Below are 288,358 nucleotides of genomic sequence, written 5' to 3'. Positions count from 1 at the left end.
AACTTTTGTAAGACACTTTTTGTTGTGTAAAGGCAATATGCAAGGGAGGGTCAATGGTCATGAATATTGATGATTCACACCTGAGGAGGCCCAACCCCCTAATGGCTTAGTCTGGATTGTGTTGACAAAAGAACGAATGTGGGGAGACTTAAAGAGAAAATCTTTTGCTTGTAGTGTAATAAAATAGTGTACAATGAAGTACAAAAGACTTAAGATTTTATTTATATCTGTACTTGACAAAATAAGACTTATTTTACCAATGTTAAAAAACATGAACAATACAATAGAGTCAAGAGTCAATAATTGTATGCAATGATTCAAAATGTCAGCTGTAAATGTACAGTTTGGTGTGCATCTAATAATACTTTACATATAAATTAAATATTTATATAAATATAAATTTGTTAAATGTTGTCATGCCATTGTTCAAAACAGTTCCTATTTAACTGAACACACAAGGGAACATTACATGTTTTGCATTTCCAAGGTGTGTCCTGTCTTTTACCATGCACTGTCTTGCAGCGCACACATTTATTCTTTATTGTTCTCGCCGGCGCGTTTTTGGTGCTTTTTTCCTCTTCAACGTGAAATGCACTTAAAATACTCCGTCATTCATAACCATACACACACATGTAATACATCATTCGAAACTGTGAAGTGTCTACTTTTATTTGACTGCCTTCATAATAACAGCAAAACGCTGTGCTTTTGGCAAATAAAGAAAATAACCAGGGTGTGCATTCAGACATCTGTGTCTCCTTGACCATCTCCTTCCTGAAACACGTTACAAACATGAACTGATAACTCTGCCAATACTTTTCACAAGAACATGATACATATGTCTAATGAAAGCCTGAAATGTCTACTTTTAAATGAGGTAATTAAAATCGAAAGCAAATATTGTCTTTTTGTGTAATTTGTATGATTACACGAGTGAATGAATCTGTTAAAACTTTGTGCTTCTTATAGCATTGTTTGGGGGCATTGATCTTGTTTGCATAGCCCGCTCAGATCATTTTCATATGAATGGCGCGCGCGGTAGGTGGGATCACATTAAGCGCTAATGAGGTCGAGCCAGAAAAACTGTACCTCTCTTTAATTACATACAGATTACACAAAAAGACAATTTGCTTTCGATTTTAATTACCTCATTTAAAAGTAGACATTTCAGGCTTTCATTAGACATATGTATCATGTTTGTGTGATAAGTATTGGCGGAGTTATCAGTTCATGTTTGTAATGTGTTTCAGGAAGGAGATGGTCAAGGAGACACAGATGTCTGAATGCACACCCTGGTTATTTTCTTTATTTGCCAAAAGCACAGCATTTTGTTGTTTTTATGAAGGCAGTCAAATAAAAGTAGACACTTCACAGTTTCGAATGATGTATTACATGTGTGTGTATGATTACGAATGACGGAGTATTTTAAGTGAATTTCACGTTGAAGAGGAAAAAAAGCGCCAAAAACGCGTCGGCGCGCTTGTCGACCCCAGAGGGTTAAGGGCAAGCACTTTTTCACACAGGGCCATGTGCATTTGGATTTTGTCTGCACTTAATAATAAAAACATTTAATCTTCATGTGTTTACTTGTGTTATCTTTGACTAATATATACATTTGTTTGATGATCTGAAACATTAGAGTGAGACAAACGTGTAAAAAAAAAAAAAAATCAGGAAAACCACTGTATATATACGGTGTCTATAAGATCACTCACTCATACATAAGTGCTCGACAGACAATGTTACCTGACACAAGGTGTTTCTCAGACAGCATTATCTTAGTGACAGGGCTGCGGTGGACTGTGAACGTCTGAAATAGTTGAGGCCCCGAACCAACCGTCTCTGGATGCTGTACTATCACACGCACAGCACCTGAACTAGTGCCATATGCTATCTCAATCCAGTTTCCACTTACACCTAGGGAAAAAACCTATAACCAACCTTCACTTGCTCTCAATATTCAACATTGAAATATTAATTAGTTGTTTAAAAGGTCTAGAAACAGGCAGAGTGTGTTGTGAAGAACATTAGTTGATTAAAAGAGCTGATGTATTTGTCAATTAATGCAATCACCTACTAGTTTTAGGTGTTAAGTAGACACTGAGGGCTGTGATGGCATCATTTGAGGGGTCATGGTAGAGCTCAGTAACCAGGAGGTCATTGTCCTTCATTCTCAATGGGAACTTCTGCATGTCTTGGAAAAAAGAAAGAATTTTCGATTCTGTTATTGCAGTTTAATTTATGTAATATTAACATAAATTCTATATTTACTGACTTAATTGCTGACAGCTGATCTAGTTACTCTTTTAAGATAAAAGTATATTTTTTTTATAATTAAACTACAAACCTGATTCCAAAAAAGTTGCGACACCGAACAAATTGTGAATAAAAAAGGAATGCAATAATTTACAAATCTCATAAACTTATATTTTATTCACAATAGAATATAGATAACATATCAAATGTTGAAAGTGAGACATTTTGAAATGTCATGGCAAATATTGGCTCATTTTGGATTTCATATGAGCTACACATTCCAAAAAAGTTGGGACAGGTAGCAATAAGAGGCCAGAAAAGTTAAATGTACAGTGATGCCTCGAGATAGGAGTACTTTGACATACGAATTTTTTGAGATACGAGCTGTGATTCAACCAAATTTTTGCCGTGAGATACGAGCAAATTTTTGAGATACGAGCATCCAAGCTGCCGCCGCCGAAACAAAGATCCCCAATAACCACGTGTGTTCTGTTTCCCCTATCTCACTCGGTTAAAGCCGCCTTTCCACTGCACACGACAAATGACAGCCAGTCATTCATTTCCTATGGAGAGTTGCAAAGGCGCTGCGTGAGGTGCCGACTATCTGCGGATCCGTAATTTTCGGATCCATTTTGAGCGTTGGATCCGTTAAAAAAATTGTGCGACTACACTGCATCTGATATGCCGACAGGTTTTTATTAAAACGACCGGCATATATTAGTGAGGAAAGAGTGACAAAAAAGGCAGCAACAAGTGAAGAGAAAAGCGGTGAAGAAAATGAAGCAAAATTAATGTAAAGAAAACAGAAATTATAGCAATTAAGTTCAGTTAAGAGAATTTCAGTTAAGTTCATTAATTTTAGTTAAGTTTAGTTAAGTTCCATTTAAGTGTAAAGTAGCATTAAGAGTGTACAGTAGCGAGTAAGTGAACGAAAGTGAAAGTGTACGTACGAGACGAAATGCTGCCTGTTTAATCCTCCCTCAACATCCGTGCGCATCTTCCGTAAAGTAAAACTAGTTTATTTTTTTAACATTCTCTTTTATTACTGTATGTTTTTATACAATATTTGTCATTTATAAATGCCTAACCCTAACCCTAGGTACTGTACATTTTTCATATTCAAAACTCATAAACAAAACAACTGGAGTGGAATTTTGCGAGCTGGAACGAATTAATGGGATTTCAATTCATTTAAACGGGGAAAATAGTTTTGAGATACGAGCAATTTCAGATACGAGCAAGGTCACGGAACGAATTAAACTCGTATCTCAAGGCAACACTGTACATATAAGAAACAACTGGAGAACCAATTTGCAAATTATTAGGTCAATTAGCAACATGATTGGGTATAAAAAGAGCAGTGGCAGTGTCTCTCAGAAGTCAAGATGGGCAGAGGATCACCAATCCCCCCAATGCTGCTGCAAAAAATAGTGGAGCAATATCAGAAAGGAGTTTCTCAGAGAAAAATTGCAAAGAGTTCGAAGTTATCATCATCTACAGTGCATAATATCATCCAAAGATTCAGAGAATCTGGAACGCTCTCTGTGTGTAAGGGTCAAGGCCGGGAAACCATACTGGATGCCCTTAGGGCCCTTGGACGGCACTGCATCAAATACAGGAATGCTACTGTGGAAATCACAACATGGGCTCAGAAATACTTCCAGATAACATTGTCAGTGAACACAATCCACCCTGCCATTCGCCGTTGCCGGCTAAAACTCTATAGGTCAAAAAAGAAGCCATATCTAAACATGATACAGAAGTACAGCCGTTGTCTCTGGGCCAAGGCTCATGTAAAATGGACTGTGGCAAAGTGGAAAACTGTACTGTGGTCAGACGAATCAAAATTTTAAGTTCTTTTTGGAAAACTGGGACGCCATGTCATCCGGACTAAAGAGGACAAGGACAACCCAAGTTGTTATCAGCGCTCAGTTCAGAAGCCTGCATGTCTGATGGTATGGGGTTGCATGAGCATGTGTGGCATGGGCAGCTTACACATCTGGAAAGGCAACATCAATGCTGAAAGGTATATCCAAGTTCTAGAACAACATATGACATCGTCTCTCTCAGGGAAGACCTTGCATTTTCCAACATGACAATGCCAGACCACATACTGTACTGCATCAATTACAACATCATGGCTGCGTAGAAGAAGGATCCGGGTACTGAACTGGCCAGCTTGCAGTCCAGATCTTTCACCCACAGAAAACATTTGGTGCATCATAAAGAGGAAAATGCGACAAAGAAGACCCAAGACAGTTGCGCAACTAGAAGCCTGTATTAGACAAGAATGAGACAACATTCCTATTCCTAAACTTGAGCAACTTGTGTCCTCAGTCCCCAATGCCCGCTCTCTTCATTCTCTTAGGATCATTATTCCCTGAATTTTTGTGTCCTTGTGTCCAAAATCAACTTTTTTTTTTTTTTACATTTTCTCAGTTTAAACATTTGATATGTCATCTATGTTGTATTCTGAATAAAATATTGAAATTTGAAACTTCCACATCATTGCATTCTGTTTTTATTCACAATTTGTACAGTGTCCCAACTTTTTTGGAAACGGGTTTGTTCATGGATCATGGGAGATGCTTAATAATGTATCGTTTTTGTAAACATGTATACATTTTACATATTCCATCAGCTATGCGTAGCTGGTAACTCAGCTCATCTGTCGAACACTTACCAATGTAGTAAACAGAGCCATTATTACATCCAAGAAGAAGAAATGATCCGGCAGTGTCACAGCTGGTGATGGGCACAACATCCTGCACCTACACAACAAAGACATATCAGGTGTGTTACAGTATATCCTGACAGCACATTGAAAAAAAAAAACATGAACGTATGTAATAAATTATTACTTAAATCTGTGAAAGGTTTCAGTAATCTGGCCTGAATCTGTGCATTGACTGATGAGTAAATAAGAGTCGTACATGTTTATTGAGGAGTTGTAGTTCTCAGTTGTTAGCAAAGTTTTCTCATGAAACATCTCAAAATAAAGCATGATGAAGCTAAATGTCTTAACACTCAGGTGAAGTTTTATGACATGTTATTGCATTAAATACTTTTAAAGTATTGCTTAAATACCTTAAAAATCTGGAGCAAACTAAAATGTATTAATGATTATATATATATATTTTTAAATGAATGTTCTTACTTGCCAATGCTGTGTCACTGCATTCCACACACCAACCTTCCCAGTATGACTGGTGGCAACCAGCTGACTCCCAATGAAGAAAAGAGCATCAACAGGCACACCAAGACTGAACACACCTTATGGAGATACAGATACCCTTTATCAGTTCAAATTAGTAAAAGATGTTTTTTTTTCAATACATTATGACATAAAACTGTTTTTGCTATTCCTTGCATCTTTGCTTATACTCCCTTTCAATCACCTATCTCATTGCCACTTCCTCCATCCTGGATACTCCACAAGATGATCCTGTTCTCTGATGATATTGCAACCATCTTGTCTTTGTCACCATGGGGACCACCTACAACTTTTGCATTTAGTGCGACACGCTCAATGGCCCAGTCTAGGTATGGACTTGAGAACACTTGCTGCCATCCTGAGGATTCCTTTATCCTGTGTAACAGTTTGGGATTAACATTAACATAAGGGGATAAAATCATACGCAATAACATGGGATAATATAAAAAAGGGATCAATGTTAGGTACATATAGTAACTTATATGTAATATTACATGTCATATAGTAATAGTAATTCTATACTTCCATACAGCTGCTTTGAGACAATGTCCATTGTGAAAAGCCCTTCGCAAATAAGCTTAACTAAATTGAGAATAGCCAAAAGCATAAACGTCTTGTCTCTGAGTAAACTTTAAGTTTGACACGCTTTACCTGTAGCAAATGACGAAATGACCATAGGCAGCTACTATCCAGTTATGATGTCCAGCAACAATGAGCACCTTCCTGGGATCAACTGCAGAGCCAGCTGAAATTTAGTTGAAGACTATGTTAACTTCTCATTAATGCCAAATGCCATAAATATAATGTATTCCACCCTTTTACAGGTGCCTCTGTAATGAGATATTTAATGAATTCTTCTTACCTGTCAGTGGTCTTAATATTATGGCTGGTTGCTGTTTATCTTACTTTTCTATAAATTCTCTTTTAATAATGACTAGTTGATGGTCACTGCTCATTGTACCATACCCAGCCAAATTAAAAGCCCAAAGCTCATTTGAATCCATTAAATTTCTGTCTCATTTCAGTTGTATTTAGAAAAGCAGAGCTGTGATTCTGGCCAACAGGCAATCAGTTTCTATGCTTTCAATCTTTCTGCGTACAGTGGAAATATAAAATATTTTTTTTATGTAAGAAAAAAAAATAAAACAAAATAAATCATGTCAGAGTTTTTCCAACTTTCATGTGAAATTGCAACCAATATATTAAAGTGGAAAACAATAAGAATCATTTTAGGGGAAAAAAGGGAAAAAAATATACAATAACAATAAAATGTTTTTTTCCTGAAATGTTTTATTGTTTTTACTTTAATACATTACTTGTAGTTTCACAATAAAGGTAGAAAAGGCTTCGACAATATTTATCTAGGTTTAATTTTTATATATCATAAAATCTTACTTTTTTTACAGGGGTGTGTAGAATTTTTATATCCACTGTATGGCAGAAGATGAATACATTAAACTCAGTTCTCACATGTAACTCCATAAGATATCTTATGAGTCTGTATTTTGGACGTAAATCAAAGAGCTTGTTAATATTTTACTGGCCATTTTAAGATATTATTCATGGACCTCAATGTCAAATTTTCAAACGTGTCCCAATGTCAAATTGATGTCAGAACAGATTCCATCAAATATCACAATGTTATTTTATGTTCATAAAGAAATGTTTGAAGTATCAGATGTATCAAACGTTTCATAATAAAAATTATTACAATAACATTAACTTTGAACATGGCACAAATATTGACTGACAGGCATAGATCGGACCTCCAACACTATTGGCTTATGGTTTATAGCATCTGATGGAATGCTCTGTGAAATTCACTTCACACTTCATTGTGATGAGCCACACCTGGACAGCGAAATTAATGCCCGCTCTCTTCATTCTCTCAGGATCATTATTCCCTGAATTTTTTGGTGTCAATGCTTACAGATACTATTTCTTGTCCTGCAATCAGGTACAATCACAATAACACATTTGGTTTCATTCCTTGTAGCTGTTTCATAGTATTAACTCAGTAATGGTAGGTAATAATTAACTGACATAATCTAGTTGGCTGCCTGTTCTACATGTTAAATTATATGGTGTACTTATTTTTCCTCACCTGGTTTTTAAATGCTGGTTTACTATTTCAAAAAATGACATTTTGCCAATTGTTATTTATCCCCTGAAAACAAAATGACTTTTTCCCAATTACTGCATGTATGGTACATCCTTCTGGGCTATAGGATACGCAATAGCTGGTCATGCTGTTATGATCATAACTTCAAATGAGAAGCTATTTCACTAGATATGTAAAGAGGGATTAATTTAGCTTTTTATTTTCATAATTAAGAGCTCAGTGAGATAACTGGCCAGCAGAAATAATTTATTAATACATTTATTGTATTATGTACCTTGGTAAAGATTCAGCAGATATTTTGATATCATTTCAATGCCAAAGTTGTCAAACAAGGAAAAAAAGCATTAAAGACTAAAAGCAGTTGTTTCCACATGATGTACTCACAAACTCTTGTGGCCCCCTCTATTCCGTTAGGCCCGGGCAAAGCAGTGTGTGAGCACGAGCGAGAGAAGCCACCTTCTGTTCCAATGGGGCCTGGGTTGTACTCTACATTTGTACTCTGTTGTACAGCAGTTGTACTCTGTCCCCTAGCAGCTTTGCGAGCTGGGATAGCTGTAAGAAAACCAAAGAAATGCAAGCAATCCTCCAATCAGTGTTTAAAATATATATATATTCTTTTCCATGACTTTAGTATATACTTTAATCTTTTAATCAGCTGTTTTAACTGTAACTTCAAGATTATTAACTGAATGCTAGAGAAACTATGTGCTCAGAGTAGAAGTGTATGAGTTAGGGGGTTAGTTTGGCTTAGTTAATTGTTCATGGAAGAGGTGGGTGTTTAGCCGTTTTTTTTTAAGATAGTGGTGAAATCTGCTGTCTGGGTTGAGGTTGAAAGTTCAGTCCACCACTGAGGGACAGTCAGTCTGAAGGTTCTGGGAAGGTAGGAAGGAATATGTTTTTCAAACGGCCAATATGCAACAACAAGGAGAGCAGGTCAGCTCCACTCCTTGTTAAAAGGCAGCATAGAAGATACAATTTCAAAAGCCAGTAACCATGGCACTGTGGACTCATAAGCATCGACTGTTTGAAACATTCCTGATAGTATCCTCAGAAGCATTCTGAACAACAGGGTCTGTGATGAAGAGGAACCACTTGGAAATGTGAAGTGAGAGTGGCCATTCTCAAAATCCTGAACAGTTCCACCCGGCACCAGGGTTTAGCTTAGTGCCATTTGAAATCGCACCACTATGTTGCCTGCTAACATGGAGCAGATCTTATCTGCCCTCCAAATTGTTGTAAATTGACTGTTTGAAAAACATCAAGAAGACTTCTGAAGGAGCTGTGGGTGATGTTCCAGACAGGTCTTGTACGAGAGCACCAAGCCCTTGAATTTGACTCGTGTGGGGTGTGACATGGGTTTTTTTTGGGCTAGCAGAAAATTTGGTGTGCTTCTATGTTCTCAATTATCTTAAGGGGTTTTATAGAGTTCGCTGGGAGGACCATGAGTAGTGCACTGTAGTAGACCAGTTTAATGGCATTGGTTAGATGGGTTATGTTTTTCTTGATGTGGTACAGAATGAACCAAGCGATTGTTTTGATGTGGTCTGTAAAGGTCTAGTGATCAGTGAAGTCAATCCAAGGTTTCTGGCTGTCCTGGCTGGCTTGGGTATGGTAGAATCTAACTCTAGATTGTGTTTGATTGAGAGGCAAACAGGGAATCAGTGCTGTTTTGGCAAATTAATCATGTAATCATTAATAATAAGAATCTAATTAAGAAACAGCTACCTGGGGGTGGGAGGTAGCCATGAAAGAGCACACTTCCGCATGATGATCTCTCTAGCTCTTCACAAAGAAGCAAACGTCGAACTAACCACAACAGCAAGAAAATCACCATGCAAGAAGAAAAAAATAAACAATACACAATATCAGAATAGAATAAAATTCATATTAATCCATTTGTATTGTATAAATAAGTTATACCTAAAGGTGTAATCCCATAAAACTCAGCTTCATGGCGTAGAATGCTTATGCTGACCCCTCTGAAATAGTGATGTCAAAGTTTAAGCAAAAAATGAATTACATAACCATTACTTTCTTTCCATTCTAATACCAAGTTAAAAACCTATAATAACTTATAAGATCATAACTTACCTTAAGTCTAACTCTTTAGTACGAAGGAAGTTTAAAATGGGCACAAATGCGGTTGGGTCTCGGTCAATAAATATCTATAATGCAGAAGATATAGGCTTACAGTTTGACTGCACAATCATTCATCTTATCAAGCATACATAGTATAAGTATGTATGTATATAATCAAAAGTTTTATTTATTCTAGCCAAGATAAGTAATAATAAAAAAATAAAATGTAGATCACACATGAAAATGGATTCTTCATCTTGCACTGTGGTAAAGTGGTTATGCATATGGGATACTAACCAGCTAGTGTTGGAAGATGTGTAGTGTACAGTTGCGGGAAAAACACATGCATTGCTACAATTTAGGAAAAAACATCCTAAGAAACTGTGCAGTGACTTGCCTATAAGTTCAGGATTGTCAGTTGGACAGAGATTCCAGGGAAAAATCAATGCTTTTCATTCTACACACTTCATTGCTCTCACATACAGCATTTCTTTCTTTCACTGGTTTTATAAGAAAAACATGTATTATCTGTTCTAATCTAATGCTGTCCTAATAATTGCAAAAAAGTTAGTTAGAAAGGGCAGTTAGAAACTCTGTGTAGAGAGAGGCTCAAAAAATGACACATTCATTAATAAATATAGATTATGACGTCCACGACCATAGTATTATCAGCAAACATTCCTTCATTCATTTTCAGTGAATGCTGTATGTTTACATACATGTGTCTAGTCACAATAGTCTCAGCCTACTACAGGCATGAGACAGGAATACTCACTGGATGGTACACACTGTATACATTTAATCACATCAAGAGGCAGTTTTGGTGTGTAATGATTTGGGGATGTTAGAAGAACCTCATAAATCTTTATTGTATGTATTCATTTATTTATTTTTCTTCTTATTTTTTCTTATTTTATATATATATATATATATATATATATATATATATATATATATATATATATATATATATATATATATATATATGTATATATAATTTTTTTTTACTCTCTTCTGTTTCTATACTTCTGCAAAGCTGCTTTGAGACAATGGGAATTCTGCAAAACTTCCCATGCTCAGGGTCAAACCCAGGACCCTTGATGTTATTTGAGCTGTGCAACATTCAGCAGTTTTAACATATTTCATGATATATTTACCTAAAATATAGGTAAAATATAATACAAATAAGTATTGTATTTCTGTACACATTGTGGTTGTTACATGCTACTGTGCAAACATCTAAGAATTCCACCACAAACAGCATTGTTACATTTTGAGATTGTTAAATCCTAAGAGAGCTAGCATGGGTAGACCAATTTTTGGATGTTGCTGAAATACATTATTATGCTATAAAATAAGCTCTAATTAAGAACATTAGCCTGAAGATGTATGCATATCATTTATATCAGCTAGTTTATATAACTACTTCAGGCAAGTTCAGGAAATAATTCACACAGAAAGTATCAGTTTTCTTTATCCTTATCAGTTACTATATGATACGAGCATCGGCATTATTATGGTCTGCACATGTCTGAACTAAGCACTGTTTTTTTAAGACAATTAATAATGAGGCAAGGCTGCTGTAAGTCAGCACAGGCCACACTAGCAGTATATAGATGCTATATAGCTGAACTGTGAAGGATGAGGAATACGCTGTGCAGATTACGCTTCACTTGGGCTGAATTCTAACCCAAGTTTTGCCAGCATTCTAACCCAAGTGTTGCAAAGTCCAGCAGTGAACAAAGTCACAGAATAAAAGGGAAAGATGGCTGTATGAATCGTGGTATTTACAGCACATTAATTTGTTGTATGGAGTCAGCAATGTTGGCATGACAAACACAAGACAATTCAATCAATAAAAATATATATACTTACAGCTCCAGTTTCATCCCTTAGTGTTGATATTCTCCCACTGAGTAAACTAAAACAAACACATAAGCTTTGATCAAGAACATAAGACTGCAACCCTGTTCTAGTTAGTGTTCATTTCCTTTGTCAAAAATGTGGTAAATTCTATCTTCTTGTTAGTTTGAATTATCTTACCCAAAAACAAAAGCAGTTAACAGATCTAAGCAAAATCTTTACTTTGTCAACAAATATTGTTTCAATCTTACCTTGAGAAGAAAGAATCTGGAATCCACATAAGAGTTTGTTTTGAAGTGCTATACCTGGACAGAAAAAAACAGAAATATGAGTTATTGGGAAGTCACATGGTCCTATATCCAAATGATAATTTTTACAACTTAAGCATGGACCAAAAGATGCATACATGTTGTTCCATCACTGCTCTGATCACACAATCATGAGTTCACAAGCTAGTAATAACTCCATGTACAACAGTCATCAGATGGAAATCATTATTGTTAAATAAAGTGTTTGCATGTTCTGCTCTTCTCTATCTATATTTAGCTTTAGTAATAAAATACAGCAATGTTGGATTCCAATCATGTATCTCCCTGTTTTAATCCACTCGGAGAATTATAACCACAAGAACCTGTTACAACTGAATCAAATATGTTAGAGCAGAGATACATAGGGCAGTATAGTCTATCTGAAACATTAGACATGTCTATCAGCCACTTTTTTATTCCTCTTCTGCATCCATCTATTTATATTTGTCCTTAGAAACTCTGGGGCAATTGTAGGGTCAACTGTATGCAATGTTTAAGTTAAGTCATTGCTCTATGAAATTCACTAGGGTATATATCAATCGGATCATATCACACAAGACAAAGGAGCAGTCATATCCGCAGCAAAACTGCAATCATTGAACTGTCAGGATAAATGAAACAAGGACTAAAATTTTATACATATAAAACATGTACATACACACGTGTATATATATATATATGCAAACATTCCTTTATTCATCTTCAGTGAATGCTGTATGTTTACATACATGTGTCTAGTCACAATTGTTCCTTTATTCAATAGACAACAATAGCCTGTAATAATACATATATCTATGTTGGATTCGTTTCTCCATGCATTATTTATTTTTTTACTTGTTGCTATGTATTTGCATATAGTTAACCCTTTCTCAACATCTAGTCACCAACAGTCACTACCACTCGGGTTGCCAAAAGTCATCAGCATTGAATAAATGAATGGTCTCGAGTCACTTTATTCTGTATGTGTAGACATGGCATTAGATGTTCCACCATTAGATAAGGGCAGAGCATCAAAAGTTTTCTGTACGCTTAATTGACCAAAGCTTCATAATCTTATCAGTTATAATTTGATTAACTAATTACACATTAGAACTAATTAAATTCTGTGTGTTAGGTTTCAATGCAAAAACAAATACTTTAACAATAAATTTAATGCGCAAATTGCTACATTTACAACATAAACTACAATGTCTAAGCTGTTTTATTCTTCTGTTTAAGATGATAGTGAAATAACGGTAACTAGGATTTAGAGCCAAGCACATGTATTCAGTGGTATTGTACACTGTATCCATATCTTCCATGTGCAATATTTTCATATATATACTCTTCATTAATTAATTATACTATTAATTTTATTGAGAGAAGCAAGAAAAAGGGCCAAAAAGAAAAGGAATATTTTGCACTTTATTATTATTATTATTACTCCTACTATTATTAAAACACTATTACTATTACATATTTCTATATCTAATCCCTGGTTACAATTTTAAAATTTTATTATTTGTTTTTAAAGCCTTATGAAGGAGATCAAAGATTTAAGATGGAGTCTTTCTCTCCCTCTGTCTCACATGTCTGCTTTTAAATCTAGTTTAAAGCCCATTTTCTTCTATAGTTTCTAAATGTTATATAGTGATGCAATTGCATAGTCAACTCTTAATTGTTTTAAATGTGCTTTAAAAATAACCTTTACATGAGCTATCAATATTATGATTATTATTACATCATCATGCAATGTATTATTAATGCATACATCCTGACACAAAAGCAGGTGAATCAAAACGAACAGAATACCTAAGGTACTTGGTATCTAAAATACCTAAGTTACTGATTCTACAGTCCATTATGTACGAGTTACAGGTCCATCAGGATGTATTAAACATGTAGGTGACTTACCTGTACATGTAGTAACAGTAAAGTGCAGTGTGTAGAATGATGACAGAGTAATTGAGTCTTTACCAAATGGATTTCATTTACTGTTACATGTAAGTCACCTACATCTTTAATACATCCTGTAATGTTTACACATTCTGTACTGTTACTTAAAACAATCGCACATTAAATTGGTTCTCATCATGTGATAAACAAAAAAAGAATGCTCACTGAATAAAAACAATATTGTGAGGCCTACATTTTTTCTGAGCGATCTTTTGTTATTTTATGTTTTTATGTTACTTTGATCGAAAGGTGCAGGCTATTTGGTAGTACCTCAAGTACAAGGCTACAGAAGGGTGCAGAGCTTTTTCTTTCAGAGCCCCACAGTTATGGAACAGCTTTCCAATTAGATCTGGAGGGTTCATGTTCATGGAGTGTTTGGTGAACTGGGATGTCTGGATGCTGCCGCTCAGAGACTCTCATGCCTTCTTTGAACTAATGTTGCCTCAGCCAGCTTTATGGTCTGATTTTCATCAGTGATCATCTGAAGACTTCAGCAGGAAAAAATTTGTGTTGGGTCTGTGATGAACTTAGAATATGCACTGACACATTAGATCAGCTACAAACTGTTGTACAAAGGACATATTATATATAATTACATTATTCACTGTCCGGTGCCACCCAAATGAGGATGGGTTCCCTTCTGAGCCTGGTTCCTAAGTCTCTTCCTCATATCATCTAAAAGTCATCCCTTGCATCCCTGGGCCACCATTGCATCTTTCTCATTAGGGATGGATGTCAGAGATATATATAGTAACTTCATTGTAAACTTTAAATTTTATTTTTTTATTCTGTTTCTAAACTTCTGTAAAGCTGCTTTGCGACAATGTGAATTGTTAAAAGCGCTATAAAAATAAACCGAATTAAATTAAATCTAGTATGCATAGTGATGAGTAATGTGTATTATGACCATACCAACCACCTCAACTAAAAACTGTAAACAAGTCCATGCGCCATAAAAGCACGGGGACTGAATAGCGATCTGATCTGAATGGTGTCTTGCATTTCACTTCTCCAGCTGGAGTCAGGCCTGTACTGATGTGTTACAAACTTGTACCGAAATTATAGTGTCAGTTTAGCACAAATAATATGCGATGCTATTGTTCAGCTGAAGCCTTGCTTTAGCCCATACCGTGTTCCGCCTACGTTCAGCTGGATGATGTCACCCGTACCAGATGTGGAGCCGTTACACATTCCAGCCATTCTGACTCCGAAATGCGATCAGCAGCTCGAGCTCTTTATCCCGTTACACTCCTGCTGCGCGTGCTCTTCCCAGCAACTCTCTAAAAACATTACGCCTCACCGCAGGGTCGTGTATGGAGGCTTAGCACAGCGTACCCGCCATATTTCGCGGTATTATAAAGTCCTAAATAAATATCGATATACCAGATAAATGAAAAAATCCACCAAACACTGAAAGATCGTTCTTTCTTTCTCGGTTTTATGTTCGCTACAAACGACGGTAGAACAAGCCTAAACCGACGTCTACAACGACGCCAAGCAGAGCATCCAATCAAAGAAAGCAGGCGTTAGCGCTTCCCAGGGACTCAGATCCCGCCCTAAACACTCCTATTGGCTGCCACAGAGCATCCGTCATTTTTATGGAAGAGTAAACACCCTAACATGCATGGGCGTAAATGCCGGGGAGGACGTGGGGGACATGTCCCCCATCCGAGAATTGTCCCCCCCAAAAAAATTATTTAAAAATATCGCACTCTCTATTATGAAAAATATATGCATGTATACCTAAATAATCGTGTAAGTAGAAAAAAACCCGCAAAACTGCATTTAGAGACAGTTGAGTTCCCCCTCACCTTCCTCACAGTGGTTTGACCCACTGCCTGCTTTCCCAGTACATCTCACCTACTCTGCACACACACGAGCCAGGTGTGCGGCTTCGGCTGAATTATTATTCAACTCCATTAAGTAGGGGATTTTATTCACTTTAAATAAAGCTCTTTAACGTAGTTGATGCAGACTCATTCATAAATTAGTTGCGACAAAAATGCAGGTTACCGATGTAATTTTCCATGAATCTGCTATATTAGCGATTAAAATATTACTTATGTAGTTAACGTTAGCTTGTTTACAATAGCTTGTTACACAGTGCACTGTAACTAACACGCCAAAGCCGTTTCCCATGCATTGTTTTATTTGGGACGACTTGGCATCATGTTAACTTAACATTAACTGCCACAATTAGCATATTGTTTAGCTGTGCATTTACTAAATAAGCACTGTGCTACGTCCGAACTGACCTCACTGTATTTTTTTGTATAATCAATTTCTATTCTATAACCATAATGACTCAGTCTCCATGCTACAATAATAATGATAAAAGCAAAGTTTTTCACTGTGGGGACATATCTATATGTACATATCTAAGTACAATTTGACTGTATTATTTGTGTCCCCCTTCAAAAATTGCTCATGAGAAATTTTATATTTCTTGTCCCGCCTACTGTTAAATGAAATTTAAGGCCATGATAACATGGTATAACAACAATAACCGAGACTTATAACAGTACAGTATACATTAACAGTGTACATTAAAATTATTCCTTAACAGTACACATTAACATTATACATTAACAGATGTTAACAGTATACAATTAACAGTACACATGAACAGTATACATTAGAATTAGACATTAACAGTGCACATTAACGGTACACATTAACAGTATACGTTAACAGTATACATTAACAAGTCATGGCCTAATGGTTAGAGAGTCTGACTCGTAATCCTAAGGTTGTAGGTTCGAGTCTCGGGCCGGCCACGACTGAGGTGCCCTTGAGCAAGGCACCAAACCCCCCAACTGCTCCCCGGGCGCCGCAGCATAAATGGCTGCCCACTGCTCCGGGTGTGTGTTCACGGTGTGTATGTGTGCACTTTGGATGGGTCAAATGCAGAGAACAAATTCTGAGTATGGGTCGCCGTATGGGTCACGTCACTTTCACTTTTAACAGACGTTAACAGTACACATTAACATTATACATTAACAGTACACATTAACGGTACACATTAACAGTATACATTAACAAACATTAACATTACACATAAACAGTACACATTAACAGTATACATTAACAGGGTTACCTGTTACCTGTTTTTCCTACTCTCCACTAGGGTGCAGCTGAGGGCTGAAACCCCAAGTATTTAAACAGGTAGTAGAGCAGAAGTAGATAGATGGTGGACAAAGCAGTGTAGTGAGGCTATGCACAATAGGAATAAAGCATTTAGAAAAATTAAAAAGTCTAAATTATTTGAAGATTTTATTAAGTATAAGAAAGCTCAAGCTGAAGTAAGAAGAATAGTAAGAGGTGCTAAAAAGAAGTACTGGAGAGATTGGTGCACATCAATAGGAGATGATATTGATGTAAGTGAAGTATGGGGATCAATTAGGAAAATGGGGGTAATTTATAGAAACCAAACTTTACCTGTTTTAAAAAATGAGGAAGGAAGTATAGCAGTGACAGATAATGAAAAAGCTAAAGTTAGCTAAAGTTTTTTGTTAAGGTCCATAGTGATAATAATGTATCAGAGGATGTTAAAGGTGTAGAATCCAGAACAAAACTAAATATCCAGATTTAATGATGAAAAAAAGTCCTTCTGGTGAGGCTATGGATGCAGAAATAACTATGTATGAATTGAAGATGGCACTAGGGGGAGTCAAACATTCATCTCCTGGGAAAGATGACATATGTCATGATTCAACATCTATCAGATAGATCCTTAAATACTATTTTAAATCTGTTCAGTAAAATATGGAATGCAGGACAGATTCCTTCTTCATGGAAGCATGGAATAATAGTACCAATTGGCAAGCCTGGTAAGGATAAATCTAATCCAAATAATTATAGGCCAATTGCTTTGACTTCTAATTTATGCAAGCTGATGGAAAAAAATATTATACGTAGGCTAAATTATATATTGGAAATAAAAGGTCTCCTATCACCTTATCAGAGTGGGTTTTAAGGCAGGTCGGAATACTATGGATGCTGTATTAAGCTTAGAAGCAGATATTAGAAAAGCTCAAGCAAATAAAGTATTGGTAGGGGTTTTATTTGATATCGAGAAGGCATATGATATGCTTTGGAAAGAGGGACTTTTAATCAAACTTAAATGCATGGGAATTGGAGGAAAATTATACAACTGGATCATGGATTTTCTTATAGAAAGAACAATTCAAGTTAGGATAGGAATAGAGTATTCAAAGACATACAATATAGATAATGGAACTCCCCAAGGAAGTGTATGCAGCCCGGTATTTTTTAATATTATGATTAATGACATCTTTTGTAATATTAAGAGTGACATTGGAAGGGCATTATTTGCAGATGATGGGGCAATATGGAAAAGAGGACGTAATATTGCATGTGTGACCCAAGGACTACAAAAAGCTGTAGATACAGTGGAGGTATGGGCAAGTAATTGGAGTTTTAGATTATCAGTGGCTAAAACACAATTTATATGTTTTACAAAAGGGAAAAAGGTACCAGAATTTAAATTAAAGTTATACAATCAGGATCTGGAGCAAGTCCCGGTAGTTAAATATCTTGGTGTGTGGATGGAATCTAGATTGACGTTTGCAACTCATGCTAAAAAGTTGATTAATAAATGTTTAATTTATTAATTTAAAAAAATGATTAATTAATAAATTAAGAAAGGGGTAAACATTTTAAGATGTTTATCCGGGGTAGAATGGGGAGCTAGTAGATTATCCTTGAAAAGAATTTACTGTACATTAATCAGACCAAGTTTAGATTATGGAAGTATTATTTTTGGATTCGCGTCTGACTCTATTCTGAAAAAGATTGAAACAATGCAGAATCAAGCTTTAAGAATATGTTGTGGGGCTTTTAACACATCTCCCATTGCAGCTATGCAGGTAGAGGTAGGGGAAGCTCCATTACACCTTTGTAGGTATAAGATGAGAATGAACTATTGGGTGAATTTGAAAGGACATAAAGAGTCCCATCCAGTAAAGGGGGTGACTGGAGAATGCTGGGAGCATGGAAATAAAAATATTAAGAGCTTTGGATGGATTGCTAACAGGGAAGCAGAAGTAGTTGGTATCGCTGACTGCGATATAAGTCCAACTGTGATAGCATCCAAAATTCCACCATGGTTTTTTCCAATGCCTAATGTAGATTTACAAATACAAGTTAAAATAAATAAGAAAGATACCCCTAAGAACATCATTGCGCAACAGTATGTAGACCAGAGTTATTCATCATGGTTTTATATATATACACAGATGGGTCTAAAGACCCTATCTCTGGTAGAACTGTTGCTGCAGTATATATTCCACAATTTCAAACCAGTATAAAAAAAGAATAACTGATCATGTATCTGTCTATGCCACAGAATTAATTGTTATGGTGGTAGCCCTCCAGTGGATAGAGGAAGTAAAACCAAGCTTAGTTGTAATCTGCTCTGATTCCTACGCAGCACTATCAAGTCTTACAAGTGGACTAAAATCATCAAGACAAGACATTATATATGAGATACTTGCAAGTTTATTAAGAATCAGCAAAGTAAGCTTAATAACATTTTTGTGGGTTCCTGCTCATGTGGGAGTGGAGGCAAATGAAGTGGTAGATAAACTAGCCAAGGAAGCTCTTAAACACTTGGAAATAGATATCCATGTGTCTCTAAGCAAAAATGAAGTTAAAGGGAAAATTAAAGAATTCATAAATAACAAATGGCAAGAGGCTTGGAATGGTGATAGCAAGGGTCGGTTTATGTATAATATTCAACAACAAGTAGGAAATGGAAGATATGTTGTCAGGAACAGAAAAAAGATACAATTATTTCACGTATATGAATAGGTCACACTGGATTAAATCATTCTCTGTTTAAAATAGGAAAACATCTGGACTGTGTGTTTATTGTGATCAGCCAGAAACCATAGAACATGTTTTAATAAAATGTAAAAAATATGGAAGAGAAAGGTTGAAACTAATTAATGCAGTTAAAAACTTAGGTGTTGAAGCATTCAATGTGATAGGCCTGTTGAAAGATCAAGAACAGCAAAGTATCATCTATGGTTATATAACAAAATTCATCAAAGAAATCGGAATTTTTGATAGAATTTTATTTCTTTTATTTATATATATATATATTTATATAATATATTTATATATTTATATTATATTTAATTAATTAATCAATTAATTTATTGTTTTTGTTTTTTATTTTATTTTTGTTTTTTTGCTACATGTCATGCAGTGCTACTGCTTCACACTCCAGTCCAGTTGGTGGCGGTAAATGCACCAAAAGTTGGTTTGCCATCCGCCATGAAAAGTCAGAAGAAGAAGAAGAAGTAGAGCGATGAAAAACGGCCGTCTGGTGAAAGCAGCCTCGCGCTGTCAGTCACACGGGGCGATTGGAGCACATTGGAGACGAGTTTTCGGTGCACGGTAAAACACGCAAAGCGGGTAGTGGGTAATACTCAATATTTGTTTGGCCTTGAGAAGAGAAACAGTGAATTTGCCTTAGTCTCATAATTAATGATCAACAACGTAATTGTAGATAATCATTTAGTTATTTCAAAGTTTGTAGCCCAGTTTTATAGTAATTTATATTTCTCCACCTTGACCACTTCCAGTATTGATAGTTTTTTAATAAAATTTATGAGTGACATCAAAAAAATAGATCAGGATTTTTTGTACTTGTGTGATGAAATTATTAATGAGGAGTTGAGAGAGTGTATTAACCTGCTAAAAAGCAATAAATCACCAGGCAACAACGGGCTAACGGGAGTTCTACAGGTCTTTTTCTAAGGAACTTTCACCATTTTTATTATTAGTTTTTATAGAAGCAATAAATAAAGGTGAATTGCCAGCTTCATTAAAAAAAAGGCATCATAACATTGATTCCCAAACCTAACAAAGATAAGTTGCTTATCGATAATTGGAGACCAATTAGTTTGCTCAATAATGACAGTAAATAGTTTGTGATGATTTTTGCAAGAAGATTGAAACAAGGTGTAAACAAACTCATAGATGAAGAACAATCTGGTTTTATGCAAGGCCGTTATATTAGGAATAATATTAGGCTGGTCTTGGATATGATTGATTATAATCACCTGACCTGATGACAGTTTTATTTTATTTATTGACTTCTATAAGGCTTTTGATACTGTAAAACCTGATTTTATTTTCAAAGTTATTAAGTTGTTGGGTTTTGGTGATTAGTTTTTAAAAACAGTAAAAACATTATATAATGGATGTAATAGCTCGGTAAAACCTTCTGGTGGAACTTCACAAAGGTTTGATATCAGTTGTGGAATTAGACAAGGATGCCCTCTTTCTCCCTTTTTATTTTTGTTAGTCACTCAAGTTTTGGCAGTACATATTAAGAAAAGTCAATTTAATGGTATTAGTGCTTTAGGTGCAGAATTTAAAATTAGTCAATTTGCTGATGACATGGCTATTTTTTTTTAAAACAAAATTGAGGTTCCAGTTATATAATTAGAGTTATTGAGGAATTCTCTGATGCATCGGTTCTTAAAATGAATCTAGATAAATCTGCATTGTTTCCCCTAAAAGCTTGCTCCCTTACAAATATAGAAGGTATTCCAGTTAAACACCAGCTAACTTATCTGGGTATAGTTATTTGCAAAAATGATAAACAAAGAAGCCAGTGAACCAATTATTGAAAAAACGAAAAAGAAATTTAATCTGTGGTTAATGAGAGATTTATGAATTTTTGGGAGGGTGGTGTTGTCCAAGGCAGAAGGTATTTCCAGATCTGTATACACTTCTTTATCATTAGGTGTGCCCTCTACTGTGATGAAAGATTTGGATAAGATATTGTATGACTTTATCTGGAGAAAAAAAAAATTATTTTATCATTATTTAAAGAAAGAGGTCATATGCAATACTAAAGAACAAGGGGGGGCTAGAGGTTCTGGATTATAGTACACTCAATAATACTTTCAAGATTAGATGGTAGAATAGAATGATGATAGAATTTATGAAAAATAAAGATAGTGTTTGGAATGTATTTCCTAATTATATATTTAACTCTATTGGGGGCATTTTTGTTGAAATGCAATTTTTCTGTTGATAAAATTCCGGTTAAACTGGCTGGTTTCCATAGACAGGCCCTGTTAGCATGGAATTTGATTTCTAAACACAATTTTTCACCACACAGTTATTGCATTTGGAATAACAAAGACATATTTAAAAACAAATCCCTTTATCAAAACTGGATTAATGAAGGGATTATTTTGGTAAAACAGCTGTTAATTCTGACAGGTATTTGTTGTCTTGCACAGAGTTTCTTGAAAAATTCCAACTACCAGTTAAACTAAGAGATTTTGCTATTGTTTTTGATGCAATTCCAAAGTGTGTTGTATTTCTTTTAAAGAATTCGAGTTCTTTGCAAATTAATATACATGACTTTTGTGGTAGTTTATACATCGGTAATGTTAATATCTTGAAACAAAAGTGTAGCAGTAATAATATAAGAAATGCCCTCTGTTTTGTTTCTTTCCCTTCAGAAGGTTTTTTTGGTCTTCCTTATTTTGGTCATATATAATATGAAAAAACATGGAAAATACTGAACAAGTTTTGCATCAACAATAAAATTAAGGAGGTGTCTTACAAAATTCTACATAGGATTTATCCTGTAAAACATGTTTGGAAAGATTTATGCTTAATATCTCTTATGCTTGCAAATTTTGTGGTCAGGAAAAGGAAACAATTTTGCATCCGTTTAATCATTGTATCTACTCAAGACTTTTTTGGAAGGATATGGAAAATTAAATTAGTAGAAAATTGGGGTGTGAGGTAGAAATTGGTGTATGTGATGTGTGTTTTTATTTTGAGGGAGATAATTTGGAAAATAACGGCCATTTGTTAGACCAGCGTTGAGATGTTTCAATTGCCAAAGACTGGGGCATGTTGCTTCTGTCTATAAGGGGAAAAAAGATGTTGCAAATGTGGCAGAGAACATTATTATGGACAATGTGGAGAGGGGGTGGGACCTAAATGTTGTAATTGTGGGGGGCCACACAGTGCAGCGTTTATAGGCTGTAAAGCCCAAAAGCAAGCAATGAAACTCAAAACAGTACAGAATGTATCGTATGCTCAAGCAGTGAAGCAAGTACAAGGGACAAATGGAAATCTGAGGGAAAATATCATAACTCAGTCTAAAGACACCTGCAGTCACAAATGTCTTGAGGATGGAAACCTGCTTGTGGTAAACAAAATGAATTTTGTAGCATTTATAGCTGAAGTCAATAATTGTTCAGCTCAAATAGACAAAAGAAGTGAAAAGCTGAAAATTATTACATCTGCAGCGGCTCGACATCTTGGTATTACTGAAGTGTCAGTGGAACAGATTCAAACGATACTTGGACAAACTGAAGGAACAGTAGGTAAGGATGATCCTTTGGGTAGTCAGAGAAGTAAAAGTAAGGTATGAAAATATTACAGTGGAATGCTAGAAGTTTGATTCCGAATGGGCAAGAACTTAAAAGATTTGTTTACCAGCTAGCGGTTTTACCAGACATTATATGTATTCAGGAGACATGGCTTCGTCCGCAGTTAAACTTTATTATTCCTGGCTAAAAATTGGTTAGAAAGGATAGAGTTGGTACAAATGGAGGAGGATGTGGGACATTTCTTAAAGATGGGGTGAGTTATAGAGAAATAATAATAGATGACTTAGGGGAATGTGTTGTTGTAGAGGTGTGGACTCAGGGAGGGGGATTGAAGGTGGTAAACTTTTTTATAATCCTTGTAATCAGTTAACTTTAGATGATCTAAATATGATAAGAATCAAAGTTGGGGGAAATTTGATATGGTGTGGGGATTTTAATGCACATAATTCACTTTGGGGTAGTACTTGCACAGATAATAAAGGTAGGGTAGTAAAAGAGTTTATGGAGGAATATGCTTTAGTGTGTTTAAATAACGGGAAGGGTACTAGATTCAATATAAGGGACTCTTCGATGTCATGTATTGATCTGACAATAGTCTCTGGAACTATAGCTTTAGAATGTAAAGTTTTAGAGCAATCTACACTGGGAAGTGATCACTTTCCAATTTTATGCAATGTGGGACTGGAAATTTATCAACAAAATAAAATAATGCCAAATAGATGGAGATTTGATAAAGCCGATTGGGATAAATTTATCAGGTTATGCATCGATGGAATGATGAATTATAGCTTAGATGATATAGATTTGTGTTCTGACCAATTAATTACAATTATTATAAATGCAGCTGAAGAATCCATGCCTAAATCAGAAGGTAAAGTAAGATTGAAAATTGTCCCATGGTGGAATGATGAATGTACTAAAGCTGTTAAAGATAGAAATAAGGCCTTTAGAGAGCTTAGAAAAACCTTAATACCTATAACTTTAATTAGTTATCAGAAGAAACGGGCTCAGGCAAGGAAGATGATAAAGCAAGCTAAAAGGAAGTACTGGCAGTCATTCTGCTCCACAATAGGAAGGGAAACCCAAATAGGAGAGGTATGGGGTGTTTTCAAAAAAATGGTTGGGGTTTATAGAACTCAGAATATACCAGTACTAGTAGATGAATGGAAAACAGCAGTGACGCAAGAAGATAAAGTGGAAATGTTTGCTTACATCTTTCAAAAGACACACAGCTCAGATAACCTAGGTATAACTTAGATGGAGAGAAGAAATATTAAAGCAAAATCGAGATATTTTTAATAAAAAAACAGATAGTAAAACAGCTTTGGAAGCTGCTTTTAATTTGTGGGAACTTAAGAGAGTTTTAATGAGGGTTAGAAGTACTGCTCCTGGGAAAGATAGAATCTGCTATATTATTATTATTATTATTATTATTATTATTAAACAGATGGATGATGTAATACTTCAAGTAATATTGGCTGTTTTTAACAAAATTTGGAGTGAAGGACAATTACTGCTATCATGGAAACTAGCAATTGTAATCCTGATTCACAAACCAGGGAAAGATGCTACTATAGCAGGAAATTATAGGCCGATAGCTCTGACGTCTAAACTCTGTAAAGTAATGGAAATGATCGTTAATCGATTATATTATGTACTGGAAAGCAAAGGATTAATGGCTCCTTATCAGTATGGTTTTCGACCAGGCAGATCCACCCTAGATGCACCAATGACTAGAAACTTGTGTCAAAAAGGTGCTAGCAATGAAAGAAGAGTTAGTGGCAGTATACTTTGACATCGAAAAAGCATATTATGTGGAGAGAACGATTGCTTTTAAAGTTGCAGAGAATGGGAATTGAAGGAAGATTCTATAATAATTGGGTTTTAAGTTTCTTATTCAGATGATCAATACAAGTCAGGGTAGGAAATACAATTTCTGAGATGGCGAAAGTAGATACCACCTTTATTATTTAACATAATGATTAATGATGTATTCGAAGGAATTCATCCAGGAGTTAAAACAGCTTTGTATGCACATGATGGCACAATGTGGAAGAGGGGAAGAAACGTAAAAATATATAGTGGAAAATTCAAGAAGCAATTGAGATTGTAGAGAATTGGTCATTGGAATGTGGATTTAGATTTTCTATACCCAAAACGTGCAGTCAGTTTTTTTACTAAAAGGAGGATTGCAGAAAAAGTAAACTTTATCTGTATAAACAGCCACTAGAAATGGTATCAAATTTTTCCATGCAATCTTAGGTATGTAATATGATTCATTCATTTATTCATTCATTCAAAAACTGCTGCCTCTCTCCTTCAACCCCGACTCCACCATGCCGGAACCCGTTGTTCATTGTACCACATATCTCACATTTTCTCTCTCTCTCCCTCCCTCTCTCTAATCATTTAATTATTTATTTATTTATCTATTTATTTATTTTATTTTTTCCCCAATAACATGTAAGCGAGCATATCTAATACTATAGATGATTAATGGTTCTGCTCTTATACGAGGGGTCTCTTCTATTTTCTAGTTGCTGCTCTCCCCGCTCTGTCCATGCATTTTTAATATTTAGGTTTATGGTTTGACTCCAAATTAACATGGAAAATTCATGTCAAATACATTGAAGAGAAATGCAGCAAATTTAATGAGATGTATAGTTGGCCACGAATGGGGAACTGATAAACAATCTATGATCAACATATATTGTACTCTTTTAAGATCCATTTTGGATTATGGTTGCATTTATATATGGATCTGCATCAGGTAGTATGTTTAAAAGGTTAGACTTAATTCAGGCACGAGCGTTGAGATGTATTACTGGAGCAATTAAAACAACTCCAATCTCAGCAGTGCAAGGTGGAAACAGGAGAGTACCCATTAGAATTAAGATGCCAAAAATTAGCTGTTGCTTACTGGATCAGTTTACAAGGGCATAAACATGAACAAAGTACTAAAGCAATTATTGAGGGGAGTTGGGAGACTATAAGCTTAACAGGAAAAGGTTTTGCATTCTCATTAACGGCATTCTCATTAACGGCAACTATTTCTCCAATACCCCCATGGTTTTTTAGCCAACCTGAAGTGTTAAAAAAGGAAATATTGATATTAAGAACTATACAATTGAATATATTAGAACAGTCTATTTTTCATTTCTCCCAATATACACAGACGGATCAAGAAACCCAGAGATAGGTCATACTGGATCAGCATTTTATGTTCCTGAATTTAAAATAGGGAAATATGGGAGACTAACTGATGGGACCTCAGTATATACTGCTGAATTGGCAATTTAGATGGCACTTAGTTGGGTGGAAGAGGTGATGCCAAACAAAGTTGTGATTTGTTCAGACTCTATGGCATCACTTATAAGCCTACTAACTTATTAAACAGCTAGATCAGATATTTACATAAAAATATTGAGTATTTTGTATAGTTTAAGGCAACTCGGAACAATAATTGCATTTGTTTGGGTACCAGCTCATGCAGATATACCAGGAAATGAAAGATCAGATAAAATGGCTAAAGAGTCACTTAAATTGAACTTCCCCAATATTACTGTTGCATTAAGTAGGATGGAAGGGAAAGTATCATCAAAGAAGCTTGTAACCAGAAATGGCAAATGAACTGGAATGAGTGTAAAACGGGAAGGCATTTATATAATATACATAAAACCGTAAGACAAAGTAATATGACACTAAACTTAAGTAGAGAGGATCAGGTTATTGTAGACTATGACTATGAATGGGACATACTAAACTCAATTCTACGCTTTATATCATAGGAAAACACGGTACGGGATTATGCGAATTATGCCAAGTAAAGGAAACAGTAGAACATGTGCTGGTTTTCTGCCCCAAGTATGATCTGGAAAGGAATTAGTTATTAAGAGAGCTACAGGGAATAGTCTGCAAAGTATTTACAATGGCTAACTTATTAAACATAAAACTTGGATCTGGAAAAATTGTAAGGTTAGTTTTAAAATTCATTAAGCATAGTGGTCTTAGAAATAGAATATAAACATCTTTTGACATACATCTAGACTGAAATCACTTCACACTCCAGCACAGGTGGTGGCGGTATGCACCATAAAGTTGGTATGCGACCCGCCAATAAATCCGAAGAAGAGAGACTTTGTTTGGAAGAGGGAAGCATGGTTTTGCTGTAGTTCCTTTGAATCATTTCTTTTGGAGTCCTGATTGAGAAACTTTGTTTCAAGTTCAGTTTTATGGACTTTTTGTATGCTACTTTGCATCTGATGTTGAATCTACAGTACATGAATTGTAAAGGCTCTACTTTCATTGATGTCCCAATGAAGCGCTAGTGTTGCTTTTGCGTTGAGGATGATCGGTATCCCGAGTACAAGGATCTGACTTTGTGGGTTTTTAACTGTGGATTACTTGAATGTTTGGGCGTGCAGGGTTTTCCTCATAACGCGGATGGGATTTTCCGATATGAAACATTGACTGGTATAACCATCCTCTGCTGCCAGTATTCAAATCAACTCTGCCTTGTGTGTGTGGAGTTTGCATGTTCTTCCCGTGCCTCGGGGGTTTCCTCCGGGTACTCCGGTTTCCTCCCCCAGTCCAAAGACATGCATGGTAGGTTGATTGGCATCTCTGGAAAATTGTCCATGGTATGTGAGTGAATGAGAGTGTGTTTGCCCTGCGATGAGTTGGCACTCCGTCCAGGGTGTATCCTGCCTCTGGGCGCATGCATGGACAGAGCGGGGAGAGCAGCAACTGGAAAATAGAATAGACCCCTCGTATAACAGCAGAACCATTAATCATGCATAGTATTAGATATGCTTGCTTACATGTTATTCTGGAAAAAAATAAATAGATAGATAGATAGATAGATAGATAGATAGATAGATAGATAGATAGATAGATAGATAGATAGATAGATGATTAGAGAGAGAGAGAAATATGTGATAATTTATAACATAAACTGGTACAATGAAAAACGGGTTCCGGCGTGGTGGAGGAGGGAGGCAGCAGTTTTTGAATGAATGAATGAATCATATTACATACCTAAGATTGCATGAAAATGATCATACCACACACAAATCCTCAGATTTTTGAGTTTTAATCCTATTTTTATCAACATATTATGAACTTTAATATGAACTATTATATTTTATATTAAAAAGCTTGTAAAAAATGTAAAAAAAGCTTTTTTCTGAGATTTCTGACATAAACACACTGTGTGCTATCATGTTTCATGGAAATAAGGTGAAACAGCCCTTTTCAAGCTTGTCAAATTTGTGCTTATATAAGGTTTCACGAAAAACCATTAAAGGAAGCCGCTAGAGCGCTGAGACTGCGGCAAACAGTTTTTCAGCTCCTGAGAAGCACTTTTGTACATGCATGCAGGGATTCACTCAAAACACTCATACCTATGTGTGAGAATAATTGCATAAAACAATCTTTTCTGGTAATGTTGCAGACTTTCTGAACAGAGAACATTGTTCTTTGTCTCTCTCTCTCTCACACACACACACATCCCCCCCCCCAACACACAGACACACTCTTGTCTTTACCATAATTAGCCTTACCACAGATGGCCCTGCCATAATCATTCTTTGTTACGAACCATGGGAACTAAGGGAAGTATAGGCTCACATCCCAATTAGATCTGACTTCAATGGGGTAACTGAGAGGTCACAAACACAGCTGCACACACAGATACCAACACACACACACTCAATACACCCTCCCTCTTCTTGGAATATATATTCCTGCTTTTCCTAATAAACTTTGGAACTTTTTTCTGAAAGACTTTGACTAGTGTGTTCATTGAGACTTCCGGGTTCCGGCGTAGGTTATCCTGCTCAGGCGGCAGATGAAAGAGGGTTAACCTGTCCAAGCGACGGATGAGAATTCCTTACAGTTCATGGGGGCTCGTCTGGGATATCAGTATTCGAGTAAGTGCTGATTTGGTATCTTGTCATACCTGTTAAAGTGTGCCTACTATGCTGATATCCATATCCGTGCATAGTTAAATTGATATTGTCGAATGTATGCACGATGTGTAAGGGAATTCGTCACTGGTTATTGAATCAGTGAAAAAGCGCACAACGTCTCTAAGGTTAGAGGCTATAAATTTATTTGAACGCCCTCTCTGTCTCGGTCGCTGGTCTCCAATTGTGTTGTGTTGTTTGTGTTGTGTTTTGTGTTAATTGTGTTGTACTGTTTGTGTGTAATAATATTGGTTGTACCTGTAGTTAGACATGGGTAATTCAGGAATGAAATATCCTAAGCCAGACCACGAGGAAACTCCTCGTGACTGGATGAACCGTTGTGGTCTAGGTTGTTATACTACCCCCTGGCTAGATAATTTAGTGGGGTGGACTGAATCACAACCTCAGTTTTTGACATATCTTCGCACTGGTACTTTTAAACCTGAATATTTGGCGTCTGCTTACATTCAAATATATGACGGCTTCTGTGACTCTGATTGGGATTATCAGTACATGACAGACGGTTATAAGAAATGGCTAGAAATGAAACTAATCTGGGATAAATATCACTCTATTCCAAACTCGAAAGTGGAATTTTCTTTGCCGAAGTTTAATCCCCAAACTATACCGAAATCGCCATTCCCCCACCGTAAAAATAATAAGGGGCCATCGGCAACTGTTGCAACTCTATTCTAGTTTAAGCAACATTGATCCTTCTATTTTGTCGGCCCCTGTTGCATGCTGCGCTACTGAAATAACTAAAAATACACTCGATACTAAGTCAGATACTGATGCTCGCAGTAAGCTGCAAGGTACGCCACAAAATGATGAGACAGACACAGATAATAATGGCGATGCTGTATCTGATTCTGGGTCAGATATCAACCCCCCACTCTTTAATGCCACCGTTGGTACCACTCTTAATGCAGCGTGCGTCTGGTCCACGTCCGCATTATCAATCCACCGTCACTAGGGGATTTAAGGGACATCATTAAAATGTTCCCATCCCCTTCAAAACCACTTCACTATGTAGACATGTTACTAAGAGCCACCCGTCATAATCAATTGACCGGGGCTGATTACAGATTTATATTGCATGCGACTCTTGGAGATAATTATGATGAAACTGATCTCATTGCCAGAGTACCTTTTTCACCTTCATCACCTAGTAGTGATGAAATAAAAACAGAAACTAAATCAGAAACGGAGCGTGACTGGGCAGGAAAGAAGAAGGGAGCCACAAAAACGACTACACACCATTTGTACTGGGCTACTCCGGATGCCCTACCGGCCTTAAAAGAGCAGTTGACTAAATACTTGTTGCAAAGACAGCAAGCTAATCGTGATTTGTTTCAAGTAACTAATTGTAAACAGGAGAAGAATGAGTCAACTTCCAAATTTTTAACACGGTTTAAAGAGACATGGACGCTGTTGGGGGGAATGGAGTTGGATGAAAATGCCGCTAATCCTTTGTTCCTCACAACCTTTATGCATAATTGTAGATTTGAGGTGCAAAAGGTTCTTAAATATCAGCTCACAGATTGTAGCAATATGACAGTTAAAACTCTAGGGGAGAGAGTGCGCACCATGGAAGGCGATGGTATTTTAGAATGTAGACAAGTAGTATGCCTTGCTGTGGCTGAAAAAATGTATATAATGGTGACTCGGCCCGAGGGAGAACCCGAGGGAGGGGCCGATGGAAATGCGGGGAAGAGGAGGAAGTAATTCATACTCCTGAAGCCCCGGTGCCTGTTTTTATTGTGGTAGGAATGGGCATTGGATGCAGATTACCTCTTAGTCTCCGCAGCCTCTGAAAAACTCTGTGGACAAGCCTCCCTCTGCCTCCTGCGCCATCTAGCTTCAAAAGGATTCAAGGTTTCAAAACCTAAGTTGCAGTTCTGTCTGCCCACGGTCTGGGGTTTGAACTCTCACAAGGCAGAAAAAAACTCTCTCAAGACCGTATACGGGTAATCATCAACACACGGCGTCCTGACACAAAACACGCTCTTATAGCTTTCCTGGGGCTGATAAACTACTGCCGACAATGGATACCTGACTGTTCTTATTACGACAAATGCCTCCAGTCTGCAATCTCCCACAAGGACCCAATGCAACGTCTGTTAACATGGACTCCTGAAATGCTCGAAGCATATGAGGCTCTGCGGACAGCTCTATGTTCTGCTCCTGCTCTGGGGCTCCCGAACTATGCGAAAGAGTTCCATCTCTATGTCTGCGAGCCATCTTCCTCGTTCCTTAGCTATTGTCAAAACTAAGGCACACACACATGATGATACTATTGAGGCCAGAGGTAACTCTCTGGCAGACCGGGTAGCTAAACAAGCGGGACAAGCTCAAGTGCCCTTTCCGTCACTTTCTACTCCTATTAACACCTACTTCCTCTCTTCCACTCTCATGCCCGACTTAGATCTCCTGTCTGTACAATCTTATTACCTAATGGCAAACGCAAAATTCGTACGTTGAATCTGATGGCCTCTGGTACAGTTCTGATGGCCGCCTTTGTCTCCCGTCTCACTGCCTTCCCTTTCCCGTGCGCGAGTTTCACGGTGTTACACATCGTGCCCGAAGAGGGGTATGGGAAGATATGAATAAACTCTTTTGTGTAGCTAATTTAAAAGGTACAATAGACTCAATCTTATCGAGATGTCTGACCTGCGCTCAAAATAATCCTACTAAAAGCGCAGCTAAACATGAAAATCTTCCAATACCAACTGCACCATTTTCTGCAAATTGATTTTACACACATGCCACCACAGGGGCCTTTCAAATATCTTTTGGTAATGGTAGATAAGTTCTCAAGGTGGGTAGAGGCAAGGTATGGTGTCCCACATGCTATTGACTCAGACAAAGGAACATCATTTACTTCTAAAATAACACAAGATCTGTGTAAGTACCTGTCTCTGACATGGCGTTTTCATATGCCTTATCATTCCCAATCCTCAGGGATAGTGGAAAGAACTAATCGAACAATTAAGGATAAGCTGACTAAAGTTATGCAGGCAACGGGTAGCAAAAATTGGGTTGATTTGTTACCACTGTTCTAGCAGAAATGAGAATGACACCACAAAAAGACGTTCATTTATCACCACACGAAATTCTGTTTGGTCGTCCGTTTCCAACACCCTTTAAGAAGGGTAAGCCAGCTATAGGTACAACTAATCTTGATGTGCACATCACTGAGTATTCCGCTGCCCTGATTGACACTTTATCAAAACACTATGAACAAATTTTAGCAACTATACCTGTCAGTTCTAATGACCCATCCCTTTCAAGTGGGAGAGAAATCATTAAAACCTAAACCATTGGGCGAAAGTAAATATGATGGGCCAGCGGAAATAGTCGCGACTACGAACACAGGTGTGCGCACAACTGATCTTTTTCCACAGTGGATCCATGCTACCAGGGTGAAGAGATGTCCTCCAGGGGTCGACTCTGCTGTACATGCATAAAAGTGTAACACAATTTTCTTTATGTTACAAAGATACAGCCTTTTAACCATGAGTTTTCTAGAAGGTGCTTTCAATCTCTTGGCTTCTCCCATCATCACTCCACGACGCTCAGCAGTGACCCCACGGATCCTTCTGTGCTGGCTCTTTGGACATCATTAAAGCTGCAGGAGGTGACATAAAAGGCTACAAAGAACTGAACGACCGCCTCTCGTTGAGCACAGGCACAGTGACCAGTATGGTTGTCATCCTCCTCATCTTGATCATCTGCCTTGGGACAGGGATACCCGTCCAAGCGCATCCTCACGACAACGAATTCTGGAAATTTGCCAATTGGACGGCCAGGCAACATACTAATGAGTCATGTTATGTGTGTCAGGTGTTTCCAACGTCCGCCACCACAACTAGCCTGAAACCTCGAAATGACACTCTTGACACTACCCTCACAGCGATGGGCCAGATCTGCATCTCTGAAACGTGCATATCAGGCAAAACGACAGAGAAAGGATATCAAAATCAGCATATAAGATATCTAAACTGAACTGGTGCTAGATGCTGCATTAAGAACAGCATTGAAGATGGACCAGAAAGGCAGTGCTTTCGTGAAGGACTTCCAGGCCCTCCAGGGACCTAACCGCCAGTATATTAACAGCGGGGGGAAACATTTTCTTAGAAAATCTGACGAAAAAAGCTGTAACAAAACCTACACAGCATCTGAAGTAGGACAGGAAAATGTAAGCACATGTTCCTTGATCTACCCAGGTGAAACCGGCACTACGTGGAAGCAGGACTGGTACTGGGTGTGTGGAAAAAATGTCTACCTGTAACTACCCAAAGGGTGGGTGGAACATGTGCACTCACACAATTTGCTTCACATTTATCTATAGTCAAGGGCAATCGCACCCATAATGTTCGTCACAAAAGGTCTACAAATGTCCAACTTTCCCACCCCTTAAACATCAATTAAAAACTAAGTTTTGGGATGCCATCTTTCCCCAATATGCTCAATTATAACACTCAATTATGGAATCAGATTGAGGTAACTCACTATCGTTTAGCTACTTTCGCTAATGAAACACTCCAGGCGATGGAGGGAGTTCGTTCAGAGCGTACTGCTCTTCGTATGACTTCCATAGAAAACCGCATGGCCTTAGACATGCTCCTTGCAGAAAAAGGAGGTGTCTGCGCTGTTGTAGGTGACAGCTGTTGTATAACTGATCATGATGGTGCCCATGAAGAGATCGGACAAGCAGTTGAGAAAGTGTGTAAGACGGTTGAGGCCTTGAAATAATATAAAAAAGCTTTTTTTCCAAGATTTCTGACATAAACTCACTGTGTCCTATTATGTTTCATGGAAACAGCATGAAACAGCCCTGAGACTGCGGCAAACGGCTTTTCAGCTCCTGAGAAACACTTTTGTACATGCATGCAAGGGATTGACTCAAAACACATGCTGATACCTATGATTGCATTAAAACAAACCTGGCCTTTAAAACAAACTATTATATTTAATATTATTTAGCCTAAAATAATGTAAAAAAGCTTTTTTCCGAGAATTCTGACATAAACACACTGTGTCCTATCATGTTTCATGGAAACAAAGTAAAGAGCAATTGTTCAAGCTTGTCAGATGTGTGCTTATGTAAGGTTTTACGATAACCCATTAAAGGAAGGCGCTAGAGCGCTGAGACTGCGGCAAACGGCTTTTCAGCTCCTGAAAAACACTTTTGTACATACATGCATGGATTGACTCAAAACACATGCCAATACCTATGATTGCATTAAAACGATCATACCACAAACAAATCATCAGATTTTCGAGTGTAAAGCATACTTTTATCAACATAGTGGCCTTTAATATGAAATATTATATTTAATAATATTTAGCATAAAATAGTGTAAAAAAGCGTTTTTTCCAGAGAATTCTGACATGACAAACTGTGTCCCATCGTTTTTCATGGAAACAAAGTAAACAGCCCTTTTCAAGCTTGTCAGATGTGTGATTTTCGAGTGTAAAGCATATTTTTATCAACATATTGGCCTTTAATATGAACTATTATATTTAATATTATTTAGCATAAAATAGTGTAAAAAAGCGTTTTTTTTCCGAGAATTCTGACATGACAAACTGTGTCCCATCATTTTTCATGGAAACAAAGTAAACAGCCCTTTTCAAGCTTGTCAGATGTGTAATTTTCGAGTGTAAAGCATATTTTTATCAACATACTGGCCTTTAATATGAACTATTATATTTAATATTATTTAGCATAAAATAGTGTAAAAAAGCGTTTTTTTCCCGAGAATTCTGACATAACAAACTGTGTCCCATCATTTTTCATGGAAACAAAGTAAACAGCCCTTTTCAAGCTTGTCAGATGTGTGATTTTTGAGTGTAAAGCATATTTTTATCAACATATTGGCCTTTAATATGAACTATTATATTTAATATTATTTAGCATAAAATAGTGTAAAAAAGCGTTTTTTCCCGAGAATTCTGACATGACAAACTGTGTCCCATCATTTTTCATGGAAACAAAGTAAACAGCCCTTTTCAAGCTTGTCAGATGTGTGCTTATATAAGGTTTTACTAAAATCCAAGGAATAAAAGGAAGGCGCTACAGCACTGAGACTGCGGAAAAACGGCTTTTCAGCTCCTGAAAAACACTTTTGTATATGCATGCAGGGATTGACTCAAAACGCATGCTGACACCTATGATTGCATTAAAACGATCATACCACAAACAAATCATCAGATTTTCGAGTGTAAAGCATATTTTTATCAACATAGTGGCCTTTAATATGAAATATTATATTTAATAATATTTAGCATAAAATAGTGTAAAAAAGCGTTTTTTCCAGAGAATTCTGACATGACAAACTGTGTCCCATCGTTTTTCATGGAAACAAAGTAAACAGCCCTTTTCAAGCTTGTCAGATGTGTGATTTTCGAGTGTAAAGCATATTTTTATCAACATATTGGCCTTTAATATGAACTATTATATTTAATATTATTTAGCATAAAATAGTGTAAAAAAGCGTTTTTTTTTCCGAGAATTCTGACATGACAAACTGTGTCCCATCATTTTTCATGGAAACAAAGTAAACAGCCCTTTTCAAGCTTGTCAGATGTGTGCTTATATAAGGTTTTACTAAAATCCAAGGAATAAAAGGAAGGCGCTACAGCACTGAGACTGCGGAAAAACGGCTTTTCAGCTCCTGAAAAACACTTTTGTATATGCATGCAGGGATTGACTCAAAACGCATGCTGACACCTATGATTGCATTAAAACGATCATACCACAAACAAATCATCAGATTTTCGAGTGTAAAGCATATTTTTATCAACATATTGGCCTTTAATATGAACTATTATATTTAATATTATTTAGCATAAAATAGTGTAAAAAAGCGTTTTTTCCAGAGAATTCTGACATGACAAACTGTGTCCCATCATTTTTCATGGAAACAAAGTAAACAGCCCTTTTCAAGCTTGTCAGATGTGTAATTTTCGAGTGTAAAGCATATTTTTATCAACATACTGGCCTTTAATATGAACTATTATATTTAATATTATTTAGCATAAAATAGTGTAAAAAAGCGTTTTTTTCCCGAGAATTCTGACATGACAAACTGTGTCCCATCATTTTTCATGGAAACAAAGTAAACAGCCCTTTTCAAGCTTGTCAGATGTGTGATTTTTGAGTGTAAAGCATATTTTTATCAACATAGTGGCCTTTAATATGAACTATTATATTTAATATTATTTAGCATAAAATAGTGTAAAAAAGCGTTTTTTCCCGAGAATTCTGACATGACAAACTGTGTCCCATCATTTTTCATGGAAACAAAGTAAACAGCCCTCTTCAAGCTTGTCAGATGTGTGATTTTTGAGTGTAAAGCATATTTTTATCAACATATTGGCCTTTAATATGAACTATTATATTTAATATTATTTAGCATAAAATAGTGTAAAAAAGCTTTTTTTTCCCGAGAATTCTGACATGACAAACTGTGTCCCATCATTTTTCATGGAAACAAAGTAAACAGCCCTTTTCAAGCTTGTCAGATGTGTGCTTATATAAGGTTTTACTAAAATCCAAGGAATAAAAGGAAGGCGCTACAGCACTGAGACTGCGGAAAAACGGCTTTTCAGCTCCTGAAAAACACTTTTGTATATGCATGCAGGGATTGACTCAAAACGCATGCTGACACCTATGATTGCATTAAAACGATCATACCACAAACAAATCATCAGATTTTCGAGTGTAAAGCATATTTTTATCAACATAGTGGCCTTTAATATGAACTATTATATTTAATAATATTTAGCATAAAATAGTGTAAAAAAGCGTTTTTTTCCCGAGAATTCTGACATGACAAACTGTGTCCCATCATTTTTCATGGAAACAAAGTAAACAGCCCTTTTCAAGCTTGTCAGATGTGTAATTTTCGAGTGTAAAGCATATTTTTATCAACATATTGGCCTTTAATATGAACTATTATATTTAATATTATTTAGCATAAAATAGTGTAAAAAAGCGTTTTTTTCCCGAGAATTCTGACATGACAAACTGTGTCCCATCATTTTTCATGGAAACAAAGTAAACAGCCCTTTTCAAGCTTGTCAGATGTGTAATTTTCGAGTGTAAAGCATATTTTTATCAACATACTGGCCTTTAATATGAACTATTATATTTAATATTATTTAGCATAAAATAGTGTAAAAAAGCGTTTTTTTCCCGAGAATTCTGACATAACAAACTGTGTCCCATCATTTTTCATGGAAACAAAGTAAACAGCCCTTTTCAAGCTTGTCAGATGTGTGATTTTTGAGTGTAAAGCATATTTTTATCAACATAGTGGCCTTTAATATGAAATATTATATTTAATAATATTTAGCATAAAATAGTGTAAAAAAGCGTTTTTTCCAGAGAATTCTGACATGACAAACTGTGTCCCATCATTTTTCATGGAAACAAAGTAAACAGCCCTCTTCAAGCTTGTCAGATGTGTGATTTTTGAGTGTAAAGCATATTTTTATCAACATATTGGCCTTTAATATGAACTATTATATTTAATATTATTTAGCATAAAATAGTGTAAAAAAGCTTTTTTTTCCCGAGAATTCTGACATGACAAACTGTGTCCCATCGTTTTTCATGGAAACAAAGTAAACAGCCCTTTTCAAGCTTGTCAGATGTGTGCTTATATAAGGTTTTACTAAAATCCAAGGAATAAAAGGAAGGCGCTACAGCACTGAGACTGCGGAAAAACGGCTTTTCAGCTCCTGAAAAACACTTTTGTATATGCATGCAGGGATTGACTCAAAACGCATGCTGACACCTATGATTGCATTAAAACGATCATACCACAAACAAATCATCAGATTTTCGAGTGTAAAGCATATTTTTATCAACATATTGGCCTTTAATATGAACTATTATATTTAATATTATTTAGCATAAAATAGTGTAAAAAAGCGTTTTTTTCCCGAGAATTCTGACATGACAAACTGTGTCCCATCATTTTTCATGGAAACAAAGTAAACAGCCCTTTTCAAGCTTGTCAGATGTGTAATTTTCGAGTGTAAAGCATATTTTTATCAACATACTGGCCTTTAATATGAACTATTATATTTAATAATATTTAGCATAAAATAGTGTAAAAAAGCGTTTTTTTCCCGAGAATTCTGACATGACAAACTGTGTCCCATCATTTTTCATGGAAACAAAGTAAACAGCCCTTTTCAAGCTTGTCAGATGTGTGATTTTTGAGTGTAAAGCATATTTTTATCAACATATTGGCCTTTAATATGAACTATTATATTTAATATTATTTAGCATAAAATAGTGTAAAAAAGCGTTTTTTTTTTCCGAGAATTCTGACATGACAAACTGTGTCCCATCATTTTTCATGGAAACAAAGTAAACAGCCCTTTTCAAGCTTGTCAGATGTGTGCTTATATAAGGTTTTACTAAAATCCAAGGAATAAAAGGAAGGCGCTACAGCACTGAGACTGCGGAAAAACGGCTTTTCAGCTCCTGAAAAACACTTTTGTATATGCATGCAGGGATTGACTCAAAACGCATGCTGACACCTATGATTGCATTAAAACGATCATACCACAAACAAATCATCAGATTTTCGAGTGTAAAGCATATTTTTATCAACATAGTGGCCTTTAATATGAACTATTATATTTAATAATATTTAGCATAAAATAGTGTAAAAAAGCGTTTTTTCCAGAGAATTCTGACATGACAAACTGTGTCCCATCGTTTTTCATGGAAACAAAGTAAACAGCCCTTTTCAAGCTTGTCAGATGTGTGATTTTCGAGTGTAAAGCATATTTTTATCAACATACTGGCCTTTAATATGAACTATTATATTTAATATTATTTAGCATAAAATAGTGTAAAAAAGCGTTTTTTTTTCCGAGAATTCTGACATGACAAACTGTGTCCCATCATTTTTCATGGAAACAAAGTAAACAGCCCTTTTCAAGCTTGTCAGATGTGTGATTTTCGAGTGTAAAGCATATTTTTATCAACATATTGGCCTTTAATATGAACTATTATATTTAATATTATTTAGCATAAAATAGTGTAAAAAAGCGTTTTTTTTCCGAGAATTCTGACATGACAAACTGTGTCCCATCATTTTTCATGGAAACAAAGTAAACAGCCCTTTTCAAGCTTGTCAGATGTGTGCTTATATAAGGTTTTACTAAAATCCAAGGAATAAAAGGAAGGCGCTACAGCACTGAGACTGCGGAAAAACGGCTTTTCAGCTCCTGAAAAACACTTTTGTATATGCATGCAGGGATTGACTCAAAACGCATGCTGACACCTATGATTGCATTAAAACGATCATACCACAAACAAATCATCAGATTTTCGAGTGTAAAGCATATTTTTATCAACATAGTGGCCTTTAATATGAAATATTATATTTAATAATATTTAGCATAAAATAGTGTAAAAAAGCGTTTTTTCCAGAGAATTCTGACATGACAAACTGTGTCCCATCATTTTTCATGGAAACAAAGTAAACAGCCCTTTTCAAGCTTGTCAGATGTGTGATTTTCGAGTGTAAAGCATATTTTTATCAACATACTGGCCTTTAATATGAACTATTATATTTAATATTATTTAGCATAAAATAGTGTAAAAAAGCGTTTTTTTCCCGAGAATTCTGACATAACAAACTGTGTCCCATCATTTTTCATGGAAACAAAGTAAACAGCCCTTTTCAAGCTTGTCAGATGTGTGATTTTTGAGTGTAAAGCATATTTTTATCAACATATTGGCCTTTAATATGAACTATTATATTTAATATTATTTAGCATAAAATAGTGTAAAAAAGCTTTTTTTTTCCCGAGAATTCTGACATGACAAACTGTGTCCCATCATTTTTCATGGAAACAAAGTAAACAGCCCTTTTCAAGCTTGTCAGATGTGTGCTTATATAAGGTTTTACTAAAATCCAAGGAATAAAAGGAAGGCGCTACAGCACTGAGACTGCGGAAAAACGGCTTTTCAGCTCCTGAAAAACACTTTTGTATATGCATGCAGGGATTGACTCAAAACGCATGCTGACACCTATGATTGCATTAAAACGATCATACCACAAACAAATCATCAGATTTTCGAGTGTAAAGCATATTTTTATCAACATAGTGGCCTTTAATATGAAATATTATATTTAATAATATTTAGCATAAAATAGTGTAAAAAAGCGTTTTTTCCCGAGAATTCTGACATGACAAACTGTGTCCCATCGTTTTTCATGGAAACAAAGTAAACAGCCCTTTTCAAGCTTGTCAGATGTGTGATTTTCGAGTGTAAAGCATATTTTTATCAACATATTGGCCTTTAATATGAACTATTATATTTAATATTATTTAGCATAAAATAGTGTAAAAAAGCGTTTTTTTCCCGAGAATTCTGACATGACAAACTGTGTCCCATCATTTTTCATGGAAACAAAGTAAACAGCCCTTTTCAAGCTTGTCAGATGTGTAATTTTCGAGTGTAAAGCATATTTTTATCAACATACTGGCCTTTAATATGAACTATTATATTTAATATTATTTAGCATAAAATAGTGTAAAAAAGCGTTTTTTTCCCGAGAATTCTGACATAACAAACTGTGTCCCATCATTTTTCATGGAAACAAAGTAAACAGCCCTTTTCAAGCTTGTCAGATGTGTGATTTTTGAGTGTAAAGCATATTTTTATCAACATAGTGGCCTTTAATATGAAATATTATATTTAATAATATTTAGCATAAAATAGTGTAAAAAAGCGTTTTTTTCCAGAGAATTCTGACATGACAAACTGTGTCCCATCATTTTTCATGGAAACAAAGTAAACAGCCCTCTTCAAGCTTGTCAGATGTGTGATTTTTGAGTGTAAAGCATATTTTTATCAACATATTGGCCTTTAATATGAACTATTATATTTAATATTATTTAGCATAAAATAGTGTAAAAAAGCTTTTTTTTTCCCGAGAATTCTGACATGACAAACTGTGTCCCATCATTTTTCATGGAAACAAAGTAAACAGCCCTTTTCAAGCTTGTCAGATGTGTGCTTATATAAGGTTTTACTAAAATCCAAGGAATAAAAGGAAGGCGCTACAGCACTGAGACTGCGGAAAAACAGCTTTTCAGCTCCTGAAAAACACTTTTGTATATGCATGCAGGGATTGACTCAAAACGCATGCTGACACCTATGATTGCATTAAAACGATCATACCACAAACAAATCATCAGATTTTCGAGTGTAAAGCATATTTTTATCATCATATTGGCCTTTAATATGAACTATTATATTTAATAATATTTAGCATAAAATAGTGTAAAAAAGCGTTTTTTCCCGAGAATTCTGACATGACAAACTGTGTCCCATCATTTTTCATGGAAACAAAGTAAACAGCCCTTTTCAAGCTTGTCAGATGTGTAATTTTCGAGTGTAAAGCATATTTTTATCAACATACTGGCCTTTAATATGAACTATTATATTTAATATTATTTAGCATAAAATAGTGTAAAAAAGCGTTTTTTTCCCGAGAATTCTGACATAACAAACTGTGTCCCATCATTTTTCATGGAAACAAAGTAAACAGCCCTTTTCAAGCTTGTCAGATGTGTGATTTTTGAGTGTAAAGCATATTTTTATCAACATATTGGCCTTTAATATGAACTATTATATTTAATATTATTTAGCATAAAATAGTGTAAAAAAGCGTTTTTTTTTTCCGAGAATTCTGACATGACAAACTGTGTCCCATCATTTTTCATGGAAACAAAGTAAACAGCCCTTTTCAAGCTTGTCAGATGTGTGCTTATATAAGGTTTTACTAAAATCCAAGGAATAAAAGGAAGGCGCTACAGCACTGAGACTGCGGAAAAACGGCTTTTCAGCTCCTGAAAAACACTTTTGTATATGCATGCAGGGATTGACTCAAAACGCATGCTGACACCTATGATTGCATTAAAACGATCATACCACAAACAAATCATCAGATTTTCGAGTGTAAAGCATATTTTTATCAACATAGTGGCCTTTAATATGAAATATTATATTTAATAATATTTAGCATAAAATAGTGTAAAAAAGCGTTTTTTCCAGAGAATTCTGACATGACAAACTGTGTCCCATCATTTTTCATGGAAACAAAGTAAACAGCCCTTTTCAAGCTTGTCAGATGTGTGATTTTCGAGTGTAAAGCATATTTTTATCAACATATTGGCCTTTAATATGAACTATTATATTTAATATTATTTAGCATAAAATAGTGTAAAAAAGCGTTTTTTTTCCGAGAATTCTGACATGACAAACTGTGTCCCATCATTTTTCATGGAAACAAAGTAAACAGCCCTTTTCAAGCTTGTCAGATGTGTGCTTATATAAGGTTTTACTAAAATCCAAGGAATAAAAGGAAGGCGCTACAGCACTGAGACTGCGGAAAAACGGCTTTTCAGCTCCTGAAAAACACTTTTGTATATGCATGCAGGGATTGACTCAAAACGCATGCTGACACCTATGATTGCATTAAAACGATCATACCACAAACAAATCATCAGATTTTCGAGTGTAAAGCATATTTTTATCAACATAGTGGCCTTTAATATGAAATATTATATTTAATAATATTTAGCATAAAATAGTGTAAAAAAGCGTTTTTTCCCGAGAATTCTGACATGACAAACTGTGTCCCATCATTTTTCATGGAAACAAAGTAAACAGCCCTTTTCAAGCTTGTCAGATGTGTGATTTTCGAGTGTAAAGCATATTTTTATCAACATATTGGCCTTTAATATGAACTATTATATTTAATATTATTTAGCATAAAATAGTGTAAAAAAGCGTTTTTTTCCCGAGAATTCTGACATGACAAACTGTGTCCCATCATTTTTCATGGAAACAAAGTAAACAGCCCTTTTCAAGCTTGTCAGATGTGTAATTTTCGAGTGTAAAGCATATTTTTATCAACATACTGGCCTTTAATATGAACTATTACATTTAATATTATTTAGCATAAAATAGTGTAAAAAAGCGTTTTTTTCCCGAGAATTCTGACATAACAAACTGTGTCCCATCATTTTTCATGGAAACAAAGTAAACAGCCCTTTTCAAGCTTGTCAGATGTGTGATTTTTGAGTGTAAAGCATATTTTTATCAACATATTGGCCTTTAATATGAACTATTATATTTAATATTATTTAGCATAAAATAGTGTAAAAAAGCGTTTTTTTTCCGAGAATTCTGACATGACAAACTGTGTCCCATCATTTTTCATGGAAACAAAGTAAACAGCCCTTTTCAAGCTTGTCAGATGTGTGATTTTTGAGTGTAAAGCATATTTTTATCAACATATTGGCCTTTAATATGAACTATTATATTTAATATTATTTAGCATAAAATAGTGTAAAAAAGCTTTTTTTTCCCGAGAATTCTGACATGACAAACTGTGTCCCATCATTTTTCATGGAAACAAAGTAAACAGCCCTCTTCAAGCTTGTCAGATGTGTGATTTTTGAGTGTAAAGCATATTTTTATCAACATATTGGCCTTTAATATGAACTATTATATTTAATATTATTTAGCATAAAATAGTGTAAAAAAGCTTTTTTTTCCCGAGAATTCTGACATGACAAACTGTGTCCCATCATTTTTCATGGAAACAAAGTAAACAGCCCTTTTCAAGCTTGTCAGATGTGTGCTTATATAAGGTTTTACTAAAATCCAAGGAATAAAAGGAAGGCGCTACAGCACTGAGACTGCGGAAAAACGGCTTTTCAGCTCCTGAAAAACACTTTTGTATATGCATGCAGGGATTGACTCAAAACGCATGCTGACACCTATGATTGCATTAAAACGATCATACCACAAACAAATCATCAGATTTTCGAGTGTAAAGCATATTTTTATCATTATAGTGGCCTTTAATATGAAATATTATATTTAATAATATTTAGCATAAAATAGTGTAAAAAAGCGTTTTTTCCCGAGAATTCTGACATGACAAACTGTGTCCCATCATTTTTCATGGAAACAAAGTAAACAGCCCTTTTCAAGCTTGTCAGATGTGTAATTTTCGAGTGTAAAGCATATTTTTATCAACATACTGGCCTTTAATATGAACTATTATATTTAATATTATTTAGCATAAAATAGTGTAAAAAAGCGTTTTTTTCCCGAGAATTCTGACATAACAAACTGTGTCCCATCATTTTTCATGGAAACAAAGTAAACAGCCCTTTTCAAGCTTGTCAGATGTGTGATTTTTGAGTGTAAAGCATATTTTTATCAACATATTGGCCTTTAATATGAACTATTATATTTAATATTATTTAGCATAAAATAGTGTAAAAAAGCTTTTTTTTCCCGAGAATTCTGACATGACAAACTGTGTCCCATCATTTTTCATGGAAACAAAGTAAACAGCCCTTTTCAAGCTTGTCAGATGTGTGCTTATATAAGGTTTTACTAAAATCCAAGGAATAAAAGGAAGGCGCTACAGCACTGAGACTGCGGAAAAACGGCTTTTCAGCTCCTGAAAAACACTTTTGTATATGCATGCAGGGATTGACTCAAAACGCATGCTGACACCTATGATTGCATTAAAACGATCATACCACAAACAAATCATCAGATTTTCGAGTGTAAAGCATATTTTTATCAACATAGTGGCCTTTAATATGAAATATTATATTTAATAATATTTAGCATAAAATAGTGTAAAAAAGCGTTTTTTTCCCGAGAATTCTGACATGACAAACTGTGTCCCATCGTTTTTCATGGAAACAAAGTAAACAGCCCTTTTCAAGCTTGTCAGATGTGTGATTTTCGAGTGTAAAGCATATTTTTATCAACATACTGGCCTTTAATATGAACTATTATATTTAATATTATTTAGCATAAAATAGTGTAAAAAAGCGTTTTTTTCCCGAGAATTCTGACATAACAAACTGTGTCCCATCATTTTTCATGGAAACAAAGTAAACAGCCCTTTTCAAGCTTGTCAGATGTGTGATTTTTGAGTGTAAAGCATATTTTTATCAACATAGTGGCCTTTAATATGAAATATTATATTTAATAATATTTAGCATAAAATAGTGTAAAAAAGCTTTTTTTTCCCGAGAATTCTGACATGACAAACTGTGTCCCATCATTTTTCATGGAAACAAAGTAAACAGCCCTCTTCAAGCTTGTCAGATGTGTGATTTTTGAGTGTAAAGCATATTTTTATCAACATATTGGCCTTTAATATGAACTATTATATTTAATATTATTTAGCATAAAATAGTGTAAAAAAGCTTTTTTTTCCCGAGAATTCTGACATGACAAACTGTGTCCCATCATTTTTCATGGAAACAAAGTAAACAGCCCTTTTCAAGCTTGTCAGATGTGTGCTTATATAAGGTTTTACTAAAATCCAAGGAATAAAAGGAAGGCGCTACAGCACTGAGACTGCGGAAAAACGGCTTTTCAGCTCCTGAAAAACACTTTTGTATATGCATGCAGGGATTGACTCAAAACGCATGCTGACACCTATGATTGCATTAAAACGATCATACCACAAACAAATCATCAGATTTTCGAGTGTAAAGCATATTTTTATCAACATAGTGGCCTTTAATATGAAATATTATATTTAATAATATTTAGCATAAAATAGTGTAAAAAAGCGTTTTTTCCCGAGAATTCTGACATGACAAACTGTGTCCCATCATTTTTCATGGAAACAAAGTAAACAGCCCTTTTCAAGCTTGTCAGATGTGTAATTTTCGAGTGTAAAGCATATTTTTATCAACATACTGGCCTTTAATATGAACTATTATATTTAATATTATTTAGCATAAAATAGTGTAAAAAAGCGTTTTTTTCCCGAGAATTCTGACATAACAAACTGTGTCCCATCATTTTTCATGGAAACAAAGTAAACAGCCCTTTTCAAGCTTGTCAGATGTGTGATTTTTGAGTGTAAAGCATATTTTTATCAACATATTGGCCTTTAATATGAACTATTATATTTAATATTATTTAGCATAAAATAGTGTAAAAAAGCTTTTTTTTTCCCGAGAATTCTGACATGACAAACTGTGTCCCATCATTTTTCATGGAAACAAAGTAAACAGCCCTTTTCAAGCTTGTCAGATGTGTGCTTATATAAGGTTTTACTAAAATCCAAGGAATAAAAGGAAGGCGCTACAGCACTGAGACTGCGGAAAAACGGCTTTTCAGCTCCTGAAAAACACTTTTGTATATGCATGCAGGGATTGACTCAAAACGCATGCTGACACCTATGATTGCATTAAAACGATCATACCACAAACAAATCATCAGATTTTCGAGTGTAAAGCATATTTTTATCATCATATTGGCCTTTAATATGAAATATTATATTTAATAATATTTAGCATAAAATAGTGTAAAAAAGCGTTTTTTCCAGAGAATTCTGACATGACAAACTGTGTCCCATCGTTTTTCATGGAAACAAAGTAAACAGCCCTTTTCAAGCTTGTCAGATGTGTGATTTTCGAGTGTAAAGCATATTTTTATCAACATATTGGCCTTTAATATGAACTATTATATTTAATATTATTTAGCATAAAATAGTGTAAAAAAGCGTTTTTTCCCGAGAATTCTGACATGACAAACTGTGTCCCATCATTTTTCATGGAAACAAAGTAAACAGCCCTTTTCAAGCTTGTCAGATGTGTGCTTATATAAGGTTTTACTAAAATCCAAGGAATAAAAGGAAGGCGCTACAGCACTGAGACTGCGGAAAAACGGCTTTTCAGCTCCTGAAAAACACTTTTGTATATGCATGCAGGGATTGACTCAAAACGCATGCTGACACCTATGATTGCATTAAAACGATCATACCACAAACAAATCATCAGATTTTCGAGTGTAAAGCATATTTTTATCAACATAGTGGCCTTTAATATGAAATATTATATTTAATAATATTTAGCATAAAATAGTGTAAAAAAGCGTTTTTTCCAGAGAATTCTGACATGACAAACTGTGTCCCATCATTTTTCATGGAAACAAAGTAAACAGCCCTTTTCAAGCTTGTCAGATGTGTGATTTTTCGAGTGTAAAGCATATTTTTATCAACATATTGGCCTTTAATATGAACTATTATATTTAATAATATTTAGCATAAAATAGTGTAAAAAAGCGTTTTTTCCCGAGAATTCTGACATGACAAACTGTGTCCCATCATTTTTCATGGAAACAAAGTAAACAGCCCTTTTCAAGCTTGTCAGATGTGTGCTTATATAAGGTTTTACTAAAATCCAAGGAATAAAAGGAAGGCGCTACAGCACTGAGACTGCGGAAAAACGGCTTTTCAGCTCCTGAAAAACACTTTTGTATATGCATGCAGGGATTGACTCAAAACGCATGCTGACACCTATGATTGCATTAAAACGATCATACCACAAACAAATCATCAGATTTTCGAGTGTAAAGCATATTTTTATCAACATAGTGGCCTTTAATATGAAATATTATATTTAATAATATTTAGCATAAAATAGTGTAAAAAAGCGTTTTTTCCCGAGAATTCTGACATGACAAACTGTGTCCCATCGTTTTTCATGGAAACAAAGTAAACAGCCCTTTTCAAGCTTGTCAGATGTGTGATTTTCGAGTGTAAAGCATATTTTTATCAACATATTGGCCTTTAATATGAACTATTATATTTAATATTATTTAGCATAAAATAGTGTAAAAAAGCGTTTTTTTCCCGAGAATTCTGACATGACAAACTGTGTCCCATCATTTTTCATGGAAACAAAGTAAACAGCCCTTTTCAAGCTTGTCAGATGTGTAATTTTCGAGTGTAAAGCATATTTTTATCAACATACTGGCCTTTAATATGAACTATTATATTTAATATTATTTAGCATAAAATAGTGTAAAAAAGCGTTTTTTTCCCGAGAATTCTGACATAACAAACTGTGTCCCATCATTTTTCATGGAAACAAAGTAAACAGCCCTTTTCAAGCTTGTCAGATGTGTGATTTTTGAGTGTAAAGCATATTTTTATCAACATAGTGGCCTTTAATATGAAATATTATATTTAATAATATTTAGCATAAAATAGTGTAAAAAAGCGTTTTTTCCAGAGAATTCTGACATGACAAACTGTGTCCCATCATTTTTCATGGAAACAAAGTAAACAGCCCTCTTCAAGCTTGTCAGATGTGTGATTTTTGAGTGTAAAGCATATTTTTATCAACATATTGGCCTTTAATATGAACTATTATATTTAATATTATTTAGCATAAAATAGTGTAAAAAAGCTTTTTTTTCCCGAGAATTCTGACATGACAAACTGTGTCCCATCATTTTTCATGGAAACAAAGTAAACAGCCCTTTTCAAGCTTGTCAGATGTGTGCTTATATAAGGTTTTACTAAAATCCAAGGAATAAAAGGAAGGCGCTACAGCACTGAGACTGCGGAAAAACGGCTTTTCAGCTCCTGAAAAACACTTTTGTATATGCATGCAGGGATTGACTCAAAACGCATGCTGACACCTATGATTGCATTAAAACGATCATACCACAAACAAATCATCAGATTTTCGAGTGTAAAGCATATTTTTATCAACATAGTGGCCTTTAATATGAAATATTATATTTAATAATATTTAGCATAAAATAGTGTAAAAAAGCGTTTTTTTCCCGAGAATTCTGACATGACAAACTGTGTCCCATCATTTTTCATGGAAACAAAGTAAACAGCCCTTTTCAAGCTTGTCAGATGTGTAATTTTCGAGTGTAAAGCATATTTTTATCAACATACTGGCCTTTAATATGAACTATTATATTTAATATTATTTAGCATAAAATAGTGTAAAAAAGCGTTTTTTTTTCCGAGAATTCTGACATGACAAACTGTGTCCCATCATTTTTCATGGAAACAAAGTAAACAGCCCTTTTCAAGCTTGTCAGATGTGTGATTTTTGAGTGTAAAGCATATTTTTATCAACATATTGGCCTTTAATATGAACTATTATATTTAATATTATTTAGCATAAAATAGTGTAAAAAAGCTTTTTTTTTCCCGAGAATTCTGACATGACAAACTGTGTCCCATCATTTTTCATGGAAACAAAGTAAACAGCCCTTTTCAAGCTTGTCAGATGTGTGCTTATATAAGGTTTTACTAAAATCCAAGGAATAAAAGGAAGGCGCTACAGCACTGAGACTGCGGAAAAACGGCTTTTCAGCTCCTGAAAAACACTTTTGTATATGCATGCAGGGATTGACTCAAAACGCATGCTGACACCTATGATTGCATTAAAACGATCATACCACAAACAAATCATCAGATTTTCGAGTGTAAAGCATATTTTTATCAACATAGTGGCCTTTAATATGAAATATTATATTTAATAATATTTAGCATAAAATAGTGTAAAAAAGCGTTTTTTCCAGAGAATTCTGACATGACAAACTGTGTCCCATCATTTTTCATGGAAACAAAGTAAACAGCCCTTTTCAAGCTTGTCAGATGTGTGATTTTCGAGTGTAAAGCATATTTTTATCAACATATTGGCCTTTAATATGAACTATTATATTTAATATTATTTAGCATAAAATAGTGTAAAAAAGCGTTTTTTTCCCGAGAATTCTGACATGACAAACTGTGTCCCATCATTTTTCATGGAAACAAAGTAAACAGCCCTTTTCAAGCTTGTCAGATGTGTGCTTATATAAGGTTTTACTAAAATCCAAGGAATAAAAGGAAGGCGCTACAGCACTGAGACTGCGGAAAAACAGCTTTTCAGCTCCTGAAAAACACTTTTGTATATGCATGCAGGGATTGACTCAAAACGCATGCTGACACCTATGATTGCATTAAAACGATCATACCACAAACAAATCATCAGATTTTCGAGTGTAAAGCATATTTTTATCATCATATTGGCCTTTAATATGAACTATTATATTTAATAATATTTAGCATAAAATAGTGTAAAAAAGCGTTTTTTCCCGAGAATTCTGACATGACAAACTGTGTCCCATCATTTTTCATGGAAACAAAGTAAACAGCCCTTTTCAAGCTTGTCAGATGTGTAATTTTCGAGTGTAAAGCATATTTTTATCAACATACTGGCCTTTAATATGAACTATTATATTTAATATTATTTAGCATAAAATAGTGTAAAAAAGCGTTTTTTTTTCCGAGAATTCTGACATGACAAACTGTGTCCCATCATTTTTCATGGAAACAAAGTAAACAGCCCTTTTCAAGCTTGTCAGATGTGTGCTTATATAAGGTTTTACTAAAATCCAAGGAATAAAAGGAAGGCGCTACAGCACTGAGACTGCGGAAAAACGGCTTTTCAGCTCCTGAAAAACACTTTTGTATATGCATGCAGGGATTGACTCAAAACGCATGCTGACACCTATGATTGCATTAAAACGATCATACCACAAACAAATCATCAGATTTTCGAGTGTAAAGCATATTTTTATCAACATAGTGGCCTTTAATATGAAATATTATATTTAATAATATTTAGCATAAAATAGTGTAAAAAAGCGTTTTTTCCAGAGAATTCTGACATGACAAACTGTGTCCCATCATTTTTCATGGAAACAAAGTAAACAGCCCTTTTCAAGCTTGTCAGATGTGTGATTTTTGAGTGTAAAGCATATTTTTATCAACATAGTGGCCTTTAATATGAAATATTATATTTAATAATATTTAGCATAAAATAGTGTAAAAAAGCGTTTTTTCCAGAGAATTCTGACATGACAAACTGTGTCCCATCATTTTTCATGGAAACAAAGTAAACAGCCCTCTTCAAGCTTGTCAGATGTGTGATTTTTGAGTGTAAAGCATATTTTTATCAACATATTGGCCTTTAATATGAACTATTATATTTAATATTATTTAGCATAAAATAGTGTAAAAAAGCTTTTTTTTTCCCGAGAATTCTGACATGACAAACTGTGTCCCATCATTTTTCATGGAAACAAAGTAAACAGCCCTTTTCAAGCTTGTCAGATGTGTGCTTATATAAGGTTTTACTAAAATCCAAGGAATAAAAGGAAGGCGCTACAGCACTGAGACTGCGGAAAAACAGCTTTTCAGCTCCTGAAAAACACTTTTGTATATGCATGCAGGGATTGACTCAAAACGCATGCTGACACCTATGATTGCATTAAAACGATCATACCACAAACAAATCATCAGATTTTCGAGTGTAAAGCATATTTTTATCATCATATTGGCCTTTAATATGAACTATTATATTTAATAATATTTAGCATAAAATAGTGTAAAAAAGCGTTTTTTCCCGAGAATTCTGACATGACAAACTGTGTCCCATCATTTTTCATGGAAACAAAGTAAACAGCCCTTTTCAAGCTTGTCAGATGTGTAATTTTCGAGTGTAAAGCATATTTTTATCAACATACTGGCCTTTAATATGAACTATTATATTTAATATTATTTAGCATAAAATAGTGTAAAAAAGCGTTTTTTTTTCCGAGAATTCTGACATGACAAACTGTGTCCCATCATTTTTCATGGAAACAAAGTAAACAGCCCTTTTCAAGCTTGTCAGATGTGTGATTTTTGAGTGTAAAGCATATTTTTATCAACATAGTGGCCTTTAATATGAACTATTATATTTAATATTATTTAGCATAAAATAGTGTAAAAAAGCGTTTTTTCCCGAGAATTCTGACATGACAAACTGTGTCCCATCATTTTTCATGGAAACAAAGTAAACAGCCCTTTTCAAGCTTGTCAGATGTGTGCTTATATAAGGTTTTACTAAAATCCAAGGAATAAAAGGAAGGCGCTACAGCACTGAGACTGCGGAAAAACGGCTTTTCAGCTCCTGAAAAACACTTTTGTATATGCATGCAGGGATTGACTCAAAACGCATGCTGACACCTATGATTGCATTAAAACGATCATACCACAAACAAATCATCAGATTTTCGAGTGTAAAGCATATTTTTATCAACATAGTGGCCTTTAATATGAAATATTATATTTAATAATATTTAGCATAAAATAGTGTAAAAAAGCGTTTTTTCCAGAGAATTCTGACATGACAAACTGTGTCCCATCGTTTTTCATGGAAACAAAGTAAACAGCCCTTTTCAAGCTTGTCAGATGTGTAATTTTCGAGTGTAAAGCATATTTTTATCAACATACTGGCCTTTAATATGAACTATTATATTTAATATTATTTAGCATAAAATAGTGTAAAAAAGCGTTTTTTTTTCCGAGAATTCTGACATAACAAACTGTGTCCCATCATTTTTCATGGAAACAAAGTAAACAGCCCTTTTCAAGCTTGTCAGATGTGTGATTTTTGAGTGTAAAGCATATTTTTATCAACATAGTGGCCTTTAATATGAACTATTATATTTAATATTATTTAGCATAAAATAGTGTAAAAAAGCGTTTTTTTCCAGAGAATTCTGACATGACAAACTGTGTCCCATCATTTTTCATGGAAACAAAGTAAACAGCCCTTTTCAAGCTTGTCAGATGTGTGATTTTTGAGTGTAAAGCATATTTTTATCAACATATTGGCCTTTAATATGAACTATTATATTTAATATTATTTAGCATAAAATAGTGTAAAAAAGCTTTTTTTTTCCCGAGAATTCTGACATGACAAACTGTGTCCCATCATTTTTCATGGAAACAAAGTAAACAGCCCTTTTCAAGCTTGTCAGATGTGTGCTTATATAAGGTTTTACTAAAATCCAAGGAATAAAAGGAAGGCGCTACAGCACTGAGACTGCGGAAAAACGGCTTTTCAGCTCCTGAAAAACACTTTTGTATATGCATGCAGGGATTGACTCAAAACGCATGCTGACACCTATGATTGCATTAAAACGATCATACCACAAACAAATCATCAGATTTTCGAGTGTAAAGCATATTTTTATCATCATATTGGCCTTTAATATGAACTATTATATTTAATAATATTTAGCATAAAATAGTGTAAAAAAGCGTTTTTTCCAGAGAATTCTGACATGACAAACTGTGTCCCATCATTTTTCATGGAAACAAAGTAAACAGCCCTTTTCAAGCTTGTCAGATGTGTAATTTTCGAGTGTAAAGCATATTTTTATCAACATACTGGCCTTTAATATGAACTATTATATTTAATATTATTTAGCATAAAATAGTGTAAAAAAGCGTTTTTTTCCCGAGAATTCTGACATAACAAACTGTGTCCCATCATTTTTCATGGAAACAAAGTAAACAGCCCTTTTCAAGCTTGTCAGATGTGTGATTTTTGAGTGTAAAGCATATTTTTATCAACATATTGGCCTTTAATATGAACTATTATATTTAATATTATTTAGCATAAAATAGTGTAAAAAAGCTTTTTTTTCCCGAGAATTCTGACATGACAAACTGTGTCCCATCATTTTTCATGGAAACAAAGTAAACAGCCCTTTTCAAGCTTGTCAGATGTGTGCTTATATAAGGTTTTACTAAAATCCAAGGAATAAAAGGAAGGCGCTACAGCACTGAGACTGCGGAAAAACGGCTTTTCAGCTCCTGAAAAACACTTTTGTATATGCATGCAGGGATTGACTCAAAACGCATGCTGACACCTATGATTGCATTAAAACGATCATACCACAAACAAATCATCAGATTTTCGAGTGTAAAGCATATTTTTATCATCATATTGGCCTTTAATATGAAATATTATATTTAATAATATTTAGCATAAAATAGTGTAAAAAAGCGTTTTTTCCAGAGAATTCTGACATGACAAACTGTGTCCCATCGTTTTTCATGGAAACAAAGTAAACAGCCCTTTTCAAGCTTGTCAGATGTGTGATTTTCGAGTGTAAAGCATATTTTTATCAACATATTGGCCTTTAATATGAACTATTATATTTAATATTATTTAGCATAAAATAGTGTAAAAAAGCGTTTTTTCCCGAGAATTCTGACATGACAAACTGTGTCCCATCATTTTTCATGGAAACAAAGTAAACAGCCCTTTTCAAGCTTGTCAGATGTGTGCTTATATAAGGTTTTACTAAAATCCAAGGAATAAAAGGAAGGCGCTACAGCACTGAGACTGCGGAAAAACGGCTTTTCAGCTCCTGAAAAACACTTTTGTATATGCATGCAGGGATTGACTCAAAACGCATGCTGACACCTATGATTGCATTAAAACGATCATACCACAAACAAATCATCAGATTTTCGAGTGTAAAGCATATTTTTATCAACATAGTGGCCTTTAATATGAAATATTATATTTAATAATATTTAGCATAAAATAGTGTAAAAAAGCGTTTTTTCCAGAGAATTCTGACATGACAAACTGTGTCCCATCATTTTTCATGGAAACAAAGTAAACAGCCCTTTTCAAGCTTGTCAGATGTGTGATTTTCGAGTGTAAAGCATATTTTTATCAACATATTGGCCTTTAATATGAACTATTATATTTAATATTATTTAGCATAAAATAGTGTAAAAAAGCGTTTTTTTTCCCGAGAATTCTGACATGACAAACTGTGTCCCATCATTTTTCATGGAAACAAAGTAAACAGCCCTTTTCAAGCTTGTCAGATGTGTGCTTATATAAGGTTTTACTAAAATCCAAGGAATAAAAGGAAGGCGCTACAGCACTGAGACTGCGGAAAAACGGCTTTTCAGCTCCTGAAAAACACTTTTGTATATGCATGCAGGGATTGACTCAAAACGCATGCTGACACCTATGATTGCATTAAAACGATCATACCACAAACAAATCATCAGATTTTCGAGTGTAAAGCATATTTTTATCAACATAGTGGCCTTTAATATGAAATATTATATTTAATAATATTTAGCATAAAATAGTGTAAAAAAGCGTTTTTTCCAGAGAATTCTGACATGACAAACTGTGTCCCATCGTTTTTCATGGAAACAAAGTAAACAGCCCTTTTCAAGCTTGTCAGATGTGTGATTTTCGAGTGTAAAGCATATTTTTATCAACATATTGGCCTTTAATATGAACTATTATATTTAATATTATTTAGCATAAAATAGTGTAAAAAAGCGTTTTTTTTCCGAGAATACTGACATGACAAACTGTGTCCCATCATTTTTCATGGAAACAAAGTAAACAGCCCTTTTCAAGCTTGTCAGATGTGTAATTTTCGAGTGTAAAGCATATTTTTATCAACATACTGGCCTTTAATATGAACTATTACATTTAATATTATTTAGCATAAAATAGTGTAAAAAAGCGTTTTTTTCCCGAGAATTCTGACATAACAAACTGTGTCCCATCATTTTTCATGGAAACAAAGTAAACAGCCCTTTTCAAGCTTGTCAGATGTGTGATTTTTGAGTGTAAAGCATATTTTTATCAACATATTGGCCTTTAATATGAACTATTATATTTAATAATATTTAGCATAAAATAGTGTAAAAAAGCGTTTTTTTCCAGAGAATTCTGACATGACAAACTGTGTCCCATCATTTTTCATGGAAACAAAGTAAACAGCCCTTTTCAAGCTTGTCAGATGTGTGATTTTTGAGTGTAAAGCATATTTTTATCAACATATTGGCCTTTAATATGAACTATTATATTTAATATTATTTAGCATAAAATAGTGTAAAAAAGCGTTTTTTTTCCGAGAATTCTGACATGACAAACTGTGTCCCATCATTTTTCATGGAAACAAAGTAAACAGCCCTTTTCAAGCTTGTCAGATGTGTGCTTATATAAGGTTTTACTAAAATCCAAGGAATAAAAGGAAGGCGCTACAGCACTGAGACTGCGGAAAAACGGCTTTTCAGCTCCTGAAAAACACTTTTGTATATGCATGCAGGGATTGACTCAAAACGCATGCTGACACCTATGATTGCATTAAAACGATCATACCACAAACAAATCATCAGATTTTCGAGTGTAAAGCATATTTTTATCATCATATTGGCCTTTAATATGAACTATTATATTTAATAATATTTAGCATAAAATAGTGTAAAAAAGCGTTTTTTCCAGAGAATTCTGACATGACAAACTGTGTCCCATCATTTTTCATGGAAACAAAGTAAACAGCCCTTTTCAAGCTTGTCAGATGTGTAATTTTCGAGTGTAAAGCATATTTTTATCAACATACTGGCCTTTAATATGAACTATTATATTTAATATTATTTAGCATAAAATAGTGTAAAAAAGCGTTTTTTTTCCCGAGAATTCTGACATAACAAACTGTGTCCCATCATTTTTCATGGAAACAAAGTAAACAGCCCTTTTCAAGCTTGTCAGATGTGTGATTTTTGAGTGTAAAGCATATTTTTATCAACATATTGGCCTTTAATATGAACTATTATATTTAATATTATTTAGCATAAAATAGTGTAAAAAAGCTTTTTTTTCCCGAGAATTCTGACATGACAAACTGTGTCCCATCATTTTTCATGGAAACAAAGTAAACAGCCCTTTTCAAGCTTGTCAGATGTGTGCTTATATAAGGTTTTACTAAAATCCAAGGAATAAAAGGAAGGCGCTACAGCACTGAGACTGCGGAAAAACGGCTTTTCAGCTCCTGAAAAACACTTTTGTATATGCATGCAGGGATTGACTCAAAACGCATGCTGACACCTATGATTGCATTAAAACGATCATACCACAAACAAATCATCAGATTTTCGAGTGTAAAGCATATTTTTATCAACATAGTGGCCTTTAATATGAAATATTATATTTAATAATATTTAGCATAAAATAGTGTAAAAAAGCGTTTTTTCCAGAGAATTCTGACATGACAAACTGTGTCCCATCGTTTTTCATGGAAACAAAGTAAACAGCCCTTTTCAAGCTTGTCAGATGTGTGATTTTCGAGTGTAAAGCATATTTTTATCAACATATTGGCCTTTAATATGAACTATTATATTTAATATTATTTAGCATAAAATAGTGTAAAAAAGCGTTTTTTTTCCGAGAATTCTGACATGACAAACTGTGTCCCATCATTTTTCATGGAAACAAAGTAAACAGCCCTTTTCAAGCTTGTCAGATGTGTGCTTATATAAGGTTTTACTAAAATCCAAGGAATAAAAGGAAGGCGCTACAGCACTGAGACTGCGGAAAAACGGCTTTTCAGCTCCTGAAAAACACTTTTGTATATGCATGCAGGGATTGACTCAAAACGCATGCTGACACCTATGATTGCATTAAAACGATCATACCACAAACAAATCATCAGATTTTCGAGTGTAAAGCATATTTTTATCAACATAGTGGCCTTTAATATGAAATATTATATTTAATAATATTTAGCATAAAATAGTGTAAAAAAGCGTTTTTTCCAGAGAATTCTGACATGACAAACTGTGTCCCATCGTTTTTCATGGAAACAAAGTAAACAGCCCTTTTCAAGCTTGTCAGATGTGTGATTTTCGAGTGTAAAGCATATTTTTATCAACATATTGGCCTTTAATATGAACTATTATATTTAATATTATTTAGCATAAAATAGTGTAAAAAAGCGTTTTTTTTCCGAGAATACTGACATGACAAACTGTGTCCCATCATTTTTCATGGAAACAAAGTAAACAGCCCTTTTCAAGCTTGTCAGATGTGTAATTTTCGAGTGTAAAGCATATTTTTATCAACATACTGGCCTTTAATATGAACTATTACATTTAATATTATTTAGCATAAAATAGTGTAAAAAAGCGTTTTTTTCCCGAGAATTCTGACATAACAAACTGTGTCCCATCATTTTTCATGGAAACAAAGTAAACAGCCCTTTTCAAGCTTGACAGATGTGTGATTTTTGAGTGTAAAGCATATTTTTATCAACATATTGGCCTTTAATATGAACTATTATATTTAATATTATTTAGCATAAAATAGTGTAAAAAAGCGTTTTTTTTCCGAGAATTCTGACATGACAAACTGTGTCCCATCATTTTTCATGGAAACAAAGTAAACAGCCCTTTTCAAGCTTGTCAGATGTGTGATTTTTGAGTGTAAAGCATATTTTTATCAACATATTGGCCTTTAATATGAACTATTATATTTAATATTATTTAGCATAAAATAGTGTAAAAAAGCGTTTTTTCCCGAGAATTCTGACATGACAAACTGTGTCCCATCATTTTTCATGGAAACAAAGTAAACAGCCCTTTTCAAGCTTGTCAGATGTGTGCTTATATAAGGTTTTACTAAAATCCAAGGAATAAAAGGAAGGCGCTACAGCACTGAGACTGCGGAAAAACGGCTTTTCAGCTCCTGAAAAACACTTTTGTATATGCATGCAGGGATTGACTCAAAACGCATGCTGACACCTATGATTGCATTAAAACGATCATACCACAAACAAATCATCAGATTTTCGAGTGTAAAGCATATTTTTATCATCATATTGGCCTTTAATATGAACTATTATATTTAATAATATTTAGCATAAAATAGTGTAAAAAAGCGTTTTTTCCAGAGAATTCTGACATGACAAACTGTGTCCCATCATTTTTCATGGAAACAAAGTAAACAGCCCTTTTCAAGCTTGTCAGATGTGTAATTTTCGAGTGTAAAGCATATTTTTATCAACATACTGGCCTTTAATATGAACTATTATATTTAATATTATTTAGCATAAAATAGTGTAAAAAAGCGTTTTTTTCCCGAGAATTCTGACATAACAAACTGTGTCCCATCATTTTTCATGGAAACAAAGTAAACAGCCCTTTTCAAGCTTGTCAGATGTGTGATTTTTGAGTGTAAAGCATATTTTTATCAACATATTGGCCTTTAATATGAACTATTATATTTAATATTATTTAGCATAAAATAGTGTAAAAAAGCTTTTTTTTCCCGAGAATTCTGACATGACAAACTGTGTCCCATCATTTTTCATGGAAACAAAGTAAACAGCCCTTTTCAAGCTTGTCAGATGTGTGCTTATATAAGGTTTTACTAAAATCCAAGGAATAAAAGGAAGGCGCTACAGCACTGAGACTGCGGAAAAACGGCTTTTCAGCTCCTGAAAAACACTTTTGTATATGCATGCAGGGATTGACTCAAAACGCATGCTGACACCTATGATTGCATTAAAACGATCATACCACAAACAAATCATCAGATTTTCGAGTGTAAAGCATATTTTTATCAACATAGTGGCCTTTAATATGAAATATTATATTTAATAATATTTAGCATAAAATAGTGTAAAAAAGCGTTTTTTCCAGAGAATTCTGACATGACAAACTGTGTCCCATCGTTTTTCATGGAAACAAAGTAAACAGCCCTTTTCAAGCTTGTCAGATGTGTGATTTTCGAGTGTAAAGCATATTTTTATCAACATACTGGCCTTTAATATGAACTATTATATTTAATATTATTTAGCATAAAATAGTGTAAAAAAGCGTTTTTTTCCCGAGAATTCTGACATAACAAACTGTGTCCCATCATTTTTCATGGAAACAAAGTAAACAGCCCTTTTCAAGCTTGTCAGATGTGTGATTTTTGAGTGTAAAGCATATTTTTATCAACATATTGGCCTTTAATATGAACTATTATATTTAATATTATTTAGCATAAAATAGTGTAAAAAAGCGTTTTTTTTCCGAGAATTCTGACATGACAAACTGTGTCCCATCATTTTTCATGGAAACAAAGTAAACAGCCCTTTTCAAGCTTGTCAGATGTGTGCTTATATAAGGTTTTACTAAAATCCAAGGAATAAAAGGAAGGCGCTACAGCACTGAGACTGCGGAAAAACGGCTTTTCAGCTCCTGAAAAACACTTTTGTATATGCATGCAGGGATTGACTCAAAACGCATGCTGACACCTATGATTGCATTAAAACGATCATACCACAAACAAATCATCAGATTTTCGAGTGTAAAGCATATTTTTATCATCATATTGGCCTTTAATATGAACTATTATATTTAATAATATTTAGCATAAAATAGTGTAAAAAAGCGTTTTTTCCAGAGAATTCTGACATGACAAACTGTGTCCCATCATTTTTCATGGAAACAAAGTAAACAGCCCTTTTCAAGCTTGTCAGATGTGTAATTTTCGAGTGTAAAGCATATTTTTATCAACATACTGGCCTTTAATATGAACTATTATATTTAATATTATTTAGCATAAAATAGTGTAAAAAAGCGTTTTTTTCCCGAGAATTCTGACATAACAAACTGTGTCCCATCATTTTTCATGGAAACAAAGTAAACAGCCCTTTTCAAGCTTGTCAGATGTGTGATTTTTGAGTGTAAAGCATATTTTTATCAACATATTGGCCTTTAATATGAACTATTATATTTAATATTATTTAGCATAAAATAGTGTAAAAAAGCTTTTTTTTCCCGAGAATTCTGACATGACAAACTGTGTCCCATCATTTTTCATGGAAACAAAGTAAACAGCCCTTTTCAAGCTTGTCAGATGTGTGCTTATATAAGGTTTTACTAAAATCCAAGGAATAAAAGGAAGGCGCTACAGCACTGAGACTGCGGAAAAACGGCTTTTCAGCTCCTGAAAAACACTTTTGTATATGCATGCAGGGATTGACTCAAAACGCATGCTGACACCTATGATTGCATTAAAACGATCATACCACAAACAAATCATCAGATTTTCGAGTGTAAAGCATATTTTTATCAACATAGTGGCCTTTAATATGAAATATTATATTTAATAATATTTAGCATAAAATAGTGTAAAAAAGCGTTTTTTCCAGAGAATTCTGACATGACAAACTGTGTCCCATCGTTTTTCATGGAAACAAAGTAAACAGCCCTTTTCAAGCTTGTCAGATGTGTGATTTTCGAGTGTAAAGCATATTTTTATCAACATACTGGCCTTTAATATGAACTATTATATTTAATATTATTTAGCATAAAATAGTGTAAAAAAGCGTTTTTTTTCCGAGAATTCTGACATAACAAACTGTGTCCCATCATTTTTCATGGAAACAAAGTAAACAGCCCTTTTCAAGCTTGTCAGATGTGTGATTTTTGAGTGTAAAGCATATTTTTATCAACATATTGGCCTTTAATATGAACTATTATATTTAATATTATTTAGCATAAAATAGTGTAAAAAAGCGTTTTTTTTCCGAGAATACTGACATGACAAACTGTGTCCCATCATTTTTCATGGAAACAAAGTAAACAGCCCTTTTCAAGCTTGTCAGATGTGTAATTTTCGAGTGTAAAGCATATTTTTATCAACATACTGGCCTTTAATATGAACTATTACATTTAATATTATTTAGCATAAAATAGTGTAAAAAAGCGTTTTTTTCCCGAGAATTCTGACATAACAAACTGTGTCCCATCATTTTTCATGGAAACAAAGTAAACAGCCCTTTTCAAGCTTGTCAGATGTGTGATTTTTGAGTGTAAAGCATATTTTTATCAACATATTGGCCTTTAATATGAACTATTATATTTAATATTATTTAGCATAAAATAGTGTAAAAAAGCGTTTTTTTCCCGAGAATTCTGACATGACAAACTGTGTCCCATCATTTTTCATGGAAACAAAGTAAACAGCCCTTTTCAAGCTTGTCAGATGTGTGATTTTTGAGTGTAAAGCATATTTTTATCAACATATTGGCCTTTAATATGAACTATTATATTTAATATTATTTAGCATAAAATAGTGTAAAAAAGCGTTTTTTTTTCCGAGAATTCTGACATGACAAACTGTGTCCCATCATTTTTCATGGAAACAAAGTAAACAGCCCTTTTCAAGCTTGTCAGATGTGTGCTTATATAAGGTTTTACTAAAATCCAAGGAATAAAAGGAAGGCGCTACAGCACTGAGACTGCGGAAAAACGGCTTTTCAGCTCCTGAAAAACACTTTTGTATATGCATGCAGGGATTGACTCAAAACGCATGCTGACACCTATGATTGCATTAAAACGATCATACCACAAACAAATCATCAGATTTTCGAGTGTAAAGCATATTTTTATCATCATATTGGCCTTTAATATGAACTATTATATTTAATAATATTTAGCATAAAATAGTGTAAAAAAGCGTTTTTTCCAGAGAATTCTGACATGACAAACTGTGTCCCATCATTTTTCATGGAAACAAAGTAAACAGCCCTTTTCAAGCTTGTCAGATGTGTAATTTTCGAGTGTAAAGCATATTTTTATCAACATACTGGCCTTTAATATGAACTATTATATTTAATATTATTTAGCATAAAATAGTGTAAAAAAGCGTTTTTTTCCCGAGAATTCTGACATAACAAACTGTGTCCCATCATTTTTCATGGAAACAAAGTAAACAGCCCTTTTCAAGCTTGTCAGATGTGTGATTTTTGAGTGTAAAGCATATTTTTATCAACATATTGGCCTTTAATATGAACTATTATATTTAATATTATTTAGCATAAAATAGTGTAAAAAAGCTTTTTTTTTCCGAGAATTCTGACATGACAAACTGTGTCCCATCATTTTTCATGGAAACAAAGTAAACAGCCCTTTTCAAGCTTGTCAGATGTGTGCTTATATAAGGTTTTACTAAAATCCAAGGAATAAAAGGAAGGCGCTACAGCACTGAGACTGCGGAAAAACGGCTTTTCAGCTCCTGAAAAACACTTTTGTATATGCATGCAGGGATTGACTCAAAACGCATGCTGACACCTATGATTGCATTAAAACGATCATACCACAAACAAATCATCAGATTTTCGAGTGTAAAGCATATTTTTATCATCATATTGGCCTTTAATATGAACTATTATATTTAATAATATTTAGCATAAAATAGTGTAAAAAAGCGTTTTTTCCAGAGAATTCTGACATGACAAACTGTGTCCCATCATTTTTCATGGAAACAAAGTAAACAGCCCTTTTCAAGCTTGTCAGATGTGTAATTTTCGAGTGTAAAGCATATTTTTATCAACATACTGGCCTTTAATATGAACTATTATATTTAATATTATTTAGCATAAAATAGTGTAAAAAAGCGTTTTTTTCCCGAGAATTCTGACATAACAAACTGTGTCCCATCATTTTTCATGGAAACAAAGTAAACAGCCCTTTTCAAGCTTGTCAGATGTGTGATTTTTGAGTGTAAAGCATATTTTTATCAACATATTGGCCTTTAATATGAACTATTATATTTAATATTATTTAGCATAAAATAGTGTAAAAAAGCTTTTTTTTCCCGAGAATTCTGACATGACAAACTGTGTCCCATCATTTTTCATGGAAACAAAGTAAACAGCCCTTTTCAAGCTTGTCAGATGTGTGCTTATATAAGGTTTTACTAAAATCCAAGGAATAAAAGGAAGGCGCTACAGCACTGAGACTGCGGAAAAACGGCTTTTCAGCTCCTGAAAAACACTTTTGTATATGCATGCAGGGATTGACTCAAAACGCATGCTGACACCTATGATTGCATTAAAACGATCATACCACAAACAAATCATCAGATTTTCGAGTGTAAAGCATATTTTTATCAACATAGTGGCCTTTAATATGAAATATTATATTTAATAATATTTAGCATAAAATAGTGTAAAAAAGCGTTTTTTCCAGAGAATTCTGACATGACAAACTGTGTCCCATCGTTTTTCATGGAAACAAAGTAAACAGCCCTTTTCAAGCTTGTCAGATGTGTGATTTTCGAGTGTAAAGCATATTTTTATCAACATACTGGCCTTTAATATGAACTATTATATTTAATATTATTTAGCATAAAATAGTGTAAAAAAGCGTTTTTTTCCCGAGAATTCTGACATAACAAACTGTGTCCCATCATTTTTCATGGAAACAAAGTAAACAGCCCTTTTCAAGCTTGTCAGATGTGTGATTTTTGAGTGTAAAGCATATTTTTATCAACATAGTGGCCTTTAATATGAAATATTATATTTAATAATATTTAGCATAAAATAGTGTAAAAAAGCGTTTTTTCCCGAGAATTCTGACATGACAAACTGTGTCCCATCATTTTTCATGGAAACAAAGTAAACAGCCCTTTTCAAGCTTGTCAGATGTGTGCTTATATAAGGTTTTACTAAAATCCAAGGAATAAAAGGAAGGCGCTACAGCACTGAGACTGCGGAAAAACGGCTTTTCAGCTCCTGAAAAACACTTTTGTATATGCATGCAGGGATTGACTCAAAACGCATGCTGACACCTATGATTGCATTAAAACGATCATACCACAAACAAATCATCAGATTTTCGAGTGTAAAGCATATTTTTATCATCATATTGGCCTTTAATATGAAATATTATATTTAATAATATTTAGCATAAAATAGTGTAAAAAAGCGTTTTTTCCAGAGAATTCTGACATGACAAACTGTGTCCCATCATTTTTCATGGAAACAAAGTAAACAGCCCTTTTCAAGCTTGTCAGATGTGTGATTTTTGAGTGTAAAGCATATTTTTATCAACATATTGGCCTTTAATATGAACTATTATATTTAATATTATTTAGCATAAAATAGTGTAAAAAAGCGTTTTTTCCCGAGAATTCTGACATGACAAACTGTGTCCCATCATTTTTCATGGAAACAAAGTAAACAGCCCTTTTCAAGCTTGTCAGATGTGTGCTTATATAAGGTTTTACTAAAATCCAAGGAATAAAAGGAAGGCGCTACAGCACTGAGACTGCGGAAAAACGGCTTTTCAGCTCCTGAAAAACACTTTTGTATATGCATGCAGGGATTGACTCAAAACGCATGCTGACACCTATGATTGCATTAAAACGATCATACCACAAACAAATCATCAGATTTTCGAGTGTAAAGCATATTTTTATCAACATAGTGGCCTTTAATATGAAATATTATATTTAATAATATTTAGCATAAAATAGTGTAAAAAAGCGTTTTTTTCCCGAGAATTCTGACATGACAAACTGTGTCCCATCATTTTTCATGGAAACAAAGTAAACAGCCCTTTTCAAGCTTGTCAGATGTGTGATTTTCGAGTGTAAAGCATATTTTTATCAACATATTGGCCTTTAATATGAACTATTATATTTAATATTATTTAGCATAAAATAGTGTAAAAAAGCGTTTTTTTTTCCGAGAATTCTGACATGACAAACTGTGTCCCATCATTTTTCATGGAAACAAAGTAAACAGCCCTTTTCAAGCTTGTCAGATGTGTGCTTATATAAGGTTTTACTAAAATCCAAGGAATAAAAGGAAGGCGCTACAGCACTGAGACTGCGGAAAAACGGCTTTTCAGCTCCTGAAAAACACTTTTGTATATGCATGCAGGGATTGACTCAAAACGCATGCTGACACCTATGATTGCATTAAAACGATCATACCACAAACAAATCATCAGATTTTCGAGTGTAAAGCATATTTTTATCAACATAGTGGCCTTTAATATGAAATATTATATTTAATAATATTTAGCATAAAATAGTGTAAAAAAGCGTTTTTTCCAGAGAATTCTGACATGACAAACTGTGTCCCATCGTTTTTCATGGAAACAAAGTAAACAGCCCTTTTCAAGCTTGTCAGATGTGTGATTTTCGAGTGTAAAGCATATTTTTATCAACATATTGGCCTTTAATATGAACTATTATATTTAATATTATTTAGCATAAAATAGTGTAAAAAAGCGTTTTTTTTCCGAGAATTCTGACATGACAAACTGTGTCCCATCATTTTTCATGGAAACAAAGTAAACAGCCCTTTTCAAGCTTGTCAGATGTGTAATTTTCGAGTGTAAAGCATATTTTTATCAACATACTGGCCTTTAATATGAACTATTATATTTAATATTATTTAGCATAAAATAGTGTAAAAAAGCGTTTTTTTTCCGAGAATTCTGACATGACAAACTGTGTCCCATCATTTTTCATGGAAACAAAGTAAACAGCCCTTTTCAAGCTTGTCAGATGTGTGATTTTCGAGTGTAAAGCATATTTTTATCAACATATTGGCCTTTAATATGAACTATTATATTTAATATTATTTAGCATAAAATAGTGTAAAAAAGCGTTTTTTTCCCGAGAATTCTGACATAACAAACTGTGTCCCATCATTTTTCATGGAAACAAAGTAAACAGCCCTTTTCAAGCTTGTCAGATGTGTGATTTTCGAGTGTAAAGCATATTTTTATCAACATATTGGCCTTTAATATGAACTATTATATTTAATATTATTTAGCATAAAATAGTGTAAAAAAGCGTTTTTTTCCCGAGAATTCTGACATGACAAACTGTGTCCCATCATTTTTCATGGAAACAAAGTAAACAGCCCTTTTCAAGCTTGTCAGATGTGTGATTTTTGAGTGTAAAGCATATTTTTATCAACATATTGGCCTTTAATATGAACTATTATATTTAATATTATTTAGCATAAAATAGTGTAAAAAAGCGTTTTTTTTCCGAGAATTCTGACATGACAAACTGTGTCCCATCATTTTTCATGGAAACAAAGTAAACAGCCCTTTTCAAGCTTGTCAGATGTGTGCTTATATAAGGTTTTACTAAAATCCAAGGAATAAAAGGAAGGCGCTACAGCACTGAGACTGCGGAAAAACGGCTTTTCAGCTCCTGAAAAACACTTTTGTATATGCATGCAGGGATTGACTCAAAACGCATGCTGACACCTATGATTGCATTAAAACGATCATACCACAAACAAATCATCAGATTTTCGAGTGTAAAGCATATTTTTATCATCATATTGGCCTTTAATATGAACTATTATATTTAATAATATTTAGCATAAAATAGTGTAAAAAAGCGTTTTTTCCAGAGAATTCTGACATGACAAACTGTGTCCCATCATTTTTCATGGAAACAAAGTAAACAGCCCTTTTCAAGCTTGTCAGATGTGTAATTTTCGAGTGTAAAGCATATTTTTATCAACATACTGGCCTTTAATATGAACTATTATATTTAATATTATTTAGCATAAAATAGTGTAAAAAAGCGTTTTTTTCCCGAGAATTCTGACATAACAAACTGTGTCCCATCATTTTTCATGGAAACAAAGTAAACAGCCCTTTTCAAGCTTGTCAGATGTGTGATTTTTGAGTGTAAAGCATATTTTTATCAACATATTGGCCTTTAATATGAACTATTATATTTAATATTATTTAGCATAAAATAGTGTAAAAAAGCTTTTTTTTTCCCGAGAATTCTGACATGACAAACTGTGTCCCATCATTTTTCATGGAAACAAAGTAAACAGCCCTTTTCAAGCTTGTCAGATGTGTGCTTATATAAGGTTTTACTAAAATCCAAGGAATAAAAGGAAGGCGCTACAGCACTGAGACTGCGGAAAAACGGCTTTTCAGCTCCTGAAAAACACTTTTGTATATGCATGCAGGGATTGACTCAAAACGCATGCTGACACCTATGATTGCATTAAAACGATCATACCACAAACAAATCATCAGATTTTCGAGTGTAAAGCATATTTTTATCATCATATTGGCCTTTAATATGAACTATTATATTTAATAATATTTAGCATAAAATAGTGTAAAAAAGCGTTTTTTCCAGAGAATTCTGACATGACAAACTGTGTCCCATCATTTTTCATGGAAACAAAGTAAACAGCCCTTTTCAAGCTTGTCAGATGTGTAATTTTCGAGTGTAAAGCATATTTTTATCAACATACTGGCCTTTAATATGAACTATTATATTTAATATTATTTAGCATAAAATAGTGTAAAAAAGCGTTTTTTTCCCGAGAATTCTGACATAACAAACTGTGTCCCATCATTTTTCATGGAAACAAAGTAAACAGCCCTTTTCAAGCTTGTCAGATGTGTGATTTTTGAGTGTAAAGCATATTTTTATCAACATATTGGCCTTTAATATGAACTATTATATTTAATATTATTTAGCATAAAATAGTGTAAAAAAGCTTTTTTTTCCCGAGAATTCTGACATGACAAACTGTGTCCCATCATTTTTCATGGAAACAAAGTAAACAGCCCTTTTCAAGCTTGTCAGATGTGTGCTTATATAAGGTTTTACTAAAATCCAAGGAATAAAAGGAAGGCGCTACAGCACTGAGACTGCGGAAAAACGGCTTTTCAGCTCCTGAAAAACACTTTTGTATATGCATGCAGGGATTGACTCAAAACGCATGCTGACACCTATGATTGCATTAAAACGATCATACCACAAACAAATCATCAGATTTTCGAGTGTAAAGCATATTTTTATCAACATAGTGGCCTTTAATATGAAATATTATATTTAATAATATTTAGCATAAAATAGTGTAAAAAAGCGTTTTTTCCAGAGAATTCTGACATGACAAACTGTGTCCCATCGTTTTTCATGGAAACAAAGTAAACAGCCCTTTTCAAGCTTGTCAGATGTGTGAATTTTGGAGTGTAAAGCATATTTTTATCAACATACTGGCCTTTAATATGAACTATTATATTTAATATTATTTAGCATAAAATAGTGTAAAAAAGCGTTTTTTTCCCGAGAATTCTGACATGACAAACTGTGTCCCATCATTTTTCATGGAAACAAAGTAAACAGCCCTTTTCAAGCTTGTCAGATGTGTGATTTTTGAGTGTAAAGCATATTTTTATCAACATATTGGCCTTTAATATGAACTATTATATTTAATATTATTTAGCATAAAATAGTGTAAAAAAGCTTTTTTTTCCCGAGAATTCTGACATGACAAACTGTGTCCCATCATTTTTCATGGAAACAAAGTAAACAGCCCTTTTCAAGCTTGTCAGATGTGTGCTTATATAAGGTTTTACTAAAATCCAAGGAATAAAAGGAAGGCGCTACAGCACTGAGACTGCGGAAAAACGGCTTTTCAGCTCCTGAAAAACACTTTTGTATATGCATGCAGGGATTGACTCAAAACGCATGCTGACACCTATGATTGCATTAAAACGATCATACCACAAACAAATCATCAGATTTTCGAGTGTAAAGCATATTTTTATCATCATATTGGCCTTTAATATGAAATATTATATTTAATATTATTTAGCATAAAATAGTGTAAAAAAGCGTTTTTTTTCCGAGAATTCTGACATGACAAACTGTGTCCCATCATTTTTCATGGAAACAAAGTAAACAGCCCTTTTCAAGCTTGTCAGATGTGTGATTTTCGAGTGTAAAGCATATTTTTATCAACATATTGGCCTTTAATATGAACTATTATATTTAATATTATTTAGCATAAAATAGTGTAAAAAAGCGTTTTTTTTCCGAGAATTCTGACATGACAAACTGTGTCCCATCATTTTTCATGGAAACAAAGTAAACAGCCCTTTTCAAGCTTGTCAGATGTGTGCTTATATAAGGTTTTACTAAAATCCAAGGAATAAAAGGAAGGCGCTACAGCACTGAGACTGCGGAAAAACGGCTTTTCAGCTCCTGAAAAACACTTTTGTATATGCATGCAGGGATTGACTCAAAACGCATGCTGACACCTATGATTGCATTAAAACGATCATACCACAAACAAATCATCAGATTTTCGAGTGTAAAGCATATTTTTATCAACATAGTGGCCTTTAATATGAAATATTATATTTAATAATATTTAGCATAAAATAGTGTAAAAAAGCGTTTTTTCCAGAGAATTCTGACATGACAAACTGTGTCCCATCATTTTTCATGGAAACAAAGTAAACAGCCCTTTTCAAGCTTGTCAGATGTGTGATTTTTGAGTGTAAAGCATATTTTTATCAACATATTGGCCTTTAATATGAACTATTATATTTAATATTATTTAGCATAAAATAGTGTAAAAAAGCTTTTTTTTCCCGAGAATTCTGACATGACAAACTGTGTCCCATCATTTTTCATGGAAACAAAGTAAACAGCCCTTTTCAAGCTTGTCAGATGTGTGCTTATATAAGGTTTTACTAAAATCCAAGGAATAAAAGGAAGGCGCTACAGCACTGAGACTGCGGAAAAACAGCTTTTCAGCTCCTGAAAAACACTTTTGTATATGCATGCAGGGATTGACTCAAAACGCATGCTGACACCTATGATTGCATTAAAACGATCATACCACAAACAAATCATCAGATTTTCGAGTGTAAAGCATATTTTTATCAACATATTGGCCTTTAATATGAACTATTATATTTAATAATATTTAGCATAAAATAGTGTAAAAAAGCGTTTTTTCCAGAGAATTCTGACATGACAAACTGTGTCCCATCGTTTTTCATGGAAACAAAGTAAACAGCCCTTTTCAAGCTTGTCAGATGTGTGATTTTCGAGTGTAAAGCATATTTTTATCAACATATTGGCCTTTAATATGAACTATTATATTTAATATTATTTAGCATAAAATAGTGTAAAAAAGCGTTTTTTTTCCGAGAATTCTGACATGACAAACTGTGTCCCATCATTTTTCATGGAAACAAAGTAAACAGCCCTTTTCAAGCTTGTCAGATGTGTAATTTTCGAGTGTAAAGCATATTTTTATCAACATACTGGCCTTTAATATGAACTATTATATTTAATATTATTTAGCATAAAATAGTGTAAAAAAGCGTTTTTTTCCCGAGAATTCTGACATAACAAACTGTGTCCCATCATTTTTCATGGAAACAAAGTAAACAGCCCTTTTCAAGCTTGTCAGATGTGTGATTTTTGAGTGTAAAGCATATTTTTATCAACATAGTGGCCTTTAATATGAAATATTATATTTAATAATATTTAGCATAAAATAGTGTAAAAAAGCGTTTTTTTCCAGAGAATTCTGACATGACAAACTGTGTCCCATCATTTTTCATGGAAACAAAGTAAACAGCCCTCTTCAAGCTTGTCAGATGTGTGATTTTTGAGTGTAAAGCATATTTTTATCAACATATTGGCCTTTAATATGAACTATTATATTTAATATTATTTAGCATAAAATAGTGTAAAAAAGCGTTTTTTCCCGAGAATTCTGACATGACAAACTGTGTCCCATCATTTTTCATGGAAACAAAGTAAACAGCCCTTTTCAAGCTTGTCAGATGTGTGCTTATATAAGGTTTTACTAAAATCCAAGGAATAAAAGGAAGGCGCTACAGCACTGAGACTGCGGAAAAACGGCTTTTCAGCTCCTGAAAAACACTTTTGTATATGCATGCAGGGATTGACTCAAAACGCATGCTGACACCTATGATTGCATTAAAACGATCATACCACAAACAAATCATCAGATTTTCGAGTGTAAAGCATATTTTTATCATCATATTGGCCTTTAATATGAACTATTATATTTAATAATATTTAGCATAAAATAGTGTAAAAAAGCGTTTTTTCCAGAGAATTCTGACATGACAAACTGTGTCCCATCATTTTTCATGGAAACAAAGTAAACAGCCCTTTTCAAGCTTGTCAGATGTGTAATTTTCGAGTGTAAAGCATATTTTTATCAACATACTGGCCTTTAATATGAACTATTATATTTAATATTATTTAGCATAAAATAGTGTAAAAAAGCGTTTTTTTCCCGAGAATTCTGACATAACAAACTGTGTCCCATCATTTTTCATGGAAACAAAGTAAACAGCCCTTTTCAAGCTTGTCAGATGTGTGATTTTTGAGTGTAAAGCATATTTTTATCAACATATTGGCCTTTAATATGAACTATTATATTTAATATTATTTAGCATAAAATAGTGTAAAAAAGCGTTTTTTCCCGAGAATTCTGACATGACAAACTGTGTCCCATCATTTTTCATGGAAACAAAGTAAACAGCCCTTTTCAAGCTTGTCAGATGTGTGCTTATATAAGGTTTTACTAAAATCCAAGGAATAAAAGGAAGGCGCTACAGCACTGAGACTGCGGAAAAACGGCTTTTCAGCTCCTGAAAAACACTTTTGTATATGCATGCAGGGATTGACTCAAAACGCATGCTGACACCTATGATTGCATTAAAACGATCATACCACAAACAAATCATCAGATTTTCGAGTGTAAAGCATATTTTTATGAACATAGTGGCCTTTAATATGAAATATTATATTTAATAATATTTAGCATAAAATAGTGTAAAAAAGCGTTTTTTCCAGAGAATTCTGACATGACAAACTGTGTCCCATCATTTTTCATGGAAACAAAGTAAACAGCCCTTTTCAAGCTTGTCAGATGTGTAATTTTCGAGTGTAAAGCATATTTTTATCAACATACTGGCCTTTAATATGAACTATTATATTTAATATTATTTAGCATAAAATAGTGTAAAAAAGCGTTTTTTTTCCGAGAATTCTGACATGACAAACTGTGTCCCATCATTTTTCATGGAAACAAAGTAAACAGCCCTTTTCAAGCTTGTCAGATGTGTAATTTTCGAGTGTAAAGCATATTTTTATCAACATACTGGCCTTTAATATGAACTATTATATTTAATATTATTTAGCATAAAATAGTGTAAAAAAGCGTTTTTTTTCCCGAGAATTCTGACATAACAAACTGTGTCCCATCATTTTTCATGGAAACAAAGTAAACAGCCCTTTTCAAGCTTGTCAGATGTGTGATTTTTGAGTGTAAAGCATATTTTTATCAACATATTGGCCTTTAATATGAACTATTATATTTAATATTATTTAGCATAAAATAGTGTAAAAAAGCTTTTTTTTTCCAGAGAATTCTGACATGACAAACTGTGTCCCATCATTTTTCATGGAAACAAAGTAAACAGCCCTTTTCAAGCTTGTCAGATGTGTGCTTATATAAGGTTTTACTAAAATCCAAGGAATAAAAGGAAGGCGCTACAGCACTGAGACTGCGGAAAAACGGCTTTTCAGCTCCTGAAAAACACTTTTGTATATGCATGCAGGGATTGACTCAAAACGCATGCTGACACCTATGATTGCATTAAAACGATCATACCACAAACAAATCATCAGATTTTCGAGTGTAAAGCATATTTTTATCATCATATTGGCCTTTAATATGAACTATTATATTTAATAATATTTAGCATAAAATAGTGTAAAAAAGCGTTTTTTCCAGAGAATTCTGACATGACAAACTGTGTCCCATCATTTTTCATGGAAACAAAGTAAACAGCCCTTTTCAAGCTTGTCAGATGTGTGCTTATATAAGGTTTTACTAAAATCCAAGGAATAAAAGGAAGGCGCTACAGCACTGAGACTGCGGAAAAACGGCTTTTCAGCTCCTGAAAAACACTTTTGTATATGCATGCAGGGATTGACTCAAAACGCATGCTGACACCTATGATTGCATTAAAACGATCATACCACAAACAAATCATCAGATTTTCGAGTGTAAAGCATATTTTTATCAACATAGTGGCCTTTAATATGAACTATTATATTTAATATTATTTAGCATAAAATAGTGTAAAAAAGCGTTTTTTTTCCGAGAATTCTGACATGACAAACTGTGTCCCATCATTTTTCATGGAAACAAAGTAAACAGCCCTTTTCAAGCTTGTCAGATGTGTAATTTTCGAGTGTAAAGCATATTTTTATCAACATACTGGCCTTTAATATGAACTATTATATTTAATATTATTTAGCATAAAATAGTGTAAAAAAGCGTTTTTTTCCCGAGAATTCTGACATAAACTGTGTCCCATCATTTTTCATGGAAACAAAGTAAACAGCCCTTTTCAAGCTTGTCAGATGTGTGATTTTCGAGTGTAAAGCATATTTTTATCAACATATTGGCCTTTAATATGAACTATTATATTTAATATTATTTAGCATAAAATAGTGTAAAAAAGCGTTTTTTTTCCGAGAATTCTGACATGACAAACTGTGTCCCATCATTTTTCATGGAAACAAAGTAAACAGCCCTTTTCAAGCTTGTCAGATGTGTGCTTATATAAGGTTTTACTAAAATCCAAGGAATAAAAGGAAGGCGCTACAGCACTGAGACTGCGGAAAAACGGCTTTTCAGCTCCTGAAAAACACTTTTGTATATGCATGCAGGGATTGACTCAAAACGCATGCTGACACCTATGATTGCATTAAAACGATCATACCACAAACAAATCATCAGATTTTCGAGTGTAAAGCATATTTTTATCAACATATTGGCCTTTAATATGAACTATTATATTTAATATTATTTAGCATAAAATAGTGTAAAAAAGCGTTTTTTCCAGAGAATTCTGACATGACAAACTGTGTCCCATCATTTTTCATGGAAACAAAGTAAACAGCCCTTTTCAAGCTTGTCAGATGTGTGATTTTCGAGTGTAAAACATTTTTATCAACATATTGGCCTTTAATATGAATTATTATATTTAATAATATTTAGCATAAAATAGTGTAAAAAAGCGTTTTTTTTTCCGAGAATTCTGACATGACAAACTGTGTCCCATCATTTTTCATGGAAACAAAGTAAACAGCCCTTTTCAAGCTTGTCAGATGTGTGATTTTCGAGTGTAAAGCATATTTTTATCAACATATTGGCCTTTAATATGAACTATTATATTTAATATTATTTAGCATAAAATAGTGTAAAAAAGCGTTTTTTCCAGAGAATTCTGACATGACAAACTGTGTCCCATCATTTTTCATGGAAACAAAGTAAACAGCCCTTTTCAAGCTTGTCCGATGTGTGCTTATGTAAGGTTTCACGATAACCCATTACCTGTTACGGGTCGGCGTGCCGTGCACGGCACGGAAGTCAAAGTGGCCACTAGGGGATGACCCAGAAACAAGCTTCAATTCAACTTTAAAGCATCAAATCCTCAAAAAACACGAAAAAGCCTATTTACCTATTAAAGTTTATACTCTCAATATTTTTTTAAGCCCACACACAAAGCACAATATGATTCACAGCCTTCACACAATTAGAAAAAAAGTTTGGACAAAACTGACCTAGGTGGCGCTATACCGGTTTTTCCCTTACCTTTAGACGCGTCTCTTTCTTCACTGGGGTAATATATTCCAAAACAAATAATCCACAAAAAATCCACACAGGTCCAAGGAATTGAAATATGTAAGCCTTTTAATCCAAAACGGTGTGGTCGCGCCGCAAATATTCCGTTAGTGTTCTGAAAACTGGAAACAGAAGTGCGCCATCATCTCGTTTTGCCGCTCTAACTTCTCATTGGGATATTCAAAAATTCAAAGTCTATTTATAGCCCAGGTCCTAACGAATCAAATAAGCCCTCATTTGAGCCAATCGGTGCTTGTATGGCAGAGATAGACGGCTGAGAAGCCAATGATGGCATGACCTCATTTTTGGGAACCCACCTTTGACTGACAATTACTCCTTCCAATAGCAATGAAATGGGCTGGGACCTATACAGCTGTTTAGCCAATAAGCAGACGATTCCAACGGTATGCGGCATGCCGTATGTTCTTTGCCTGTGTCCATGGGCGTAAATCCCGGGGTGGACGGGGGGACATGTCCCTCCCATCTGTGGTTTGCCCCCCCCCCCCCCCAAAAAAAAATAATAAAAAAAAAATATCGCACTCTCTATTATGAAAAATATATGTATGTATACCTAAATAATCGTGTAAGTAGAAAGAACCCCGCAAAAAATACATTTAGAAACAGTTGAGTCCCCCCTCCCCTTCCTCACAGTGGTTTGACCCACTGCCTGCTTTCCCAGTACATCTCATCTACTCTGCACACACGAGTCAGGTGTGTGGCTGCGGCTCAATTAATATTAAACTCCATTAAGTAGTAGGGGATTTTATTCACTTTAAATAAAGCGATTCTCTTTAATGTAGTTGATGCAGATTCATTCATAATTTAGTTGCGGCAAAAATGCTGATTACCGATGTTTTTTTCCACGAATCTGCTATATTAGCGATTAAAATATTACTTATCTAGTTAAAATTAGCTTGTTTACAATAGCTTGTTACACAGTGCACTGTAACTAACACGCCAAAGCCGTTTCCCATGCATTGTTTTATTTGGGACGACTTGGCATAATGTTAACTTAACATTAACGGCCACAATTAGCATATTGTTTAGCTGTGCATTTACAAATGAGCACTGAGCTACGTCCGAACTGACCTCACTGTATTTTTTGTATAATCAATTTCTTTTTAAGTGTCTTAATTAATTTTAAATAAAATTTAAAACCTTTTTTAATTACTTGTTTTTATTGTTGTGATTACTTTTTATGATAGTTTTACTTTCTTTATGTAAAGCACTTTGAATTACCATTCTGTATGAAATGTGCTACAGTATAAATAAACTTGCCTTGCAGTGTCATAGACTAGATAAAATGACTACAATAATAATGATAGAAGCAAAGTTTTTCACTGTGGGGACATATCTTTATAAGTGCAATTTAACTATTATTTGTGTCCCCCCCTTCAAAAATTGCTCATGAGAAATTTTATATTTATTGTCCCCCCCTACTCTTAAATGAAATTTACGCCCATGCCTGTGTCTGCGTGAACTGGATGCGCAGAAGAATTCTTGCGTAATCCTTGACCTTTTGTCCCTCTCACAGCTCAGGGTGTCAAGTTACAGGCCTTTTTTCCCACCAGAGTGATAGAGAGAGAGTCTATGCTTGTTTAAGGCCTTTCAGACTGAGCATGCAGCCTTTTATTTCAAAGTTATATAGTAAACAAGTACACAAAAACGCTGCACCAGACGACCATGTCCGTAGAAAAGTATTTTTATTGAAGCCATTTTTAGGTCTTTTGACTTGAAATTTTTTTTTGGTGAAAGCCAAGACATGTGGCTATGACCCTCAGTTGTTATTTGGTCCCTAGCATGTTCCAGAAAAATAAGATAGTGTGGTGTTGTCTGACAGACTGTAACAGTGTTTAAACTTACGTAAACTTACTTAAGTCCATGTACTGTGGTTAAGTAAACGCTTAGGTTTTAATGCAAAGAAACCCGACATACTGTGGTTTTGTCTGACGTACTGTGACAGTGTTAAAACTAACGTTTTAAGTCCAAAAGTGCTGTGGCTAAGAAGACTGTTTTAAAATATAACTAAAAAAAACCCGACATACTGTGGTTTTGTCTGACGTACTGTGACTGTGTTACATTTTAATCTGTTTGTGAGTTTGTGAGTGTCTGTTGTAATGATTATGTAATGGCATTCTATTGAATAACCACAAGATGGCAGTATAGCTTTTCCTCCTGTGTGATGCTTATGTTTAATTAGACGAAGAAGTAGACAGAAGATTGCTGGACATTGACACATGTTGTGAACGTCTATAAAAAATAAAAATATAGCTTGCAGCTCACAGAATCTAGCAGCACAAATGTTCATGCGTGACTTCTTGACTAACAGAAGGCAGAACATTACATGGTACCAGGAGTGGGGTCAAGAGAATAACTGAAGCAAAAAATGGACGCAGTAAAACCACCAACTCCGCTGAAAATGACGGGGAATGTGGACGCGAACTGGCGAACCTTCAAGCAACAATTTCAGCTCTACATTGCCGCATTTGGAGTTGATCGTCGGGCGGATGAAAGAATAATAGCCCTTTTGCTAACAATTGCACGAGCGGACGCTATTGAAGAATTCAATACCTTTGTATATAATGAACCCGACGATAAAGACAAGTTTGACGAGGTCCTAAAGAAGTTTGATGAACACTGTCTTTCGAAGAAAAATTAAACTTACGAGAGATATGTATTTCGTTCTCGTCTCCAACAGCCTGGTGAGTCATTTGATAATTATCTCACTGACCTCAAAATAAAAGCTCAGTCCTGCAATTTTGGTGACCTAAAGATCTCAATGAAAATATTAAAAGAGAACATTATCAAATCCCTAAGAGAGAAGAAATTCTGAGTGACATGGCCGGTGCAAAGTACTTGAGCAAATTAGACGCCTCGCATGGATTTTGGCAGCTGAAATTGGACCCAGAAAGCAGCAGGTACACCACCTTTAACACACCATTTGGGCGTTACTGTTTTCTGAGGCTTCCATTTGGCATCAAGTCAGCACCAGAAATCTTTCACAGAGCTATGGAGACAATCATAGAGGGTCTGGAGGGAACACGAGTGTACATTGATGACATAGTTGTCTGGGGAAACACAAAACAACAACATGATGAGAGACTTGAGAAGCTGTTACAGAGAGTGAAAAAGTACGGACTAAAACTAAAAAGAGAAATGTCTTGGAGTGACAGAAATGACATTTTTAGGAGACAAGCTCACAGAAAACAGGGTGCTTCCAGACAAAACAAAAGTGCAAGCCATACTGAATATGCCGGCTCCAACTGATAAAAATGGAGTTTTGCGAGCAATGGGGATGGTTAACTTTCTGGGTAAGTTTATTCCCAACCTTTCCTCAAAAACTAAATGCCTCAGAGAACTGCTGCATCACAACGTTGCATTTGAGTGGACCACAAAACATGAAAAAGAATGGAAAGAAATGAAGAGAACTGTGACTGCTGAACCAGTTTTAACCTACTTTGATCCAACAAAACCAACCAAAGTCTCCACTGATGCATCAAAAGACGGACTAGGAGCAGTATTGCTACAAAAGAGAAATGGCAACCTGTAGCATATGCATCGAGATCAATGACTGAGACTGAAAAACGCTATGCTCAGATTGAGAAGGAGACACTGGGCCTAGTGTTTGGGTGTGGGAAATTTCACACTTATGTTTATGGACTGCCTACATTCACAGCAGAAACTGACCATAAACCACTCATATCAATCTGTAAAAAGAATCTCAATGACATGTCGCCCAGAATACAACGTATGATGATGACATTGCAGTGATATGACTTTGACCTAATATACACGCCAGGTAAATACATAGTGCTTGCTGACACACTTTCTAGAGCACCAGAACTCACCAGTGGCACAGCTGAGAACGCAGCAGCAGAAGATATTGAAACACATATCAACATGGTCACTGCCTCACTGCCAGCATCAGACACCATACTGCAGCAGATTGTTAAAGAGACACCAAAAGACTCCCTGTTGCACAAAGTGTCTCACTGTGTGAACAACGGCTGGTCAAAAGGAGTTTGCCCACAGTTTTTCCCGGTGCGGGCAGAGCTGTGTATGTCAAAAGGACTCCTGCTGAGACACCTGGACACTTGGGAGTGGAAAAATGTAAGACAAGACCACGTGAAGCCATCTACTGGCCGGGTATCAACAAAGATATAGAGGACATGATCGAGAAATGTGATATCTGCCTCAGACACCACTACAAACAAGTTAAGGAGCCAATGCTGGTGGCCGACCTTCCCACTGCTCCTTGGCAGAAGGTGGGCACAGATTTATTTCATCTGGATGGCAAGGACTATCTTCTTGTTATAGACTATTACTCGAACTACCCTGAGATTGCACAACTCTCAAGCACCACCGCACAGTCTGTTATAGTACACATGAAAGGGTTCTTTGCCAGACATGGAATCCCACAATGTGTTGTGAGTGACAACGGTCCACAGTATGACTGTGGAGAGTTTAAAGAGTTTGCGAAGCACTATGGATTCAAACATGTTACCCCAAGCCCATTGTACCCACAAGCCAATGGTCAGGCTGAAAAGGGAGTACAAATTGTTAAGAAACTACTGAAGAAAGCCAAGGATGGTAAGACTCATCCTCACCTTGCCTTACTAAGCTACACAGCTGCACCCCTCGAGTGTGGAGTGTCCCCTGCTGAGCTGCTTATGTGTCGCAAGCTCCGCACCACACTACCGCAATTGCAACCAGAACGAGACAATAACAACTGGATTTACAACAAAAAGAGACTCAAAATCAGACAAAAAATGGTCTATGACAGAGCTACAAAAAGTCTGGAACCTCTTTGTGAAAAGGACACTGTGAGAATCGAGGGACCTAATTGCTGGGACAGAAAAGCGACTGTGCTCGGTGAAGTCAGACCTAGATCTTACGTTGTGGAAACAGAGGATGGACATAAAGTGAGGAGAAACAGGAGGAGTCTGTTAAAGACTCATGAGGACACTGACAAACATGGTGAAACTGAACCTGAAAAACAAAATGATACACCGAATGCACACCAAGCTGAGCCCAATACCACAGCCTCTCAAATGACCCAATGAACCAATCAGAAGGTCTACTAGACCTAGAAAACCACCTGAGAGACTTGAAAACGTGTAATGCTTTACATTGTTGTTTAGAGTAGAGTGCCGTGTTATTGTTATGGTTATTTCTATGAGGTACTTGTATTGTGCAACATGTTGACCTTTGGCATGTTTGTAAGGCTTTATTACAAGCAAAAGTTAAGTTTAAAATGAAAAAGGGCTGTTTAACTAAACTTTGTTTTATAACTTTGGAAAGGGGATGTAATGATAGGCATTCTATTGAATAACCACAAGATGGCAGTATAGCTTTTCCTCCTGTGTGATGCTTATGTTTAATTAGACGAAGAAGTAGACAGAAGATTGTTGGACATAGACACATGTTGTGAACGTCTATAAGAAGTAAAAATATAGCTAGCAGCACAAATGTTCATGCGTGACTTCTTGACTAACAGAAGGCAGAACATTACATCTGTGACTGTTTGAAAGTGTTTGTGAGTGTTATTGTTTGAGTGTTACTGTTTGTGGCTGTTTGAGAGTTGTGAGTGTTAAGTGTTACCGTAGTTGACCTCGAGGCCAGACAGTGTGTGTCTGTGTCCGAAGCAGTGAGACTTTTGAGTTTAAAAGCCCGATGTACTGTGGCTGTTTTGTTCATTTGTGTCTGAAGTACTGGAGCTGTGAATAAATAGACTAACGGTTAACTAGATAGCTTGTAGTCACAGAAACTGTGTAAAGTTTAAAGACTCAGATTTAAGGAAAGCTGTGAGTTTGTAAAAATGGAACAGCTGATTGTTAAGTACATCGCTAAGCACGGTTCTCAGGGAATGTTTGATGGAATAGAGAACATGGTTGATAAACCGTATGAGTTGGCTATTTCTAAGTTTGCAAATGACCCTAAAATGCCCAAGAACAAAAAAGGGCAGATTGCCAATGCACTGCAAGCAGTTCTTGCATCGTACAAAGTCATTAGAAAGACTTTAAATGCATTAAAGGCTGAAAATGAGCAACTGCAATCTAGACTAGATGATGGGATAATCTCTAAAAGAGATTACCAGATGAGTGAAATACTCTGGAAAGAAGAAAAGATTAGGATGCAGAGTGAGATTGCACGCCTTAAAACTAACAACAGCATGCTTAGTTCATCTGTGGAAACATTGTTCAAAGATTTAGAGGAAGCAAAGTCTGCTTGTCAATTCCTGATAAAAAATGGCACAACTGAAACTAGCCGCAGTAAGACATCTGTATGTGGCATGTGGAGTAATCAAATTCCTGACATGTTAGACAGTGATGAGAACTCAGAAAGAGATTCTCAGTCAGACAGGAGTCAATACTCTGACTGTACAGTTAAGTTCCCCATGGCTCCAGTTCACTTGACTGCAACTGTGTGTGCTAGTGAAAGAGCAGAGGAACCAGTGACCTCTACTATGATCAGTGGGTTTAAACCCAATGAGCTAGAGGCTGTGATTAAAAGTATTGGTAAATTTGATCCTCTGCTGTTGTAAAAAATCTTAGTAGAAATAATTAAAATATTATTCCTTACAATACTATAACCAAAGTAAAGTATTAGGCCTTGCAAAATATTACAATTGCTGTCATAAGACATATGTAGGCGATGTTGTAGGCCAAAGATGTTTATTGTAACCAGATTCGGGGCTGTCAGGCCTAGTCAGTCTGAGCACATTTGTAATAACAACTGCAAACTTGTTATGTAGAAGGGAAAAGACCATTGTTCCCAGACCTTAGCTCATAAATTGTTATGGAAAATGCAGAAGACCATGGTTCTCAGACCTTGGCCCATAGAGATAACATGTTATGTAGAATGAAAAAGACATTGGTTCACAGACCTAGGCCCTGAGAACTAAAGGGAGGAAAATCCATAAATGGGCATGTGGTGCTCATAAACTTGTTGTGCAGACTGAAGAAGGCCCAGGTGTTTAGTCTGAGGTCATGAAAAATAAGGGGAGGAAAATCCATAAATGGGCATATGGGTGAAAGGTAATGGGAAATAAGGGGAAATTAGGTCAGTGTGTTTAGAAAACATAGGAGGTGATTCCGGTAAATAAGGTGATATGGCACCTGGGCTCCTAGGAACGCCAGGGTATATATTGAGAAGATATCTGAGGCTCCAGTCTCTTCGGGGGCGAAGGTGTGTGTGCGCGTGGAGGCGCGCGTGCGGGTGCGTGCGCGCGCGCCCGTGTCCGCGGGTCAAGGTGGGTGTTTTTATTTTTGCAAGGACGTCGCGAGAGTTCTTGTTTTTCTTGATTGTTTTTGCATGACATGCTCTTTTTGGGGGTTTTCATTTGTTACTTTTAATTTGGCAACTTTGTTACTTTTAATTTGGCAACTTTGTTACTTTTAATTTGGCAATTTCTCTTGTTGGCTGATTGACCACAATAAAGAAGTCATTCTCATCCAGGTCTGAGGAGTTTTCTCAGTATTTTTGTAGTAATTATAGAGTTAACAGTTAAGTTTAACTAAAACAGTCTTTAGTAACCAAAAAGTCTAAGTGTGGAGATCACCCTGCGATGTGTCGACTTGGAGACCGGCTCTGAGTTATGACACTGCCAAACAAGATCCATTAGACTTTCTAAAGGTTTTTGAGCTATATGCTGACATTTACAAATTCACAGATGGTGATGCATGTGTGTTGTTAACTGTGTGTTTGCCTGACACTTTGTCTGGAGCGTTAAATGAGAAAGTCAAAACTAGAACTGCCAATAAGTTAGAGAGGAAACAAGCACTGCTTGAAGTCCTAGGTGTAATGTCAGTGGGAAAAAATATCGGATGTGCACATGAGGACAGGGGAGCACCCTATGGCATTTTCAGAGCGATTATTGGAGACATTTAAAACTTTCAGTGGCAATCCTGACATCACACCGAATGATGTCAGTTTTAAATCTGCTTTGATTAACAAATGTGACTCACTTACCCGTTCTGCTGTGTCGATGTTTGTAACCCATCTCTCTGATTATAACAACATCATTGCTAAAATGACACAGTTTTTCAACAACAATGCTAACTCAAAGAGGTCCCATCCTGTTTCAGCAGTAGGTGTTAAAAATCTCAAAAAGAATAGAGCCAGCTAGGTTTCCTGGAAAAATGAGAACTACACTACTGAAGATAGAAATGAAAGACTACCCCCTCGTAACCCTGATAACACCCTGGTGTGTTATTCATGTGGCAAAGAGGGTGTAGAGATTTTGGCTCGCGAAGCAAGGTAAATATTTATAAGTAATTGTAATGTGTTATAGTGACTCTGAATATTTTAACCTAAGTTGAAATTTACGGTAATGGAATTAACGTTACACTTATTTGGTCTGTTCGTCCGCCGAACAGGCCGTGTAACCTTTATTAATTCTATGAAGGAGGTATCTTCCCGGCCCAGGAAGGTTCACTCCCCTCTTACTTTACACCGTAATCTGAATTAAATTAATTTAATAGAGCATGTAGTTCAGACCAGATGTTGCAGGTACCTTAAATTGTGAGCGATACTCAGAGACAATCACTTATTTGGCACAAAATTATGGCATTTAATGAATTAGACAAACACAACATAAAACTAACTACACAAACAAACAAAAGAAATAGGGAAGATGAAAATAAAATAAAACAAAATAAATTAAAATTGGGGAAAGGGAGGAAGAGACTGGAAAGAAGAAATTAGAGAAAGGAAGGAAAGGAATGGCAAGCTTAGACTTCAAAATTAAATCACACCCTAACTGGGAAATCGTCACCGGAAACTTAAATTCACCTTAAGATTCAATGAAAGATTACTACTTAAAATTACGCATCTAAATTGGTTGGTAAAGGAAACGGTTACTTGCATTGGCTTACTGCACAAGAGTCCGGATGCAACAGAGAAATCTCTGAAAAGTCAGTTAGGGTGGGGTCAGACGTTCTTCCATGTTCTCCTGAAGATCAGAGCAGTTGTCGTTCTTGGAAGTGAAGCTTGCTGGAACTTCTTTGAAGGAAGATGGAGTCGTCTTGAAGCTGTTCCGAAAGTCTGACCACGGATTAGTGGTGTTTGTGACAATTTAAAGGTCGTGAACTCCACCCATCTTTGGGGAGATGACCAATACTTCGGTCAAGGTTTTGGAGGGAAAAACTCCCTTTGTTTCAGGTGTCTGTGGGCGTGGTTTAGCTATCAAACTTTTAGATGACTTTAAAGTTTGATCCAGTGTGTATTAAGACGGTATGGCACCTTTCGTGCTCAAATAAAATACACCATTGTTTGAAAAAAGAGTAACCGATAATTTTGTGGTCATTTGGATACTAAACATGAAGGGTAATGACGGTATGAAGGCAGCGGTAAATTACATAGATAGATCAATAATCGAAGGGTAACTGATGTTAATACGATATTGTGTTCTTATAAAGGCAAAGAAACAAAATGAAACACAAAACAAAATGCACTTTCCTTAGGGAAGTAAAAAGAAAACGATAGCTTCGTATACATTCTGACATCTGACCTTAAAGGGGCATACAGCATTAGAACAGGTATACATTAACATGCCATGATCAGTAATTACAGTATAACTGATTTTAAAATACAATGTTGTTTTCTGACACATGAATAAAATACACCCTTGTCAGGAAATTAAGGAGCAAATAATTTTAAGTCAGGCAAGCCTTAAAAGAAGAACACATTACAAAAAGGGTTATAAGAATGAGAACCTTAGAGTACCTTATCTTCGGGTTTTATTAGTAAAAGGAATGTCTCATTGTGTTGTGTGTGTGTGTGTGTGTGTGTTGAGGGCCCCTAATCAGAGAAGCCGCATGGGGTTATCTGGTCTTTGTGTAGGCTCCAGACATTCTGGAGCCAGTTGTGGGTATAGCCCTCAATAAAATCGTAAAACTGAGTGGTCATCGGTTAATTGAGGAGTAGATGTTGAAATTTAGGGTGCCTGGGACATGAAATCTAAAATGAACGGGAACCAGATGCTACAAGGGACATATTTCAAGGGAATGCAAATTTTCCCTTAAGAGATCAGGCCCCAAAACAGATTTAAACCAGTTACAGGCTACAGTAAACAGACTGAGAAAGGAGCTCAAAAATCTGTGTAACTCCTTGCCTGGTATTTTTCACCAAACTACTCAACAAATTTAGCAAAGTCAGAAAAACAAAATGCATTCTGGTCAGAATGTGCACCATCACAAATTTGAAAGTAGTGATGACGTTGTGGTAAAGAATTACCAAAATGAGGGCCCATGGTCTGCTCACTGGGAGAGACCATGCAGAAATTCACATCACAAAACTAAAAACCGTCAACCTGGTAAGAGATCATTCCACATAGGTCAATTAATATCATATAAAGCTGATGGCAGTCATCAGGGCCATGTAAATAGGAAGGTGATTATGTTGTATGTGTTTGTAATGTTTTTTTTGTGTGCGGTGTTAAAAAAAAAAGGGGGGGTATAAATTCATTATGTTCTTTTTCTAACTTCGCTCAGTGTTTCACTATGGGGAATTGCTTTGGGCGTGACCAACTACGGAAGCTCTTATGACACCACGTCTGTCTTTGACAGACAGGTCGACCTGCGACCAGACTCCGCCTTGCCTATATCAGCCAGGTCGACCCCTGTCTACGTCATTCGTGCTTTCTTCCCGTGGGAGACTGCAGCAAGCTCTTTCAGCGCATCCCAACTTGCTGATCTTGTTTAACTGCTCAATAGACGGACCGTTATTGGATTCCGTCGCCGAACGCGGCATCAGTAGAGGGATTGTAGTGATTGACAACTCTACATTTGGAATAGCGTCTGCGTCGTGGCGATCTATTCTTACCTCCTGCTGCGTGTTTAGTTACAGCGGTAGGAAGCATCTAATTTGCTTCGGTCTACGCGTCAAGGCGGACCTACTGGAGGTTTTAATCCAAAGTCTAACAGGCTAACGTGTTGTGACGAGTCTTTAGACTACGCTATGTCGACTGCAATTACCCCCGCCAAAGGGCATGAGTCGAAGACTAAGGAGGCTGTATTTCGCCCTTGTCCATCATCATGTGGAGCTACCATCTCGGGCAGGGACCCTCATCCTATGTGCATAGTGTGTATGGGCCCGAAGCACGCTCAGACGTCGCTAGCGGACCCGCAGACATGCGCTCACTGTGTGTCATTGCCGGTGAAAATCTTGGAAAGGAGGCTGAAAGTGTCGGTGGCTAACCAGCAGGACCCTTGCTTGTCTGAAGCTGCCTCGACAGATATGGCCCATCTGCCGCGAGCTAGCAAGAGCTGGGCAGACATGATGGAAGCCGAGTCTCCAGACATGCCTCTGCGGTTCGATGGCCTGCATCATGCAGATGGATGATGAACTGGGGGATGAGGACGCAGATGGCGAAGCTAAGATGGATGACGAAGAGGAGGACAATTCCCCCTTCCCTGTCCAACAGTCTAGACCACCTAGCACGACCGATTCGGCTCCCCCTGCTGACAGCAGCCTGCACAAAGTGTGCAAACGAGCCGCGGCGAAGCTGGGCCTAGCCAAAGCTGCCGAAGGTGCCGTTAGTGCCCTTTACGATGGGAAAAGGCTGCCGCCGACCCACTCGGCAGCGAGACAGCTCTTGCCTGCCGTGCCTGCGTGCATGATGGAAATGTCTCGATATTGGTCTAGCCCTTTTAAGAGTAAGCTCCCCACCAAGGGACACTCGATGTTGGAGATTCAGGGGATGGAGGAGCTGGGGTTGGCCGAACCCCCAGCAGTGGAGACTTCGGTGGCGTACCACCTCCATCCAAATCGGCAAGCTTTTTCCTCCTCATCGCAGTTTTCACTGCCCAGTAAGATGAACCGTTTGACCGCTGCGACATTTCAGAGGATGTACAAATACGTGGGGCAGTCTGTATGTTCGCTGAATGCTGTGACTTTGCTGTCAGCATATCAAGCGGAGATTTTGGAGGAGATGGGGCGGCAGTTGGACTCAGGTGTACCGAACCCGGCACTCTGGGACAAAATCTGTGTTGTGAACGACCTGATTTTGCGGTTCAGGGCTGCGGCCACGTAATGGGCCTGGCTGTGTCAGGCGAGCGAGCGCTGTGGTTAAACCTGTCAGGCCTGGGCGACGCTCAGAAAGTGGAGGTGATGGATGCCCCTTACAACCCAACTAAGGGCTTATTCGGGCCCGCTCTCGAGAAAATGAGAGAAACCAGCACCCTCAGAAAACAGGAGGATGAGGATTTTCATCTCTGTTTGCCACGCAAGCAGGCGGCGCGACCACCCCCTCAGGCGACTCAGGCTCAGGAGAGGGAGGCTGATGACCGCGAGAGCTGTGAGACCTGCTCACAGCGGACAGGTCGGTCAGCGACCACGTCCGGATGGCTCTGGACCTTGGAGGAAAGGAAGAAAAAGCGTGCGACCTGACGCACAAGTTTTCCCCGGTCCTTCTCTCTCCGCCGGCGAAGAGAAGAAGGCGGGAGTTCAGCCCTACTGTTCCGAGTTTGATAAGGGCTCATTATGTTCGCTCTCCTCTAGTTATACGAAGAGAGGGAGGCCAGAGATATGTGCGGTGTCACCAAGCACTCACACACACAGGGGAATTCATAATAAAGCATGCATTATCGCAGCCAAGCCTCGGGCTGAGGGCGATATGCATCCCGGGTTCGAGACACATGAAAATAAATGTTGCACTATCGCAGCCAGGCAAACAGTCGAGGACGATATGTTTAAAAAACCCCCTCCGGGCGACTCACGTTTCGAGGATCTTGAACAGAGGGGCAGATTTACTGTCCAGGTGAAATCCCCTTTACGGGGAGTGGAAACTCCATCCTCAGGTGGTGAGCCAGGTATGGCAGAGGTGCGGTCAGGCTGCCGTCGATCTCTTCGCCTCGCAAAAAAACGCTCATTGCCCTCCGTATTTCTCCCTGGTGGATGAAAATGCACCATTGGGTGTGGATGCTACCATCCTCATCCGGACATGTTAGCCCTCTGGGCCTGGCCCATGAGAGGTGGAATCTGAATGCGGCTGGCTTGCCCTCGTCAGTTATACGGCTATCCCACTGGATCGTGGAGGCGATATCTGTGGCTTATGGTTGCAAGGGCCTTCAGCCCCCTGCAGGTTTGAGAGCCCACTCCACTAGGGGTATGGCCACATCATGGGCTTTACTCAGAGGAGTTTTGGACATTTGCTCGGCGGCGAGTTGGGCAACGCCGCATACGTTTGTACGATTCTATAGGCTGGACATTTCGGAACCGTCCTTAGCACACGCAGTGCTGGGGGCTGGTGCTGCTGTACCCGTTTGGAAACAGTAATATGGGTGCAATCCGGGAGCTGTCTATATCTCCCATAGTGAAACACCGAGTTTCACCAGCACTTCCCTCCTTGCACTTGGACGGGAAGAAATCTCGTTAATGACGTAGACAGGGGTCGACCTGACCGATATAGGCAAGGCGGAGTCTGGTCGCAGGTCGACCTGTCTGTCAAAGACAGACGTGGTGTCATAAGAGCTTCCGTAGTTGGTCACGCCCAAAGCAATTCCCCATAGTGAAACACCTCACTCTGTTATCAAAGAACCGGGGATTACGTTAAGTAACCCAACGTTTTTCAAGTGATGTTGTATGTGTTTGTAATGTTTTTGATGTGCTGTGTTTAAAAAAGGGGGGTATAAATTCATTATGTTTTCAAGTGTTTTTCAGGTCAAAAAGAAATAGATGTGGGTATAAATTCATTATGTTTTCAAGTGTTTTTCAGGTCAAAAAGAAATAGATGTGGGGGATGGACTAGGAAGGCAGCTCTCATGACAGCAGTGCCCAACGCTGTCCCAAAGTGCTTATCTACAATGGATCCAGGTTCCGGTCTGGGTGAACCTTACAGCATGATCTCCAGACCCAGATGAACAATATTACAGAAGAATGTATTAAAGAATGGACTTTAAGGACTTTTAGGTTTATCACACAGTTACCATCAGGAGAATGGTGAGGACTGGACATAGAATGCTGTGACAAAACTACATTGGTTTTATTTGCAAGTTTGAAAAACAACCATTATCTGGGGCACCCCACACGAATTATGAGGCTTGTGAAATCGATCTAACACATGTCCACAATAATTTTACAAGAGTAATAGTTTAACACAGGAAAACATGTCACCACAACTCATGATCACTTTTCTATCTTTGTTAATCATAACCACATGAGAACACTTTGTCCAATTAAGGTTACTTTACTTTGTATGATTCCAGAGACAGCTTGGTTCATAGGAAAACATTACTTTCCATATGTTAATTCCACACTCTACAGACAATGTCATTGAATCCAGCAGACAATTAGTCTTTGAGGAAGATGTACCAGAATTTGATTTTGAGTTACCAAAATATATAATAATATGTTATTGTATAATATGTTAATGTCATTATGTCATAATGCAAAGAAAGGATGACCATACTGTCAAAGCTCAACAAGGTCTTGTGGGAAAAGATAATGTTTTGACGAAACAAATGGATGGTGGTGATTTGGTTATTGCCTATTCTGATCTGATTTGGGATGTAACTTTCAAAACTGCTGTTTGTGTATGCATCTTTCTCATTCTTTGTCAATGCATTATGTTATGCTGTATGTGTACCATATTGAAACGGCAGATTACAGATGATTCAATGATCAATGTGGGACGTTCCCGTTGGCTGTGATGGTTTCTGAATGTCTCTGCTCCAAACCCAAGTAATATTTTACATAGAACCAAATTTTAAGAAGAAAACCTGTGATAAGTTTGCCTTATGGAATGGAGCTAAAACCAGTGTGAGTGAGGTGAAGTTCCGATAACGGGTAAGATTCTCTGAGGGCCGAAGGGGAACAACCTAAGGCAGGGCTTCACCGACACTGGGCACCGGCCCAAAAATGGGAGGTGTGATCTGTATTAAGGAAGTGATGTGATGCTTCAGGGCCAAAAGCATCAAAGGGGGGACTGTAAGAAATTACAGAAATTGCACCCAAATTCCACTCCAAGGTACACATCTAAAAGAGCTCATTCCTAAAAAGGTTTAAGTATCATAAGGTAATACGGTTAGGACTCTAAATGTATAAACTTGATTCAATTATAAATATGGGACCGGCAGCAGGACATCAGGTGTCACCACGAACAAAGGGTTTACGTGACCATGATTACCATTTAAAGTGACCATTTGACTGATAACAATTGTAATAATAACAAGATAAGGTATACGTGACCGTGATTAACATTTAAAGACATCTGGCTAGATAACAAGGTGTGACCCAGTCATTTGGGAGACACTCAGATCTTACGCTCAATACATCTTCAAAGTAGAATCTCATTTAAACTACAAAGAGGAAAACAGTATAAAATGTGTGAGCAGGATTTGCTCTGGGTTCGTGTTTCTACCGACTCCGACGAACCCAAAGTACGCCATGTATTTTGTCACTGCTATGCTGGAATAAACTTCTTGTTCTTTATTAAGATCTTCAACATCAGCGTCTTATTTTTACACAACACATTTTTTTCTTACAGTATCATCTGTAGGAAAACATGCTGTCACTCGAGTAAATATTTATGTGAACCTGATGCTCACAACCAGAAATATAAAATCAGGAAAATTACATAACAGTATCAGAACAGAGAGCTTACCAATACTCCAACCCTTGGTCACTTCCACTAACAAACCCTCTCTTCCAATAGACAAAAATGCATCACACATCTCAAAAGCAATTGAAACTTTAGGGGGAAAATTTATTAATCTGGATGTAACAAATTTCTGTAAAACTGATTTGTGATGATATCTGATGTTAAAACCTTAAACAAATAAAACTTAAAGTGATGTGACATACAGCTAAGTATGGTGACCCATACTCAGAATTCGTTCTCTGCGTTTAACCCATCCAAAGTGCACACACAGCAGTGAACACACACACACCGTGAACACACACCCGGAGCAGTGGGCAGCCATTTATGCTGCGCGCCCGGGGAGCAGTTGGGGGTATTCGGTGCCTTGCTTAAGAGCACCTCGGTTGTGGCCGGCCCAAGACTCGAAACTTTAATCACACAGTTGCAACACATAGCGATACAAAGTTTTCCACTCACCCACATTATTCTCCACTCACATTATAACAGTATAGAAGTCCCCCTCTTTCTTCTCTACATAGGAGAATCCAGTAGAAGTTTATGAGAGACAGTTTGAATGTACCCTGTTTGAGTAGTCTTCTATGGCTTTGATTTCTGTAGCTGATAAGTGTGGATGTATAGTTCCAGGCATGACTTTGATGGTGTAGTAATTAGTCATGGGCAGTAGTATGCTACCTTTTAAGTTGGCTAACATCTTCTGTAAATTCCAAGTAAACTGGAGGAATATTTTTAGAGTTAGAGTCATTACTTTTAATTAATATTGAGGTAACAAGTATATGGGGAACTATGGGACATGTGGCATGACAGTGGTGTAACCAGTTGATGATTTCTCATTCACACCAGGAAATCTGGGAGTTTTGGGTCTGCATCCAGGGAAGCTGAGCATAATGGGATATTTGGTAATGATGACCAGAATTGATCAGTCCTCGTGATGCTGTGAACTGTCTAGACTGTGATCTGAGTGTTTTGAACTTGCAATGACCCTCATTTATCTAGTGCCCCATTGACCACAAGAAATCGAAGAGAGTTCTAGAGTGCCTGAGAGCTGAGCTTATTTGGATACTGAGTTGGATTTGTTTGCTCACTGCCTGTTTGTGTACTGACACCCAGTTTTCTTTGTTCATGATTCTCATTTCATGAGATTTCATATGGATTTTAACACATCTCCAGCAGTGGATTTGTTACGTTACCAGGTGGCTATTTGATAAATATTGTTTGACTTAGAACTGGGAAATTAGAAGTCATGACAAAATATCTACCATGATGTTTGTACCAACAGTGCTACCAATTACTAGCACCGTAGGCTAGAATCACAAGTGTACCTCATATCTTTCTATAAACCAGTTTCCTTACAATGTCCATTGTTAAAAGGATTTATGAATAAAATTTTATTTACATTGAAATTCAAGTGTTATGACTACCAGGGGTCAAACTTGTGAACTTATTGTACTTTTTTGTTTGTTTTTTCCTTCCGATTCAGCTTTCCTGTTTTTTATTAGTGTAACAGAAATTTGTGTTCCTGATTTTTGTCTTGCTTCTTTTTATGTTATAATGTGTGTGTTGTTTTGCCAATCACAGCCTTTTCTATACTAAATATTCTGCACTTACATCTCCAACTATAACAAGTGCAGAATAGGTAGAGTAGTCAAGATGGAATGAAAAGGTTGAGCTGTGGTTCACTGGGATTCAAGGGCTTTTAGGTTTATACTGTAATCTGTTTGGGCTGTGAACTGACAAAATTACAATTTGAAGACAGTCTTCATTTTAAATTACATTGTATTACATTTTACAGTGAAATTAAAAAAAATGTACATTAAATGGCAATGAAATAAGGTACTCTAAGTATGGCTAATAAGAAATAAGGAGAGGAGCCTGGATGAGAGCTTTGAATGGATGATTAGATAGATAACTGGACGTTTTAATGATTGGTTGGAAGAGAGGTACAAAGGGTATCCATTGCATGGAACAAGATAGTTAAAGGTTGAGGTTAAGCATATACTGTAGAAGGATCCGATTTCTCTTACCCATTTACTCAATTGATAATCTAGTCATAAAAAAGCTACATAAAGATTTCTGAACTCATGACATGCTACTGCATGATCTTGGATAACACTATGGCAGTGCTAAAATAACCAAACATAGCACCAGGATGCTACAGGAATCTATGCCACTGAAATGTGTGTCAAAACTCATTTTTGCGTTCTCATAAAAACACATCGGATTACAGGAACTACTTTTACTACTTCTAGTACTATTATTACTACTACTACTACTACTAATAATAATAATAAAGCCAAACATGTATTATGACAACATTACAACAAAAGAGTAGCACGAGACAACAAATTTGTGTTTTCCTGAAAGTTATTATGTGCAGTGGACAAATGGAAGCATCATATGTATGTTCTGATCCAGACCAATGCATAAAGCAATCAACAAAAACAAATCTTACTGTATACTGTATTTTTAAATTAAGTCAAAGCAAATGTATTCAGCAGGGTGAAAATGACCTTTTAGCAAACACTTAACACCTGATTATTTAGCTGTGAGTAATCACTATATCAAAATAACTGAAATCATTAATCCAATCTCTTTCAAAAGTTTTGCAGGCTCAGAATCCAGGAAGCTGGTGTCAAAAAAATTCAAAAAATGTTGAATGTGTGGGGTGGAATCTAAATTTTACCATCTGCTTTCTCCACAGTGCTATCATCTGCAAACCTTCTGGTGCCTGAAATGTTACCATAGTCAAATATGGGCCCTTCCAGCAGAGTGACAATGTCCATCCGGTTCACTTTGTTCAAAACCACAGACAGAGCATCCGCTAGGGAAAGAGTGCATAATCTAGATTAATCCAGTATATATATTTTCTGCAAAATACATGATCAGCACTTGCATAAAACACTGTCTGGGATTATGTCTTATTATATCTTAAATATAACAACATATACACTACTTCAATGAAATACACAATATACACTATGAGCTAAAATTTTGAATAAAAAAGAGAGTGTATCGCTGAGAAGGAGAGAAAAAGAGGCACATCCTTACTGGTTGCATTTTTTCCATGTCTGGTCACCCACTTCTTCAGTAGCATGAAACTCTGGGCAGTGAGGGAGTTGGGGTTTTCCATGCGGATATGATTGATCTCTTCGACTGAAAAATTCATTTCACGTGCCAACTCTGCATTAGATCACAAACACATCATATTTCTACATTGCCACATTAACATTGCAAAACACAGATCTGCACAGTTCCCAAAATGTTCCCTTTTTTCTTGAGGAAAATTCCTTAACCATCATTAAGTTATACTATTCAGAAAAACGGTCATCTATATTGAATGTGTAACAGTGCACTACAATACCATATATTACGGGCAATCACCTAAGGCCCAAAATTCATGTTTACAATATGTAATAATATGCTGATTCACCTTAAATATTCTAAACTATCCATGAATCACAGAGCATGGGATTAGAATGTTTAGATAACATGAGTGTTAAATTTTAGATGGTACTCTGGCATTTATACTGGCTTAAAAGATAAATAAAAAATTACTTGTTCCTGTAATAATGTGCAATTTAATGTTTATCCATAAGTCACTGAATTAAGTAAAACTTAAAAGGTTATACAAAACATGCATAACAACATTTTACATGTTACAATGCTGGAATAAAAGTTATTTGATTAAGGAAGATGATACAAGATACTTTTACAAGATAAACATTTAATTAAATCTCACCGGTCCAGCTAAGCCCCAGATGATCAGCCACGATAGCCATGCGAATATCTGTTCTCTCACATGGGCTTTGGGGACCTGTGAAACAGAATATTGATTATGAAAATAAGAATTGTTAAGAAATAATTAAAATAAATCATTGAAACTAAAGAGATACAATTATTTGCTAATTTTGCTGCCTCTGGCCAACTATAAACTAAAACAAAGCTATGTCATTTTTTATAAATTACAAAGGTGAGTCTTGAGATGAATAATTAGGCATTTAAGCATGAAATTGAGCATTCTACTAATAGTAAAAAAGTAAATACTGATGTCAAATTAATGATATCTTTATACACAGACTGTTGAGTGGACCCCCTCTGAACTAACATGCTACCCTATACAGGTGGAGAGAGAGAAAACAGGGCATTTTTCAAGTGCAGTACACTTATACAATACAGAAATTAGAGGATGACAAGAATGACAGCTACTGCTCTCACCACAGGCAAACAATAGCTCATGCAACTAAAGATCAAGTGACATTTTTAATAAAGTTTTACAAACTAGGCTTGATCTCCACGACTGGGGCAACCTGCAAACCCCTGTGCCCCTAGTTTTCCTTCTCTCACTGCCGGCAGACCATATGACCTTTGAGCTTATGGGTGTGACCACCTGGGAGGACCCATCAAAGATGGAAGGCTGAGACTGTGAGGGAAGTTCTGGAGCTGTGAGGTGTGATGAGCTTATCTTCTCCTCTGGCTGCTCTGCCTGTGTCTTTTTCTTCTCATATGAATGATGCTTAGTCACACTAATGCTTTGAAGGAACTAGGATTACCTATATAGCCCACATAGAATGGTTCTGACTGCTTCCACTAAACAATTATGTAGAGTCCCTTATGTCTTGTCTCTGGTTGGCAAGTGAGATGAAACTACCATTTCTGTCTCCCTAACCTTACCAAACTTGGGCCACACAGCAGAGCTGACTGCACCATTCTTTTAGATATCTTTTTGAAAATCTGACTTATCTGACTTGAAATCTAGATCTGGGCTCTATACTAATAGAATCAAATTTTCGAATCACAGTTTTAACATCCTGCTGAGATATCTGCTTGCCTGCATAATCTGCATTATATGTTAAACATAAATCCTGCATTCTTGACTGGAAGTCTAGACTTGGGCTGAATTTTTATTTTTAACTCTTTTTGAGAGTCTGCTTTCTGTTAAGAGTCTGAGCAGAAGTCCTATAGAAATTAGCTTCTATCTGACTTTCTCCAGGTTTGTTTTGATAATGACTGCATGACTGGAGATTAAACACCATGCATTTAATTGGACTGTACACTGAGTAATGCCAATGATGCCCTGAGCTGGATGGTTTTTGGATGTTTTAATTTTGTGTTGTCTTTTTCCATCCCCTCTACTGCTCTCCCCTTAGCCTTTGATTGGAATTACCTACCACCACACACCTGCCACTTTTTATCTTGTCCCCTGACATCCTATTTGCGGTATGCTCACCAATCTGAAAAAATTGAAGCTTCTCTTCAACAAAGTCCTTCTTGCTCATGTCAATAGCACCGCTGCGAGTCATCTCAAACATCTTGCCCTCATGGAATGGAAAGGGGTTAGCCTCGCTAGTTGGGGTGCTCTCATCAGTTGGTGTTCGAACTGGAGTGGTGTCCGGTGTATTAGCTTGTGATTTGTCCTCCACCAATAAACTAAAATGTTTTGTATCTTCATCTGTGCTTTTGGTCCCAAACATTTCTTCCTCTTTTCCTTTGTTTGACCATGGATGAAAGTGCAGACATTTAGTGGCAACACTATTAAAAGTTGAAGGTAATTCCTGCTCAAGCTTGTAGCTGAAATAGCTATCTGTAAACTCTTGTCTATCAGGATGTCTTCCCTCTAAAGAGTAGATCTTGCATTGATCTTTACTACTTTCTTTTTTTTTGCCCAAGTTGCTTTTAGACTTTGTATTTTCATCCTCATTTGGTGTGCCCTGTTTTCTAACTTCCAGCTTGGTCTGGCTGGAGGTGCAATTGGCTGACTTTCGATCATTTGAAAGGCCTAATGTCTTGGTATCACTCAACCAATCATCTTCATCCAGCAAGTCATACCCATCCAGAGAGTCTAGCTCTGTGGCATCAGTGTCATGGGAAAATTCAGGCATTGTTGCTATAGAGCAGTCAGTGACAGACTGATCATTACCATTTTGCTCATCCACCTCATCTCTCTTAATGACACCATGTGACTCTTTGTGATAGGAAACATTTTTATCTGGGTTTTGCAGCTTTTTACAATTCTGAGTCATTTTAACATTGTACTTCTTAAGAGGGATGGGCTTAATGACAGACTCATCACTTGAATCACTGTCATTAGCCCCAGGTGGAATAGGAGATGGTGGATATCTCTGAATAACAGGCTCAGCAAAAAGGTGTCTGTCATGCTCCTCTTGAAGATTCACCTCCATCATCTCTGTGTCTGCTTTAGAAGGTGGCAAGTCCTTGTTCAGTTCCATATGTTCAGACTGTTGAGTACCATGGGGTGGAAGTGGTGGAAATTCAAAGTATGCTACATGTTTGTCTGTGGCTCTTAGTGACTCATCATTCCTTTTGAAGAATTTTGAATGAGTAACAGTCTTGACTTTCTCTTCTGGTATGTGCCCAAAAATAAAAGGCTTGTCTTCTTTCTCTGAATCTTTTGGGATTGAGCTGAGTACATGTGCCATAAAACCAATTTTAGAGACTGGTGCTTGGGAATTTAAGTCATAGCTAACCTCATCAGAGCTGGGTGTCTCAGGAGTGATTAGACATCTTCCAAAATTGTCCATAATAATTATGTGCTTCAGTATGTCATCTTCTGGGCTCCCCTCAGGTAAAGGCAGTTGTCTCTCTATAGCATTATAAAACTCTTCCTTTGCCTCATGATTTGTGTGGCTCACATGGATAACAACCTTTTTGTATGTGTTAGGTTGTACGGTGGCTGCCTCTTCCTCATACTGTTTTACCACTGGAATGCTGATATAAACTGGTAAAGGTTTAATATCTGCTGTAACAATTGGAGTCACTCTCTCTGTATATTCAATTTGTTCACCTTTAGTACTAGTGCAGATTACATTAACATGTCCTATTGACAACACATCACTGAATGATTTATTTCCATCAAAACTACAATATTTGCTTTTATTTAATGTTGGTATGTGTGATGCTGGTCCATCAATTTTAACAGATGAATCTAGCTCTATTTCACATTTGGACTGGCCTACAAAACTGGACAAAACCCTAACAGGAATGTAAAATTCCAACTTTTTTTTTAACAAACCACCATATTTTCCAATACTGGTGGGGTCTTCCTGAATTGGTATACCAGTATATATGATCTGTTTGTTTGTTTCTTCTTTGTTTAATTTATCACTTCCTTTACTGTCAAACAAAGTGTTTTCTTCAAGTGTTTGGGAAATCTTTGACTTCTGGCATTTATGGTGTTCACTGCCATGACTTCCCCAAGTTGTGTCAACCATATCTTTGCTGTATAAACTTTTGTGTTGTTTGGGAATGGCATTGTTACATTCATTCAATAATTGAGCTTTTCTGACATTATAACTTTGGCTCCCATCACTGTCTAAAACTTTGTTTGAGTAATGCTGACCTGGTTCTTTTGGATTGGGGTAATTGCCTCCAGCAAACTGATAGATAGGTAATTTATTTTCCTGCAGATTCTTTACTACTCCACCAGAAGTTTGACCACATTGAGGTACCACATCTTGCTTTTTAGCCTTAGCTATAAATTTCATTCCAATTGAACTAACCTTGCATGACGGCTGGAAACATTTAGTGGATTTACTTGCACTACTGACTACTGAGCAGTCCCTGTGTTTTCTGTTATCAACACTGTACTGAAGTAAAACACATTCTCCTGGGCTACTTGGAAGACTAGCACAGTTCATCTCATTAGGAGCATATCTTTCTTTAAACTTTTCAGTGCTCCACTGTTCACCACTACCACCATCCTTTGTTTTCTCTGGGCTGCTGTAGGTAGAACTGTGCACAGACTGAGTTTCTTGAATGTTTAGCGTATGATTTTTCTTCTGAGGGTGCTGGAGTTCATCCTTTAATTTCTCAGTTTTATTCCGGAAGAACCATGAGACCTCACTTAGCTTTTCCTCTGCTTCTTTGACAGATTTATCTACCCTGTCCTCAAATCTATGTTTCTCTGTACCTCCTTTCTGCCGGTCTACATTTTCACACGTTTTATTGTCATCTAAGACACCACCCGGTTTATGCATGACATATCTCACTGAGCCACCATGTGTTCTAACTTTATAATTATTAGACCCTTCAGTCAAAGTTTTGTCTTTTTCAGAATAAAAAGAGTCAAATTTCTCAGACAATAGCATTTTATCTGAGTCCTTTCTCATAACGGAAGACTCTTCTTCATGGTACTCCACTGAGTGTGGTCTTTGTAAATTAAGAGTTTTGTACAAGTCTGGTTTGGTTAACTGAACAGTGGTGGTCCTGATATCATCCTCCTGTGTGAAAGGTGTGATTACTTTCTCCACTTCTGCTCTGTTTTGAAATTCCTTCTTGCTTCTGCTGCTTTGATAAATATGCATTTCTTTTTCAGGGCAATTTTTGGTTTTTATTATAATTACCTTTGTCGTTTCTGTTTTATTTCCTTTTTCAATGTGAACCTCAATAATGTGTTCCACTTTTGCCATTAAATCATTGTTCAGAGGTCTTTGTGATACATTACATCCTTCATTGCTGCCCAGATGTTCAAATAGTCCAGGTAAAACTCTGGATGAATCTTGGCCAGACTGTAAGGGTTTCGTAACAGTCTCTTCCAGCCTCTTTGAAGTAGTCTCCTTACTTGTCGGTTTGTGATATAACATTCCAGTGGTTGTTGTTATATGAGTCTCCTCTTTAAGTTGCATACCTTTACACACAATATCGTTCCCTGTACTGAATCTGCTTTGATACATTTTTGCATTGTCTTTATTGCAGCTTTTAGGCAACCTGAAATTTGTGTCAATGCACTGGGCTGGAGAATTGTTCCTTTTGACCTCATCTGCTACAGGCTCAATGGTGTCCTTTGGAGGTTTGTATCTCTGTATGGCATGTACAGATTCAGGATCTGTTTTATTCATGAATGGTGACATGTCCTGTAAGGGGATTATTGGTAATGGTGTCCTCTCACTCCGGGTCTCAAACCCACTGTCTGACAGGGGACTTTTATCTTGGACATTATCTGAGTCTAAAATGGTAGACAGCTCTTTCTCTGATAGTGTCAATGTGGGCAATTTGACCTTGTGTTCTTGAACTGCCATAGCATGTTTAATATTTTCTTTTCTCTCTCTACTATTCTCTTCATTTCTCCTTGTTGCTGCTAGAGTTTTGGATAACAGATCTTCAGTCTTTCTACCTTCCTTGTATTTTTCATTTTCCTTTAGAATACCAGTGGTTAGTATATCACTAACCTTAACTAAGTTTTGTTTGCCTTTTTCCATAATTTTGTGTGGTTCCTCGTCTTCTATTTTATGTTCGATAAGTGAGTAAGACTGGAAGCCTTTGGAAACAGAATCAGTTTGCAAAATAGCTGACATTTTGATTAAATCTTCCTTCATTTCATGCACATCCTTCAGTATATCTTGGCTGTTTGACAGAGGGGATGAGAAAGTTGTCGGAGACATGAATGGAAAGGTTTTATCTGACATAGGTAGACTGACAGGAGTTCTGACATAGGTAGACTGCATTTGATCATTAGCTTTTCTGGGGGACAAAAGTGCTGCTGTTGATTTAGAGATGTCAGGAAGCTTTTTAAACTGGTGTTCTGGCAAAACATTTAGAACTGAATAAAAAGGCACTGCAACTCTGCTGTGGGTAACAGAAATGGTGGTGTTAGGAGGTGAATTAAGAGAGTCGTAAACAGAAGGTGAGGACCTGATAGACTGAGAGAAGGAAGGTGGTGAAGATGACACAACCTGGAGTTTATCATAGCCTGCAGAAAATGAATTTAGGGTCTTCTCTACTTCATCAAAAGCAGCATTAACACCATTTGTGGCAGCAATTGTAGTAGCCTGTATCCTCTCTTGTAGGCTGCCAGACAGAAAAAAGGAGGCTGAGGGGGAGTGCTGTTTAGTTGGAGAGCTATGACAGCCGGTTGTTTTTTCTGTTGCTGTTTTGATTGTGTTTAGCCATGAAAATGGTTTAATGGGGGAAGCAGTTGTTGGAGCCTTTGAAGTATTGACAGATTTATATGAAAAAATTGAGCTATGCATGTTCAGAGAAGACATAGGTGGAGCAGGCAGCGTCTTAGTGATAAAAGATTTCTCCAGTAGTGAGCATCCAGCTTGTAGTTGAGAGGTTCTGGCTGAAATAGAAGGCAATGCAAAATTTACAGAAACGGACTCAGGGCCATTTTTTATTATAGATGGCAAGACGGTCAGAGATGCCTGCCCTGGGTGAAGTGCTTGTTGATCCAATGTCTTTTGTGAGGCGGAGACAGCACTGTAGGAGTGTATTGGTAATGCAACACCACTGACAGACTTGATAGAGGGTGTTAATGAACGTTTGATGACTGATCTCATGGAGAACTCAGAATTTTCTGACAACACAGACCTCAGTGGTGAAGCAGATGGAGTGCTGGAGGATGAGCTAGAGGGAGAGAGAATTCCTGACTTGGCTTGTCCCCTGGAGCTAGCAGATGGGCTGGGTACCCAGGCCTGATATTGATGTGTCATAAAAGCAGGTTTGTCGGAATAGCCAGAAGTCTGTAATGTGGTTTTCAGAGCAGAATTTCCTTTTTCTGTATTTTCTATCATAAGCATATTAATAAAGTTAAAAGAAAAAAGAAAGAAAAAAGAGAAAAATAAAAAGATATCAGGTCAGATATCAAGTCAGACTTACCAGTGCCAATATGGAAAATGGATGTATTGTTATCAGTGTTTGTTGGTGATTGTGGTAAAAACTGAATGCTTATACTAAACAATATTAAAATAATTACAATATTTTTATAAGGCAAGACCATATAAATTTGTAACCCAGACACTGAATAATGAATACAGTACCTAAAGAACACTTATACACCTATACAATCCATCATGTAGCACTTCAATGCACAGAATCATGCAGATGGAACATGATAAAATGTGGTCTCAGTGACTTTGTGACATTGTTATTGGTGGCCCATGAGCTAGTTTGAGTATTTCAGAAACTAGACAGAAATGCATTGTTGATGAGAGAGGTCAGCTGAGAAAATGGTTATATTAACAGGAATCTGATATTATAGTATGGTTCCTGGCACTAGAACCTTCCTCTCAACTTGATATGGTCATTTTCTCATCAATCTGTCCTCTCTCAACAACGATGCATTTCTGTCTAGTTTATCAGCAGTTATCCACAGAAAAGTAAGACTCACGGGATGTGGGATCAGACAGATGGCAAAAGCGCTGTCGTAATGCTAATGAAGCAATGATTTGACGTTGATCTTTGTCATTCTGTAAACAGAATTTAAAAAGCCACTATTAAAGTAAATAAAACATAAAATCATACAAAAAAACCCATAAAATTTCCAAACGCAAAACTGCATTTTTAAGTTAAAATGTACTATTTGCTGTGCATGTTATTAAACAAGTGTGAGATTTAGAAGTTCGCTTTGTGCAATATTTACTAAATGATGTAAGGTACAATAAATGAACATATTTCCATTAACAAATAAAACTGCAGTTTGGAAGACAAAAATTGTGAAAACAAATTCTGAAAACTACTTAAATTATGGAATTTTCATCTCTTTTGTTTTTTAGTGTTATATTATTATATTATATCTAAACATACTATCTAATTTAATTCACTCAAAAATTAATTATGAAATCTATCAAAAAATGTTGATGGCATATAAGTCCCAATGATACAAAAGCCTTTGACTAGTCAAAAATGGACTATAGTCATCTCAGTCTACAGTACATACATACTATCAAATGAATTTAGAAAAGACATATTTACCCCATTATCAGGTTCTGTCTCCATCTCCTACATTTTCCATGATGTATTAAAAGAATTACATGGCAGATAATGGAGCAGAAACAGTTCCGCATTATAGCAGCATGGCAAGATGGGCGTAGTGGTGGGAAAAAGCAGGGAAAAAGATCAAAGGGAAAAAGTAGTGGAAATAAGAAACAGCATAAAGAAAGAATAATAAACACTACAAGAGAACCATTTGTGACTGCATCAGCATCATAAGAGGGTATCATGTGCTAGCAATGTGTGCATACAGTATTGGCTTTTGTGTGTCAAGTCTTTTTCTGGTTTCTACAAGTTCTATATTCACAACAGCAAAAAAATATTCTTTCATTTTTCCTGCATTATCCATTCAGGCTATTCACCACTTCTCTTTCAACAACCTGACCTATGTTGACATATGCATAAAAACATATGTAATTTACAAGAAATATATATTATTTTGAGTTAATAAGGGTTTCTTTGAGGCAGTCAACCTCTGAACAGTCCTAATCTTTTGGAACAGCGAGGTCAATTAATTTTTTTTTTCTGTAGATCAAATGTATTTATGTTTGAAATCAAGCACTTGGTGAAATAAGAGGGTTTAGCATTTTCTAGTTATTATATGTAGATGTGTGAAACAAAATAGAACAATTTGTATTAGACCACAACAGTTCTTATGTTAGCAAAATATTGGATCATTTTCTGATTTTCTTTGGGGAAAAGACAACCAATATCTAGTTCTTCCTTTTGGTCTAGTTAAGTCTCCAAGCACCTTCATGAAGTGCACAAATGCAGCCCTAGATCCAGGGCTTCTGTGTACTCAACTATATTGATAATTGATCAACTATTTTGATAAACATATTAGCCTCATTAAAAGAACTGGAAGTAAGACACTAAGATATTGTTCCACATTTCTTGGGGTTATTTGATATTCGCCATGATGCAGGGACTGTCTGCTACTTGTGTGAATTAGTCCTCACCATGAGGAACAGAATGATGCTATAACAATATAATGTTTTGAGGCTCAGAAGTTATTGGGTCTCATGGCAGTAGCCAATGTTATACTCTTGGGTCTACTTCACATAAGACCACTTCATTTCAGTAGTTTTAATCCCCTCAGTCACGTGTCTAGGGTCCTGAAGGATATGCACCGCAAGCTTTGTAACCTTAATTTGGGGAAAAGAGCCTTAGTTCTTTACCTTGGGTCCCAATCACATGGTGAGGCCCATCTACCATAGCAGCAAAACCACTAAATGATGGAAGACAAATAAGTTCCAGGGATGAAACACTTTCTCCTGCAGTTCTTGGGCTACCATGTGTTGATTAGCACAGACAACATCTCCTATATCAATCACCAAGTTGGGTGTTTGTGCTCCATTTATGCTCCATCATGCAGATACCAAATTGCTCTTTCTCAGGGCAATTTACATTCCAGGGCATTCAAACCAGAAAGAGGACTTACTAACAAGGCAGAAGCTGTGGCCCACTGTGACACCCTGGGGTGTCAACAAAATGAACTTAATAAAGGTACAAATCACTGCACAAAAAAACCCATTGAGGACTATAGAGATATAGCTACAATCACTTATTTCAGACATAGTCATTGAGCTAGCAGGCCACACAGCATTTTGTTGGGATAGAAACAAAAACTTTGGTTAGAGGAAAGATGGGGGTGTGTATCTTTTTGTTCATAACAGCTATTGTAAAGACACCAAAATCATAGACAGGCATTGTTCTTTTGAGTACATGACTGTTATCATGACAGGCCCTGTTACCTTCTATGTGAAGGTAAGTGCTAAGAGTTACTGTAAGTGCTAATTAACTCACAGCAAAGCAACCATCCTGAAGCAGCCCATATCATAGCTGCAGACTTTTAATCATGTGGATGTAAAGGAAATTTTTGTGGAACACCACATCAAATTACCAGGGAATGTTGTACCAAATTGATAGAAAAGCCAAAGTGTGAAGGAAGATAGCATCTGCTCAATTTTTCAAAACGAACAATTTCATATGTGAAAAGAAAGAAAATTGCAAGGTCACTCAAATCAGGTAACATGGAGGGGATTAACATTTGTTCCATACAGACATTATAGTCCTCGTGGGCTAAACGCCTTTTCACCCTATATACTTACCCTCTTGACGAAGTTATACTGTACCCTCACATGGGTTTTCTTACAGCGACTATACTGATGACACTTATCCCCTTCCCTCCCTCAGATACCACAGCTTCTGCTTGGATCTCAGCATGTCTTGCAGACATATAATCTTGATGATGGCATATCATCTTGGATGATTTGTTACTCAATCAATGTGCAGGTCATCCCAGGTGATTCATCCTCAGGTCAGGATCTTGCAATATCCCTACACAACAATCCGATCTCTACTTCAGCCACTGCTCACAACCTTGGGGTAACTATGGAAAATTAACTTCAATTTTCCTTACATGTTGCTAATGTCATACTCTCACTATCAATTTTCTTCTTTAAAATATCTGAAATATCTGATTTGGCCATTTTTATACATATAGGCTACTCAGGTGCTTGTTCAGATTCTTGTCATTTACAGACTGGACTCCTGCAAATCACTCCTGGCAGGTCTACATACGAACACAATTCATCTTCTGCAAATAATCCAAAATGCAGCTGTATTGACTTGTTTTCAAACTGCTTACACACATATCCCTTCCGCCGATCTACTAGCACTGCTCAACTGGTCTCATCTCATCTCATAGGGTTAGGTAGGTCTTTAGCATGACTTTTCTGTTCTGGCACCAAGGTGGTGAAATAAACTTCCTCTAGATGTGAAGTGAAGTGACATACGGCTAAGTATGGTGACCCATACTCAGAATTTGTTCTCTGCGTTTACCCCATCCAAAGTGCACACACACAGCAGTGAACACACACCCGGAGCAGTGGGCAGCCATTTATGCTGCGTGCCCGGGGAGCAATAGGGGGAGTTCGTTGCCTTGCTCAAGGGCACCTCAGTCGTGGCCAGCCCGAGACTCGAACCCACAACCTTAGGGTTAGGAGTCAGACTCTCTAACCATATGCCACGACTTCCTCACATGTCCAAACAGTTGAGTCACTGCCTATCTTCAAATGACAAGTAAAGACCTACCTCTACCTGAAACACTTAAACAAGCACAAAAAAAAACATTCTGATCAGAGTTTCAGGTTGATGGTGTCCTAAGTCTGTAACCTAGTGAACCAGTGTATTCATTGCTAGAGACTTCAAAGCACATTTGTATGTTGCTCTCTATGTGGGCATCTGCCAAGTGCCATAAATGTCTCCACAAGGGACAAGAGTGGATTGAGCTGCCCAATCTAGATTCATTTTGGGTCTTCCCTCTTCAGCCCTACCATCATCAAAGCCACAGGGACCACTTCTGTCTATGGTTTAAGTAGATTGAGGCAATATATCTTCCACACTGAGGCTCCATCCTTTCACATTATCTCATAGTCAATGCGGTCAATACCAATTCTTATGAAGGGGACAATGGCACTTTTATGGTGGTCAGAAGATTCATTAGCTGACATTGTTGTGAATGCCTGGCCAATAAAGTAGGCCATGAGACAGTTTAGTGTCTTTTCCTGCCCTATATGCCCCACCAGTGGATCATGATGAGTCACCTGGAATAGCAATTAAAAATAGCTTTTTGGGACTAATAATTATTTGCATTTTAAAAAGTTAAATAAGTATTGACCCCTTCACAAATCATGACTTAGTACTTGGTGGCAAAACCCTTGTTGGCAATCACAGAGGTCAGACATTTCTTGTAGACAAAGGTTTGCACAAATCTCAGGAGCGATTTTGCCCTTAAGGGTTGCTTTATGTAGCTCTATGTTGATTTATGTAGCACCATGGTCCTGGAGAAATGTTGTTCAATTTCAGTTATGTATGGTTGAAATGACAATAAAACTTCTTGAGGTGACTTGACTTGACACTATCACTAGGGCTTTTTATTATGTCAGTGGCCACAAAGTCACCATTTCAGTGGGAAAGGGGACAAAAACCAGGGGAAAAAGGGGTAGAGAAACCCTGGGTTTAAAATCTTTAAAAGGTTAAGGGGAGGTGGGACAGAAAATGAATGGAGGAATGAGAGTGAGAAAGTAATGGGGACATGTCAAGTTGTCCTCTGCCAGTTGAACAAAGTTTTATCTACTGATGATAGATGGTCAGACTGGACGGTCATACTTCTGTCCCCACCAGTTGCCTAGACTTGATGAATTAGGTCAACAACATCTTAGACACAATGCTCCTCTGCCTATAGCTACCTCTTTACTTTTACATTGTCTGTAACACCATTGATGGGAAGAGACTACAGTAAGGCCAACACTTGGTCTTTGCAAGTGCTGCCTGTGCATTTCTCACCCCAAAGCATGAGATCTGGAGGGCTCATAGGCATACACTCTAAAAACGCCTGGTTGTTTTTTCAAACCAAATGCTGGGTTGAGGCCGCTGGGTAGGACTTTGGGTTGTTTTAACCCAGGTTTGGGTTAAAAATTGTCTTGAGCGGTGCTGGGTTGGTACACAGACATGAAATAGAGCATGCATGTCAACGTGAAAACGTCACCTGTGCCAGAAGCTGCCATTGCTTTGCCTCTTCAGAAGAATGCAAGTGAAATTCTGTCCGAAACGTGAGTTATTCAATATGTATTTAACGATGTTCATAGCCATAAAAAAAATCTGCTTTATTGTATAAACTAATGTTATATGTGCAATTTAGGCTTTCAGTCAGTTAAACTGAGATTACCTCACGGCCAAGTGACAGCCGTGCTCCGGCTCACGACAGATCCCAGATCAGTGAACAGGAGAGCGCGCATGGCATCTTCATCGGAGCTTGGAAGAAATACGGTAAATGCTTTTTAAATATTACTTTTGTACATGTTAAATCTACTTTATTATAAATGATTTCTGTGTTAGATACGGTTTTGATTTATCTTGTACAGTACACTGTTACATAAAATGTTTTCATATTTCACATACTTATTTAATTGGAAGTAAATTTTCCTGACTGCAGTCAGTTTGATGCATGTTCATTATTCTAAATTCTTCTATTTTTCTTATACAACACTGCAATTACATTGCAATTGATGATTCTTACTGATGATTCTTGAAATATTTTCATAAATGTTTTCATATTTTACATTTGTATTCTTAAAGTAAATTTTTCTGACTGAAGTCAGTGAAGCATTTACTGTGATATTTGATACATTTTCATAGAATGCAAGCGTTTTACATGCTGTTATGATGAAATCAGCTCTGTATATTAGACATTATATATTAGATTTAAGGTTTGCTATTTTAGCCTAGACATTCTTTACAAAAATAAGAAAACGTGTATTGATAAAATGAAGGACGACATTTTATTTAGATCACCTAAATTGCTTCCACATACTCGCGTGTTTCCTGTGGGTGGGGTGGGAGTACTGAAGTAAGTATTGCTGTAGATTCATTATTTTAATCACTTAAATTTCTGACCCATTTTGGGTTAAATTCAACCCAGCAGTGTAGTCATTTTGAACTAATAGTTGGGTTAAAATCACAACCCAGCATGCTGCGTTAAGCATGATAACCCAACTACTGTAGTTGGGTTAAAATAACCCAGCGTTGGGTTCATCCCTTTTTGACCCAGCGCTGGGTTGCCAAAATAACCCAAATTGGGTTGTTTTTAACCTTGCAGTTTTTAGAGTGTACAATGAGCATTTTGGTGAACTGTGATGTTTGGATGCTGTCCTTAATCAGTTTTCTTGATGATGCCTTGCTTAGTAAATATTAAATTGTCAATTTTCATTTTAAAAAAGTGCAATTCAAATAATTTAATTGCATTTAATTTCAAATCAATCAGCAAAGTATCCTTACACTAATCATTTTTACAGCAAATTTTTACCCAAAGTCAGAGTACCTTTTTAGTATTATGTGTTTGTAATGTATGTGGTCCCTTTTGCACAGGTCAAAATACTGAACCGGTGAAGGTGAGTGGCCCCTGCTGGTGGGGTTCATCCCCAAACTTCCCATTCTGTTGCTCCTGGGACCAACAGGAGTTCCTCAATCAATGGCCTCAAACCACTAAGAAGTGCCATTTGGGGCTGATTTAGGCACCTGGGATACCACAAGCCAAGTGTAACTACCAACACCTATCCAACAAGAAACAGGTATGTGCCTTTCTGGGGCTGGCTGGGCTGAATAGAGAGCAGCCTGGGGGCAGAGCGCCTTTGGGAAGGTAAAGATGAGTGTGGCGCAAGAATTAGCATGCTTTTCTCCTTCTTCCTTACAAAACAACCTGAGGACAACTCTGATGACACTCTCTTAGCTGGCTGTGCTGAGCCGGCAGCCTCCTGGGTCCTGTCTCGCCTTTTCAGCTCTGTACCGCGCCAGCTTGTCTGCATTCTAAATAATGTTTTTTCTTTTCACTCCTTGCACTGTTTCACTTGCTTATTGTGAATAATCCTGAACATCCATTCATAATATCTGGTCTCTGGTGACTGTTCAGTTGCTACATAACATAGGATTGAATTTCATCAATATTTGAGTCATTCATGCTGCTTCTGTCCTGTAATCTATTATTGTAGCAGCCCTTGGCATCGATAAATGAACAGAGAGTCTCTAAACGGGTGTAGATCATTTATTGAGACACGTCTTCAGTTCACGAGTCGTACTCTTCAACATGAAGCATCCACCAGTCATCACCGTTTAACACCGTGAAACTTAAATTAAAGAAAGAAAAGTACACATTCAAAACAAACAAATGACCTACACACATTAAAATCAAACTTAACAGTGATAAGCTTTAAGCTATCGTAACCAAATTCACAATAAAATAAAAGACATACCTCGCTCCGCTTTACCAAGAGTGCAAAACAATACCAACTCTGCTAAACTCTGACAATCCAGTACCGGTGTGCAAAAATAAAAACTTACAAAAGTATGTGATCCATGCTATTGCCCTGAGCACATGCAGAGACAAAACCAACAGCTAACCAAGAAAAAGGAGCACATGTTGTGAACATGTGCAACATAAATAAATTCCTCCGGTCAATCTTATCCCGAACACAGGTTCCGCATACACACGCACACGACCCTGCACGTGAACAAATGCTGCCAAATGCTGTACATGAACAACGGTTCAAACAAATGAAAGCCCAAAGCCACTTACACTCCCACCAAATCATGTTATGATAAACAACAAACAGATAATCATGCATGATTTCTTCTTTATAACAAGTGGCTATATGTAAAGTAGGTTTCATATATAGGAGGAAGATATCACCCTTGTAAAGCAATTAGAATAACATGTCTGATGCAAGTTTACTTTAAGTTGATAACCAATTATTCACTTTCTATTAAAAGAACTAACCTTTGAATCGGTCGTTCAATAACTGAGGGTTTGGAATGATGGTAATTTTTCCCTGACATCTTGCGCTCTGCAACTTGTACTTTCACACGACGGACTAAACCATCAATTCCTTCTGTGGTCTCAACCACTCTTCCAAGACGCCACTCATTCCTAGGAAGTGAGTCTTCCTTGATGATGACTATGTCATCCACCTTCAAGTTTCGTCGAGGTGTGTGCCATTTTTGTCTTACGGAAACATTCAGCAGGTACTCTTTCTTCCAACGGCTCCAGAATTGTTCGACTAAGTATTGTACTCTGCGCCACCTTTTTGCAGCATACATGTCCTCTTTAACAAACTTTCCAGGAGGGGGTAAAGCAGTCTTGGATTTCATCAGGATGATATGATTTGGAGTCAAGGGTTCTAGTGACATGGGGTCATTGATTACATCGACATGCAATGGACGGCTGTTTATTATAGCCATCGCTTCGTAAAATAGTGTTCTGAGAGAGGCCTCGTCCAGTCTTCCTTGACATTGTGCAATTGTAACATTCAACACACTCCGAATGGACCGAATCTGACGCTCCCAAATGCCACCTGCATGACTTGCAGAAGGAGCGTTGAAAATAAACTCACACTGCTTATCTGCCAGAAAGGTCTCCAATGCCTTTGTATCACATTGTTTAAGGGCTTCCTTAAGCTCATTTTTGGCTCCCACGAAATTTGAACCCTGATCACAGCGAAGTTGGCTAACAGCTCCTCTAAGGCTAACAAAGCACCTTAGAGCATTTATGAGAGCATCAGTGGACATATCCTCAAGCATTTCAATATGGACTGCTCGAGAGTACAAGCACGTAAAGATGAGTCCATATCTCTTGTGCTCCTTGCGACCCTTCTTAACAACAAAGGGGCCGAAGCAATCCATTCCACAAAATGTGAAGGGGGCTGAGGCCTCACAGCGTTCTACAGGGAGTTCAGACATTCTTTGCTCTTCAGCCGGTCTTCTTAATTTCCGGCACCACACACATTTGTGGATCAGCTTAGCAACTGATTTGCTTCCACCGATGGTCCAAAATCCGTTAGCTCTGAGTTCCATTAGGGTTTGAGTTCGTCCCTGATGATGGATTTGGTTATGGTAGTGAGATAGAATCAACTTAGTAATATGGCTATCTTTAGGCAGAATAATGGGATGCTTTAATTCTTGACTGAGGGTTGACCCTTTCAATCTTCCCCCAACACGAAGCAGTCCTTCATTCAGAATGGGATCAAGGCGGAAAAGAGGGCTTGACCTTGGAAGAGTTGCCTCCTTAAGGTCACCTTTAAGAATATTTAGTTCTTTAGAGAAGGCCTGTTGCTGGATGAGATTAATTATCACTTTAGCAGCTCCCTTGCGTTCCTCGACAGTGACAAAGTCACTGTGCTGTTTTAGTTTGGACCCTAGTCTTTTGATTCTTGCGACAACTTTGACAACTGTTGTCCACATGGAGAAACGACTCAAGCGGCTTATAATATCTTCAACCGCACTGACCTGACTTACAAATACTCGAATTGACTTAACCTTGGGATCTCCAACCAGCAGCTCGGTAGAGGGCTTAGGTGGTGAGAGCGCCTCTTGTTCCCATAGAAACTTGGGCCCTGATAACCAACTAACTGAAGAGATCTCTCCTGCCTCAAGACCTCTCGAGGCATGGTCAGCTGGGTTTTGTGCTGTGTCAACATAATGCCATTGACTTGGGTCTGTACACTCTCTTATTAGTTGAACACGGTTTGCCACAAACACATTGAATCTCCGTGCTTCATTGTTGATGTAAGCCAGCACGACCTGAGAGTCAGTCCAAAAGAATTCTTCATCAATTTTAATCTCTAGCTCTGCCTTCAGCATAACACTCATCTTGGCTGAGGTAACTGCAGCTGACAGCTCTAATCTTGGGATGCTTATGATTTTTAAAGGTGCAACCCGTGCCTTAGCCATAACAAGACAACAATGAATCTCGTCCTTGTCATTTTTATAACTTAAGTAGGAACATGAGCCATATCCTACAATACTAGCATCTGAAAAGTGGTGCAATTCCACTCTAACAATGTTACCAAAGTTATGAGGATGATAACACCTTGGTATAGCTATTTCCTTTAATCCTTGGAGTCCATTTTTCCACTGCTCCCACCGTGAGCGCATGCACTCAGGAATTGGATCGTCCCATTCAATGCCTCTACGACATAGCTCCTGTAGTATGCGTTTTCCCATTAAAGTAAAAGGAGCCACAAAACCAAGTGGGTCGAACAGAGAGGCTATAACCGCTAGGAGGCCACGGCGAGTTGAAGGATGGTCCTTTGTATTTAGGTTGAAAGTGAAGGTGTCATTTTCTATTAACCACTGAATGCCAAGCACGTGTCTGTCTGGTATCACATCTAGTTGGAGATTAAGGGAATTGGTGGCTACTGCCCTTTCCGAGGGGGCTACGCAAGAGAGGACGTCAATTTGATTTGAATTGAACTTATGCAGATGTAGGCCTGCAACCTTGCACAATTGTTGTGTCTGGAGAATCAGATCTTTAGCTTCCTGCACTGTTGGGACACTGATTAATCCATCATCCACGTAGAAGTTTTTTTCTACAAACTCTGAGGCTAAAGGGTAGTTAGCCTTGTGCTGTTGCGCTAAATACTTAAGGCCAAAGTTGGCACACCCTGGGGAAGATGCAGCACCAAAAAGGTGGACTGTCATCCTATACTCTTGAGGTTCAGTTTCCAACTGTCCGTCTTTCCACCAGAGAAATCTCAAGTAATTGCGACCTTCAGGAGAGACATAGAACTGGTGGAACATCCTTTCAATGTCACATGTCACAGCTACTGCTTCCCTTCTAAAGCGACACAGGACTCCCACGAGTGAGTTGATAAGGTCTGGACCTGTCAGTAGGGTGTCGTTTAAAGAGATTCCACAGAACTTAGCTGAGCAATCAAAGACTACTCTTAACTTATCTGGCTTCCTTGGGTGGTACACTCCATGATGTGGGATGTACCAAACAGTGTCTCCTTCAGATGCTGGAGGTGCTAGCTCTGCATCACCCCTTTCGATTATTTCATCCATGAAGGTCAAGTAGTGGTCATAATACTGTCTGTTAGACTTTAACCTTTTCTTCAGGTGTTGCAGCCGAACAGTGGCTAGCCTTTTATTGTTAGGAAGTGAAGGTAGACCATTGCCTTTGAAGGGAAGTGGCATCTCATAATGTCCGTTCTCCTTCTGTCTTATTTTGTCGCTTAAGAGTTGTATGAAACTGATGTCCTCTTGGGATGCATACTTTTCCTCATAACTCCTCTCATTGAAATCTGCTTCTAAGATCTTCAGCACATCAGCAGCAGCTGGCACAGGTATCTCTTTCACAGCGATTCGATGAACAAAACTCTGTCTTCCCTGTCTATCTAAGAGAGGGTTAACTGTTCCTATAATGCTCCAGCCTAGTGCAGTTCTTTGAGCAAAGGGCTCGGTTTCATGACCTATGACGACCTCTAAGGGAGCTAGTGCTGATGGACAGTCATAGCCAATTAACAATCCTACATCGCAGTCTTGCAATGAGGGTAACTTATTTTGCAGGTGTCTTAAATGAGACCACTGAAGTGCTGTGCTATTGGTGGGGATATGAGACCTATCTACTGGGATAAAATCTCGTGTATATGCTTGCTGCAGTTTGACATGTGCATTGGTGTTCAGTCCCCGAACTTGTAAACCACTAACAGTTTTACTTGCTATCACTGAGTTGACAGCTGTCATAGTACTGAGCTTGAGTTGTACTGACTGCATGTTCACATTTAGTTCTGAGGCTAAGTCCTCCAAGATGAAGGTTGAATCACTTTGGGTGTCAAGAAGAGCATATGTGAGAATCTCCTTCTGAGGTTCTGTTGTTGATGACACAAAAACAGGGACAATGCTAGAGGTGGCAGAAACGTTCCGTGTCAATACACGAGTCATAACCTTGTGGGTTTCTTCACTTGCTCCATGTCCTGAAGCTGTGGGATTTTTACTTACAGTTTGCTCTGGATTTACATTTCTCTCTCTGTGTAGACAGGTTGGATGACGTTTACCACATGTGCTGCAGGTGTGGCGCCTTTTACACTCCTTGGTTGTGTGCCCCTTTCTTAGGCATCCGAAACAAAGATGATGCTCATAAATGAAGGCCTTTTTCTCATCTGCAGTCTTTGCTGCAAAGGTTGGACATCTTGCAACACCATGTGTTTCATCCTTACAACATAAGCAAGGTGGCTTTAGCCTTTCAGGTAACGCTGGAGTAGGATTTCTTACGTAAGTGCTTGTGTTAAGTGCTTTGGCTCTCTTTGGCACTCTCTCATCTGTGGGTTTGGTGTTAATTAGGAAAGGAGAGGCTACTGAATTACATACTACTCGAGCTTCCTTTTCGAGGAACCTTGTGAAGTCAGCAAAACTTGGATATTCGCCAAATTTGTCTAATTTATCCACGACTATACGACTCCACCTGCGCACCACCCATTCAGGAAGTTTCTTAAGAAGCTTGTGATTTTCTTCACAATCATTCAAAATTGCCAATCCTTTAACATAGGGTATAGCTGCAGCACATCCCTGAAGGAAATCAGCAAACTCTCTCAGTGCAATCGGGTCATTGGCTGCGATCTTTGGCCACTTCCGAAGTTTGTCTCTGAAAGCTCTTTGTACTATGAATGAACTTCCATACCGATCTTCAAGAACTGTCCAGGCACTCCTATATGCTTCTTCCGAGTTTTGGTAGAAAAATCCCTCTACTGCTTTGCGTGCTTCACCTGCAAGATAACTCTTGAGATAGAGCAATTTTTCATTAGCAGGGAGTGCCTTATGGCCAATGAGGGCATTAAAGGATATCTTCCAGTCCATAAACTCTAAAGGATCGCCAGTGAATTTTGTTGGCTCTGGGACTGGTAATCGGCTCAGAGTGAATGAGCTTGCAATTGCCTTGGCCAGATTGACCTCTTCCTGAGTCGCTGACATAGATGGTGACGTAGGACGTGGCAGGAATGGTATAGCTTGTGGGTCTAACAAAGATGGAGGTTCATTGGTTTGGTAATCGGAGAGGAACTTAAGATTAGTTTCTCCCCCTTTAATGCCACCAAAATTATTGTATGCTCTTACACGAGCTGCTGCTACCTTTACTTCGACGTCTGCTTGTAGCTGCTGTAACTTAGTTTTTTCCTGCTCAAGTTTTGATTTTGTTTCAGCTTCACCTTTCTTGATCTCTGCTAGCATTCGTGTTTCTTTGAGTTTCCATTCGCTCTCCAGTTGATCAACTCTTGCTTGTTGTGCATGTAGCAACTGCATAACCCTTGCTTGTTCTTGTTTGGCAGCCAGGTCTGCTTCAGCATCTGCATGTTTGTTGGAAGACCAGGAGGTGGCATTTGAGTGGTCTGATCTCAACTCTGAGATTACCGTTTCAGTATCTGTTTTCCCAAAGACAGACTCGTACTCATCCTTATTAAGTACCATTCTCACTCTCTCCTTTTCAAGTTGATCATTGAAAACTTCTTCTATGTTCTCTAATCTTTTACTGACAAGATCACAAACATCAGCAGTCAAGGTGACACATGCATCCATTTTCTTAACAATGTTTGATGTAACACTATGGTTGCGTTGAATGGCTTCGTAATGTTGTTTCACAGTGGCTTGTTTAGATCCTATGTCCCTTTGGCTTCCTTCAAGTTCTTCAGCTGAGCAGAAAGTTTTCAATCTTGTTCTAATGTCCTTTGCTGTCTGCTTCCAAAGATCATAGGCTTTGTGGAATGCCCTTTCATTTTTTGCTGCACGCTGTTCATGCATCTCTTGGCCCTTCTCAGTTAAATTTCGTTCGCGAGAGCTGGATCTGAGTTGTTTCTCTTCAGATGAACTGTCTGATTAGTCAACACACGACATCTTGTTGCACTGTACTTATACTATGAAGCCTAAAGTGTCTATGTCTGAACTCTAATTAAGAAGTGGTGACCTTAACGTAACCTTACTATATATTACCACTCACATCAGACATTTACACATCAGAAAAACACATAAGTAAGCAAGTAGGAACAACAGAAAATGTCAGAAATCAACACAAAAATAATGTAAAATCAGACAATTTGCTAAATTGGGTTTAAACCTCATGAGCTAACAATGACCTTGACATACAGTAACTTTTGTATACTCAACCTTGCAGCTGAGTGACCAAAACGATAGCGTGGTGGACAACAGGTTGTATACTCCTTGCTAAATGGCACTGGTACAGCGTAGTGGATGACTTTCACTGAACTGGCACGGCGTGTAGCGACGACCTTTACTTTAGCCACGCGTTGCGTCGGATTTCACTGTAGCAGCCCTTGGCATCGATAAATGAACAGAGAGTCTCTAAACGGGTGTAGATCATTTATTGAGACACATCTTCAGTTCACGAGTCGTACTCTTCAACATGAAGCATCCACCAGTCATCACCGTTTAACACCGTGAAACTTAAATTAAAGAAAGAAAAGTACACATTCAAAACAAACAAATGACCTACACACATTAAAAACTTAACAGTGATAAGCTTTAAGCTATCGTAACCAAATTCACAATAAAATAAAAGACATACCTCGCTCCGCTTTACCAAGAGTGCAAAACAATACCAACTCTGCTAAACTCTGACAATCCAGTACCGGTGTGCAAAAATAAAAACTTACAAAAGTATGTGATCCATGCTATTGCCCTGAGCACATGCAGAGACAAAACCAACAGCTAACCAAGAAAAAGGAGCACATGTTGTGAACATGCGCAACATAAATAAATTCCTCCGGTCAATCTTATCCCGAACACAGGTTCCGCATACACACGCACACGACCCTGCACGTGAACAAATGCTGCCAAATGCTGTACATGAACAACGGTTCAAACAAATGAAAGCCCAAAGCCACTTACAATTATAGAGATGTCAAATTAAAATAAAAAATAAAAATTCACACATTTATTCAATTTAAGATAAAAATGTACATTTAAATGCAAAAACTGTATTTGAATTTAAAACCTGTAGCAAGGTCTAGAACTGATATTTTAATAAAACCATACTTTTGAAAAAATAAGATGCAATATATTAAGACATGCAGTTGACAACCATCATCGTGTGATATGGCAGCACCACTACAGTATGAGGGACTGAAAAATTTGCAGAGAGTGGTAAAGACTGCTGAGAAAATCATCAGGACTCCACAACCCTTTCTGCAGACCATTTACTGTACCACCACACAGTCAAGGTGTGGCACTATAAGGTGGCACTATAAATTGCAAATGGGTAAAAATGCTTATAACCACTTGACAATAAATTAGGATTCTTGTTTGTTTTGTATACTTGGAAAGGAGGAAGTTTTACTGTTGTAAATAATTTAATTTCTCACACAGGAATTAGCCAGTGTGGTCGGGTTCTGAAAGCCTGCGCTGACCAGCTAGCACCGGTGTTCACTGAGATATTCAACTTCTCACTGGAACAGTCTGTTGTCCCCTCATGCTTCAAACAGTTCACCATTGTTCCTGTCCCGAAGAAACCCCAGCCCACCTGTCTCAACGACTACCACCACCTCAGTAGTGAGGAAGTGCTTCGAGAGACTTGTCAGAGACTTTATTACTGCATCACTACCAGACACACTGGATCCACTACAGTTCGCGTACTGCCAGAACCGCTCTACCGAGGATGCCATTGCTCATTTTCTCTAAACCACGATGAGCCACCTGGACTGCAGAAAAGGGAATTATGTGAAAATGCTGTTTGTGGACTACAGTGCAGTGTTCAACACCATAATTCCCTCCACGCTCACCTCTAAGTTGGACATCCTGGGACTCAGCCTGCTGCTGTGTCAGTGGATCTCCAACTTCCTGACAGACAGACCACAAGCTGTACGGGTGGGCAAACACACATCATCCACCCTCACTCTCAGCACTGGAGCCCCCTAGGGTTGTGTTCTGAACCCCCTGCTGTACTCACTGTACACTTATGACTGTGTTGCCACTTCCAACTTCACCACCATCATCAAGTTTGCTGACGAGACTTTTGTGGTGGGCCTGATCTCCAACAACAATGAGACGGCCTAATACAGGAAACTAAAAACCTGGAGAGATGGTGCCAGGAGAACAATCTTCTCCTGAATGTCAGCAAGACTAAAGAGTTGATAGTGGACTTCAGCACAAAGCAGGAGTGGTCATACCAACCGCTAAACATCAACATGTACCCCAGTAGAGAGAGTGGACAGTTTCCAGTATCTAGGTGTTCACATCACACAGGACCTGTCTTGGTCCTGTCACATCAACACCCTGGTGGTGAAGGCCCGGCAGCGACTGTACCACCTGAGACGCTTAAGGGACTTCAAACTACCATCTCAGGTGCTAAAGACCTTCTACACCTGCACCATTGAGAGTGTCCTGACGGGTAGCATCACTTCCTGGTTCAGGAACAGCACCATGCAGGACAGGCGATCCCTCCAGTGGGTGGTGCGGTCAGCTGAACGTACCATCCACACTGAGCTCCCTGACCTGCAGGACATCTACAGCATGCGGTGCCGTACCAGAGACAGGAAGATTGTAAAAGATCTCAGCCGACCCAAAAATGGACTCTTTTCTTTGTTGCATTCAGGGAAACACTTCCGGTCCCTGAAAGCAAATACTGGACCTCTTTCTCCATCTCCACTGTTCTATGCAAACCCCCCCTTTTTTTGTACTGACACTTTAATTCTGGACTGTCACTGTCACTTTAACTCTGGACACACCATACTTCACCTGGACATTCTAAGGACACTTTAACTCCGGACTTGCACAGCACAGTGCCACTTTATACACTATTTACACACCATACTGCAACTGGACACTTTAATGAAAATCTTTAAAAACCATACACATTTATGTATTTGTATATTTATGTACATGTATATACATTATGTTGGCTTTGTAGAAGCCAACATTCTGTTTTCCTATTTAAGCTTAGACAAAAATGTATAAAATTTAATGCGGCCTAAGGCTTTCGGGCCACATGCACCAAATTTGGATACAGTATGTTGTAGACCCTGGTCTGAAGTTTGTTGCTATTACTTTTCTAAGCGATCTGAGTCTCCAACTGGCCTTTTTTCCCATTGACTCCCATTATAAAATTTGGAGGTTTATAACTCAGCAAGCTTTCGAATTATCTACACCAAACTCGGCCAGCTCCTTTAGGGTGATACTCTAAACAAAGTTTTAAATTGGTGTACCGACTGGCCTTTCAGTTTTGCCACAGCCCCGCTCCCAATATACACAAAATCAAAAAACTTTTTACCACATGGACATGTGACATATCAAAACACTCAGAACAATGAGGGGAACTTCCTCACATGTATTCTGTTGATGTCACGTGAAAATAAAAAAATTTGCACAACATGGGCATGTGATATATCAAAACACTCAGCACAATGAGGGGAACTGCCCCGCGGGTATTCTGATGATGTCACTTGACGTCACATGATGTCATGTGAAAATCAAAAATTAGCACAACATGAACATGTGACATATCAAAACACAGCCCAATGAGGGGAACTTCCTCAGGAGTATTCGGAAAACGTCACATGCTCGTCTCCACTTGCTTCCAAATGTTTTGGCACCCTATCTTTCTGTCCACTTGCAACACTGACCCTTATGTCCACTCGCCTCCAAAAAGCACCGGCCTTTGCGAATACTTGCCTTGTCAAAGCCAACATCAAAGTTGTCACGACGAACTTTACAAATCTAGTTTCTTCATATTCTCCATATATTTCATATATTTTTATATAGTTTTCTTATATAGTATATACATTCTTATTATTTTATTCTCATTTTATTTTTTGCTTTTTTATACTTTTTTTAATATTTTTTATTCTTATACCGGACAGTTGCATAAAGCATTTCACTTCATATTGAACCCTGTATGTATGTGTATGTGACAAATAAAATTTGATTTGATGTCAATTTTAACAATTTTGAATTTTCTGCAATTTTTCTCCCATAACTATAAACTTTGGAAGACAAATTAGGAGAGCAACACAAACTGTTCTTATGGATTTTTTTTGTACATGCCATTCAAGTATTAAAACATTTACAATAAGACATAAATGTATTGGGTGAAATTGCCTCAAACATAAGGCATCTGGCTAAACATACACCATTCTGTAATCATTTTTTTTTTGTATAGAGCTTTTAACAATGCACTCAAAAAATTTTCAATAGATATTAAAAAAATCTAGAATTAAAAAATACATGGTCTAAAATGTACTGCTTCCAAATCGGATGCAGACTTGGCATCATGTGGGTCAGGGTTCAGAAGCCTTCCAGTCTGAAGCATAAGAGTTGGGGGTTTTTCCTTTCTCACATAAGGAAAAAACAGCTTAAATTCTGCAAAACTGACCACATGCTCCTTAGAAAACAACACCTCATCTCAATCAACAATAATAAAACCACAGAACTAATCACTGTTTTTCAAAGACATAGTATGGACCATCCTGCTCATCCTGCATCATTGAAGATATTGTAAAATTGCTCTCAAGTTCCTAAAAATTCCTTTAAATCCAGATTACTGAAGTCGACTATATAGCCAACATAATCCCCTGCGTTGATTAAAGAAGCATAAAAACAGCTCAATCATATCCTCTAAGTCTGTGGTTTTCAATCAGACACTAGTGTGCCATGAAAAAATAAAACAATTTTTTTTACTTAAATGGTGCAAAAATTATTTAATTACTGCAAATACATTGCCATTGTTGAGCATCTGTGTTTCCAAAGGAGTAGTGGGGCAAAACAAGCAATAATTAAAAGGGTGTCAACGGCCAATAAGTTAAAAATTTTTGTGTGTATTCAGCCCATTGGAGGAACTCACTCCACCGGGGTTGTTCATAGCTGTAATGGACCCATAGCTGTAATGGACCCAAGACCAACCTGACCATTGGTCTGGGGTGGTAGAGGGAGGTCAAACTCTGTCCTCATGGAGAACAAAGTTGCGGAATAGGGCGAAGGGGAGATCTGAGTCAGGATTGGTGCTGTGTTAAAACAGTGCTTGATGTGAGTGAATGCTTGTTAGGTGCATTGAGTTCAGCTTAGACTCTGGATTTCCCCTGTAGTGTGGTTAAGGGGCAGTGACCAAGTTACAATTTCTTTTAAAATACAATATACTGTAAATGTTAAATATATATATATATATATATATATATATATATATATATATATATATATATATATATATATATATATATTTGGCGAACCCTTGAAACCTTTGCAGTTCCGTGAAACTGGTGGAAGTGGGCCATTCTGTTATGACCTAGACTTTGCTTCCATATCTACTCCTTGGTCATTAATGATGTATAATGATTCCGAGGAAGCTTGTGGTGCATTTGTGAAACTCATAAGCAGAGGTGGACGGGCATATAAAGCCTGCTGCCAGTGCCTCTTCAATGTACTCCTTTGTGACCTTGGTTAAATGAAACTTGAAACTCCCCTGCAGCTGGTGGAGATGGCTCATGAAGGGCGCATTGAGGGCTGGTTACTGAGCAGGTTGTACACCTGGCTGGTTTGGGTGATGGTGGCATTGTCTTCCTTACAGACAAGGTGTACTTTGGTGTACTTATTAGAGTCCTCTCAACAGGTGTCAGCTTATTGTGTAAAAAAAGGCCTTGCATTGTCAGACAAACACCTTGCGAAGTTAGACTGAGCCATTAAACTTATAGGATATGGCCATGTGTAGGGCGGTGGCTCGCACATGCATTATAGTTCTCAGGGCCTGGAGCAGGTTAGAATTTGTAGTCTGTAAAGTGTTAAGTTGCTCCATATATGCTGCAAGCAGTTCTCCCTGATGTACGACCATAGCCTAGAGCTGGGCCAGGTCTGCTGGATCCGAAGTATTCTGTAAGGATGCTCCGGGCACATGGGTTGTAGGATCCTGTGATGGAAAATTTTTACTAAGAAGTTGTTTGTGAAGGGTTTTTTTTTACCCTTATGAGTAAAGTCAAACCAAGGTCTGTGACATCGCCCGGTAAGGCGCAACCGGGGCCCCGCCCCGCCACGACCCAATCCCCAGACACGGAATCTGGCACTAGGGACATGGAATGTCACCTCGCTGGGGGGGAAGGAGCCTGAGCTGGTGCGGGAGGTTGAGAGATACTGACTAGATATTGTTGGGCTCACCTCCACACACAGCTTGGGATCTGGAATCCAACTCCTTGAGAGAGGCGGGACTCTCTACTACTCTGGAGTTGCCCATGGTGAGAGGTGGTGGGCTGGTGTGGGCTTGCTCATAGCCCCCCAGCTCAGCAACCATGTGTTGGAGTTCACCCCGGTGAACGAGAGGGTCGTTTCCCTGCGCCTTCGGGTCGGGGATAGGTCTCTCATGGTTATTTGTGCTTATGGGCCAAATGGCAGTGTAGAGTACCCGACCTTCTTGGCGTGTCTGGAAGGGGTGCTGGAAAGTGCTCCGACCGGGGACTCAGTCATTCTACTGGGGGACTTCAACGCTCATGTGGGCAGTGACAGTGACACCTGGAGGGGCGTGATTGGGAGGAACAGCCCCCCCGACCTGAACCCGAGTGGTGTTCTGTTATTGGACTTCTGTGCTAGTAACAGTTTGTCCATAATGAACACCATGTTCAAGCATAAGGGTGTCCATCAGTACACATGGCACCAGGACACCCTAGGTTGGAAGTCGATGAGCGACTTTGTGGTTGTTTCATCTGACCTTCGGCCGTATGTCTTGGACACTCGGGTAAAGAGGGGGCGGAGCTGTCAACTGATCACCACCTGGTGGTGAGTTGGATCCGATGGCGGGGGAGGAAGTTGGACAGACTTGGCAGACCCTAACGTACTGTGAGGGTCTGCTGGGAACTTTTGACAGAGTCTCCGGTCAGAGAGATCTTCAACTCCCACCTCCGTCAGAGCTTCAACCAGATCCCGAGGGAGGTTGGAGACATTGAGTCCGAGTGGACTATGTTCTCCACCTCCATTGTCTACGGGAGCTGTGGCCGTAAGGTCTCTGGTGCTTGTCGGGGTGGCAATCCCCGAACCCGGTGGTGGACCCCAGAAGTAAGGGATGCCGTCAAGCTGAAGAAGGAGTCCTATCGAGCCTGGTTGGCTCGGGGAACTCCGGAGGCAGCTGATAGGTACCGAAGGGCCAAGCGAGCTTCAGCCCGGGTGGTTACGGAGGCAAAAAATCGGGTCTGGGAGGAGTTCGGTGAGGCCATGGAGAAGGACTATCGGTTGGCCTCGAAGAAATTCTTGCAAACCGTCCGGTGCCTCAGGAGGGGGAAGCAGTGCCCTGCTCACACTGTTTACAGTGGGAGTGGGAATCGGCTGACTTCGACTGGGGACATCCTCGGACGGTGGAAGGAATACTTCGAGGTTCTCCGCAACCCCACCAACATGTCTTCCACTGAGGTAGCAGATGGCGGGGGCTCAGTTGTGGACTCAATTCCCCAAGCTGAGGTCACTGAGGTAGTTGAGAAGCTCCTCAGTGGCAAGGCACCGGGGTTGGATGAGATCCGCCCTGAGTACCTCGAGTCTCTGGATGTTGTGGGGCTGTCTTGGTTGACACGCCTCTGCAACATCGCGTGGAGGTTGGGGACAGTGCCTCTGGACTGGCAGACTGGGGTGGTGGTCCCTCTGTTTAAGAAGGGGGACCGGAGGGTGTGTTCCAACTCTAGGGGGATCACACTCCTCAGCCTCCCCGGAAAAGTCTATGCCAGGGTACTGAAGAGGAGAATTCGGCCGATAGCCGAACCTCGGATTCAGGAGGAACAATGCGGGTTTCGTCCCAGTCGTGGAACACTGGACCATCTCTACACCCTCGCCAGGTTGCTGGAGGGTTCATGGGAGTTTGCCAAACCAGTTCACATGTGTTTTTTGGATCTGGAGAAGGCTTTCAACTGTGTCCCTCGTGGTGACCTGTGGGGGGTGCTCTGGGAGTATGGGGTCTGGGGCCCTCTGTTAAGGGCTGTCCGGTCCCTATATGACCGGAGCAGGAGTTTGGTTTGCATTGCCGGCAGTAAGTCGGACTTGTTCCCGGTGCATGTTGGACTCCGGCAGGGCTGCCCTTTGTCACCGTTCCTGTTCATTACTTATATGGACAGGATTTCTAGGCGCAGTATGGGGCGGGAGGGAGTCCGGTTTGGGGACTACAGGATTTCGTCTCTGCTTTTTGCAGATGATGTTGTCCTGCTGGCTTCCTCAATCCAGGACCTTCAGCGTGCACTGGGACGGTTTGCAGCCGAGTGTGAAGCGGCGGGGATGAGAATCAGCACCTCCAAGTCCGAGGCCATGGTTCTCAGTCAGAAAAGCGTGGCTTGCCCCCTTCAGGTTGGTGGAGAGCTCCTGCCTCAAGTGGAGGAGTTTAAGTTTAAGCTCCTGCCTCAAGTGGAGGAGTTTATCTTGGGGTCTCGTTTACGAGTGAGGGAAGGATGGAGCAGAAGATCGACAGGCGGATTGGTGTATCTTCTGCAGTTATGCGGCCGACCTGTTGTAGTGATGAAAGAGCTGAGCCACAAGGCGAAGCTCTCTATTTACCGGTCGATCTACGTTCCTACCCTCACCTATGGTCATGAGCTTTGGGTCATGACCGAAAGGACGAGATCCCGGATACAGGCGGTCGAAATGAGTTTCCTCCGCAGGGTGGCTGGGCACTCCCTTAGAGATCACTCGGGAGGAGCTCAGAGTAGAGCCGCTGCTCCTCAACATCGAGAGGAGTCAGCTGAGGTGGCTCGGGCATCTGTTTCGGATGCCTCCTGGACGCCTCCCTGGGGAGGTGTTCCGGGCATGTCCAACCGGGAGGAGGCCCCCGGGGAAGACCTAGGACATGCTGGAGGGACTATGTCTCTCAGCTGGCCTGAGAACACCTCGGTATTCCCCCGGAAGAGCTGGAGGAAGTGTCTGGGTAGAGGGAAGTCTGGGCTAGACTGCTGCCCCCGTGACCCGGCCCCGGATAAGCGGTAGAAGATGGATGGGTTGTTTGTGGAGTTCTGACCTTCTGTGTGCAGTAATAGTTCTAGATGTTCTGACTAGAAATTGTTATTACCAGAGATTACCAGAGACTTGTTTGTGTTATACATCAGAGGATCATATTAAGCTGGAGATGAGATGGCAAGACTCAGGCTCAAAAACAGCTAGGGCAGATATTAAAGTTATTCTGTTCTAGGGTTGTACCGATACCACTTTTTCTGTTCCGATCCGATTCCGATACCATATCTGATTCCGTTTGCCAGTATTGGCCGATACCTATACCGATCCGATATCTGTGTTCTTTTCTACCTTTTAAACTGAAGAATGTATACAACTCACTCAGTTATTAAGATTTATTTGTTTCTGGCAAAGAAATACAAAAATACCCACTACTGGGTGAAAAACGGAAACACAAGAAACCTTCAAAAAAATAACGAAAGTAGCAAACAGTACTTTTAACAGTTATGACATTTAACAGGTATAACAATCTAAACCATATATACAGCAATTATTAAATTAAATTATTTTCTGAAAAAAAGGCAATATTTTAAAGTGAATCTTAAATTAGAACTCTTGAAACACAATGTAAAACGTAGTAAACAGTAAACCTTGCACCCTAATGGTTCCGACGCACATGGATTTCAGAAAGCAGGAGCGTGGTCAATGCTGTAGGTAAAACGTGGAATGGAGTTTAATTTATTAGGGCATTCCTCAAGCAGAATGGATTCGACTGGCGGTGCTCTGAAAAGTAATAAAAAAGACATTATGCGCTGAATAGAGAGGTAAAAGTGGGTGGTTCCAATATCATTGGTCTTAAAAAGTGGGTGGGTCATAATGGTTCCGACGCCCATGACCACGGGTATCGGATTAGGATCGGTCACACACTACCGATACACGATTCACTCAAAATGCTTGGATCGGTGTCGATACGATCCAAAATTCCGGATCGGTATATCCCTATTCTGTTCTGGAGACTATCAGGCATTGGAATGTAGCCAATGACTGATGATGTTTTCCCTTTCAGTTTCTGTGTTTGAAACATGCTTATATAATGTCAATGTAACAAATGATCAGGGCCCTTTCTCTCTCATGCTACATGAGGAGTGTTGAGTCCTGTTGCAATGGCGTGGGTACAGAGCGAACCCAGAAGTGAATTTGGAAGTGATCTATGTGCTCAGTACTCAGAGGATGGTTTCCTCTGGCAGCATTAATAGGGTCATTCTAGGCCATGACTATCCAGCTGTTAGGATTCTTAGGCAGGTATCTAACCATGAGTACATTAACAAAAGAGCTAACACTCAGTGCCTGTCCCAAGCCCGTAAGGGCAGCTGGTGTAAAATCTATGCGGACCAGATTATCCACTGTCATGACCCCAAACAGAAAGCAACTAAAAGAACAACAACAAACCAAAACACAATCTATCATGTTATAATATAATACATTTATTTATGTGACCATTATTCTTAGATATCTTTCTCTTAATCTCTTAATATATGAGGTTTCAGCCATAAGCTGGAAACAAATTTGAGAGCTGTGTTGCCAACCAGGAAGTAAAAAACATCTCAACAATTCTGTAATATACTGACATTAAAATTTTAATTGTATTGAAGCCTGGGAGAGCTACTTAAAATAGGAATTAAGGTCTGCTTAATGTTTTGCCTTCAAATCTAGTATTCAAATCTTTGACCTCACCTTCCTGCACAACTGGAGTAATACGGTCTGTCTTTTATGTTCATGTTAGATGAACAGCTGCAACAATAATGGATACATAAAAAAGAGAACTGCAGTAATCTAATATACACTATATTGACAAAGGTTTTGGGACACCCCTCTGAATCATTGAATTGGCATATAAAATCAAGCACCTAGACATGTAGACTGCTTCTACAAACTTTTGTGAAAGAATAGTTTGCTCTCAGAAGCTCAGTAAATGTAAGCTTGGTAGAGTAATAGGTTGCCACCTGTCCAAAACGCCCATTTATGAATATTATTTAAAATTACATGATCAATTGTTGGTAGTTTTATAACAAAGTGGAAGTAACTTGGAACAACAGCAACTCGGCCACATCCTTGCCTTACATTTTTGTTTTATGTTTATGTTTTGCAAAGCTGCTTTGAGACAATGTCCATTATTAAAAGTGCTATACAAATAAATTTGAATTAGAATGAGCAGCTTTGGTGTGTAGGAACTTCAACTCTGGCCTGTAGAGTCCTGACCTCAACCTGATAAACCACCTTTAGGATGAATTAGAGTTAAGACTGTGAGCCAGGACATCTCATCCAAAATCAGTGCCTGAACTCACAAATTAACTCAAAAATTGCAATAAACACATTACTAAAGCTATTTCTAAAGCCGTCTCAAAAGAGCTGCAAATGGTGGTCCAACTCCATATTAAATCCTATGGATTAAGAATGGGAGTTCATTAATGTTCATGTGCATGTAAAGGCAGACGTCCCAAACAATTTTGTGCTCACAGAAATGCAGATTTGTGCAGTATTTGTGGTGTCTGTTTATATCAACATGGAATGGTGAAAGAACTCTAGCTTGCTTCTAGTAAATACTCATCGCTAGTGGAGTTTGTGAGTGTTAGGTACAGGCCATTTTACTTACCACAGGAATTCACCACAGTTTTCATTGTCGGAGTGTACATTCCACTCAGCGCTAATGCTAAAAAGGCTCTGTCTGAGCTCTATGGGGCTATTAGCAATCGGCAGAATGCACACCCCGACGGACTGTTTATTATCGCCAAAGATTCAAATCTTAAAAAACAGTGCTCCCAGGATGTGGACTTCGCAATGAGAGGGGAAAAACACACTTGAATCTGGCCAGTGTCCCTGGCATGTATCATGCATAGCCCTGCCCCATCTCGGATACTCACACCACATTTCTGTTATGCAAATTCCAGCATACAGACCACTTGTCAGACACTCTAAAGGGGTTCTGAAGAACATCTTCATGGAGGCTGCAACCAACGGTGATTCTGTCAACTTGGAGGAGTACATGACATAAGTGGCCAGCTAAATCAGCAACCAAGACCATCATCACACACTCCAACCAGAAGTCGTGGATGATTGCTAAGGTGCGTGCACTGCTGAAGTCTAGAGACTTATCCATCAGCGCAGGGGACAGGACGGCTCTAAGAACATCAATAGCCAAACTGTTCCAAGCCATCAGAGAAGCAAAGTGCGCACATGCCCAGACAACCCTGTGCATGCGGCAGGGCATCTAGATGATCACAAACAAAACAGCTTAACCAGCTTGTTACATTGACACCTCACTCCCAGATGTGCTGAATGACTTCTATGATCAATTTGAGGAACAACTTAGAGGCAAGAAATACCATCCCTCTCACCAATCACCAGGTAGTCTGTCTATCCATGGCCGGGGTGAGGAGAACTCTTTGCAAAGTTAACCCACAGAAGGCTGCTGGACCAGACAACATTTCTGGCAGGATGCTCAGGGAATGTGCAGAATAGAACATCTTTAACTTGCTGTTGCTCCTACCTGCCTCAAGACAATCACCATTGTACATGTGCCAGTCTAAAGTGCCCTGCCTCAATAACTATCCTCCCATCACACTCACACCCATTGAGAGGCTCATCATGAGGCTTATCATGAGGCACATGACATGACCGTGGTGGGTGTCATCAGCAAGAACAAGAAGTCAGCATAGGGAGAGGAGGTGCAACGGCTAACTGCCTGGTGTAGAGCCAACAACCTATCTCTGAATGTTGATAAAACTAAAGAGATAATTGACTTCAGTAGAGCCAAAAACAAAGAAAATGGAGAGGGAGTGAGAGTGCAAGAGAGAGAGAGAGAGAGAGAGAGAGAGAGAGAGAGAGAGAGCAGTGTCAGAACTTAGAGCCTGCCTCCAAGCTGACATATCGCAAGGGTGATTTATACTTGTAACTGTAACTGTATTATCATCTACTTTGACCAAATCCTTCCAATTACACTATAATTAATATGGATGAAATAGTGAGAAAACTCCTCAGACCTGGATGCGAATGAGCAAAAACTTCTTTATTGTAGACAATCAGTCATCCATTCCATTGAGCTCAAAGAAAACAAAAATCACTAAGTCAAAAAGAACAAATGAAAAACCCAACAAGGCATTCACATGTAACCAAAAACTTCTCTCTTGTAAAACAAAAACCTAAAGTATCAAAAGAATGAAGAAGCTGCAGCATCCAAAAAGTTTCACCGTCTGAACTACCCCACGAAAGAACACTCTGAACTCCCCTCCAAATTTCCCCTCAATTTATACCCTGGCGCTTCTAAGCGCCTCCTCTTTTGATTCCTCCTACTTTCAGACAAGTTCCCATTATGTTTCAAGTTGTTCTCTGGGGCCCCGCCCGATCATTTACATGCTTCTTCTGAAATCCCCTTATTTCCCCGAATTACCTCATACGCCCTTTCAGTGACTTCATGTCCTGTCTTTCTAAATTCCCCTTATTTTCCAGAATCATCACCTGACCCTTACTCATATGCCCTTATATGGATTTTCCTCCTTTCTTGATTTCCTATTATTTTCAGCCTTTTTCGTCATTGTATTAAAAAATATATGCTCAAGAGAGCTCTACTTCCTTGTTGCTATCACATTTGTCGCTCAACCTTTCATGACAGACGTTTGTCGTGGACTAATCCTCTCTTCTGCTACAATGAGTACGTTTTTCTCACTTCTGCTCTTTCTACTTTACTTAGTTACATGTCTAAATGATTATATGTTAACTTTATAAGTTTAACTGTGTCCTAAGTCCCTACTTCTACTTGGTTATATTGCATTGTACCTCTACTTGGTTATACTGTTGCATTGCTATTGTTGCTAAGCTTCGTTGCTACTTTGTATATTACTGGAGTCCTTAACATTGGCTCTTTTAAGCTTTGCTAAACTTTTTTGACCTTTATTATGATCTCAGTCTGGCCTTCAGACTGGGCTTGCTCATTGCATTCCTTAAGCCTTAGTTCCTTTTCTTATCAGGGCTACTCCTTTTTCCTCTTAGATTCTCAGCCTCAGGGTCAGCCAATTCGCCCTGGTCACACCATCTGGATTTCTCGGTCTACTCGACCTACTCCCTATAGGAGGCCAGTTCCTGCTGAGGTCATGGCTAACTATTGCCGTTATCATCTGCGTCATCTTACTCAGGAGTTCTGTTCTTTCCTGGAACGACTGTCTTCCCCTACACTCCCAGATCATCCTCTCTTGCCTTTTCACATTGTGCAGACGCCTTTGACTCGCTCTTCTTCTACTCAAACACCTCTCCCTCCTATCCTGGTGGACCAAAGGACACAAACTGATGGTTGTCCTCATGCTGAACCCTGTTGCCCTAGGCTGACAACTCCTGCCTCTCCTCCATGTATCTCTTCTCCTCCCATTGCCTATATTCGTCCCCTGGCGGCTCCTACCTCTCCTCCTCGTGCCTCATCTCCTCACTTTGGCTATATTCTTTCTCTCTCTCCCAGTTTGGCTTCTTCTCCCTCTAACTCTGAGCCTGGCTCCCCAGGCTTTGTCCCTTTTTCTCCTTCTCCTCGGCCTGGATCCCCAGACTATACTCCCACTTCTCCGAGGCCTGATAGCTCTGGGTCTCATTATTATTATTAAGTTTATTTGCAATAAACTTTTCTTTCCTTTTATACTTCTTCTGAGTCCTGTGTGATTTATTTGCATTAGTTGACTACCTAGCCTTATTATGACATCTGAGCTCTATGCCCATGTATCCTATGATATCAATCATAATAAGTCCTTAAATATGCTCCTTCGGGGCACTTCTTAATACATCACAGAATTTTCACAACATCAGCAGCACACACAAACAATTCACTCAGCTGGGGTATCCTAGCAGTTGGAGGGCGGGGTGGTCCAGTCAACAGTGTGGAGTAAGGGAGCTTTGTACAAGGAGCATTGGTTAGGCTCAGCAGGGCAGGTGGCATGGCTATTCAGCTGGCAGAATCTGAAATGAAGAAATCAAGAGAGAAGCTTCTTCCAAGGGTTTCTCTTCTCTACCTTCTTCTAGCTGCTGAGCCTGGCTCTCTGCTGTCTTTCTCATGCCATTGTGGTGCTCCTGATTGGCTCCTTTTTCTTTATTGGTAATTTAGCTGTCCTACCTTGTGCTTTATTCCATTTTTCCCCGTTTTATCTTCTTGGGGGCAAGGAGACATTTTTCTATTGTGTCAGGTGGCAGGACATGCTCCGCAATCACAGGCCTCCCGAGCAGCCATTGTCCCCATAGGGTGTAATGCCTGGAACGGCTGTCAGCGTTCCCTTGCTGGATCCCTGCTCAGTGCTGGACCTGGAATATGATGTTCTGCATCAAGAGAGCCCATCGAGTTGGCACCCTTGCATTGGTGTTCTTGATGTTTGCCATCAGTAGCAGGGGGCATGGTCCATGACCAGGGCGCCCTTGCTAGGTAATAGCGGAGTTCCTCAATAGCCCATTTAATCACAGCGGTGTAGTTTTCGATGTGGTGGTGGAAGTTTTCTGGAGATGAACAGGACTGGGAGCTCCTCCTGGGAGAAAACTGCTCCAGGCCCATTCCCAAAACATCAGTTTTGAAGGTGAAGTGGAGGCCAAAGTCAGGGTTCCTCAGGACGGTGTGAGAAGTGAGAGCCTCCTGGAAGTGTAGGTCACATGTGGAGGAGTCGATCATGATATCATCCACCTAAGCCAGTGAAAGGATCGGTGGGGGTGGAGGATGATGTCCGTGAGGAGCTGGAATGTAGCTGGTTCCCCCATGCAGGACAAAAGGAAAGACCCAGTCTTGCCAGTGGCCATTGGCAGTGTTGAAGGCCATCTTGGGCTTGGCGTTGAGGGCCAGGGCAAACTGCCAATAACCCTTGGTTAAATCTAGAGTTGAGATGAACCGGGCTTTCCCCAGTTGTTCCAGAAGGTTGTTCACTCGGAGAAGGGGACAACTCTTAAATTCCGGTTGGGCCTCTGGAAGTTAATGCACAGGCGTATGCTCCCATCAGACTTAGGCACCACTAATGGGGCTGGACCATGGGCTGGCAGATTTCTCAATGATCCTGTCCCTCAGCATCCATTCCACTTTCTCTTCTAGAGCCTAACAGCAGGCCACCATCCCAGTAGGGGTTTTGATCTCATGGTGCACCAGCTGTGTGAGGTCTTGGCACATCAAAAAATTAATCAACGAGCTCTGTGATGTCTTGTTGTTGGGCCGATGCAAGATCTTTTCCCCCTCTCACCAGGAGATGCTCTTGGGGATCTGTGTCAAAGGTAGCAAACACAGACACATGACCGATCCGCAAGAGCACGTTAGGAGCTCCCTGGTGATGTTCCGTGAGGTGGCCTTCCAAAGTAGGGCCACCATAAGATAGTAAGTGGCATAGTCTATGATCACAAGGATGTACTCATGGCCCTGGGCTGAACGCAAGGACCTCCACATTCATTGCAGGCCATATGAACTGATCCCGCAGTTTCTCCAGGGTGTTCTTTGGGCCCAGGTGCCCCCAAGAGGGTCTGTGTGTGCCATGTGCAGGAGGAGGAGGGTTTGCCACCGGGGAACAACCAGCAGGTCGTATGGTGATACAGCAGTCCCTCATTCACCAGGAAGTATGAGGTTGGAAGCGGTCGGGAGGGATCCGCTTTCTGACCCTCCACCTGCAGAGCTCATCCTCTTTTTGCTCCTTCCCAAAATTCCCCTTCTGGGTAGCTTGCTGAAACACAGATCACACCTTCTTATATAGAGGAGACATTGGCACGGCTGAAGAGGAGACATTGGCACAGCGCTCACTTCGAGCCATGCACGCCTGCTAGGGAGGTCAGGGATAAGGGGATCTTAACCTGTGTACCGTTCTTGGAGCAAGCATTGCCATGGATACATGAGAGCACCAGTGCTGTGGGAGCGAGGGTACTAGCGTAATCATGCTGACAGAGTCAAGTGCTCTTGATGATCCTGGCCTGGGTCACCGCATGTTGGTGCAGGCTGAACTGCAACAGGTGCTGCAGGATCTGCTTGGGATCAGGACAGGAGCGTTTTCCATGTCTGGTGCCCACATTCAAAAACCAAAAACAAAAAAAAAAGGAGAGAACGTGAGAGAGAGAGAGAGAGAGAGAGAGAGAGAGAGAGAGAGAGAGAGAGAGAGAGACAGAGAGCAACACACAGGAACAATCCACTCAGCTTGGGGTATCCTAGCAGTGGAGGGGAGGTGTGATCATTGTTTATATAACATTTCTTGTAAGAAATAAAATGGTCTGCATCTAAAAGTCATTCATAGGCTCCAATAGTAATGAGCACTAGATAGAAAGTGAAAGTGATGTGACATATGGCTAAGTATGGTGACCCATACATTTGTTCTCTGCGTTTAACCCATCCAAAGTGCACACACAGCAGTGAACACACACACACCCAGAGCAGTGGGCAGCCATTTTATGTAGTTGGGGGGCAAGGGCACCTCAGTCGTGGCAGGCCTGAGACTCAAACCCACAACCTTAGGGTTGAGAGTCAGACTCTCTAACCATTAGGCCAGGACTTCCCAAGAGTAACAAGCAAAGTGTTCATGCACCATCTGCTCGAACAAGCTGTTGGAACAAAACAAGGTGAGCCTGTTTTGCTGGCTGATGCCACTACTCTTTGTCCAATTCTGCTAACTCTGCTAAATTACAACTCCAATGCACAGCTAGAACCATATCATCAAGTTCCAGGAAGTAACCAACTTCCAAACACAGGATGTTGGTTACTACATGTGTTTGAAGCATTTACTGTGGGTTTTGTGCCTTTGTCTGCGTTTAAATTATAACATTTATATTTATATTTTTTCTCAACATTTTGTGCTGTTGCTTACATTTGTTAAAATTTTTACTTTCCTATCACAGTTCATTTTTTTTGCAAACAATAAGGGGATGTCTAGCTCATGTTCATGTGAAAAGTATGTGACCATTAAAAATGGAAAACATTTAGCTTCTACAGTGTGTTTAATGTAGAATGTTTAGTATTTTTTTCACTGTGACAGAGAAGATTTTTCTAAGAGTTATGCATCCAGATGCTATAGAGGGTTAGCAATAGCGAAAATGATGAAATGATTGATGAAATCTAGATGCTTTAGGCAGAGTTAGCAAACCCCCAACTCCAGCATTAGAGCCCTCACAGTGAATCAAATTGGTGATGGTTCGGTGGCACAGTCCTCAATCCAAATCCTAAGGCTCATCCATGGGAACATCACTCCTTTCCTCTATAGTAGACTCTATTTTAAGGTAACCATAGGTTCTTTAATGTAGGTTTTCCATGTAGGATCTAATGATATACTCCTTTGTATATTACTCGTATATTAGAGATTACTAAAAGTACGTAGTAGTGTAGGGGTGTGTAAATTGGCAGTGTCCAATGAAGGCCAGTCTTGAGATGGGATGGTGTCCATCCTACTTGGGAAGGTGCTGTGATCATTTCTTGCAGAATATTAGAATAGGCCTAGTTAATTGATGACATCCAGATCAGGGCCAGCGAGGAGACAAGCAGGTAAATCCAACAATCTGCTGGGTGCAATGAGTCAGGATTCTAACCCAGAATTCTCAATACAGACATTGTGTCTGTTTCCCAAGATGAACAGAAATGTATAAACACTCAGAAAATTTGTTTTAGTAACCTGATTAGCACAAAATTAGAGCATAGTGAATGCACAGCCAGCACCTTTAATCTAAAATCTAAAGCACTTATCATTGATTAAATGGTTTTTAATTCGTAGTTTAGTGTTTATGCTTAACAGAAACATGGATTAAACCAAACAAGTCACAATAAATGAAGCTAGAAAATTGAATGTAAATTAAATACATTTGTCCATTGTAATGCAAAATTAACATATGTAGCCACAAAAAATAAGTCTACAAAGTAAATTCCACTAATTCTCATTTACAGACCTATGGGGCTATATTCTGAATTCTGTAAATTTGCAGATTTCCTTTCAATCCTAGTTTCTTTATATAAAGCATTAATTGTGGGAAGCTTTAATGTTCATTTTGCTAAGGCAAGAAGCAAACTGACATCTGCAGTCTCCAGAATTATGCTTGCCATTGGAGCTAAAGAAGCTCATCCATGAAGAAACACCTATGCTTTTTCATATTGCAACAATAACCGGAGAATATTATACAATTGTACTTGAAATAATTAGCAGCTATGTTGCTGGATGCTTCGGATTCAGACATCTTTTTTTATTGCTGTTTTTTTGCAAGCTCCATCTCGGCAAAGCTACTACTTATATTATAAAACCATTTAATAATACTATTATTTTTTTGCTATGCGTTTCTTATGTATGCAACATCTCATGGTGATATCTTCAGGTGGATGTTTTCTTCATCCATAAATGCATGAACAAATTTTATCAATAGAATATTTCTCAACAAAAATGGAACATTAATATAGTCCCCAAACCATTGAAATGTAAAATAATAAAGACATTTTACCCCAATACTGTTCAGGTAATATCTACCTATAGAGCAGTCTAACACATGAAGATGTTATTCTGTGATTTTTTGCACTAACATAATCAAGCATTGGCAAGACATGGAGGAAAAAACATGGCGTTAAGGCTAGAAACAAGGTGTGATTTTTAGAGAAATGTGCTAAAGGAGCCTGATTGACATTAGAATACACATGCCTCTTTAATATGAGCAGATCAAATCAGTGGCATTACAGTATATGCAACACACTGTATCTGGACCATCAAGTAGAGATCAAAATAAGGACTTGCTGGCATGCTCAAAAGAATCGCTGGTGAGTCAACTATGATGAGAGGAGACAGAAAAGATATTGGTCCACATTTAGCATGGTCTCCTAATCAAGGAGATGAACAAGCAACTTCAGGGACATCTGTTTGAAATCAGGGAGCTCAAACCATCAACCAGCAGCTGCAGGAATGTCCTCGGAGAACAGCAGTTGTGTCCATCTCAGTAGATAGTAGACTCAGTATATAGTAGTATTACATATGTATATACCATAATAATATTTATATGTCATACAAATATAAAAATTGTAATTGAATACCCTAGCAAACTTTAGTAGGAATAAAATAACTGTAGAAAACGACACCATCAATATGCAGCAGCAATGAATTCAATGAATTATTTCAATAGAAAAATTGAGAATATCAGTAGAAAATTCAGACTACTAATTTAAAACCAAACAATTTGATAGATAATGATGTAGATAATAATATTACTGTTTCTGATCAGCACTTAGACTCTTTTACTCTCCTTTGAGAGACAAAATTATCAACCTTCATACTGGATCTCTTATCTACAGATAATACCTGTAGCTATTGAAACCTTCTAAAAATAGTAAATTCCTCCCTTTGCACTGGCTATGTGCATAAATCTCAACCCCTGCCAGCTGTCCAACTATAGGCTAATATCAAACCTCCCCTTTATCACCAAGATCCTAGAAAAGGTCAAAGAACAGCAGTTATGCTCATACCCAAGGGCGTCGATTTGGGTAGGGACAGTAGGGACATGTCCCTACCAATATCCAGGGAACACTCAATTGTCCCTAGCAATAATTCGACCAAGCCTATATATATATTTATACATAAAAGGCCTTTGCCTTTTTTGAGTCCTGCCTCTCTAACCCACGTCGCTGTTTGATGGGCTTTGTCTTTCTCGCTAATGTGTTGAGGTCGGCTGCAGCTATATTCCGTTGTATGTGACACACGCGCGCGCACACACACACACAAACAGACGCGTGATGTGATGCTGTCTGAGGATGGAGGCAAAAAAGAGAAAAGTAGACATTCGGAGCTATTTTAAAACAAACCACCAAAGTAAGCCACTTAAAACCACTGAGCCACTTCTCTATTAATAACATAATGTTTATGACTTTTGTAATGATTACAGTTATCTAAGCCACAAACGTTCTTCTCAGTGTTCATATGGCATGCATTAGTGCATTTATTTTGTCAGGTCAGGTGACAGAATCAGTCCTGTCATGTTGTGGAGAGGCAGGTGGAAAGGCAGGGAGGTCATACAATAACATGGTAGTGTTGGTTGTGAAATTTAGTATTCCACCTGGTTAGGTTGACAATCTACAGTGTAGTTCTTAAGAGCTTTGGATTGTTCCGATACCATATGCACTAGTTATGTCATTTTATCAGGTTGCAGAAACAGATTTGCCAAGATGTAGCACAGGTGGAGAGGCTTCTGGAAAGACAGGGCCACAGGTGATTAAAAAAGTTGATAAAAATATGATTTTAAATGTTGTTGTTTGTTTTGCATTATTATATTGAGGTTGAACTGTTATAGAGTACTATACCATACAGTAGTTTTAATAATGTAGGTATAAATGCTGTACTATGCACTATGCATAAGATGCAGTTGCACATGCAGTAGTTAATTGTACATTGTGGTGTATTTCTAAGGAAACCCATCCTGCTGTAGACAGTAAAAGACAGTGTAGCAGTGAGAGTGGCAAAGATGAAGAGCAGAGTGACAAAGATGAAGAACAGAGTGACAAAGATGAAGAACAGTGTAGATCTGTAGAGATTCTGGACTTTGATTTAAAGCCAAATCAACCTTGCAATACATTGCAGTCCAAAAGCTGACAAACAGGGTCCTTCATTTTCAGGAAAGTTGGTATAAGCAGTATCCATGGCTTCACTATAGCCCCAGAGTAAAGGGGATCCTTTGCTTTCACTGTGTAAAAACATACACAATACAGAAAAGTACACTTTCCAAAAAGGCAGACCCCGCATTCTCCTCAAAAGGATACAGTAACTGGAAAAATGCTCTTGTTAGTTTTGAACGCCACCAGAATAGTAAGTCGCACCATCATGCAGTTACAGTTTGTGTTCAAGAAGCATCCCCTGTAGATTCACAACTTTCAAGTGCCTTGGCAAAGCAACAAGAGGATGCTAGGTATTGCCTGCAAAATATTGTAGGTTCAGTACAGTTCCTTGCTAGGCAGGGTATGGCACTTCGAGGCCATGAAACAGAAAATGGGAATCTTTTTCAGCTTTTAAAATTCAAAGCCAATGATGATGCGCATCTCTCTAGTTGGCTATCCCGTTGTCATGACTATACTTCTCCTTCTGTGCAAAGTGAGATTTTGCAAATGTTAGGAAATTGTATTGTCAGAGGCATTGCAGTCTCCATCCAGTCTCTTCCAGTTTTGCAGTACTCACTCATTATAGATGGCACTCAGGATGTCTCAGGAGTAGAGCAAGAATCTATATGTTTTAGATATGTGGACCATGACCTGATACCACAAGAGGTTTTTGTTGGTTTGTATGAAGTCTCAGGGACTACTGGAGAGGACATTGCTAGAGTGGCTGTGGATGCACTCATTAGGCTAAATATTCCCATGTCTGGTTTAAGAGGCAAAACATATGATGGTGCTGCTAATATGTCAGGAAGACATTGTGGAGCACAAGCACAGTTAAAGCGACAGCAGCCATTGGCTTTATATGTGCATTGTGGGTCACATTGTCTTAACTTGATCACACAATCTGCATGCCTAGCCAGTCCTGTGATACGGGATGCCTTGCAGTGGGTCCATGAGCTAGGGACATTAAGCCAACAGTCTGGAAAATTCAAGTCTATATTTTCAGCAGTGGCAGCAGGTTCAGAAGGACCATCAACATCACTCAGACCACTGTGTCCAACCAGGTGGACAGTGCGAGGAAAAGCAATCAAAGCAGTGCTGTCTCAGTATGAGAGTATTTTATCAAGCTTGGAGGAGATGGCATCAAATGGATCTAACACAGGTGCGAGGGCAAATGGACTGCGAGAGAGGTTTGAAAAGGGTAAAACTGTGCTTGGACTCTTTCTGGCATTAGAAGTGATTGAGGAATTGGAGTGTCTGAACAAGTCTCTGCAAAAACGGACTGAAACTGTTGCAGGAATGAGAAGTGCAATAGAGTGCATCAAGTCCATTTTACAAGCCAAAAGAAATGAGGAACGTTTTCAGGAGGTTTTTAATAAAGCAGCTGCAATGGTTGACTCCCTTGGAATTACGTCCATTCAGATTCCTCACCAAAGACATCCACCAAGGCGATACACTGGTGGGGCAAGCCAGCACACTGTCATGTCACCGGTGGTGCATTACAAAACAGAGTTCTATAAAATGCTAGATAGTGTTGATGTTCAGCTTAAGGACAGGTTCAGTCAACCAGATCTAGATGTTCTGCAGAAGTTAGAGGAAACTCTACTGACTGGAGAAGTGAGTAACATTGTTGATCAGTATCCAGAACTGAACAGAGACAATCTAAAAGTCCAGCTAGCCTTGTTTCGCTCTAGAAACACTTTTAGATCTAGTACTGAAGTGGCTAATATTCTAAGAGGAATGTCAGTTGAATTGAGAGGCCTATTTGATCAAGTTGAAACCCTTGTCAGGCTGCTTTTAGTGGTCCCAGTGTCATCAGCTGAGGCCGAAAGAAGTTTTAGTGCTCTTCGAAGACTAAAAACATGGCTCAGAACAACAATGACACAAGTGAGACTGAACAGTATTGCTGTTTGCCATGTCCACCAGGACAAACTGGACAAAATTGATGTGAAACAAATATGCCAGCAGTTTATTTCTGGTAATGACAGACGTAGACATGTGTTTGGCTTGTACAAATAGCAAGTGTTGGAAAAAATCTTGATATGTATACAGTATACATACAGTATACATATACATATACAGTACAGTACACACTAAGCTCTCAGTTATTATATAGTATATATAAATATATATTGTTCTTTATTTCACAAAATTAAGTAATTAATACATTATGTTCTGTGATGTAATGTGTTGTTTTTTTTCTGGAGCAGATCTGGAGGAAATTAGCTTGTTCAGTTTTTTTTTACTTGCCCTGCTAGAATTCTTACTGGCATCATAAAAAAGTAAAAAATAAAATAAACCTATTGTGTTGTTTTTGGCCTGTGTAACCTTAATAAATAAAGTTATGGCACAAAAAAAAATACTATTTTAATTATTGTTCAATTTGAGTAAAAAGCGATAAGCTTTTGTACTTTTGTGACAATGTGGCTCTGCAGACCAATTTTATTTATGTCCCCACCAAAGTCAAAATCAAACGTACGCCCTTGCTCATACCTACATAGGAATAACATTTATAAAATGGATCAGTCAGGATATAGGCCTAATCATAGCTCAGAAGAAGCACAGGTTAAAATGGTAAATTACCTGCTTCTGGCCTCTGACAAGGGTTGTGTTTCTTTGCTGGTGTTACTTGATCTTAGTGCAGCTTTTGACACCATCAGCCATGCTATTCTTCTTGATAGGCTAGAAAATAATGTTGCTGTTAGGAGGACTGGCTCAGGTCTTATTTGACTGATCGTTATCAGTTTGTTACTTCTTGACAGTTCAAATCCTTTCCTACCTTATGTATAGACGAGAAATTATAAGAGCATACTTCAGAGGTTGTAGAAGAAATGTATAATAGTAATAATAATAATAATAATAATAATAATAATAATAATAATAGTAGTAGTATTTAATTATATATTTATGTTGTTGTCGTGACCTTATATTAACCTGACCTCAGTTTAATCTAATTTTCTCTCTGTGCTTTTTTGTCTCTCTGTCGTGGGACAACCTCTGGGTACATTTGCAACTGAACAGTTCCTCACATTATACTTTCACTTTTGTAAAATATTGTCAAGAAATCACAAATACCTTTATCTGGGCATGTGATAAGTATTCAGACTAATGAGATAAGACATGTAGCATTCTAGCATAGAATCTACATTGACATCCTACATCTACATGCCTGAGAGTGGAAGTGCAATTTCAAAGTATGTTTGTAAAAAATAAGTAAGACATAGCTGTATACTCTATATTGTCATGGTTGTTCATTTTAGATTGAACAGATTTTCTATTTTTATTATTATTAAATTGATTAAAAATAAATAAAGTAATTCATTAATTGTCTATAAAATCAGTGTTGTAGGCAGTGCAGGCATTTTGAAGCCAGCTGTGTAAGCATAAATAAGTGAATAAACTGGCCATTACCTTTTCCCGGTGAGGGTATTCTTTTTCAATCACCACCGATTGGAGACATAAAGTGTGTTTTTATGTGTAATTGCCATATTAATTATTATTATTATTATTATTATTATTATTATTATTATTATTATTATTATTATTATTTATGGTGCTTGCAAAGCATCATTATTGTTATTCTGCATACTTATTATTATTATTATTATTATTATTATTATTATTATTACTATTATTATTAATGTGCTTGCTAAAGCACATTCTTATTCTCTTGCATACTTCTTCTTCTTCTTCTTCTTCTTCTTCTTCTTCTTCTTCTTCTTCTTCCGGACACTTTTTCGGCGCGTAACTTTTCCCGCAGCTTTTGTCCTAGACCCATAAATGAGTCAAATCAACCGGCTCATTGAGGAGAGGTGTGCTATGACTTTTATAAGCGATCCGTTGAACAATGTTCGCACAGCGGACGAAAAAGCGGCCAAAAAAGTTAAAAGTAAAAAGAAATTAATGGGAAATTCCTAAAATTAAAGCGAAATCAAAAATTTAGCACAACATGGACATGTTATATAGCAAAACACTCAGCACGATTAGGGGAACTGACGTCACGTGTAGCCCCGCCCCCAAAATTAGTGAAATAAAACATTTAGCAAACATGGACATGTGACATATCAAAACACTCAGCATGATGAGGGGCACTTGCCACGTGCAAGCACATTCACATTTTCTTTAGGAAATGTACCGTTCTAGTTAATGTGCTTGCAAAGCACATTCTTATTCTCTTGCATACTTCTTCTTCTTCTTCTTCTTCTTCTTCTTCTTCTTCTTCTTCTTCTTCCGGACACTTTTTTGGCGCGTAACTTGTCCTACAGCTTTTGTCCTAGACCCATAAATGAGGTGTCAAATCGACCGGCTCTTTGAGGAGAAGTGTGCTATGGTTTTTATAAGTGATCGGAATTCCAGAATTCCCAGTATGGAAGCTCAAAGGGGTGTTTTTTTCCCCATAGACTTGATGGGGAATCTCTCTGTAGATGTGCTAACATCCAAAAGAGGGCAGCAGACACCAATGAATCTGTGTAAAGGTCTTTAAAGCTTGTTGCTATATTTCACAGTTAGAATTGGTGAGCTTCCAGTTTCATTTCATATATATATATTGTGGGATCGCCCCGTATTTTCATGATTTTCGTTTTATTTGTTAGGCCCTGGACTACAAATCTGACACCTCAGTGTAGTTTTATAAGCCTCCTAGGAAGAGTGAGAGCCGAAACAAAGGACGGAAGTGAACTGCTGTTTACAGTTTTCGGTCAGAAACGTAATATTTGTGAGGCGAGCGTTTTGGATTAAAGCGTTTTGGACTACAAATCTGACACCTCAGTGTAGTTTTATAAGCCTACTAGGAGAAGTGAGAGCCGAAACAAAGGACGGAAGTGAACTGCTGTTTACAGTTTTCGGTCAGAAACGTAATATTTGTGAGGCGAGCGTTTTGGATTAAAGCGTTTTGGATTAAAAGGCTTACATATTCCAGTTCCTTAGACTCTTGGGGATTTTTTTACAAGCATTTGTTTTGGAAAATATTACCCCAGTGAAGAAAGGGGAGCGTTTAAAGGTAAGTAAACAACTGGACTAGCGCCGCCTAGTTCAGGTTACTATCAACTTGGATTAAATTAGTCTGATGGCTATAAATCATATTATGCTTTGTGTGTGGGCTTAATAAAATCCTGAGAGTCTAAGCTTTCAAACAATATAACATTTAACTGTGTATTTAGAGGATTTAATGCTTAAAACTAGTGGTGGCGTGCCGTGGACAGCACGGCGGTCACATATGTTGTTGTTTCTGCCATTTGTATAACTTTTTGTTGTTTTAAACTATCAGTGTAGTTTTTATAATTTTTTATTTCACTTTAAACTAATGTCCTTTTAAGAGCAGCAACGGCTCTTTTAAGAGCCACCCATTAATTCAAATTACATTTACATAATACATAAAACCGCAAAGGCTTTCTTGTGTTCCTGAATGGAGTAGGGATAAGCAATTCGTTTAGCATGCAAGAGATTCGCGGTTCGAATCCACCCTTGGACAGTTTTTTTTCTAACACTTTAAAATAAAGGTTCATTAGTTGACATTAGTTACCACATTACTTAACATGAACTAATAATGAACTGCACTTCTACAGCATTTATTAATTTTTTTCATGTTAATTTCAACATTTACTAATACATTATTAACACCATGTTAACATTAGTTAATATACTGTGAACTAACATGAACAAAGAATAAACTTTATTTTAACAAAGATTACTACATGCAATAATTTATTGCTCATGGTTAGTAAATGTTAGTTAATACATTAAATTTGAACTAATGATCCTTATTGTAACGTGATTACATTTTTTCCCAGTAAAATCTCTCATTGATGCTTTAGTTCAAGATCTTCATGGTGCTTGTTTCAGGAAAAGATAAATGGATTTTCAGGTGTGCTCTTTTGTTGCAGGTGAGAAACTACTCTGCAAATATATCCATAGTAACTGTGTAGCCATACCCTAGCAACCATGTAGTGCACCTTACGAACCATATTGCAATATAAAGAAGCCATATCTCAGTTACACAACATAAAACAATCAGCACGATGGCGTCACTGACTGAACTGACGTCACATGTAGCCCCGCCCCCAAAATAAGCGAAATAAAAAATTTAGCACAACATGGACATGTGACATATCAAAACACTCAGCACGATGAGGGGACCTTGCCACGTGCAAGCACATTCACATTTTCTTTAGGAAATGTACCGTTCTAGTTATTATTATACTTCTTACGGACAATTTTTCGGCGCGTAACTTTTGTCCTAGACCCATGAATGAGGTGTCAAATCGACCGGCTCATTGAGGACAGGTATGACTTTTATAAGGGATCGGAATTCTGGAATTCCCGATACGGAAGCTCAAAGGGTTTTTTTCCCCCATAGACTTGAATGGGGAATTCTTAAAACTCGTTTGTTCTCTCTGTAGATGTAAAGGACACTCTCAATACATGTAACTATCAACTCCACACTATCAATGAAATGATTCCACAAGTATTGGCACCCCACCGGGTATTCACTTGACGTCACGTGTTGCCCCACCCCGAAAATACTGTTTTATGCAATGTAATCAATAGAATTCCATAATGCCTGCAGTTTTGACATGAAATGTCAAAACAATTAGTAGTCACTTTTGTCCAAAAGTATTGGCACCCCACCGGGTATTCACGTGACTTAACGTGTAGTCCCGCCCCCAAAATAAGCGACATCATAAATTTTGCACAACATGGATGTGTGATATATCAAAACACTCAGCCCAATGAGGGGAAGTGCCTCACGTGTGTTTTGGGGACGTCACGTGACGTCACGTGTAGCCCCGCCCCCTGTGACTTTAGTATAATGCACATATGCACATTGCCTTGAACATCCCTGTGTATCTTATATTTATAACTACAGTTTACTTTCATGCACATAATTTTTCATTCCACAGTATACATATTTTTTATATATTATATTCTACAGTATACATATCTCTTTTTTTATTTATTCTTATTTTTTCATTGTTTACTTTTATCTCATTCTTTCATTGTTGTGTTTCTCTAATAAGTGCAATGTCCATGGAGCGGACCTGACTCATATTTCACTGCTGGTTATATATGCCCTATATAATTGTGTATGTGACAAATAAAAATCTTGAATCTTGAATTATTATTATTATTATTATTATTATTATTATTATTATTATTATTATTTACTACATGTATTATAGCCTACAAAGGCAGGTTTACAATGCAATAATGCAGATGTGCATACTCATAGTACATACACATCTGTAAATTACTTGTTTATAGTAATAGCCACATATTTTGTTACATCCTTCTGTAAATTTCAGTTATATTTATAACCATCTGTATATTATGTTCATAGTACACACACATCTGTAAATTACTATGTTATCACTTTATTTAACTTATTTAAATCTTGTAAAATCTGTATATACTACACTTGCTGCAATTGCACTCTTATTAGATCTAAACTGCGTTTCATTGCCGTGTACTTGTATAAGTTTAATGTGTAATGACAATAAAGTTGAATCTAAAATCTAAATCTAAATCTTAGAAACATGATCCCCTACCACTGATTCTTTAGACGAAGGCAAGTTCAGCCAACATCTTAACCTCCTACGACCTGGTGTCTACATACATGGACATCACTGCATTTAAAATGCACGGCCAAACCAAAGCTCGGGTCTTAGGAGGATAATGTTAATTTTTACTACATATTTTATTTTCACAACTTACAATATTTTTTCCGATCATGTGCAAATGTGCACTGTGTAAACTGGATGTGAGAGGATACCTCAGCATTAGTTCATTGAAGGTGCACAACCTAAGGGACTCTAAATACTTTAACCTTCCTATTTTCCCTGGGTCTTTTTGACCCGGCTGGAAGGATTTGTCATAACTTGGGTTTTCTTCAACATATTTGCCTGAAATTTACCAGGATTGTTCCAAATTATGAACTTTGTAAGTAAAATTAATTTTGTCTATTTTCATTGAACTATGTGTTCAGACCAATATATACTTTGCGTTTTGGATCTGCTTGGGTCACTTTGACCCGGCCACATTTAGAGGGGCAATAGGTCACACTTTTGCCATTTTCAGCGCAATGAACATACATACAGACACAAAAATGCACACATAAAATGTCCACTAACACACGCACCCAAAACACACACTCACCCCCCCACACACAGTCAAACACTGTTCAAAGCATTCGGCATTGCAATTCAGTTGGCCTCCAGACAAAACAAAAGCTACATATTTGTAAACATTTCACACACACACACACACACACACACACACACACACACACACACACACACACACACACGCACGCACATGCGCGCACACACACACACACACACACACACACACACACACACACACACACACATGCACACACACACACACACACATGCACACACATATATTGGGCATTGCATTTCATTAGGCCTCCAGAAAAAAACAAAAGCTACTCATTTGTAAATATTTCACACTTGTTAGATGCATTTGTCCAGCTGGGGGCAAAATCCGATCTACCAACAAGCTTTGCCAAGCTTTGCCTTTTACAAGATCTGCCTCTATTGCTAAATGGTGGGAACAGAAAATGCTTGGCTTGCTTAATTGCTCTTTGCCTTTATATTCATATGTTAACTTGCATGTGTATTTGTATGTGCAGTATGAAGACTTGTGGGGATCAGTGTACATGTCTAAACGAGAGGGAGATTATGTGTGTACTTCTTTGCACCTTCTTGTGTTCTGGCAGAGTGAGATTAAGCTTGCAGATTGCACTCTGAGAAATGCCCTTAGAAGTCTTCATCTCTTTGAGAAACCAGAGTCTTCCAAATGGCTTCTGTTCCATGTCCCACACCTAAGCAAATAGAGAGATTCATGCAGAGCAGCCATTAGTGTGCATATAGTACACATTTTGTCATACACATACAGACTATACTATGCTAACAAAGTTAGTGTTTCAGCATAAGTTCAAAATCATCAGTGGTTATGATAGAATTTCATACCATTTAATTTCATTCTTTCTTAAAACATAAATCAGTATCCATAACATTTCCCACATGATACCTCTTGGAGAGGTACACCACAAACCAACCCATATAAACAAACACACATTACACACATACATATACACACCTTAACACTAAAAGCTAGTCCGTTCTCTTTGAATGCATAGAAGGTAAAACCAAGCTGCTGGCTGATCTTGCTGACAGGAGACAGATTGCCATAGCAATGCACATAGATAAACTTTCCCTCTGAAATCTGCAACAGGACCAAAGAAAACTAGTTTTGATTATGTATGTGGGATACTTTTACACATGAATTATATATAAATTTTGTTTGCATAAAATGCTGTTTGTAAAGTACTGAAAATGTTTCTACATGTTCCTGTGTATGTACACATGAACATCAATGTGTTTAACTGTACAAATATATCTGCAATTAAACCATCACCTGTGAACAATCTGCAAAAATGCATACACACCTCTATATCTTTGCTCCTGGCCACTTCCTCAAAGTTGTCTTGCTGCACAAGTGTTTTGTCCACCTTATCATCAGTAATACAGAAGCAATGCAGCTTTGACTCTGATAAGTCATTGGTCTTTGCAAAAACCACAAATTTGGCAAGGTATGGCACACAAATCAGCTCCTTGTAAACTAGGTTTGCCAGAGCAACTGTCTCACTGACTTGCTGACAGTCTGTTAGCCAGAACCTGGGGGTGGGGGCAGAGAAGAGAGGAGGAAATAAAAAAATGGAAACTAGTAGGCAGATGTTTAGAGAATGTCAAACATTACTAATAATGGTGGAAATGTATCATCAGTGCCACAGTAACCAAAGACAGAGAAACCTTTTTGCTGCAGATGCTGCTGATATATTGATAAATAAATAGTACCGTACTGTCCCAACTCTGTCCCAGAAAACATATACATTAGTGAGAAAAAGTGTTTGCCCTCTTCCTGATTATTTTTTTTTTTGCATGTTTGTCTCATTTTGATGTTTCAGATCGTTTTGATGTTTCAGATCAAACAAATTTAAATATTAATCAAAGATAACACATATAAACACAACATGCAGTTTTTAAATGGAGATTTTTATTATTAATGGGAAACTAAATCCAAACCCTCATGGCCCTGTGTGAAAAAGTGTCCCTCTCCCCCCATTTAAAACATAACTAAACTGTGGTTTATCACAACTGAGTTCAAGTTTTCTAGCCACACTCAGGCCTAATTACTGCCACAACTGTTTGCAATCAAGAAATCACTTAAGACCTGACTGACAAAGTGAAGGACCAAAAGATCCTCAAAAGCTACAAATCATACCGAGATACAAAGAAATTTAGGAACAAATGAAAAAGAAAGTAATTGAGATTTATCAGCCTGGAGAAGGTTATAAAGCCATTTCTAAAGCTTTGGGACTCCAGTGAACCACAGTGAGAGCCATTATCCACAAATGGTGAAAACATGTGAACAGGTGAACCTTCCCAGGAGTGGCCGGCTGACCAAAATTACCCAAAAAGTGCAGAGACGACTCCTCCGAGATGTCACAAAAGACCCCACAACAACATCCAAAGAACTGCAGGCCTCACTTGCCTCAGTTAAGGTCAGTGTTCATGACTCCACCATAAGAAAGAGACTGGGCAAAAATGGCCTGAATGGCAGAATTCCGAGACAAAAACCGCTGCTGAGCAAAAAGAACATAACGTCTAATGCCGAAAAACATATTGATGATCCCCAAGACTTGGGAAAATACTATGTGGACTGACGAGACAAAAATTGAACTTTTTTGGAAAGTGTGTGTCACATTACATCTGGCGTAAATGTAACATTGCATTCCCAGACTGCCTGACTCCTGTCGATCAAACAGTCTACAGCTGGGACATCGGACAGCGTATCTGACCAGGGAAACAATGATGGTTGATACCACAGCACACATTGAAATGTGGTTAAACCTGCTGAAGGCGTTCTGGGAGTATTAGGACCAGGGGATAAACTTGCTCCATCAATATAGTCACTAATTTAGTGGTAAATCCACTGGAGCTGGGAAAAACTGTGACAAAATCAACCAATATGTGAGACTTGGGCTGCTGTGATATGGGGAGTGGATGGAGGAGTCCTAAGGGGAGCTAATTACTGGATTTGTTTGAACACATGCGTGACAGGCTTTCACATAGTTCTGCATGTCCTGGAACAAAGAGGGCCACCAGAAGGCATTTTGGAGGAGTGATAGGTTTCCCTCTGGATCCCTGGGTAGCAGAATCCATGAGAAGCTTAACCTAGGGTCTGTAAATCACAGTGTTGTGACGGATCTTAATTGCATATTCTGCTGCAATATCAAAACCTTGTCAATTTTTTAACAATTGAACTGGGATGTCCTTAACCCCTGTAAACGTATCACAAAACTTCCTGGAATAAATCAGAAAAATAAGTAGAAGGTGCTCTCATGTCTGGATTGCTATCCCAGACAGCAGATGCCCAGTCCAGTGCATTTAGTGCCCTCCTCCTGATATGCGTCGGGTTGGTATGAGAAGAAATTACAATGCCCTTTGGATGAGTATTCTGTAATGAATGCCCAGAGGTGGAAAATCTCTGATCCTTTTGCGGATTTTAATATAAAAGAAACACCGTCAATGGGTAATCTAATATTCGGGAGAAGGCTTCCTCTAGCAGCAGGAAGAGGGCACAGACATTATAACTGTCACCCACAGTGACTGAAAGTGAATGAACAGCCTATGGTCAGTGAAGTTCTGAATGTCCAGGTGGTGCTCCAAAAGCAAAGTGGGCTTTATAGATAATTGGGGCACTTTTGAGGTCAAAGCTGACCTTAGGGTGCTGTTACACCTATAGTTCGGTTCATTTGGTCCGGACCAAAAGCAAATAAATGATACATTGTAGCTTTTTAGCAGTTTTGGTTCCTTTTCACACCACACTGATCGTTCTGTTCCGCACCAGTTGAAATGAACCAAAATGCAGTCATGTGATAACATCCACATCACTCATTGGCCACATGTCTTTGAGCGTATTTCCTAAACTGCTTCTCGATTGGTCAGAATAAACGTGCGGAAAATTTCAACGAAAGTCCGGAAGTAAACAAAAAGAGGAAAATACAGGAAAATACAGCATACAGTACACCGTGGAGAGACGACTGCGTGCTGCAATTATGTTCGTGGTTGTAATCTACTACTTCGCTTGTATACAGCATTCTATGCAATGTCTTAATTTTCAGACTGAAGCGCGGATGCGGCTTGAAAATATCATTTTAATGCACTGCAAACGGCGAAGACGCATCGCAAAACACTTCAGGTGGTGGCGAGTATTACTTTTGCGAAACTGTGACATGCTCATCTTCCGAAAATATTGGCAACGACCCACTACGGCAGCTGGTTTAGTCCAAAATACGCAATACTTTTTGCAGTTAGGTCTATTCGATCTCGGACCATGTTCTCACCACAAACAAACCGTACCAGAGTCTCAAGGAGGTCTCGGTACGCTTGTTTGGTCCGCTTTTGTTGCGCACCAGAGTTCGATTGCTGCATTCTCACCTGCCCAAACGAACCGCACCAAACGAGCAATCGAACTCTGGTACGATTCAACCAAACTAAACAAAGCGGGTTTGAAAGCACCCTAAAAGGCCAGGACGGTGTCCTTCCCACTCGAGAAGGTGCTGCAGTCATTTTGGCAACATAGCACATTGTCTTATAACAGACTGTAGAAATCTGCACAAAATAAATGTGCAGCAGCAATGACCACACACAAGACAACCTGTATAAATAAGAAAAATAATCAGGGACATAAGGAACAGGTGTGCAGAGGCCAGAAGGACCTAAGGTTGGGATTGCGCAAACATGTGAGCACATAACAAAAACACATAGCACAAGAAAAGGAAATTGTCTATGGCATGAAATTTTAATAATTCGAGCAATTATAATAATGAATAATTACTAATTATATTATTTTCGATCAGTGCTTAGAATGCTTTTGTCATGATTCAGCCCGGACTTTGGCCACGTGCAGTTGTTTGTTTACGTTTCTCGTCATGTGTCTGCCCCGCCTTCGTTTGCTCCTCCCTGTCACCACACCTGCTCCTCATTGTGTCATCATTGTTTTGTATTTAAGTGTGCTGTTCTACTGTTGTCTTTGTCCTGTCTCTAGTCCGTGTCGTGTTTCATGTTCCTCTGTTATTAAACCCTGTTTTGTTTTGCTATCCTGCGTCTGGGAATGCTTCCTGCCCCGCGTCATGACAGAAGATTCCGCCACACCAGGACCCAGCAGGATAGCCGTGCTCAGACCGGCATATCGTGGGAGCTTTTTTTTTTTTTCCCTTGACTTTGCGGGTTTGGTGACATCGGTCCGCATTTTTTTCGGTGAGGGACGCCGCTCCGCATCCGGTTCCCCCGCGGGGGGCGCCGCCTCACTTCCAGATTGCGGGCCATGTCGCCAGCCCTTTCTTTTTCTTCTTCCCGGCGCTCCCTCCCTTCCCATTCCTGAGAGGTGGGACTGGCTGCGGTGCGTCTGGGATGGCGCTCGGCCCGTTCGGCTCTGCTGTGGACATCTCTTGTTCCCCTGCTCGGTTGTGGACGTTGCTTGTTCCCCCTGCTCGGCTGTGGACGTCACTCGTTCCCCTCTGGCTGTGCCGCCGTGTGCCGTGCTCCCCCCACCTGCCCCGCCGTGTGCCCCCCACCTGCCTCACCGTGTGCCGTGCTCCCCCCACCTGCCTCGCCGTGTGCCGTGCTCCCCCACCTGCCTCGCCATGTGCCGTGCTCCCCCCACCTGCCTTTGCCGTGTGCCTCGCCCCCCCTCCTGGACCTTGTCAGGATATGGCAAGTCGGGAGCAGCGCCTTGGGGGGGGCTCTGTCATGATTCAGCCCGGACTTTGGCCACGTGCATTTGTTTGTTTACGTTTCACGTCACGTGTCTGCCCCACCTTCGTTTGCTCCTCCCTGTCACCAAACCTGCTCCTCATTGTGTCATCATTGTTTTGTATTTAAGTGTGCCGATGGCAGCGCGGAATCTACTGTTGTCTTTGTCCTGTCTCTAGTCCGTGTCGTGTTTTGTGTTCCTCTGTTATTAAACCCTGTTTTGTTTTGCTATCCTGCGTCTGGGTCCGCTTACTGCCCCGTGTCATGACAGCTTTACTCTCCTTTGAGAGATTGATTTAAATTTCACTAATTTATTCTTCAAAATTTTCAACCTGCATTCAAATCCCTTACCTACATGTTTCTTTAATCAGATAATACTAGTAGCACTCCAACACCCTTAAAAAATCTATTCTTACTTTAGCACTGGTTATATGCCTAAATCTTTAAAACTAGCAGTTATCAGGCCCCTTTTTTAAAAAACCTGACCTCGACCTCTGTCCAACTATAGGCCAATATCAAACCTTCCCTTTATCTCCAGGATCCTAGAAAAGAGTGTAGTACAACAATTTTGCTCATACCAACATAGGAATAACATTCATGAAATAAATAACATTTATAAATCAGTATGTATACAGTATGCAGTATGTAGGCTATTTTTTTATAAAATATCTTTTTTTATTTTATTTAATGTGCTCACTTTAAAGAAAATATGAATCTGGTTTGAAGAATAAGACATATTCAACTGCTATAGTTACAGCTCATTAAAAAAAAAAAAGATAAAATCATAATTTTATCCAAACAAAAATTGAAGCAATGTCTTTGATTACGATGCTTCAATGTTCTTCCTGAAAATAAATAAATAAATAAATAAATAAATAAATAAATAATTTTTTTGTTGACTTTAAACTGTGTTAATACTGCTCTCCACTTGACCAGATATCACATAAGAAAAAAAGGGATTATCCAATATTAGAATCATTCATGTTTTAGGCCATGCAGTTATCGGAGTACGAGGTAAGACTGTAGATACATTTGAGGTCTGAAAAATTGTGTGCAATATTTTGGTATAAAAAGAAATATATAAACAATATTTAGACTGTGAATTACCTGGCTGAAATATTTGTAGTAAATGAGACACAGTCAGTAACAAAGGAGAGTGAAGTAGTGCCAGTGATATCCTCCCAATGAGCTGGAGAAGTGCCACCTACATACACACAAAGTATTTTTATAACCAATAATACTCACAGTACATCATAATACACATTCTCACACACAGTCATGTAATCAAAATTTCTGACCTTTTTTAAAGCATGTCTTGTCATTCCAGAATCAAATGTCATGGGAAATAAAACTCTAATTGTTCAGATTATCTTGGGATAATTTGTTCAGATTATCAGGCATGCATTGGATTACTGCCAGTTATCAAGCTAAAGAGCAATTTAGCAGCAGACAGGATTGGAATTGTCATATATTTTTTAGAATAGGCATATAGAAGGATGACAGATTTTGGAGGTGGAATGAGAAAACACACACACGCATTTTGGAGGTGGAATGAGAAAACACACGCACACACACACACACACACACACATACAAAATAAACAAATAAATAATACTTAGAAAAACAAACAAACAAAAAAAAATAGTGGATTACACTGACTAATGGGTAGTGTGTGTGTGTGCCATGAATTGCCAAGGATATTCAGAAGGAAGAATCTGACCTTGAAGAGGTACACAGCCTACGCAGACCCACTAGACACATGTAAGATCCCCAGTTCCTCACTGGTATATAGGTGAACACAACACAATGGGTGACTCCAATATTACAGTACTCGATCTGGTCCTAATTTAGATATAAAGTATATGTATGTTTTATCCCCATTCTGACTGTGGTGCAGTAGTTAAAGATTGTTGTTAATTGTCTATACAGAAAGCGTTCAGATATTCTGTACTTTGCTAGACCTAATGTTCAGTTGTAGTGTATTTTTTGCTATTAAAAAAAATTATGGCCTCAGTAATGGTGTATGTGTAACAAATCAGAGAACAACATGGGTGAGATTCAGACACCAAAAAGGTGATTATTTATGTGGTCACCCCCTATTTTCATGATCTTCGCCTACATGACATACCCAACTATAAAGTGGTACAGCTCCCACCTACTTTGACACACAGGGGTGTGCCTGGTCTCACTGGAAAGAAGATCTCTAGTTTCTGATACAAGTGTCAGGGTGATTCTAGGCCTTACTGACACATAGTTACAGAGGCTAGAATGGAGGGTTTTTATTTCTGTCATAGTTGTTTACCTGACAGACTGATTAAATACATTGCTGTAAAACATGTTGGGAGCTAAACAACAACTCAGGGTCATAGCCACATGTCTTAGCTTTCACCAGAAAAAGTTTGAAGTGAAAAGACTCAAAAATGGATTTTACATGATTTTTTTTTCTACAGACATGTCTGTGCATTTTTGTTTTGGTTGTTTATTTGTTTACTGTATAACTTTGTATAAAAAGACTGCATGCTGAATTTAAAAGGCCTATAACATAGGGAACCACTCTGCCTGGAAACCTAATGTGAAAAAAGGCCTGAAACCTGACACCCTGAGGCGTGAGAGTGAGAAAGTTCGAGAATTGCGCAATAAAAGCTCTTCTCACGCCTCTAACAGGCACCCTTCCCCTACCAGAAGTGTCATGTTGCATCTCATTGGAATCGTCTCCTTATTGGCTAAAGAGGTAAAGGTCCCGGATCATGAAATCGCTACTGGAGGGAGCAATTGTCAAGCAAAAGCAGGGTATTCCAAATAGAATGGAGAGACATCATTGGCTTCTTAGCTGCCTATCTCTGCACCACAGGCACCGATTGGCTCATGAGAATGCTTGTTTGATTCGTTAGACTCTGGACTACAAATTTGACACCCAAGTGTAGATTTATAAGCCTCCAATTTGTGATGGGAAGTTCAGTTCTTTTCCATGAACCGGTTCTTTCGGACAGATCGATTTAATGAACCAGTTCAGAAATCCAGTTCACCATTTCTTTTACGTCCTGATGTAATGACGTCATTCACAATGACGTAATGACACAAATTCCATCATCCCACTGCCGGCAGATATTAATACAATCAATTTAACACATTCTAAAAGTTCTTTGTAATCATAACTTTAGTTGAATACGTTTCTTACATTTAAGTTTTGCAACTAAAACACCAAGTACAGACTAACCTGCACAATAGTCAATAGTAAAATTAACTGACATATATTGAGTGACATATATTGATATTTTTTTAATAAAAATGTTAAATAGCCTATGACTAGTTACTATGCATATCCCAATATGTATAATTTGCTCTGAAGGTTCATGCATGCGCAGCATCAACAGTATGTCGGACACGTCCGAAACAGTTCGTTCAGTGTACTGATGATTCGCTGTACCAGTTCATTGGTTCTCGGATGCGTCCGAAAGAAACAGTTCTCAGTTCAGTGTACTGGTGATTCGCTGTATCAGTTCAGTTATTCAAGCATGCGCAGTATCAACAGCTCATTGGTTCTCGTACGCATCCGAAAGAAACAGTTCTCAGTTCAGTGTACTGATGATTTGCTGTACCAGTTCATCGGTTCTCGGATGTGTCCGAAAGAAACAGTTCTCAGTTCAGTGTACTGATGATTCGCTGTACCATTTCATCGGTTCTCGGTCGCGTCCGAAAGAAACAGTTCTCAGTTCAGTGTACTGATGATTCGCTGTACCAGTTCAGTTATTCAAGCATGCGCAGTATCAACAGTTCATCGGTTCTCGGACGCATCCGAAACAAACAGTTCTCAGTTCAGTGTACTGATGATTCGCTGTACCAGTTTATCGGTTCTCGGACGAGTCTGAAACAAGCAGTTCTCAGCTCAGTGTACTGATGATTCGCTGTATCGGTTCAGTAATTCACGCATGCGCAGTATCAACAGCTCGCGCTCACAGTTCTCTCAGCACAACATGTCTCAGTTCAGTGTACAGGAGTTACATATACTCCGGGATATTAGTTTATTTAGAGTCGGACCGACTGGCAGGCATGTCCGAAAGTGAGTAACTTTAGTAACTTGTGGATCAGCGCTGACTCAAGACGCGAACTGTTTAGAACAAATCAGTCCGATTTGGTGAACCGGTTCATCCAGTTCACTAAAAAGAACTGGTTCAAAAGAACGATTCGTTCACGAACTGGCCATCACTACCTCCAATGAGAAGTGAGAGCCGAAAGAATGGACGGAAGTGAACTACTGTTTACAGTTTTCAGTCATAAACATAATTATTGTGAGGCGAGCAAAGCGTTTTGGATTAAAAGGGTATATGATATTTGGATATTTCATTTCCTTGGACTCTTGGGGGTTTATGAAAAATATTTGTTTCGGAAAATATTACCCCAGTGAAGAATGGGAAGCGTTTAATGGTAAGTAAACAAACTGAACTAGGTGACTATCAACTTGATAACATTTTTATGACTTCTATAAATCATATATCATATGCTTTGTGTGTGGGCTTAATGGAATCCTGAGAGTCTAAGCTTTCAAACAATATATAATATAACCGAGGATTTAATGCTTAAAAGTTACGATGAAGTTGATAAAGCCTCATCTCCTAGCGGTGGTGGCGCGTGGGCGGCACGGTGATCACATAACAATGATTGGATTCAAATCATACCACCATTGTTCTTCAGATAATAATAATAATGGAATCAAAATACAAATCATAATTTTAAAAAATACACTAAAATTAACACCAAGCTAGGAAAAGAAACATTTAAATAAAAGTGTTTTTCAAACAGTGACTCACCCATGTTTATTTCTCAGCAAAGAATGAGCTGTTTATTGGACAAAGGTGGTGTCAAAATACAGAAGGATGGGAACCAAGGACACATAATATTCTAAGAACTGGAGGTTTGATTACATTGTCTTTGAAGAATGAGAGATAATAGTGTCCGGTAAACTCCCAACTGTCTTGGAGGAAAACATTGCAATGACCAAAAGTGCAGCTGAGAGCATAGCTCTCCTTGATAAGGAGAATGGATAAAAGGTATATAATTCTGAGCCTTATTTTGTGGAAGCATGTATGTCATGTTGGACACTGTTTTTACCCTGCACCATCCAGTCCAATGAATTCGGTCTTTTCATTACTTTTCTTCCTAGAACCATGCTATATTGGGTTAGTCAGTACAATGTAGTGAGATAGAGTCAGATAGATTATTTTAGTAATCAGGTTTTTGTCTAGTTTTTTAAACAATACAGATGGTTAAAGTGATGATGGTTAAAGTACATGATGGTGATGCTACAGCACCATCTACACAAGACATTTCAGAGTATTAAACAGCACCAATCCCCAACAAGGTAATATGTTTTTAAATTTATTTACACCATGCCTCGATTTTGTATGTTTTCTTTGCACAGTACAGTATTGCAGTGATGTCAGTTCCCCTCATCGTGCTGAGTGTTTTATGTTGTGTAACTGAGATATGGCTTCTTTATATTGCGATATGGTTCGTAAGGTGCACTACATGGTTGCTAGGGTATGGCTGCACAGTTACTATGGTTATATTTGCAGACTAGTTTCTCACCTGCAACAAAAGAGCACACCTGAAAATCCATTTATCTTTTCCTGAAACAAGCGCCATGAAGATCTTGAACTAAAGCATCAATCAGTGATTTTACTGGGAAAAAATATAATCACGTTACAATAAGGATCATTAGTTCAAATGTAATGTATTAACTAACATTTACTAACCATGAGTAATAAATTATTGTATTTAGTAATCTTTGTTCATGTTAGTTCACAGTAATGTCAACACGGTGTTAATAATGTATTAGTAAATGTTGAAATTAACATGAACAAAATGAATAAATGCTGTAGAAGTGCAGTTCATTATTAGTTCATGTTAAGTAATGTGGTAACTAATGTCAACTAATGAACCTTTATTATAAAGTTTTAGAAAAAAAAACTGTCCAAGTGTGGATTCGAACCCCGAATCTCTGCACACTAAACGGATTCGCTATCTACTGCGCCATCTAGGAACACGAGAAAGCCTTTGCAGTTTTATGTATTAATTCACTAATGTGAAGAATGGCGCGTCTAACAATACCCAAGCTTTATAATATTACAGTCATTCTTATCATTTTTTGTGATATACGTGTCATATCATGTCAAAAAATAATTATGTAATGTGAGGAGACAAAGAAAAAATGCGCTTAATTTTAATTAATGGGTGGCTCTTAAAAGAGCCGTTGCTGTTCTTAAAAGGACATTAGTTTAAAGTGAAATAAAAAATTATAAAAACTACACTGATAGGTGAAAACAACAAAACGTTATACAAATGGCAGAAACAACAACATATGTGACCGCCGTGCTGTCCAAGGCACCCCAGTACTAGGTTTAAGCATTAAATACACGGTTAAATGTTATATTGTTTGAAAGCTTAGACTCTCGGGATTTTATTAAGCCCACACACAAAGCATAATATGATTTATAGCCATCATACTAATTTAATCCAAGTTGATAGTCACCGGAAATAGGCGGAGCTTACCTTTCGTCACTGGGGTAATATTTTCCAAAACAAATGCTTGTAAAAAATCCCCAAGAGTCTAAGGAACTGGAATATGTAAGCCTTTTAATCCAAAATGCTTTAATCCAAAATGCGTTTCTGACCGAAACACACAGCACTTCCGTCCTTTGTTTTCGGCTCTCACTTGTACAAATACACTGAGCCGTCAGATTTGTAGTCCGAATCGAACGAAAATCATGAAAATAGGGGGCGATCCCACAATATATATATATGAAATGAAACTGAAGCTCACTGTGAAATATAGCAACAAGCCTTAATTAAAGACCTTTACACAGATTCACTGGTGTCTGCTGCCCTCTTTTGGATGTTAGCACATCTACAGAGAGATTCCCCATTCAAGTCTATGGGGAAAAAACACCCCTTTGAACTTTCTGATTTCTGAATTCTGATCGCTTACAAAATAGATAGCACACCTCTCCTCAATGAGCCGGTCGATTTGACACCTCATTTATGGGTCTAGGACAAAAGCTGCGGGACAAGTTACGCGCCGATAAAGTGTCCATAATAATAATAATAATAATAATAATAATAATAATAATAATAATAATAAGTATGCAAGAGAATAAGAATGTGCTTTGCAAGCACCATTAATTATAATAATAATAATAATAATAATAATAATAATAATAATAATAATAATAATAATGCAGAATTCAATTAAATTCAATTCAATTCAAGTTTATTTGTATAGCGCTTTTTACAATAGACATTGTCTCAAAGCAGCTTTACAGAACATAAACACAGAGCAGAAGGTAAACATAATTAATGATAAAGGAATGAATAATAATGATAAGAATAATAATAATGATGCTTTGCAAGCACCATTAATAAGTATGCAGAATAACAATAATGATGCTTTGCAAGCACAAATAATAAGTATGCAGAATAACAATAATGATGCTTTGCAAGCACCATTAATAAATTGCACTCGATTTTTGCATAAATGCAGTAGTCCGGCAATTATTTGGCCAGAGTGATTTCTTGGGGATTTCTAGTTCCACTTTTAATTTAGTTACCCAAATAAAAAGAACAACTACAATGAATTCTTTCTTATTTGTCATAAATATTAAAAAACTTATTTGTCATAAATTGTCATTTGGCTAAATCTATAAACAGCAGTGTCCAGATTTTATATAAATTCTTTGGTGTTTTTTTTTTTTTTTGACAGTTTGTAGTATCCAAGGTACATTTATATCCTGGTGTGTTTTGCCACCAGAAATTAGTTGTAAAATGATATTTGTCTGTGCTGCTAACTAATCAAATTAACCAGCTCAATTTAGGCAATGAACTGAAACAGCTGTAGCGATTTTGGCTCGCAAAGCAAGGTAAATATTTATGAGTAATTATAACATGTTATAGTGACTCCTAAATATTTTAACCTAAGTTGAAATTAACGGTAATGGAATTAACGTTACACTTATTTGGTCTGTTCGTCCGGCGAGCAGGCCATGTAACCTTTATTAATTCTATGAAGGCGGTATCTTCCTGGCCAAGAAAGATTCACTTCCCCTTTACTTTATACTGTAATTTAAATTAAATTAACTTAATAGAGCATGTAGTTCAGACCAGATGTTGCAGGTACCTTAAGTTTGTGAGTGATACTCAGAGACAATCACTTATATATATAAATATGGCATTTTATGAATGAGACAAACACAACATAAAACTAACTACACAAAACAAAATAAATAGGGAAAACAAAGATGAAAATAAAATAACACAAAAGAAATTAAAATTGGGGAAAGGGAGGAAGAGACTGGAAAGAAGAAATTAGAGAAAGGAAGGAAAGGAATGGCAAGCTTAAACTTCAAAATTAATCACACCCTAACTGGGAAATCGTCACCGGAAACTTAAATTCACCTTAAGACTCAATACAAGGTTCATACTTAAAATACGCATCTAAATTGGTTGGTAAAGGAAACGGTTACTTGCATTGGCTTGCTGCAAAAGAGTCCGGATGCAACAGAGAAAACTCAGATTGGGTCAGATGTTCTTCCAAGTTCTCCTGAAGATCAGAATAGTTGTCGTTCTTGGAAGTGGAGCTTGCTGGAACTTCTTTGAAGGAAGATGGAGTCGTCTCCAAGCTGTTCCGAAAGTCTGACCACGGATTAGTGGTGTTTGTGACAATTTAAAGGTCGCGTACTCCACCCATCTTTGGGGAGATGGCCAATACTACGGCCTGAGATTTCGGAGAGAAAAACTCACTTTGTTTCAGGTGTCTGTGGGCGTGGTTTAGCTATCAAACTTTTAGATGACTTTAAAGTTTTATCCAAGGTGTATTAAGACGGTATGGTGCCTTTCGTGCTCAAATAAATTACACCATTGTTTGAAAAATGAGTAACCAAAAATTTTGGTGTCTGGATACTGAATTTTGGATACTAAACATGAAAGGGAATGACGGTATAAAGGCAGCGGTACATTACATACACAGATCAGTAATCAAAGTGTAACTGATGTTAATACAGTGTTGTGTTCTGACACATGAATAAAATACGCCCCTGTCAGGAAAGTAAGGAGCAAATCCTTTTAAGTCAGGCAAGCCTTAACAGAAGAAACACATTACAACAAGGTTATAAAAATAAGAATCTTAGAGTATCTTATCTACTTGTTTTATTAGTAAAAGGAATGTCTCATGTTGTCTGTGTTTTGTGTGTGTGTGTTCTGGTTGAGGGCCCCTATGAGTTCAATCAGAGAAGCGGCATGGGGTTATCTGGTCTTTGTGTAGGCTCCAGTCATTCTGGAGCCAGTTGTGTGTGTGTAAAACTGGGTTGCTCATCGATTAGATGCCGAAGTTTAGGGTGCCTGGGACCTGAAATCTAAATGACCTGTACCAGATGCTACACAGCTGTGGCATTTGTATAATAATTGAGGGCAGAAACCACACCTATTAACATGATTCATGAGTTTAAAGATGAGTTTCATCCCTGTGTCAGCATTACACTGTTTAATTTTCTCTTTTTTGGTTAATGTTGTGTGCTGTCACTTTCATTTCTTAATTTTTGTACTTTTCTATTGCAATCAATTTCAGTATTATTATTCTTCGTGAGACCCTTTTGTTTCCTTTTTTTAACCAGCTTTGGATCTTTATAATATTCCGATCATATTCTGGTCAAAGGCACGTAATCATTATGAAATCATTTAGCTTGTGCAGTGTGTGAGCTGCAGGATATTTAGTAATTCTTCCTCCTTGATTAGCATTAATTTTAATTGTACTAATTTTATGTTAGTTAGCTCTCTGACAGAGAAGATTTTAGCTTTAGAGGTGCTCATCCAGAAGCTAGAAAATGTTTATTAATAGCAAGGTAGCATATTGTAGGGGAAATCTGAATGACAAATGTGGAGTTAGCAACCCCCAACTCTGACAAAAAAAATTATTGGAGATAAAGAGATTTATCTCAAAGTGGAGATAAAGCTAATGCTAATTAGAGCACCAATCCTCTCTCCCTCATACAGTATGTGTAACAGGTTGCTCTCCTCAGTGAAGAAACTGCTGAGAAACGTGAAAGAGCTCTGGTTATATAAGATTCTTAAGGCATGTGAAATTAGCCAGCAGCACTGGTTAGGTCTAATCGAGGAGCCAGGACGCGAGAAATAGCAGGTAATATTACGGGCCTATGCAAGTATAAGGTTCAATATATAATTAGCTCCATGTACGAGCTAATTATATACACCTTAGTCAGACAGAGGTTGATAAGAGTACTATTGTGGATGTGTGTAAATTAGAGAAGGCGATGTCCTATACTGTAGTATGCTCTAGCTCTATCCCAATGCAATGTGGTGATGTAGTTTACAGCAGGTTATTTTGCTGAACTGCTGTATGTCCAGGTGGTGCTCAGAAAACACTGTGGGCTTTATAGATAATTGAAACACTGTTGAGGGTAAGGTTGGCTTGCTACAGTAGGCCATGATGAGTAGGCCAGAACATAGTATTAGAACAGGCCTAGTTAATCTGTGACAATCCAGAGCTAGGGCCAGGGAGACAACCAAGCTAATCCGACTGCCTGCTAGCTCCAATAGGTTTATGATATAGAGACTGTGTCTGTTTCCTGAGCAAAACAAAAATAATATAAACTATAAACATTTGAAACATTTTTTTAGTAACCTTAGCATAAAATTCTCATAGTGAATGCATAGCCAGTACCTTTGATTTGAAGCTACAAATATAAGATCTCTTCCATCTAAAGCACTTATTGTGAATTAAATGATTACTAATGAGAAGTTTAGTGTTCTATTCTTAATAGAGATATTGTAATGAGTCTGTCTGTGTTTTTGCCCTGTTTCTGTCTGCTGTCTTGCCCTGCTGTTAATTGTTTGCTCCGCCGACTCATTGGTTACCATGGACACTAATTGAACTCAATCCTTCGCTTAGGTGTGTTGTCTTAGCCTCTGATTGTCTCCGCTTTGTGATTAATTCCTGTTTGCTATATCTACTCTGTTTGTTCACTTCCCTGGTGGGAGTTGTTATTGTATGTTCATGTCTATGGTCCTGGGTTGCTCAGTGGTCTACCCTGTTTTGCCTTCTTGCTTTGGTTTATTAAAGGTTCAAACTGCATTTGGATCCTCACTGGCCTTGACTCGCCACAATGGATCCAGCAGAAATCTTGTTTTGACATATTCCGGCATGGATTACAGGACAAGGTACGCTATTTGATGCCGTTTGACCGAGAGACGGGGTCTTTCACAGACTTCATCAATTTAGTGTTGCTCCTGGGCGGGTCCTCCCTAACCGTGAGCAGGGGAGAGATGGACGCCGGCCTTAAATATTTTTTTGGGGGGGGCAGTAAGCATCGGGGTCCGTGGGCTACGAAGCCAAACCAGCCATGGACGCCCACATGTTCTACAGTAACTCTGTCCAGCCCAGTCCTTTGTGTACGCCTGTGACCACGCCTGTCCACATGGCTGCTATAACCGGTAAGCTCAGTTGATAACCGGCTGATCTCCAACCTGGCGGATACCCCGATGGTGTCGATTCAAGCGGCCGGCATTCCTAAGCCATCTGTCTGTTTGCCTGTTTCTTGTTTTGGTTTATTAAAAGTTCGAACTGCATTTGGATCCTCACTCGCCTTTGTCTCACCGTGACAGATATGGATTAAACCAACGAGTTTGTCACATTAAATAAAGCTTGTCCACCCGGTCAATTATACACATCAGCCATGCCAACAGGCAGGGGAGGGGGTGTTGCAGTTATTTATCATGATAAGATAAGCACCATGCAAAAATCTAGACATATTTTCATATATGTTCAACTCATTGAAATTATTCAAAATAACTAAAAATTTGAATTCTACTGAGTAAATTCCACTAAATCTAGAAAGTGTAAATCTAGAAAGTATAGTCACACTACAACAAACAAAAAATATATCAGAAATTATCTCATTTTGTTTAAAATGCACCATGGGAACAATATTTGCCACATCATCGTGCTAAAGGTAGATTTTTTTTCTGCTATTGCAGACAGATTCACCAACATACTCCCAGAATTATCTTCCATGATAGGATCACAGTCTGACTCCATTGAATTTAATCAGGTGACTGATTATGTAGAGTCTGTGTTTTGCTACACCATAGATATTGTAGCTACACTTAGGAAAATAATAAAATAGAAAAAACTTGCACCCTGGAACAATCACCACACAAACCTTCAACTAGGAAATTGGAACGCTCCACCCTAATTAAAAAGCACAAAAATAAAAACGCTGTAGAAAAGTGCACACCATCTATTTGCAGCAATGACTTGACATGAATTATTTCAATGGAAAAATGTATAATATGAGGTAAAAAATTCTGATGATTAATTTAATACCAAATAATTTGATGCTGTAAATAACAATATTACCATTTCTGATCAGCCCTGGCTATGTGCCAAAATCTTTTAAACTACAGTTTATTAAATCCCTGATTATAAACCTGACCTTGATCCCTTGAGCTCTCCAACTATAGGCCAATATCAAACCTTCCCTTCACGATCCTAGAAAAGGTTATGCTCATACCTACATAGGAATAACATTCATTCATACATATCAGTCAGGATTTAGGGTAGTGTCTCCTTGATCTTACTGCAGCTTGACACCACTGACAGGCAGAACATGTTGATCTTAAAGGGAGAGCCCTCTCCTGCCTCAGGTCTTGATTGAGGTTATGTTTGTAGATCTACTGTAAATGGTGACTTTTACAGATCTTTTACATTGTAGATCTTGGTTATCTTGGTGTTCTACAAGGTTCTGTTTTAGGCTTTTCTCACTATATATTTTCTTGCTAACCCTTAGTGAACAAAAAAAACCAATGACAATCAATGAGCAAAAATCATGCACAAGTGCACAAGACAACAGGTATATACACACACACACACACACACACACACACACACACACACACATATATATATATATATATATATATATATATATATATATATATATATATATATATATATATATATATATATATACACACATGTATAGGAAGACAATCAGGGAACACAAGGAACAGGTGTGCATAGGCTGAACAGAAAACAAAAACACAAGCACGTGGCACAGATAATCAAAGTCTGCCAAAATTCCCCCTAGTGTTCAGACAGGGAATAGTCCCAGACATACCTGACAGTCGCCAAAAGTATTATATTGTATGTATTGTGTATATGTCTCCATTTTTCTTCTATATGTGTGTGTGTCTGTCAGTCAACCATGTATGGGCATATTCCATACACCTATGACAATTCCAAACCAGCGTCTCTTACCACCATTCTCTAACATAAGATGTCTCTCTTTTTAACATGACATAATAATTATACACAAGTTGACTTCACATGATCTCTGATGGGAACTGACTGCAAAAGAACAGTCAAGGGTCTAAGATCAGTGGCTGTAAATGCTTACATATTATTAATTATATTTCAATTCAGACCCAAATGGTAACAATAGAAAATGTGGAAATTTGGGGGTTTGAATGCATATGCTGCTATGCTGCAGTTATCTCATATACCACAGGCTTTTGCAATAATCCGTCAAGCCTGTCAATACACTACATTCCTATTTCAAATGTTTCATACAGTGTCTCAATTTGTCTCTCGGGCTCTTAAAAAATATTTCAAAACATTTTTTAATGAATTTTAAATCTCATTCATTTTTAAAAGGTACTAACTTTATAGACACTCAGTACTAACTGCATATTCTCTCTCTAGGTACCTGTGATGCTGCAGAGCAGTCTCAAGCAGGGAACAGGGTCTCCTTTAAATCCTGTGTAGTCCTTGGCACTGGGTGGGACAGGAATTGTCATGGTGATGGGTTTATGAAACTTCCTCCTCCGGGGTTCTACAGTTACAATGGGGCTGAAAGAGGCTTTATTACCAATGACACTGCACACAATTTCCTCTGGAACTGGCTGAGCCTGTGGAGCAAAGAAAATGAATAAGTATGTTTGCTACTTTATAGAATTTTAGTATTCATTTGCATGTGTACATTACTGTTTAATTCAGGGCTACAATATACTGATATTATGGTATTGTTTAGTATGTTAAATAATATATATAAGTCCAAGAGGCCCACAAACAGGCTATTGAAAAGAAAGTCAAAAATCAATAAAAAATTTTATTTATCACACACATGAATATACATGGTATGACATGTAGTGAAATGCGTTTTCTGACTTCCTTACAGTGAGAAGTAAATGCAAATAAAAAAAAATGTAGGTGCAATAAGGATAAGTAAAAAGAAAAGTAATCATAGATCAGAAAAATAAACATAGATCAGCTGTCTGGGCTAGTAAAAATGCAAAAAAAAGTACAAAAACAAACAAAGAGTGATAGGAGCAGTTGTGACGGCAGCTGATCTCACCAGCACCATCTTTGAAGTCGCCAGCAAAATGCTTTTATCATACTTTTCATCAAGGAATCTTCTAGGCCCTGTCCTAGCCTTGTGGAGGTACCAAATCCCCCTGAGTGGAGAACCAGGAGGCAAGCCTGGAATGACCACTATTTGGAGCAGACTTGGAACCGGAACCGCTTCGCCCCCCATCGGAGACTCCATTGTCCGATGGCTGAAGGTAAGGCTCGCACTCACTGCTTACCTGGTGCTCATGTTCTTGATGTCTCGGCACAGGTACCTAGAGTCATTAGCAGAAACACCAGAGCTGAACGACACCAGCCTGAGGCAGTCTGAGATCCTGAAGAGGGACTTCAACACCCTGGTGGAGCACCGAACGACACCAGCCTGAAGCAGTCTGAGATCCTGAAGAGGGACTTGGTGGAGACGGTTCGCAGCACAGCGCCCACGGCGAGGATCATCGTGTCTGGACCACTTCCAATGTACCAGCGAGGAACTGAAAGGTTCAGTAGACTTTTCGCTTTAAATGAATGGTTACAGTCAGGGTGTCACTCTTTATTGATAATTGGAATGTTTTCTGGGAACGTCCTAGGCTATTCCGTGCTGACGGCCTGCACACCAGCAGAGTTGGAGCGGAGATCCTCTCGGGCCACATCTCCAGGGCACTGAACACCTTCTGACTGGTAAACTACTCTTTAAATTTAAATTTCAATAGCCATTCTTCACCTCAGAACATTGACACAAAAATACACACATAGCTCACCCAATAGAAACTGTGTCTGTTCCCCGAGCAGTGAGCTCAAAAAGTAAATACGTGAGAAGTTCTCGAAATAATCTTACTGTAATTAGACCAGAAAAATGCTAAAGAAACAAACAAAAACAGTTCTTAAGGTTTTGGCTTCTGAACATTAGATCACTTGCACCCAAAGCACTTATTGTGAATGAAATCATCTCAGAAAATAGCCTTACTGCAATCTGCCTTACCAAAACTTGGATTAAACCAAATGAATACATCAGTCTAAAGGAGTCTACACCATCAGGATATATCTATAAGCACGAGGTGGTGTCGCCACTATCTTTAGTCATTTCCTTACTGTTACCCAGAGAACACAGCATAGATTCAATTCTTTTGAAGTGCTTGTCCTTAACGTTACACTATCGCACATGCACTCGAAAAAATCCCTGATGTCTCTTGCTCTAGCGACCATGTACATACCCCCAGGGCCCTACACAGTGTTTCTTAGAGAATTCACAGATTTTCTCTCAGCCCTATTGGTTAACTTTGACAAAGCATTATTTGTAGGAGATTTTAACATTCATGTTGACGACACAAACACTTTAGGACTCATATTTATGGACTTACTAAACTCACTTGGGCTTAAACAAAACATCACTAGAGCAACTCATTGACATAATCACACACTAGATTTAATAATATCACACAGAATAGATGTCACTGATATAGACATCATACCTCAAAGTGATGACACACTACCCGTAGAACAGACAAACTATGTCTCTCTAAGTTATCGACTCGGTAGAACTATTATTCCGACCACTAAAGACAGATTCACAAATAACCTGCCTGATCTGTCGGGACTTCTTACTGTACCCTTAAACACAAACGATCTAGATGTAATGACTAACAGCATAGACGCTATATTCACTAGCACATTAGACACTGTTGCCCCAGTCAGATTACAGAAGGTTAGAGATAAAACACTTGCACCGTGGTATAATAGTTATACTCATACCCTCAAGAGGGAGACCCATAACTTTGAACGGAAATGGAGAAAAACTAAATTAGAGGTTTTTAGAATTGCGTAAAAGGACAGTATGTCCAGCTACAGACAGACTCTAAAAGCTGCTAGGGCTGAGCACCTGAGCAAACTCATAGAAAATAACCAGAACAAGCCCAGGTTTTTATTTAGCACAGTGGCTAGTTTAACAAAAAAAATAACAGAAATCTGAACACACTATTCCATCACAGTTCAGTAGTGAGGATTTTATGAGATTCTTCACTGATAAAATCGAAAGTATCAGGAATAAAATAGGTGACGCTCAACATATGAGAGCAACTAGTGACACAATCTCACCTAAGGCTTTACAGAGCTTTACAAGTACAGGACAGGAAGAGTTAGATAAACTTATTACTACAGCTAAATCAACATGTTCACTAGACCCCATCCCAACTAAGCTACTGAAAGAAGTGTTACATAAAGCTGTTGAGCCTCTTCTTAATATCATTAACTCCTCGTTATCTTTAGGTTATGTCCCGAAGTCTTTCAAGTTGGCAGTTATTAGGCCACTCATCAAAAAAACCTAACTTAGATCCAAATGAACTATCAAATTACAGACCTATCTTACACCTTCCGTTTATGTCTAAAATACTTGAAAAGGTTGTGTCTGTTCAACTGAGCTCCTTCTTACAGGAGTGCAACATTCTTGAAGAGATTCAGTCAGGTTTCAGGCCCCACCACAGCACAGAAACAGCACGTGTTAAAGTTACACAGGTGTTCATGGACAGGCTTTAAGTTGGTTTAGATCCTACCTGTCTGATCGATACCATTTTGTAGAATTAAATGGTGAATCCTTCAGTTTATTGCCAGTTAATTATGGAGTCCCTCAAGGTTCAATTCTAGGACCTCTGCTTTTCTCGATATACATGCTTCCATTAGGGAACATTATTAGAAGACATGGGATTAGTTTCCATTGTTATGCTGATGACACACAGTTATATATCTCATCAAAACCAGATGAAATAGCCACAGTGTCCAAATTAACTCAATGCCTTAGAGAGATAAAAGACTGGATGAGCTGTAATTTTCTGTTGTTAAACTCAGATAAGACAGAAATACTAATTATAGGTCCAAAAACCAGTGCACAGAAACTCTCACAACTTAACTTCCATTTAGAGGGATGTACTGTTACTAGTACCTCGACAGTGAAAGACCTGGGTGTTATATTAGACAGCAACTTGTCTTTTGAAAATTATATCACCCATACTACCAAAACAGCCTTCTTCCACCTTAGAAATATTGCCAAGCTGAGAAACATCCTGCCTGTCTCTGATGCTGAGAAGCTAGTTTATGCATTCATGACCTCTAGACTGGACTATTGTAATGCATTACTAGGTGGTTGTCCTGCATCTTTAATAAATAGGTTACAGTTAGTCCAAAATGCAGCTGCCAGAGTTCTCACTAGGACAAGAAAGTATGACCATATGACCCCATCTCTATCCCATATGATTTTATCATCTCTACACTGGCTACCTGTTAAGTTTTGTCTTTTAAGTCTTTTAAGGATTGATTACAAACTGCTGTTACTCACGTACAAGGCTCTTAATGGTTTAGCTCCCATGTATCTAGCTAGTATTCTAACACGTTACAATCCTTCATGCTCTCTGAGATCACAAAACTCAGGACTTCTGGTAGTTCCCAGAATATCCAAGTCTAAAGGTGGTAGAGCATTTTCTTATTTAGCTCCCAAACTTTGGAATAGTCTTCCTGATAGTGTTCGGGGCTCAGACACACTTTCCCAGTTTAAATGTAGATCAAAAACTCATCTCTTTAGTCAGGCGTACATATACATCCTATAATATCATGCACCAGTACATCAGACCTGCACATTTTTATGAACAGCAGATATGTTAATCCCTCTCCACTGCTTCTCTCTTTGTACCCATCCCGAGGCATCCAGACATTGTACCAGCTCCCAACGTCCTCTGTGGGACGAAGCCTTTGGACGTCCACTGAGCCGAGGCCGACTCTAAGAATCCTGAGACATCTTCAGTTAGACTCTGTGATACTAAGGAGATCTGAAGTCCATGATCCTTACACCAATACAACATTTGTTTGACTCTATATTACAATCACACCCCCAGGGTCACCCATATGAGGATGGGTCCCCCTTGAGTCTGGTTCTTCTCAAGGTTTCTTCCTTTACCAATTTAAGGGAGTTTTTCCTTGCCACTGCTGCCTGAGTCACCTTAGGGGGACTTGTTCATAGGGGGATAAATACATACAGATTGTGAACTATATACTGTATATCTAATAATAATCTTGAATTTTTATTCTGTTAATTCTTTTTCTTTTATTATTCCTTATTTCTTTTATTATTCCTTTTCCTTGTTTACCTTCTGCTCTATGTTTATGTTCTGTAAAGCTGCTTTGAGACAATGGCTATTGTAAAAAGCGCTATACAAATAAATTGAATTGAATTGAACCTTGCCAATTCAGCACCATTGCTGAATTGTGAGTGAGCACACGGCCTGACTTCAACAACAAAAAAAAGCATTGTTTTCCACTAGCCTTGCCTCTACTCTGTCTGTATTTTGCTTTCTTAGCTGTGAGTTGCTACAGTTTGACATTGGCACAAATTCATACAAATTGAAGTACATACTAAATTTAGATATTTTTTAAAATAAGTATTCAATTTTACTCTTGTGAACCCCTAAATAAGTTACGGTGTAAATAATTGCCAGCAAACGTCACATAATAACTATTTGAATCCCTATCAACCCAAACAAGCTTCACAGTCAAGCTATCATATGATTAAAAAAATGCTGTTTGAGAAAGTCAGTTCTGTGATAAATAAGAAAATTCAATATAATTTGAAGTTAGATATTTAGATCTGTAAAATTATATGGTTAAATACTGCTAAGTTTTTATCATATTTATGAAGTGTGAAAGTGGAGCCCACACCACCACTGTTAAAAAACATCACTTCTCACCTACCATTTGCCCAGGTGCTGAAGGGACAGTGTTGCTCCAGCACCACGGGCAGTGAACAAAAACAGTCCACTCAGCTGTGGGGTGGAAAGAACAGATCATGAAGGTGACAGCCAATACCCAGCCAGATGGGGGTATCTCTATGTACCCTCATTGTATATGCAAACAAATTGGTGTGGGAGTCAGGAAGGGTTTCACAGAGAATCAGGTGATCCAGGTTTTACTGAAGATAGTTACTGATAGTAAAATTGAGGGCTTCCTCATGTCTCATCTTGGTGATAGGGCAAGCACAGAACTGTTCCAGGAACAAATGTCTGCAAAGCAAAATGACCAAGAATGCCCTCATCAGTTCCTGTACTGCATGACTGCACACAAACAGAAAATCATCTTTCAGCTGAAGCCAGCAAGCACAGACATTTGCTGTGACCACAAAACCAATCAGGAGTTTTTCTAGATACAATCTATCAGGACTTAGACTCAAAAGACACACATTAGACAGCAGCTGAGGACATTCCTTTCAAAATGCTAATTCACTGATGAGTAAATTCTTAGCCAAGTTCTGAAGATGTTCAGTGGCAAAAATGAACATTATCATAAACATAGTCAGGTCTCCTACCAGAAAACTACATTTGAACATACTGTTGAGGTGGAAAGAGTACACCGGACAACCGGACAACCTCCAAGTGGGATAAAAAATTGGCTATACAACAAGCAGCAAGGAAAGAACCAGAGGCTGTTTCATTATCCCAGTCCCAGAGTTGGACATGCCCATTCTCAAAAAGTGCTCTAAAAGTACAGCTCGCACAGTGCCATTGATTGGTAGAAAGAGCCTGCTAAACTGCTTCAGTAGACAGTCCTATTTGATTCTGGTTCACAAGTATGACACAGATCTTGGAAAGAGACATTAATTCCCAAACACTTTGACCACTGCAAGCACTCTTGATGAAAGCGAAGCCCTTGATTCATGTGTTACAAACAGACAGTCCACTGCATATGATGAGTAGCTGGGGCCAAAAATGTGACAATCCCAAACTTACCATGCATGTCAGCTTTTTGGTCAGTCAGCTCCCCCTACCTCCACCTCTACTGAAGCTAATGTCCTCCAGCAGATGAATAATAGTCAGGAGTCATTCACTTGTGTAGAAGATATAGTCAATGGTCTTCTTTTTACAGCTCTCCATTCAGCCCATGCAGAGTGGGGGAGGAGAAAGCTGAAGCCATTTTATTCAAATTCAAAAAGTCAAGCTACAGTATGACCACAGTTAGAATATGCAGGGATGATGTTAGCAGTCCAGCTGGAAAACAACACGTGCAATGCCACATAACCACCTCAGCTTTTTTAAACTTCTTCTACTTTGGGCTTTTCCCATTAGGGGTCACCACATCTGTTTCCACCTAACTCTATCCTCTGTATCCTCTATTGTACTCTTGCATCTCTACATCATATCCTCTTTTAACAAATCCCATCTTTGGCTTTCCTCTTTCTGGCAGCTCCATCTCCAACATAATGCTACCAATATAACCACTTTCCCTCCTCTGCACATGTCCAAACCATCTCAGTCTAGCCTCACTGACCTTGTCCCTAAAAACCTCAACCTCAACCTCATCCTCGTCACTCCTAAAGAGAACCTCAAAATTCTCATCCTCACTGCATAATGTCTTTTATTCACTGCTACAGTCTCTATCCCATACAGTATAGCTGGTATCACTACTGTTGTATACACCTTTCCTTTTTTTTTTTTTAACTCTTTTCTTTAACACAACACTCCTAACACTTTTATCCACCCACCAGCACTCGACTCTTCACCTCATTTCCACACTCCCCTTCGCACTGGACAGTTGACACCATATATTTTAACTCCTGCACCTTTTTGACCTCAGCCCCCTGTAACCTCACTGTTCTGCTTCCCTTCCTCTCGGTCATACACATGTATTCTGTCTTATTACAACTGACTCTAATTCCTCTTCTTTCCAGAGCAGACATCAACCTTTACAAGTGTTCCTCCACTGTCAGAAGATTTCTGTGTGACTTAATCTGTCAACCTGTCCATCACCAAAGCAAACAAGAACAGACTTAAAGCTTTTATATATAGCCCCACCTCCTCCTTGAACTTCTCTGTCTGATTTACAACACATCTTACTGCTGTCATACTCCTCTCATACATATCCTGAACTACTCTGACATACTTCTCTGCCACTCCTGATATCCTCATACAGTACTATAGCTCCTCTCGGCACCCTATCCTACGCTCCTTCCGACCATCTCTGTACTTCTCCATTGACGTTCTCAGAGCAAAAATTGCCTAAATAGTGGACTTTCTGGGCATAAAGTCATACTGCTGCTCACAAATATCCACTTTCTTTCTTAGGCTAGCTTCCGCTACTCTTTCCCATAGCTTCATTGTGTGGCTCATCAATTTTATACCTCTGTAGTTGCTACAACTCTGCACACTGCCCATGTTCTTAAAGATCTGCACAAGAACACTTCTAAATTCCCATTCTTTGGAATCTTCTCACTCTCTAAATTCCTGTTGAACAATCTAGATAGAAACTTCACTGCTGTCTTTCCTAGACTCTTCCACACCTTCACAGGTGTCAACTGGACCAATAGCCTTTCCACTCTTGATTCCACTTAGAGCCTTCCTCACCTAATCCTTTCTAATCTTTGCTATTTCTACAATATTCACCTCTTCTTTCCCTCTCATTTTTATCATTCATCAGATCCTCACAATACTTCTTTAATCTTTTCTGCACACTTTCCTCACCTGTTAGCACATTTCTCTATCCTATATCACCCTTATCTTTTGCACATCCTATCCTATCTCTATCTTTCTGTTTAGCTAATCTTTTTCAACCATATATAGCTGTTTCAGTACACAATGAAATGAGACAACATTTCTCCAGGACCATGGTGCTACATAAAACAAAGACAGAAGTAAGGAATTAAGTAAGTGGTCCTAGCCTAAAGTGCATCTACGTATGCAACCTGGTGCAAACAGTGCAATCAAGAGACAAAAAAAAACAGTGCAGGAAAAAAGACAGTGCAAACAAAAAATATGCAAGACAAGAGAATAAGACAATACACAAAAGACAATACACAGAAACAGCACCAATCAGTACTCTATGTTCAATAAATTTTGCGTGTACAGAAATATTGGAATGAACACATTAGTATTATAGCAGCAGCTAGATGAGGTAGTGTAATGTATTGTGCAAACAGCAGACAACTGAAATGTGTAGGATGAGCTTCTCAATCAGATACCGAGGGATGATTGTGTTGAATGCTGAATTAAAATCTATGAACAGCATTCGTACATAAGTGTCTTTATTGTCCAGGTGGGTGAGGGCTAAGTGGAGGGCTGTGGCAATGGCACCGTCCGTGAAGCAGTTTGGACGATACACAAACTGTAGGGGGTCCAGTGAGGGTGGTAAATGGGTCTTGATGTGCCTCATGATGAGCTTCTCGAAGCACTTCATTACAATGGGTGTGAGTGCGATGGGACAATAGTATTGAGGCAGGACACTGTAGACTTCTTTGGGGCGGAGACGATGGTGGTTGTCTTGAGGCACATATGAACAATAGCGCTGCTCAGGGAAATGTTGAAGATGAATCAATGAAGACATCTGCTAGTTGTTCCCTAAGAACCCTGCCAGGAATGTTGTCTGGTCCAGCAAGCTTCCATGGGTTAACTCTGCATAGTTCTGTTCCCCGTTGGGGGGAGGTTGCTTCTATTTGGTCTTATCTGCAAAGACGCTGCATTGATCTGCACCTCAAACTGAGCATAGAAGTCATTCAGCGTATCTGAGAGGGAGGCATCACTATTACAGTCAGGTAAAGCTGTCTTGTATTTTGTGATGACCTGTATACCCTGCCACATGCACCGGGTGTCTCCACTGTCCTGGAAGTGGCTGTGGATTGTCTGTGCATGTGCACGCTTTGCCTCTCTGATGGCTTGGAACAGTTTGGCCCTTGCTGTTCTTAGGGCCACCCTGTCCACTGTTCTAAAGTCTAGGTCTCTAGTCTTCAGCAGTGCATGCACTTTAGCATGGTCACGTCGTCAATGCACTTGCCGATGTAGCTGTTCTCTGGTGTACTCCTCCAAGAGTTACCGATGGTTCCCTGAAGATCTTCCTGTCAGTGCACTCAAAGCTGTCCTGAAAAGCAGAGGTGGCCAGGATTTCACATGCTTCAGGGCCAGTTTAGAGTGTCTGATGAGTGGTCTGTATGCTGGAATTAGCATAACAGAGATGTTGTCTGAGTAGCCGAGGTGGGGGCGGGGCTCCACACGATACGTGTCAGGAAAGTTTGTGTAAATAAAGATCCAGCGTGTTTTCCCCTGTAGTTGCAAAGTCCACATACTGAGGTGAATTTCGGCGTCCGGAACTTTGTCGCTGACCCACGTCTCTGTGAAAACAAAGACGCAGCAGTTTCTAAACTCTTGCATTGTAGTGCGTCCAAGTCAAATGTAGTCCAGGATATTGGCCAGGGAGCAAACATTAGAAAGTAGAATGAATGGGAGAGCCAGCCATCTAGGGTTTGTTTTAATTGAGGTTACTAAACTAACCTCAGCTAAAATCCCCACATCCAACCTCAATCATCCACTTGTTGAACTCATTCATTTCATCCCAGTACATCAATGATATTTGGTTCCTCCCTTCAGATGTCAATCAGGCTCAAATACAAAATACCTGTTTAAAAGGCTTATACATCAGTACCAAAGCCACTATACAGGGAAGTAAAAGACTATAGGCAGGAACTACTAGTGAAAGGATGAAATGTAAAATCCCAGTTCTCATACTCAGAAACTACTGTGTGCATAAGAAAAAAAGTGGATCACTGTGCCTGTGCAACTACCACTTACTCAACATTAAAAGCCTATCACCAGGTTGTGATTGCTGAGGGAGGGTTAAGATTACCTTTGGGTTATCAATCTCACCAGCATGGAGGACCATGGAGGAAATGCTCAACATGCTTAGGGATGTTTGCAGTATAAATTACCTTGATGATGTCCTCTGCTTCTTGAAGTTTCTTGAGGGGCATGTTAAAGTGGTATGCCACGTACTACAAATCCCTGCAGCACCATGGTGTTAAAATGAGGTCAGAAAAATGTGGATTATTCTTCATAAATGGACACATGTTTCAAAGAAAAAACTCTGCAATAAAAAACTGAGACAGCAATTTGAGCTGCTTCAGGTAAAAGAAGGGGTACCACCATCTAAGCCCTCAAAAAAAAAGAAGACAAAGTGGGCCTCTGCTCCCTTCATGTATGATGGCAAGATTGATTCGTGAGCATCAAACTCTGGAGCACCTTGTTGACATTCTGACAAATTCACCTGTATTAATCTATCCAAACTTTGACTGTCCCTTCATATTTCAAGGCCAAAAACTCTGTGGAATTGGTCATTTCTGCTGATATTTGCATGAAGTGTATAGTATGTGACAAATTTATCTATCTTTACTATGTCCCACATTTCATTGTCTATACTGACAGCAACCTTAAGAAACATACAGTCGTATGCAAAAGTTTAGGAACCCCTGATAATTTCCATGATTTTCATTTATAAATATTTGGGTGTTTGGATCAGCAATTTCATTTTGATATATAAAATAAATGAAGGACACAGTAATATTTCAGTAGTGAAATTGGGTTTATTGCATTAACAGCAATATGCATCAAAACGAAATTAGACAGGTGCATAAATTTGGGCACCCTTGACATTTTGTTGATTTGAATAGCTGTAACTACTTAGCACTGATTAATTGGAACACACAATTGGTTTGGTGAGCTCATTAAGCATAGAACTTCATAGACAGTTGCATACAATTATGAGAAAAGGTATTTAAAGTGGCCAATTGCAAGTTGTTGTTCTCTTTGATTCTCCTCTGAAGAGTAGCAACATGGAGGCCTCAAAACAACTCTCAAATAACCTGAAAACAAAGATTGTTCAATAATATATGCACCTGTCTAATTTGGTTTTGAATCCATTAAACCTCATTTCACTACTGAAATATTACTGTGTCCTTCAGTTATTTGATAGAGCAAAATGAAATTGCTGGTCCAAACACCCAAATATTTATAAATGAAATTAATGGAAATTGTCAGGTGTTCAGAAACTTTTGCATACGACTGTAAATTTTACACGTGATGAGTACCGTTAAACTGAATAAAGTGGGTCATTGTAGGGTATATGAGCTTGCAGACTTCCACTTCGAAATAAGGTACCGGCAAGCTGAATATTGATGCAAACACTCTCTCTTATTGTCCCCTGTGATATGATGCCTTAATGAGTCAGTGTTTGGAAAGACAAAAAAGAGGCAGATTGTTCCACCTGAAAATAAAGCAAAACAGCACATCTAGTGCAAGTTCATTCCACCACCTCGGTGCCAGAACAGAAAAGAGTCTTGCTGTATACTGTACCTACCTCTTACCCTGAGAGGTGGTGGGACCAGACATGCAGTTCTGCTAGATCTAGAGGAGCAGTGCAAGGAGTGATAAGAGCTTTGAGGTAAGAGGGAGCTGGTCCATCTTTGGCTTTGTATTCAAGCATCAGTATTTTGAATCTAATGCGTGTAGCTTCCAGAAGCCAGTGGATGGAGTGCAGCAGTGGGGTGGTATATGAGAACTTAAGCAGGTTGAAAACAAGTCAAGTGCAAATACATTTTGGATAATTTACAGAGGATGAATTGCATACGTAGACCTGCCAGCAGAGTTGCACTAGTCCAGTCTTAAAATAGCAAGAGACTGAACAAGTTACTGGGCAGCATGTGTTAACAAAAATAGCCAAATCCCTCTGATGTTGTAGAAAGCAACATTAGCGTTTCACACTAGCGACATGCTAGAAAAAGGACAGTTGATTGTCCATGGTAGTACCTTGCCCTGTTCACTGTATTTAAATAAATAGTTGCACTCAGAACGTGTCACTTATAATAACTTGTCTTAACAGTTGCATGCTTTGGGGTTGCATTTTTAAAATATGATTATCACCGCATATGTTTTTTTTAAGGGGTTACAATAGGTGTTTGGATAGGGGTCATTTGAATTGTTAGTAGCAAGTGTCGGAAGGCACTTTTGCTTTTGGGGAATGTGTGAAAGCCAAAACAGGCAACCACATTGGTCATCATTTTGATTTGGATTCTAAGGCCATTACTAGCATCACAAATGGCAATTAAAACACAACGCTAATAATTTGGGACAGCGAATAATTATGAACTACTGTTTGGAAATGCGAACTGTAAAAAAGGATGGGAAAGAGCAACACACAATAATAACTTTTGACACTGGAGCAGTTGTGCCCAAGTTGCCTTAGGGGACTGTCTTCTGCAAGACCCACTGATGTGATCTGGAAGTTGAACCAAAGGCTCTGTTTCTTCTGTTCTGCTCAACTTTAACTGTATTTTACAGTTATTTTGCTGTTGGTTACCCCACCAATTATCATGAATTTGTTAAACAGTGCCATCCACATAGTGCATGTGTATGATTAGTGTTGGATGTGTACCTGTAAACCAACATGAATCTTCTTTGTGAGTGCTCCAGGGGGAAAAGCAGCCCTCGCCATTGGAACAGATTCACTAGTTAACACTCCACCCTCGGGACCCATGTAATCGTTCTCCTGTTTAATACGAGACACAACTGCAAAGTATTGCGGAAAGTCTTTAGTGATGATGCGGCAGATATGCTTTTTCTCCAGCTCAGCTGGGCTGTCCAGTTCTAGAAAAAGATACAGATTAATTGAAATATAAATTACCAACACATTCAAATGCTATAATGTATAATATAAGATATTTACATACACTTCAGAAAAAAACACAAAAACTTTTATTTCTTTACTGTCATACATTAAATCAGAGTAAACTTTTTTCTGTTTTAAATCAATAAATATTAACATATTTTTTGCATTTGTTAAATGTCAGAATCGAGCAAGGGAGAATTTTAATGTATTTTTATTATCACTTTCATCAAAGTCAGAAGTATACATACACTAAGTTTATCGTGCCTTTAAACAAAAAAAAAACTCCAGATGATTCCATTCTGAGCTTAAGAAGATTCTGATAGGTTAATAGATTCCATTTGAGTTAATTGGTGGCACACCTGTGGATGCATATAAAGGCACACCTAAACACAGAGCCTCTTTCTTTGACATCATGGGAAAATCAAGAGAAATCCACCAAGACATCAGAAAAAGAATTCTTGACCTCCACAAATGTGGCTCATCCTTAGGTGCAATCTCCAGATGCCTGAAGGTCCCACATTCATCCGTTCAGACAATAATACACAAGTATAAAAGACATGGGAATGTACAACCATCATACCACTCAGGAAGGAGTCCCAGAGAGGAATGTGTTTTGTTGCGAAATGTGCAAATCAACCCCAGGAAAACAGCAAAAGATCTTGTGAAGATGCTGGCTGAAATTGGTAAAACAGTGTCATTATCCACAGTAAAACAAATACTGTACCACCATGAGCTGAAAGGTTACTCTGAGAGGAGAAGCCATTGCTTAAAAACCACCATAAAAAAGCCAGACTACAGTTTGCAACTGCACTAGGGGGAAAAAATCTTAATTTTTGGAGACATGTCCCGTGGTCTGACAAAACAAAAATTTAACTGTTCGGCCATAATGATAAACGGTATATTTGGAGGAAAAAGGGCGAAGCTTTGAAGCCAACTGTCAAGTATGGGGGTGGTAGTATAATGTTGTGGGGCTGCTTTGCTGCAGAAGGGACTGGTGCACTTGACAAAATAGATGGCATCATGAGAAAAGAAAATTATGTGGATATATTAAAGCAACATCTGTAGACATCAGCCAGGAAGTCTTGGGTGCAAATGGGTCTTACAAATGGACAATGACCCCAAGCATACCTCCAAATTAGTTACAAAGTGGCTTAAGGACAACAAAGTCAAGGTATTGGAGTGGCCATCACAAAGCCCTGATCTCAATCCCATAGAAAATTTGTGGGCGGCACTGAAAAGGCGAGTGCGAGCAAGAAGGCCTACAAACTTGACCCAGTTACACCAGTTCTGTCAAGAGGAATGGGCCAAAAGTCCAGCAAACTATTGTAGAAAGCGTGTGGAAGGATACCCAAAACGTTTGGCCCAAGTGAAACAGTTTCGGGGCAATTCCACCAAATACTAAGGAAGTGTATGTATACTTCTGACTTTGATGAAAGTGGTAATAAAAATACATAAAAATTCTCTCTCGCTCAATTCTGACATTTAACAAATGCAAAAAATATGTTAATATTTATTGATTTAAAACAGAAAAATGTACTCAGATTTAATGTATGACAGTAATGAAATAAAGGTTTTTGTGTTTTTTTCTGAAGTGTTTGTAAATATCTGGTTTCAACTGTATAATCTGTAGACTGTAATAATTCTTATTGAATATTTCGAATGGATTTACAAGATGTGCAGGTAATTTAAGTCTGAATTAGTCAGAACAGTATAGTCAAGAATGTAGATCAGAGTGACCATATTAATTTAAAATTTACATAACTGGCCTGCCAAAATAATGGTTAACAAAAATGTTCCTTATGGCATATTTAGTAGAATATAAATTCAAATTACACAGAGAACAATATAGTAATTTCAATAGTATTATAAAGGTTAAAAAAAGAACATCTGTAAACTAACATTTTTACATTTCTTTAGAAAAAATATGTAAAAATCAGGAAGGCATTTGGTCCAGATGGAATCCATTGAATGATTCTGAAAATCTGCATTGATCAACTCAGTTGTGTGAAAAAGTGTTTGACACCCTTCCTGATTTGTTATTTTTTGCACGTTTGTCACACTTTAATGTTTGAGATCATCAAACAAATTTAAATATTAGTCAAAGATAACACAAAAGTGCAGTTTCAACTTTTAAAACAACTTAACTCTGGTTTATCACACCTGAGTTCAATTTCTCTAGCCACACCCAGGCCAGATTACTGCCACACCTGTTTGCGATCAAGAATCACTTAAATAAGACCTGACTGACAAAGTGAAGTAGACCAAAACATCCTCAAAAGCTGCACATGATCCTGAAATCCAATGAAATTCAGGAACAAATGAGAAAGAAAGTAATTGAAATCCATCAGTCTGGAAAAGGTTATAAAGCCATTTCTAAAGCTTTGGGACTCCAGTGAACCCCAGTTAGAGCCATTATCCACAAATGGCAAAACATGGAACAGTGGTGAACCTTCCCAGGAGTGGCCGGCTGACCAAAATTACCCCAAGAGCACAGTGATGACTCCTCCAAGATGTCACAAAAGACCACACAACAAAATCCAAAGAACTTCAGGCCTCACTTGCCTCAGTTAAGGTCAGTGTTCATGAATCCACCATAAGAAAGAGTCTGGGCAAAAATGGCCTGCATGGCAGAGTTCCAAGACAAAAACTGCTGCTGAGCAAAAAGAACATAAAGGCTCGTGTCAGTTTGGTCAAAAAACATCTTGATGATCCCCAAGACTTTTGGGAAAATACTCTGTATTTTGATATTTTTTTTCCACCAAAAAATCCTGAAGGACAATGTGTGGGCATCTTTTCGTGACCTCAAGCTGAAGCAAACTTGAGTTCTGCAGCAGGACAATGATCCAAAACACACCAGCAAGTCCACCTCTGAATGGCTAAAGAAAAACAAGATTTTTTGGAGTGGTCTAGTCAAAGTCCTGGCCTAAATCCTATTAGGATGCTTTTTCATGACCTTAAAAAGGCAGTTTATGCTTAAAATTTACAATTCTGTAAAGATGAGTGGATCAAAATTCCTCTACAGCGCTGTAACAGGCTCATTGCAAATTTATCGCAAATGCTTGATTGCAGTTCTTGCTGCTAAGAGTGGCCCAACAAGTTATTAGATTTAGGGGCAAGCACTTTTTCACAGAGGGCCATGAAGGTTTGGATTTTATTTTCCCTTAAAAAAAAATCATGTAAAACCTGCTTGTTGTGTTTGTGTTATCTTTGACTAATATTTCAATTTGTTTGATCTGAAACATTAAACTGTGACAAACGTGCAAAAAAAAATCACGAAGCGGGTAAACACTTTTTCACACCACTGAATATGAGAATGATATTGAATGATTCCAGTTCTGCCTTCAACACCATAGACACCCTTATGCTGTTTGGTAAGCTGCCGTGCAAATCCCTGCAGAGGATTAAGTTTAATGAACAAATAAGCAGTGTGCAGGAACAGAGCAGCAAATATTTCAAAGGATCCCACACACCTAAGATCTATTAAGATTGAAGTCAGTTGGCTGAAGTAAGTTAGAGTAAACAAATAAATTACGATTCATATAATTCAATATAATTTGACAACAAATTAATGTGTTTAACAGCGTCCAGGATTTATTACATGCTGGTTTAAAGATAGCAGTGAATTGCACTTATAACTTAGTTAAGCAATTGTACAGTATAACGGCATCACACTAAATTGCAGGACTGAACATGTACATCAGAAACAGATTAGTGTGGCTGCTTATGATTTGCCCTTCATATAATACACACTTTACAGTCAAGCATTATCACAAGCCTGTGTATGTAAATGTATTCAGTAAACTGTATTCACTATTTATCTTAATTTCATTTACCTTCATTCATGCCATTCAGCAGAGCAATGAGATCTTCTGCACAGCATTCATGATGATGCTCCTTCCATGTATTACCATGATCACTGCGTAGTACAATCAGCTCACGCTCCTTTTGACGCATTGAGCCAAAATGTGGAATCTCCACAATGACAGGCCTGAAAATGAATAAAGAAATGTAAAATAATTGAAAAGTTGCAAATGAAAAGCGTATTTTTTTATTTTAATGGTAATAGTTATCAAATGTATCCAAAATAAAATCTTTCCTTTATGTCCAACATCCTAAAAGTCACTAAAGACACACCTCTGACCAAGTGAGAATAATGAATGGTAAGCCTAAGCCTAATTAAGCCTAATGTTGCGCTCTCCCATCCCTATTTTTTTCAGTTACTAAGGATAGGTTATCATTTTCTTTCTTCCCCCATGTCTCTGTTAAGATACATCTCAAAAGGATGTTAAGCTACAGGGAGGTGTTCTCAGTACCAACCTCTACACATTGTTCACGCATGACTGCTTCGTGCCTCACAAGGACAAAATGATGTTTGCTGACGACACTGCAGTGATAGGACGGATCACTGAGATGGTGTGAGGGCAATAACCTCACCCTCAACACAGACAAGACAGGGGAGATGATCGTGGATATAAGGAAGGAGTGGAGAAATCATCCACTGTTCAAACAAGAACTTGAAGTAGAAAAGGTGAGCAGCTTTAAATACCTTGGAGTCCACATCAGCGAGAACCTTACATGGACACTCAACACCACCCAGCTGATTAAAAAGGCACAATAGCAGCTGTACTACCTGAGGAGGCTGAGGAATTTGACATGCCATTTAAGATCCTCAACAACTTCTACAGCTGTGTTACTAAGAGTGTCTTAACCAACTGCATCACAGTGTTGTATGGCAGCACTTCCATGAGGGACCGCAAACATTTGCAGAGAGTGGTGAAGACTGCTGAGAAGATCATCAGGTCTCCAGTGCCCTCTCTGCAGACCATTTACCACTGCATAGTCAAAAGGAGTACTGCGCCATTCTTAAGGACCCCACCCATTCCCAACATGGAATGTTCACACTACTACCCCACAGAACGGAGATACAGGAGTGTGAAATGCAGGACCTCCAGACTATGGGACGACTTCTTTCCCTCAGAAATTTGACTCTTAGACAGGTAGCCAGAAGTCATAGACTAGTTTCATCTCTCTCATAGATCAGCTGAACGAATTTGCTCCTCCTCATATTGTACATTTCTTATTACTGCTGTTATATCAAGTAGCTGCATCTCAATGCATACTGTTAGTTTTAATGCCATTTCTATCATTATCCACAGTTGCACTCAGTTTGCAGTCACAGTTACTGCTACTGCTATTTCCATCTACAGTGGTATTCAATTTTTGCACATATTATAGTAACATTGTTTTGCACATAACTAAGAAATATAAGGCCTAAGAGAAGAAGCAGTCCAGCCAGCAGCAGTGGAATGAGTAGGTGGCCTTTTTTTAGTTTCCTTCCAAGAGTGTGGACAAAGCTCAGTGGCACCCAGCTAACTTTGTTAATGGCCCGACAAGATCCATGCCAAGCCAATCCTCTCATACGTGACACCGATGATCGGGAGGGGGATGAGAGTGGCCGGGGTCGGCTTGTGAAGGGTTGTCCGTTGGCACTGCGGGCAGGCCCGGCAGAAGGCTAGAACTTCAGTGTTCATACCTGGCCAGGTGAAACGGTCGCATAGACGTTCCAGGGTGTTTTTTGGGCCCAGAGGCCCCACCAGTGGGTGCGTATGGGCCAGGTGCAGGAGAAGAGGTGTCAGGGCTCAGGTCACAGGGCTTCCCTATCCTCTTCGTGTGGTAATATAGTAGGCCGTTATTTACTGTCAATTAATCGGACGGTAGGGGGAGAGGGAGTCTCTGTCTTCTCCCCTTCCACTAGTAACACCTGTCAACAGCAGTGATTCAGCCGGTCATCCTCCTTCTGTTCCCTCCCGAGGCTCCTCCGTCGGGGCCGGGTCCCTCGACGGGTCATTTACACTGGCTTCTGGGCCTCTTCCTGCCTCTGTGTGGTGGCGTTAATGACTGCCACAAAACTGGGCCAGTCCTGTCCTAGGAGCAGGGGCACTAGGAGATCAGGGATGAGGCCCACAAGCATTGGCCGTTCCCACATATGCCCCCGGATTTTAACCTGTGCAGCAGGTACTGAATGGGCAAGGGTGTTGTCCCATCTAGACCAGCCCTCCCAGACAGTGGCCCGCTCAAAGGTGTCCATATATGCATATAAATTGTCCTCCGCCGTTAGCTTAGGGAGGCAGCATTGGGCATCACGGTCAGGGACAGGGAGAGGGACAAATGCTCCTGGGTCACCTCGTGCTGATGGAGGCTGGACTGCAGTAGGTGCTGTAGAACCTGCCCCACATTAGGCTCAGGATCTCCTTCCAAGTCCGCTGCCTGCATTTTCCACCAGTGTAAGATATTTGAGTGCTGAACATGGAAAATAGCACAGAGTCAGGGAATATGAATACAGAAAATACACAATGTGAATTTATTATGTATAATTTTCATCAGTAGTGGCAGTTCAAATAGGCTGGAGTCTACTTATAACATCCAGGGTTAGACCCTCGGGCCCAAGGGATGAAGCAGTCCAGCCAGCAGTGGTGGGGTGAGTATGTGGCATTTTTTTAGTTTCCTTTCAGGAGCGTGGACAAAGCTCAGCGGCATCCAGAATGAACTCAATTTCCTCATGGAGACTCTGCAAAAATAGCATAGACAGACAGACCGTGAACCTTAGCCGAATAGTCTCCACTTTAACTCCACTCTGCTGCTGAGCCTAGCGCTCCCGATTGGCCACAGTCTTTTGGTGGGAATTTTACCGCCTCCCCTTGAACTCTGAATCAGCAGTGCTGACCTTGGCACTGCGCGCTTTCCTCCACTCGTCAGTGGCGATGTCTGTGGTGCTGCAACACTACTGCTTTGCTCTCCCGGCACAATTTTCTTGGCGAAGTGTGCAATTTCCTCCTTTACGTGCGGCAGTCGCTGCCACTATGTATAAACATAATTTAAACAACAGCAACAAATATATATATATATATATATATATATATATATATATATATATATATATATATAATCACAGACAGAAGACAAGGGAGACAGAGATATGTCAAAATAACAGAGTTTATTGAACTTAAGTAGTGAAATGAGGTGAACGATGGAGAAATAGTGCAGTCGAAGCTCCCTCACACACATGGGATCACTGGAAGCAGACACACACGGATTAGCTTCTTAGGAGGACGATGAACTTGGATGACTACTGCGTAAAGAGAGATAAAGAGTCAGGTTAGTAGACACAGCGTGCAATAGCAGCTAGCGCATACGAGACCGGACAAGGTGTGTGTGTGTGTGTGTGTGTGTGTGTGTGTGTGTGTGTGAGTGTCTTTTATGTGTGGTGGTAATGACGGGTGCCAGGTGACGGTGATCAGAACTCAGATGATGTGGATCCTGGATCTTCCGTTCAGTTTGGCCGTTGGACTGCGGGTGATAACCTGAAGAGAGACTGACGGTCACATCTAGGAGCTTGAAAAACGATTTCCAAACTTTGGAAACAAACCTCTGTCAGACACGCCGAAATACCGGAATACGTGCTGAAATAACAGCTCTGCACTTTCCATGGCTGTGGGCAAACTTTTAAGGGGTATGAGTCTTAACATCTTCGAAAAGTGATCGACTACCACAAAAATGCAGGTGTTACCTTATGAGGCTGGAAGTCCGTAGCGAAGTCCACTCCCAGATGCGATCAGGGACGATGAGGAATGGGTAACGGGTGGAGTTTTCCACTGGGAAGATGTCGTGGTGTCTTTGCCATAGCACAACCAGCCCGGTGGTACAGGTGGTGTGTTCAGGATCGTGTCTTCCTTGCTCCACTTGATGGGACAGACGAAGACCTTGGCCGGCAGAATGGTTTCCGGAGGCGTGTGGTCATTTTCGGGAGAAATCATCCTCGACAAAGTGTCAGCTTGGAAATTCTTGTGTCTTGGACGATAAGCAATAACAAAATCAAAGCGAGCAAAGAATAGGGCCCACCTGGCTTGTCTGGTGTTCATCCGCTTAGCTTCCCGGAGATACTGGAGGTTCTTATGGTCTGTCAGAAGTGTGAAGGGATGCCGGGCACCTTCAAGCCAGTGTCTATTCCTCCAATGCTAACTTGATGGCCAGGAGTTCCCGATTGCCGATGTCGTAATTCTTCTCTGCTGGGTTAAACTTGTTCAAGAAGACAGCGCATGAATGACGAGTTGAAGCTTTTGCTGCAAAAGAACCGCTCCCACTCCAGTCAACGATGCATCCACTTCCACAATGAATGACCTCTTTGGGTCTGGATGGGTTAGAACTGGTGCTTCGCAGAAAACTTGTTTTTATTTTTATATAAACTTTTTGTTATTAAATGCTTTATCCATTTCTGAAGTCCATTTGAGCAGTTTTGGCTTACCTCTCAATGCCGACGTAATTGGAGCTACGATGCTGCCGAAGTTTTGAATGAAACGACGGTAGAAATTTGCAAACCCCAAGGATTTCTGAAGGTCCTTGATTGTCGACGGGGCCGGCCAGTTCTTAATGGTGTTCATTTTCCCCTCGTACATGCTGACACCTTTTGCTGAGACCTGATATCCTAGGAATTGGATCATGGATTTGTGGAACTCACATTTTTCAGCCTTGAGGAACAGGGAGTGTTGACGCAGCATTTCAGAACTTCCTTCACATGTAGGAGGTGCTCGGCAAGGCTTCTGGAAAAGATAAGAATATCGCCAATGTATATCATCACGTGCCGGTTCAGCAGGTCTCAAAAGATGTGCCGTGCATAAAGTCCTGGAAGATGGACGGAGCGTTAAACAGGCCATACAGCATGACCAAATATTCCCAGTGGCCTGTAGGGATCACAAAAGCGGTCTTCCACTCATCTCCTTTCTGGATACGTATGAGATTGTAGATGCTGCGAAGATCGAGTTTGGTGAAGATTTTGGCACCTCAGAGCTGTTTGAGAGCCGATGGGACGAGGGGGAGCGGATAGCGGAATTTCTTCATAATTTGGTTCAGCTCTTTATAATCAATACAGGGTCGTAACCCATCATCGTTTTTGGAGATGAAGATGAAGGGTGATGCAGCGTGGGAAGTTGACGGTCGTATATACCCTTGAGCCAGCGCTTCCCTGATGTACTTGTTCGGGGATCGTCAAGGAATAGATTTTCCCTTTAGGCACTGGTTCACCGGAAGGAGATCAATGGCACAGTCTTAAGGCCGGTGAGGATGAAGTTTTGATGCTCTCTTTGGACAAAAACATCTTTGAAGGCGGCGTATTCTGGTGGGATATAGACAGACACATTATTCTGAGGGCTTTCAATAGAGGTGCTGCATACCTTCAGTGGCTTAGGAGGACGACAAGGTTTAGGGATTTTCTGAAAGCAGCAAGGAAAACAATGGTCACTACAACGCTTCACTTCACCAGTGTCCCAGGAGAACGCCGGATGATGTTGCATCAGCCAGGGTCGTCCCAGGATCACCTCGTCCGTTGAGTTCTCCAGGACCAGAAGTTTGATCTTCTCCTGATGGAGGCACCCCACAGTCAGCGTGAGTTCACCGGTGCAGTGGTGCATGGAGGACCAGTTGAGTGGTTTGCCAGTCACTGTGTGGACCTTTAGTTTCTGGGGTATCCGTTCCCTCGGAATGTTGAGTCGGGTGCAGATGAAGTTCCCGGCTGACCCCGAGTCGAGCAAGGCGGACACTGTTACGGATAGATTGGGACAAAAGGCCCTCGGAAGACGAATGGGACAGTTGCCAATGGAATGTCCCTTGCTCGCACAGTACAGGCAAAGACCTTGGGTAAGCCGTCGATGACGTTCTGCTAGGGAGATCCTGGTGGAGTCAAGCTGCATGGTTCGGGCCCGGGAGGAGGCAGTTCTGGCAGGTGAGTCTGGGGAAGAACATTTGGGGTGCATGAGATCATACGACTTTCCCTTTGAATGGCTTGTTGGATGTAATTCTCCATACCCATAGTGTCATCGAAGGCTGATAATTGAAGACGAAGTTCTGGTTTTAAGCCATTCCGGTAAGTTGTAATAAGCGCTCGCTCATCCCAACCACTAGCTACCGCTAGTGTGCGGAACTGCAGAGAGTAGTCGGCCGCTGAAGATCTTCCCTGTTTAATATGATAAAGTTTATCACACACAGTTGTATCTCCAGCAGGAATACCAAATACCTCTTGGAAGTAGGCGGTGAATTCTTTGATGTAATATAAGAAAGATCCGTCTTGGTGCCAGATGGACTTTTCCGGTGAGTAATGAGATGATAAAGGAAATCTTGCTGCGGTCTGTGGGAAAACGAGACGGTTGCATTTCAAAGATCAATGAACATTGGAGGAGAAATCCCTTAAATTCTTCCACCACATCTGAGTAGGGCATGGGGTTGGCCATGGGAACCGTGACGACGGTAGCACTGTTCGTCGCGGGGATCTGGGAGTGCGACGGTTGTCCCGGTGTTTGTAGCAACTCCTGTCTCAGTATGTCGACCAGTCATTGGTAGGCGTCTGAGTTCTGAGAAGTCATAATTTTTGTCGGTCCTGTCTTCTGTCACAGACAGAAGACAACGGAGACAGAGATACGTCAAAATAACAGTTTATTGAACGTTTATTGAACGTATTGTCCATGATCCTTACACCAATACAACATTTGTTTGGCTGTATATTACAATCACACCCCAGTGTCACCCATATGAGGATGGGTCCCCCTTGAGTCCGGTTCCTCTCAAAGTTTCTTCCAATACCGATTTAAGGGAGTTTTCACCTCAGACTTGCTCATAGGGGGATAAATACATACACATTGTGAACTATATATCTAATAATAATCTTGAATTTTTTATTCTGTTAATTTTCTTTTATTATTCGTTATTACTTTTATTATTCCTTATGTTTACCTTCTGCTCTATGTTTATGTTCTGTAAAGCATTTTTGAGACAATGTCTATTGTAAAAAGCGCTATACAAATAAACATGAATTGAATTGAATTGAAATACAATCATACCTAACAATTTTCTTCCCTCTCTCTCTCTCTCTCTCTCTCTCTCTCTCTCTCTCTCTCTCTCTCTCTCTCTCTCTCTATGTAGAGCTATATATGCGACTCCCAAACTCTCTTCTTAAGGAGCTACTGTATTTCATTAATCCTGACATTTTACCCCTGGCTGGAGTCTCATCACCTGGTGGTCACCCAGGGATTGATCTGCATTGTCAGTCAGTGACTCATGGGATTGTTGTGGATGGAGACTGTCATGTCTTCTTTGAACCAATGTCAGAGTTTGTGCTGACCCATTAGATCCTCAGAAGCTCTTGGTTGCAATATTATAAACTGTTGTATACAGGACATTATTTACAATTACTTTATTTACTGTCCAGTGTCACCCAAATAAGGATGGTTCCCTTCTGAGCCTGGTTCCTCTCAAGGTTTCTTCCTCGTATCATCTCAGGTAGATCGCCATCCCCCTCAGCTTCCTCATTAAGGAAAGATATACAGTATTTTTATAATATATTTAATTGAATTGAAAAATAAATTGATTAATAAGCAGGTGACTGTAAAAGTGACAAAGACTGTGGTTGTTGGTAAGTATAGTCATATATGGCCATGTTTGCAGACTTTGGTGTGTTGTGGGAAACATAACTGGTGGTGGGTGCGGGGAGTTGACAGACATATTACAGAACCCATGAAAAAAATATGATGGTTATGTAGATAACTCTAATTTTGAGAGTATGTATATACAGATACTTATTAGGTTTAAACATTGTATTTATGGTTATGATTGAGCATATGTTCTCCCTGTTGTGAGAACACTGCCAGCAGCTTGTTGTAAAAAATCTTAGTAGAAATAATTAAAATATTATACTATAACCAAAGTAAAGTATTAGGCCTTGCAAAATATTACAATTGCTGTCATAAGACATATTTGGACGATGTTGTAGGCCAAAGATGTTTATTGTAACCAGATTCGGGGCTGTCAGGCCTAGTCAGTCTGAGCACATTTGTAATAACAAATACAAACTTGTTATGTAGAATGGAAAAGACCATGGTTCCCAGGCCTTAGCTCAAAGCGATAACTTGTTATGTAGAATGGAAAAGACCATGGTTCCCAGGCCTTAGCTCAAAGCGATAACTTGTTATGTAGAATGAAAAAGACATTGGTTCACAGACCTAGGCCCTGAGAAATAAGGGGAGGAAAATCCATAAATGGGCATGTGGTGCCCAGACCTTAGCTCATAACTTGTTGTGCAGACTGAAGCAGGCCCAAGTGTTTAGTCTGAGGTCATGAAAAATAAGGGGAGGAAAATCCATAAATGCGCATATGGGTGAAAGGTGATGGGAAATAAGGGGAAATTAGGTCAGTGTATTTAGAAAACATAGGAGGTGATTCTGGTAAATAAGGTGATATGGCACCACCAAGAAATACTGGGAACCAAAGGGGAGGCTAGGAGCACCAGGGTATATATTGAGAAGATATCGGGGGCGAAGGTGTGTGTGCGCGTGGGTGCGTGTGGGCGCGTGTGCAGGCGCATGCGCGTGTCCGTGGGCGAAGGTGTAGGTGTCAAATTCTTCTGGCCAGATGAAGGAGGCAGCCCCACGCGCGTATGTGTGTGTCTGTGTGTACGTGTGTGGTATGTGTGATGTGTGTGCGTGTGTGGTGTGTGTGCGTGTTTTTTATTTTTGCAAGAGCGTCACGAGAGTTCTTGTTTTTCTTGATTGATTTTTGCATGACATGCTCTTTTTTGGGGGTTTTCATTTGTTACTTTCAATTTGGCAATTGCTCTTAAAAGATTGTTGGCTGATTGACCACAATAAAGAAGTTTGCTCATTCTCATCCAGGTCTGAGGAGTTTTCTCAGAGGGAGTTTTTACCAGAATACTAATACCGTTATCAACCACCTCCATCCAGAACCCCAATACCAACCAAATACCACGACCTGAGGGAGGTGTTCAGTAAAGCCTGTGCCACTCAGCTACTGCTTCATCGGGCTGCTCCCAAACTTCTCCTCACCCAAAGGCCAAATCTCATCACAGATTTTCACATAACACACCCAGATCAACCAGCACCAAGAAACTGTGCCAGTCCCAGAAAAAAGCACCAGGAGGTGTTCCTAGAGGGGGGATTCTGTAAGAACACTGCCAGCGGCTCCCCAGAGGGAGCTCTCGCCAGAAAACTATCTTCCAGGTCACGGGGGTTCATTTCTGGTTTCCATATCTGGATGCAACAGCATAAAAGTGAACAGCATGCTACACACCACAAACCAGACGAAGTATAATCAACTCTGTTGCATACCAAGCTGGTTATATTGCTTTGTGCTCTCTTTGCCTGTTTTCCACGTTTATGAGTGTGTCTTGCAATTTAGATTGTTTGCCTTGGATTATATTAAAGATCTGTATCATCCTGCACATGGATTCCACCGCTTATTCATTCATAAAATAAGATTTAAATTTATATGCTTAAGACTGTCTTACCCTAAAAAATGGGCTCCAGCTGGTCCCACCTCTATGAGCCTGCTAACAAGCCCCTCACCCTCCACCATGGGAGGTGGGTACAGCAGGCATTGCCGTTTTGGCAACCGACATGTGACTCTCGTTGGTTCTGGACAGTTCCTGGGAGGAATGATAATGCGCATGCCATTATGACGACTTCCTCTCATAGATCCACCCCTGGCATCCACCATGAAGCTCACCAGAAACCTGCCAAGAACAAACAAGGGAACAAAAATTAGAGTGAAAAATTAAAGTGAAAGGGAAAGCTGGAAGACAACACAAACATAGAATGACATATATTGGCACAGTAAATGACATATATAGCACATTACAAACTGACCAGGCATTTGGGTACCAATACAGAAATTACATACAGCAAAAACTAGGAACTACGATTATGTCTAAAAATTGAAGAACTCAGAGACAAAATCAACACATTAAAGACAATAAGGATAGATGCACAAATATTATTCTTGTCAAAGAACAACCAATGGAAAAATAAATACATTTTTGCCTCTCCATTAGACACATCAGGAAGTTTTTCTCTCTCACCCTGAGTGGATAGGACTGGACATTGTATTCTGTGCATGATCCACAGTGTCTGGGGTCCAGCTATAATGGCTTAAACACTCACTCTGTTCCAGATGTTCCTGGAAATATATGTGACATATGCACACACACACACACACACACACGCACACACACACACACACACACACACACACACACACACACACACACACACACACACACCTTGTTCTAAACAATACTTGCAGCTCTTGTAATAGGTTCTACTTATATTGGGCAGTAATGTCCTGGCAAAAGTGTGATTCATCTATGGCTATAAAAGTTTGGGGATACTTTAAATTGTTTGCCATAAGTTTCTTGTCTGTGTCTGCATTTACTGTAAATTACACTGTTTTATTATGTTGTCTTATACAAAGCAAACCTACTTAAGATTATTGAAGAACCTATTATTGAACCTTTTATTATTATTATTATTATTATTATTATTATTATTATTATTATTATTATTATTATTATTATTATTATTGTTGTTATCATCATCATTATGGCTTGTACAAATTACAATTATTATTATTATTATTACTGTTATAATTCTGAGACCAAAAATTTTTAAATGCTACTCCTAGAGCTTTAAAGATACATGCATCAAACCTGCCAAAATGGATCAGGGCCCATATTCATGAAAATACTTAGTGCAAAGTGTTGCGCCCAGTGACAAAATTCTTAGAAATATGGGCATTTCCCCTTTGAATTAAAGAGAAGATTCTAGTAAAAATAAAGGTTATTCATAAAGTATCTTGACCCTATAAAGGGCTCATTATATATAAGAAAAGTGTATTAGTGTCTGGAAGCCTTAGGTAAAGTTAATTATCCCCTAACTCTGGCAATAGTGCTGTCAGGGAGCACCCGGCTTCTTCTCCTGTGCATGCCCCGTCTGCTTGGAGCTCATCGCCAACGTACTGATTACCACCTGCTCCTCATTACACTGGCCTATATAAGCACCACATTCGGTCCATTCAAGCGTCCGTTATTGTTTACTGTTTCCAGTGTGTTGACTCTGCCTGCTCTTTTCATTAAACCCTGTTTTGCTGGTGCATCGGCTTCCGCCTCCTTCACTTCGCCTAACAGAATAACGGACCCGAAAGACAAAAGAGAGAGCAAAGGACAGGATCCGCCGGGCTCTTACCTCGCGATGGATCAACAACCCAGCACGGCTTCCGATTCGGTTCGGGACCTCATTGCCGCGCTCCGAGCCGCTTTTCCTTCCTCCGCTGCTCAACAAACCCCCCCCAGCTTCCCCCGGCAGCCCCATGGCGCTTCCGGTTGCCTTTTCTGGAGAAGCTTCCGAATGCCGCGGTTTCCAGCTCCAGGTCAATCTATATATTGAGATGCAACCACAGCGATTCCCCACCGAACAATCCAAGGTAGCGTTTTTCATTTCCCTCCTCTCCGGGAGAGCACTGGCTTGGGCACAATCACTGTGGGACTCCGCTAGCCCGGCTACACAATCTTATGCTGGGTTCACTGTGCACTTCCTGGAAGTGTTTTGCGCCTCCTCCGGCGTCCTCACCGCGGCCGACCAGCTGCTCAGCTTACGTCAGGGGAATGACAGCATTTCGGATTACAGCCTCCATTTCCGCACCCTGGCGGCATCTAGTGGCTGGAACGAGTCAGCGCTTCTCAGCGTTTATCGGCAAGGATTGAATCCTGAGATCAAGCAGGCCATGGCGGTGCATGAGGATACAGTGGGGCTGGAGAGCTTCATCCAGAAATCCATCGGGCTCTCTCAGTGCCTGGCAGCCTGTCATCCCGCTCCCACTCCTACTCAACCAGGAGCAAGGCGCAACGGCCGCCGAACCTATGCAGCTGGGCTCCCAGAGACTGTCCCGGAAAGAAAGAGACCGCCGCCTGGCCATGGGAAGGTGCCTGTACTGCGGATCACCGGGACACTCCGTCACTCGGTGCCCCACACGCCCCGTTCATGCTGCGGTGAGTACAGTTGAGCTCCCCACTGACATCTCACCCTTATCCAAGCTCACCGTGTCTCTTCTAACCCCTGCTCTATCTATCTCTGTACATGCCCTAGTTGACTCCGGCTCAGCGGGGAACTTCATCTCTCAGGCCTGCCTCGACCACTTACGCCTTCCCCGAGAGAGGGGCTCCCAGGACCTAGAGGTACAAACCATCCAGGGACGCCCGCTGGGAAAGGGGTGGGTGAAGTACTGCACATCGGTAGTGACGCTCCAAGTGGGGCTATTCCATCGAGAGGAGATCAGGTTCCTTGTCCTGGAGTGTTCCACCATCAGCATGATCCTGGGGAAACCATGGTTACAAAAGCATGCGCCGAGGTGCTCTTGGGATCCCTGTGACGTCCTGGAGTGGAGTCTCCACTATAAGCAGCACTGTCTCTCCCAGCTTCCGACGCGGGTCCAGGGGGCTATGATCAGCACCACCCGGGTGGATGAGGCTACAACTCAGCTGAACATCCTCGAGGAGTACCGGGACTTTGAGGACGTGTTCAGTGCCCAGGCCGCCACCTGTCTCCCCCCTCATCGACCCTGGGACTGCTCCCCGGTGCTAACCTACCCAAGGGCCGTGTGTACCCGCTGTCCACTCCTGAACACCGAGCAATGGAGGAATACGTCCAGCAGGCTCTCCGTCAGGGGTTTATCACGCACTCATCCTACCCAGCAGCATCCAGCTACTTCTTCGTGGGAAAGAAGGATGGAGGTCTTCGCCCCTGTATTGATTACCGGCAGAACTCCCAAATCGCTCCTCTTCCCCACCCCCTCCCTCTCATGCCTGCTGCTCTGGAGGACCTTCGGGATGCAAGGGTTTTCACCAAGCTCGATCTCTGAAGCGCGTATAACCTAATCCGCATAAGGAAGGGAGACGAGTGGAAGACTGCCTTCATCACACCCTCGGGGCACTATGAATACCGGATCATGCCATATGGCTTATCCATCGCTCCAGCCGTCTTCCAGGGGTTCATGAACGAGGTACTTCGGCCCTATCTCCAGAGGTTCGTCATGGTCTACATAGATGACATCTTGATCTACTCCCGGAATCGGGAGGAACACCTGAGACACGTGCGTGCCAACCTGGAGGTACTGCGTTCACACCGGCTCTACCTGAACCTTTCGAAGTGCGAGTTCCGCCGCCATACTATCCCCTTCCTGGGCTACATCAGGAAGAGGGGATCCAGATGGACGAAGGAAAGGTAAAGGCAGTGAGAGAGTGGCCTGTTCCTGAGTCGATCAAGGAGCTCCAGCGTTTCCTGGGTTTCGCGAATTTCTATCGCCGGTTCATCCAGGGCTATAGCCGGATCACCGCCCCCCTCACTTCACTCCTCAGGGGTAAAGCCCGATCCCTGAGGTGGACCAATGAGGCTCAGGAGGCCTTCCACGAGCTTCGCCAACGCTTCTGTTGCGCTCCTGTTCTGTGTCACCCAGACCCCCGGAGGCCCTTCGAGGTAGAGGTCGACGCGTCTTCTACTGGAGTGGGGGCCACACTTTCCCAGCGATTGGGAACCCCTGCTCAGCTCCACCCATGTGCCTTCTTCTCCCACGAGCTCTCCGCGGCCAAACAGAACTATGACATTGGCAACCGTGAGCTTCTGGCTATCAAGCTGGCCCTGGATGAATGGAGAGACTGGCTGGAGGGAGCCGATCACCCATTCACCGTGGTCACCAACCACAAGAACCTCCAGTACCTACGAGAGGCATGGAGGCTTAACCCCCGACAAGCACGCTGGGCCCTTTTTTTCACCAGGTTCCGGTTCCACATCACCTATTGGGCCGGTACACTCAACTGCAAAGCCGATGCCTTATCCCGGATGTACGGGCCGGACGAACCCAGTGACCCAGAACCCATTCTTCCTCCCGCACTCATCCTGGGGCCCATCGTTTAGGAGATCGACCACGAGATTCGCAAGGTATCGCTCCATGAGGCCACGCCTGCGGGATGCCCAGAAGGACGGTCTTCGTCCCGACCTCCTGCCGACGCGGTCTCATCAAATCAGTACACGAAGGACCGGGCACAGGCCACCCGGGTGGAAAACGGACGGTCCAGCTCGTCAAAGCACGATACTGGTGGCCCAGCATGACAGAGGAGGTCACACGGTATGTGCAGGAACGCCCCACCTGCACCATTTCCAAGGTCCCACGCCACCTGCCCGTGGGCAAGCTAATGCCGCTCCCTGTCCCTCAGCACCCCTGGTCTCACCTGGGAATCGATTTTGTGACTGATTTGCCCCGGTCGGAGGGCCACACCTGCATCCTGGTGGTGGTAGACTGATTCTCTAAGGCCTGCCGCTTCATCCCCATGAAGAACCTGCCGACCGCCCTCGGGACAGTGGAAGCCCTGTTCCATCACGTTTTCCGGAACTTCGGACTCCCCGAGGAAATCGTCTCCGACCGAGGGCCTCAGTTCACGTCCCAGGTCTGGAGAGGGTTCTTCAAACTCCTGGGGGTGTCCGTGAACCTAACATCAGGATACCACCCGCAGTCTAATGGGCAGGCCGAGTGAAAGATCCAGGAACTGAGCCGTATTTGAGGACCTACTGCAGCCAGGATCAAGGGGAGTGGTGTCGGTTTCTGCCATGGGCCGAGTATGCCCAGAACTCGCTCTGCCAGGACTCTACAGGACTCACCCCTTTCCAGTGTGTGTTGGGGTTCCAACTGCCCCGTTCCCTTGGTCGGACGAGCCTAGCAATGTGCCTGCAGTCGATTCATGGTTCCGGGAGAGTAGTAGGGTGTGGGAGTCTGCACACACCCAGCTGCGTCGAGCCCTCCGCAACACCCGCCGACACGCCGATGCTCGGCGACTGGAATCACCACGCTTCCGTCCCGGGGACCTGGTGTGGCTATCTACCAAGGACCTGAAACTGAAGTTGCCCTGCCGCAAGTTGAGCCCTCGGTTCATTGGGCCCTTCAAAATCGCCGACCAGGTCAATGACGTGTCCTACCGGCTAGAACTGCCGCCAAGGTACCGCATTCACCCTACCTTTCATGCTCAAACCTTGTGCCTCTCCTGTGTCTCACCCCCCAGGTGGCCCCGCGGCGCCCGCACAACCGGAAATCGTGGACCAGCCCGATATCTATGTGGTGAAGGAGGTTCTGGATTCTAGGCGATGCAGGGGTTGACTCAAGTACATGGTGGACTGGGATGGGTATGGGCCGGAGGAGCGGTCATGGGTGGCTCGGCGAAACGTGCTGGATCCGGTGCTGCTGGCGGAGTTCCATGCTTCACATCCACGCTGCCCGGTGCCCCGGTCGAGGGGCCGGCCTCGTCGCCGGGTCAGGGCGTCTGATGCCGCCCCTGGGGGAGGGGGTGGTGTCAGGGAGCACCCAGCTTCTTCTCCTGTGCACGCCCCGCCTGCTCGGAGCTCATCGCCAATGTACTGATTACCACACCTGCTCCTCATTACACTGGCCTATATAAGCACCACATTCGCTCCATTCCAGTGTCCGTTATTGTTTACTGTTTCCAGTGTGTTTACTCTGCCTCCTTCACTTCGCCTAACAAGTGCTCTCACTGCAGCAAAAAAAATTAAGCACTTGTAGATCATATCATTTAGACAGCCTTTTGTAATCTCAGAAATATTGCTAGGATAAATACAATGGCCCTGAATGACAAAGAAAAATTTTATAATGCTTTTGAAACTTCTAGATTGGATTATTGAAATGCCTTGCTGTCTGGATGTTCTAGTAGGTGCATAAGGAAGCCCCAGTTAGTCCAGAATGCAGCATCTAGTCCTAACTACAACCAGAATATATTACCAAACCACTGCTATGTTACCCACACAGCACTGTCTCCTAAAATGTTGCATTGATTATAAAATAGTAAAACTGACCTATAAAGCAATAATAATTTTAAATTATTAAATTTATTAGTAAAGTATTACAATGAAATGGAGCAGGCTTTGTGTTAGTACCTCAATTTCTACATCTGGAGGCAGAGCTTTCCCTTACAAAGCCCTGAAACAATGTTAGTGTGTGGGACTAAAACAGAGTCTCAAAGTTTAAGTCAATCATTTCATTTCAAGGATTTTTAACTTGCCTCTATTGCCTCTGGCTTGGTCATTAGGGATAAATATAATTTCCAGTTTTCATATTTGTAAGGTTTATAACTTTAATAACTCTGCTCAAATTCTGTGGGAAAGCCAGACAGAGGAGAAGGATGGAGTGTCATAAATAATCGATCAATGATAACCAGAATTATGGTGTGGCAATGGGATTCTGAGGAATCAACTGTCAACAAAGACAACTGTCCAAACTGACCAAAGTCTCCATGCTATGGGCAAGTGTGGAAGATTACTTAGAAACTTTCTGATCACTCAGTCCATTTCCTAGGAAGTAATTTCCCCAAAGAAAGACAGGGGAAGAGCTTTTACAAGGGCTGGTACTATGGATAAGTGAGAAAGCAACAGCTTTGGTGTTTTTGGAGCCAGGTTGATGAATTTAAACCTTGTTAAGTACAAGCTGGTTTGGGCATTTTGCAGTTGAGGTACTCCAGATTCTTATCATTATTAAAACTGGATGAAGGTTCCCCCAGCCAGAGGCTCAATTCTTCAAATGCTTTTAGCTGATGTCATAATTTTGTTCAGCAACTGTACAATAAGTATCTTACAACAGTAAGCCATGTGGCGTTTTGGTTTTCTCCAAATCAGATTAACAATTTAACCCCAACTTCTGTTTCTGAAACATTAACCTCAATAATTAAAGTTACTGAAGGGACAGGGTGTTTCAGCTGGCATGCTGTGTTAAAATGAGATTTTACTGAAAGTTGTCCAGGAACCATTGATGGTGTTAGTCTTGTGACATTCAGCAATGGCAGATATATTCATCTGATATAGATATATTCATCTGGTCTGATGATCTAACCGATGAAAGAGGTGGTGCATTGACGGAATTAACCCTTAATGCACAGCTCATTCTTTGTCAGACATTCAGTTTATAGGGAATGCCCCTGACGATCCGTTTATGGGGAGGCATGGCTCCAGGAAACAGCTTGATAGCTCATGTTCTTGGTACTCTGAAGGTTATCTATGGGTGCATGAAGCTCAGGACTCTCTACAAATGTTGAGGCGAATGCAGAACTGAGGAAAGAGAAGGTAGTGCTGCAGACATTGTTTAGACCGTAGGGTGATTTTCTTTGCATTCCAGGAAATTTGGCAATTGTAGAATCGCAGCCACAGGAAGCCCAAAGTGATAATGTGTGCTGTGGCTATTACCAGGAAGAAAAACTCCTTCTTGGTGCAGTGCACTGACCTTTGGTACAGTAGGAGGGGCTTTGTACAGTATTAGATGGTAACTTCTCCTAAGGCAGCTCCATCTATAGCATGGAATCTCAAGGGATGTGACAGGGATTGGGTAGAAATGTTAAGGTGGGTTAGGGTTTCCAGACCCATGACATTACCTGCATGTTAAGTGTATTAACACTGTCAACAAAAAAAAACACCAGAGAGTTGCACATTATTAGGGAATGTGAATGACTGGTGGGATGTGGAACTTCAGCTTGAAAATGCTTGGATCACAGAGGACATAGGTCTGATCTGCCAAAGTAGAAACATCAACCATAATGGACACTAACTGAAGTCAATGTAGATAAATACACCACTGCTGCCATTGCTTTACAGATCTACTAATTACTTCCCATCACAGCTAATACATTAATAAATAAAAACTTTTTCTTGAAGCCATGACTCTTAGACCCATGCAAGCAGAGTGATCCAGAAAAGCCATGAGTTGGTGAGTAATCCACCATATTATAGCAATGCTACCATCTCAGACAGGCACTAAATAAACATTCTGATATCCTGCTAAAGTTAAAAATTGATAATTGTACAACCCTGAAATAAGTTTGTGGCAAGAATTCTGAAGTCAAAATAATTATACCTTCATAACAATGATGCACTATTCAAAAGGGGAGAGCTATCAGAAAGGGCAGGAAATTATGTCAGATTCCTCTACGCTAAATGGCCCTCCATTTAAAGACAATGAAAATTACGTGTTATGAGAAAGACCAAATTGTGTATGGAGTTTAACTTATTGGCTGCTACAATAAGAAGGCATCTTTAACAATATAACACAGAAAGGCCAACATTTGTAGAGACACTGATAGAGTCTCTTTATGTTTCAATGGAAGTTCGTATGATGAAGATGAAACATACTATGAGTGTAAAGGAGATTCACTCTGCTTGTACTGTTGCAAATGGATGACAAATTCTGCAGATATTGTAGTAAGGTAGAAAGAAAGCAAGGGTCAATGCTGTATCTACCCAGAATCAGATCAAACTGTGCTTAACCTTTTCAACCCCAGGGCTATTTTTGAGCCTATTACTTATAAAGTGTCATGCTCAATTTAAAATGAGTATGTCAAAAGCTGTTAAAGCTGGTATGGTAATTCTGGTAATTACAGTAAGAATATATTAGCAGGTCTGAGTAAATAAAATGTTGTGGTTTGGTCACAGAGTGCTCATCCTTATACCATAGAGTTTGTAGAATCTGGTTTGGTTTGTAACGTGTAATGGCCAATTGCTTGTGTTCGTTTGGTTGCTTACTCAATGTTTAAGCTTTTTTTTCTGTCTGTTTATTTAGGCAGTTGCTGTAGAAATTGTGTTTTGTTTAGGAGGAAATTGTCTTGTTTGTGTTTTGTTTAGGAGAAAATGGTCTTTGTAATCTTAATATTTGATCTTTGATATCCAAGATGGCACCACAGATGGCTGCCTCGGCATGACTCTTTCTAGTACTTTCTTCCTTTTTGTTTACATTCTGTGTGTTTGCTTACCCTACCGTGATAATTTACACTAGAGAAGAACTGCTTAACATCGGGCAGTTCACTCCAGACAACATTTCACCAGTTTTCACAAATCTGGATTGATTTTTGGAAATCTTAGTTGAAGGAGCAGCTGCACTCTATGGTACATCGAGGAGACGCCGGTGAGGGAAGCGCGCCGCGCTAGTGAAGCTGCGACAGAGGGGATTTAGAACTGCGCTCCCATCGATTCACCTGGCAAACCTCCGCTCACTGATGAACAAAATGGACGAACTGTTTCTTCTCAATGGAACAAACAAGGACTTTTCATGCTCTGCTGCTCTCTGCTTTACTGAAACTTCGCTCAGTCACTCAATCCCGGACAGTGGATTACTTCTCTCGGGCTTCCACTTACACCGCGCGGATCGCATAACGGAGCTATCGGGTAAAGTGAAAGGCGGCGGAATCTGCTTCTACATTAAGGAACGTTGCAGCCAAAACCTGGAATCAATGTTCATAAACTGTAAACCCTTTTATTCACCACGGGAATTCTCCTCATTCATCCTGAGCAGAGTTTACATCCCACCGCAGGCCAACGTTATAGATGCTCTGCAAAACCTGGCAAACCAAATATCTGGCTTGGAGCAAAATAATCTGTATTCTCTTTTTATTATTCTTGGAGACTTTAACAGGGCAAAACTCACACTTGAACTTCCAAAATACAGACAGCATATAAATTGTCCCACAAGGGAGAAAAATACACTGGATCATTGCTACACAGTTCTTAAGGACGCATATCGCTCTGTACCCAGGGCAGCCTTGTGGAACTCTGATCACGTTTTGGTCCATCTTATTCCAACATACAGGCAGAAACTAAAATCTACTGAGCCTGTAGTAAAAAACAGTGAAGAAGTGGACCAGTTAGGCAAAGCAGGAACTACAAGACTGTTTTGACTTGGAGTATCTTTGAGGCTGGAACTGACAGCCTGGGTGAACTGACTGATACTGTGACATCGTACATCAGTTTTTGTGAAGATGTTTGTGTGCCAACCAAAACCTTCTGCAAATACAGTTAAATTCAACCTATTAAATTCAATTCAAGTTTATTTGTATAGTGCTTTTTACAATAGACATTGTATCAAAGCAGCTTTACAGAACATAAACATAGAGCAGAAGGTAAACATAAGGAATAATAAAATAAATAAAGAATAATAAAAGAAAAATAATTAACAGAATAAAAATTCAAGATTATATATATATATATATATATATATATATATACGTATATATATATATATATATATATACGTATATATATATATATATATATATATATATATATATATATATATATATATATTAGATAACAACCCTGCATCAGTGTGGAAAGGCCTGCAAGACATCACAAACTACAAGAGTCGCCCCCATCTCCCTCTGAAGCAAACAAAGACCTGGCTGATGACCTCAACACATTTTACTGCATGTTTGAGAACAGCATCTTCACACCTTCCATCCAACCCAGCATACTGACTGACATCACACCTCTGGGAACCCCATTAACAACTCCTCCCAGCACTCAAGTTGCACTCACGATTTGTGAAGAGGATGTTAATCAGCTCTTTCAGAGACAAAAGACAAGGAAAGCCCCGACCCAGACGGGGTCTACCCCTCCTGTCTCAAAGCATGTGCTGATCAACTGGCTCCTATTTTCACCAATATCTTCAACAGATCTCTGGAGCTGTGTGAAATCCCCTCCTGCTTTTAACTCTCCACAATCGTCCTGGTCCCCAAGAAACCCTCCATCACTGGACTAAATGACTACAGGCCTGTCACTCTGACATCTGTTGACATGAAGACCTTTGAACAGCTGGTATTGGCTAAAGACTGTCACAGAACAGATACTGAATCCCCTACAGTTTGTCTACCGTGCAAACAGGTCAGTGGACGACGAAATCAACATTGGACTGCACTACATTCTGCAACACCTGGACTGCCCAGGGACATATGCCTGGATTCTCTTTGTTGACTTTAGTTTGGCTTTTAATACTATAATTCAGGAAATTCTTCACTCCAAAACTCCTAAGGCTCAATATACCCCCTTCCATCTGTCAGTGGATCACCAGCTTCCTGACAGACAGGAAACAACAGGTGAGACTGGGAGGTGTCAGCTCCAGCATTCGGACAATCAGCACTGGTGCTCCACAGGGATGTGTCCTCTCCCCGCTTATGAATCTGCATACCGACAGGAGGTAAAGCGGCTGGTGCTATGATGCAGTCAGAACATAACAGTCTGGAGCTAAACACCTTCAAAACTGTTGCGATGATAGTGGACTTTAGGAAAGACTCCTCAACACTACTCCCCCTCACAATAGCCAACAGCCCAGTGTCTGTGGAGACCTTCAAGTTTCTGGGCACTACCATTTCCCAAGACCTGAAATGGGAGTGCAACATAAACTCTATCATCAAAAAGGCACAGCAGAGGATGTACTTTCTACGTCAATTAAGGAAGTATGGTCTGCCACAGGAGCTGTTGATTCTGTTCTACACTGCAGTCATAGAATCTGTCCTGTGCACATCCATCACCATCTGGTTTGGTGCAGCAACAAAACAGGATAGAAACAGACTGCAACGCACGGTTAGAACAGCAGAAAAAATAATTGGCGCCCCCATGCACACTCTCCAGGACTTGTATGACACAAGAACCAAAAACCGGGCAGGGAAAATCACTACTGACCCTTCACACCCTGGACATAACCTCTTTCAGCTCCTCCCTTCTGGCAGGCACTACAGAACTTTGCTTACTAAAACTGCTAGACACAGGAACAGTTTCTTTCCCCAGCTAATCACCCTGATCAACAACTCACCATAATTATATTCACTGCTTCTTATCATAATTACTGCATTATCAGGATTGTCAGTCATCAAATCATCTGTATATTACACACTACTGCTGCTGTATATTGCACAAAAAGCATAATATTGCACAATATTGTTTTTTGCACTCCCACACTTTATGTACATTTCTGATCGTATGAATATTCCATATTCATATTTTATATATTTTATTCATTCTATATCCATATTTAATACTCATTGTGACTATATTGTATCTCATCATCTGCATTGTTTTCTTGTATAGTATAGTGTTATTTATGTCTGTACCTTTGAGAGTCACAAACTGCTGGAACCAAATTCCTTGTGTGTGTCAACACAATGCTGCTATGCTGAATGCTTATGTCCATACAATGTTCCCTTTCGGAACTCGAGCTGCGTTGAAACGCTATGGGAACGCCCTCTGCACCACGTGTGTAATCTGACCAATAGGCTTTGGAGCGTGACGTCATCGGCGGGTGACGTCGCGTAAACAGGAAGCTACAAATGGCTGCGAGATGGACAAGACGCTAGCTTCTGCTCGTTCAGGTAAGCGCTGTTTTCTGATACTGTGTTTTTCTGATTGAGTGATGGCTAGCAGACAGAACTTCCGAAAGTGTGTTTTTCCGTGTCCCCGTTTTATTACCGGGAAGGATTCGCACGATCGATGCGTTGTTTGCTTGGGAGTGGAGCATGCACAATCGGCTCTCGCGGGAGTCGATTGCTCGTATTGCAGCCGCATGGCTATGCGCACGCTTCGCTCTCCCTCGTGGCTCCGGTCCCGCTCTCGCCGAGGCAAAGGCCCATGGGGCTCGCAGGCCGATTTAGCAGCGGGATTGGAGGCGGATGAGTCCTCTTCAGCCTCGTCTGCTGAATCGAGCTCCGGCTCTCGTGGAGAAGCAGGCCCGATGGCTGCTTCTTCTCCCGGTGCAAGCAGCACGGCATTACATGTCTCTCCCTCCGAGGAAGGAGAGCTGATGGATGCTAGCGAGCCCGTGGGCTCCTCACAGCCTGTGCTGTATGAGGAGCTCCTCGAGGTCGTGACACGAGCCGTAGCCAAACTGGATTTAGATTGGCCGGTGGAGCAGCAGAAGCAGCGCACACCCAGTAAGCTGGATGAGCGTTTCCTGCGCCCTGTGTCACTTCCTCGGCGCCAGAGCCTGCCATTTTTTCCCGATCTGCACGCCGAGGTGTCCAGATCCTGTAAAACCCCGTACTCTACGCGCACTTCGCCTAGTCACTCCTCGCTTTACGCGAATGTGGTTGGGGCTAAGGCATGTGGCTACGGGGCAATGCCACGTGTGGAAGAGACGCTGGCTAGCTATCTCTTCCCTAACGTAGCATCGTCGCTAAAGCCTCCGGTTTTCCCTACTAAGCCGCAGGTTTTCCCTACTAAGCCGCAGCAGCAGGTCAGGCCGCGGGCTGCCTCCACACCATGGGTGTGTTGCAGGCATACCAGGCTGACCTGCTACGTGATTTGGATGAGGGACTTAGCTCCGGGACCGCTGATATTGAGGAGTTGCGTCGCACTGCCGACTTGGCTCTTCGGGCCACGAAGCACACGGCGCGGGCCGTTGGGCGGTCCATGGCGGCCCTGGTGGCCACAGAAAGGCATCTGTGGCTCACCTTATCCGACCTCCCGGACAAGGATCGAGCTGTGCTACTGGACGCACCGATGGCTCCTCCTGGACTGTTTGGCGACGCTGTGACGGCGGTCGTACACAAGTTCCAGGAGTCTAAGAAGCAGTCGGCTGCGTTTCAGCAGTACCTCCCTCGGCGATCTCGAGCCTTCGAGCCTTGGATGTTTGGAAAGACCGAACGTTTCTGTCCCAAGGCCCTGTGTTGGGGGCTCCATGTCATGACCGTAACCATAGTTCCCTGAGGAACGAGACGCTGCGTCTCCGTGCCACACTCCCCGCATCCCTGCGGCGCTTACCTTCTCTCACAGGAGCTAGCGTCTTGTCCATCTCGCAGCCATTTGTAGCTTCCTGTTTACGCGACGTCACCCGCCAATGACGTCACGCTCCTAAGCCTATTGGTCAGATTACACACGTGGTTCAGAGCGCGGTCACGCGGGCACCCATAGCGTTTCGACACAGCGTCTCGTTCCTCAGGGAACTATGGTTACGGTCGTAACCTAGAGACATTCTATAGGTAGACAGTTATTGCCTTCAACATTGAAAGAGTAGAAAATGAAAACCTCTGAGTCTATTTACGCTTATTTCTTCTATTTCTTTGTTTTTCTTGAACATTTGAAATAATCTGTACATCATTAATATTATAGCTAATGGCAGCTGGTTTGTTCATATCTTACTTCATAATTCTCATTATTATTGGAAGCATAATTCTCATTATTATTGGATCTAAGAAAAACATTTGTTGGACTAATGTGGAACTTGTGGTGGAAACTGTCTTGGTGGTCCAAAAAGAAATAGGCTCAAACAAAATCCATCCTAAAATCTTTACATAATTTTTCCTAGTCACATTGGTCAAACATTACAGTCTCAGTAGTAAACTGTTTCTTTCTTGAATTTATTTCTTCAGTATATAGTATGTCCTTTTTTCCATTAACGACAGTATGCACTCAAGCTAAACAAACTTCCATAGTTTGTGGTAAACCTTATGATCAATGTTAAAATAAATATAAGGCACATCTCACCTTGCCTTTGGTTGGAATTAGGATGTCCTCAATCATGTCTCTTGCAAACAATGCTCGGTTCACAGTGTTGGACCTGTGCTTCCAAAACATTTCTGGCTCATTGAGGCATGGACTCCACAAAATCTCTGAAGGTGTCTTGTGGTATCTGGCACCAAGACATTAACAGCAGTGACATTAAATCCTCTAGAACTGAACAGTGTTTATAAATAAACACAAGCAAGATTTCCCCCTCAACTTCACTTTGCTTCATACATTGTGATATGTTAAAATACAACCATAATGCTGTGCAATTATAAAGCTGTACTTCATTATAATGGTTAGGATAATGCTGCAGGATTTTATTCTTCTTACAAATTCAATAATTAAATGTAAGCAATGTACTCTGTAGTAACTCATTAAAAATATAAACATTATTTATTAAATCATGTTTTTATGTCATCTGCACTTGTTCTTCAAAATCCACATGCAGCAATGCTTATAGTTTAATTTGTGACCGGATGTTAAAACATGGGTTATTCTTGTGATTTCATTATATACATCCTACTGCAAAAATCAATTTACCTATAAGAAAGTGTATTTAATGCAGAGAGGGTTGCAGTTTATCCTGATGAATCTCAGGACTCTCAAGTTTTAAAGACAGGCAAGAGTGACATTTACATTTACAATTATGGCATTTAGCAGACATATACAACCCCCCAGCAAACACCCCCACACCCCCCAGACCCCCACCCAAAAAAAACAAAAAAGTTTCACCAGGATCACTGACCACATTTTAACCAAATACAAAGTATTTGTTCAATTTCCATTTATTAATGTGTGTGTGTGTGTGTGTGAGAGAGAGAGAGAGAGAGAGAGAGAGAGAGAGAGAGAGAGAGAGAGAGAGAAGTGTTTGTTGCCTTTTGGGACTCCTTTATCATTTGTTATTTTGGCTCCCATTTAAAACAGTTCAGCTCAAGCCCAGCCATTTTTAGGGTCATGACTGAGGACAGTGTCCCGTCCAGAGACAAGCTGTTTCTTGTTGAGGTTTTATTCAAACCGACCATCGAAACTACCCTCTCTGAATATGTTTTTTTTATTCACTGATTGTTGTGTTAAATCTTACCCATATACAATAGTGCTATTTTCTGTTTGGCTATTGTGTAGCCTCTTTTTTGATTGGCTGATAAGTGTCAGGCTCGACTAAGAACTCCAGGGGAGATGCGCTTGATTCCTGCCCGGTTCCATAGAGACAGCGGTGAGCAGTGCGTACAGATACGTTTTGGGTGCTGTGGCATATTAAATATATGATAAATAGTCAAAAAGTTTTTCTGCATGAGAAATACAATGTGTGGCGGGAGAGCGTGACAAAAGACCGAGATGCGTGACTGTCAAGCTCAATGCGTGACACTTGACAACCCTTATGTTGGCATGACAGAGCTAACACACTGTTCTGCAGTTAGTGCTTATTATTAACATAAAACAGTATTATTATTATTATTATTATTATTATTATTATTATTATTATTATTATTATTAGTGGTGCTTACAAAGCAAAAGCATTTTTATCCATCACCATATAGCCAGCCTTCTTCCCACATTTCCTGGTTTGTATCACTCACTTCCTGTTTCTGTGACATAATTTCCATCTTGGATTTTCACTCTTCTTCTTCTTCAAGGGGGGCCGACCAAGATGGTGGTGTGAGTAGACAAAACTTTCGAGCTCTAGGCATTAATGTTAATTATACAAGGGTAAACGTGTTACAGAATTTTTTGGTTTACTCGGTGCAGCAGTACAGTACTTTGGAACAACTTTGTTTTTTACAAAGATTGAAAAAATGCCAAAATCTGCTCAAAAATGACCGAATGATCAAAGTAATGAAGCTAGCAATGATAGCACAATGGCTAACACTGATCATGACTATGAGGATGGAAGGGCTAACTACATGGAAAATGAGGAAGAATTTCCTCCACTTCCATTAACTCCTAGCAAGCCACCGGTTGCTAAAAAAAATAACATTTTCCAGCTATAAAAATAGTAGGCTGGCGAATCTTATTAACACCAGATGTGATGCTTTGGAAGAGATGGCGAAGTCAACATGTGCAGAAATCAAGGCTCTTAAAGAGGAAATGGGTGGTATGGAAAGACGTATAGAGAAACGTGAACAGTCTACCTTTATATATGCTTCGGAATACGAGGTAAAAGACACTAACACATTCAAAGTGAAGGTATACAGTAATTCAGTTATCCTAATTTGTTGCTATTATGGATTCTGATCTCGACTTAAACTGCTTTAATTCTTCCTTAGTTAAAGTTTCCCTTGTTGTAGTTGTTATTGTTCACTTGTGTTAATCTGTTTAATTTATCTTATCGCTCATTCAACGCTAGGGGGTTACGTTGTAATAATAAAAGGAAAGCACTGCTTCTTTTTGCTAGACAATTCAGGGTTGATTAGAACATTCAGCTGGGGTAATAACACTTAAGAATAGGTTTAGTGGTGAAGTTTTCCAATGGTCAATGATCCAGATGGACATTTTGTTTGTCTATTACTTAATTATAACGATTTTTTTTATTATTGCTGTGAATTTGAATGGGTGTAATAGGAAACCAGAAAATGATAATCTTCTGATAGCTATAGAAAACATACTTAAAAGTTGGTTGGAAAAATATCCAAGAGCTTATATAATTATGGGTGGTGATTTTAATATTATTCAGGATTGTGCAGTAGATAAATGGCCACTAGGTCGATCAAAGTCAACAGACAATACCTTAAAAAACTTTATGCACCAGTTTGACCTTAATGATAGAAAGAGAGAAATTTGGAGAGAGAAATTTCCTAATAATATAGTGTTTACCTGGAGTATAGGGGTGTGCAAAGCAGCCGGTATTTGTATCTGTATTTGTATTTGTTGAGGGGGTAAAAGTATTTGTATTTGTATTAGAGTAAAATTCAAAATAGGCATAAAAATCCTTTGTTTTTGCGTTACACTTCTATTTTACGTTATAGTGTAAGTATTCTTTAATTATATTCATTATAATAATTATGGATATGCAATATTGGTTGATGTTTTTGAACATGTAACAAGGAATATCATTGAAAAGAAAATAACATAACAGCCATTACCTCATCTATGGTTAAACCAACAACTAATAAAATACCATTGTGAACATTATGAACCCCACCACCACCCGTCCTTGTTGGAGGATGCTCCAGACAGAACAGACAGAATAAAAACAAATAATACTTCAAAGAACTGTTCTTCTTCTGAAAGAACTTCTTTCTAATGCACAGAATTCCAAGCACTAAACTTTATCAACCCCTGACTGGGAGATCTGGCAGAACAAGAGTTGTATTCTATTTAATATTAAAGATAGAGCAATGCTATGGTCAACTGTCTGCTAAAAAAAAAGACACAAAGGTTTTAATTTTTTTTTTAAATGTTTTATGTTAACCATAACTTAACCATATTTCACTTGGAAGAAGATAAATGCTTCCACACAGAACTTGAACAAGTTTTTTTGGCTGGTGGAGGACCAAGAGATGGCTCAGCAGCAGCCACACTCTTTTCATCTTTTCAAGATGTAGCCTATAGCCTACATCTTGCTGCCTGCAAAAGACAGAGTAACTTAAATGTACCATATAACTCCCACAAGTGCATACAATTCAACACAACTACACAAGCATTGTTTATCCTTTTTAACCGAACGGTAACGTTACTCTGTCAACAGCCTATTGTCTAAATTACCGAGCTAACAGAGCTACTGTACAGTACGAACACGAGAGCACCCGACTGCAGACATCAATAATGCAGCGTAATGATATAATCTCCCGATCTTACTCCGCTTCCCGAAAGTTATGAACTGCGTCAGGAACCCAGTTAAGGTACAAAAATCTATGCAACAAAAATAGTGATGCAGTAAAGTATTTTTTCGCTCAGCCGAGCCTTCTCTGTTGCTGTGTGAGCAGCCTGTGTCAGTCACCTCCTTTACATACAAATAAAAATACAAATTTTTTTTCAAGTATTTGTGCGAAATAAGTATTAGTAAAAAACTAAGGCACACTATTTGTGCCTTTCCGAATACCGTATTCGGGTACGGCTCCACCCCTACTGGAGTAATAAGTCTGGAACTAGTCAGTCTAGAATAGATTATTGGTTAATCTCTAAAAGCTTCTAAACTCTCTTCTACTTCATGATGAAGTTCAAAAGAAGATTAAAAATTTGATTACTAGTATTTGGATTAAAGCTAAATCGGAGAATGCCTTTAGTACAAATTGGGAAATTTTAAAATATGAAATTGGGAAATATGTCAGAAAGTTTGGTTCTTTGATGGCCACAAAAAAGGAGAAAAAACAAGAATAATAACAAGAATAACAGAGTTATCTCAGAAACATCCAAATCTGATTTTAGAGGAGGAGAAAGTAGAAATGACATTGTTGATGACTGAATTAGACAAATTGTATAAGAGAAACGGGGGGCACAGTGGCTTAGTGGGTAGCATGTTCGCCTCACACCTCCAGGGTCGGGGTTCGATCCCCACCTCCGCCTTGTGGGTGCGGAGTTTGCATGTTCTCCCCGTGCCCCGGGGGTTTCCTCCGGGTACTCCAGTTTCCTCCCCCGGTCCAAAGACATGCATGGTAGGTTGATTGGCATCTCTGGAAAATTGTCCATAGTGTGTGATTGCTTGAGTGAATGAAAGTGTGTGTGTGTGTGTGTGCCCTGTGATGGGTTGGCACTCCATCCAGGGTGTATCCTGCCTCGATGCCCGATGACGCCCGAGATAGGCACAGGCTCCCCGTGACCCGAGGTAGTTCGGATAAAGCGGTGGAAAATGGATTGAGTATAAGAGAAAGGCGAAAGGTGCCTTTATACGTTCAAGAAGAAAATGGATTGAAGAAGGGGAACAAAACTCCCATTACTTTTTCAATTTAGAGAGGAGAAATTTTGTGAATAATACCATATCTGAATTAAACATTAATGGGATTATTATTATTATTATTATTATTATTATTATTATTATTATTATTAAGTATTGTAGTAACTTTTATAAAAAAGAATTATATACTCATAACTCACTCACTAATTACTCACAGGTAACTGAAGCCTGTAGCTGAAGCCTTTCTGAACTCATTGCAAATTAAGTCTATTGATGAAGATCAAAGAGAATTGTGTGACAAGCCTATTGCACTCAGTGAGTTAATGGATGCAGTTACTCACCTTAAAAATCAACAGGCACCGACGGACTGACATCAGAGTTTTATAAGCAGTTTTCAGAAGATGTAGCAGCATTTCTTTTAGAGGTTTTTGTTGAAAGTATTAAGAAACAATGTCTTCCACCCACTTTAACACAGGGGTTAATTACACTGATTCCAAACCGAAAAAAAGATAAATATTTTATTGACAATTGGCGTCCTATTTGCTTATTAAACAATGATTATGTTTGCTTTGTAGAAGCCAACATTCTGATTTCCGTTATAAGCTTATTTTGCTGGCTTTGTAGAAGCCAACATTCTGATTTCCGTTATAAGCTTAATAGGGGTCAAGCCCCGAAGGGGCGTAGACACCTATTGTTATTGTCGGTTTTCTTCTTCTTCTTATTATTCTTCCTCTTCTTCCATTGAAGTCAATGGCAGCCCATAGAACCGTATGTAGGAAAGTTATGTAATTTGGCACACATGTATAGGCCAGTCTTAGAAGTTACTATAGCAACTTTGGTGTGTCTAGCTCAAACCCTTTAGCGCCACCAACAGTCCAAACATCCAATTATGTTCATGTTCATAACTGCTGACTCGTAAGGCCTAGAGACACAGTTCTTGCATATTTTGGATCATTTGCTCATGCCGAATCGAATGCACCACATGACATCATTTCTGTCACGAATACCTTTCCGCCATTTTGAATTTTCAGTAATACCTACTTTGTCGAACTCCTCCTAGACCGTTTGTCCGATTTGCATGTCCTTTGGTATCTAGCATCTAGAGACACCCTAGACAAAAAGTTATCAAAAGCTTTTTGATAGACCAATGCCTTCTTGTATACCGTGGCAACATACATGGTGGCGAGCACGCCAAAACAGACGTGAGGCTGTATCTTCGCAAGACTTATGCGTGTCGAAACAAAACTTGGTATATGTCATTATAGTCATGACCTGAGTGTGTATGCAACGTTTCGTGACAGCGCCACCTAGTGGCCACGAGATTTTAAAAACAGCTATTTTTGCTCATAACTACTGCAAACGTGAGTCTAAAATCATGAAGGGAGTGTTGTTAGACTCCTTGAGGCATGCCGACTCAAACGATACCAAACGGTTTTCGGACGGCCATTTTGTGTGGTGGCGAGCACGCCAAAACAGACGTGAGGCCGTATCTTGGCAAAACTTATGCGTTTTGACACGAAACTTGGTGTATGTCATTATAGTCATGACCTGAGGGTGCATGCAACGTTTCGTGACAACGCCACCTAGTGGTCACAAGATTTTAAAAACAGCTATTTTCGCTTATAACTACAACAAACTTTAGTCTAAAATCATGAAGGAGGTGTCGTTAGACTCCTTGAGGCATGCTGAGTTAAACGATACCAAACCGTCGCAACATACATGGCGGCGAGCACGCCAAAACAGACGTGAGGCTGTATGTTCGCAAAACGTATGCGTGTCGACACGAAACTTGGGACATGTCATTATAGTCATGACCTGAGAGTGCATGCAACGTTTTGTGACAGCGCCACCTAGTGGCTACGAGATATTAAAAACAATGCCATATCGCTACGAAACTTGGTATGGTTCATCAGCGACATGTTCTGAGCGCATATTATCGGCTTGACCCCGGAATGGCTGCTTGCAGCTATATTTAGGGGTCAAGCCCCGAAGGGGCGTAGACACCTATTGTTATTGTCGGTTTTCTTCTTCTTCTTCTTCTTCTTCTTCTTCTTATTATTATTATTCGTCTTCTTCCATTGAAGTCAATGGCAGCCCATAGAACCGTATGTAGGAAAGTTATGTAATTTTGCACACATGTATAGGCCAGTTTTAGAAGTTACTATAGCAACTTTGGTGTGTCTAGCTCAAACCCTTTAGCGCCACCAACAGTCCAAACATCCAATTATGTTCATGTTCATAACTGCTGACTCGTAAGGCCTAGAGACACAGTTCTTGCAATTTTGGATCCTTTGCTCATGCTGAATCGAATGTACCACATGACATCATTTCTGTCACGAATACCTTTCCGCCATTTTGAATTTTCCGTAATACCTACTTTGTCGAACTCCTCCTAGACCGTTTGTCCGATTTGCATGTCCTTTGGTATCTACCATCTAGAGACACCCTAGACAAAAAGTTATCAAAAGCTTTTTGATAGACCAATGCCTTCTCGTATACCGTGGCAACATACATGGTGGCGAGCACGCCAAAACAGACGTGAGGCTGTATCTTCGCAAAACTTATGCGTGTCGAAACAAAACTTGGTATATGTCATTATAGTCATGACCTGAGGGTGTATGCGACGTTTCGTGACAGCGTCACCTAGTGGCCACGAGATTTTAAAAACAGCTATTTTTGCTTATAACTACTGCAAACGTGAGTCTAAAATCATGAAGGGAGTGTTGTTAGACTCCTTGAGGCATGCCGACTCAAACGATACCAAACGGTTTTCGGACGGCCATTTTGTGTGGTGGTGAGCATGCCAAAACAGACGTGAGGCTGTATCTTCGCAAAACTCATGCGTGTTACTCGTGGACACCTAGTGGCCACGAGATTTGAAAAACAGCTATTTTTGCTTTTAACTACTACAAACTTTAGTCTAAAATAATGAAGTAGGTGTTTTTAGACTCCGTGAGGCATGCTGAGTCAAAGGATTGTTTTCTGTGGCCATTTTGTGTGATGGCGAGCACGCCAAAACGGACGTGAGGCCGTATCTTCGCAAAATTTATGCGTGTTGACACGAAACTTTGTATATGTCATTATAGTCATGACCTGAGGTTGCATGCAACGTTTCGTGACAGCGCCACCTATTGGACACGAGATTTTTTAAACAGCTATTTTTGCTTATAACTACTGCAAACGTTAGTCTAAAATCATGAAGGAGGGTTGTTAGACTCCTTGAAGCATGCTGAGTCAAACGATACCAAACCGTCACAACATACATGGCGGCGAGCACGCCAAAACAGACGTGAGGCTGTATGTTTGCAAAACTTATGCGTGTCGACAGGAAACTTGGTATATGCCACTATAGTCATGACCTGAGGGTGCATGCAACGTTTTGTGACAGCGCCACCTAGTGGCAACGAGATTTTAAAAACAATGCCATATCGCTATGAAACATGGTATGGTTCATCAGCGACATGTTCTGAGCGCATGTGATCGGCTTGACCCCGGAATGGCTGCTTGCAGCTATATTTATTATGTTGGCGTTGTAGAAGCCAACATTCTGATTTCCGTTATAACTTATTATTATGTTGGCTTTGTAGAAGCCAACATTCTGATTTCCGTTATAAGCTTATTATTATTATTATTATTATTATTATTATTATTATTATTATTATTATTAGACAAAAATTTATTAAAAAAATGCAGCCCAGGGCGTTTGAGCCACATGCACCAAATTCGGATTTGTTGTAGACCCTGGTCTGAAGTTTGTTGCTTCTATTTTTCTAAGCGATCGGAATTCCGGCATTCCCGGTACGGAAGCTCAAAATGGCCTTTTTTCCCATAGACTTCCATTATAAACTTTTGAAGTTTGTAACTCGGCAAGTTTTCGAGCGATTTACACCGAACTCGGACAGGTTCTTTAGGACCTCACTCCGGACGAAGTTTTTATTTCGGAGTTCCGACGGAATTTTTGGTTTTCCCGTAGTCGACGATCGAACATCCCATAGACTTGAATAGGGAATTCCGAAAAGTCCTCTAAGCTCTCACACACACAATACATCCAACATTAAGAATTGCATGTACTGTTCTATGCAGTATGATAAGTAGAATCCCAAAATGACTGCAGTATTGACATGAAATGTCCAAACCCTCAGTAGCCACTTTTTGCCAAAAGTATTGGCACCCCACCGGGTATTCTGGTGACGTCACTCGACACCACATGACGTCACGTGTAGCCCCGCCCCCAAACAAGCGAAATCAAAAATTGACACAACATGGACATGTGACATATCAAAACACTCAGCCCAATGAGGGGAACTGCCCCATGGGTATTCTGGTCATGTCACGTGACGTCACGTGTAGCCCCGCCCCAAAACAAGAGAAATCAAAAACTTGCACAACATGGACATGTGACATATCCAAACACTCAGCAAAATGAGGGAAACTGCCCCACAGGTATTATAATCACGTGACGTGACGTCACGTGTATCCCCGCCCCCAAAACCAGCAAAATCAAAAATTTGCACAACATGGACATGTGACATATCAAAACACTGAGCACATTGAGGGGAACTGCCCCACGGGTATTCTGGTTACGTCACGTGACATCACATGTAGCCCCGCCCCCAAAACAAGCGAAATCAAAAAATTGCACAACATGGACATGTGACATATCAAAACACTCAGAACAATGAGGGGAACTGCCCCATGGGTATTCTGGTCACGTCACGTGTCTAGCCATGCCCCCAAAACAAGCAAAATCAAAAACTTGCACAACATGAACATGTGACATATCAAAACACTCAGCACAATAAGGGAAACTGCCCCACGGGTATTATAGTCACGTGACGTGACGTCACGTATAGCCCCACCCCCAAAACCAGCGAAATCAAAAATTTGCACAACATGGATATGTGACATATCAAAATACTCAGCACATTGAGGGGAACTGCCCCACGGGTATTCTGGTCACGTCACGTGACTTCACGTGTAGCCCCGCCCACAAAACAAACGAAATCAAAAATTTGCACAACATGGACTTGTGACATATCAAAACACTCAGCACAATGAGGGGAACTTCCCCAGGAGTATTCGGATGATGTCTCCTCTTGCCTCCAAATGTTTTGGCACCCTATCTTTCTGTTCACTTGCCTCCAAAAGTAACATTGACCCTTATGTCCACTTGCCTCCAAAAGTAACACTGACCCTTATGTCCACTTGCCTCCAAAAAGCACCGGCCTTTGCGAATACTTGACTCGTCATAGCCAACATCAAAGTTTGTCGCGAAGAACTTTACAAATCTAGTTATTATTATTATTATTATTATTATTATTATTATTATTATTAGACAAAAATTTATTTTAAAAAATGCGCCCTAGGGCGTTCGAGCCACATGCACCAAATTCAGATATGTCATATTTTTTTTGCACAACATGGACATGTGATATATCAAAACACTCAGCACAGTTAGGGGAACTACCTCACGGGTATTCGGATCACGTCACATGCTCATGTCTGCTCACCTCCAAAAGCATTGGCACCCTAGCGGTCCAGTAGCTTTCACAATCTTTCTGTCCACTCGCCTCCAAAATGCACCGGGCTAGGGCTTTCAAGCCACATGCACCAAATTCGGATATGTTGTGGACCCTAGTGGTGTATCCTGCCTTGATGCCCGATGACACCTGAGATAGGCACAGGTTCCCACGTGACCCGAGATGTTCGGATAAGTGCTAGAAAATGAGTGAGTGAGTGAGTGAGTGTAGACCCTGGTCTGAAGTTTGTTGCTTCTATTTTTCTAAGCGATCGGAATTCTGGCATTCCCGGTACGGAAGCTCAAAGTGGCCTTTTTTCCCATAGACTTCCATTATAAACTTTTGAGGTTTGTAACTCGGCAAGTTTTCGAGCGATTTACACCGAACTCGGACAGGTTCTTTAGGACCTTACTCCGGACAAAGGCCCCACGGGTATTATGGTCACGTCACGTCGTCACGTGAGGTCACGTGACATCACGTGAAAATTAAAAATTTGCACAACATGGACATGTGACATATGCAAACATTCAGCACAATGAGGGGAACTGCCCCACGGGTATTATGGTCACGTCACGTGATGTCACGAGAAAATTAAAAATTTGCACAACATGGACATATGACATATGCAAACATTCAGCACAATGAGGGAAACTGCCCCACGGGTATTATGGTCACGTCACGTGACGTCACTTGAAAATTAAAAATTTGCACAATATGGACATGTGACATATCAAAACACACAGCACAATGAGGGGCACTACCTCACGGGTATGCAGATCACGTCACATGCTCATGTGAAAATGTATTGGCACCCTAGTGGTCCAGTAGCTTTCACAATCTTTCTGTCCACTCGCCTCCAAAATGCACCGGCATCGTCAAAGCCAACATCAAAGTTTGTCGTGAAGAACTTTACAAATCTAGTTATAAAATGCTGGCTTTAATTTTAGCCAGAAGATTAAAATCAGTATTGAATTCTATAATTGACGAATCACAGTCGAGTTTTATGAAAAATAATAATTTCAAATAATATTAGACTAGCTTTGGATATTTTAGATTATCCAGAGTTGATTAATGACAATGCTTTTATTTCATTTTTAGATTTTTATAAAGCCTTTGACTCTGTTGAGCATAACTTCATTTTTGACACCCTTGAAAAATGTGGTTAGGGGAATTTTTTTCTATTGCGATTATAAAACACTGTATGAAAAAGTTAACTGCTCCATTAGGTTGTCAAACGGGACTTCTCCCAGATTCTCGGTATCTAGATTCTCGGTATCTAGAGGAATTAGGCAGGGATGTCCTGTATCACCAAATCTTATGCAAAACTTATGCAGCATGCTTTACATCTTGATAAAAAACACTGAAAGGAGATTGACAAAATGCATTATATAAAGAAAACTGTTATTATGAATGCTTATGAACAGGGTGGCCTAAATATTTTGGATTTTGCAACATTAAATAGTACATTTAAAATTAATTGGCTTAGACAGATCATCAGAAATCCCAACTCCATTTGGAATTTTATTCCCTCATATAATTTTTCCAACTTGGGTGGCATTCAGTTTTTCCTTAGTTGCAATTATGATATTAACAAAATACCAGTAAAACTAGCTGAGTTTCATCGCCAGGCTTTTCTTTCATGGTAATTGATCTACAAACACAATTTCTCACTGCATAGGTATTATATCTGGAATAATAAGGACATTGTGTATAAGTGTAAATCTCTTTTTCTTGAGTATTGGTTTAAGAATGGCATAATCATGATCGCTTGTTTAATTCAAATGGTTTTCTTTTCACTTTTGGTGAGTTTTTGGCTTTTTACAAAATCCCTGTAACACCAAAAGATTATGCTAAAATTGTTGATGCCATATCTCCTAAAATTTGTACTTTATTTAAATATTCAACAAAAGTAAATACTCAACTTTGGTCCCTACCTAATATTGTTAATACCTATGAAGGCAGGATATGTTTGTCCTTTAATTCCCGCAGTAGATGTATAAGAACTTTATTTCAAAGAGATATTGTATCTTTGCCTTATGTTCATTCTTTCTGGAACCGGTTTACAGATGTTATTGTTTGGAAAAAGGTTTGGCTACTTCCAAATCAGTATTTAATTACAAATAAAATAAAGTGGAAAAATGTGATTTTTGGTGTTTTGAAGAATCAAGGAGACCACCATACTACCAATAGTATTTACATAATAAATCCTTTTGTTAGCAAAATTTACAAATGTAAATTTTCTTAAAAAAAAAAAAACCTGTTTCATTCCATTTAAAAAAGAAATGGAACTTTAAGTTGATTCTATAAGACTGTCTCTAAAGCAAAAGGCACTGAAAACTTTGAAAATCTGTACTATATTTAATATTTTCTTGTAAATTCCCCCTAGTATACTGTGCATCTGTATTGTTATTGTCTAGTTTGTTAATTGATGTCTGTTGTTAATTCCAAAACAAACAAACAAACAAACAAATAAATAAAATAACAAGTAGCTACCCATCTCCATCAAAAAAAAACAACTTCTTCTTCTTTGGCTTTTTTGGCGGGTCCCATACGAACTTTATGGTGCATACCACCACCACCTGTGCTGGAGTGTGAGGTGATTTCAGTCTAGCAGTATGTCAAAAGATTTCTATATTCTATTTCTAAGACCACTATGCTTAATGTATTTTAAAACTAGCCTTATAATTTTCCCGGATCCAGGCTTTACTTTAATAGGCTATTGATTGTAAATACTTTGCTACCTATTCCCTTTTAGCTCTCTTATTAACTCATTCCTTTCCAGATCATACTTGGGGCAGAAAACCAGCACATGTTCAACTGTTTCCTTTATTTGGCATAATTAACATAGTCCCGTACCATGTTCCCCTATAATGTGAAGTGTAGAGTTTAGTGTGTCCCATCCGTAGTTTTGATAAAATAACCTGATCCTCTCTACTTAAATTTAGTATCATATTACTTTGTCTTACGGTTTTATGTATATTATATAAATGCCTTCCCGTTTTACACCCATTCCAATTCATTTGCCATTTCTGGTTACAAGCTTCTTTAATGATACCTTTCCCTTCCATCCTACTTAATGCAACAGTAATATTGGGGAAGTTCAGTTTAAGTGACTCTTTAGCCATTCTATCCGATCTTTCATTTCCTGGTACATCTGCATGAGCTGGTACCCACACAAATTTAATTATTGTTCCAATTTGCTTTAGTCTATACAAAATATTCAATATTTCTACATAAATATCAGGTCTAACTGTTTGATACGTTAGTAGGCTTATAAGTGATGCCATTGAATCTGAACAAATCAAAACTTTGTTTGGCATCTCGATATACATGCTTCCATTAGGGAACATTAGTAGAAGACATGGGATTAGTTTCCAATGCTATGCTGACGATACACAGTTATATATCTCATCAAAACCAGATGAAATAGCCAAAGTGTCCAAATTAACTCAATGCCTTAGAGAGATAAAAGACTGGATGAGCTGTAATTTTCTGTTGTTAAACTCCAATAAGACAGAAATACTACTTATAGGTCCAAAAACCAGTACACAGAAACTCTCACAATTTAACTTTCACTTAGAGGGATGTACTGTTACTAGTAGCTCGACAGTGAAAGACCTGGGTGTCATACTAGACAGCAACCTGTCTTTTGAAAATCATATTGCCCATACTACCAAAACAGCCTTCTTCCACCTTAGAAATATTGCCAAGCTGAGAAACATCCTGTCTGTATCTGATGCCGAGAAGCTAGTTCATGCATTCATGACCTCTAGACTGGACTATTGTAATGCATTACTAGGTGGTTGTCCTGCATCTTTAATAAATAGGCTACAGTTAGTCCAAAATGCAGCTGCCAGAGTTCTCACTAGGACAAGAAAGTATGACCATATAACCCTAATTTTATCATCTCTACACTGGCTACCTGTTAAGTTTTGAATTGATTACAAACTGCTGCTACTTACATACAAGGCTCTTAATGGTTTAGCTCCCATGTATCTAACTAGTCTTTTTTAATTCTTTGTATTTCTCATGTTTAACTTCTGTTCTATGTTTTTGTTCTGTAAAGCTGCTTTGAGACAAAGCCCATTGTAAAAAGCGCTATACAAATAAACTTGAATTGAATTGAATTGAATCACCTCTTCCACCCAACTAAGTGCCATCTGAATTGCCACCAGCTCAGCAGTATATACTGAGGTCCCATCAGTTAATCTCCCATATTTTCCTATTTTAAATTCAGGAACATAAAATGCTGATCCAGTACAACCTATCTCTGGGTTTCTTGATCCATCTGTGTAAATTGGAAGAAATGAAAAATAGACTGTTCTAATATATTCAATTGTATAGTTCTTAATATCAATATTTCCTTTTTTAACACTCTCATGAATTAATAAATCAACTTCCAGTTGGCTATAAAACCACGGGGGTATTGGAGAAATAGTTGCCGTTAATTAAAATGGTATGTTATCTAGCGACATTCCTGAAGCTCACTCCTTTGCTTTCCAAGCAAAACCACTTCCTGTTAGGTTTATAGTCTCCCAACTCCCCTCAATAATTGCCTTAGTATAATGTTCGTGTTTATGCCCTTGTAAACTGATCCAGTAAGTGACAGCTAATATTTGGCATCTTAATTCTAATGGGTACTCTCCTGTTTCCACTTGCAATGCTGAGATTGGAGTTGTTTTAATTGATCCTGTAATACATCTCAGCGCTCGTGCCTGAATTAAGTCTAACCTTTTAAGCATACTATCTAATGCAGATCCATATATCATGCATCCATAATCCAAAACGGATCCAAATTTTGTTAAACAGATCTAATATTACCTTAAGTATTCCGTCATCCATCTGTTTAATCATAATATACACTGTAAAAAAAAATCCTGTAAAATTTACGGTAAAAAACTGGCAGCTGTGGTGGCCAGAAATCTACCGTAAAAATTACAGTCGAAATGTTTTTTAGTTTATGGTCCAAAGAAAATTTTGACTGTATTTTTTACAGTAGATTTCTGGACACCACAGCTGCCAGTTTTTTACCGTAAATTTTACAGTTCACTTGTAAGTGTACTGTAAAACAGAAAAACATTTTGACTATTTTTTACGGTAGATTTCTGGCAACCACAGCTGCCAGTTTTTTACCGTAAATTTTACAGTTCACTTTTAAGTGTACTGTAAACAGAAAAACTGACTATTTTTTAAGGTAGATTACTGACAACCACAGCTGCTGTTTTTTACTGTAAATTTTACTGTTCACTTGCAAGTATTTACATCATACTTAAGTGAACTGTAAAATTTACAATAAAAACTGCCAGCATCAGAAAAATGAAAGTGATAAATTATTCAATTACACCCAGAACTGGTAAGGAAAGCAAATATACCTATTATTTTAATACCACAAACATATACAATGACAACTCTATTCTTTTCCGTAAAACAGCAGGAAATGTATTTCAGAATAAACATTTTAAATTATTACGGTCTTTACCAGAAGGCAACATTTATTAATCTGAACAGTATGCTCTTAATGGCATGTGGTTAATCAATGAAAACAAAGAGAAAAAAGTTATTTTAGTGATTACAGCGACATTCAATTATGAATGCAAAAGTGACATTTTTAATTACTCACTGCTTAAATAATTACTGGTATATTAACAAACATACCATAAGTTCAAACATACCATAAGAGCAAAGCAGTATATTGCTAAAACATACATTTTGAAGTGGACAGCTCACATATTTTCAACATTCAAGTCATTTTCAACATTCAATGCATCTTCCAGTATAAATTTGAAAAGCATCCTAACTGCCAACATTATCCTCAGTCATCTGTCAAATAAGTTTTGTCCAACCTTAGTCTGTTCTCCATTCGTGATCAGCAAGGTCTGCTATGAGTGTAAGGACTCTGGGATTTACTGGAAGCTGTTTTTTGTTTTTTCTTGATTCAACTTTGGTTCCCTTCTCTGGATTTATTCTGAAGAAGCACCTACAAAAGAGAATGTAATCACTCATTTTGTTGGTCACAAATACAGATAGAATAAAGTTCACCAAATTACTTCACAAAAAAAAAAACTTTTTTTTTTACAACTAATATATTTACAAGTACAAGTACATTAAGTTAACAGTACAAATCTTTGTTCACTAATGATGAAAATATCTAACATGAGCAAACAATGAGCTTTATTTTTCTAACCGAAACAATATACAAAGAACAGTTACACATTTTAGTGAATACATTACCTTACATTAACAAATGAGAAATTACTGTAAAGTGCAATTACGTATTAAAAATGGTTTAATGCCTACCTTTGTATGAATTCCAGAGTAGAACCAAGTTCCAAAGGGTAATGAATGTTAAAACAGTAGTAACTGCTAAACATCATGCAAATTGCTGCAACAAATGTAGAAATGTGTGGAGTTGAAATCTTATTCACCAGCAAGTAAAACAAAACCTGTATAATTTTTTTCCCCCTAAACACAAAGAAAGAAAATTTGTAGAATGTTTGTAACCACACAGTTTTTGGGTGCCACTGATTTCCACAGTATTTTGCTTAATAAAGTCAATATCCACTGTAGCGATTTTGGCTCGCGAAGCAAGGTAAATATTTGTAAGTAACTATAACGTGTTATAGTGACTTCTAAATATTTTAACCCAAGTTGAAATTATTTGGTCTGTTCGTCCGGTGAACAGGCCGTGTAACCTTTATTAATTCTATGAAGGCGGTATCTTCCCGGCCAAGAAAGATTCGCTTCCCTTTTACTTTATACCGTAATTTAAATTAAATTAACTCAATAGAGCATGTAGTTCAGACCAGATGTCAGACCAGTCGTTCTTGGAAGTGAAGCTTGCTGGAACTTCTTTGAAGGAAGATGGAGTTATCTCCAAGCTGTTCCGAAGGTCTGACCACGGATTAGTGGTGTTTGTGACAATTTAAAGGTAGTGAACTTCACCCATCTTTGGGGAGATAGCCAATACTACGCCAAGATTTTGGAGGGAAAAACTCCCTTTGTTTTCAGGTGTCTGTGGGTGTGGTTTAGCTATCAAACTCTTAGATGACTTTAAAGTTTTATCCAAGGGGTATTAAGATGGTATGGCGCCTTTCGTGCTCAAATAAAATACACCATTGTTTGAAAAACGAGTAACCAATAATTTTGTGGTCATTTGGATACTAAACATGAAGGGTAATGACGGTATAAAGGCAGCGGTACATTACATACACAGATCAGTAATCGGAGGGCAACTGATGTTAATACGATATTGTGTTCTTATAAAGGCAAAGAAACAAAAATGAAACATAAAACAAGATGCACTTTCATTAGGGAAGTAAAAAGAAAACGATAGATTCGTATACATTCTGACATCAGACCTTAAAGGGGCATACAGCATTAGAACAGGTATACATTAACACGCCATGATCAGTAATTGGAGTATAACTGATGTTAAATACAATGTTGTTTTCTGACACATGAATAAAATCCACCCTTGTCGGGAAATTAAGGAGCAAATAATTTAAAGTCAGGCAAGCCTTAAAAGAAGAAACATATTACAAAAAGGGTTATAAGAATGAGAACCTTAGAGTACCTTATCTTCGGGTTTTATTAGTAAAAGGAATGTCTCATTGTGTTGTGTGTGTGTGTGTGTGTGTGTGTGTGTGTGTGTGTGTGTGTGTGTGTGTGTGTGTGTGTGTGTGTGTGTGAGTTCAATCCCTATGAGTTCAATCAGAGAAGCCGCATGGGGTTATCTGGTCTTTGTGTAGGCTCCAGTCATTCTGGAGCCAGTTGTGTGTGTGTGTTTAGCAGCAGTTTGCAGAACTTTTGGCTTCTTTTCTGCACCAACTGTTTTAAGAAAGTTCAGGAGCAGCTGTCCTTTTTTGTCCAAGCTTTTAAGAAACATCTCCTTCAGATCAATTCCAGTTAGCTGCTTGAAGTGTGTACACATACCAACCTCTTGAAATAGAAATGGCCAGTTCTCACAAAGTTGGTGTATGCTTGCACCATTGTTTATGTCTTTGTGCTGTGTGTAGTATGTTGCTTTCAGAAGGTTGCTAACTTCTTCCAAATCAAAATTTGTTGATTTAGACTTCATCTTCATCATTTCTTGTTTTTCCAGCTGGCTCTTTTTGGTCTCATTCAATGGCATAAATTTTACATTCCAATTTACACAGCCGTAAGTGTCTTGAACTGCTGCCTTTCTTTCAGCAGGAATCTCCTCCGTGTCAGAGTCTTCTGTTCTGCTGCGTTTTCGGATTTTAGGAACATTGGTCTTTTCACATTTTCTACACGATTCTGGGTCTGCTTAAGTAGTGAGTGATATCCTGCACCAACTATATCACCATCAATAACATCCTGCAAGGATGCAGGGTATTTGGCCACCATCTTTTTGGCAATGGCTGTAGAGTTTTGCTTACTTGGAGACTCGCATATCTTCATAATTTCGGACACGACAATTTTCACCATATCTCGTCGCAATCTTGGGGTTGGTCTTTTCCGCCTTTCTAAACATTGCATCAATGCTTCTGGCAACTTCTCCCATGGTATTTTAAAATTGTCAGCCCAGTCAGAAGCAACCGTGGAAGCCTTGCCAAATGTTGGGGATGGTGATGATGAGTAAAAATACTTTGTTACTGTACTTAAGTAAATTTTTTTGGTATCAGTACTTTACTCCACTATTTATTTTTCGGACAACTTTTTACTTTTACTCATTACATTTTTACAGAAATATCTGTACTTTTTACTTCTTACATTTTCAAAACGGACTCATTACTTTTAGTATTATTTCTTCTCATTAAGCGCTGTTTCCAGCCTATCATCCTATCATTGTGTGGCTTTTTCACCATGTGACTGGTGTACTGTATTATTTACTGGCTATCAGACATACACATACATACATACATGTTTGAAATAATCGGCATCAAAAAGGATTCCTGGCGAATGCGTTGCGAATTGTGTCAACCAGGGGCGGTTCTACACCTTTTTTAGGGTGGCTTCAGCCCCCTGTATGTAATCTCAGCCACCCTAAAACTATAATTTTTACTTTCATAAATAAACAATAAAAATTACGTTAAAATGCAGGACATGTCGTCGATGGGAAAGAAAATTATTTATCAGTTTGATCCAAGAGCGATTTTTTTTTAAATTTTGCTATTATTCTATACTTTTACACGCGTGTGTTGTAGTCTTTCAAAAGTGCGTCTTCAGCTGTCTGCTTTATTTGAACAGAAAAGCACAGGTACGCGCAGCATGCACGCGCAGTCAGAGCAGGAGGCATTTATCTATAACGTTAATCAGCCGAAAAACGCAAAGACGGCAACCAAAAGCAGTGAAATTTCACTATTCTTATTACCAGAGTTGTCATATAATATTAAATATAGAACTCTGCTTGTTTTAAATTCTCACTGAGGGCTAAACCCCCCTAAAGATGAAATCCTAGAACCGCCCCTGGTATCAACCCAAAAAACACGAAGTGCTTAATTTAATTAACATTAATTTTGTCATTTGTAAAACATCACAATAATTTTGAGTTGTTTTCAAGGACAGAGCTGGAATCTCCCTACAGTTTGGGATATGGCCTTGGTGATATACTTGGTGTACATTATATTTCCAAAAGTATTGGGTCACCTGACCTTTCCTGCTATATGTGGTTGTTTTCTGATCTCATCCCTACTGAACACCTTTGGGATGAATGTGAACGCTGACTCCACCCTACCTCACCTACATCAGTGCCTGCCTTTCGTAACACTCACGTGGCTGATGAACACAAATATCCATCAGCACACTCCAAAATTATATATACATACACACACACACACACACACACACACGTATATATATATATATATATATATATATATATATATATATATATATATATCTATATATATATATATATATATAGTAATTGTAGTAACGGCGGCTTTTTACTTAAGTACATGTCAGAGCCCATACTTCTTTACTTTAACTTGAGTAAAAGAGTGTAATCACTACTTCTACTTTTACTGGAGTCTTTAAAAAAATGAGTATCTGTACTTCTACTTGAGTAAAGGATGTGTGTTTTCACAAGTTTTCGTGCCTGAATGGGTCATAATACGGGCAAGAGATCTTCTTCCTGAACATATCGGAAATCTTCAGGTGAAGATACTCCAAGTGAGTTTCTCGACCACTGACTGTAGCACCGAGGATAAAATATCTTTGAGAATCTCAGCAATTGCAGTGGTTACACAGCTTTGGTCCAATTCATTCATGACTAAAAAAAGAGAAAAATAATTAATTTGGTGAATCTAATATTAATTAAAAGGTATAATTGGCCCATTTGAGCACAATTAAATTGTTTCAATTCAAACCTCTATGAGTATCTTTCTTCTTTTGAACATAAAATATATTTCAATAAAAAAGAAAATATAACCAAAGAGTTAATTTTTTTTACATTCTGATATACATTTTTGAAAGTGTTTTCTTTTATGTTCAATAGAAGAAAGAAACTTAACAGTCTGATGTCGAAACTATATCAGAAATTTCAAACGTTAGGTGTGTTGAGCTGTGCAAACAACAGAAAGTAAAATATGATGCAAAAATATCAGTTTGAATTGCACTATTTTAGGTTAAAACTAGTTTAGTTTTATCAATACTATGTTAAAACTATGCAAGCTTGTATTGATCTAATGAGACACTATGCTGTGTTTCAGTGGAACTACCCTACAACCTTGCAACATGTAGGATGACAGTGGGTAATAATCAGGCATGTGGTCAATGTTCAGACACTTTTTAAAAAAACACTTTTCAGTAGACTTTTCGCTTTAAATGAATGGCTTCAGTCATGGTGTCAGGCTAAGAATCTACTCTTTATTGATAACTGGAATGTTTTCTAGGAGCGTCCTAGGCTGTTCCGTGCTGACAGCCTGCACCCCAGGAGAGTTTAAGCAGAGATCCTCTCAAACCACATCTCCAGGGCGCTGCACACCTTCTGACTGGTAAACTACGCTTTAAATTTAAATTTCAATAGTCATCCTTCACCTCAACACATTGACACAAATTTTTTTGTTGATTTTTTTACCTTTATTTTACCAGGAAAGAAGCACATTGAGATTAAAAATCTCTTTTACATGAGCGTCCTGGCCAAGAATAATAGATGCAAGCACGTTTGAGTTTAACAAATAACATCCAACAATACATACACACACAAGCAAATCCATCAAATTTCAATATCAATCAAAATCTAATTAAAACACCTACAGTTTCTTTCTCCAAATCATGTAAAGATTTTTAAAAATGTCCAACGGAACCAGTGTCCTCAGATTTAATGCACTTTGCAAACAATTCCAGGCAGAGGGAGCAGAAAATTTAAATGCCTTTTTCCCACATTCAGTATGTACCACTGGAACAGAAAGTAAAAATAATTCTTGTGACCTGAGGCTATAGCTACAAGCATACTTTTTACAGTTATATGTACAAAGATATGATGGAAGTAAACCCAGGATAGATTTATATATAAAAACATGCCAGTGTTTTTTTGTCTTTGGATGGACAGCGCAGACCAGCCAACCCGAGCATACAACACACAGTGATGAGTGAGGTTTTTAAGATTTGTTATAAACCTCAATGCTCCATGATAAACAGTATCAATAGCATGTAAACACTGTGAAGATGCATGCATATATATAACATCGCCGTAATCCAGTACAGAAATAAAAGTCGCTTCAACAAGCCTCTTTTTTGCCTCAAAGGAAAGACAGATCTTTTCACCAGTTGCTCTACATGAGGGCCAAAGGAGAGAGCATCATCAATTAAAATCCCCAGATACCTATACTGAGACACAAACTCAATTTCTGAACCTTGAGACATAGTAATAGGCAGAAGGTTATTCTTTAAGATGCACATATACCTGTAGCTCACCCTATAGAAACTGTGTCTGTGTCTCCTTCAGACCCCCAGGGCCCTACACCGATTTTCTTAGAGAATTCATAGACTTTCATTCAGACCTATTGGTTAACTTTGATAAAGCATTAATTGTAGGAGACTTTAACATTCATGTTGATGACACAAACAATGCTTTAGGACTCACATTTTTTGGCCTAATTAACTCACTTGGACTCAAACAAAACATCACTAAAGCAACTCATCGTCGTAATCATAAACTAGATTTATTAATATCATACAGAATAGATGTCACTGATATAGATATCATACCTCAAAGTGATGACATCACAGACCATTATCTCTTAATGTACACACTACCTGTAGAACAAACTAACTGTGTCTCACCACGTTATTGACTAGAACTATTATTCCGACCACTAGAGACAGATTCTCAAATAACCTGCCGGACCTGTCTCAACTTCTTACTATACCCTTAAACACAAACGACCTAGATGTAATGACAGCATAGGTGCTATATTCACTAGCACATTAGACACTGCTGCCTCAATCCGATTACAGAAGGTTAGAGACAAAGCGCTTGCACCGTGGTATAATAGTCATACTCACACCCTCAAGAGAGAAACCTGTAACCTCGAGCGAAAGTGGAGAAAAACTAAATTAGAGGTTTTTAGAATTGCGTATAAGGACAGTATATCCAGCTCTAGACAGGCTCTAAAAGCTGCCAGGGCTGAGCACCTAAGCAAACTCATAGAAAATAACCAGAACAACCACAGGTTTTTATTTAACACAGTGGCTAGATTAACAAAAAAACAGAAATCTGAACACACTATTCCATCACAATTCAGTAGTGAGGATTTTATGAGATTCTTCACTGATAAAATCGAAACTCTATCAGGAATAAAATAGGTGACGCTCAACATATGAGAGCAAATAGTGACCCAGTCTCACTTAAGGCTCTAGACACACAACTACAGTGCTTTGCAAGTACAGGACAGGAAGAGTTAGATAAACTTATTACCACAGCTAAATGAACAACTTGTTCACTCGACCCCATTCCAACTAAATTACTGAAAGAAGTGTTACATAAAGCTGGTGAGCTTCTTCTTAATATTATTAACTCCTCATTATCTTTAGGTTACGTACCTAAGTCTTTCAAGTTGGCAGTCAGTAGGCCACTCATCAAAAATCCTAACTTAGATCCAAATGAACTATCAAATTACAGACCCACTTCGCAAGCAGACAGACAGAACGCCCTCGGACTTAGTGCGAGCCCGAACGGAAGGACCGTGAATTCGTAACACACGCCTTGGTAGGCGAAACGAAGGAATTTCATGTGTGGAGGATAGATGCTTATGTGGAAAAAACCATCGCTCAGATCAATCAATCAAATCGTTCTGCTTTATCGAACGTATGAGAGAGCTGTGTGTTAACATTCTGAAGTTGTATTTCCGTAAATGTTTGTTCAACACTCTCAGATCCAGAATAGGACGGAGAGAACCGTCCTTTTTGGGACCATGAAATAGCGAGAGTAAAACCCCTGATCACTTAGATGCGAGGATACAACTCGAATCGCCCTCTTCTCAAGAAGAGATGAGATCTTGTCTTTCAGAATGTTGGCGGAGCTCTGGTCCGTATGGGACCAGATCACTCTGTGGAATCGTTGGGGTGATTGAACTCTGTAACCCCTCGTTACTGGCCGCCCATGAACGCAGACCGAAGACCCCCTGAGGCCGAACATCAGGTCAGCCGCTTTCGTTTTGGAACAGTAGGAGTGGGGATGGGAGGCTGCATCAGCACAACGGCCGGGCCGAAAAGAGCCTGACCCAGTTCAACCGGCGCCCCAGCGATGCGACACATCTCACTATCAGGGAGACCGGATAGATTGAGCCACAGCGCGTGTTCTCTGACCACCGGCAAAGCCATAGAGCACCCGCTTGCCTGGACAGCCTGACGGGCATTGCGGAGAAAGAGGTCAATTACCGTGACGATCTCCTTCCAGAGATCAGGCGATGACGACCCACTCTCCAGTTGTTGGCCCAAATCAAGCAGGAGTTCAGCCTGAGAACAGTTCAGCCTGACAACAGCGAGGAGACATTGAGAGCTCGAATAGAAGGAGCTGAGGCTTTATATGACGTCTGATGAATCGACACCCAGAAACGATCCATCTTGCCCAGGAGGACGGGCTTGGCTGGGGTGAGCATGGGATGAGATGGGTTAAGCCCTGAGATGGGGTAAGGTGTCTGGCGATGGAAGTCTCACCTCAAGCCCCGCGAGCTTACCGTCATACACATATATTTATATATATATATTTATATTTACAGCATTTAGCAGACGCCCTTATCCAGAGCGACTTACATTTTTATCTCATTTTTACACATTTTTACACATCCCTCTCCTGATCCGAAGCGTTCAGGAGAGCTGGCTATGCAACATTGAGCCGCCCGGCAGCGCTTTCACAAAGCTCCAACAGTACCGATTAAGGTGGGGCGGGAAGATCCTTAGGGGCTGCGGGAGACGGGATGACTTCCTCGTCATCTGAGCCATCGAGAAGGCCCGCCTCGACCTCATCCCCGGAACCTGGCGGTCCTTCGGGGTTGGCCGGTAGTAGATATTCAAACGGGGCGGCCGGTAGTAAATTCTCAAACGGGGAAGGATACTCGGCCCAGTCAGAGGAAGTCATGCCACGGGAGGCCCCCGGGAGCACAGCGGCGTCGCCTTTTTCCCCCTCCGAGTCAGACAACTCGAAATCGACACACTGGGAAGTGGCCGTTTTGAGCCTGGGACGCAGGAACTTTTTCGGGAGCACCAGGCAATGGCTACATTCTCCGGGAGGTCAATAGGTTCTTGTGCATGCTTGAGACCCGTGCAGACAACACAAAAGGGATGGGAATCCCTTGCAGCGATGAGCGAGCTGCATGCGGCCCGGCAGGCTCGCAATAGGATGTCCACTGGAGTAGCCGGAGCTGCTTTAGAAAGCGCCATAGAAAAGGAAAAAAGCAGGCGGTCAGCCTACAGAAAAAAAGGGGGGTGCGAGCGTGGGCGGCTTGCGAAGCTAACCTGCCTGAGGACGAGCACGTCCGGCGGAGGCTGATCGAACAATATGTCCTCCTGAAGACAAAAAGTGCGTCGTGAGAATCGAATGTTAACTGAGGAAAGGTAACGCGTGCAGGTGCATTATGCACTCGGGTAAGGGGCGTTACCTTACCTGCCTTTGGCACGTGCTCCTGTCTGTCAAGCCAGACTTGGTGCAATTGAATGCTTCTGTAGTGGTCAGGAACGGATGCCCTTCCCACAGGTGGATCTCGAACACGAGATGATGAAAGAGAACACACTTTTCCTCCGGTAAAGACGTTGCTAGAAAGCAAACAAGGACTGGTATGAGAAATATCCTCTAAAGGACAGAAATTAAAAGAATTATCTCATACCATATATTGAAATATTGTGTGTCCATTAGGTTAAAAGCTGTGTGAGAGAAAGTTAAGCCGCATGGCAGAGAGCTTCTCAAGATACTTCCGGTAAGGATGGTAATGCTAATCGTGTTCTTTTAAAACCAATCGGAGTTATGAACCTGATTCTTGCTGTTTAGACACAGATTCAGATTGTTTTATGTTGTTTAAGATGCTCATAAAAGATCGCTAATCGTGCTAGCTGCATGCTAATTAACATTTAAATGCAAGTTCTATTTGGTTTGTTATGCTAGCTCAGCTAAGCTAGACACCACTGTAGCAGATCTTTAATAGTGTTTACACCGCTAAAGGTGCCTTCATACTGTTTTGTTGACTTAAAATTTAATATACATGTATTTAAGGTTAGTTCATTTTATTGTGAATATACATGTTTGATATGTATATGAGGAGCAGACGTTTATCTTAGCTATTAAAAAGTATAAATATGTTAAAATGTGATGGTTAAAATGTTATTAAGATGAAAAAATAGATTTATAAAGTAAACAAATAAAAACTAAATATCTGGTTTCAAAAATAGGTTTCTGAAATCCTATGATTTATTTTTGTACTGTGAGATGAAAGTACATTGTTGTTCATTGGAACTGACTTATGTTATGTGGTGTGATGTGTGCCTGTTCATTTGCATAGTGATTAGAGTATTTATAACCTTTACAATTGGTTATATTTGATTTGACATTTGAATGTTGATTAGATTTGAACAGAAATAAGGCAATTGTAATTAATGCATTCTGTACTGTATGTATAGATTGGTTTTTAGAAAGGATTGACCATCTGAATCTGACCCTAGCGGTCAGTGGTGATCCAACCGCAGAAGTGAATGGATCAAGAGCCCGGTGTGGCCAGCCGTGGCATCTTTGGAACCAGCATCATCCTGTGCCTTCATTTGTAATACAGATAAGAACACACGTAAACCTACCCGGATAGTGAAAAGAACATACTCTAGGAAACACACACACATCAAGAACTTCCATGGACTCTTTCTTTATTTGAGGTTTTATTTTGAGTTTATTGTGCGCTGTGCACTCAGGAAGCCGACTTAGGTAGGCAGGGAATGTAAATAACTGCCTTCATTTTGTATAATACAATTTTAGGGGCAGTGGTGGCTCAACTGGTTAAGGCTCTGGGTTGTTGATCGGAGGATCGGGGTTCAAGGCCCAGCACAGCTAAGCTGCCACTGTTGGGCAAGGCCCTCAACCCTGCCTGCTCCAGGGGCGCTGTATCATAGCTGCCCCTGCACTCTGATCCCAACCTCCTCAGTTGGTGTATGTGAAGAAAAAGAATTCCACTGTGCTGTAATGTATATGTGGCGATAATAAAGGCTTCTATGCCCCCGTTCTATTCTATTCTATTCAAATTGATTTGTTTTGCGTTGTCTGTTCTCTGATGACCATTTACTATTTCAGGCTCCATTGTTGTATCTAAAGCTTCTGATGCTAGCCCAGGTTTAATTTTTTAATAATTAGTTATTAGTTACATTAACCTAAGACAAAGGTTACACAAGTCTTTTGAAGCACTTTATATACAAAGGTCAGGGCTACTGGGCGATATTGAGGCAGGCAAGCTGGGGTTTAGGGAGAGGTTGAATAGCTTCATGGTGCTAGCCAGACAGTGCAGGACCCATCCTGGGATGTCATCTGGTCGTGCTGACTTCCTGATATTAACTCTCCTGAATGCCTTATTCATGTCTGCACCAAGATAATGATTGTGTTTTCTGCTCCAGCACTCTCTGCTTGCATGCTGCTAGTAAACACTGTTAGCACTGCTAATGCCTTTAGCACTGTTAGATCGAAGCGTAAAACATGTTTAATTCATCTCCCAGGGAAGCGTACATTCAAGAGGGTTGTGTTTTGTAGTCAGTTTTTAGCCCTGTGACTCTAGTTTCCTTTAAGTGCTGCTTTGCCTCTTACTGCTCTGTGCATGCTGTAGGTTGCAGCTTTGCATTTGTCCATGCCCCAAGAAGCAAGCACCACATTGTAGGCAGCGAAGCAGGATCTCAGAGCATCAAGGATGGTTTAATCCACTCGTATTATTTGATTGGGAAATGCTAAGTTCCCAATAAATCCAACAACTGCTTCCATAAACGTGTTGATGTCATCAGAGCTGCACCTGAACATGTCCCAGTCTGCTTCATCCAGAGCATCCTTCAGAGCAGCCACTAATTTGTCTGTCAATCATGTGACCTCCGTCTAAATTGGAGCTTCTTGTTTAAGCCTTTGTTTATATGTAGGCCTGAGGACAATGGTGGCATGGTCTGATTTTCCAAAAGGTGGTTATGCTTGTAGCTGTTTTTATACTGAGTGTCCAGTGTCCAATCACCTTTCGATGCAGCTCGTAAAAACATTGGCACTGCATGTTTGTGGTTGGGGCTGTTAGTCACCCAACACAATTAGCACATTGAAGCTTTATTTGATATGGAGTGAGAGCCTCATGTGTTTCCCATAAAGAAGTGTCCATGTCTGCCTGAGGTGGAACATAAATGGCACTGACAATGACCAAGCTAAATTCCAGAGTAAGATAGAAATGGAGACATTTCATCAAATTGTCACGAGCAGTTTGGGTGAGCAGGAGCATGAAAGCGGTACAATGCTCCAGCTGTTGCTTATGATCAGACACACACCATCACCCGTTGACTTCCCCGACACCATTAGCATATTTTTCTGACCAAGATTTTTCTATCCATGCAGTAAACCGAGAAGAACTCTGTTGTGTCTGTTTTATTAATTTGCCTTAAAAGTACAGAAGCTGTGAATACATATCGGGTATCTTAAGGTAAATAGATAATGTGTACTCACTGAATTTGTGCATAGTGCATATTAATCTTCAACATAGGAATCCCAGACCTCTATTACACATGTGGCAGCCCAGTCATGAGACATAATGAGTTCATACACAAAGCCTGGCTCTGGTGTCTTGTTGAGAAATATCTGAAAGCTCATGAATGCCTTAAAATTGAAATTATAGTATAATATTTTTATAATACTGTAAGTGTTTTGAAACATAGGATTAATCATAAGAACCAAAATGTTATATTTTTAAAAATGCAAAATAATCATGCTTGATCCATAGGTTATAAGGTTAAGAAAGTTATTATTCATAAACAGTCACTCAGCAAGTGGGCCTGGAGACTCAGGATAAGGATATTCAGGAGAAGCTGATGAAGTGGGAGAGAGGGGAAGAAGGTAATAATAGGCACATGCCGGAGAGGCAGGAGGTTCGAGCTCAGGGCCAACATTAAGGCAAGCATAAGTTTGGGTACACTGCTATTTAGTATCACACGGAGGGGTTTGGTTGGATTCATTGGAAGTAAAGGGTTTCCCCACAATGTGTGATGGCATGAAAGGGACACTCAGGCACTTCAGTCTCACTGAGATGTTCCAAAAACTTGGCGAGCTCGCCTGCCATGTAAGAAAGCTGCCAGCAATGGTATGCTGATAGAAGTCCAGCTGGTCACCTGGAAGAGGTGGGACGAGCAGGCTGGATAGACCCGCTGATGCTGAGGCTGATGATCTAAGGGGAAAAGAGGAAATGAGTAACTTTTAGCAGGAATAGTGAAACTAGTGCTTAAAATATGCATGAAGTAATGGACTGAGATCATGAGAACACAGTAAATTTGGCGAGCAAAAAAGTACAAGTAGAAATAACAATACATGACAGCAGCCAGATTTACACGTACATTACTAACATTGAGTGAAAAGGCTTTAACTTTAAACAAAATATTCAGGATTGACATGTAATCAAAGAATAACTATGTCATGAAATAGAATAAAATAAAAGAAGTTGGGAAAACTTACTCATTGTAGATGCCGCAGCAAATAATCCATGAGACTTCGGAGTAGTAAAGAGTGATAGAACATGGAAATACAGCACTGTTGAGCACAAATTTTTTAATATCAATAACAAATACATTTTCACACCTCCCGTCCAACCCAGCGCACTGACTGCTCCCATCACACCTCTGGGAACCCCATAATCAACCCCTCCCAGCACTTAAGTTGCACTCACAATTTGTGAAGAGGATGTGAATCGGCTCGTTCAGAGACAGAAGACAAGGAAAGCTCTAGGCCCAGACGGGGTCTCCCTCTCCTGTCTCAAAGCATGTGCAACCAACTGGCTCCTATCTTCTCCCATATCTTCAACAGATCACTGGAGCTGTATGAAGTCCCCTCCTGCTTTAAACTTGCCACAATCTTCCTGGTCCCCAAGAAATCCTCCATCACTGGACTGAATGACTACAGGCCTGTCGCTTTGACATCTGTTGGCATGAAGACCTTTGAACAGGTGGTATTGGCCCACCTAAAGACTGAAACAGAACAGATGCTGGATCCCCTACAGTTTGCCTACCATGCAAACAGATCAGTGGACGGATTCTCTTTGTCGACTTTAGTTCGGCTTTTAATACAATAATTCCGGAAATTCTACACTCCAAACTCCTAAGGTTCACTATACCCGCTTTCATCTATCAGTGGATCACCAGCATCCTGACAGGCAGGAAACAACAGGTGAGACTGGGAGGTGTCACCTCCAGCATTTGGACAATCAGCACTGGTGCCCCTCAGGGATGTGTCCTCTCCCCACTTCTATTCTCCGTTTACACTAATGACTGCACTTCAAGTGACCAAACTGTTAAACTCCTGAAGTTTGCAGATGATACTAGGCTCATCTGTGTCATGCAAGATGGCGATGAGTCTGCATACCGGCAGGAGGTGAAGCGGCTGGTGCTATGGTGCAGTCAGAACAGTCTAGAGCTAAACACCCTCAAAACTGTGGAGATGATAGTGGACTTTAGGAAAGACCCCTCAACACTACTCCCCCTCACAATGTTCAACAGCCCGGTGTCATCTGTGGAGGCCTTCAAGTTTCTGGGCACTACCATTTCCTAAGACCTGAAATGGGAGTGCAACATAAACTCCATCATCAAAATGGCCTAGCAGAGGATGTACAGTGTTAAAAATTGCTGTGAATTTCCGGCAAATTTTTAACAGTATAATACTGTTATGTTAAAAATCAGCGCATTAGTGTTTTTTTATGGTTGGTGAAATGATGTAGACAAAATTTAACAGCATGTTACCGTATTTATTGCACAAAGGCAAGAAAACAGCACTTAACAGTATTTTGGGAACAGAAATCTGCAGCGAGCACATGGAGAGAATGGGAGCATAGAAGCTTTTATTATTGCCACATTACAGCACAGTGGAATTCTTTTCTTCACATACCCCAACTGAGGAGGTTGGGGCAGAGTGCAGGGGCAGGTATAATACAGCGCACCTGGAGCAGGGAGGGTTGAGGGCCTTGCTCAAGGGCCCAGCAGTGGCAGCTAGGCTGTGCTGGGGCTTGAACCCTGATCCTCTGATCAACAACCCAGAGCCTTAACCAGTTGCGCACCGTCTTCATCCTATGATTTAACCAGTGAGTGCACCTTTGCCTTGCTCCTTTTAACTTACACAAAATACACATTTGCAATCGCAAATGACTGTAATAATTGTGGATGCTTAGATTGTAATTGTTTTATACATCCATTTCAGTGCTAAACAAGTCAACGTGCCAACTGCGTCATAGAGTAGAGCTGGATTTCTGATTCAGATATTTCCTGATTACAAGGTGGGTTCATTTAAACATGAAATACTGAAATGCATGAAGTAAACTCTTCTGCAAAGTAAGCCTTTAACACCATAGCAGCGAAGTAATACTGATGTATCTGTAACACGCTGAAACCAATGAGGTTGGTTCTCGTCTGTCAGGATAGTGTGTTTTTGTTTCCATTTACCCTGGATTTGACAATTTCACAATACACAGTATGTACACATGACTTCTGTGACCAGTCCACAATCAGCATTTAGAAATGCATTTGTTATGTTATAAGAACAGGGCTCTGTGACTAGGTAAAATGATTTCAGTTTCCCTTGCATTTATTTGTAATCTTGCAGTACAAAATGAATATGTTATGTGACTGCCTGACATGTTTTTTCTTTGAACTGTTTTAGGTGAAAAACCAGGAAGCTGCTTTCATAAATGGATGATTAGTTTTGAGGGGCAAATAATCTGTCAGTTTCCTGTCTGGACTTGCTGCTGTGTTTTCGACTTTCTACATTTTCAATGTGGAGTACCAAGCTGAGGCTGCATTCACGTTGGAATTTATTCAGAGGTTAGATGCTTCAATTCATATATTAATTTCTATTCACAGTCTCGTTATGTAAACATTTACCCACACTAATTCTGAATGTATGCATTTTTTTCAGGTGCTTCATTGGCATAAATCCTGAAAAAGGCACCAAGGGTGGACAAGTCCTATCAAAGCAGACAGGGAAGTTCGCTCACAAAAAGAAATCATGCAACACTCGGGTTGCCAGTCTCCTTAAGAAGCTAATGGACTTTGAATGGGACTAAATGGGAACCCACTCATTCACTAACATACCACACACCTTTCACATACACTTCACACACAACGAAAACATGCTTTTAGTGTGAAAGCCACACAATTTTTTCAGGTCTTCATTCTTGTATACCTAAATTTTGACTTCATTCTTCATTGAATTCTTTCTTCATTCGGTAAATCTTATTTACTAATGATTCACTAATTCATATTCACTCAGTATGTCTCTGAGTCACTCATTTATTTTTTTCTAATAATATATTAATGTTTTGTTTATTCAGTGAAACAAAAGTTTATTCTGAAGCTTAAGTTTTAGTCTTTCCACTTGCATCAGCCAATAATTTCGAGAATATTTTGTGATTAAAGTGGCTTTTGTTTTTCAAAGTTTTAATAAAGCACATTTTGAAGTTACACTGCATTGTGTTCAATTTTTTATGTTTCAAAAGCTATATTTGTACGTTGTATTAAAACATGTTTTTTTCTTGAGTCCATTTCTCAGTATAACAACATATCTGTAATTTACAGTTTAAAAAGTGGAAATACAGCACGACACTATTTTAACAGTAACTTGCTGGCAACCGTGCTGCCAGTTACTTACTGTTTTTTAACGGGGCAATTTTTAACAGTGACATACTTTCTACACCAATTAAGGAAGTATGGTCTGCCATAGGAGCAGTTGATGCTGTTCTATACTGCAGTCATTGAATCTGTCTTGTGCACATCCATCACCATCTGGTTTGGTGCAGCAACAAAACAGGACAGAAACAGACTGCAGCACACGGTTAAAACAGCAGGAAAAATAATTGGTGCCCCTCTGCCCACTCTGACACAAGAACCAGAAACCGGGCAGGAAAATCACCACCGACCCTTCGCACCCTGGACACAACCTCTTTCAGCTCCTCCCTTCTGGCGGGCGCTACAGAACTTTGCTTACTAAAACTGCCAGACACAGGAACAGTTTCTTTCCCCAGGCAATCACTCTGATTAACAACTCACCATAATTATATTCCCTGCTTCATAGCATAAGTACTGCATTATCAGAACTGTCAGTCATCACTTCATCTGTGTATGTTACACACACTACTGCTGCTGCATATTGTACAAAAAGCATAATATTGCACAATATTGTTATTTGCATTTCCCACACTTTATGTACATAACTGATCAGCCATATGTTCTATATTCATATTTAATACTCATAATGTCTATTGCATCACATCTGCATTGTCTTGTATAGTCTGTATTATCTTGTATAGTATAGTGTTATTTATGTCTGTACTGAGAGTCACAAACAGCTGGAACCAAATTCCTTGTGTGTCAACACACTTGGCCAATAAACCTGATTCTGATTCGCATTCGGAAGGTCGGAAATAATAGGAAACCAAATAGGCAGGAAAATCCATAAATTGGCATATGAGTAATAGTCGGGTGTCAATTCCTGGAAATAAGGGGATTTCAGAAAACAGGATATTAGGTCACAGAAGAGGCATATGAGAAGAGCCAGATGTAAGTGAGTAGGAGGGGCTTCAGGTACAACTCTGAGAAATAATGGGAAATTGCATGTAAAAGTATGCAAATTAAAAGAGGAGGTGCCCAGAGGCATCAGGGTATATATGATGGGGATTTTCCTGGGGATTTTAGACTTAATACGTGTGAGTTGATTGCATCATTTTGTTTGTATTTTCCTTGAGCTCAATAAATTTGTTGGCTGATTCATTCATTCATTCATTTTCTACCGCTTATCCGAACTTCTCGGGTCACGGGGAGCCTGTGCCTATCTCAGGCGTCATCGGGCATCGAGGCAGGATACACCCTGGAGTGCCAACCCATCGCAGGGCACTTGTTGGCTGATTGACTGCAAAAAAGACGTTTGCTCCTTCTCATCCAGGAGAGACTCTTCGTTGTTTTATTCTTAATCGATTTTAGTTAGTTTTTTCAGGTTCGCTTAGCAGACCTTAGCATGTCGTCAGGCACATGACACTCAAAAAGGTTTGGTACCATCTTCAGAAATTGTATTAGCTGTTACAAAATACTCAAAATATTCTTTGTACAAACATACATTGCTGACACTCATAAAAAGGAGACATACTATAAAACATTGCATTATGGGGAATGTAATTAGATCAACATTAACCACATACACAACACTGATAGTGAAAGTTGGGTCTTGAGGTATGACTTAATTACTTAATTAAATCCTGTATTACTTAATCTTTGAGAGTTAGCCTAGTGTTATTTAATAGACATTGAATATATATTTTAATTTACGCTAATATGTTTATTTCTCTGAAATCAGCATTATATAGACTCAGCCCTAATAATTTCGGATAGGCTTTATTACTTTTAATATGATTAAATAGTTTTCTTTTTCGTTTGCAGTCAGCAGAAAATATGCCAACACCTTAAAGATTTTAATGATGCACTTGTGATGTTTCAATAAAGCTCCTGAGATGTGTCTTTAATTTATTAACGTCATATACTTTAAGGAACAGACAGAACATGCTGTGACTACATTCATTGCTTAGCTTGCACGAGGCTACTACAACTCTCCTTCAGTACTAACGCATTCCCCACATACTCCACACTCTATTGCCATCTAGTGGACAAATGCACACATCATATTATAACAGTAACCTGATTATATCACATCACCCTTTCTTATGAGTTATTTAACATGTAACAGAAAATAATGAAACAATATAATACTTAACAACTTTTAAACAAAGTCATACAGGGTCTAGCTTAACACATTTTCTTATTATGTCATTTCCACTTAACCTCTTTTGTTATTTTTATTAAGCCATACACAAAGTCTTTATACTTCTGTGGAATTAAGACTGATCATCCAGATCTTGTTTTTACCACCTTTGGTGAAGGAACTGATGTTTTGGCTAGAATCTGACTCAGGTGAATTAATTACAGGTTGTTCAATTGACTCTGGAATGTTTGGAACAGCATAAAGCATTTCATTTGCAAGATGGTCGGGACTGTTGATTTCTTGCCGTACTTGAGTTTGTGAAGCTGAAGTAGATGTCGGTCCTTTGTCACTGGGTGTAGGGATTAGATGTCGCCGGATTCGTCTAAGTAATCCAGCCTTAGATTGTATAATGTAAGACCGCAGTGACTCACACTTCTCAAAAGTGACTCACTCTCTCATCATTCAATTTCACTACCACGGAAGCACCGGGTAAAATCTCAAGTACTGTACGAACATTGTTCCTCTTGTTGTAATATTTTCGATAGCTTGCTTTAGCTTATCGATCCAACTTTCACACCTGATGAAGATCTGGCCACTCAGGCTGCAGGATGACTCCAATGTGGGAGAGTGGTTCTTATTTGTCTACCCATCATAAGCTGTGAGAAACTTACACCTGTAGTCTGAATGGGTGTGGCTTGGTAGCTCATCAGAGCTGCAAATGGGTCTGATTGTTTCAAGATCTTTTTAGCTGTTTGCACTGCTCTTTCAGCCTCACCGTTTGATTGTGCATAGTGAGGACTCAAGGTCACATGTTGAAAATCATAGTCTCTTGCAAAGTCTCTAAAAGCTCGTCCACTAAACTGAGGCCCATTGTCCGAAAACAATACGTTGGGACAGCCCAATCATGCGAACATGTTCTGTAAACAAGCACGTGTTGTTTTTCCTGACAGGTCTGAAAGGTGAGCTATAGCAATATACCTTGATAAATAATTCACAACTATCAAATAATGCTGCTTATCCACTTCACATATATCAGCACCAATTTTCTCCCATGGGCGGTTTCGACGAGGAGTGGTTAGGAGTGGCTCCTTTTTCTGGGTAGGTCTTGTTTCCAGACAGTCTTTGTAGTTATTAACAAGCGACTGGATTTCTTTACTTAATCCTGGCCACCACACACTACATTTCGCTCTCTCCGTACATATCACAATGCCTTGGTGACCGCTATACAATCTCTGGAGTATGTCTGACCTCATTGTTTGGGGGAATTATGATCCTATCATAATAGAGCACAAGGTCCTGGAAAACTGACAGGTGATGACGTGCGCTGTAGTATGATTTCAAAGCTTGAGGGACATTGGCTGCATATCTAGGCCAGCCATCAGCCACATACTTCTTCACCATTTGTAGTTCATAATCCAGTCCTGTCTCTCTTTTCACATAATCCAGCTTAGGTTGAGAGACTGGCCATGCATCAATGACAGCATTCGCGTAAGACTCCACTTCCAGCACTAATTCGGAAACCTCTGCTGAAATGGTGGGCTGAGGGTGTCGAGACAGCGTGTCGGCGACTACCAGTTGTTTACCTGGTACATACTGTGCCTCAGGATTGTATCACATCATTCGCAAAAACAGTATTTGACATCTCAGGGGAACTGAATCCAGATCCTTTGCATTGACCAACAGAATGAGTGATCAGTTTGCAACACAAAACTTTCCAGTCCATACAGGAATCGTGAAAATTTCTCACAGGACCACACAGCTGCCAGGCACTCTTTTTTGATCTGGGCATACCGTTTTTCAGCATCTGTCAGCACCCTGGAGCAATAGGCCACTGGTTTTAGTTGCCCGTCATGGTCTTGCAGCAAGACATCCCCCCAGTCCATAACTGCTGGCATCTGCGCTGACAAATGTGGGCTTTGTGACATCATAAAACGCAAGAACAGAAGCTTCTGTTTCACGTTATTAAACGCTTCCTCTTGCGCAGGACCCCAGTACCATATGACATCACGTTTTAACAGCTCATTGAGAGGTCGAATGACATCTGAGAGATGAGGAACATACCTCCCCAGGTAGTGAATCATCCCCAGCATTCTCTGTAGTTCTGAGATGTTCTGTGGCTTTTCCAGGTGTGTAATAGCTTCAACTTTGGCTGTATCAGGCCGTATGCCCTCCTTGTCTATGACGTGTCCTAAATACTTGAGTTGATTCTGTCTCAGTAGACACTTTTCTTTATTCAGCTGCAAACCTGCCCGGTCAATAACTGCCAAAGCCCTCTGCAATCGCTACTCATGTTCCTCAGGAGTGTTGTCATAAACTAAAATATCATCCATGAACACTGCGACTCCTTCTTGGTCGTTGAGGATTGCTGACATTTCATGCTGGAAGATTTCTGGTGCACTCGTTATTCCAAATGGGAGGCTACGGAACAAATCTCCCAAAAGGAGTAATAAATGTTAGTTTTGCACATTCCATATCAAGTGGCAGTTGCCAGAAACCACTAGCAGCATCAAGGAGTGAGAAAACTTCAGCATGTGGGTAGTTGACAAATGACCAAGAAAAAGTACTTTTTTTGGAAAGCATAACTTTTTAAGAAAAAAATACATATATTTGTGGAGTATGAAAATTTCAGAAATATTTGTGGAGTATGAAAGTTGCAGAAAATAGTACTGGTCACTCATTTTGTCAATGACTTCACATATTTATTTCAGTTTTTCACTCAACAATACTGTAAATGTGTCCTATGGTGTGACATTTAAAAAGTACTAAGAAATTATATTAAATAACATAAAATCAATACTTGAGATAGAATTGTTCACATTATTAAAACATTATTTTCTTAAAGTGATATTTATTTTACATGAAAGTACTAATTAGAATCATTTTCACCATGAATAGATGAATGGTGTCACACCAAAGGACAAAAAAAACTTAACAACTTCAGTGGTCTTAAAACATAGTTAAATATTTAAACAATTCTGAGAGAAATACTTACCATGTGCACTTCTCATGGCCTTCATAGGGGTCTTCAGTCACATGACCTTGAGTGGGGTCTTTCAATTAAATGTAGTTGTCCATGATATTGCCCAAATTAAAATTAGGTTTTTGCATAACACCAAAGGACATTTTTTTCTGTGACAAACTTTATAAAATTCCTACACTTTTAGAAATGTATGTATATGAAAAGTGATGGCCACTTAGTGAAGTAGACACTTGCACAATTATGCCAGGAGTGTTCATTAAGATTTTTAAACATTATTTTCTTTATTTATAAAATGTAATATTTATGAAATAATGTTGTCTACCGTCACACCATAGGACAATTTTGAGATTTGGCTCAAAGTTCTAAAAAAACTAACAATAACTTGGGTATTAAAACAACAAATTCATATAAAACAAGAAAATGTTTAACCGTTTACAGTATTCTAAATTATGAAAATGTGAAATAAATTATGTTTTATCTTCTGTGACAGTGAAAAAGCCATGTCACGTCAACTACCCATGTGCTAACTTAGGAAGAATGTCGTTGATCGTTGGCAGCACAAATTTCTCCCTTTTGACAGCTTTATTTAGTTGCTTTAGATCAACGCAGATTCTGATTTGCCCCGTCTTCTTTGGAACAGCTACCATAGGGGCGCACCATTCAGTAGGTTCAGTGATTTCTTGAATAACGCCACATTTAACCATTCTCTCTAGCTCAGCTTTAAATTTTGAGAGTAAAGGTATGGATACTCGACGTGCAGTGTGGACACTGTAGGGTACTGCATTCTCTTTTAAGCAGATTTTGATAGGTTTGATCTTTACTAAACCAAGTTCAGGTGAGGAAATGGGTTGAAGCTCTTCCAACCTTTTCACTAAACCCATAGCACTGGCTTTATCTCGCCCAAGAAGATTGTTTATGTGGGGGCCAGCCACGACAAACGCATCAAAACTGTATTGCTTATCTCTGTGACGGCTTTAAACTGTTCTTTGCAGTGCAATGTTCCCCCTGTGCTCTCAAGTTTCACATTTGTATTCTTGAGTTGAGGCTTCTACTTCAAAACAGAGAACGTTATCTTGGAAAGTACACTTATGTCAGCGCCCGTGTCAATTTTAAAGTCTGTCTGTGCCTTGAATTGGTAGTGTGACCATCCATGGTCCTTTTACATCATTCATTTGTGTCAACTCACCATGGAAGTGTGTGATGTTGCTGCCTTCTGGTGGTTTGGTGACTTCATGGACTGCTCGGGTTCTACAAACTGCAGCAAAGTGACCCTTTTTTCTGCATTTGCGACATTCAGCACTTTTTGCTGGGCATATGTCCCTTTTTCCATAATTTCTTCCACATCTTTTACATCTCCATTCTGTTGCCAGCTCTGTCTGATTTTGTTTTAAGCCTATGTGTTGTCTACCTCTTCCATTGTAATGTGATTTTCCTCTGGCACCAGTCATTTCACTGATTTGATTACTAACACACACAGCTTGTTCATTAACATGTCCTCATACCTGTTCGTGAGCTCTATGGCGTGTATGAGCGTCAAATCGAGCATTAATTGAAGCTTTTCCGACAGCTTTCTGTCTAAAATAACAAGCCGATCGCGAATGTTTTCATCCTTTGCTGCCCCAAAGTCACATGTACTGGCTAGCTCATGCAGGCTGCGAATATATTCTTCGGAAATTTCTCCTGGCCTCTGAACTCTCATGTAAAATCATGCACGCTCATGAATAACATTAACTTTTGGTACAAAGTAGTCATCACGCTTCCTGATAATGTTATCATAATCCTCTCTTTCTCTCTCACCCTCTCCAAACGTAAATGTCTGATACACCTGTTCCGCTTCTTTTCCCATCAAATAAAGCCTTCCTTGTCCAGTTTAGTGGCTATCCTGTAGCGTTGAAACCTTTGGCGCCATTCTGGCCATCTTTCGGGGTGGCTGAAGTCGAAATTGTCCGGGGGTTGAAACTTTGCCATCGCGTCAATAGCGCTCCACTTCTGACACCATGTGATAAATAAAGCTCAATTCAATAAAGCTCCTGGGATGTCTCAATGTCTTTACTTTATTAACGTCATATATTTTAAGGAATGGACAGAACATGCTTTGACTACATTCACTGCTTAGCTTGCACGAGGCTACTACAACGCTCCTACAGTACTAACGCATTCCCCACATACTCCACACTCTATTGCCATCTAGTGGACAAATACACACATCATATTATAACAGTAACCTTATATCGCAGCACTGAACCGCAATTGCATACGCGCACGCATATTCCAAATAGCAGATAGCGCGAATGAGCTGTTTTCCAAGTCATTCAAAGAATATTTCTTCCCACCACTTTGTAAATCAGCACCATGCCCGTGGTGTCCCCTGATTTCTACAGTGAACCCCGGAACTCGTGTTGGTTTGGTCCTTCTCCACTTTCCAGTTCAGTCAACTGAACAATGTTTTAAACTCATGGTATCTTAAGTATGTAACTTAGTGAATCAGCATTAATGTATCCAATGAGAAAGATTTAAGCACTTATGTACGTCGCTCTGGATAAGGGCGTCTGTCAAATGCTGTAAATGTAAATGTAAATTCTTGTGTGTTTCTGGCGAAAGTGGAGATATGGAGCAGTATTTATGGAGCAGGGGGTGTTTACCTGGCAGATCGCGCTCCTGGGTTGAATTCCATGTAGCCCTCCTGCGGCAGTGAAGTCACCCGTCTTCTTCAGGTTCTGTGGCCTCTGATGTTTATCCGCCACATCGTTATGAGGTATCAGCATGAGTTATACAATAAGGGACATCAACTCACACGCATACGGAAAATCGAGTCTTGCCGGTGTTCTAGTCGTAGCTACTATTTCATTAATAGTTTTAACATCACTATGTCCTGTTAAAATACGTTATCCTGAGGTTGTTTTTATGGGGATCAGCATAGTAATATAAAAAAGAACAAAGTCATACGGCCCGTGGCATGTTCCTAACAATCCTAAGCCGTTTCCAATGACCCTTCGTGCTGGCTTCTAGTTGTAATGGTCGAAGATAAACTCCTGTCCACGTTAGGCTATGCAGTTCATAATGAAAACAGTACAGAAAATTTCTCTCTCTCTCTCTCTCTCTCTCTCTCTCTCTCTCTCTCTCTCTCTCTCTCTCTCTCTCTCTCTCCCCCTCCCCCCGCGGCACGTCCCCCTCCCTTTCCCTCTACGGCTTATTGCTTCTCCGCAAGGTAGGCTAAGTTATAGACAAATGCCGACACGGATATTTATGTTGAATTATACTTCACATATGACTGGCATTAGAGGATCTAATTTACGAGAAGTCCCATCCCAGCTTAGGACTTCCTGGGCAGCTTACAGCGCTCACTCTAATACACCGCAATACAGTACCATGGACAGAACCCTCGCCAAGAAATGAATCATCATGTTCTGAATAATCGCTTTGGTGATCTTTTAAAATTTCCACTAAATTCTGTATGCGGCAAATTGATCTTTATTTCCACTCGAAAACACCAGAATGGGCTCGGATTTCATTTCCACTTCCCAGAGTAAAATGAATAGTTACGTATGTTATTTAATTTCGGTTGTGTTTAACGGCACATAAAAAATAATTAAATAAATATAAAAAAAACCCCGTCGTGGACAGGTTCACGCGAGGACAAAAGTGTTGGCACCCTTACAAAAAAAGGGCACTGAAATAAATTGAAACCGTTAATAATAAATACAAATGAGAGCACCACTTGGACCACAGGAAGATAAGGAGAGAGTTGTCTCAGGAGATTAGAAGGAAAGTTATAGACAAGCATGTTAAAGGTAAGTCCTATAAAACCATCTCCAAGCAACTTGATGTTCCTGTGACTACAGTTGCACATATATGTCCAGAGGAAAATTGATGAAAAGAGGAAAATTTTTATATAATATTACAACACTTTTATATAATATTTGGTAATATATTATATTATATATAATGTTATATATTATATATATTATATATAAATAATATGGGGCAAGTCGTAGCCTAATGGTTGAGTCTCACTCGTAATCCTAAGGTTGTGGGTTCAAGTTTCGGGCCGGCCACAACTGAGGTGCCCTTGAGCAAGGCACCGAACCCCCCAACTGCTCCCCGGGCGCTGCAGCATAAATGGCTGCCCACTGCTCCGGGTGTGTGCCCACGGTGTGCGTGTTCACTGCTGTGTGTGTGCACTTTGATGGGTCAAATGCAGAGAATTAATTCTGAGTATGAATGGCACCGTACTTAGCCGTATGTCACATCAATTTCATATTATCTGAGCTTATATTGTTACTATATGCAATATTTGTAAGTTAATTGTGCAAAGCTATAATCTACAGCTGGTTGAGTTATGTACTAAATATAGTCATGATCCTGTCTGTGTATGAGAGTGCACGAACCTGTATGGGGCAGGACCTATGGGTCCTTGTAAAGAGGTAATAGGCTCAAATATTAGCCAAATGCTGTTTAAAATGATTTTACTGCTAATTTTCAGTGATGCCAGCAGCTGTTTGTGGTCCTAAAAGAGCTTTAAAGGGATAGTTCACCCAAAATCTTTCATTTTCTCATCTTCATGTTGTTTTAAACATGTATGATTTTTTTCTTTTGATGAACACAAAAGAAGATATTTTGATAAATGATGGTAAGCACACAGCTGATTGTAACCATTGACTTCCATTGTATTTGTTTTCCTACTATGATGTCAATGGTTACAATCAGCTGTGTGCTTACCATCATTTATCAGAATATCTTCTTTTGTGTTCATCAGAAAAAAGTAATTCATGCAGATTTAGAACAACATAAGGATGAGAAAATGATGACAGGATTTGAATTTTTGGGTGAACTATCCCTTTCATTTATGTAATTTCTATGGAGACAGTGCAATAAGTTTGAATTGAGATTAAAATTAATTTTAATCACACACACACACACACACACACACACACACACACATACACACACACACACACAACCCAATACACAATTACAATACTGTCATATGGTCTAAATTTTGTTTTTATTCCACAGGCCTTGACTACATCAGAAACCACTTGGACAGTCAGGCCGAGAATCACATCAGTGAGGGCTCCCAATCATCTGAGGAAAAGGACTTCTTATCCTCCTTGAAGAAGACCAGCCCTCTTGAAATGACCCAGCAATTGGATGCATACCTGGGGTGGCCAGGAGACACAGTAGAGGTACTGAAGTCCTCCCCAGCTGTGTGCCAGCTATCACTTAAATGTAATACGGCACTCCAAGCCTCAGCAGCCTGTGAAACACTGTTTAGTGTTGCAAGGCTGATCTTCAGGCCAAGAAGAGCATGCATTGGCTCAAAGAACTTTGAGAACCAGCTGCTTTTGTGGCTGAACAAAGCCTATTGGTAACTCTTTTCTCTGCTTAACTGATGTTGATTACCCTGTTGTTGTTTGAGTCCAATGTGTTTGTTTCAATAAAAGTCATTGATGACATGCCTCTGCAGTTTGATTTTTTTCCACCATTACAATACTTATAGCCAACTAGTCATATCTTCTGCTCCATGAAACAGCTCAGTAGTACACGTATATGGTTATTTAATGTATTTGCATTGTATTAAAATGCGTTCTTTTTCAATGGGCATATACAGTATGCGGCTCAAACAGGTAGCCTAGTGCATCCCAAATTTTTCAACATTATCATTTTAATATAACATTACAGTCATTATGGCCTTTAGAAATATGTTTTTTGAGGAGGTGGAGTAGTGCACAATAGGCCCCTGTGGCAAAGCCTAAGCTTTTGTCCTTAATGGCATTTTTTCCTTGCATTAATTTTACTTTACTTCTTTTAAGTAGTTTTGAAACCAGTACTTTTACACTTTTGCTTGAGTAAAAAGCTTGAGTTGATACTTAAACCCTAGTATCTATACTTCTGAGTAATAATGAATATGAATACTTTTGACACCACTGATCATAAATGACACTGATTAAAAATGGCCTCAAAATCAGTATATTTCTTTCCAGAAAGCATTGGATGAAAGAGATAGCAGAATTGTCATATGTCTTGTCAAAAGTTAGACAAAAGTTATTGAAAGTGATTCCCAAGATCAACTGTGCAAACTAAATAGGCAGAACTCACAATGTGTCAAATACTGATATGGAGGAAAGTTGAGACATCTCTTAGGTTAGGCTGATCTGGTTCAGTCTCATCAGTCTTGGTTGCTTTAGATAATATAAAAGGCAAATGGGTGAGCCAAAGGGATGGGGAAATATCTAGTGATGGAATTTGCGAAATGGAGAATGGAAACATGTCCTGTTTTTAAGATCATGCACTATGGTCAGCTCTTGCTAAGGTAATATTGTAATAAAGCTTCTGATTCTGAGAAGTTTTAGATTCCTTACTTATACTTAAACATAAGTGTGAAACTGGAAGTCTCATTTATCTTTTGCTTAAAATGCAAATGTCTTCAATGTATAAGCTAAAAAAAAAAAAAAACTGGCTATGCTGTTCAAATGCTTTTCGACGGGCCGACTAATTTGATATGAACTGCCTAACAAAATTGGGATTGCAGTTAAAATTAACAATATTTACTAGCAATTATTTAATTATTGATAGAAGACATGCATCCACAAACATGGGATGTACTTTTATTAAAATCCTTCTAAAACAACTAGACATTTATAAAATCACTAGACATCACCAAAATTCAAAAATTAAATGAAAACAACAAAAAAGATGCACAAGGGTACACAATGGCTGATCAAGTTTATTTGATCAATTCAGAAAAGACAATGTTCACACAATCAAAATATTAAATTACTCTAGTACACTAAAATGTTACAATGATATTCCATTATCATACTTATATTCTTTCTTAGCACTGTCATTATAAATTTTGCTAATTAAGTATCAACAATGAGCCATTTTAATTTTAACTTTCCTTTTCTTGTGGTTTTAATGTTTGAACATTGAACATTAAAGAATCTGTGAAAACAAAGAACAACAAGGAGTAGTTGGTCAGGAGTGTAATCCTCTGTAAGGCGCTGGAGTTTGCATCATTTTTATGTAGCATTTTGCGGTCCATCATCTATTATTCTTAGGCACATTATTTGGTTCTATGTTGCACATGAACAAACATACAGAGATACTCTGACAAAACCATTAAAAATCATAGCACAAGACAACAATGGAAAGTAAAAGCTGATGTTATTGGTGTGTAGTGGCATATTAATATTCAGAGAATAAGAACAGAGGAAAAAGGTTTATGACTAATGTTCTAATGTAGTCAGTTACATAATGGAGAAATTATCACAAGAAAACAGTGCTCAAGCAAAAGTTTGGAGTTTAAATGTAAGATTCCTTGTTTTAAACTGCCTGTAGTGCTGCTTTTTTCTTTTCTTTTTTTCTAAGCATCATTTCCTAAAATAACAAAGTTACCTTCATTATACCTGCAGTGGCATGTTTGATTATGCTGCCAGTCCAATCTATATATTGTTTTTTTTTTTTACAATTCTAATGACCCTCTTCAGGTCCAAAGTCAGGCGCGCGCGCACACACACACACACACACACACACACACACACACACACACACACACACACACACACACACACACACACACACACAGTGCATTTCCATCCAGGTGGTCCAGGCTTTCTTCATTATACTGGATATTATAAAATATATTTCCCTCTACTGTTTCTTAAGCAGTTTGTCAGCTTCCTGGTACGTGGGGTACTTCACTGTCTCTATTTTCTCCTTTACCTTGTAAGAGGGGTAGAGGCCAGTGCGACCAGTCTTGCGGTTGATGCCCTTTGAGTAGCCATCCCAGTGGTTGCCAGCCACTCCAATCACATCCCCAGGTTCCAACAAAATTTCTCCTTGCCTATGGGGCTCATGTGCATAAATAGCCACTTGATTGTGTGCATTTTGCCCCCCAAAGTAGTATATATCATCCAGTGAGTAGAAGTAGGATGAAGCATCTGGGTGCAGCGTCTGCATGATCTCATAGGCCACACGACACACCTTTTTATGTGAGAAAAGTTAAAATTACCTCACAAACAATGCACAACATTTATAATATCAGAATATGTCTTTCTGCATGTGATGCACAATTTAAATTTAGACTTCAGGGGAACGCTAAGAACTATACTTCATTTCTATGAGTAAAAAATAAACAAAACTAACAAACAACACATCACAATAATATAATGTATACCGTTCAGTACCTGGGAGGAGAAGGTGCAGACCAAGAAGTTGGTTTGGGACAGGAAGTGGATGTCAAGGATGACACCTCTTAATGAGTTCTCAGTGTAGCGGTTGTGCAGGCCAGCTGACCAGGAGATGGAATTATCACTGATAAACTCATAATCTGGGTACCTAGTGAACAATATAGTAATATTAATTATATATTAATATAGGAATTCTTAGGAAGATGCAAAGAAAAGATGTAAAGCAGAGATGGCTTCGGAAATAATTAATTAAATATTTTCTACATAAAAATTATTATAAGGAGCAGTAAATAACACTAAATTATTGCAATTTATTTAGAAATATTTGTAATATGGTTCACATACTTTTTCTTGCAAAACAAATTGAAAGCGTGATTTGATTTTGTAAGATTGATTTTTGAGTTGAGTATGTGTGTGTTTCGTACAGTTCTGGTTGTTGAAGAGTCTGATGGCTTGTACGAAGAAACTATTGCACTATATCAGAGGTGTCAAACTCTGGCCCGTGGGCCTGTAATTTTATTTGGCCCGTGAGATCATATCAAATGTGCATTACAGCTGGCTAGCCGCATGCTCCGCTAATACTACAAATCCCAGAATGCCTTGCCACTTTATTGACATGCAGTCACGAACAGCACGCGCCCCTCATTCTCTGTTGACAGTCGTTAACAACCATGCTACAATCACATCGGGCAAGTTAATTCCACCCTCCACAAAAATGGGCAAACGAAAGATGGACAATAGGAGCTTTCAAGACAGGTGGGAGGCAGATTATCTGTTCACGAATATAAAGGACAGACCTGTTTGTCTTGTGTGCAAACGAAGCTAACGTGTCTGTAACGAAAGAATATAACATAAGAAGACACTATGAAACGAAACATTATGAGAAGTATAAGTATAAATTGAGTTTCAGTATACGTTTTCTTTATGCACATTTTCTACTCCAAGGCAAGAACTGTTAATAGTTGAAAAGTTGGATTTTCATTGGATGAAATTATTATTGAAATTATTATTTTTGGTTGTTTTGTTGTTGGTTTTGAAAAAGATCCACTTCAAAAAGGAACTTAAAATGATACAGTGAGAGGCATAATTTATTTTATTTATTTAAATAAGAAATGAACACCACTGATGTGTCTTATTTCAAATTTAATTTCTTATGTAATGTCAAGCTCTGGTTGTTCCAAATCCTGTGTTCAAGCAAAACTAAAGTTTGTTTCCATATGAAAACGGTTGAACATTACATATCAGTTGCAGTTAATTTTTCAATAAATATTCAGTTTGGCCCATGACTTTAACTCACTTTTATATTTTGGCCCACTGTGAATTTGAGTTTGACACCTCTGCACTATTTCGTTGTGAGGGGCGAATGCTACGTTGCTCTGCACCTCAAACTGAACATGAACATGAACATGAACAAGTGATTCGGCACATCTGGTAGGGAGGTATCACTGTCACAGGCAGGTGAAGTCCTGTAGTTTGTGATTGTATGGATACCCTGTCGGGTGTCTCCGATGTCCAGCAAGTGGTTGTGTATTCTCTGGGTTTCTACATGCTTTGTCCCTCTGATGGCTTGGGACAGTTTGGCCTTTTCTCTTCTTAAGGCCATCTCATCCCCTGCTCTGAGGGTCGAGACTCTATACTTCAGAAAAGCATGCACCTTTGCAGTAAATCTCCTTGTGTAACAACCAGTGTCTCTTTATTGATCCCTTGAAACTGTGCTAGGAGACACGAAACCTCTTTGCAATGGCACAAATGGACCTGCCATTCTAGATAAGCCGTACTACCTCTCCAACCTGATTAAGTTGTAAGTACTGCCTTATTATACAAGTAGTGACAAAAACAATAACACAACACAAAACTAAAGCCAAATCAGTCAGAAAGATTAAGGACAGAGTATTTGACTGTAGCTACCACCTGCATAACCATTCCCATTCTGGGGCTGTCTTGCTGTTGCCCGTGCATCCATCAAAACTGAGTCACAATCACTTATGTTTCCTAACTAGATTAATTGATATTCCTGTTCCATCCTGATACCACTGGTTGGAGTCTTGTTGCATGGTGCTAAACTCTGCTAGGGACAGATGTTCATTTACAACTTAGATGAACATTTTATTGAACCCACTCATTTTTAATGTGACTGACAGGAGTTATTTCCAGAGAAAAGAAATATTCATAACAGACACTGGAATGACTTGAAACTGGCAAAATTATTAATGCTATGTGGATGATCTCCTTTACACTATCAAAAGGATTTGTCCATTTTTATCCAGACTAGGTACTCAGAAGCTTGTTCAGTCCCTTGTCATTTTTCAACTTGCTCCTGGCATGTCTATCTCCGAGCAGAATTTGACCTCTGCAAATTATACAAAACACAGCTGAATGACTTCTTTTCAAACTTCCCAAGTTCTCTAACACCACTTTCTTTGCTGCACTAACTGTCTTGTCATGACTATTGCTTTTGCATCATAGATTGTACTTTCCATTACAACAAAAAATAAAAGGATAAACACCTTATATTCATTCACACACTTACTTAGACTTAGCCTCCTGCAGTAGTGAAGGGTCATCAGTGGCCAGGTAAACACGTTTCTTGTCAATGTGCATGCGATGTGCCAGACTCTGGAACTGGTCCTCAACATGCAGCATGTACTCCTCAATAGGGTGGAATGCAGCTTCGGTCCCCACCTTATCTGTCCTACGCACATGCACTCTGCAGAAGACAAAAAACCTGACTTAGCATATGCTAGCAGAAAGCATAATGAGAGTATGAATAAACTCATAGATAAGATACTATAATTAGATAATTCAGTACAAGCCTATAGACCAAATTTTTCCTTCAACAGAAACTACTTGACCAAGTTTTCTGATTTGGTTTTTGCTTCTATATTTACCACATTTTTATCTGTCAAGAAGGGGTCTCAGAAGACAAACAAAAGGCTGTATTGGTTAACGGCCGGGTGGCAGAAACTCTTAACAACCAGCCAATCAGAGCAGCGGTAGAAGCCTTTCACCCTCAGAGAAAAGCATACAGAGTATCAAGGTTCTCAGAAGACTTGGGCAGGAAATCTCTTTCCTTCACAAAGTCACCTCCGATGAGCATTGACAATAAGCCTGAACCTCCTGTGGCCCCTTGTGTTGATAAACCCTAGCTTGTTGTCTGTGCCCTACACACAACAGCAAAGCCTGCAGGGGCAAACCCTGACAGTGTTGTGCATCCATGGCAACACCTGTGAGGTCCCTGCTGCACAGGTCAGGATCTGTGGCCTGGCAAGCGAATGGCCGATTCTGAAACTCCCGCTCCAATTACTACTAGGCAGAAACTATCTGGGCTTTCAAACCACCCCCCTACAGCTGAATGCACCAAAGAAAACCAAGATGCGAGCATGGCTTAGGACATAACCTATGCTCAGAATACCACAAAGGGTGAGACACAACACAACAAAGCCCGCTCACATCTGAGCTACAGGAGCCAGAAAGGCCAGTGGAGGGGGTCAAGTTTGACCCCAGCCAAAGGCTGCCAACATCGTACTTCTTTGTCTTTGACGGGCTGTTGTACTACCACACTGAGCAGCGATGCCAACCCTGTGACCTCCTGGTCATTCTCCGAACCAAGACACTCCTCCTGATGCACTAGGCCAGGGGTCGGCAACCCGTGGCTCCGGAGCCGCAAATGGCTCTTTCATCCCTCTGCTGCGGCTCCCTGTATATTTGGAAAATAAATATTTTATTTATAATTTATTTTATTTTAGTTAGGTAGTTTTAAAATAAAAATTAATTCTAAATTCTAAGATTATGGTGCTCTAGTAACATTAAAATAAACCGTGTTTAATTTTTTTGTCGCTCAAAATATGCGTCATAACTGCCGACTTGCGAAATCCGACACAGAAGCAGACGCATTTTTGGTTTGCTGCGGCCGGGAAGTTAAAATTTTGATGTCATGCAGGGCTGTCAAGTGTCACGCATTGAGAGTGACAGTTTCGTCTTTTCTCACGCTCTCCTGCCACACATCGTATTTCTCACCCAGAAAAACTTTTTGACTATTTATCATACATTTAATATGCCACAGCGCCCAAAATGTATCAGTCCGCACCGCTGTCTCTATGGAACCGGGCAGGAATCAAGCGCGTCTCAGTTCTTAGTCGAGCCTGACACTTATCAGCCAATCAAAAAAAAGAGGCTACACAATAGCCAATCAGAAAATAACACTATTTGGAAAAGATTTAACGCAAAAACCAATGTAAAAAATTGGGGTTGCAGTGGGGTTGGAGATGTCACGCCAAAAAATATTCCGATTTATAAAACCGTGCGTACGCACACCTGTAAACAATGTTCCCGCAGATGTGCGTACATGAACCAGCCTCATATCCCGCCCTGTACGCACGCTTTATAAATGAGACCCTGGTCATGAATAAGAAGAGGACTCAATTAGACATTGTACATTTTATTTGAAAGTAACCTTCAACCGAGCGTCTTTTTTGTTACGGTTAGTTCAAACTGTTCAAAATATTTTTGTTTGGCTGCAGAAATAAAATTCTGTTTACTCGGTAGCAGTTCATTGATTCATAAGACATTCATAAATGCAACACACTACAGTTTTTTTCTATACTTTCCATAAAGGTAAAAAACAATATATGCAGTTATCTTCATCTTAGATGTCAAATGGGTTTTGTGGCTCCCTGTGTTTTTTTTTTCTGTGGGAAACGAGTCCAAATGGGTCTTTGAGTGTTTAAGGTTGCCGACCCCTGCACTAGGCCCACTCACATTGCAGCCACCTGTGAGGTTGCAACACCCTTGAAAACCTGCAAGATAGATTCCTCTGGCCTGGCATGAATATGGAGATCTGTTGGACAGCCCTCGCCATTCTGCTCTATTATAGAACATGTGCAAAACATGCAAGAGTGGATTGAGCGTGAGGCTTTGATTGTCCAGGGGCACACGGAGGCTGCCCATACAAAGTAACAGAGGGCATACAATGTTGTAGCACTCCACACTACAACAACTTTGCATAGCACTTCACTCTCACCTTGGGATTTAAAATAAATAGCACTTTTTCACACATCTCTGTTTCTGGTGTGTCCGAGTTCAACCAGTCAAAACTGAGTTTGCTACAATATATATTGTGATGGTGGAGCCCACACCACAACGTGTAAACAAAAACATTGCTCAGCTTCAGCACCACCACTTTGGACAGCAGATGCATGTACGACGGCAAGGTGGGGTGAGAGCATCATATGGCAATCTGATCAGAGCTGCTGCAGTCTCTGTTCACCCTCACAGAAAAGAGGAGAGAACAGCACAACCAGGGAGGCAAGCTCTTTGCTCATCTGGAAGCCAACGCCGGTGTCTGTTTTTTCAGATTCGATGTGAAGTCCACCAAAAGCTCTCCCAACTGGGCCTCATGATGCTTCCTGGGTAATGCTTGTAAAATCCCTTGGAAAAGCTCTATGACATTCACATGGCCAGGCATGGATGCTGTGATCGATGCGTCCCCAGCGTCAGTGCACTTTTCCAAAAAAGCCACCATCCCAGCCCCTCATCCCATTCCCTATCGTCAGTATCCCATTCAAGAGAACAGGCATGGATCTCATTGAGCCACTGCTCAAGTTAGCCCAGAGTCCTTGTGAGTGAACTACACCATCAAATAACATGGGGTGGTCCCACTTTGGATGGCCATCTCCCACAACATCACCAAGAAGCTGATGCTCCTTTTCAGCTAAGTAGAGATTCTCAAGAACATCCTAACCAACAAAGGTATGCCATTCACATTAAAACTAATGGTTGACCTTGTTGGTTGTTGCTGTGAGGCTTACTCACTTGGTCCACCAAATCCCCTCTGGTAGTGGTGGTTAAATAGTTGTATGTCATGTCACATCAAATAGTGGCCCTATCAGGTCCCAGAGGCCTAACAAAAGGCTATTGAGAAGGAAGTGGACAGGATGTTTCAGAGTTTAACCGCAGCACTCTACCCTGCATGGACGACCTGGTGAAGAGATTGGGGAGAGCCTGGTTCATTTCACTATCAGACTTGACAAAGGCCCCGTGGGGTCAACATAAAGCAGCAGTAGACTTTATACTCTACACTTCTATAATTGTTCCATTTTTGATTCACAACTGTTTCACTGCACCATGTAAATAAATCCTCACGCTTCACCTGCCTTTTCACAGGTGATTTTTTTTTCTGTTTATGTTGACAAAATAATATTTAAAGCTTTCAATCCAATTCCACAATTCGTAGCTCAAATTATAAAGCTTCCATCAAAATGAAATTTAATGCTTAATCAGCAAGTTTTTTTATTCTTACCCTATGACGGGGTGTTTGAAGCCCAGCTTGATGGTCACATCATGTATCTCTTTCTCAAGCCAAGCCTGTGGTCGGATCAGATATTTGACAAATTGAGACACCCACCAGACAGAGGGGTCCCCATGCAGCCGTTGCAGCCGTTCAGACAGATCCTCTGGGATAGCCAGAGGCAGGTAAGGGGGACGTGGATGGAGGCTATCCACAATAGGCAACTCAATCACTTGCACGGCTTGATCATTATTTTCACCTACACAAACACAAAAACAAAAAGTGACAGCTTAAAAGTGCTAAAACCTTTGCTCCCTTCTAAAAAATCTCTTAGGATGATTGACATTGTGTTTTGATGAACTTGTATGTATAGATGCTGCTTTCAACAAAATAGGCTTCAAGTTAAAGAGGTACCAAATTCAGAAATGTTTCTCATGCTCAAATACACAAGTTATTTGAGGAAATTATGTCTATAGAATTGGTTTCTATTAAGTCACTTCTGGCAGACAACTTAAGAGGAATTTGAAATGAAACCTCTAAACAAATAAATCTGAACAGAACCAAAATGTTTTTGATTACTGCTGATTGTATTTACCAGACCAGTGTCCAGTAGAGGCCCCACTGCGGTCAGTACATGTTTCACTGACAGGTTTAAATACAGTTTCCCAGCCCCCAGTGGCATAGCGCCAGTTTTGTGACTCCAAGATAAGTGTCCGTTGGGTGCCATAGGCGATCATGAAGCAGTAGACCACGTGATGCAGCTGGCAGCCATAACCACAGCCCTTATTAATGTTGCACACCAGCTTGCGTGCCTTTCCACAGTCTGGCGGGTTCTGGATAGGGATACACAGAAACACTTGTACATGCACATTCCCAAAACAAAAACTCACTATTCATTAACACATACCAGGGAGATTTCTGAGGACTTACAAAAAAGATTTAATAATGTTGCTCATTGAAGTTAAAAAGGTTACGAAACTTTCTAGTCAGACAGATTTTGCACAAATGGAGGAATTTTAAAAGCATTGCTACCCTCCTTGGAAGAGGTCAACCAACAAAGTTCACACCAAATGAAAGACAATAGTAGCCTGTTGGTCAGAAAGGAACCCAGGGAAACTTCTAATCATCTAAAGACCTCTTTAACTTTGGGTAATGTTAATGTTTATGAATCACATGAACACTGAACAACATCGGTGTGCAAGAGTTTCAACGAGTTGCACTACTCTCCTAAAATAACATTGTTTCCCATTAAGTTCAAGTGGACGAGCCAGAGGAATATTGGAAAAATACTTTGTATTTTTAGCTTAAATAAGCAGCGTTATTTTTGGAAAAAATTTTTGGAAAGCAAAATACTGCATTCCATTATAATGACCTTATACCATCTACAAAACGTAGTGGTTGTAGTTCCATGCTTTGGGATTGTATTGCAGCATCTGGGCCAGGACAGAATTCAGAAATTAACCAGTTAAATTCTAAAGGAAAAATCACCACTCACTTGAAGCTGTAGATGCAACAAGCGTTGTCAGGTACGCTCATATAATCATACATTGAATACAATTCTTTAATTCTCCAAGAACTCTGCAAGAAGAATGAATTGCCCCCGTGAGCTGACCATAACTGATTAAGACATGACCAGTTTGATACAGCCATGCTCTGTTCAATAACACAAAGCAGTGCAAAGCCTTAAATGCAACTGCTCTGGTGATGCACTTTAGAAATAAAAAAATAAATGGGTATACCCAAGCTAAAGGTATTATGAAGCTGATTCAGCAGTACTTTTCCATTGCCTGCACTAACACATTGGCTGGTGTACTTCCAGTGATGACCAATTTGAATTTAGATTTTAAAAAAGTAACTCAATCCTGATAGCATCAGACCCATTGTCGAAGCATCTATTGCAGGTTTTACATACTGTAGTTGAAAGAGGAACTCATCCTAGAGTAGGTGAAATTCCAAAATGATCTCTAGGATGGAAGGTACAACAATTTATAAAGTGACACCTAAATGTAAGGTCCATAAGGCTCATAGCAACATCAGATTAAAATACATTCAGCATCTTATCAATGCTTTTCAAGACATGATGAGATGACACTTTGGATCTTGTCCAAATACCCCCAAGTGCAGCCTGGTGAGCAAGTATCTCACATTTCTGTTGCTCAGAATAATAATAATAATAATAATAATGCTAAAATCCTAGGGGAATCCTGCAAATAATATAAAAAATTGTTCAAATGTGGATTGTTAGAGTTTGTCAGAGCTGTATCTGTATTTTAAATGCCTGTGTGCCCACTCATCAATGCCACAGAGTGACTAGTGTGCCAGCAAATCACATTTCACACAGCAAATCACACTTTTTATTTCCATCTGTTTTAAGACGTACTTCTTATTTCTGTAACTGCTGAAAAATACTGTAAGCAAAAGCTAAAAATAATGCAGCATAGTCTATGATGACGGCATGGTGGTATGATAAAATATGAATGCACTGTTGTTTATTTAGGAAATATACAGTCACAAGGAATTGAAAGTGCAATTCTTTGTTTTTATTTAGCGGTTCCAAATAAAAAAAAAGTGTCGTCCTTACCAACAAATCCCAACAGATTTCAATATGTGGTCATGTTTCCCAAAGTAAACAAATATTCAGAAACCAGGTGGGGGACAATATGTACAGCTTATAATTTTGTAGCATGTAGAACCATTTTTAATCAACAATCACTTAAATAAATCCTTTTTTACAAGTATATTTGTTTCACATCAGTACTGTCAGCAAAAGTGACAGCAAGCTTCCTAGGTCCTGTAGCTATGAAAAATAAATAAATTTACAAAATAAATAATTTACAAAAAAAATAATAATAAAATAGCCTAAATCATCAATACACAGACACCATGCTTGCCAGTTGTTCAAAGGTAATTGTGGCAATAGCTTTGTCTGGTTTAAGCTCAACATAAACACAACTAAATTTCTCTACCTCAATCATATTGGTTCAAAGGATTTTGTATGAGAACTTTAGTGGTTCCTTTAGATGCAATTTTGCTATGCTAATATATGCTGCCATTTTAAAGGGATTTTTCCAGGCCACCTTTTCAGGAAATAAATAGTTCCTTGTTAAGTATAAATTTCTTTTTCAGTTCTGATTGTACCGTCATGACCATAAACAGTAAATCTGACCTGTAGGACACATGATATGTAAGCTAAATATGTAAACAATCCTTCTTCCTTTAAAGATAAGCTGGCCTCAAAGAACAACAACAAATAGTTTTGAATATTTATTTTTTGAATAAATAATAAAATTCTATTATATTTTTTTTAATGTAAACTACTTCAAACATTCTGCATACTTACCATGAGATAGAGATTGTATGAGTGTGAGAGTTACCTGTAGGTATGTTATCCTGTTTTGGACTAGATCTGAAAGGTCTTTGGCCTCCTTTTCTCTCCAATCTCCAGCTCCATCTCCCTGGCTCAGATGGTACAAATCTGTCATGATGGACCTGTAAACCAGTACACACAATGTGATTGCTGGGAAGTACCAGACCATGTTGCGTTGTATGCATGTATTTTGTGTTTGACAAACACCTCTGACGTTGGCCCAAGTCTTGCAGCAGCATGTTGATGTGTTTCTGGAGTTCTCCTGTCTCTATGTGGCCCAGTTTCTTCACCTCACTGTGCACAAAGTACCACAATTCTCGTATACCGTTCTCAATCATTCTCCGTAACTCCTCCTGTTTTCTCCCTGGGCCTGAACACACACAGATTTCTGGAATTTTAGAAAGGAGAATTTTTGAAGTGTAACACAAAAATTCTTTTTTGCCAGGCAGGCCTTTGTTAGCTGAACTTTAAAATCCTCTGTGGTTTTAGATTATAAATAGATTTAGTATATTAATATAGAAAATGCATTAATTTATAGGACTACAAGTGTCCCCCCCGTATATTGTCAAGTCATGTGGCTTTTATTTTCATTTCAACCATATATTGCTGATGCAGTACACAGTAAAATGAGCCATAATTTCTACAGGACCATGGTGCTACATAGAACAACACAGAGCTACATAAAACAACTCAGAACTAAGGAATTAAGCAAGTTAGTCCTAGCCACATAAAGTGCATCTGTGAAACCTGGTGCAAACTGTGCAACCAAAATACATTACACAAAAGACAATACACAAAAGCAACACTGACCAGTGAGCATACTGTATATTCTATAGTACATGTACAGACAAACTCACTTAATACAGAAATAAACACTTAATATAGTAGCAGGAATTATATGAGGTATTGTAATGTATTGTGCAAAACAGCAATTGACTGAAATGTGCAAGACATGTGGTGTTGAGTGAAAAGGTGAGGTTGTTCAGCACATGAAATTAGGTTCTCTTGATGATCTCTACAGAGGATCTGTTGATGTTCAGAGGACAGTGGTCGTTCTGTGCTCTTCTGAAGTCAACGACCACCTCTTTATTCAACATTCTGAGACGGGTTGTTGGCTCTACACCAGGAAGTGTGCAACCTCCTCTAGGTATGCTGGTTTGTAATTAACAGGAATTCACCATCACCATCACAATCAACAAACAGGTGGCCACAGAATAACTGACAATTGAGAGTGCAATTTTAGAGAGAAAATCCACTCCCATATAATGCTGACAAAATGGCAGCACATGGAAAAAAAATGTCACAAGACCTGAAAAAGAAACTAATTTCTTTGCACAAGATAATTAATACCAATAAGCTTGAATATTGTCGCAAAAGTTAAAATTTATGGATTTATGGGAAGCTCCCTGGGACATCCAAGCCATCCCCGAAAATTAACATCTCGTCAAGAGCATTTGCTGATGAGAAAATTTTAAGAAATTCGCCACCTATATCATGAAAAAGTCAACCTTGTGAGTGTTTCCTGTGACACCATACAAAGTACACTGACCCAGTTGTGTTCACATTCATGATCGGAAATAACGGTACAGTTCCAGTGCAGCTGAACTCAGCTTCTACATTTCCAATTTTTTAAGCAAACTTAATCAAAAACAAAGAATATGCCACACAAATTAGGTTTGCAAAAGTGCATCGAAACAAACACAAAAATAACAAGGTAGAAATGACGTGCCTTAATAAACTGGCATGACTATGCATCATTTAAAAAAATGGCATCACTATGCATCATTGCAAACTTGTCATCCCAACATGGTGGTGGAGGGGTGATGGGGTTTCTAAATCTGTTTTGCTGTTTAGTTTTGCATGACAGTATACAAGAATAAAATATCAGAATACAGCCTAAAATACAGTTTAAAATATCATAAGAAAAGAAATAGTACTATATTAATATATTAACAATAATAACAATAGAACTTTAATTTAATTTAACTCTTTATATTTACGGGTAGACTGTCAACCTTTAAGCTTCAACCCAAACCTTGGAACAACCAAGAGCTTACAGGTGGGGTGCACGATGTTTGAGAAATGCTTCTAAAAACTGAGTCGGGAAGATAAACAAAACGAAAGTGTAACCAATGAGCAGAAAGGGGCATGTCTTGTCAATATGGGTGGAGGGAGTGTTCAGTGCACATGTGTGAGATTAGCAGAAAGCGATTGAAACATTGACATGGCGGATAAAAATATTAAGCGAAAAAAGGCTTACGGTAATGTAGCGAATTTGGCTCGCGAAGCAAGGTAAATATTTATAAGCAACTATAACGTGTTATAGTGACTTCCAAATATTTTAACCTAAGTTGAAATTAACGGTACTGGAATTAACGTTACTCTTATTTGGTCTGTTCGTCCGCTGAACAGGCCGTGTAACCTTTATTAATTCTATGAAGGCGGTATCTTCCCGGCCAAGAAAGATTCGCTCTCCTTTTACTGTATTCAAAATTATGACATTTAATGAATGAGACAAACACAACATAAAACTAACTACACAAACAAACAAAAGAAATAGGGAAAACGAAAATGAAAATAAAATAAAACAAAAGAAATTAAAATTGGGGAAAGGGAGGAAGAGACTGGAAAGAAGAAACTAGAGAAAGGAAGGAAAGGAATGGCAAGCTTAGACTCAAAAATGAATCACACCCTAACTGGGAAATCGTCACAGAAACTTAAATTCACCTTAAGATTTAATGAAAGATTCCTACTTAAAATTACTCATCTAAATTGGTTGGTAAAGGAAACGGTTACTTGCATTGGCTTACTGAACGAGAGTCCGGATGCAACAGAGAAATCTCTGAAAAGTCAGTTAGGGTGGGGTCAGACGTTCTTCCAAGTTCTCCTGAAGATCAGAGCAGTTGTCGTTCTTGGAAGTGAAGCTTGCTGGAACTTCTTTGAAGGAAGATGGAGTCGTCTTGAAGCTGTTCCGGAAGTCTGACCACGGGTTAGTGGTGTTTGTGACAATTTAAAGGTCGCGACCTCCACCCATCTTTGGGGAGATGACCAATACTTCGGTCAGGATTTTGGAGGGAAAAACTCCCTTTGTTTCAGGTGTCTGTGGGCGTGGTTTAGCTATCAAACTTTTAGATGACTTTAAAGTTTGATCCAGGGTGTATTAAGACGGTATGGCGCCTTTTGTGCTCAAATAAAATACACCAGTGCTTGAAAAAATGAGTAACCGATAATTTTGTGGTCATTTGGATACTAAACATGAAGGGTAATGACGGTATAAAGGCAGCAGTACATTATATACAGAGATCAGTAATTAGAGTATAACTTATTTTAAAATACAATGTTGTTTTCTGACACATGAATAAAATACACCCTTGTCAGGAAATTAAGGAGCAAATAATTTTAAGTCAGGCAAGCCTTAAAAGAAGAACACATTACAAAAAGGGTTATAAGAATGAAAACCTTAGAGTACCTTATCTTCGGGTTTTATTAGTAAAAGGAATGTCTCATTGTGTGTGTGTGTGTGTGTGTTCTGGTTTAGGGCCCCTATGAGTCGTTTAGGGCCGCATGGGGTTATCTGGTCTTTGTGTAGGTTCCAGACATTCCAGTTGTGGGTATTGACCACTGAGTGGTCATCGGTTAATTGAGGAGTAAATGTTGACATTTAGGGTGCCTGGGACATGAAATCTAAAATGACCGGTGCCAGACGCTACAATAAGGCAAGAACTATAACCAGTGTTAATATAGGATCAGCTTTACAGCACTGGAGAGAACTAAAGGAGCGGGAAGGCCTGCGATGGGACGCCGAGGGACTTAAGTAAAGTTGGCCGCATATTCACAGATTCAAGTTTCCTGAGTCAATAACTCCTGAGCTTAAACACTCTTGAACACCTCACTTTTGGGTCACATATTAATTAAAGGCAGGATTCTTGCTTTTAAGAGTAGAGTGATGTATTAAAGTTTTGTGAGTCAACCCCAGACAATATACATATACAAACAGTGATGACAACAGTAAAGCATTTACATGTCCGATCCCGCTTGAATGCAGGTATATAGGCAATGTCCAAGTGATCCAAATAGTTCAGATATTAAGGGAATATCAGAAGATAATCAAAGTTCAACCGTGAAACATAAATTATCTCCAACCGTATCCAAGAGTTCATCCAGGTAGTAATTAAAGTTGTGGAACCAGATCAAATCATAGTCCAGTGAAGAGTCCTTATAGTACGATGAATAAGGTAAAAAAAAAAAACCCTCTGAACAAATATACAAAAACACACAAATCACAATATGCACTTCACCAAATAACAAACATAGAATCACACAATGTATACACATACCCCAGGTCCACCAAGCTGCCACTGCTGGGCCCCTGGGCAAGGCCCTTAACCCTCAATTGCTCAGTTGTAAGTCACTCTGGATAAGGGTGTCTGCTAAATGCCGTAAATGTAAATGTAATGTAACATACATCGAGTTGTAGAACAATGCTGTTCCTCAAAATAGGGTTTCAGGCATAAGGCCACATTGAGCAAACACCCAAAGCCATACTGGTACCTCTCCCAAACACAGCTAACTTGTCTCTCTTAAAAAGGATAACACTTCCATTAGAGATCTCTCTACCTTCCCCCGGAGGTAAGGAGAAACATTACAGCTTAACACATGGAACAGATCCTTAGCACTGTTACACTGTTTCTACACAAATAACACCTCTTTTCTATCGTAGTAATGTAGAGAGGCAGCTACAACCCAATTTTCCTCAAAATGAGCTTTCCTCCGTGGTGGAAAAGCGAATACCACAATAACAGTCAATAACACTGTAATACACTGTACTGTCCAAATTCAGCACACTGTACAAATTCAGCACACACACCTCTGATGTCCTGATCATTATAATACAACACTTATTTTAGGGAAATGTCTTTTTGTATATGCCTTATGATTTTAGGTTGTAGTGTAACTATCAGGACATCAGTGATGTGTGAATTTGGTGACAGCACAGTGTATTACAGTGAAGTTATTGACTATTTTTTAGTATTCGCTGTTCGCGTTTTTCACCTTGCAGACGGTCCCTTGGAATCTGTCTCTCTCTTATAAGACTTTTGTATTTTTTCCACCATAGAGGAAAGCTGATTTTGAGGAAAATTGGGTTGTAGCTGCCTCTCTACATTACTACGATAGAAAAGAGGTGTTATTTGTGTAGTAAAAGCGTTTAGCTCAGGAGGTATTGACTCGGGAAATTCGAATCTGTGAACATGCGGCCAACTTTACTTAAGACGCCGAGGTTGCTTTTTTCTGAATGAAACTACTGAATTAGTGCACTAGTTTAAGTCAATCCTGTGCTGATTTAGAATGCACAATGTATGTATAAGGAATTACATTATATCAACTATGAAGAACTGAAAAATGATGTCCTTTTCCACATTGTAACACCACCTGCTTTTCACAGAACTGACCAGAGCTATCAGAGAGACATTGCGTGTAAACCAAGAGAATCCAAGCCACTTCCTGGACAGCAGAGACACCCGGGCGCCGTGGCAGGGCATCGAGTCAATCACGAACTACAGGACAACTTAACCTGCCTGTGACAGTGATGCCTCCCTCCCAGATGCACTGAATGACTTATGCAGAACAACACAGCGGGAAGAAAGACCATCCCTCCCCCCAACAACCAGGTACTCTACCTAACCAGGGACGAAGTGAGGAGAACTCTATGAAGAGTTAACCCAAAGAGGTCTTCTCGATCGGACAACATTCCTGGTAATATGCTCAGGGAATGTGCAGATTAGCTAGAGGATGTCTTTACTGACATCTTCAACATTTCCCTAAGTAGCGCTGTTATTCCTACGTGCCTCAAGACAAGCACAACCGTCCCTGTACTTGTTTTATTTAGCATGATGGTCCTGGAGAAATGCGGTTTCATTTTACTGCGTAGCACCGTGACATTAAAAGCTTCTTGACTGGGCATATTACTGCAGAATCAATTAAAAATGAACATCCTGCTATTCTGTCACAGCAGTATCCTGAAAACAAATTTGGATAAAAGTTTAATAACTGTATTGAGCGCAAAAACAAGATAATTAAGAATAAGTTAATTCATTTTAATGTGTTTTAATTTTTTTTTTGTTTTAATATTTTACCCATTAATATTTTTTGACTCTTCACCCTGGACTGTATGTACAATTCAGTACACTATGTACAGTATTTAATACACATTGTTTATTGTACATTAGTTAAATTTTAGAGTACCACTGACTGAGTGAACTGACAGTTTCTTTAATGAAAGAAGTAGATGGCCAACAACATTCTCTAGGGCTTTTTTATTTAAACATATTTAAAACAGCAGCATTATTTATGTTTGGTAAACTAAGCACTGAGAAAAAAGTAAGGAATATCCTCTGCTTACATGCTCTAACAGCAAATTTTTATAGTAAAAAACATGAGTTCCATTATGTTTAACAAGTCACAGCAAGTCAGATTACTAAAGTGGTTAGTAACCATACACAAAGGGGAAAGTGTGTAGGCATGTTAATAATGGTAACAAGATTCAGAAAACAACACAAAGATGTAACAAAATGTAACATGTCTGATTCTCACCATCAACAGGTAGATTGCGGTAAGAGTTGATCTGTTCTTTGGCTCGGAGTAACTGCTCCTCCAGTATGCGAAGCTTCCCTGCAGCTCCAGTGTCCGCATCAGCTTGAGCCTCTGGCAACCTGAGTGAGAGAAATACGTTTATAACTCTTAATGAATAAACTTGATTAAATTGTTAGTATGGAAGCGGCAGCAGGACATCAAGGACCGTATTTGTATTTCATTTGGAAACCAAGGTCCTAGAGTCTGGAGGAAGGGTGGAGAAGCTCATAGCCCAAGTTGCTTGAAGTCCAGTGTTAAGTTTCCACAGTCTGTGATGATTTAAGATGCAATGTCATCTGCTGGTGTTGGTCCACTGTGTTTTTTGAAAACCAAAGTCACTGGACAATCAAAATGTTAGAGCACTTCATGCTTCCTTCAGCTAACCACCTTTTTAAAGATGCTGATTTCATTCTCCAGCAGAATTTGGCACCTGCCAAAAGCACCAAAAGTTGGTTAAATGACCATGGTGTTGGTGTGTTTGACTGGCCAGCAAACTCACCAGACCTGAACCCTGTAGAGAATCTATGGTGTATTTTCAAGAGGAAAATGAAAAACAAGAGACCAAAAAATGTAGACGAGCTGAAGACAAACCAAACAAACCTAAAAAAAACCAAACCTGGAACCTCATTGCAAGTTTTTGCAAACGCCTGATTGCAGTTCATGCTGCTAAGGATGGCACAACTAGCTATTAGGTTTATGGGGCAAGCACTTTTTCATGCACAACATTGACATGTGACATATCAAAACACTCAGCACAATGAGAGGAACTGTGTCACGGGTATTCTGATCACGTCACATGCTCATGTCCGCTCGCCTCCAAAAGTATTGGCACCCTAGCGGTCCAGTAGCTTTCATCTTTTTGTCCACTTGCCTCCAAAAGTAACACTGACCCTTATGTCCACTTGCCTCCAAAAAAGCACCGGCCTTTGCGAATACTTGCACCATCAAAGCCAACATCAACATTTGTCGCGACAAACTTTACAAATCTAGTTTTTTTTGGAATTCCACATCAAGCTCTGTCATCTTTGTGGCATTGAGGGTGAGGTTGTTTGGTCTTTGGATCACCTCCCTATAGGCTGATTCATCGTTGTTGCTGATCTGACCAACGACAGTGGTATCCATGTGCATACTTGATAAAGATGTTGGAGTTATGCAAAGGAACACAGTCTTGGATGAACAGATAGAGCAGAGGGCAATAAAGATTGAACCTCAGCTCTGATTGGAAGATGAGAGGAAGCAGAACATATTTAAACAGCATTGTCCTGCTAGAACTGTGTGTTTGTATGTGAAAGCAGTGCTCTTTTTTTCTTAGAGGTTTTTGCTAGCACAGAAGTGTTGGTGTATTGTTTACTGATTGTACTTTGTTGATTAAGTTTTGTCTGATATTTTTGACTTTATGTTGGTTTTTATTTTGGACTTTTTGTTGCTGGAATTGAACCATGCAACAGCATTTTTTTTTGTCTTTTTGTTTCTTAGTTAATATTTGTAACACCTATTTTTCATTCTTTGTGTTTAATTTGAAAAGGGGTTGGTAGAGATTGGTGGGGCCATTTCTTTTTGATCATGTTTTCTCCTGTTTATGCTAATGCATTTTATGTTTATTGTTTAAAATTTTTTTGTTTGGTTCTAAATTAGGCTCTGGCTCCATACCAACACTCAAACTGCCTTGGTGGAAAAGGGGCATCAGTGTCTTGAAGCTGTTGCTACAGTAAGGAAATGCCGCTCTCTGCTCATACCTTCACAAACAGAGATGATCAGACTGACCCAGGTGATGGAGGGGAATGGCCTTGTATGCCTCAGCAATGCTAGAATATACATGCTGCAGTGTGGTGTCCTCTCTGGTAGTGCAGGTGACATTTTGACAAAACTTGGGAAGTTCAGTTAAGTTGAAGTTGTTGAAGTTCCCAGCAACAATAAATGTTCCACTGGAGTGTGCACTCTGTTATATGCTGATAGGTGCATGCTCTGCTCTGCATGCATGGAGAGATGTATGCTGCAGTCACAACAATGGGAGAGAAATCTCTTGGTAAATAAAAGGGTCTGCAATTAATCATCAAATACTCCAGATGAGCCGAGCAACGACTGTTACGTCCAAGGACGTATGCTTTTTGAGGTTTTTCCCCTTTCTTCCTGTTTTTCCTCTCTCTGCTCTCTGGTGCTCCACCACTAATAAAGCCAATAACTCTGCTAACAACTTGCATCTTGCCAACAGCCTAAACGAGTTGTATTGCATTGAAAGTAGGGTTGCAAATTTCCAGGAATTTTCAAGGCTGGAAACTTTCCATGGGAATTAACGGGAATATATGTGAATTAACTGGAAATTAAAAAAAAAAAAAAGCAGAGTTGCCTAACAAGGAATGTAAATGTAGTTAAAAAAATCTTGCACCATAATTTTGTTTAAAACAACAAGATTTAATGCAATTTAAGCACAATGCTTACTGGAGGGCCATTGAGGCCACATCCAACTGCATGTACTTGCATTCTTCCATAACAACATGCACAGTAACACTGTGCCAAAACTAGAGACCTAATAAGCTTGAGAAAAAATGCTTCATTTTACATTTTGATTGGGACTTTTCTAGAAGGGCAAGGGTGGGGGATGCTTTCATTTTACAGCAATCATAGGGAAATATGTTTATTACAAATCCTGCCTCAGCCTTGTGTGTGTGGAGTTTGCATGTTCTCCCCGTGCCTCGGGGGTTTCCTCCGGGTACTCCGGTTTCCTCCCCCGGTCCAAAGACATGCATGGTAGGTTGATTGGCATCTCTGGAAAATTGTCTGTAGTGTGTGAGTGAGTGGTGTGTGTGTGTGTGTGTGTGTGCCCTGTGATGGGTTGGCACTCTGTCCAGGGTGTATCCTGCCTTGATGCCCGATGACGCCTGAGAAAGGCAAAAGGCTCCCCGTGACCCGAGGTAGTTCGGACAAAGCAGTAGAAAATGAATGAATGAATGACTGTTTGAAGACTTCTGACACTTCTGAAATGTCACAGAGCTGGAGAAAAAGAAACAAGCACTGGCTGTCGCGCTATCATTAACAGGGAGAGCACGAGATGCTGCTCTGGAAATATACACGGATGATCTAAACAAGAATGATGGTATGAAAACCATTCTAGACGAGTTGGACTGTGTATTCCTGAAAGAAGAAAAAGATCGCCAATACGACGCGTATACAGAGTTTGATCGTATCACACGAGAGCATGGAATCCTGATGGCCGATTACATCATCGAGTTTGAAAGCAAATATAACAAGCTGTGGAATTTCAGCATGACACTTCCAGATGCTGTAATGGCATTTAAACTGCTTACCGCTTGCTCAACCCTCACATTTGCGGACATGAAATCTGCTCTGAAACAAATTTTGGGGGAAAATTACATGCGTGGAAGTCACTTAACTGGGGAGTCTGCATGTTTCACTGATTCAAGTAAGAAAGAAAACAAGCCACGTCTACAAGACCACTGAAAACGCAGCCAGGAATCCTCTCGATAGATATGGCAGGCGATCAAAATGTGCCATCTGTCAGAGTACAGAGCAAAAGACTGCCCTCACAGAACTGAACAAGCAAAGCTGACTGAGGATGTAGAGCAATGCAACATCATTTTGTTTTCTAAAGAGATTTTGTCAAATGCAGAAGTGTTTATGGTTGAATCACTTGGGTCAGCAGTTATTGATACAGCCTGTACTAAAACGGTGTGACCACTACATCAGTGGATATAGTTTAAAAAGTCAAAAGTCAGCATAGTTTAAAAAGTCAAAATGCACAGATAGCGCAAGAGTTTTCAAGTTTGGTGGTGGAAAAGTTGTACACTCTACAAAACAGGTCAAGGTTCCAGCCACAATTGGACAGACCAAATGTTATATTGAGACTGAAGTAGTCCTCTTGAGCAAAACGTCCTTAAAAAGAGCAGGTGCTGTACTGGATCTTCAGAATGACACAGCAATAATGTTCAAACACCCTGTGACCATTGAGCTTACCTCATCAGGACATTACTGCATAAACTTGATGGATCAAGACTCCTCCTGTGATGCTGAGAAATGTAGTGAAGATGAAGTTCTATTTGTGACAGAGAACATGACTTAAAAAAAAAGAGAGAAGTCCTAATAAAGTTGCATAAACAATTTGGACATGCCACTGTGGATAGGATAAAAAAAGCTGCTGATCAGTTCAGGTAATCATGATGAGGAGGATCTTAAATAGTAGATCACTGTGAAACATGGCAGAAAATTTCAACATTGCAGTAAAACCTCCGCAGGATATAGTACCTGGAGTAATGGTTTTTTAGAAAGACACAATCAGACGCTTACAAATATACTAATGAAAGGGAAAAATGGATGTGACTGGAAAACCACCCTTGATTGGGCATTGATGGCAAAAAACTGAATGCACAATGTTCACGGTTTCGGTCCCTACCAGCTTATATTTGATCAAAATCCAAACTTACCATCAGTCCTTACTGACAAACCACCAGCTCTGGCAAGTAGTAGTACAAGTACTTCTCTGAGAGTTGTTATGGCAGTCATATGTCAAAGGAAATGGCACCTGAACTCAATTGATAATCACCGATATAGCTGCTTTTCCTCAGGGAAAAGAATTGTCTAGAAATGTCTATATTCATCCTACTCCAGAAGCAATGTGAAAACAGCGAAGGGCGAGGACAAGACGGAACAAAACAAAAAAAAACGACAAAAGTTTCCAAAGTTTAGGATCAATTCAGACTAAAACAGAAAGAAAGCTCTGCACAGTGTACTGTGCGATTAAACTGGGGAACCACAACAGTAAATGTTTTAACATCTCATCCGAAACACAGTCCTGGCATCAAGTCCATGGCACAGAGTTGACACAAGGTAATGTTATCATTTGCATTTAACGTAATTCAACATAATCGCTAGATCAATATTGTACCTAGTTATGATGTCCCTAAGCTAGTAGTTTTCTGAAAGCCTAATCGCCGATGTTGATAGTCTCACCTTCTCTCAGTCATACATACACTCCCCTTACAGTGATGCATAAAAATATTACAGAAAGTAAATATCAGGTAAATATAGTAAATGAATGTACCAAGCTGCCACTGCTGGGCCCCTGAGCAAGGCCCTTAACCCTCAGTTGCAAGTCACTCTGGATAAGGGTGCCTGCTAAATGCCATAAATGTAAATGTAAATTAGTCTCATGGGCTAGTCTCAGGCACTTGCTGAAGTTTATAAAGACACATCAAAATACTGTTTAAACCAAAGTTATGTAGATTTCCTTAGAAAAATTGTCTCACCTCCCTCTTCCAGCTGTTCCTCTCTGTTCTCCATGATGACTTTTTCCCACAAATACAGGTAACCTGAAGCCTCTTTTATACCCTGAGAAATGATTGTAGAGTTTTGCCTATTGAGTTTGAGCAGGTAGCACGTAAGTGAGACCAGTTGGTAATTACGTAGTGACCTTATGAAGACATTGTTCCACTTATTGTGTACACAATGGAGAAAAACAAAATATCCATAATTCATCTTTATTTTGCCTCATTTTCAGAAAATCACAGACTTGTATGGACAGCTTCGTGTATGGGCTGCATCCCATTCACCTGGCAAGCAACTGTTTACAGACAGTATTTTGAACGATTGTCACAGATATGTGGCTACTATCCATGGTGGAAGAGGATTTCCACTTTCAATCCCAGGTACAAACTTCCTTCACAAACTTTCTTCATGAAAATTAAGGGGAAAAAATATTAAGAATTTAAAGGCAAGTTGAAGAAAACCTTTAAGGTGACTGACAGCATTGCACTCACAACCGACATTTGTACGAGTGTTGCTACAGAGATGTATGTTGTAAATCTATGGTTCTGGCTCATGGTTCAACTGAACGACTCCCTGACTCTGTTCAGACACACTGCTGGGTATATCTTGGTTGTGTAGTAACAATGCATTCAGCATGATATAAATAGCACTTGGGGTCTTTTGAAATTAATAATCACTATCCAAAGAAAGTGTATGCAGAATTTTAAGTGCATACTTTCTATTCAATACTATTCATTCCAAATGGGTATTTTTAAAAAGATATGGCTTAAATCAAGTAAAACATTTACAATATTTGGCATGTGTCCTTAACCACAGTGACATACAAAAGCGCTTTGAAGTCACCATCAATTAATATGTCAATACTAGGTCACAGACTATGTATCCCATCAGTCTAAAAATCTGTTGGGAGGTAACAGCAAGAGGATTTTAATAATAAAAAAAAAAAGTATGTATTTTAGCAAGAGGTATGTCTTCACCCTTCATTTGAAAACAACTAGCGACTCAATGATAATCATAGACATGAAGGCCAGGCAATATTTTGAGATTTTCTGGAGCATTGTAAAGGGAACTTGTTCCAGAGGGCAGATGAAAGACTGGCAGGCCAAGATGACTTCTGTTAACAACTCTTCTGATGGTAGGGTTGAAAAATATGCCTTATATAAAAGCTGAAGAGCAATCTTGATAGTGTAATGTAGGGGTAATCAAAATATAGGAGATATGATAAATGTCCTGCAGTGTCTCAATCATACTGAGACTGTGGCACTATCTGAAAATTGCAGTACACGAGTGTAACCTAAGCAACCTGGAGAAAATCTGCCCAAGAAGAATGGGCTAAAATCACTTTGCACAAAGCTAGTACATATGTATCCCAAATGGTGTGACTATACATGTTAATTTAATCATTTAAATTGTATTGGTTTATTAAATATGATACACAAAGCAATTTGCAGATCAAATCACAAATTTGAGAGGAACATAATGTGAAAGTTAGATAGTTGAGGTGCCAAAGACTGTTCAATCTTTTATTTATTCTTTTTCTGCAATACTTTTGCCACATTAAATAAGTATGTAATAAAGTCACAAAACAAAAAAACAAAACAAAAAAAAAAAACAAAGTTTGACTTTGAGGCTGAACTTGTGTGTTACACTGCCAAGCTAACTGATGACATCCTTCCAGGACAGTCAGCTGAATTAACAATTTAAAAAAAAAGTGTTTAGTGTCCCTGCAACTTGTCCATGACTGACGTCTCTGTTTATCACTTGGGAATACCATGTCAGCAATCAAAAGCTATTTTCATGGCAAAATTTAATTACAAAAATACAAATATCATATAAATGCAATAAAAACAAAAATATAAACAGCAAGTCATATTATGCAATTTTTTATTTTAATTAACATACGATAAAAAAAAATCCAAAACCGCTTCAGGCATAATGTCATTAAATATGTCCTTAATTGAAGTAAGTTGATAAAAGAGCATTCTGCTTGTGTTAAGTCCAGGACAATCTAATAAAATATATTTGACAGATAAGGGAATCTTACAGAGCATACATAAAGTTGGGTCTTTTCACCTTTAAGCAAAAAAGCATGGGTAAATTTTTAACGTCCTTTTTAAGAGCTTCGGAATCTACAAACATTGTCGGTTTTCCTAACAGTCAAAAACTAATGGGTAACTAGCATAGATTAGCTGCGGTCGTTAACCAAAGACTAAAACAAACCAACGGAACAAGAAATATAATTTCCTAACATTCAATATCATTAAACACATTCTCACTTGTGTAATGTAATCCCTTGCTGTCTGGTTTTTAGATTACTTTTAGTTTTAACAACCAAACGCAGTCCGGCATCGTCGATGCATTTGAGGTAAAGGAGCACCGTACAAAGATGGCGCATTTTTAGGACCCCAAGGCGACATCTAGTGTTTTGATATCTATGGTGTGTGTTAAGCAAAAAAAGTCTTCGCCGGCGCATAATTGTGATGAAAAAATCAGATCTGGGCCAGATTTGAGTGTTCACACTACTCCTGAAGAAGTCTGACCTGGTCACTTGACCCCAAAAAAAATCGGATTTGGGCCACTTTTACCTGCAGTGTGAACAGGGCCTTTTACCTGCAGTGTGAACAGGGCCTAACTTTATCCTCGGCATCCTCTATTCTTGCACCAATTACCTTCATGTCCTCATTTAACACAACCATATATCTCCTGTTTTTCCTTCCTCTTGACATCTTACCTGGCAGCTCCATCTCCAACATCCTTCACACGGACAACTTGCATGTTTAAATTTGACACATTTTACACCGGATGCCCTTCCTGACGCAACCATCTCTATTTATCCGGGCTTAAGACCACTAGATTGTAATAGTCTAAAATGCTCACTGTAAAAGTCTAAAAAAATTATGATTTCACAATATCACAATATTATCACCACCACCACAATATCAATACTTGAGGAAAAAAAAAACATCTGGTGGTAAAACAGATTTCTTAATATAGGTCTATATTTTGTTTTACAGTCTCTTTGGATATACCTGAATACATAACAAAACATATTTGTTATTTTGTGTGAATTGTGTGGAAATCAAACCGAAACAAAAGGTTCAACCCTGGTCTGTTTTAGAGAAGCATGTCTATAATATGACATCACAAAAACCTCTGTAAATGAAGCATGTCTCAACACTGCCAGACAGACATCTTTGTACCTCTAATGAAATGACATGATGGAAAAGCCAGTGCATGTGTTAAAACAAGCCTTACACAGACCATTTTTATCTGTGCAGGTTGAGCCACACATTGTGTCATAGGGAATAGCATGCATAATTAATTAAAAATTTTCCTAGTATATCAAGTGAATATAACTTGAAATATGATATGGCAAAGAGCCTTTTCATGACAAACAGGACTTGCTGCATATTAGAGGCCATTACAAAAAGTCCCAGTAACAGCACAGAAAAAAGACACAAGTAAAGAAATGTAAAAAAGCCATAGACTGAACTTATCTAAAGCTGCTTTGAGACAATGTGAATTGTTAAAAGTGCTATACAATTTAAATTAAATTGACTGACCTGAGAGTCTCAGCCATGCGTCGCAGCTCCTCGTTCTGATGCTTGAGTCTCTCAAGCTTAGCTAGGATTTTGGAGAGCTCACGGCTGGGATGCTCAGTCTGTTCACTGTCACGTACCAGATGCCCACCAATATAGAACAGCAAGGTGCCCCATGCCAACAGCACAAGCATAATCCATCGCCATGATCCTGTCCACGTCCGCATGTCTCTCTCTATCTCCTCACAGTGTAGCGCACTTCTGCATCCTTACTACCCACTGCTACACCACCTTTATATGTAGTCAACAGTAGATATGGAAGACCGTGATGGTCATAGAAATTGAAAAGGCCTTGAGGTTGATGTTCTGGATTTTCCCAAATTGGAGAGAGGAGAAACTTAACTTTTCCACATGTCTAGCATTTGTAGGCTCTACAGATCAGGAACCACGCATCCAATCCTGTTCAAACAAAACAACATGTTAGAGGCAAGTTTAGAAGATATGCACTAATGCAGATATATACTCATGAAAAATTATGGGAGAAAAATAGTATCATAAATCCCACCTCACATTTTGCCCTTTCTGAAAAAGGCTATTTTGATGCTATTAACAACTCCCAGACACAAAATGATTACAAAATGCAGTGATCATTTTACCTTTTTAAAGTAATGTGTCCGGGGGAAAAAAAAGCGATGAGTCCAGTGATATAACTAATTAGTCTGAGCTCTGAAAACAGCCTTATTACATTATGATTAGCACAAATTACAGCACAACATTTTGCATATATATTCAAATAAAAGTTCAAGTGTTAAATCCCAAGCATAATTTAAAACTTGTCTTTTGTGTCCATGTTTTAGAACTCTCATCATCTGCGTCATTTTGATCATACTTTGTTTCAACGCTACCCACAGACGTAGACAATTCGAAAAATCTGGGTTATTTTGTTGATACTATGCATGTATGTAAATACACTGCTAAAAAAATAAAGGGAACACTTAAGCAACACATCCTAGATCTGAATGAATGAAATAGTCTTATATACTTTATTCTTTACATACTTGAATGTGCTGACAACAAAAATCACACAATCATCAACGAAAATCAAATTTATTAATCCACAGAGGTCTGGATTTGGAGTCACACTCAAAATTAAAGTGGAAAAACACACTACAGACTGATTCAACTTTGATGTAATGTCCTTAAAACAAGTCAAAATGAAGCTCAGTAGTGTGTGTGTGTGGCCTTCATGTGCCTGTATGACCTCCCTACAAGGCCTGGGCATGCTCCTGATGAGGTGGCGGATCCTGAGGGATCTCCTCCCAGATCTGGACAAAAGCATCTGCCAACTCCTGGACAGTCTGTGGTGCAATGTGGCGTTGGTGGATGGAGCAAGACATGATGTCCCAGATGTGCTCAATTGGACTCATGTCTGGGGAATGGGCGGGCCAGTCCATAACATCAATGCCTTCGTCTTGCAGGAACTGCTGACACACTCCAGCCACATGAGGTCTAGCATTGTCTTGCATTAGGAGGAACCCAGGGACAAATGCACCGGCATATGGTCTCACAACAGTCTGAGGGTCTCATTACAGTACCTAATGGCAGTCAGGCTACCTCTGGCGAGCACAGAGGGCTGTGCGGCCCTCCAAGAAATGCCACCCCACACCATTTTTTTTTTAGAATGGGGCATAGAAGCCTTTATTATCGCCACATATACATTACAGCACAGTGGAATTATTTTCTTCACATACCCCAACTAAGGAGGTTGGGGTCAGAGTGCAGGGGCAGCTATTATACAGCGCCCCTGGAGCAGGGAGGGTTGAGGGCCTTGCTCAAGGGCCCAGCAGTGGCAGCTTGATCCTCCAATAAACAACCCAGAGACTTAACCAGTTGAGCCACCACTGCCGCCATTACTGACCCACTGCCAAAACGGTCATGCTGGAGGACGTTGCAGGCAGCAGAACGTTCTCCACAGCGTCTCCAGACTCGGTCACGTCTGTTACATGTGCTCAGAGTGAACCTGCTTTCATCTGGAAAGAGCACAGGGTGCCAGTGGCAAATTTGTCAATCTTGGTGTTCTCTGGCAAATGCCAAACGTCCTGCCCGGTGTTGGGCTGTAAGCACAACCCCACAAGTGGACGTCAGGCCCTCATACCACCCTCATGGAGTCCGTTTCATCGTTCACAACCTTGAGGTATCCATTGAGAAGCAACTGTCCTTTTCCTTGCATATGTTGCAAATGACACACTCATATCGATTTCTTCTCTACAACATCAGATGGATTCTGCCATTTTTCTCTGCACAGACTTGTGACTGAACTACTGCAACTCACTGCTTGAGGGTCTGCCTATGAAAGCAATTCATTCTCCACAAATAATCCAAAATGCAGCTGAATGACTAGTTTTCAACCTGCCCTAAGCTCTCACACACCCCCATTGGTGCACTCTCTCCCCTGGCTTCCGGTAGCTGCACGCATCCGATTCAAAACACTGATGCTTGCCCACAAAGCCAAAACCAGCAACCTCTTACCTTAAAGCTCTTGTAACTCTTCACTATGCTCATTCTGATCTATTAGCCCTGCTCTACTGGTCCCACTATTGATCAGAGTATTTAGTAGGTATAGAGCAAGACTGTTGTTCTGTTCTCACACAGAGGTGGTGGAATGAACCTCCAATGTCCAAGGGAAAGAAAAAGAAAGAAAAAACCCACAAAGTTTTAGGTTGATGTTGTCCCAGGTCTGTAATCTAGTGAACCTGCACTTTTGTGCATTGCTCTGTAGAAGGGCATCTGCCAAATGATGTAAATGTACATTTAGTGCTACAAACCACACTGTGAAGATAGCCTTCCAATATGAAGCAAATGTAAAAATATGCAGTAGTTCCACCTCGTCATAACGACATGAGAATTTGAAGCCAACCGGCAGTTAAAGATTTATAAATTAAATGTGACTCCTGAGCCATTTGTCTTGCTATCTGGTAATTAAATAAGCACAACCTGAAATGCTTCCTAACCTGTCCTTCATCTATTTAAAAAAAAAATAAAAATAAAATAAAAATAATAATAATAATAATAATAATAATAATAATTAAAAACAATGAATCAATCAATACAATGAAACAAACAATGCTGCTTCATTCAAAAAGATAAACCAATTTTTTAGCACAGGTTTAGCAAGGTTTTTCTAATATAGAAATACAAGCGTCTCTGCCTATCACAGGTAACTCTGTACTGTTTATTGTTGATTACATTGATGACTACACTGAATACCCATCAACTGAATAACCATCCCTATCAATCAATGTTACCACTTGGGGGCTGAATAAAATACACTTTATGGCCAAAAAAAATTTATTAAAAAAAAAAAGTTATCACTTTATTGGACCACCTTTTGCTCTGATTATGGCATACATTCCCTGTGGAACTGTTTAAATAAACTTATTCAGGGTCACGATGTTTAGTTCATCCAAATTTGCATTCATTTCTTTCCTTGTATTGATGATGTGAGAGTAAGACCGCTGTAAAGCCATGTATGAAAATGATGTCTTGTGCTCCCTGAAACTCTCACAATTAAAGCCTGATGAATCCTGGCATTCCATCTTGGCATTGTCATCCCTCTAATGTCTGTGCCATTAGAGAAGAAAAATCCATTGATGGGAAAACTTTGTCATTCAGAAAATTCAGGTAGACAGCTGACCTCATTTTTTGGGAACCTGATGTTGATGTACCTAGACCTGACCAACTGAAGCAACCCCTGAACATAACACAGGCTCGCAGGCTTGTACAGTAGGCATTAGGCATGACACAACATCATTTCATACGTCTCTCTTCGAACCCTGATGCACCCATCACTCTGGAAGATTACCTTTTTCTACTGTTCTATTGTCCAAGATGTATGCTCTGAAGTAAACTGAAGCCTTTTATTCCAGTTAGCTTCACTTATAAGTGGTTTCTGGGACAGTTCCTAACCCAATTTTTGGTACTTTTCTGCAATCTCTTTGAATGATTTTAGTCTTTGGTCGCAGGACATCATTAGTTTCTCACACTGCTCTGGTGTGATCTTGCTCAATTCTTTTTCCAGACTCTTCTACAGTTCAGTAACAGTAATGATTTCCAATCAGAATTTGATCAGATCAATGGGCTGACCATTTTATTTATTATCATAATTATTATCATATCATTATATATATAACATTATTCAATGTTGTTAGTTTTCAAGAAACTGCTTTAACCATGTTGTAGTGGGACAGTGGACCTGTGTTGCATGAAAACTGCAGAAAGATTGGGAGTTACTCACAGGGAAGGGACTACATGTTGCCAAAGGAGGTTCTGATAAAATTCACACTGCCATGTAGCTGCGTAAGAGGCATTTATGGCATTTGGCAGACACCCTTAACCAGATCAAAAAGGACAAACCCCTGCTGCAGAAGTCAGAAAGGACAAACCCCTCCTAGTCACTTCCTTTTAACAAAATCAACCCACAAACAAAAAACAGTGTAGGTTTATTTACAGAGCATTTAAGTATTCAGCTTACACTGATTAACGTTTTGTACAAAACACATAGTAAAAGTAGAGCACAGTGTGGCAAATCTTGCACAAAGTGGCTTGTGGAAAAGGTGGCATCCTATTGCAGCACCACATTCACATGTTGTAAACTGCCAACTTGCCATCATTACTACAATCAAGCAGCCAACATCTAAGTGCATAAAAAATTGTGCAGCTTTCTAACCAAGTGTCTCACATCCTGTGATGTGAGTCCGGCCACATAATAACTTTCTTTGCACAGCTGATGGACATTTGCACAAACTGTAGCATTTCTCTGGAAAATTTTTGTACTCTGTAAATGGCTTGGGCCATTCAGTATTAGAAAACTAGGTTAAATAAACCAACTTAAAACACATCTCTTACAAGAACAGACAATATTCAAGAGACCTTTTCATTTGATTCAAACGAACAAATGCTTTTTGATGATATAGACACTCATCCTCCCAAGAGGGATGCAAAAGTCAGCACAACACCTACTTCAGAGACATGATCTTTAATGTCCACTGTTGCTCTACAAATGTGTCTCTGCTAATCATGACCCCATTCCAAAATACAGAGAGATACAAGCTGATAAGTTGTTGTTTAGATCAGGGGTTCCCAACCTTTTTTGTGCCAGGGACCGGCTTATTCATAAAAAAATTCCAGGGACCAGTTGTCAATATTAATGCCTCAATTTCAAGATGCATCGTTTGGAACATATCACTGTGTAAAACAGTAACAGCCTATCATTTAATTGCATATAATGAACATGGTGGCAACAAACTTGTAGGAATATACCAATCTTTTTAAACTTTCAGACCGGTTCACAAAATGCTTCCCCTTTCTCCCATACAATTAGGTCTACTTCAAAAGCAACTTACGCAGCACTCACTCACTAGCAGGTGGCAGTAATGGCAAATTGTATGAAAATGGCAATCCATTTCACCTGTCAAATCTCTCCAGAACCACTAAAGACAATCGCTTCAACAGCAACTTAGTGTTTTCACTCACCAACAGGTGACAACAAAGGATAATTGTATGAAAATAGGAGCCAGTTTCAACAGTCAGACAGTTTTAGGATATAATATCAAACACACAGTGATTTCAGCCAATAAGTTTTAAAAGTATAAAATTAGAGATTAAGCTTTAACCTTTAACAAAAAATACCAGACTGATGTTGAGGATATCAAAACTTGCCGCTGAGCGTCCAACTCACGTTTTTTTCGAAAAACTCCTCCGTTTTGTCTTTGAGAGTTGGGTGTTTGGTGGTTAAGTGCCGCTGACGTTTTGACGGCTTCATTGCCGTTTTTCACCACAAATAACACACAACGGATTTGGCGCCACGGAATCGCTTGTTGTCGTAAATCCGATACCTAATGTATGAGGTATCGTATTTACGATTGAAGCTTGACTTTTTTCTCTCTCGCTATTTTCGAGTTGGTCATCTACTTTCCTTTTACCAGAACTGCCCGCAATGAAATTAGCCATTGAAGTTGGCTGACGCCCGCTCATCTCTCCACATACTTCGGTCACTTCAGGTGCTCCGCGCTTTTTTTGCAGTCCGTTCAGATACGACACGTTGCTAAGCAATCGCAAGGCGCTCAAAGAAACACATTTTAATTTATTTATTGTTTATGTTTTGGATTAAATAACATGACATGTAATAGCACTTAAAAAAAGACAATTATTCTTATTATAAAAAAAAATTCTTGGGATATTTCAAGGCCCGGTACTAACTTGTCCACGGACCGGCACCGGTCCGGGGACCGGGGGTTGGGAATCACTGGTTTAGATGATGATGTTATTTTACATATTAATAACTGCAACAACAGATTTAGTGTTTTATCTTCCATTGGTTGGGCCACTAATTCTAGCCTAATTATATTCATATTCGTTTGAGTCCAATTATTAGTAATAAAATTCATGTCCATCGGCTCTAAGGGCAGTTGACATATAAATGAGGCACCTAATACAGGTGGGTTTACTGTACCCTTTGCACGCTGTTTGGTCATTCATAGGAGTTTTGCAGCGTTAGTAAGGGTTTAAGTATGCTTAGTGTTGTTGTTTTTTATTAAGAAACATATAGAAAGCATTTCCGGAGGTGCCGCAAGCGAGCTGAAAGGTTTCTCACTGTACATGACGGTAGATGTCGAAATAACAAGCAACAGGCCGGTGAAACACTGTCTGACCAAAACAGTATCTAGTCCTCTAGTGCTTTGTGTGGCTTTTTTACAATAAAACAAGGCTTACCTTAATTACAGTGCTTATAGTAGTAATGTGCCTGTGATTTGGGCGGAAACAGGAACTGAGGCCACAGCTGAGAAAACGGAGACAGGAAGAACGCGCTACAACATGACCAACAATCGCTTCTGTGGCCGTCGACGAGACTCCAGCTGTCACAGTTCCACACTACACATTCGCGGGATACAAAAAAATTAAAAACATTAAGCTTCATTCAAAATAAATACGGTGGGTTCAGGTTGCTCGACTGTATACCTTTGTCTTCACCTAATACGCACCCCTGCCCTATTCAATGGTGCGCATGCGCATATATTTGCATACGGACTACGTATCACGCCTGATTTGCACCGCACATGTGTGTCCCGCGCTCGCGCTCGGGTTGGGCCGCACAGAACGACATCTGTTTCGTCACGGGATTCGACAACTATCCATGCGTCACAGCTATACGTGCAGAACACGTCATGCTTCGCGTCATGTATATTATTAATATTTATAACCGCTGCCGACTCATTTGCATATGTTAAGGACCCTTATACCGTAACACGTGCAAAACGTTTACCTGTACAAGAAAAAAATATATATTATTAGATATATAATACTTGGAGATACTTCATCAAATCTAATACTGTTCAAACTTTTTTTCCACATTTTTGCACTGTGATATGTTGTTTTCTCATTATAATGCCGTTATTCATGAGTGCTTTAATCTAATTGCATATGATATTTATCAACACTTGAGTGACACTGAAACTGCATGGAATCCTTAAAATAAAGTTTGTTTCATCATAAGTATACTTGTTTGAATTCAGTTGAATTTCCCATTGTCTCAAATCAGCTTTACAGAATTATGGAAACAGAAAAGAGAGAAAAATAAATATCTAATAATAATAATAATAATAATAATAATAATAATAATAATAATAAGAAGAAGAAGAAGAAGAAGAAGAAGAAGAAGAAGAAGAAGAAATAAGCATCAAAATAAATAGTCTTTGAGAATGCTTTGTCTTTCTAGTTGCAATTTCTTTACATTTCTATCACATATTTATGAAGAAACTTATGAATAAAGTTTAGTTAAAATGTTTAGGTTGATGATAGCTTTTTTAATACTTCTCTCCCTGTACTGGCAGACCTCTTTGGTCACCACCAGTATGGCCTGCAGATTATTTTCTGTTGCATCTGTTTTTTGCATAACTTTGAATGCATAAACAACAACAACAACAACAACAACAACATTAAAAACATTAGCTTGATAATAATGAACTTTAATGCTGTTTGTTTTCTTATTAAACAGTACTCAGAAACTAAAAAAATGCTAAAAGCTAAAATTGGGGGGAAAACCCTCATGGAGAAGAAACCCTACTGTGCAAGGTTCTATCTGTTTATTTTTCAACAGCAATAACAACAATAACAATAATAATAATTACGTAAAAAGAATTTCTGATTCTGATTCTGAATGAGCTTATAAAGCAAAAATGAACCCAACAAGCACAGCTCACTTTTCTTCAGAAAATGTACATGTTAATAATAATAATAATAATAATAATAATAATAATAATAATAATAATAATAATATAAAAAGATTATCAAGCAAAATGGCTTTCTCAAGACAAGTTAATGAGATCTTGAAATCCAAACCTTTAAAATGGCGAGCAGTAAAATGCACTTCCTCTTCAGTGAATCAAATATCAAATTAAAGTTTGCAACAGTGGTATAACAAATAAAAAATAACGCCGACTTGTCCTGAACAGGTGTTCCGGAGACTTCCGGTCCCCTGTTTCCCCTTTATATATAGATTTTGTTCAGACAATCTGAAGTTATTCACAGTCACAAATAAACTATGTTGTACGGCACAAAACGCAGTCTGTGTTGTTGAGAAATTTGTCTATAAGAATTTGTTGCCTTCAACACGTTTCACTCATATTTCTGGAATCCAGAGAAACCTGTTCCACCTGTATACATTACACTATGAGGATTAATAATGCACTAATGTGATACTGGTGATGTATTTGAATGGCCTTCATTTTGAAAAACAGGCTTCAGCTATAGAACAGTCTCTAAATCTAAAATTAAAGAGGGAACATAACTTCCTGGAATCCAGAGAAACCTGTTCCACCTGTGTATATTCTGTGATGCTGGTGATGTATTTACATTACATTCATTATATATAACAAGTTTCAGTTATAGAACAGTCTCTAAATATTAAATTACAGAGGCAACAGTATTTTCTGAAAGCCAGAGAAATCTGTTCCTCCTGTATTACAGTTTGGGGGTCCATAATGCACCTGGACCTCTCAGTCTTCAGCTTCCACAGACAACAGACAAACTACAAACAAACAACATGTTAAATTGAGAAATTGAATTACATTTAATGAAATAATATTTATACAACTATTCAAACATATCCAATAAATAAATTAACCAAAATGCAAAATAAACCCCAGAATATTCAAACATAAATATCAATAACATAAATAAACACAAAAACTAAATATAACTAGATTTGTAAAGTTTGTCGCGACAAACTTTGATGTTGGCTTTGACGGTGCATTTTGGAGGCGAGTGGACAGAAAGATTGTGAAAGCTACTGGACCGCTAGGGTGCCAATACTTTTGGAGGTGAGCGGACATGAGCATGTGACGTGATCCGAATACCCGTGAGGTAGTTCCCCTCATTGTGCTGAGTGTTTTGATAAGTCACATGTCCATGTTGTGCAAATTTTTAATTTTCACGTGATGTTATGTGACATCATCACACATACCTATAATACCCGTGGGGCACTTCCCCTCATTGTGCTGAGTGTTTTGATATGTCACATGTCCATGTTGTGCAAATTTTTAATTTTCACGTGACGTCACGTGACATCATGTGACGTGACCATAATACCCGTAGGGCAGTTCCCCTCATTGTGCTGAGTGTTTTGATAAGTCACATGTCCATGTTGTGCAAATATTTAATTTTCACGTGATGTTATGTGACATCATCACACATACCTATAATACCCGTGGGGCACTTCCCCTCATTGTGCTGAGTGTTTTGATATGTCACATGTCCATGTTGTGCAAATTTTTAATTTTCACGTGACGTCATAATACCCGTGAGGCAGTTCCCCTCATTGTGCTGAGTGTTTTGATATGTCACATGTCCATGTTGTGCAAATTTTTGATTTCGCTGGTTTTGGGGGGCGGGGCTACACGTGACGTCTCGTGACGTGACCACAATACCCGTGGGGCAGTTCCCCTCATTGTGCTGAGTGTTTTGATATGTCACATGTCCATATTGTGCAACTTTTTGATTTCGCTTGTTTCGGGAGCGGGGCTACACCTGACGTCACGTGGTGTTGAGTGACGTCACCAGAATACCCGGTGGGGTGCCAATACTTTTGGCAAAAAGTGGCTACTGAGGGTTTGGACATTTCATGTCAATACTGCAGTCATTATGGGATTCTACTTATTATTATGCTGCATGGATCACAGAGAGAGAAGCCGAGCCTGAGCTCTGCGCACGCTGCTTGTGTGAGAGCTTAGAGGAATTTTTGGAATTCCCCATTCAAGTCTATGGGATGTTCAATTGTCGACTACGGGAAAACCGAAAATTCCGTCGGAACTCCGAAATAAAAATTTGGTCCGGAGTAAGGTCCTAAAGAACCTGGAAGTCTATGGGAAAAAAGGCCACTTTGAACTTCCGTACCGGGAATGCCGGAATTACGATCACTTATAAAAATAGGAGCAACAAACTTCAGACCAGGGTCTACGACATATCCGAATTTGGTGCATGTGGCTCAAAAGCCCTAGGCCGCATTTTTTTAAAATAGATTTTTGTCTAAGAATAATAATAATAATAACTTTTAAAAAAAAATGCGGCCTAGGGCTTTCGAGCCACCTCCGCTCACCTCCGAAAGTATTGGACAAACTTTGATGTTGGCTTTGACGGTGCAAGTATTCGCAAAGGACGGTGCATTTTGGAGGCGTGTGGACAGAAAGATTGTGAAAGCTACTGGACCGCTATGATGCCAATACTTTTGGAGGTGAGCGGACATGAGCATGTGACGTGATCCGAATACCCGTGAGGTAGTTCCCCTCATTGTGCTGAGTGTTTTGATATGTCACATGTCCATGTCGTGCAAATTTTTAATTTTCACGTGATGTCACGTGACACTACATGACGTCATGTGACGTGACTGTAATACCCGTGGGGCAGTTCCCCTCATTGTGCTGAGTATTTTGATATGTCACATGTCCATGTTGTGCAAATTTTTGATTTTCACGTGACCTCATGTGACGTCACGTGACATCACGTGACATGACCAGAATACCCGTGGGGCAGTTCCCCTCAATGTGCTGAGTGTTTTGATATGTCACATGTCCATGTTGTGCAAATTTTTGATTTTCACGTGACGTCACATGCCGTAACGTGACGTGACCAGAATACCCGTGGGGCAGTTGCCCTCATTGTGCTGAGTGTTTTGATATGTCACATGTCCATGTTGTGCAAATTTTTTATTTTCACATGCCGTAACGTGACGTGACCAGAATACCCGTGGGGCAGTTCCCCTCATTGTGCT

General features: G+C 38.9%; 4 protein-coding genes and 1 long non-coding RNA gene across 11 annotated transcripts in view; 1 reads left to right on the top strand and 4 right to left on the bottom strand.

Annotated features, from left to right (window-relative positions):
- Positions 1 to 15,304, bottom strand: part of kctd3 (potassium channel tetramerization domain containing 3) — a 19,514-nt gene extending 4,210 nt beyond the window's left edge. Inside the window, exons 1-13 of one of the 2 annotated variants that reach the window (XM_027159967.2) lie at positions 14,907 to 15,303; positions 11,786 to 11,839; positions 11,547 to 11,592; positions 9,684 to 9,757; positions 9,513 to 9,571; positions 9,318 to 9,398; positions 7,977 to 8,144; positions 6,122 to 6,215; positions 5,655 to 5,845; positions 5,414 to 5,529; positions 4,940 to 5,027; positions 2,078 to 2,194; positions 1,747 to 1,917 (exon numbers count right to left, since the gene is read on the bottom strand). In XM_027159967.2, coding sequence (XP_027015768.1) covers positions 1,747 to 1,917; positions 2,078 to 2,194; positions 4,940 to 5,027; positions 5,414 to 5,529; positions 5,655 to 5,845; positions 6,122 to 6,215; positions 7,977 to 8,144; positions 9,318 to 9,398; positions 9,513 to 9,571; positions 9,684 to 9,757; positions 11,547 to 11,592; positions 11,786 to 11,839; positions 14,907 to 14,977 — 1,330 coding nt within the window. In that variant the 5' untranslated portion in view covers positions 14,978 to 15,303. Of the gene's footprint in view, positions 1 to 1,746; positions 1,918 to 2,077; positions 2,195 to 4,939; positions 5,028 to 5,413; positions 5,530 to 5,654; positions 5,846 to 6,121; positions 6,216 to 7,976; positions 8,145 to 9,317; positions 9,399 to 9,512; positions 9,572 to 9,683; positions 9,758 to 11,546; positions 11,593 to 11,785; positions 11,840 to 14,906 lie in introns of both variants that reach the window. The other variant, XM_047821322.1, reaches the window with a different exon arrangement.
- Positions 15,305 to 90,002: 74,698 nt separating this feature from the next.
- Positions 90,003 to 246,835, bottom strand: LOC113651265 (ankyrin-3-like). Of its 4 annotated transcripts, XM_047821244.1 has the most exons (16): positions 205,991 to 206,357; positions 191,728 to 191,825; positions 191,158 to 191,382; positions 181,646 to 181,800; positions 177,579 to 177,790; positions 164,716 to 164,917; positions 152,051 to 152,147; positions 146,572 to 146,800; positions 146,223 to 146,348; positions 145,822 to 145,944; positions 102,266 to 102,292; positions 101,682 to 101,760; positions 95,784 to 101,078; positions 94,296 to 94,370; positions 93,605 to 93,736; positions 90,003 to 93,377 (listed from the first exon to the last, which is right to left on the bottom strand). In XM_047821244.1, exons 1-16 carry the CDS (start codon positions 206,078 to 206,080, stop codon positions 93,229 to 93,231), a joined length of 7,314 nt encoding a protein of 2,437 aa, XP_047677200.1. In that variant the 5' UTR covers positions 206,081 to 206,357; the 3' UTR covers positions 90,003 to 93,228. The 4 variants fall into 4 exon arrangements, with proteins under 4 accessions (XP_047677200.1, XP_047677201.1, XP_047677203.1 ...); XM_047821245.1 differs by lacking the exons at positions 191,728 to 191,825; positions 205,991 to 206,357 and adding an exon at positions 246,384 to 246,835; XM_047821247.1 differs by lacking the exon at positions 95,784 to 101,078.
- On the bottom strand, positions 108,699 to 116,729 carry LOC113651309. The gene is made up of 2 exons (XM_027160125.2): positions 109,096 to 116,729; positions 108,699 to 108,969 (listed from the first exon to the last, which is right to left on the bottom strand). Exon 1 carries the CDS (start codon positions 115,406 to 115,408, stop codon positions 109,592 to 109,594), a length of 5,817 nt encoding a protein of 1,938 aa, XP_027015926.2. The 5' UTR covers positions 115,409 to 116,729; the 3' UTR covers positions 108,699 to 108,969; positions 109,096 to 109,591.
- Positions 229,239 to 238,235, top strand: LOC113651292. 2 transcript variants are annotated; one of them, XR_007144487.1, is made up of 5 exons: positions 229,239 to 231,741; positions 232,439 to 232,578; positions 237,216 to 237,291; positions 237,675 to 237,835; positions 237,930 to 238,235. It is a non-coding gene; the product is annotated as an uncharacterized LOC113651292 (long non-coding RNA). The 2 variants fall into 2 exon arrangements; XR_003442633.2 differs by lacking the exons at positions 229,239 to 231,741; positions 232,439 to 232,578 and having other exon boundaries at positions 237,046 to 237,291.
- A 3,615-nt stretch (positions 246,836 to 250,450) lies between the features above and the next one.
- On the bottom strand, positions 250,451 to 284,138 carry fut8a (fucosyltransferase 8a (alpha (1,6) fucosyltransferase)). Of its 2 annotated transcripts, none has more exons than XM_047821249.1 (10): positions 283,807 to 284,138; positions 277,060 to 277,494; positions 268,178 to 268,296; positions 261,794 to 261,974; positions 261,594 to 261,708; positions 258,815 to 259,052; positions 258,232 to 258,478; positions 254,464 to 254,640; positions 251,931 to 252,081; positions 250,451 to 251,727 (listed from the first exon to the last, which is right to left on the bottom strand). In XM_047821249.1, the coding sequence occupies exons 2-10, from the start codon at positions 277,260 to 277,262 to the stop codon at positions 251,395 to 251,397; spliced, it is 1,764 nt and encodes a 587-aa protein (XP_047677205.1). In that variant the 5' UTR covers positions 277,263 to 277,494; positions 283,807 to 284,138; the 3' UTR covers positions 250,451 to 251,394. The 2 variants fall into 2 exon arrangements, with proteins under 2 accessions (XP_047677205.1, XP_027015650.1); XM_027159849.2 differs by having other exon boundaries at positions 261,794 to 261,956; positions 283,807 to 284,133.
- Between the last annotated feature and the right edge of the window lie 4,220 nt (positions 284,139 to 288,358).

The sequence above is a fragment of the Tachysurus fulvidraco genome, chromosome 12 (assembly GCF_022655615.1).
Source record: "Tachysurus fulvidraco isolate hzauxx_2018 chromosome 12, HZAU_PFXX_2.0, whole genome shotgun sequence".
Taxonomy (NCBI): Eukaryota; Metazoa; Chordata; class Actinopteri; order Siluriformes; family Bagridae; genus Tachysurus; species Tachysurus fulvidraco.
The sequence above is the reverse complement of the archived record's forward strand: the minus strand, read 5'-3'. Positions and strand labels throughout refer to the sequence as shown.

Coding starts and splice junctions, on each gene's coding strand:
- LOC113651309 (XM_027160125.2), bottom strand. CDS start 115,408: ATGCATGAACAGCGTGCAGCAAAAAATGAAAGGGCATTCCACAAAGCC.
- LOC113651265 (XM_047821244.1), bottom strand. CDS start 206,080: ATGTTTTGGAAGCACAGGTCCAACACTGTGAACCGAGCATTGTTTGCA. Junction 191,383..191,727: donor TCCAGTCCTATCCACTCAGG/GTGAGAGAGAAA, acceptor TGTTCTTGGCAG/GTTTCTGGTGAGCTTCATGG. Junction 101,761..102,265: donor AGACAGAACCTGATAATGGG/GTAAATATGTCT, acceptor TTCTGTTTACAG/AATGACAAAGATCAACGTCA.
- fut8a (XM_047821249.1), bottom strand. CDS start 277,262: ATGCGGACGTGGACAGGATCATGGCGATGGATTATGCTTGTGCTGTTG. Junction 268,297..277,059: donor CGCATGGCTGAGACTCTCAG/GTCAGTCAATTT, acceptor TCTCTCACTCAG/GTTGCCAGAGGCTCAAGCTG. Junction 261,709..261,793: donor GACTTGGGCCAACGTCAGAG/GTGTTTGTCAAA, acceptor ACTGGTTTACAG/GTCCATCATGACAGATTTGT.